This window comes from Cydia splendana, chromosome 7 (assembly GCF_910591565.1).
Source record: "Cydia splendana chromosome 7, ilCydSple1.2, whole genome shotgun sequence".
In the NCBI taxonomy this organism is placed as follows: Eukaryota; Metazoa; Arthropoda; class Insecta; order Lepidoptera; family Tortricidae; genus Cydia; species Cydia splendana.
This window is the reverse complement of record NC_085966.1, coordinates 21,725,379-22,013,736: the sequence shown is the minus strand read 5'-3', so window position 1 is coordinate 22,013,736 and position 288,358 is coordinate 21,725,379. Positions and strand designations below refer to the sequence as shown.

The following is a 288,358-nucleotide window of genomic DNA, read 5'->3' as shown; positions in this document are numbered from 1 at the left end:
ATTCGAGTTATGAACTCTTATAGAAATAAAAGAAAGTTCCAAATTCATAAGCACAGAAATTGACTTGGGTTTTACTAGGTTATGATATTAGTAGTAGGGAAGTAGGGATAGTTACCAGCAATCTTGACCAGATTGGTGGGTCTACCTTTTCGTGGGTCTGTTTTACCATAGCCAATGGACAAGCTTACATTGTGCAGCGAGGGGGGTAAGCGAGATTTTGTAAACGAGGTCTATAACTCCCTAGGGAGTTATAGCTTTTTTTTTTCACAATCCATAAATCCCGCGGGAACAATATAGGCCTTTCAGTACACCTGCATGAAATATTTAAGATCTTTTTCGAGCACGTGTGATGATCTAACTTTGACTTCACAGTCAACTTATCGTGCGTCAACGGAAACACGTCCCAAAGAAATACAGGCGGTCTCCACAAAAAGCTCGCAAATTTCGTCATCAATTATCATTATTACAGGCGGTGGCGGTGACGGCAGTAATTGGGATTACAAATGGCGTCTCTCTACTCTCTACTCGTCGCTGGATGATTCAATAAGGACGTAATTGATTTTATTTTGATCTTTGAGAGTTGGTTTGTATGTTTTATTGGAAAAAGGGATTAAGTTACATTACATGTCAATTGACTGAATTCACGAAAGCAGGCACGAATGGAATGAACGAAACTTTGTTTGAGTGACACATGTATCGATATACAGTCAGAGCCACCATTTTATTGATTAATGTGATACACACATAAGATATTTTCATTCACTCATTAATTCCATTCGTGCCAGCTTTCGTGACTCGACCTGTAACTTCTTTGTGATCTTATGGTCGATAATCGTATGTTACAGAGAGAATCATACATGACAAAAGTTACTTGAAACCGGGTCACTCACGTCATAGGGCGGATTCGCCTGCTGCGGTGACTACTAAGGCGCGAGCGCTCAGTTTTTTGGCCTTTGATGGCGGGTGAAGCTCCCGATGATGATCCTCGTAACAGTACGGACGGACAGACGGACAAATGTTTCTTTTTCTAATTCATAAATTAAGAAAAGCTCGATGGATAAAGCCGGGCTTTGAAACCACGCCCTTGGTATACACTTTCCCTCTTACTGCCTGATTCTATATCGTATCGTATTCGTATTGGTATCGTTTCTAGATCTATTATTGACGTATCTTAAAGTTCGAATCGGGCCGTTAGTTAGCACTCATGTAGGTACAGTTTGTAAAAATGTTTAATTACATTTATATTGAAAATTAAATCAGAATATATACGTAGGTATAGTACTATATAAAACATAAGACAAGTCAGGCTGTTACACATATATCAAAACTTGCAATTAATCAAGACAGTTATCAGAAGTGCAAATAACAGTTAATTTTAACCGAGACAATAACCGTTAAATTAACGCGAGGTGTCGGCGTTAATAACGCAGATAACGTCAAGTATAATTGTGACAGATTGTTATTAACGTTTATTGCTTGTGTGAAGCAGACATACATACATACAGGTCAAAGGAGATAAAATTATTGAAGAACTAATTAGGAAGAAAGAATGTAGTTGAATGTTGATTGAACAATTAAATGGGACAGATAAAAACTGACGCAGCAGGTGGCATTAAACTGAATCCCCTTCAATTGTCACATCCTCGTGTCAAATGAACATGCGACTTAGTAAGGTTAAGAAATAATATACCACGAGAGTATCATCCAGGCATACAAAATTCTTATGAAGGTGTGGCGTAGGTTCAGAGAGCGGCGAATTTGAAAAATTGTACTGCTTTTAAGATCACTGTGATCACAATTTAATTAGCAAGGATTTTCTCTAGTGACTTCCCATATAACCATTCCAGTCGCAGAATCACAAAGTGGTAACTAAATGTCAGATGTGTCGTAACAGAGTCCACACAATGTGTCTAGAATTGTTTCGAAACAAAGTGTCGTCGCCGTGTCTACACTTTTCCGTAACAAGGTGTCGACACATTTGTGTGCACTTTGCGTGCGGTTTGCGACTAAATCTGACAGCAAATTTGTGACAGCAAATGTCAATATAAAATACCTCTTGAAAACCAAGGTTTGTCAAACTACTATTAGTGTCTCGTGTGCTCGTAATTCTAGTAAGTCATCATGGGCAATGCAAATGATAATAATCGACCGAAACCATATAAACACCCAACACCCGTCAACCTTTTACAGAAAAGTTTTTAAAGAAATTCAATAAGCTACTTAGGTCAGGCAACGAATGCTCCAAAAGTTGTAGAGGGAAATGCTCGGAACACAATTTTTGACTCCGTAACTCGGTTTGACAAGTTAGGAGGTGAACATATCAAAAGTCCCCGGCCGTAGCCCTTGAGCGGGGGGGAGAGAGGGGGCTTTGAAGGTCCCATTTTCCCGTTTTTCGATTATATCTCGGAAACTATGCATCTCAGCGACATGGCCACTTATACAAAATGAAAGGTAATTTAATTTGTTACAAGTTTATTCCGTCAATTTTTTCGATATGTTGAATAGTTTTTGAGATATCCGCTCTTGAAAGTTTATTTAGGGCTCTCAATTTTATCTTGATATATCTATATCAGTGAAGGTGCTAGGCCGTGTTTGGTATCGTTTTCGTATAAATCTGGGGTGCTGAATCCATTTAAGATATCACATTGACACCATTCCACAAAATAAAAATAAATCTTTTTAGGGTTCCGTACCTCAAAAGGAAAAAACGGAACCCTTATAGGATCACTCGTGCGTCTGTATGTATGTCCGTCTGAATACACAAAATAGTTCTTTACCTATAGATGACAGGAAAACCTATTAGAAATGTGCAGTCAAGCGCGAGTCGGACTTAATGTACGGAACCCTTAATACGCGAGTCCGACTCGCACTTGGCCGGTTTTTTTGAAACTCTTCTTGACGCTTAACCGCTGAACCGATTTCGTTGAAATTTGGTATAGAAATAGTTTGCGTCCCGGAACAGGACATAGGATAGATCTTATAACCAAAATCATCTTTTGAAGGTGTGAAAAGTGGCCTGGAAATTTGTACGGGAAATCAATAACCGCTGAACCGATTTATATGAAATTTGGGATGGTCTACATCTTTGATTTAGTTAAAAATGATGAAAAAACATGACTTCAAACCTAAACTTAAACAGTATTAACTTCAAGAAGTCAATTCTGAATTCCCCCCTACACCTCATTTCACACCTTTAAAGGGTGATTTTTGAGATAACTTATTATATCCTGTCTCGGGACTCAAAATATATGTGTACCAAATTTAAATTAAAACTGTTCAGCAGTTTAAGCGTGAAGAGGAGTTTAAAAGAAAGTATTTTAATAAGTTTATATGTTTTTACTTCGGAATGGTGTCAATGTGATACCTTAACTAAATTTGGTACTGCGAATTTATACGAAAACGATACCAAAACATGGCCTCGTAGCTTTACTGTTGTAGAAGTGAAAATAAAATTGAGTGCCCTAAATTCTTATTACTTGGCCAAACTTGTGTAGAAGGAAAAGGTAAAATAAAAGTCTTCGGCAGGAATATAAGACACAAATATTTTTTTTTTTGCGTTACTATTTCATTCATCAAATATAAACATACCTTGATTATACTATTCTAGTGAGATCCTCATAGATAAACAAAAACATTTACTTAAAAAATTACAAGGTCGAAATGTCACGGAACTTTTTTTTTTTTCCTTTATTAAGGGGCTTTTTCGATTGAACGAATATGTCACCCCATAAAAAACAGACTTAATTAACAAAGTTAAAAGAAAGTAAATAGCTACATCTAGTTTAATTACATCACACATTTCTGTCCCTCAGACCGCACTTAACAATATTTAGTACCTTTTCAACAACCTCAGACATGGGGTTCGAAAGGTAGGTATTACATAACCCAATGGAACTGTCATTGTCATGAAATATCTGTCTTCTAAGTCGCTCATTTCGGACACACTCCATTAAAATATGATACACATCCTCGACGCGATTACATAAGGTGCATAATTCCGAATTCACTTTACGCATGAGGTAGGCGAACTTATTCAATGGAATGTGTCCAGAGCGCAATCTCAATAATAAAACTAGATCCTGCCTACACACAGTGGCGTAGCTAGGGGGGGCGGCGGGGGCGGCCCGCCCCGGGTGTCACCCATTTGGGGGGTGACACCCGACCGTGAACATCAGTAGTGCCATCTATAAAAATTCGTAAAACTGTGGCAGATTGCACAACCGCCATTAAGGAAATAATATACAACATGCCCACGAGGAACCCGAGAGATTTTGACAGAATATTCCTGATCATATTTAAAGACTAAAATGTCCTATAAACTGTTTTGGAATTCGCCTAGTTTCATAGTCCAGTAGCGCCAGCATAGCAATGTACAAATTGCAGAACATTCCCAAAAAGCGGAAACGTTCTCGAGAATGTTCTCAGAACATGGAAATTATTGTTCCGCCATCTTGGATTTTTTCCAAAAAAACTTTTTTTTGACATAGGAATCTAGAGGCCTCTGTCTCCCGCCATGCCAAATCTCAGCGCGCTCGCACAAAGTTGAAAAAAATTAAAAAAAAAGTCGGCCATTTTTTTTAAATGCAGTTTGTTTTGTCTCGGGGCCCTCTATGACATTTGGGCTGTAACCGCGAAAATCGAAGTTCGCAAATTGCGGGGATTCTTCTCTGTCACTCTAATTACGCCTTCATTGGAGTAAAAGAGAAAGATCCCCGCAATTTGCGAATTTTGATTTTCGCGGTAGCCGCTTTGGTCGAGCACCCCCCACCTATCACGCACCGTTTAAAAGTTGCCATACAAAATAAAAGTGGCCAGTTTTCCCGCAATTGTTGCATTTTTCCAAAAAAACAATTTTTGATAGGTGTTTAGGGGATCCCGAGATTCCGTGGCCAAAATTTCAGCGCGCTAGTGCAAACTTGAAAAAATTTAAAAAAAAAGTCAGCCATATTGAAAAAAAAATATGGCGGCGTCAAAATGACATTTGGTCGAGCACCCCCCACCTAGGTCTGACCGTTTGGCCGGGCCGTCATACATTTTTCTGACCGGAAGCGGTAGACCAAAAGTCGGAATTTTCTGGGGGTAAGGATACTACACCTAAACTATCGTGAATATTCATGGTATAAACTACGATAAATAAATAAATTCTCGTTCTCGAGAACATTCTTCGAAGTTACCGAGAAATTCTCATGTGGAAAGTTTCGCAACTTTGGAAAGTTTTTTTTAAATTATGTGATTATTTCTGTAAATGACAAAAAAAAGTTAAAATTATTTTTGGGTGACAGTTTTACAAATTATAGCATTTACATTTTATGTACAAAAAATCGAAAAACGAGAAATTCTCATGTGGAAAGTTTCGCAAATTTGGAAAGTTTTTTTTTAATTGTGATTATTTCTGTAATTGACAAAAAAAAGTAAAAATTATTAATGGGTGTCAGTTTTACAAATTATAGCATTTACATTTTATGTACAAAAAATCGAAAAACAATTTTATTTTGGCGAAATTGACGTAAACTCTTTTAGTATTTTTTCCTTATTTTGGCCTCAGAAATGCATGGTTAAAATCTCTCGGGGTTCCTGGTATGTAACAATAATAATTATGTTGGTGCCTCGTAGGTTTTTTTATTCAGAAAGTTTTTTTTAATTATGTGATTATTTCTGTAATTGAGAAGCTATGTCACTATTTCTAATTGGGTGACTCTGGACTATTTGAAATTCATTGTGAAATGGGATTTTACAGAATCTCTTTGAAATCGCGCACTTGGCAAAAAAAGTTTTTAATTTTTTTTTAACGTAAATTATTTGTATATCTTTCACGGGACAATGATGACTCGGACTTTTGGGAGGCGTGCGCGGAGCCCAGGCCAACATGTAGACCCTTATGACACTTATGAAATGTGGGTTACACCGAGCGGATGCTGTCCTTGCCCGTGTCATAGAACGCGCGCAGAGGCAACACCCGCCAGGGTGTGGACTATTGAGAGTTCATGGAATCTAAAATGAAAGCGATGGAGTAAATTGTGAGCTATGGAATATTAAACGTAATTTTATAATTGTAAAATATTAAACATATTTTACAATTTTGATTGAATTTTGGGGTGACACCCACAATTTCCGCCCCGGGTGCCACCCATGCTAGCTACGCCACTGCCTACACAACACACTATTATCAATCCAAGGAGAATTAAAGGGTTGTGGCTGTATTGTCTTATACCAAATACCTTTGTCCCTAGATCTCTCGTCGAAATATTCCTTCCACAATTCGCGACACTTTAATTTGACTAAATGTAAACAGTCATTATTGCCCCCATATAATGTTTCAAGTGAAATTCAATGCCATCGCTGCATGCCTGTTTTGCTAATGCATCAGCTGTCTCATTGCCACTTATACCTACATGCGATGGAATCCATTGCAATATTATAACTTTTGCCATAGATTTAGTAATATGTGAAAAATATAAACTTTTATGACAAAAAAAATCTGGACACAATTTAAGAATCACCCAATTGCGTCGAGGAATCATCTGTATTTTTGCATGTTTCATTACCTCCTCGCTTCTTTTTTGTCCTTTGTATTCTGTAGCAATTTGTTAGATCTGAAAATAAAGATAACTTGCGTCGTCACGGATGTCGATTTATAGGTTTTAGGGAGTGCAGAATTCGAAAACGATGATCATTTTATAATCCAAGATGGCGGCTACGTATTTTGTCATAAAAGTGGAATCCAAAATAGTCATCATTTTCGAAATCTGCGCCCCCCAAAACCTATAAAACGACACCCATGACGACTTTTATGACAGTGCATGGCCGCCATTTTGGATTCCAAAATGGTCATCATTTTCGAAAGCGGGGCCCCCTAAAACCTATAAAACGACATACATGACGACTTTTATGACATAGTGCATGGCCGCCATCTTGGAATCCAAAATGGTCATCATTTTCGAAATCTGCGCCCCCTAAAACCTATAAAACGACACCCATGACGACTTTTATGACATAGTGCATGGCCGCCATTTTGGAATACAAAATGGTTATCATTTTCTAAATCTGCGCCCCCCAAAACCTATAAAACGACACCCATGACGACTTTTATGACATAGTGCATGGCCGCCATTTTGGATTTCAAAATGGTCATCATTTTCTAAATCGGGGCCCCCTAAAACCTATAAAACGACATCCATGACGACTTTTATGACATAGTGCATGGCCGCCATCTTGGAATCCAAAATGGTTATCATTTTCGAAATCTGCGCCCCCTAAAACCTATAAAACGACACCCATGACGACTTTTATGGCATAGTGCATGGCCGCCATTTTGGATTCCAAAATGGTCATCTTTTTCAAAATTGGGGCCCCCTAAAACGTATAAAACGACATCCATGACGACTTTTATGACACAGTGCATGGCCGCCATTTCGGATTCCAAAATGGTCATTATTTTCGAAATCGGCACTCCCTAAAACCTATATATCGACACCCATCTCGACTTTTATGACAAAGTGTTTTGCTACCATCTGCATGCAAGACATTTCTATTATTTTTACGTACAAAAATGGCCCCCTGTCAACTTTCAATCGAGATTTAATCGATAATTTATTCGATTAATATTCAGATTAATTCAATTTCAATCTATGTTAGGTCGACTAAACTAATCGCGATTAAAATTTGAGAATTAACTTTTTTTATTCCATTAATTAGTCGAATAAACAGTTAATCGATTAATGCCCATCTCTGACCACGGCATTTTTACACTTTGAGAATATCTGAAAACAAATCAACACAAGGAGCCATTTTGCAAATCCAGTAACATACCAGTAACTTTGTTATTACTTTTGACAGCGCGTGTCATGTGTCAACACAGAGTCGACACAAAGTCGAAACATTTGTGACTGCAATATTTCTCAGCCTTGAACCATATTTATACATCATAATTAACAAGTTTCGTAGTATGTAAAGCGTTATTTCTGTTATTTAAGTATAGTATACGCATCGAAGTACTAAAAATGCTTCAAATAATATAGTTATGAACACAGGCACTGAGAAGTAAACAATTTCATTTCCGGCTAAACTAAAACAATGTGGTGGCGCGTTGATTATATTACACTTAGTTTATCAAATCACTCGAGCAGTTTAATTCCCCATAATAATTTAAGTCATATTGTAATATAAATGCAAACAATATATAATTACGTCTTGTAATCCGTTTAAGAGATGGCGTATTAATGTCACTTATTTTTATTTAAGTATTTTTCCATCTGACAGTTTCCATTTGACAGGAACAAAATGAACGAATGAACGAATGATTCTGGCATAAAGTAGTCGCAAACCCGAAACAATGTGTGCACACGGCGACCACACTTTATGTCACTTTGTGTCATGTGTCGACCCTTCCCCATTTCTGGTAACTGTGTCGACACGGCGACGACTCTGCGACTGGAATTGTGACCGAAACAGATGGTGTCGACACAAGATGTGTCAACACCGCGTCGTAACGGCGACTGGAAGTGGTTGTATGGGATTTATCGATGCGAATGCTGATTTTTTGACTTACGCTCTATAGAAAAAAAATCACGAACATAGGTCTAAAACACATAATACTATTAAATGCACATAAGCTAAAAATATGAAAATTGTTTCTAAAAATTTTATTTTTAGTGAAGGGAACTCATCGAATAATTTTGTCATGTCTAAGTAAAGACGATTAACGCCACAAGCACAAGTATTATGCAGCAAACATGTATTGTATTTTATCATTATATTCTAAGTGTTGTTTAGTCCCGCCCTCCTCGCTAATTCGTCCACCAGATGAAAAGTTAAGCTATTAAGCCCCCAGTTTTTGCACTCTTAATCTCACAAGACAAATTGTTACCTCTCAAGAATTAATTTCGGAACAGCCCTCGTCTGTCATCGTTACTTCTTTAATGTTTTAAAAATAACGTTTTTCTTCAATTAGCCTTTGATGTCCAACTGTTGTTATTAAAATGTTTGATTTATTAATGCTTGAGTACCTAATTCTTTGTTTTGGGTGGAATTGCTTTGCGAACGCGAAATAAAAGGCAAACAATAGGTATTAACAATCTTTAGTTAAAATTACATGTTCATTTAATCTAATATCCGTATTTAAGTATTTATTTATATTTATCCATTAAATATGTATATCGATCGTCTAGTACCCACAATACAAGGCGGTATTGAGCTTACCTAGTCTAGTCCCACGATTTCTGTTAGATTGTCCCATAATATTTATTATTAAAATTACAGAAGGGTACGTATCGTCACGGTTGGCATAAAGCGCATGAAAAAAGGCTGTACATAACCCTCCAAATACCTGTTATCCGTGTTATCCCACAAGAAGTCAAGGTTCTTTACAGCACTTCGTGGTCATAATATAATATTAAGATAATGGCATGCTTACCAAAAGTTTGCCGTCACTGGCCAAAAAGATAACTCCCCAAAACACGGCCCCGAAATGTTCTCAACAAATTATCCGAAGTAGACTCTTAAAGTGGATTCTAGGCATTTTTTGGGTGTATTTGCGGGCCATAATTCAGAAATATCGCGACCCTGCGCCATTAAGCTGAGAAACGGCCGCGGGACAGATTCATAAAAGTCGGGGGAAACTAATCTTAGGTCAAATGGTTCGTGAAACTTTCTGGCGTTATGGTCTAGACTAGAGGGTAGAACAAACTGACCCTATTCGTCAAACCAAACGTATGAAATAAAAAGTCATATGATATGACTTTTTATTTATTTTCGTATACCACAATGATAAACAAAAGCGTACTTACAATTATAGGTACAACATTTTACATTTTTTTGAATATTTGATATAGATACTAGTTCATAGACACGGTGGTTGGTCAAAAGCAAACTAATATGAGCTGCTTTTTCACCGGGGTTGCACATTACCGGTTTAAGCTATCGTTTGGAGTACAGCCGCAAACGTCAAAATCGATGTTGCTGCCCGGATTTTTGACATAATATTATGCGGCAGCAATGCAGTTGGCAGTAATATCGCGCTGCAATACTGCTGCAGTAATGCTGGTGGTGGTGGTGCTGGTCTGAATCCGAAAGGTAACTTCAGCCTTATTTTTTTTTACTTGTAGCTTAATAAAATCGGACCCTGGTAAAAATACTGCAGCACTGTTATGTATTGTAGTCTTATAGCTAAATAGTTACAACCTAAAATTTCAGTCCGAATTTCAATGAAAATACAGTGAATTTCAATGAAAAAAAAAGGAAAGTCGTAAACTAAACATGAAAAGTTCAGCAGCACAATTTAAAATGCAGATTCTAGCCATTCTCGTAACCGTTCCTTACCAAAAACGGTCCGACAAAAGTAATAACTCCTTTTTTTCAAGCCACCAAAGTCCGTTAGAACCGTTGCCACTCCGTGCGCAATAACTTTCAATTTTCACTGACACAGAATGGCGACGCGCAATTCAAAATGGGCGCCCTAGAGCATTTTAAAAACCACTCTTTAATAAAATCTTCTTACGGAAAGGGCTGCGGTGTTTGTTATTCATAGGGTTGGATACTTTGTAAGGAAGGTTTTATTGATATTTAAGGGATTTCAGAAGGTTGCAAATGCGTAGTGTGGATGATGTTGGGTGGAAATGTTATGTTAAGTTGGGAACGTGCATTGCTTATTTCAATTTAAAGCTAAAGATGAGCTTCTAGACATATAATAAAACCTCAAACGTTTGTTTTCAAGTGGCTTTTGACTATATAGTTATATACATGCATATATTTCATATTTATCGCCAGAGCTTCCGTCTGATGAGCCGTTTACTAATAAAAATACATTTTTTTGATAAAAAATAAAATTTTCAGAAGTACCTATTTGCCTCGGGCGGTCCTACTTAAATTGGTAGCTCTGGAACCGGAGTTGCCAATTTGAGGGAGGAGGCCGGAGCTTCTAGTTATTCATTAAATCTTGCAACTTTAAAAGTATACTGCATACATACATATTTTGGCACTTTGTCCGAGTCGATATTTCATACCTTGGCTGTGTAACTCATGAATTTTATATGAAGACATTGTGCAATTTTTTTTGTAACATAATTTAGACTTCTCTGAAAAGAACTTAAGCCTCTACAAAAGACTCGGATCCCTAACACAGTTAAAAGAACTCAATTTTTAACTTTATTATTAGAGTCTTAAAAACTAAGTCGAGTTTTAAAGCAGAGTATTCAAAGGACTCTTATCTAGTCTCACCACTAATCCCTTCTTCACCTAATCTCTCTTCTTCTTCTTCTTCTTCTTCTTCTCACCTTCCTGCTCGTTTCGAAAAAACAAGAAAACAACATAATTGTGCGGTATAAATGTCGAATATGATTGGAGCCCGCTCAGCGTTAGCATGATAATCGTCGATTACCATAAAATCACTCCCGAGCTGCTCGGCTAATAGCAGGCATTTGACTTGCAAACACGAGGCGAATCTTGATACAGGCTTGAGGAAGTGGTTCCGTCGAAAATATCATTTACGACGTTATAAAGTTATAAAAATCAGTTTTTTTTTTTAATACTATGCCGGTGGCAAATAAGCATACGGCCCGGTGGTATGGTAAACGGTTACCTTAGCCTATGGATGCCTGCTGCAACTCCAGGTGTGTTACATTTGCGCGTTGCCGACCCTAACACCCGGTACCGTCGTTGAGCTCGGGCATGCAACTTTACTCACCCGCAGGAACACAACATTCCGTCATAGTGACATTCCGCGAGCACGAGCGAAGCGGGTTTTTTTTAAACAATACTACACACACAATTGATAATTTTATCGACAAAGCAGCGATTGCTTTTAGTTTCAGCAGTCAAAAGCAGATTGTTTTTTTCCTACGGTTGGAAATAAAAGAAATAAACGCTCGTGTACGGAATTATCCCTACGACGGAATTGGCCGCATTGACCTTAAATAGAATCACTTTATTGACTGCCGTTTCAGATATGGATGGTTCTATGCAAGATGTGTCGAGTAAATTTATTCAAAAAGTATACTTTCACGGAACTCTAACCCGACCTCTGATTCGGGTCGTGTCGCCGCATAATCTCGCATAATCCATGCAGATCGTATGCGATATCAATTACCCACAACACGATCATTCTTTTGTCTCCCGCGCATACATTAGCGTCGATGGAGGGGTCGCTCTTGAGCCCTTATCTGATGATCCATAACTAGGAATATGTATGTACAGATCTTCAGTGGTTAGGGTTATTGATATGATACAAACACACACACACACTGCCCGATTCGAACTTTAAGATACGTCAAATATTACGTCTAGCGTACGGAACCCTTCATGCGCGAGTCCGACTCGCACTTGGCCGGTTTTTACATGTTGAACTGATAAATGACCTGCTCATGAGCACGAAAAGAATTTTAAATGACACACAACATTATTACGCCACTCACTAGCCACCCCATCGAGTCTGTCCGCATAACAAAACCGGAAAATATCAGATATACACATTGTCCCCATTGTTATCCTACACGCACTTCATCAAATACCTACGAGCTAGTTTAAAATGACCCCTCAATTCATAACAATGATGTGAAACCAGGGATCAGGTTAAAGCTGGTCACCATGAAACGATGTGATCTAATCCCTGACCGAGCCGAATTAACGTTATCCGACACCTTATTGTCAACTGTCACGGTCCATACCACATTAAATTTACAGTCCATTTAAATGAATTTTTCGATTGTCAACTTTTTTAACAAAGAGATTAGGTCGTTTTGCTGAATTTGAACGGTAAATTTAAGTTGGTATTCATGCAAAGCTGCGGCGCTGCGGACAGCCTGAACGGTAGAATATAAAATTGAAAAAGACTTTTCAACAAAAACGTTTTTCTGGAATTTTATACTTTATAAGGGGTCATCCATTAATTACGTCACACGAATTTCTAGGTTTTTTGACCCCTCCCCCCCCCTTGTCACATTTGGTCACATTTGGCAAACCCCTCCCCCCTAGTGTGACGTCACATTTTTTCTACGAAATCGCCAAATCGAATTAAGTAAGTACCTAAGTATTATTCATATTTTATCAAAATATTTTTGACGATATAAATATTAGTCATTTTATAACCCAAAACTGCTTAGAAAAGAAAATTAAAAGAATAAAAACGATTATCGTTTTAAAAACTTGTTATTTAAATGTACAGCGAATAAAATAATTAAAAAAAAAAATTCGGTTACTGATGAAGTTAAAGTGACGTCACAAAGTTTGTGTCTCCCCCCTCCCCCATGTCACAATATGTCACATTTTCTTGACCCCCTCCCTCCCCCTAAACGTGTGACGTAATTAATGGATGACCCCTAACTATTGAAATAAGACTGAATATGGTATTCGGTAGTTTGGTAGTTACTGTGTTTTATGTTTTTTATAGCTGTCACATTGTTGTTAGATTAGTTGTGTACAAATAAGATTTTGCCCCACTGTTTGGTAGTTGCGCAAAATAGATGTTTCTTTTATTAGCTCCGATTACGGGGTTTACCGGCGTGTTTTTGAAAATAATACATTCTAAAATTTCTAAACAGCCATGTGAGCCATGGAAGAACTGTCATCGTACATTTGTAAATCTAATTCAGCTGCTTCGTTTTTTCTTTGCATTCATTGAATGGTTTTTGCGTGAACAGTTGATCCTGTTACAAAAAATATTTGATAATTTTACAACTTGACCATTAGTTAGACCGACACTTTTCACGTCTCTAAGTTTCGAAGTTTAAAATGTCGTGGACAGATTATAAGTATGTCAGTTTAAAAGTTGATTCACCCACTTACATATGAAACTTATAACAATATTGAACAGACGCCAGTTTTTACGAGACTTATAGATAATTTAAAGTTACTGATATTTAATACCGTTTTAGGTACTTAAAAAAATCACTAACACAATGTATGGAGCTCTGGCTTATTTCCTTTATAACATTTTTAATTAACTAAAACATAATTCCAATTCAAAAATGTAGTTCACGTATTATTTTTCGTTAGAGTATAATTCCATTTGACAATAGTAAGCAGCCTAATCACGGCACAATAGAAAAATAAACCACAGTTATGAACTAGCGAGATCAAATCAAGATCGACCCGATACGGCAACAAACCTATTAAGGTATGAGGTACCCACAAATCAATCAAAAAACAACCAAACTTCTTACTATTAAGATTGAAATTGGATTGTGTTGACATTTACAGAATTATGAATAGAAAATAAAAATTATCAATCAAAATGGAACCTAATCTCGATAGCATTAAGTTCAAACTCGTTTGGAGGCACGATATGTTTAGGGTTGTGCACGCAATAACAAATCCGTCAGGGCGCGTCACAGGGCTGTCAAAAGGTGGCATTCAAGCGCGTAATTAGGTCTCTACAATGAGATTTTTTCACAATGGAGTGGGGCCCTTAATCCGTCGCTCGGGGTGTTTTTGCGGCTGTTTGTACATATGAGAACGTAGTGTTTAGCTTGTTAGTAATTGTAGCGGTGTAGAAGTAAGAGGGCGTTTTCATAAAAAAAATGTTTTATTTTTAGATTGCTCTGTTGTATATTTTTACCAGAGGGCTGGCCAATATTTTGCTCAGCATATCAGCATTGCCATCCAGCGGGGCAATGCAGCCAGCCTTCTGGGCACCCTACCGAGCGACTACGACTTACTTACTTGGTTGGCGCGGTGACCCAAAATGAGTCTTGGCCCAACAAAAGAGCACGCCACTTTGATCGGTATCCCGCCAGCTTTCGCCGACGCCGAGCTCACGGAGATCTGCCTCCACTCTATCTGCCCAACGGTATTTAGGACGACCAATAGGACGGCGCCCAGTTGGTCGACCCAAGTAGGCCCTTTTGGCTGCCCGATCTTCACCCATTTTAATTTAAGCGTTTTTATTATGTTTTATAATATAATTAATAAATAATATTTAACAACAAAACAAGACGAACAATGACAAACCTCAATGTGACATAACATCTTAAAATCCGTCAAAGTCATAAGTAGCTGATCATGATAATACCGCTTCTCTTTTTCTGACAATTCTCAGCGGCATCCATTTTACTGACAAGGTGATAAAATGACAAACGTGACATTAAAATATCATTGACATACAACAAAATCCTACTCCAAACTCTTGACAAAACACGAACGCAAAATCAGGAAAATCTTACTTATTGTTATTGCAGTCTTTTACAACTCTTTTACAATAACATAAAGCACATTTTCGCTTATCACTTTCTTGGTTTCAATACTTTGAGGGCTTTATTCATAGCGTGAAATAGATTTTTTTTGCAAAGCTCGTGTTACCTTTGGTAGCCAGCTTATGAGGGGCTTAGAATACAACCCTCTATTGAATTATTCTTATATAAAAGGGGACGCAATGGGGTCTTAAACAGTAACATTAAAGTGAATCCATTTAGGTAACGTAGAGACTCCAGTGCCCGGCACAGCTCCAATAATCGACATTTTCAATCATAATGTTATAGGTAGCAATAAAGTTGACAGAAAGGTGTCGAATATTGGGTCCTAACATGTCGATTACTGGGAAGTTTACGCTATATATTATATTACAAGCTTTTATTTAGCTTTACCATGTTTTTAATTGTGTATATTAATTTGTGGTAGCAAAATTAATACCGCATTCGACAACGCTAAAATGTGGTGTACCTACAGTCGAAAGTTTTAGTTTATGACTCATTTTGTACAGTCGACGTCAAAGATATGTTTACACTTTTGCACCTTACTCCTTTGTAATAAGGGGTCATTCATTAATTACGTCTCACGAATTTCTAGGTTTTTTGACCCCTCCCCCCACCCTTGTCACATTTGGTCACATTTGGCAAACCCCTCCCCCCTAGTGTGACGTCACATTTTTTCTACGAAATCGCCAAATCGAATTAAGTAAGTACCTAAGTATTATTAATATTTTATCAAAATATTTTTGACGATATAAATATTAGTAATTTTATAACCCAAAACTGTTTAGGAAAGAAAATTAAAAGAATAAAAACGATTATCGTTTTAAAATCTTGTTATGTATTTAAATGTACAGCGAATAAAATAATTTAAAAAAAAATATCGGTTACTGATGAAGTTAAAGTGACGTCACAAAGTTTGTGTCTCCCCCCTCCCCCATGTCAGAATATGTCACATTTTCTTGACCCCCTCCCTCCCCCTAAACGTGTGACGTAATTAATGGATGACCCCTAAGGCGAAAAGTGTAAACATATCTTTGACGTCGACTGTTACCTTGTCACAGTGACAATAGTATGAGGTGTCGACTTTCATATTGATTGTCACTGTGACAAGGTACGGAATAGGTCATAAATTAATACTTTTAACCGTACTTTTGATCATAAAAGAGCGGTGACAATGCAATATTATTATAATATCAAGTTAATGGTGGAAAACGAAGGTGGCCTAGTAACATAACTAGGTGGTATTCATAATAAACAGTAGACAGCGATAAAAACAGTAATAACTTGTAACAAAAAAGTTTTTGAGGAAATCAATATGTATTCAGATTAATTAAATATTATATAGGGCTTTGGCCCGCAGTACACGGCGCGCCCTCGACCAGTGAAGGCGAGTCGTTACTCCGCGAAGAGGATCCTCGAAAACTGGCCGCGTAGCCAAAATGCCAATCGCTTACGCTCCGTAGCGATCGAAACGCAACTGTCACTGTCGCACTAATATGGAAGAGTGATAGATAGACACAAACCGTTTCGTTGTCGAAACGATAGCGATGGATCGAAACATGTCGAGCTATTCGACTTAATACTACGTGAGTCGTGAGTGACTGAAATAATGTTAACAGCTTATGTATGCACAAAGGTAATAAAATGCATCATTAAAATACATCAGTCATAATTTAAATAAATCGATCAATCTACATATATTATCGACAATCTCCTCGTCATAAATATCTAACGAGTTACCGATTATTAAACAAGCCATAGCAAAACGCACCATCTCCGAATCAACTCATTCCAATTTCAACTTAAACTTGTTTAAATAAGGTCTAAAACTAGTTGCCAGTTTGATGTAACTTAAGATCTTTTAAGTAAATAAGCAGGAGTTGACAGTCTAATTGTCAATACACGTGGCAGTTCCTATGTCGTCATTTTGAACTATCACTTATTGAGTATCGATTCGCCATAGTATGTAGGTGTTGGTATAGTATAATAGGACGTCGTTAAAGTGGATAGTCAGGCTAAACCGTGTTTGATAGCACAGAGTGTGCAAGTGTTATTTTAAACGTCATAATTTCATAAGTTTAACATTAATGATAACACCTCCACATTCTGTGTTATCAAACACGGTGCAGAGTTAGCTTAGCCTGACTCTAATCTAAGTGATGGGGCCTAGGCCTACCTAAGGTGACCATAGTACATTGAAAAATGCCAAAAAAAAAGAAGAAAATTATGGGGATCACATATGCCATGTGCCCAATGACCTTTTATTTATGCATATGCCACATAAATGTGGCGCGACCCTAACCTATCTTATTATGCTTTTATAAATTTGGTACAAATGTAACTTCAACAAACCATAAAACAACGTAAGTTAAATAAAAAGGTTTAAATAATGGGTGTCGACATGAGAACACAAAGTCGTTGTAAAGTTACCCCTAGCCCCGCCGTGACCCGCCGTATTTCTCTCTGTTGAAATAGCTGTCGCACTTTTTCCACCATTTGATTTTTTATACCTACAAGTATTATCGCCCACACTGTTAACTGTCCAACGTAAACCTTATTACAAAAGCCTTAAGGTCCACCGATAGGTAAGATAGTAAGTGTTGCTGTTTATACGTGGGCCATACTGAAAGTTTCTGGATTCTGATATATGAGACGACTTATTTTTTCTAAGTGGCCAGTCCAGGAACTTTCAGTATGCCCTAAGTACTTATTCTTTCTTGTTAATCATTAGTAAAGTGGACAAAGTATTTGATGAGTGGCTGGATTATCAACGCCTGTTAAAAAACTATGAGCAAATTTTCGTTAAATGCGTATTAACATGAAAGATGTGATAGGATTTTACAGGTGATAGGGTGATAGGTGATAGGGTTTTTACTTTTAGCAAAGACATATGTAACTTCGTATAAGATGAATAAAGTCTAAGGAAAAAACGTGCCTCGGAAATCAGGAAAAAGTCATTCTCGGATAGATGGCGCACACACCTTTAGCCTATACTCGGCTGGATGGCGTGACGACACCGTTTCATATTTAACAATTTTAACACATAGATATCAGTGAATGAACATGGGTCAAAATGATATAAAAAGAATAAAATCATTTATCCATATATATAATTTTTTTTGGTAATTTTATACGTTTTCATTTTGAGTTTTAGTCGTGTGTCGATAGATGGCAGTAAATTTACTGTGACTACAAAATTTACTATGACAGGACAGGACCCCTCTATACTATCTATTCTGTTTTCTTTTAGTGAGTATGTAGCGTTCTTATTATGTATTATCGGATAGTGAAGCAACTCTTTAGTTGATATAGAAAAGCCAAAAATAAAGGTAGCGATTTTGATATTACTAGCCGGCATCCAAAAAGGGCGAAAATTGTGTTACCTATGTTGTGTGTAAGAAACCAACTATTATAGTTTTAGTATTTTATACATTGTGTACTTACCTACTTACTATTACAGCAAGAGTTTTACTTTAATAACATTTTTTTTACTTGATTAACCGAAAAAGAAAAGCTTTGTTTTAGATTAGATTATACCTTACTTGATGATAACAAAAGTAATAAAACGATTCAGTGTTATAAATTCACATGGAACAAAAAATACATACGTAAAAAAAAGTCGATTAGAATAAAGAACGTTTCAGTAGGTAAGTTTTAACTATTCAACGAGGTTGGGAATTAAAGTGTCATTAAAAGTGTCGAAGTGGATGTCGTATCGATACTATCGATTCAACAATATTTTATTAATGTGGGACAGCAGGTAGGTAGGTATACGAATACGAAACAGGTACGGTTGTAGTGAATTGCAAGTTTCCTTTCTAGTTTATATCTGTTTAGCCCATGTGTACGGTGGGTACCATTTTATTACTAATTATAATCTAATCGTTTGGATTGTTTAAAAAAATACCGGCCTCTCTATTTGTTATTGAATCTTCTTCTTTCGTTCTTCTTCTTTCCCCTGCCCTTATCCCACGTTATGTGGGGTCGGCACAACATGTTTTTCTCTTCCATTCTCCTCTGTCTTTCGTCTCCTCAGCACTCACTCCTTTCTTTCTCATATCCTCTTTCACACAATCCATCCATCGTTTTTTGGGTCTACCATACGCTCTCCGTCCATCAACATTCATCCCTAACATTCTTTTGCCTATATGGCATTCATCCCTCCTCATTACATGCCCATACCACGCTGACCTAGTACTCCTCATTTTCTCCGTTACTGGAGCTACTTTCAAACTTCCTCTTATATACTTATTCTTAATACGATCCTTTCTCGTCACTCCACACATCCATCTCAGCATTCTCATTTCCGCTGCGTGCACTCTTCTTTCATCCGCTACTTTCGTCGCCCAGCATTCTGATCCAAACATTACAACAGGTCTCACGATCGTTCTGTATATTTTCCCCTTAAGTTTAAGGGGCATTCGTGGATCGCAAGTTGTTCCAGAGACCTGTCGCCATTTCATCCATCCCACATTTACTCTATTTTTCACGTCTCGGTCGATGTTTCCGTCACTTTGGATCAATGACCCACCGACCGGAAGTCAGAGCAGACTGGTAGGGATACACCATCTAAGGCAATATGGGAAAAACTGTACCTATAGAAGAAATAATACTTATGCCAAATTAGGCCCAGCTGCCTATGAACGCATATATGTATACCATAACCTTATAATGAATTTCTTTTATTTATTTGAACCAGGCAACAAGGCCCATATTACAAATTCGGTATTGACTAATACTCGTATAATATGTATATGTATACCATTTTATAAACTTAAAACTAAACACTATTTATATTAGGCGCCAAAACATCGCGACTCCATTGAATCACCTGTTCTTGAGTCGGATTCGGCAATTTGCTCCAGAACCTCCGAAACACGACAGCACGACACCCTTCGTAACATTCTCATGTATAATATTATCCACTTGATGGTAAGATTTTGTTATTACAATGTTACATACGTAACTATAACCCACCGATTCTATTAAAGTAATATATGAGGTTTCACGAGTGAAACCTAGCTAGGACATAAATCTGAATAAGACCTAGGCCGGAGCCGTGCTCAGCCATAACTTAGCCGCGATAAATCGCTGCTGCGATTCCCTCTCTAATCGGGCGAGTCGATCGCTTAGGTAAGGTACGAGTATTTAGACATGGCTAAAGTTGGCATGCCGGATGAATAAGATTCTGAAATACTTAAGCCATGTGTAAAGGCAGTTATCACATAGGTCATGGTCTCCAGATCCAGTCAACCTGCTACAGATTGACCTCAGCCTCATGCACTGTTTAGATTAGCGTCTACGCTGACAATCTCAAAACAGCGTATTACGGATACTTCCATTCGTGCCTTACTTAGGGTGTTGATCTCTGGGGCACAGCCGCCGAACGTGATAGCGTGTTTAGGATACAAAAACGTGCTCTCCGTATAATTAACTTGACGTTTCCTGTAGTAATGCAGTCACCAGCATTACTGGAGCAGTATTGCAGCGCGACATTACTGTCGCTGCCGCAAATGTGAAAATATAATGATGCTGCCCGGATTTTTGATATTTGCAGCAGCACTAGCTGTAGTCGACACCGACAGTGATGTCACGCTTCAATACTTAGTAATGCTGGTGTAGTCTGATACCGAACGGTACCTTTAACCAAATAGCTAACGCGAACGACTCTAGATATAGCTGCTCGTTTTGAAGCAAAAAGCAATTTTCGACTTAAAGAACTTCATAAATCTAAAGATCACTAGTTCACCCAAAGAACGCGACTCCGTATTCTGTCAACCAACAAGAACACACAGGTCTATCTTAACCGCCACATCAAAGTCATTATTCAGCGAAAAAAGTCGACGGGCTGTGTTAACGACTTTCTTGAATATTCATAAAGATAAAGCGAATTTATGCGACCATAAACACGGGTTTAATAAAGAAACTTGGAAAATGTTCGCGTTAGGGTACCGTGGTACCGTGCCACTGGTAGTTCTATAGGGAGTGCTACTTTGGGGCTACCGACTAATACCGACGGACGCAGTTTGAGTCCTCTGCTTTAAGACTGGACTCGGTTTTGACTCTAGGCATGACTTTTGTTTTAATTCAGACCGAAGCCTTTTGTAAAGACTTGAGTCCTTTAAAGAGAACTCTCAATTTAATAAGAAATTTTATTGAAAACGCATTGTCTCCACATGAAATCCAAGTGTTAGGTACACATTATTCAATAACACTTGTTTTCTTTAGTGTTCATTTCACCTTCACCTACATAAAAGCTAAAAAAATTTTACAAAGTAAGTACCTAGCCAAAAAGCTACACGTAAAATCGCCTTGTATTGTACGTCCGTGCCAATTGGCCTGAAAGAAGCCAAAAATGGAACAAAGTGTTGCTGGTCTGCTGATGGTACGCAGCTTGTTAAAACTCTCAAGTACAAGATCTTCAGTAAGAAGTGCACATCTAAGAAAGTCCCCTTGAAAAGACAGAACCAATAAAATTGTTGACACAATTTCAGCCCTTAAATCGTCTGTAGGAAGATACTTCGCGGGGCATTAATTTCGCTGCATAAAGACGAAGAAACGGAGTATGAACAATTCAGAATTAATTCTTCTGCCCAGGATGCTTCTAGGGAAAAACAAGAAAATAATCAAGTGATCCTATTAATCAGAGTCGCACATAACTCTTTCAAACAATGTTAAGTATATTTTAGACTGTAAAAAGATAATTCAAGTCACAAAAGCGCACAGTATTTTGCTTTTTATACCAATGGCTGACAAAAAATCTGTAAGATCTGCAAATCTTAGTATAGTTAGTTAGGTTAATAGGTATTATATCTTCAAAGCTTATTTACTGATGTGTTCGTCCTATTTATAACCACTCCAATAATATTTTACGCTTGTTTTTGAAGTATATTTCATTTATAAATAATGAAGCTACGCCTACCACTTTCTTCCATTCATATACCTCCACACCCATTTCCTTTACCAACCTCCAGTGCCAGCCATAAATCCTTCCTCCGCACTAATCAAAAAGACAAACTTGAACTTGACTCATCGCCTCCAGGCCATCCGTCTCCCCAAATAAAACATATCGCGCGAATAAAAAGGGAATTTCCTCTGAGTTCACATTCCCTGGCCCATAAATCTCTGCCCAGTTACGAAAAAGGACCTAAGTCGTACCAAAACTGGTATAAACTGAAGCCTTTTTGTGTTGGAGTTTTGGGAAAACGCCGAGGACTGACGCGGCTGACAAATTCATTCGGGCGGCGTGTGGGGAGCGAAACGTGCAGAAGATGTAACACGTTGGTAAGTAGTGACAAGTTTGAGTTGATCCGACGATTAAGCTTGAAACAAATTTCTCAAGACAAGACTTATTTGCAGTATTCCATCTTAAAGTCTAAGATTCTATATATTGGAAGCCCAATCTGGTGCGGCAACTTTAGGTTTTTCACTTGGCCTGGCCGTGATACATTTCCTAAGTTTCATACCATCGTTTGAAAGCGCTATACTGACTAGCCAAAATCATATCAAGTTATTGTAATATGTTGTTTGGTTAAACATACCATAGATCAAACAATGTTTAACTCAAAGGACGTTTTATTTAACACTCAGTTAATAATTTTTAAGTGCGTAATGACATAAGTCAATCCAGCAATATAATTTTATGAATTTTTCGAAGTCGTAAATTGTATTAAAATATGACAGCTGTCACAGCCACCATAGAACTGAAAAATATCAGATTCTATTTTCGACCTTTAAAACTGACATTTATCCTAACATTTGACATTAATAACGTTCATTACATTTCCCCTGCAACAAAGACCGTATATCAGCCGAACAACTGCATTAGCGAGATCCCGCTTAATCGTGCGCGCAATCGTATATTTCTTGATTAAGAGCTCGTAAAAACGTCGTCTCTCTCTGATTTACGGGGCAGAGCGGGAGAGATTACCCGCGGTTTGCTCTGATGGATTTGCTCTGAAAATGGAATTAGTTGGAATATGTTAGAGATTTTATGGAGCGATTGGGAAAGCTTTTGGTCAAAATGTCTTCTAGAAGGGCCATCAGCCATCACATACACATTTGAGTTCAGAGTCGGATTATCTTTAGTCTCGAAAATCCACAACTGCCAGCTCAGTCTGTTAGATAGTGCTGACAGATTTCAGGACTAATTGACTATGGTCAAGGAAATTTGTTACTTCTGATAGATTTCCCCAACCATAGATAATTAGACAACTCAAATACCACCCTCTGAGTATGGTCCTAATCCTAACTCTCTGCCATACTTACTTACTGCTGTGGCGCGACGATCCGAACTGGAACTGGGCTTGTGACACCAAAGACCGCCATGCTTCTCTGTCCAAAGCCGTTTCTGTCCAATCGACGGCGCCGAGTTCGCTGTTGTTTCTGCACCTCGTCTCTCCATGCTACCATGGCATGGGTAAAACAATATGGCTATTTTTAACAAGTTCCCGATATTTGAGCACTGTAATGTTGCAAATCCCGAAGTAACTGGTGTGACGATATTGTTCCATACTATTAGATTAGGTACTGGATAATGGAAGTATTTCCAACTTCTAAGTACGCGGATATATTTGCAGGCAGAGTCTAGTACTTACAAAAATAACCTGTTATGAGATGTTAACACAGAAAGATGCTCATGCAAAATAAACTTGATTTACTCAGCGCTTTAAATCATCCAGAAGCAGTTTTTGCACATTATCTCCGAACTTTGTCCTACAAAGTTGCGGGCGTTGAAGCTCGCGCCATCTTGTGGTGAAATATTGCTATGATCTTTTAATTCATAAAGCATTGTGACTCATTGTGAGCTCATCTCTTGAATAACATGATCTATGAGTATGATTAGTAAAACAAAATATAGCGCCACTTGCACCATCCCACTAACCTGGGGTTAACCGGTTAAACCGTTAACCCAGTGTCAAATTGTTCTGGGAACCAGGTTTAACCGGATAAACCCGGGTTAGTAGGATGGTACAAGTGGCGCGCAAGTGGGATGTATGTACAGTCACCTGCAATAATATGTTACTCTTCGAAGACCGTAAAAATATGTGACACGCTCTTATGGCTCTACAAATAAGATTGTGTCAGATATTTTTGCGGCCTTCAAAGAGTAACATGTTATTGCAGGTGACTGTACATACTTACAAGCGCAGGACCAGCGGAAGTAGCTGAGCGGCATGGTGTGCTGCTATAGTGTTCAAAACTTTGTTGTTATAGGGTTAGGTAGGAGAGTGTTTGGAACACCAAGTTAGGCAATTTTATAAATCGAATAATAGTTTGGTTGCCTGGAATTGTCCGTTCTGTACTTACCATAAGATTGTGTCACAGACGTCACAGTGCTATTTGTCACAATTATTACCATCATTACCTACAATACCTACAGTACTAACGACAAAATTATATACCTATATGTAAGGTATGTTTTGAATCTCACAAGTATATAAGTCCTTTTAGACTTGGGCCAAATCACTTGACTTAGCCATCTTTTGTCTTTTGGGTTACATGCTGAACCATAACGGAAGCATTATATTATTATCTCCGAATCCGTGCCACCTCTGGATTTGCAAGCGTTCATATGCGGCGTCTGCTTAGCAGCCTGCAGACTGTGCGCTTGTTTGCCACCGTTTTGGTACAAAATAATCATTTAAATGTTTAAATATTTATGGGTTAATAAATAGAAATTGCACTTTTTGCTACAAAGTGCGCTCGCGGCGATTTATCGCGCCAACAACTTGCAAATTGGCCTGTAGGAGCGACGTTTTCGCTAAATACCTATAAAAATGTCCGCCGCCTTGAAATATTGTTGTTGGCGGCGTGGCCTAGGTTATGAGCGAAGCGGGACGATTCTGAGGGCCTACCGGGAATACCGAAGTTCGCGAATTGTGGCCATTATTCTCTTTTACTCCAATTAAGGCGTAATTAGAATGACAGAGAAAGATGCCCGCAATTTGCGAACTTCAATGTGAAAGAGTAGACTGCAAGCTGCGGGCGTACGTATATTCCATAAGATACCTAACACGATGTCATCGCATAAATCTTCGAAGGACCGACTGAAGCGAAGCAAAGTTCTTGACATTCAACTTGAAACATACAAATGCTGGCATGGCATGACATCCGAGATATTCCGCGATATCTTTTCTTGTAGCACATTCACATTAAATTAGTTCGAAAGTATACTTGAGATAATTCTATTTTTTATGTTCTTACATGAGCAGGATCGATCAAGGTGTTAAAATGGAGCTAAAAGGTTTAAAAGCGATTTACAGAGGGGTTTTGTAACTGGTCAACTATTTTGCAAGAAAGTACACCTACGCGTGGCCGTAGCGTAGATAGGAATCTGTACATTGAACCGTTGTCTTGTCAATGGCGGTGGGTCTCAGGAAACTGGGCGTTTTAGAGGGAATCAGTTGTAAATCGAGATCTGAAGGTGTGGAAAGTCTTTTGATACAAAACTGGGGTCAATAATGGACACGTGGGCATTTTCACTTAACTGTGTACCATTATCGGCCGGTTAGCAATCGTTAAAAAACTGACAGTCAATGTCAAATCCCATACATTTTGTCAGGAATGTAACGGTTAATTAGACGTTACTGAAATACGACTTAAGTCGCGCTTTAAAGTACAAGTTAGAATGAAAATGCTCACGTACAAGTAGTGTAGTATAGCCAAGCATAGGTACATCTTTTTTGCCTCTTGTCCCTTGCGGCACAGGTCATAAGTGCGCGCTCTTTATAAATGGCAGTACTTCCAGCTCCGAATGGCTCATTTCGGCCGATTTGTCGCCCGCGATACTTTGCGCTAAAATGTGATCTACCGCTGTTATCTCTTTTATTAGCTCCCAGCGCCACTGCTCCTAATGTGAGTTTTAAAACGGGGGGTTAGTTTGTTTTCTTTGTTCTGCCATTGGTGGTCTCGACGCAGTCGACTTTTTACCTAAAAGATATGACCGGGTCAGGCTCCATAGACATGCAACATGCCAATCACTAACGCTCCGTAGCGAACGAAACGCAACTGTCACTGTCACACTAATACGGAAGAGTGATAGAGAGACACAAAGCGATTCGATGGCGAAGCGCAAGCGATTATCACCTTGGCTAGGCCGCCAGGGCCGGGCCGGAGCTTCCGGCGCTTACTTTTCTATGACAGATAACAGTTGATCACGTGATGTTTTCCATAGAAAACGATGAGCCGGAAGCTCCGGCCCGGACACGGCCCGGTCTAACGTGAGTCATCCTTAAAATGGAAGAGGCTGTCTCTTTTGTCTCCATGCAACCTCGGCATTGGGGACTGGCTGTATCATCTAAATTAAAAAGACGTTTGTTAAATGACCTGTTATGACACTGGTTACCATCCTCAATCGGACATTACAGAGTTGAAGGAGCGACTTTGTGAGTGTTCTCTTTGACCTGTGTAGGTACTGTGTGAGTGTGTCAAATCTTAGAGCATTTAGTAACTGGAGACGTCTTGGCTGTCAATTTCTGTACAAAACAGTCTGCCGATTTATGCGGCGGAGGGGCACGTGAAATGTATGGCCAATTGTACATGATTTGTACGTAACGTACAAATAGCCATGTCAGATAAACGTCTGTCCATACAAAAGTTTGCACAATTGAGCAAGGTTTTCGGCAAAGGGGTAAGCTCTTATACCTAGGCGACTCCGGTTATTAAGTGACAAATTGATATATCAGATATATGTCCAATTTATTGGTTCTATGAAACCTTTTACATGAAATATGTTGGCTTTGTGTCCAAAGGTTGGAAGGCCGTTTCAAAAATAAAATTTCCATATTTTTTTTAATTGTACCCCATGCGGCTCCTAGAGGAATACAGCAGCGAAATAATTAAGCTCATAACGGGTAGGTGTATTCCCTACGGGGCCGTTCAGTAGGACATGCGAAGCGACGTCACAGTTATGATTATTTTCCAGTACAATAGGGATTCGGTACTCCTGCCCTGTCCAAGCCAGCAAGCGCAGTAATCAGGCAATTAGGGACTCATGTGACCTGATGCTCTATAATCGGGGAGTTTAGACAGCCAAGCGCTGGATTAAATAGCGTTTACATTTGATTTAATAGTTTATATAAAGATATTATTTCTCATACAAATCCAAAAATCCGGAAGTTCCAAGTTCCAACGATTCGGCATAAAGGATGACTCACGCTAGACCGGGGCCGGTCTAGCTTGAGTTTCCTATGGAGAACCGTCCTTCGTTTTCTATGGAAAGCACCAGGTGATCACCTATCAGCCGTCATAGAAAATGTCATGTCATGTCGGCCCGGTCTAACGTGAGTCATACTAGGGGAAAATTTCATGTACCGGATTATCGAGTGTCTACTGTATTTAATCGCTTCAGTTTAATAATGTGCCATCGGTTACCATCTGGATCGTTCCCATGATAATAGCTACTATAACCACACAAGCAAGTTTTTGACGTTTCCTGCAGCAATGCAGTCGGCTGCATTACTACAGCTACAGCAGTATTTTATTATGTAATAGGAAGCAAACGAACAGACGAGCCGCCTGATGGGAAGCAGTCACCGCCGCCCATGGACATAAGCAACATCAGAGGAGCCACTTATGCGTTGCCAACCTTTCAGAACCCTAATTGCAGCGCGACATTACTGACGACTGCATTGCTACCGCAAATGTCAACATCGATGTTGCTACCCAGAATTTTTGACATTTGCGAGAGCAATGCAGACAACAGTTAGAGTCGGACCAAGAATAGTCTGCAGCGGATCTGATAGCCCACGCAGTGCAAGTGTCATTTATACGTCATAATTTCATAGAAGTTTGACGTTTAAAATAACACGTGCACTGCGTGGGCTATCAAATCCGCTGCAGACTTTTCATGGACTGACTCTTAGTAAGTACTTAATGTCGCTCTGCTGAGGTGATGCTGGTGTAGTCTGGGCTATAACCGCGAAAATCGAAGTTCGCAAATTGCGGGCATCTTTCTCTGTCACTCTAATTACGTCTTAATTGGAGTAAAAGAGAAAAATCCCCGCGATTTGCGAATTTCAGTTTTCACGGTAGGCCCTCTGAATCCGAACGGTACCTTAAAACGTGATGGGCAATATGGGGCATTATCTATGAAAAGGGACCTTATTGTCGATGGCGCTTACACCTCACAGCGCTGCGCGGCATTGTATTTATATCGGAGCATCGTCAATAATGGCGTAAGCGCCATCGACAATAAGGTCCCTTTTCATAGTTAACGTCACATATACCTTACTTGTGACGTGTCTGTGAATTTAAATAACTAAGACCTGCTGCAACTAAGAGTTAAAATGCTGTTCATGTAGCATTATATTGTGGACACATTTCGGCGCGGCATTATGAGACCCCCAGAGACATCTATCGGCAACTTGATACAACGCCGCCCTGTAGACGTCCGCTTGAAACTAGACTGGGTTTTTACCTTTTTTTTGTGACAGCTGATTATATTTATGTTATGAACTAGGCATATGTCAGGATCATAGGATATTTTGTGCTTGTGGGTAAAATTAGTTGTTGAGGATATTTAATTCAATGCACAATATTCACACGTGATACATACTGCTAGAACGGCCCGGGTCCGGGCCGAGGCAACCGACACTTCGTTTTCTATGACAGGTGACCGGTCATCACGTGATGCTTTCTATAGGAAACGAAGTGTCGGATGCCTCGGCCCGGACCTGGGCCGTTCTAACGTGAGTTATCTCAGTTATCCTTTATGCTGAACAGTTTGCAGCTTTCCAGCGGCTGTTATTTTAAACTATGTATTGCCATTAACAAACATTTTGCAAAAGTACATAATTATTGTCATGGGGAATTTTCTACCGATGTCTAATATGTATAAGTATGTAGGTACAGTGAAACCTGGTTAATTGGCACCTGGATAAATGGAAAACCTCAATAATTGCAACCAAATGGCCGGTCCCGGTCCCTTGACGACAAAAGGCCTCTATAATTGCAATTTCGGAACCTGGTTAAATGCAATTCTGAGTTTAGAATTTTTATTGTCTTGACCTCTGTAATTGAAATGTGTAGCATCCAGAGCCTCCATAATTGAAACGATGTTGTGATATCGTTGCTTAACAGTGGCACAACTCAAAATGTAATGCTATTGCATTTAATATTCTATCTTTTACTAGTAAGATTTAAAATCCAATGGCATTTCATTTTGTTTTGTGCTTTGCTAATGTGTTTATCAACATTGCGCACTTTAATCGATAGTTTAGTTAGTTTTCGTTACTCGTTCGAGCTACTTTACGTAAAATATGTCGAAACGTAAACACAACACAAAATACTATAATTTTTTCTAATGCAAAACAAACTGTTTTACTTTTAAAATGAAAACATATTTTTATATCCAGGGAAAAAAGCTGCTATCTTTGTTACTTATTGAAATATGGATTATTAATACCTACATATAAATCATTTTGATAATACATATTAGTGACTTATTGATTCAAATAATATTTAGAGTAATTTTTTTTTGTAGGTACATACTACAAAGTTACATATGTATTTATATTTCTACTACTTTATATAAACATACGATTTATGTAATTCGCCTATTTATTTATTTTTTTTGCACCAATTTGTTCCGTAAACGAGGACCTGTATAATTGACACTACATTTTTCGGACCTGGATAATTGGTACGACCTGCATAAATGAAAAACCTGGTTAATTGACAAAAATTGGCCGGTCCCTTGAGATTGCAATTATCCAGGTTCCACTGTATATATTTTCTTTTTTCTAGTTTTTCCGTTATGTCCGTGGATCTTAACCGTATGCTATTGTTCTCCATGTAGCCCTGTGTCTGTTATGTTTATGTAAATATGTAATAATTATGTAGGTATAATATTTGAAAATGTGCACAATTTATGAAAAATACTTTCGGCCTCCTAACGTCGCAATTGCTAAATTTAAATGCAGACTTAAAATACCAAACATTCAAACACGACAAAAAATCTAAACAAGAACGCAAAAGCAAAATAAAAAGGCGCAGCGACACATTTCGCTGTCTGCGGAAGGCTTTACTACTTCCGCTGACAGCGCCATTCAGCACGCCCGGAAACTGTGGCGCTGCGCGATAAAACACCTAGCCAAATTGCGCTTGCGTCCGTTGGCACAATATATGGTAAACGACCTTAAAACTTATAGGTTAGGGTTCAGTTTGCATTGGCAAAGCATGGTAAAGAAGGGCGTTGAAAGCGTCAAAGGAATAGAGCTAGCATTCCTGTCACAGATCGGTTATTTCCCTCATTGGGTATGATGTAAAGTTTTCCGACTGATAACGCGGAATGGGGGTCGTTTGCCCTTTCACTGCGGTTTGGAGTTCATTATGCTTTTAAATCTGCTGTTAGCTATCTTTACGGCCGTTGTGATGTGAATGTGATTAAGTTTGGTGCTTAAAATTGACGGTTATTTCTTGTTTGCCTTGTGAAGTCTGCATTATATGCGCCGTTTAGTTAGTGATGCTGCTCTATATTTTGATAAGAGGGTGTTTTGTAAATCGCCTTCGTAGACAACCAACCTAAATGATTACATTTATGATGGGTGATCGGTGATCGCGTGATGATTTCTATAAAAAAACGAAGTGTCAGACACATCGACCCGGGCCCGGACCGTTCTAGCGTGAGTCATCCTTAATACATTTGGTTTAGAACATGAGAATATGTCAATATTTTGCGCTGTTCTATTGAGGGTCCGCACAGCGCGCGTCAGTGGCGCCAGACCAACGCCAGGCATAGCAGATTGGTGCGCCCGCGCTATAGGGTAACAGCACCAGTCATGGGATATTTAAGAGGAAATTTGGAGTATTTGTGACATTTCCCTGATACACGTAAATGGTCTACCGCTTAGCGTGTTAAAAGATGAATGTCCTATCCGTCTTTAATGTTTCAGGCGTGTTGTATCCAAGATACTGCAATGAGTTTCCACATACTTAACAAATTAAAACTATGTTTTTTTTTCTCCACTCATGGACACCAAAGCTCTAGTAATGGAACCGGTAATGGACATGGATCCAGTAATGGGCCCCCTATAATGGACATTGCTCTATCAGTACAAAATATTGAAATAGGGAATAAGTTATGGCAAAAAAATAAAGGCCATAGTCCAGTGGTGGGCAAACTTTCTTCCCAGAAAGCTTAGAAAATTTAAGTGGAGGGCCAGAATTGTAGCCAAAATTTATTTTGATTTGTGATAAATTGATAATCGTGGGCCAATGCCACATACTAATTATTTCATAGGACCGGCGGCGGGCCGAATAAAATCCATTCGCGGGCCGCAGATGGCCCGCGGGCCGTATTTTGCCCACCATTGCCATACTCGGTTTTCCATAGTAAGTTGGCCCTTAAATCAATTTGATTCGGGTTTTTTTTTGTGAGTAACTCTTATGGTGAAGGATATTTTTGCTGACAATGAGTATCAACATCCTACGAGTGACAGTTTTTGACTTATGATTTTTTTTCTTTGATGTATTGTTTTTCGGGATGTATTCAAGCGATTTGCTAGAATTTTTTTTAACTAGTGTTCTTTATTTAGGTATGCATCGATACTCAAAAACGAATACCAGTTGTCATATAAAAAAATGAAAAATGAAGTAAAAAAAAAACATTTTTTTTATGTCGTTGTGAAGTAGTGACACCTCTAATTTTTTTTCTAGTTGTAGGCCAGACATTGGCCTACTACTTGCCTAAATATCAAAATTTTCCAAACGGTACTTCCTGTCAAAAATTAGCAATGTGTGTGGTCAAGTCCTGTACTCAATCGGTGTTTTTCAATGTAGTATAAAACTACTTTTAGATATAAGTATCTTAGAGGATTTGTGGTTTTATGTCCCATTACCGGTTCCACGTCCATTATAGGGTATACTACTATATGCAAAGCTTATATGGAAAGCACTACGTGATCACCGATCAGCCGTCATAGAAAATTACATGTCGGACGCCTAGGCCCGGGCCGGGCCCGGTCTATCGTCTCATCCTTTAGAATTCAAACTCTAATAAAATATGTCTGCTGTCACATCTCAATTTGAAACTACGCACATATTCCCGTCATAAATGTTGACTTGAGCACTTTTCATTACACTCAGGTTACATGTCGCTCTCAAAAATTTAAAATTCTTCCCAATCCCGCGGGCGTAACTGACACTAACCTTCTAATGGAACTGTCGAACTCATAAGGCGCCTTATAAAAATTCGATACATCTCGGGGGTGACACAAAAGAAAATAAGAAAAAAAATACTGTACTGTGTTTACATCAGAGAGAAGACTTGATACGTGACAGATGATATTAGCGTACGACGTGCGATGTTTTCACTTGACACACAAATTTTCAAGCGATTTTATATCATATAATCTAACTTTTACAGCTTAAAACTGTACTAGGTACAAGAAAGGCGTATTTGAATATTTCGACGATGTGAGTACAATGCGATTTGATTTGAAATTATCTCAGCTCGATGCTGACGGGTTTATTTAAATTGATTAGGTATTAATAGTACATTATTGTCGAGGCTCGGAAGTAGCTACTTGCAGGCTGAGGATTCGTTTTAAACGGACGACCTTGGGAGTCCGTTTAATTGAATCCGAAGCCAGCAAGTAGCCTTCCAGCCGAGTCATATATAGTGCTTTTCTCAAAAATGGTGCAACAAATATAAATATCATAGAAATATTTTACAAAAGCAACGTTCTTACGTATATATTTTCACAGAAAAAAGTAGAAACAATTGAAAAAATTAGCTTTGCCGCCTTTTTATTTTTTTAATAAAAAAAATAGAAGTGTATTTTTCTGCCGAAAATACGCCAACCTATTTGAGACAGCTAAATAGTCGCGGTACTAATCATCTGTTTGGCTGTTTAATGGGCCTGTGCCTTCATTTGATATGGCCATTTCAACTTTTAAAAAGTTTGGAACTCGACAAATAATGGAATTTGTATGCAACATTGCAGTCCCAAAATCGAGACTGCAATGTTCTTAACTTTTTAATTTTTGACTGACCATAAACTACGCGCTTCGCAACCTATTTTTTAAACGGCAAAGTCGACTTTGCCGTTCATTTTTTTTTTACATATTGTCTTGACACAACAAGGGAGCTTTTTTTTTCAAATAGGTAGGTACACTGAAGGAGGCTACACTTGAGAATTGATCGAATGGTGATGTTACTTTGCCAATATTTTTTTTGTATTTTGTGTTTGGATTTGTGACCATGTGGGATAAATACTTAGCTAAGAAGAGAGAGAGAGAGTATTTGGATATGACGCTTCATTTAATAACAAAGGCAGCTAGGGCATCCCCATATTACAATTCAGTTTTACACTGTTTCAGAATCACTGTATAATAATCACTGCTCAATATTAATCATGAATTCATAATATAATAGGTACCGTAAAATAATCCAATTATAATCCAAAAACTCCCAACTATGGTACAAAATGAAATCGAATATCTTCGTTCAAGTGTTTATATTATTTGTAAGTCGCAAAGATCTGAGATTAAATATTTTTATGAAAGCAAGACCATCAAAATATGGATCATAATTTGTATTTAGTGCTGGACTAGGTACCTAAGTTGGATGGTTAACGATACGAATCCATTGAGATTTAAACCTAGCTGAAGCAAGGCCAACTAGAAACAAAGTCAACAATTTTAGCCGATTTCAAATACAATATTATGTAGAATTGTTTTTTAAATCAAAAATGTCTAGTAATTTTTACTTCGAAAAATGGAAGACGGTACTTAAGCAGTTAAAATCATTAATACAAATTGATCAAGAATATCAGGTAATATAAGTGTCAAGTGATGTGTCTGGTTGAGAGTTCTATAGAATCATTAGCTTCTGCCTGAGACTTCGTCTTCGTGGAATGAATATGACGATTGATAGATTCTAGCCTATGTCCTTCACCGGGTCTCAAAATATGTCCCTAAAAATTTTGAGAATAAGGTTATTTGCTCAAAAAGTCATCCTTTCATCATGTCAGATCACCAAAACACATGACAAGCGACGTTGCCAGGCCGTTGAGCGCCTGAGCGAGATGTTAGCAGCTTACATCAGCATTTACAACGAAGTGCTGGAATGCTCGCAACAGAACTTGCAGGTGCAGAAGACGAAGGACATCTATGCTGTTTTGTGTGCAGTAGTGGACCGGTGAGATATTATCCTTTTTATGGAAAAAATTACACAGGCTAAAAGGAAAAGTTCTTAGAGAGTAGACTAATTTCGATAAATTTGGCAGAATCCTTGAACTCAAACACCAGGTGCGAAAACTAGAAGGATGTCAGGCCCAATTCCTGAGTAAGGGTGCGATCCGTCATAATTTGACCGTCGATGATGCAGAATTCCGCGATATCCCGGTCAGAGTAGAGAGGGATGAAAATTCCAAAGAGATGATAACTGATGCCTTTCATGCTGTTAAAGAGAAAATTCTTCAAAAGGAATTGGAGCTAGGTACTTTTTAGGCACATCAACACGACACATAAATTTTTGCGCCTTAACGCATTCACTGCCAGGGGGCGTGGCCTAGGAACAAACTTGTATGACGGTGAACGCACATGTGCGTCGGGGGCAGTGAATGTGTTAAATTAGGCATTTTTTTTCTGTCAATGCTGAATTAAAATTATGAATTTGACTTTGTGACATTAATTGCAATATTGCAGCGAAAGAAGAAGAAATTTCAGAAAAAGAATCAATAAATGCGTGGTGGGACGATGATAATGACAAAACAGATGACGTGGCAACCGGGGACCAATTCATTCGGTATGACGAAGACGAGGAACTTTCCGAAGAAGCACTTAAGACAAGAGAAATGGTGGCTTTGATACAGGCGCACGAAAAAACTAGGTAGGTAGAAAATTCAAATGAGGTATTAATAGAAAACGTTGCTTATTATTTAGAAAAAAATGTGTTTTGAAGCTATGGATAATTTCTAGGCGAGTGACTCAATTAAACTTGCAAAGAATGCAAAAAAGACAGCTGTGGGAAAAGGAATTACTAGGAACTTTAGCACCCCAGGCAAGAGAAGAACTCAAAATACGAGCTGCAAAATTAATACAAAAAGTTGGCAGGTAATTTAATAACATTTAGCGTTATGATAAAAATAAATTGTTCGATGTAAATAACAAGAAAGTTTGCAGAGTATACATGGAACTGAAAAGGAAGAAAGTAAGAGAATGTAAAACAAATGAGGTATTGGGAATCAAACCTTGCGGTGAATTCAGCTACAGCGAAAGAGACAAAGTAAAAGAGGTAATAATTATTAAAATGTTACTTGAAGAATACAATTATACATATCAATAGTTATTTCTAATTTAATTTATGTTTACAAAATCATTAAGGTAAAGGTTCGACGGGTAGAAATATATAAACAAATGGACAAGAACTGGAAACATCAATGCGTGCAAATAAAAGAAGACTTTTATAAGAGAAAACATGACGAAATAAAGGAACATTATCGAGATAGCATCAGAGATTGGTTTCGAGACTGGTAAATAGTTATCTATTCAATAGAATATACCTAGTATAAAAAAAAACGGGTTGCACTCCGGGAGTGCCGGCAGAAGTGAAAACTCAATGACATTGTAACAGTTTTTCGATCAGGTCACGTGTCCGTCTTACGAATCTTACGTCTTACGGACACGTGACCTGTCGCGAGTTTAACATTTTTTCCCCATCACAAAAAGTGCACAGCGCCGCTAAAGAAGTTTTCACTTCAAAAACATATTTAAAACATAAATACTCTCTTCATCATTGGTTGTATTGTATTCCATACACTGGCCTTTTTGGCGATAGAAAAAATGTGAACTTATAACAGATAATTTATTCAAGGTACGAAAAAATCGGACTCTTCCATAATATACCAAAGATTACTAAAGGTGGGTCAGTTGCTATTTGGCGGGGAGAAATACCATCACCTGAAGACTGGTACGAGCAATATAAAGAATACATTGCTGCAAAACAAAGAAACAAAAACAAATCAGGACAAGAGGTACAAAAATCAGTAGTTATGGATAAACTTATTGAGTTCTAGCGTTTAGTAATTATAAGTAGTATAAAAATTGCAGTGTACGATTCACATCAACAAAAACATAAGAAATGAGATCCGACAAAAATACTGTCATAGGAGGAACAGTCAAAGGGACTAGGGACCATTATTCGACCCGATAGGTATACTTGACTATAATTATATTTACAGAGTGTAAAGTAAATAACAAAATCCAAAGTTGTCATTTTTTTATTAAAAACTTAATCCGTTGCCTTCTTTCTGTCTTTTTCATAACCTGCTTAATTTTTAAGGCGAAGTTAGAAAAGAAGGCTGCTTTAATGGAACAGAAAAGGTTGAAATTAGAAGAGAAAAGGAAAATGAAACTTGAAGAACAGTTAAAAAGGAAGATGATGAAAAACCCTAATATGCATCCAGGATATAATTACCCGGAATCCAAAAAGTTTCATAAATTAATCGAGGTTCGATATTTAAATGTAGAAGTATAAGGTTGTATAGGTAAAAGCAGTTTCCCTTGTTAAGTATTAGCAAATGTGGCAACGTCTCCCTTGAAGTAAATTTTAATGAAGTAGCTATCTATTTTCTGCACTGATTTAGGCTTTAGACCATTACCACGAATTATGGGACCAACTGGATGCAGACGAGTCTATGGAAGTAAAACAAGGAAATGTCAAACAAGTAGACGAAGAAAATCTCATTGGAGAAGTGAAATTAGAAATCGCCACTGAAGTCGATGACGATATGAAGTAATTTACTCTTTTAAGACTTTACGTGACCGCTTCTCCGTACGAACGTAGTCCTCATCTTCCTCTTTAGATATTAATGCAAAATATTTTTATGCAATTTGATGTACGTACTTAATATTAACCATCGTCTTAACCCCTTTTGTATTAAGAAAAGATGTGACTCTGCTTTTAGTAAATTTATTACTTAACTTAACAGTAGGTAGACTTCAAATTCAATTTGGAGAAACTGATCCGAAGATTTTTTCTTATTTTAATGGTTTTCTACAGACAAGAACTGAAGAAACTAAACAAAGCTTTAAAGAAAGATTATGAAAATGCACAAGAAGAAATGCCCGAGTCGATGCCTGAGAAAAAGAGCAAGCGCGCAAAGAAGAAGAAAATCAAGAAAAGCAAAGAACCTGACAAGGAGGCTATTGCAGAAAAAATGGAGGTAATAATATATTCTTCTTTTAGTTTAACAAAATACAATACAATACAAATACTCTTTATTGCACACCTCTATACAAAAAAACAATACAGAAAGAAAACAGCATCACATAGAGGTAACGAACAGGCGGTCTTACCGCTAAAAAGCAGTCTCATCCAGGCAACGTTTAGGTAGAGGAAATTAATAAATTTACACAATTTTAGTAGGTGTTGCAAAAGCAATGAAATCAACAATGAAGAAGTGAATTCAATTTAAACTATATAAATGTCATTAAACGTAGGTCGGCAAACGCATGGTATAATAATATACTCCGCCTGGTACTCTATTCCGAGATTCGCGTATGACCTAACTGACACGGGCCGACGTCATCATGCTGTTTACAGGTTCTCAAACTTTAAAATGTGGGAGAATTTTAACCAACGGTGAAAATTATTTTAACGGCATTAATTTTAAGTTATTCATGTAGAAACATAGTAAAATAAAACAAAGCTAATGTATTGAATTAAACTTTATTTATCTATACAAGACAAACGTTTGAAAAACTAATTCACAGTTACACATTAATTACCAAGCTTACGACGTGAAAAGTTTGGAAAACACTGCGACTGCTGACACTGAGCGAGAAGGAAATAACAATTAACACGCGTTCGACAAGGATGACGGTCAGGACATGAAGTTATCTAGATCCGAATTGTCAAATGTGACAGCGCTATCCTGTGTTGCCAGTAATGTAAACAGAATTACCCGAACGTCTGAAATTTCTTTCGTGAATCGGAAGATAATGCTAACGAACAATTAAAAATGACGTGTTATTGTAAAATCTAAGATAAAATACATATAAGTGAAAATTATAAAGAAATATTTTAACTTATTAACCATAGGTATAATGTACCCATGTAACATGTTATGTTGAAATAAAGTGGCAATGTTATTGTGACGTAGGCCCGTGTCACTCTGGGAATAGAAGACCATGTTTTATTAGACCATGGGCAAACGTAGGTCTTAATGCCCCCACGATGATTATCATGTTCGTAGTAAACAGCTAACAACAAGGTTCTTTAAATTAGGAATAATTTGTAATACCTATACCTATCTCTTCTTTTGTTAGTATTTGGTTGAAAATGGTTTTCTGAAAGAGTATTCTCAGACGAAGTTAGAAGACTTCCTTGGAGATCACAATATGGTCGGTGACGACTGTCGCTGCTTAGACATGTAAGTTTTGGTATTATCTAGTAATTATTTTTAAACCGCACAGTCTCAATCTTTCCATTCCTTCCTTTTTGTTGTACACGCCTTAAGGAGGCGCATAGCGCATCTACCGCAAGAATGTTTCAACCGTCACCGGTCTCAAATATTCAGAATTCACCAGTAACAATGTGCTAAACCATACTTCTCACTGTACTAACTTAAATGGCATTGCAGAGAAGCGCACCCATGCGCCGGTGAAATAAGAAGCCTCTGGTGGGAGCGTTGTCGGGAAGTCAGCCACGGGTTCCACAAAATCCTGGCTGTCGGTCCGGGTGGCAGCGGTCGGTCCACGCTAGTCTACGCGCTGGCTTCTGTCAACGGTATGTTACAAGCTTTTATTTAACTTGCAATGAACTGAAATATATGTCATATACTTAGAAAAAGTGACCAAGGCCTCCAGGACCCAGGAGTGGAATCGAACCAGCGTCCTAGGTGCCTCAGCCCCTCGGCCACCCAGGTCACGGCGGCATAGGTCGAATTTTTCCAAGTATATGCAATTTTTACTGAGGACTTGTGGCGCCCCCTCTGCAATGTTTGTATGTTCGGGTGCTAGTAAGCTAAATTAGACCCACTTCCCATTACTCAATCGAGCTGAAACTTGACATACCTATACATGTAAGTTGGGTGACAATGCAATACTGTGGTATAGTTTGTAGCTTTCTAATAGACCCCGACGGCTAATCCTTTGTCTATTGTTAAGTAAAACCGCACTTACCATCTATACTATACCATCCAGTTTACCCGATAATAGACACTGGAGGTGGCCATAGGAACTCTGTGATAACTGATAAAACAATGCAACCTAAGTGTGTTTAAGTTTGTTAATCTCTCGATGAGTAGGTATTAGGTGCCAGTTGATAGAAAAGTACAGTCAGCGATAAAAGCTTGTATCAAAAATGAATGTTTTAACGGTTTACTTATTATTTTCTGTAGACGCAACACTCTTGGAAGTCAACCCTTCGGTTTTGGACGTGGATTTGGTGACACCAGAATACTTGCAAAACGTAATAAATGCGCTAGCGGTCTGTGCTCGTGTTGCACAGCCCACAATCATTTACATGAAAAATGTACACTTATTATTTAATAGGAAGGTAAATCTTTAGCCATCTGTTTTTACAATTGTAGTATACATTGTGGAATGCAGAATGTAGAATATAGATCATGCTTTTCTACGTCCTACTATATTTTAATATTTTATCCATGTGCTTTGAGATTCTGATCTCTAACGGATGACATACGGTCCGGATACGAGCACAGGCGTATGACACTTCATTCGGTGATCAGTGATCACTTGATGTTTCTATTGAATACGATGTGTCGAACGCCTCGGCCCGAACGCAGTCCCATAAAGGGGCCCACTGATTAACAGTCCGCCGGACGGTATCGGCCTGTCAGTTGTTCAGAACTGTCAAAATTTTGTTCTAACTGACAGGCCGATACCGTCCGGCGGACTGTTAATCAGTGGGCCCCTTAAGAGAGTGGATACAAAAATAATTTCATTGCTAATTCTAATTTCAGAAAAAGAAATATATCGCAGGTTTTCCGAATGCAGAACTGATAAAACGATACCTTTTTAAGAAGCTCTTGAAAAGGTTTAACAAAACTGATAATATTACTATTATTGGTAAGTTATCTATATATGCATTATTCAGCAGAATCAAATCAGCCTTATTAGATAAATGAAACGAGCCAAATGAAACTTTACACCTCGACTAGGCTAACTTTCAGAAGGGAAGACGAACGAAGAGGTCCTGAGCATGGCAGGAGAGAAGAGATGCCTGTTAGACACAATAGCTAACAGAAGGGGCAAGATGGTTGGCCACCTGATACGGCACGACAGATTCTTTTTAAACACTCTCAGGGCAAGACGCAGAGGAAGGCCCAGGCTCACATATCTCAGCCAAATAAAGATAGAGTTTCCGTCGTGTTGTATTACGAGGGAGTTAAAAGGCTGGCCCAGCAAAAAGAAGAATGGCGATTACCTACTCCACCGACAAGAGCATAGCTCCTAAATATTGATGATGATGAGGTTTTCATTACCGCTAGCACCTGTCCTGTCATTCCGATACTTTTTGTCAATACCTATATAATTATCGTCGATACAAAAAAGATTTATGATGAACTAATCGTAAGTAGGTACCTTTTAACTAGGTACTTAACTTCTGTTTCAGCCAGCTGCTCCGAGCCGTGGCTGACAACCGGAAACCTAATTAAGCAGTTTCCAGATGTGCTCCTGCTTCCTGACACGACTTACTCAGTGGTCGTTCAATTGTTAAACAATTGGGTAATCAGGTAAGTTAAGTTTGAAAATCAACTTAGGCTGAGTTTTTTTACAACAACACAATTAGAAGAGTTTTTTTACAGCAACATTTATTGTACATGTAACTTTGTAATTATTTTACATTCATAAAAAAAACCTACCAATTGCGAGTCGGACTCGCGCACGAAGGGTTCCGTACCATTACGCAATAAACGGCAAAAAAATCACGTTTGTTTCATGGGAGCCCCACTTAAATATTAATTTTATTATGTTTTTAGTATTTGTTGTTATAGCGGCAACAGAAATACATCATCTGTGAAAATTTCAACTGTCTAGCTATCACGGTTCATGACATACAGCCTGGTGACAGACAGATGGACAGACAGACAGAGGGACAGTGGAGGGTTAGTAATAGGGTCCCGTTTTTACCCTTTTGGTACGGAACCCTAATGAATGAATGAATTAATTAATTAATTCTGTTTCAGTAACCGCTGTCTTCCTCGGGACTTGGATGTGCACACCCTGGCGCGGATGCTCAGAGGATATGGTTTCGCATTCCTTAAGTCCACACTGCAGGACTTTCTGACGCCTGATCGCATCGTCAAGTGAGGACCAACGCTTAGCCAATCGAAACTTAAGCATTGTATGGAAATAGTCACGTAGTACGTAGGTAACTAGTGCTAGCACTCCAGTCCACTCCATCTGAGCAGTGAGTGAAACTACGACATTTATATCAATCAATCAAAGCATTTATTGCCAGGCTACTAAGGCCCATAGATACATATCTTACAAACTAACATATATGTATATAAGTACTTACAATAATAAAAATCTTAAATACTATAAAATCATATATAGCACAGTGGCATTTTCGCACAACAACTCAATCAAACCAATATGTATACTCGTATATCATATGTATCGTCTTGTCTTGTCCCAATACTTGGTAATTGATTGATTAGAAGAATTCAATTATTTTAGCAAATTATCGATACTACTTTTGCACAAGAATTTGAATTTCTCTTCAGAATGGCGGCGTATGGTCTAACTGTGAAAGAAATCTTCGAGTATGTCATCCAGACAGGTGTTGAAAAACATGTGAGTTGTTTAGTTTTTAGGGTTCCGTACCCAAAGGGTAAAACGGGACCCTATTACTAAGACTTCACTGTCCGTCCGTCCGTCCGTCCGTCCGTCCGTCCGTCCGTCCGTCCGTCCGTCTGTCACCAGGCTGTATCTCACGAACCGTGATAGCTAGACAGTTGAAATTTTCACAGATGATGTATTTCTGTTGCCGCTATAACAACAAATACTAAAAACAGAATAAAATAAAGATTTAAGTGGGGCTCCCATACAACAAACGTGCTTTTTGACCGAAGTTAAGCAACGTCGGGCGGGGTCAGTACTTGGATGGGTGACCGTTTTTTTTTTGCCGTTTTTTGAATTATGGTACGGAACCCTTCGTGCGCGAGTCCGACTCGCACTTGCCCGGTTTTTTAGTACCTACTAGGTTTAGTTTAGATATACCTACCTATCATATATTTTTCGTAAGGTGCAGGGGGGCAATTTAGACTGCGGGATAATTTAAAGTAAACGAAATATCTTCCATGTTTTACATTATTAACTAGAGTGTAATATACTTATGTCCGGATAGCGAAAAATATGTGTTGTGTGTGACTCTAGTTAATAATGTAAAACATGGAAGATATTTCGATTAGTTGAAATTACCCTGCAGTCTAAATTGCCCGCCTGCACCTTGTAGGAAATGCCGAAGGCTGCCTTTCCACTGAGGTCGAAATGAGAAAAATTGTGCAGAAATCAACCAATGCGGTTGTAATCCAACGGAGATGGGAATTGGTTGATATCCGCGCGTCTCCTCTATCTCTAATCATCAGCTTATATATTTGCATTTATAAAGTACCTGAAGTATAAACTCATTTTTCTACTCGTCGACTGTAATTCTTGAATTAAGATTTCTTATACCAAACTGCAATTGGGTATTTTTAATGTATGGGCTCCCAATTCAACTATAATATTCATATCGATACAGTTTAGTCAACTATAATGAAATTGACCAATCACAGCTCGCCGCGATCAAGAGGACGAAACAAAACCATAGCTCAAATTAATTATTTTAGGTTGTATAGTAGAAACAATTGGTTCATAAGTCTGAAACGCGCATGTGACACCCTTAATATAGCAACATCCATAGACTACGAAAACCACTTAGCGTTGCTTGTTAGTCTCCTTAGGCTACGGTGGCCAAAATCGAGAAAACAACTGTCTAAAAATTGAATTTAGCGCGGAGCAAGTACCAGGGCCTCATGAGTTACGAGAAGGTGTCGTTGACCAACCCGCCGTAGGGCGCGGGGCGCGGCGGCCGAGTCACGTACCAGTATGAAGGTATCGCGGCTGTTCGCGAATCTTAGCTGTATACTTTTGGTTTGGTTTATTTGTATGATTGATAGTTTAAAGTATTATTTTTGTTGACTAGTAGAAAAAGTATTGTATACAATAGTGATATAATAAAGCTTTTCAATCTCGTACCTTACTTAGGCAACTCAGCAAGCTTCGTTGCCTAAACACGGTACTCGACTGAAAAACTCTCTATTATATCACGATTGTATAAAATACTATTATTGAATAATAAGTGTTATAAAATGAGTATTAAAACTAACTACAGTTAAAATAACTCATCAATCTCATCATCCTCCTAGCGTTTGTCCCATACAAAAAACCGTGTCAGTTAAAATAACTAAAGCTAGAAATTAAAAACACCTATCAACATTTTGATAGGGTGCCCATCACGCAGGCAGCGTTCCCGCGCTGAATTGCTATGGCCAATCTTTGCGCGACAAAGCTGCCTCCGCGAGGGTCACCTATGGCCTCCCTTAGGTGTTTGCTGAATACCTAAGGTCCACTTGCACCATTCCACTAACCCCCGATTTACCGGTTAAACCTGGAGTTACTATGGTTACCAGTACAATTTGACACTGGGTTAAGGGTTTAACCGTTTAACCCCGGGTTAGTGGGATAGTGCTAGTGGGCCTAAGTGTTAGTCGAGATGTAGATTACATTTGATTTCAATTCAACTGACAGGACTACGAACAATACTTGAAATGGTACTCAAGGAAGACAATCTGGGGCAAGAAGGAGACTAAACAGCTTGAGGAAGCCCGTGAGTTCCGGGCAGCAGTGGAGAAGTACGCAGAAGTTAAGAAGAAGAAGGATAAGAAACATCTAGCAGTGTTGAAAGAAGAATAAATTCATTTCAAAGGCTTTGTAGAACTGAACTAAAACCCACTTTTTTCGCTAAAGAGTGGTTTTATTAAATAGTTTATTATCTTAAATTTTCAATAAAGAAAAAGGTTGAAGGTTGTCTGGAAGAGATCGCTCTTTAGCGATAAGACCGCCTGTTGTTGCTTAGTTTTTTATTTATGTTAATTTGCTGTATTTAATCATGTTTTCATTGTGCACAATAAAGAATATTATTATTATTTGTATCTCCGTTACAAACTCTCGGGTTTTTAAGCCCGGTCATTTATAAGGCGTGCGTGGGGATATAGATCCAACACGTAGAGGCCGTTTGGAGAGCTTTGATGTCATGTAGAACGCCTGCTGGAACCCATTCACGTGTACATAAATAGATACCCGTAAACCGGTTTCAGCAGGCATTGGGAGCTATTATAGAAAAATGGAAAGAGTCCTGTTCTATGGTTTAAATTTGGGTGGAAAATAAGTCTGGGCTATTGCTAAGAGTTCCGGACACCTGCCATAACATTGTGTTATACAGTGTTATCGAGGCAGGCGGTGACTCGCCACTCGTTAGATGGGCACCTGATGCGCCATCGTAAAGACGGCCAGGCGCAACACCGACGTGAGCGGCTCAGGGGTGTCGAGAGGTGGTGCTGCGCTTTCTCCGAAGTTACTCGCGGCGTTATGCCCTTTAACACTTCCACCCCTGGAGCATATAGCTCTAGCGACTCCTCTCTGGACGGCCAATGAAGGCAAGCCAGAGCTGAAAGTCCCGCGGGTCCCCTTGGGATCCACTCCGACCGACGAAGGCACGCCGGAGACGGAGACCCTGACCGACTCTCTAGAGCACTCGGGTCCGTGGGGTCGTTACTCCCCAACAGCTCGCCACAAGCTGCATGCCCTGCGGGCTTATTATTATTATTATTAAAGAGGTAACCACCATGTAACCACAACAAAAGTCATACATTTCTTCATGTAAATAGGTACCTACTTATTTCTGAATAAGTACAGTCACCTGCAATAATATTGTTACACAACAAACTTATGTCTGGCTCTACAAATAAGATCGTGTCAGATATATTTGCAGCCTTCGAAGAGTAATAATTATATTATTGCAGATGCCTGTACATGAATTTCATATTATCGTTTTTTTTATTTTAATGTGCCTCTAGGTATACCTAATAATGCCTACACCACGCATTTTTTCAAAATTAAATATCACTCTTGTTAAATTCCCCTTTTTTTTACAGAAATAAAAGAAATAATATTAAATCACATTTATAGACGGGTCTAACGCGAATTTATGTGTTTACGCGAATGTGAGTTAATATGTGTTCAAAACGCGAAAGTTTTAAATATTATAAAATAAATAATTGTACCTATATTAGCGCAATTTGAGCAATATTTTGGCAATCAAATTCAACCTTACCTACGTCCATTTACCAACATACCATGCAGTATAATCTACAGTTATTTTTCATAAAAATCGCTATAATCATAAACAACGCCCAACGATAATCCGCTCAAACTGCCCGAATGGCCGCAATGCAAATAATAAGTCCCGCCCTTCCCATTGGAGGGTGTTTAAGCGTTTTAGCGATTTTTATCAACGTGCTGACGCCGCGATTTCTGCTCTTTATTGAGCAAAAATGCTAACTTTTAGTGGTTGAATCGCGCGGTGACCACACGGTATGATTTTGTATCCACTTAATTTTTCTTATTTATTTAGGTTTTTATTCCAATTAGATAGTCCGTGATAATATCTTTCCATATAAAACTACGAAATACTTAAGAAATTATTCCGCGATGATAAGGCACTTGTCCCACCGCCGACGATGAGCGATAAGCGAGTAGAACGATAAACTAGAAACGAGTAGGCGAGCGGCGAGAAGCGAGTGTTAGCTCCAATAGTTTTGTCGCTCGGCTATAGGCGAGTGTTCGAGTGCGACGGGCTATTACTCGCGTCACTCGCTCGGGCGGTGCAGCGTAGCTAGGGTTGCCAACCGTACTATATTATATAGTATTGTACTATATTTTGGCTCTCTGTACTATATACTTTTGGAAAAATATATAGTACGCTAAAATACTATATTTCCGATTAAACGTATATTTCACTCATGTTTAGTATTTTATCTAAAAGTAGGTACTATATTTTTTTGAAATGCACTATATTTTTGATGCCTTATTCTGGAAAATACTATATTCCACCAAAAAAAGTTGGCAACCCTAAGCGTAGCCGAACACGCAGACTGATTGGTCTCGCAGCTTGAGTTCTAACTAGGAAGCGAGAGCATCGCCGAGCGAGTACCGCTGAGCTGGTTTTATCTTATCGCGGCGACAAACTAGTAGAGCGAGTGTTCTCGCCGGCAGTGTGAACAGCCAGCGATGAACTATTAATATATGTGTCTCTTTTACTAACACAGAATCCTAATCTTTTGTTCCTTTCTTGGGCGAGAAAATCGCCGATAACTTACTCGCTCTTGGTGGGACAAGTGCCTAAGATACAGGGTTCCATAACAAAATATTTTTGCTACAAAATGTTCCACACAAAAAAGGAACTCCGTTTTTTTACGGATTCGTCCGGGTCCGGTCGTCCGGCGTTTAGTACCTGATTAGGTATGATTTTTTTACATGTGTTTGAATGCATGATGGCGATGGCATTACATTGTGTTTATTTTTTTGGTGATTCCTATATTAACTGTAGTATCCGTTAGGGCCACTTGCACCATTCACTAACCCGGGGTTAACCGGTTAAACCTGGAGTTACCATGGTTACCAGTACAAAATGATACTGGGTTAACGGTATAACTGGTTAACTCCGGGTGAGTGGGATGGTGCACGTGGCGCTTATAGTTCCAGGGTTTGGCTCGATCGGAAGTCTACTTTCTATTTTTGGTGAACGCAGTCTTGACAATCCTAATACCATGGTCACCTCGCCGCACCCTTTATACCCGTCCGCAATTATCCGGTCTCGTTTACACGCTCGGCAACACTCGCTTCTCATTAACCGCGCCATATTTACTTTCCATCGCTCGTTATCTAATGATTTTATGGTTTTCAGTTTATTCAGTCGAGTCATTTCCAATTTCAAGTCCTGATTCAAAGTATACGAGAGATCTGTCGAATCCGGGTTCCCCCACTAATTCGACACGTTTAGTGTAGGTTGGTGTAGGTAAACGTGTTTAGTGTAGGTAAAGTTCCAGGGCTCTATGCGGAAGGCAGAAGATCGGCCAGGTTGGAGAGCAATCCAAGAAAAAGCGACTTATGGCGGTCACGGCCGTCAGTCATGAGGTTACGACGAAGAAGAGTGTAGGTAAACATAAAAACACTGATGGAGCGTAATTTTTAACGTCAGTGGCGAGCTGGCGAGCCATCGTAAACCTTGTCGGATGCACAAAGGTTTTTGATATCGGGCTGTCCCTTGACATCTTTGCCGGTCAAATGGTTGAAAATTGGTGGAACTCTAAACAAAATATTTAATAGGCCAGAATATTAAATATTTACTATAAATTTATATTTGAACAGCACTCGTGAAGTCACATGGGAAAAAAGTTGCAACATCTTGTGGTAGATTGATAACGACTTGTGACGTCACACAATACGTTTTCTTACTATACATTAGAACGACGGTTTTGACGTTTTAAACTGTGTAGATGATTTCCCGGCTTCTTGAAATATGATCTGATATAAAATGAAACAATTGTTACACAACATTTCTCTATATTTCTATCACATAATAAATACAAGGAATAACAATTAACAGCCATAAAAAGAAATATTATTTAGGTACATTTGTTACAAAGAAAAAAATTGTGATTATAAAACACGCACAGGTTATTCGTTGTGATTATAGTCCGTTTTTTTTAGCATTAAAAAGAACTTCCCAGAAGTAAGCTTGTGGTTCCAAATCCGGCACTTTTAGCGGTAATAATTTGAAGTAAATTATATGTATTGACCATGCTACATTAGATAATTCAATAATTATTAACAATTAAAGAGCCTGATAAAAACTGCACGCTTGCTTCTGTGGAGTTCTTTCTAATGCTAAAAAAAACGAACTATAGTGTTAAAGGGTTCAACCCTTTCATTACCATTAAGTATATCACTTAACTCGGAGGATTCGTGAGAAGTTATTACGGTTCACTGTTTGGCTTATTTGCTTCAGTAATGCTCTGGTTTCCTAGGATAGCGGTGCCGTCATATAGCGGCCGTCTCCATACGAATACTACGACATCCATATTTAGCCGTATTATTTAGTATGGAGACGGCCGCTATATGACGGCACCGCTATCCTAGGAAAACCGATCTAAGTAAAAAAACGTTGGTAATCTAGTTTTAGATACCTAAACTTTACAGCACATTTAAAGTATGATTGACGCACTATGCTTAAATTCAGCACCTTTTACGAAAAAACTAACGTGCAACTTTCCTAACAACCGTCTGAGTTAAATAGTAGGACTTGGCAGGTACCGACTGGTAAGTTCTATGTCCTACATGCCTATTTTCAGATTACTGACAATACCTATACTTTTGCTTGGTGCTCTTATTTTAGACAAAAGCTTACGTACCGAAATATTGCAATTTTTTAATACAAATACAGCAAGTAGCGGTTTGTTTTTAAAAAGTTTTAGTTTTAATTTTTATTTGTAAGCTTTATTTTTGATTTAATTCGTAATTTGTATCCTTTATTTTGTTGATTAGATACAAATCATACACATAATTCTCGAATTGACAAAATTTCAGAAAAATAATTAAGTATGTTTTTTTATTAAAGTCATATCATATCATTAGACGTCGTAGTCGCAGTCTAACACCGAGATTATTTATGACTTTTAGTGATATACCTAAATCTATCTAATAATATAAACCTTTAGTTTCGAAGGTTAGTAAAAAATAAAATATAATTTGATTTGCCTTTGTAATAACATAAGTGATTTGTCACATTGTCATAGACATTCTTGGCACAATCCTTGACTTTTCACACTTAAAGGTACACCTACAAGTACGAAACTGCTACTGCACTCTTATCTGGACATGCCTTTACAAGATTTAATGGTGTTGTTGTAGACATTAGACAATGGTATCTTTATATGTATAATATGTTAGGTACAACATAGCCTGAATTACAATCAAAATGGTTAATATACTTCGTTAAAAATTAAATGATTTAAAGGCCGATATTCGGCCCGATTTGAACTTTATGATACGTCAAATATTACGCTTTTATTTGAAAAAACGTCACTTTTGACACTGACATATCTAATCCATATCGTATCTAGACGTAATATTTGATCTTAAAGTTCGAATGGGGCCGATTGACCTGCCGGCCTATTATGGATGGTTTCATCCACGTGATAAAATAACTGTCACCTTTTTGTTAAAAGCTGTTGCGCGGGATGGAAAGTGACGGACACCGTTTTATCACGCTGTCACGTAGACATAGAACGACCATCATATCCGTACAGGTAATGAAAAGAAAATTAAGTACACATTACATTTAGGTACGAATAATGTCACCTTAAAGTGATATCTATAAACAAAAGTCATCCCTTATTCAACTAGGTATGCGTATTGATCTCAATAGTCCTTGACAAAAAATAGGAATGTTACAAAAAGTCAATACAATTATATAAATAAAAATCGTATTATAAGTAGAATTTATAATTTATGTTTAGACAACTTGTGCTATAAAATATGAAAAATTAAGTCTTTCCTTTTTATATGGCAACACAGCTTAAAACCCAACCGACACTTTGATAAAATATTTGCGCTTAAGGCATTTTTTCGCAAAAATATATATAAAAAAACCGTACAACTGTGAGTCGGACTCGCCTACCGAGGGTTCCGTACTTTTTAGTATTTGTTACATAGCGGCAATAGAAATACATCATCTGTGAAAATATCAACTGTCACGGTTCATGAGATACAGCCTAATGACAGACAGACGTAGACGGACAGCGGAGTCTTAGTAATAGGGTCCTGTTTTTACCCTTTGGGTACGGAACCCTAAAAAACATACGGCCGCAACTCTCGAATCTTGGAAGTTAAGATTGGTAACTAGACAACGGGTAAAAATTGGAGTTTAAACGAGTTATAGTTTGTCTTCTGCCGTGGGTAGATAGTACATGGAATCGATGAAGTATTTGGTGATGTCGGAGACGAGGCTGCGATCGGAGATCTCCTGTGCGACGCCGTAGATCGCCATCTGTTTACAAAAAGTACCAGTTTATATGTATGTATTTGATTTGTATATTGTATTTTTAATATTGTGGAGCCTAATCTTTAACAAAAAAATATCTGACTTCGCAAAACAGTCTACAATCTAGATGGTTTGGTTTTCATCAGCAATTCAGCAGTTCGATTTCATATATTGCTATGAAATGCACGACGTTACTATAAAAGTACCCATATCGCTGTGTGCCTGTAATATGTGAAGATTTCATCTCCTGTATCTCATCATTCGATAACGTGATTAATTTTAACACTAGAAACTGTTAAGCACCCTAACAAACAAAACAGAAATATGAAGACATATTAGTGTTATGCATTTTTTAATTTTATCCACGTGATAAACTAAGTGTCTTTTTTAATACTACGCGATTTAAGAGCCCATCAACGTGCACACTAGCGCCACTGCTAAATAATCGTGATAGTTTTAAATTTAACGAAAGATATTTAAAAAAGGGGGCCGCTACGTACTGTAATTATGTATCTAAGTACCTTTTGAATTCATCAAACTAGTTTTTACGTTGCTGGATTCGTCGATCTATGAACTCAAAACAAAAACGGCCGTTTTAACTTTGGACGCATAGATTGACGTCAATCTATGCGTCCAAAGTTAAAACGGCAGTGGCGCTAGTGTGCTCTTGCGTGCGTTGATGGGCTCTTAACCGTAGACAATTATCACGCTGTCTCGTAGACAAACGACCATCACGTCAGTATTTTTAGGGTTCCGTACCTCAAAAGGAAAAAAAACGGAACCCTTATAGGATCACTCGTGCGTCTGTCTGTCTGTCCCTCTGTCACAGCCTATTTTCTTGGAAACTACTGGACCAATTAAGTTGAAATTTGGAATGTAAATTAGTGACCCAAAAATGGACGTGTTTTTTTTTATAATTTTATAATACATAGGTTCGAAGTTATTTAAGAAAATAGCCAAAAAATTACCATTCCACCCTTTATCTCCGAAACTACTGAGTCTAAAATTTTGAAAAAAATACACGGAATAGTTCTTTGCCTATAGATGACAGGAAAATCTATTAGAAATGTGCAGTCAAGCGTGAGTCGGACTTATGTACGGAGCCCTAGAAACGCGAGTCCGACTCGCAATTGGACGGTTTTTTTTTTCTCAAAAGAGTCGGTCTTACCTTTCCTTCCACGGGGCCGGTGGAAGCCTGAAGACATGTGTTGGCGGTCTCCCGCACGTCGCTTACGAAACGCTCCGCCACCCCGGCTTGCGTGTGCGCGTGCGTCACGCAAATGTGGATCCTAAACAAGATATACATAAGGTTGATTTTGATACAAGTTTTTGTTTGAAGAATGCCATATTAAGTTGAATTACAGAAATATTATGCAAAACTCTGCGCCACTATCATAATCCATCCCAATCTGGGAGTCTACCGCGAAACAAGAAAATCGATTATCTAACTCTCGATCACTCTTGATATTTTATTGTCTGTGAAAACTTGTAAAAAAACAGTTTTAGTTACAGTATGTATAATTTACTCTATGGTTTACTAGCTAGCTTAGTGCTGCACTCTGGCGGCAGAACATTGCAGTATTATCCCCTATTAGCGATGGACACACAGGTGCTCTTAACAGCTTGTGACAGTCATTTCAGTCACGCTCTGGGGCCTAATATTGCTTAATAAAATACAAGCTAATATAGTATGCATTTTCTCAAATGATTTGTACGCCTAAGACCCTAAGCTTTTAACAAATTGTTTCTTTTATGCCAGCGGTGTTGCTACGCTATTAGCCGCGTGCCAAAGCAACAATGTCCTTTAAAAAGCAACTGTATCGTGATAGTACTAAAGTTCAAATTTATGTATTAATATGAGGGCTCGCTTACATTGAGGTTAGGTATGGGTCGTTCAGGAGTGAGTGATTTAAATGAACTGTATCATTTGACTGAACTCATTCACTCTTCAACTCAGTGCAGATTCAACTCGCTCATTTCGCTCAGTAACTCATCTATCTCAGTGTTCCTTGCTCGCTCTTTCCCACTCATGATTCGAATGAGCCGGCCGAGCGTGACGAGCGAGTGAGCGAGTGAGATGTTGCGAACAGATTGACTGCAGACATCTCTCTCTACTCACTCGTGAACAATGCTTATAGAAATACAGATTCACTGAGCGAAATGAGCAAAATGAGTGATACACATCACCGCGAGCGAAAGATATGAATCAATCTTTTCAACTCATTGAAGCGTTTTGCGCATCTCTAATTGAGGTGGTCGATCGTCCTACATTACCAAAACATGTTAACTCGTATGAGCTGTTACATAGATTTAAACCTTAATACTAACACGATACACCTGAAGCACCTGTGTGTAAATGCCACTCGGAAATGCATTACCGAAGATACATATACCTCCTTCCTCCTACTGTCCATAAGGGCTCATTTAGGCGATGCGAGAACTCGCTTGCTAGTTTCATTGCATTGCATTTGATTGGTCGGTTGAATTGGACGTAACCAACAGTCCGCAATGTAACTAAAATCGCATGCGAGTTCGCGCGCCGTCTAAATCAGCCTTAATCGGAATAAATAGGATTTTGTATTAATTTCTCACCCGGAAGGAAACTGCAGAGCGTTGAGACTCCAACCCTTCTTGTGCAGCAGCTCGGCCATTTTGAAAATGTCGAACTTGTCCGAGCCGAACGCGACCACCGTCGTCGCTGGCTTGCCGAAGATGAATATGCCTTCTACTGACCGTAATCTGGATGAAAGTATTTATTTATTAGGCACAGTCGCCATCAGATGATTCGGAGCGGCCGAGGTACTAAAAATATCTGAACACGCACTCTAACACCTTGAAAATAGAGGCGTGTTCATATATTTGTGAGCACCTTGGCCGCTCTGATATATATGATGGCGACTGTATCTTCCATTTAATCGAAAACGTTACAAGTTTGTTTGTGGGTCTCAAAGCATAAGAATTTCTTTTTTCCTCCAAACGTAGTGCATTTGAGTACATTTATCCCGTTGTGCCAAATCTGATACTATTTTGTGTGACCTTAGTTATTTGGGTGAAAGATGGCGGATTTATAATTATTTCAAAACCTTCCAGAACTAATCAATTTGGAATAATAGGTTCTAATCTTTAACCACATATTGTTTTGACTAGATATTGATTTTTAAGTCACTGATAGATTATGGTATTCGTAATGGTCAAAAATGGATGTAGATATAATTAAATAGTTATATGTAAAATGCAACGCACACACAGGATAAAGTACCAATTTCAATTTAGCAGTTGCCTAAATTTCTATTAAGTAGGTATGAACATTTACAAAAATGACTCACTCAGCCTCGATATATTTAGTGACTCGCAGGATCTCGTCCGTCATTGTAACGTATCGGGCTCGTCCCACGAACATCATGGTAGCCCAACAAGCTGCGATTAGCCCTCCTGCTCTACTGCCTATAAAATGAAAGAGATATACATTATACATATTTAGCATCAGTTTGTGAGAGTGAGATTCTTATAAACAGGTACCATCGCCCACACTGTTAACTGACAGTTCATAAACCTTATTACAAGAGGCATAAGGTCTATCAATGGACAGTTAAGAGTGTTGCTGTTTGTACAATAAAGACGTTTTTCAAGTCTCATTCCGTAATGTCAAGGGATTTTACTGAACTAGGTCCTTGGATGTATTCAGTTAATAACTAGTACCTTGAGTACTGCAATGTTTATGAAGACCTCACCATGAGATTTGAATAGTATTTGCGAAGAGGTATGGCTTGGCTTAGCCAAAAAACCGGCCAAGTGCGTGTCGGACTCGCACACGAAGGGTTCCGTACCATTATCTATAAAAACGGTCACCCATCCTAGTACTGACCCCGTCCGACGTTGCTTAACTTCGGTCAAAAATCACGTTTGTTGTATGGGAGCCCCATTTAAATTTTTATTTTATTCTGTTTTTAGTATTTGTTGTTATAGCGGCAACAGAAATACATCATATGTGAAAATTTCAGCTGTCTAGCTATCACAGATCACGAGATACAGCTTGGTGACAGACGGACGGACGGACGGACGTCTTAGTAATAGGGTCCCGTTTTACCCTTTGGGTACGGAACCCTAAAAAGAGAGCGTAAAGTGATAGGGTAACTTACCGTTGACAGTAGGCGAGCCATACACTCCTCCCGGCCATTCCGTGGTGACGGTGTATTGGCAATGCCTGTATTCTGGTCTACGGTATAACACCACTGATGTTCCTTTCGGCGCGAACCCGTACTAAACAAATAACACAGAGTTAGAAAATATCGATATGATTGATTAGACTGTGGAGCATAGAATGACCTGCAAAAAGTCAAAATCATCTTCACCACTTAGAATAGATGGTTGGCAGTCCTCACAGACAAAACATCCTCCAGACTGAGCATAGTCGCGCTACCCCCTCTGCCACGCATACGGTAATTTTACTCCATGTTCGATTCGAAAGTGTCTTTGTGTGACGTCCGTGTCTTTGAACGGACCAATCACGGCACGGGACTTCGCTCACCTCGTCCCGCGCACCCCCGCATTTATGGCATCATCGGTTGCATGAAATAATTGCTCTAAACTCGGTCTAGAAGATTCCAAGTCTATGGCAGTCCTCAACTGTGCGTTTCTCCAGAAATTTCCTGCCTCGCATAACTAAACTGTGGAATGAACTGTCGCCTGCGGTATTATAGTAGAACTAGATAATGGATTTTTCTATGAATGTATTGGGCAAAGCACTTTCAAGCTCGAATGTATGAATGAGGGAATGATTGATTGAATTGATGAATGATTGAGTTAATAAATGAGTGAATGAATGAAAATATAATGACCGAATGTGTGATGTAATTATGTTTTATAAATGTATTTTCTCTGAAGGTACAGAAATTCATGAGTGAATGAATGAACAAATTAAATAGGTAAGTGAAAGAATGACCAATCGGTTGATTGACTTACTTTATGCGTATCAGCAGACATGCTAGCCACACCCGGCAGCTGAAAGTCGAACTTTCAAGCTCGAATGAACGAATGAATGAACGATTGATTGAATTGATGAATGATTGAGTAAATATAATGAATGAGTGATGTAATTATATTTTATTAATGTATTTGTCTCTGAAGGTACAGAAATTTATGAGAGATTGTATGAATTAATTATATGAGTAAATAAATGATTGAGTGAAAGAATGAACAAATGAAATAAGTGAAAGAAATGAGTGATGTAATTATGTTGTATTAATGTATTTGTCTCTGAAGGTACAGAAATTTATGAATGATTGTATGAATTAATTATATGAGTAAATAAGTGATTGAGTGAATGAATGAACAAATGAAATAAGTGAAAGAATGACCAATCGGTTGATTGACTTACTTTATGCGTATCAGCGGACATGCTAGCCACACCCGGCAGCCGGAAGTCGAACACGGGCACCGGATGTCCGGCGTCCGGCATGAAGGCGGCCACGAAGCCTCCCAGGCACGCGTCTACGTGGAGGGGGACGTCGTATTCCAGGGCCAAGTTGGAGAGGGCGTTGATGTCGTCCATGGTGCCGTAGGGGAAGTTTGGCGCCGAGCCGACTATCTGTTGACGAGAATGAAATAGTAATTATGTTTTTTTAGTACAGATGCGGTTTCCAAAAAGTTGGGAAAGATCTCGGATTTTTTTGGAAAATTTCACATGAAATAAAGAAAACTTTCATTTTTTCAAAAGACTATTAGAAGTATTAGAACAAATAAAGTTATTTTCAAAAAATATTTTAGTTCGTTTTTATTTCAAGTACACTACTATATAAATAATTACAAACTGAATAAATGTCATATACTAAGAAAAAGTGACCAAGGCCTGGCAGAGGACGCTAGTTCGATTCCAGCCTGGGGCACTGGAGGCCTTGGTCACTTTTTCTTAGTATATGACATTTATTTCAGTTTGTAATCAAAAGATCTCGTAGATGTTCTTACCAAACAAGTCCTTCGCCCAATCACCTTCCTCACATCCTCCACATTGACCGTCATACTCTTCTGGTCAACTTTAACCGTAACCACGCCCAGGCCGAGGTACTGAGCGGCCTTGTCGAACGCCGAGTGTGCCGTGGATGGGACGACTATCTGAGGGTTGGTGATGCCTTTGCTATAGGCCAGGTCGCGGAACGCTTTGCAGGCCATCATTATGGATTCTGTGCCGCCTGTGGTTACCTGAAAATATAAAATATTGTAAAAAAATCGACTTAGTTCCACACAGTGAGGTTCATTAATGGTAGTGTTGTGGGTATAAGGGGCTGTCATAAATTACGTCATCGATTTTTGACCCCCCCCCCCCCCCCTAAAATCATCCAAAAATCATGCTTCGAATGACCCCGTTTCCTCCTACATCATGCTACCGTCATCCGTTGTCCACCCCCTAATTTGAAATGACGTAATTTATGAATAGCCCCTAAACAGCAACACTCCTAACTGTACATCGGTGGACCTTATTACAGAAGGCATAAGGTCCACCGATGTTACGAGGCGACGACATTATAATTATAATATATAGTTTTAAGTAAATACACAGAAAACACCCATAACTCAGGAGCAGGGATGTTGAGAACATCCGCATCCGCAACCGCGGAACTTCCGCATTGCTTTCAACATCCGCATCCGCATCCGCATGTCGAACAAGTCGGTACAGGAACGTCTTAGCGGCGGCGTAAGTGCTAGGTAACTTCGTCAACGTCATTAGGTACCTATAACGAAATCGTCTAGATCCAGAAAAGTCGGCCAAGTTACTGTTTATTAAATATAGCGCACCTATATTCTTGCTCAAATACTAAACGTTTCGTTTTTTTTATAAAAAAAATACTAAAAATGTAAAATTTGACGTTTTCTAAGTACCTAATCTTGACATCCGCATCCGCGGATTTGAGCCTTTAAATTTCCGCATCCGCGGATATCAAAAAATCTGCATCCGCAACATCCCTGCTCAGGAGCATTTAAATGCCCTTATCAGGATTCAAACCCAAGACCTCACGCTTCGTAGACAGGGTCACTACCAACTAGACTAGGAGGCCGGGCCGTTAGGATTGAGTGAATGGACAAATGAATGAATTGATTAGCGGAGTGAATGCAATATTGAATTAAATGAGTAAATAAATGAGTGAATAAATGCATCGGTAATGAATAAGTGAATGAATGAATGGAGGAACAAAGTATGAAAGAGTGAAGGATAAGTGAAATAGTGAATGAATATATGGATGGCTGAGTGAAGAACGAACGAGTGTTAAATATAAATGTGTGAATGAATGGATAAAGGGTGACGCGAGGGATGTAATGAATACCGAGCGTAGTAAGTATTAAAATAAAAAAATTACGTTTTATTAACTGTTACTTACGGTACCGCAGCATTCATCGTCCCCGTGGAACAGATTGGCGGCCATGCGCACGACCTCCGCTTCCATCTTGTTGATACCAGGGAACACGTCGGCGTGGAGAGGGTTGGTGTATGCTGTTAAGGAGTATGCGTCGGTTGCCACCTAAAATTTAAAATTTACTTAATGTACTGCCAAGAAAACTATTAGGTAGCTTAGCAGCTACTTACTACTACTACTATCTAGATATATAAGTTAATATACACCGTGTTTTTATTGAATTCCGTTAACTTCGGGGTATGGTTAAGTACGTTTAAGAAAACTAAATGGCATAGTTAATTTTGAAAAAAAAAAATTTTTTTTTGCTTTTTTTTCAGAAAAAATAATATTAAAAAGTAATTAAATGTAGCATATAGCGTTGTTGTAACACGGGCATTACATTTAACTAAACCAAACAATTGAAATCTGTGACATATCAATGTCAATTCGAACATCGATCGACCGAGATTTTACTTAAGTTTAGTAGCAAATGTATGAACTCATTCTAAACACTAATCAATATGTAAACCGGCCTTAAGGCAAGTGTACAAGCTTGTAGAGGCCTTATAGGAAAAAAATAAAATATTGATTATCTTCGAAATGGAGTTAATTAGAATATCGGTGTCTTTGGGAAAGTTACTTGATTTAAGCTCAGGTATGCACCCTTGAAATTAACGGAAATCAAAAAAAACACGGTGTAGTAGCAATACGTGAGCTCTAACTAATTTTATTTACCTTGGCTATCTCTTGACTTAAGTGGTATACAGCACCAGAGACTGTACCACTCTTCCAGTCATAAGCACCTGCAACAAATAAACAGGAATCTTATTAAATAATAGACCGGGCCCGATGTCCTAAAAATAGGACAGGGTGCTGCAAAACAAAATAGTCACATAAGATTACCTCTTGATTTTGATGGGTCCTAGAGTCAGACCAAGACCAAAAATTACTATAATACTCCATCAATTCGCCACTGCAAACTCACGCAATAGGTAGCTTAGTAGGGCTCTATTTCCTTAATAAATTTAGTGGTGTCTTTAAAAGTCATCGTAAAATAATTTTTAGTCTAGTGGCTCTGTGAGCCGTAGACCTCTTGAACCTTCATGGCTCCACCATTTAAAAAAATCAAGGCGATAAAAAGTTCCACGTGATTGCTCGCAAAATTTAACTAGAATCGGTAGAGAAATGCGACCCGTATAGGGGAACAGCCGAACATACGGAAGCTGTTATACCCAAGCTTAAACGGAGACGCTTCGCTCGCGCCTCGCGCTCGATCGGTCTGTTAACTTACCCAGTGTGAGGTGATCCCTGACTTCTTCAGCCACCTCCTCTGCAGTCAGACCCTTCTCTGGCAACTGCCTTCTGATGGTCAACCCTGCAAAATTCAAATACGTATATATGTATAGGTATAATACAACTAGGAATACATATATCTCGTAGAAAAAGGCGGTTTCTACTGACAAAGTGGCTGTGCCAGAGTATAATTGAAATCGTGCATTTAACTCTCATCGTCTAGCTCTTACTACTACGAGGGACAGGGAAACAACATATAACTTGTCCTATCTAGTAGGTGTAACCTTAAAAGAATAAAATGTATTTAACAGACCTGCAAGCCTTTTAGTAACATCAGCCCGGAAGTCCCTGTTGATTTCTGCCATCTTCTCGTCTATCTTGCGCCGCACGAACGGCACTGATCGCAGCCATCTGAAGAACTCCTTGCGAAGTCTGCTTGTGACCGCTGGGAATTAAAGAGTTTGTATTTTTTAAGTGAAAACTTCTTTAGCGGCGCTGTGCACTTTTTGTGACGGGGAAAAAATGTTAAACTCGTAACACGGTGTCACGTGACAGTAAGACGTGACGTCACGTGTGACGGACACTGTTACAATGAGTTTTTCTTTATTGATTTAAATGCCATCTAGTGAGTTTCCCTCAAACTGGCACTAATATAACTGTAGTACTCGCAGTGATGTGCTTAGGGGTTTCAAGTAATGCGACGAAATAACGCTAGATGACGTTAACCTCAAATATACATAGTGCTGTAGACATTCATTGAGTTTTCACTTCTGCCGGCACTCCCGGAGTGCAACCCGTTGTTTTTTCTAGGTTAATAAGTAAGACTACCTACAAATATAAAGCGGTCTCTGCTGTACGACCAAAAAGTGTGACTAAAAGTGGTCAAACTGTATAATGGGGTTAAACCTACATTATAATGGGTCCAAATGCCTTGGAACCAACAAAAGTCCAAAACTAACCATAGCCAGTCTATGGTTAGATTCTTTGCATGAAGACATGTTTTTCTAAACAATTATAGCAGTCTCTTGCTTACACAAACATAAGACAGAAGTAATCATTTGGACAAAGAAATTATCTTTACAATCAAGATAGTAAATGATTTTTTTTGCAGCATCACTAGAATGTTTAAAATGTTTCCTTACTGCAATACTATATCCTCCTAAGGCCCAACGTCCTACCTATAGTACTTAATCATTTCGATGAAATTTAAACCATATTATAATTGGAATAGAGTTGCAATTGCTTCATTTCGTTCATTTTTTAAACAAAACAAAATCAAATCTATTCCCTGCATTAGGTTCAAATTTCAGTGGCAAATTTTGGATTTTTCATTAGTATGGCTGGGCGTTAAGAGGATAAGTATCTACAATTCTACACTAGAAACTAAACTAGGTTAAGTGTTAAGCAGATAATTAAGAAACTAGAATACTAAAAACACGGAAATTTTGAGCAACATTACGACATACACAGTAATTATTTCAAGGCCAATGTTTTGAAGATAAGGAAACAGTATGTAGGCAATTGGGAAATCCATTTTTAGATTCTACTTTTACTATTTACTATCAACCTTCAAAAAAAAAAAACCTTTTAAATATTTTAATTTTGATTTTTATCAATAATACTTTAAGTGCTAATATTAGTTTAATCAGCAGACTAAATTACGTCTCTAGTTTTTATTAGATTTGTATTTCACAAAATTAAACTTTCCTCTTTGGAGACCAAAAAGGAGGTGGCGGGACGACTTGGACGCATTTCATCCAGATTGGCGGGAACATACAAACAACAGGGTTGAGTGGAGGAAAGGAGGGGAGGCCTTTGCCCAGCAGTGGGACAATTAACTAGGCTAACAAAAAAAATTAAACTGCATTAAATTAAATAACCTTTTGAGAGGCAGGCAGGTTGGTTCATGGTTGATTAAATTAATTTCATTTAACAACTCTTTATTAAATTAATTTAATTTTACAACTCTTTATTAAATTAATTTCATTTACCAACTCTTTATTAAATTAATTTCATTTAACAACTCTTTATTAAATAAAATTTTCACAAGTATGACATGGATAACTCACAACAAAATTTTAAAAACATCAATGAAAAGAGACAAGACTTATGTCTCTGTCAATATCTTCAGTAACTTACATTCTTGTGCATTGTAGAGACTGTGTGCCCAAACTAGAGCGAGCACCGAGGAGGCGGTCATGGTGACGATCTGCCATGGCTCCCGGCCCTCAAACAGCCTGTTTATGGCCTTCAGTGGCTGCGGTCGCTCGCTCATGTCTAAAATTAAATAATTCTTTTTATTCTTGGGACACTATAATAAAAAAAATCTTAATTTGTACTGTACTGTAACACATAACAGGAACTGAAAACACAAATAAACATGATAAATATACAATAACTGTTTTAAATATTAAGGATAAAGTAAATGACAAATAGGTTAAAATTATCCTAATCATTTTTTAAGTGAGAAAAATTTGATACAATATGTAACGTAAAATCAGTTAACTATACATAGTCCTTAAGTACAACAGACGGACGTAGTTTAGGGTAAAGGATCCATCCTCTAAAATTTGTCATTTAAATGAATGACTTTTCCGTTTGACAGAAAGTTCAAATTTTACTAACAGATTTTTGTGGATTGGATCTTTTACCCTAAACTACGTCCACTATGGTCCAGTTTTTAACGTTGACTCTTAATGAGCCTTTATGATTTGTACTTGTTACATTTATTTTGGAGCTTAGTGCTCTTTCTATATTATATACTCAACTTAAGTTGAAAAATACTTACCATAGAATGGGGTTACTTTGATTCACGGGGTAACATTGATTATCGATTTTTGAGGAATAGGGAGTCGATTTTTGAACGCGAATTTAAACATTTTATGATGTGGCTGGCATGCTTAACAAAAAAAGATGATGAAACTGTTCAGAAACATATTCCTTAGTCCAAAAATCGATGATCAATGTTATCCCACGAATCAAAGTAACCCCAGTTTACGGTATATATTTTTACTGGAACTTGAATTTGGGCCATAGTTGTTGTTGTGTAAGTTGTGGGCTAAAGTTACCTCATTTTGCGGTATTGGCTTGAACCATTTAAAAATTCAAGAAACAAAAGGAGGCTAATGACACTTTGAATCCCTACTTGTCATAAATATGAGAACTGACCGACAGTTGCTACTAACATAACACAATGAAACTGTTATTGGACTTTGGTTGCAAACATGTTGCAAAGGTACCTTGTTAACTGCCACAATGTTTTGTCCTTTGCTTAAAAATAATGTTTCAAGGCATGATTACCTGACTAAAGAGATTCTTAAACGTATGTAAGAAATCTAATACACTGTTAATATTACTCAAGACTCGTAGTAAAACTATATGTTGATTCTTAAAAGCGGCCACCAACGAAGCCGATTATTTATCCTTCTTATAACATAATATATTTAAGACTATGATGCCAATTATTATCAAGTAGGCTCATCGTACTTACCTGTATTAATTTAAATAAATTCTTATCACTCGTAATGATCCCAGGCCGCTATCTCTCAATCAGTTCACTCGTCAACTGAGCTTATCTACATCTACATGATATTACGGATAATTCAGATTATCACTATTTGCTTAGCACGTTACAAACAACTGCAAAGTACACAAAGATAGGTGAAGTATTTTTAATTGAAACAAAGGTCGATTAATAAACAAATGGAAATGAATGATAACTATGAATGATAATTTGTAAAATGCGCAAGATGCTTCTTTATCTAGTTGCCTTGTAATAATTTCTATCCTAAATTAATTTTGACCTAAATGTAATACAGTAGGGTTTCTTTTACCTTAGATGCTGCTTGTCGAAATTAGTCTCATCGACGTCAACGTCAAAGTTCCTTACGTCGAGAAACATGAAAAAGATTAATCTATTTTCAGTTTTGTTTAATTTACTCCGAAAAATTACAAGAAACCTGTTACGTAACAAATATTTCAGTTACTTTTTGATGGACTAATGTATAAACGTTTGTCTTCATTGTAAGTTATTATCAAAGAATATAATACTCACTAGGAGAAGAACGGTAACTCCATACAAAAAAATGTCCCCAACCGTTTATACGTTTATACTAGTGGCGCCGTCGTTGTGTACCAATGGAACTAAAGTTGACAACCGGTTTAGCCTGGCGGGTATTGGTAGGTATAGGTAGTAATTCTGTTGACAAACATATTTGTTATCTTCATATGACGAAATATATAAAAGATGCAAATATTACCCCTTGTTTGTGGTATTATCAATTGATTTAAACTAGTGGCTCTGTGAGCTGTAGACCTCGCGAGCAGAGTTTAAAACTGAATAAATGTATGGTTCCGTTGTTTTGAAGAATTTAGAGAATCTAATTTGACCATAAAAACTTAACTATCAATTGCTTACAAAATTCGGGAATTGGTTTAGATATGCGACCTGTAGAGTAGAACATATATGGACATACGAAACAATTTTTGGCTAACAGGCCAATTCAAACTTACACTGATATCAGAAAGACATCTAACTGATGTCATTTAGTTATCGTGCACTTCACTCGTTCTTGTCCGTACATGTATTGGCGCAAGCGAGACGCACGATGACTACTAAATAACATGATAAAAATATCATCCCGATGTCAGTGTACGGTCGATGCCCCTTAAGTATACACGTCGCCATACTAATTGTATAGAAAAGTGGATAGAGTTAGACCAAGAAAAGTCTGCAGAGATTTTGACAGCACACGCAGTGCCAATGTTATTTGTGCCAGTGTCAAAATCTCTGCAGACTTTTCTTGGTCTAACTCTACCTATGTTAGGAAACCAACATTACCTTTGAATTAACCTGTAAACTGCAACTAAGAAGCTTCGTGCGCGAGTGTGGCCCATAATTTCCGAAAATCATTTTTTCTTCGAGGCAATTACTCCGTTCTCATATTTTGCGTTGCCCATAATTTCCCGAAATCATTCATTCTCGGTAGCAATTACTCCGTTCCCATATTTTCCCAATGGTTTTCTTCCGCAATCGCCTATTTTTAATATTTTTAAATTAATCTTTTCCTTATAGTTTTCGTTCTTTTAAATATCTAGGATAATATTTTCTTGTTACTGTATGTTAATAGTGTAGTAATTATATTTGTTACTTGTAGGTATTTCACATACAACAAATATCAAAAACACTAAAATTAAAGCATAATCTAAAAAACTACAAGTAAAAAACCAAACGCTGTCAGCCAATAACTCTAACCTACCTATCTCTGGGAGCAGATTCGTTTTTAGGGTCATCAAAAAAAAATAACCCTAACCTACCTATCTCTGGGAGCAGTTTCGTTTTTAGGGTCATCAAAAAAAAATAACCCTAACCTACCTATCTCTGGGAGCAGTTTCGTTTTTAGGGTCATCAAAAAAAATAACCCTAACCTACCTATTTGAAAAAAAACCTGGTTATTTTTACCACTAGCATTAAAAAAAAGAGAAAATATGGAGATAGAGAATATTTAGTTAATGAAAAAAAAACCTACTGGTTATTTTAACTACTACTGGGATTAAAAATAAAAGGGAATAAATTGAGAAAAGGAAAATTTAGTTTCTGAAAAAATGTACACGAAAAATTAAATAAAGCGAAGAAATTCCACTGGGAAAAAATGAGAACGGAGTAATTGCCTCGAAGAAAAAATTTTTTGCGGAAATTATGGGCCATTTTAGCGAGGCGATCCAAATTAAAAGGTTCAAAGTCTAACTAACATTATTGTCTAACTAACATTATTGTTAGTTAGACTTTGAGCCCGGGAAAGCGCAACGTACGAGCAACCTACAGCTAGTTCTAGCCCTAGGCAATGTTAATCCCTGCGATTTATGGATGGTGACCGCCCATGCTATAAACGTAAGTGGAAATTGACTCCTGGAACAGCCATGCCCTTGAACTAAAACCGCTAAAAAATGTTCAAACAAAAACTCAAACGAATACGCTTACCTCGCGCTTCGCGCTCGCTTGATCAATCACCAATACGATGTTTAAGTGCAAAAAAAAAATTAAAAAAATTGCATTTATTGGGGATCGAACCGGGTACCTATTCCCATATGCTTGCTTGTAAGCGTCTTTCCAACTGCGCTATGATAGCATTTAGATGAGCTGACGAAATTTGGTTACTTATTCTCGAGTAAGAATTTAAATATCTAATCTAAAGAGAATAAAGTGTATAGGGGACGTGCATGAACTATAGGGGGCAGCACAGGAGCTGTCAGATCTTTGGCGCGAAGCGTAGATGTGTAGTTTATGATTCCGATGTAGCCCACGAGATGGCAGAACCTACTATATACAAGGAAACGTACTTACGAGAACGGTAGATGGTAGCACTTGCTTTGGCAATGTACATGTGCACATATGTTTCCGATTCAGGCCACAAGATGGCAGGCCCTCCAACGCGCACGGTCCCTATAGTGGGCGTGCGTGAACTATAGGGGGTAGCATAGGAGCCGTCAGATTTTTGGCGTGAGGCGTAAATGTGACGTTTATGCTTCCGATGTAGCCCACAAGATGACAGAACCTACTATGCATAAGGAAACGTACCTACAAGAACGGTAGATGGTAGAACTTGTTTTGGCAATGTACATGTTTTCGATTCAGGCCACAAGATGGCAGACCCTCCAACGCGCACGGTCCCTATATGTAGTAGAGGGTTATTGTCATACTAAATTTTGTAGTCACAGTAAATTTACTGCCATCTTTCGATACAGGATTAAAATGAAAATGAAAAAAAAAATATCAATAAATGTATATATGTATGGATAAATGATTTTTTTTATTTTTAGAACGCCATATGATTTTATATGAGTAAAAATTGTTAAATATAAAATGGTGTCGCCATCTAGACGAGCATAGGCCAAAGGTATGGCGCCGTATATTCAGGAATCAAATTTTCTTTAAAGCGCAAAAAGCCATCATCTGTTGCAAAAAATAAACGAATGCGCTTAGCCCGCGCTTGATAAATAAAAAATACGATTTTTTTCATTTTTTCAAAATAAAAAAATAAAATAAAAAACAACAATTGATACGAAATTTAAGTATAAAAAAATACAAAAAGTTATGTAGCAGCATACAATTACTGGGGATGGAACCAGGGACCTCCCTATGCAAACAAAAAAGCGAACGTTTGCAAAATGCGCCATGATAGTTCTTACTAAAGCTGACGAAATTTAGCTACTCATTCTCACGTAAAAACTAAATATCTAAATACCGCCGAAACCAGTGATACAAATTTTCTGAATTTTTGGCCTATTAATCTATAAACATATATCAACAAGAAAAAACTCTTATGATATCGATACGACTATTTGTTTAGGCGCCAGGTATCACGACTCCGCCATTTTTAAAAATTTCCAAAAACCGGATTGACAAAAAATTTTTATTTAGTCATAAAATTCGGTCACAAAATTTCACGAGAATCGGTTAAGAATTGCGACCTGTAGAGGAGAACATCCGGACATACGAAAGCAAAATGCCCGAGTCAAAACGTAGACCTTCGCTTCGCTTCGGTCAATAAAAGGCATATTTATGTTTATAACATTGTATTATTTTATTTATTAAAAAAATGTTTTACATATAGAAATATACACTGAAAATTAAACCCTGACAACTTAATAAAAAAATAGACGTTAATAAAGCGCATTCACAAAGTTTTCAGTATAATATACTGAAAACTTTATAGGCATGCCTACCTATTACTTACACTTTACACACACAGATACACTACACTTTACACACGGGATTTTACACAGATTTCCAACTTGTATTCATACATTTCTTCACGGTTAATTAATACGCTTTCCATATGCGTTATGACGCGGTTCCTTCTGAACCCACTAAAGCTATGAATTTCACTCAAATATGTATCTTCAACAGCCGTTGCTCCGCATTTAGCACATTTTCTACGTGCATTGCTGTAATCCATGTAGGTACAGACTTACAGAGTCTTAAGTGGTAGTACCGCTACGTTGTACTTATTATTTAAAGATTTAATAAATAAAATTTTCGTTATGAACTTTAACCACAGCAGTTGGACAGAGTCATTGACAAATATATTTTATTATTATGGTGGGTAGACGTACCTACCCTCCATATATTTTATGAACATTGATAAAGACAGTTGGAAGCAAATATTCATTATAAAACTTAATCGCGTGTAGTTCAGCTTTAAGTGTTTGAAGTCCCGTTTTATGATTAATAATGTAAAAAATTCGTGAAAATTTAAATCTCAGTTGGCAGCAACATTGGTCAATGTTGCTGTAGAAAAATGTTTTTATTTTGATTACTGGCAACTTTTTCTAGGAGGCCAAAGCACACATAGAAGCTTCAGGCGCATACATGCGCAATTATTTGGGGACATAACTTTCTTAGGAAGTGAACAGGCCTTGGTTATTATATTTACCATAGATTTATAAGGCATAGATTCCTAGTTCGTACACCCCAAGTGAAGCCATTTCAAGTGCGACGTCACGTCACACTCGCATCATCGTATTCGAACGGCCCTCGCAGTACTCAAAGTCAAATCGGTCTGTGTACACCTCCCGTTTAAAAATCAAAAACTACAGGAAAGATGGTTGTTTGTACAGTGAATGGGTGTCACAACACATCATATAATAAAAACAAACCGCTTGATATTACATTTCACGCGTAAGTATCGAGTTTAATGTGATATTTTTACATAATCGTAAATACAAAAATCCAAATTTTCGTTAGCCGCCATTTCTTCTAAATGTTGCCAGTGTAGTGAATATTTTTTCCTCCAAATGGGACATGACGTCTACATTCTAAAATAAATACGCTCCATTAAATTTCATTGTATAATTATAGAAAGTTAATTATTTAGGTAAGTATTTACTTTTTTCTTATTTTTATTTTGTGTCATGTTCGTTTCAGTTTTCTGACTGATCTACTTCTGTCTGCGAGATAGAAGGAAAAAAAATAGACTAAATCGGAATGACGCAATATGGAAACATTGGAAACGGACTAAACACAGTCGAATATGCTCTGTCCTATTTAAATTTATTCTTATTATTTTATGCACATTTGTTAAATAAATAAAAATAGTAAAAACTTATCAGCTATTTATTTAATCCTTATTTCACAAAGTACAGAAATGCAACAAATCCCAAAATAAACAAAAAGCTTTTGCTACAAAATCGAATCTATACACTTCCAAATTATTAATAACCAAGTGTGATGTTGTTAAAATTCCCCTACTTTGAGAGAAGTAAATGAATACTGGCAACATATTTTGTATATATGTGTGTGTTTGCTGAGCGTAAAACACGAGCGTTCCACGCACACATCGATCGTGTTTCGGCTTCACTTTTGGCAGGTTAGCCGTATGGAGACTATCCGTCTATGCGTTATTAGTTTAAGATATTTACCATTCTCAAAAAATTCTTAATTCGTTCAGAAATAATATTGTAATATTCTGGAAATTCTGACATTGACAGTTACGCTACGTACATAAACATATATCAATTTTAAGGCAATCGAATTTCACCTTTAAGTGAATGCTATAAAGTATAAAATTGTGAAAAGAACTACTAGATGCCCACACAAATTTAACAGATGGCTGTTATAACATGAAAAAAATGCACAGTAAAATAAACTTTACATCAACGTGTTACGGTTCCTATTTTATTAGCAAATTTTAACCGTAGATGACCAATAAATTATGAAATTAGTTCAATCGGAACGTGTTCTAAGGTGTAGGAGGAAAATATTACAATGAGTCACCATCCTCCAGTTTCCTGTATTCCAAACACCACGAAGATGTCGAAAGCTAAGAAAGTTATTGAAGAAGCTCGGGAGATAAATAATCCCGAGATAGATCTAGTGGATAAAGGGATCTCGAACCTGGAGGAGATACCTGGGTTGTGTGAGTACAGTTATATATCCTTTTATAGAACCAGTTTGGGCACTTTTGCTTTCATTCGTTTTGGTTGTGCTGTATTTTTGACGTTTGGGTGTGTCTGCGTTTAGCACTCAGTTAGCACCTAGGTATAGCTCGCCCACTCCTAAATACTGTAAAATATAAATGACTGATAAGTGAGGAACAATTTAAATCAAAGAGAAATGCTAAGCATTTATATCTGTATACTTAATTAGCATGATTTATTATTCATTCATGATCTAGTTAGGTCATCAATGTCATCATATTTAGGGTTTAGGTAATATGTTAGAAATATATTATTCAATCTTACAAGATGCTCATAATGCATAAGGTAATGTGACATCTGTGAGGGATTCTGACTTTTTGTACTTTAATATGTAGGATTTATTATGATGTCAAAGATTACAATACAATACAAATCTTACAATCTACAATATAATACAATACAAAAAAATTTAGGTAGTGTGCAACAAAAAAAAAACAAAACATATTCACAAAAATATCATTTGTTTTTTTTTAAATTATTCTTAAATTTTCCTGTTGATAATGTACAGTCAACAACAGAGCTATGAATACAGGCAAAGTGCCAAAAATATGTATACACGACCTTAATGTACAGGCAATAAAGTACTGTATACATATTTTTGACACTTTGCCTGTATTCATAGCTCTGTTGTTGACTGTACCTATTTCCTATTTGTTGGTATTCCAGAAATACACAGTCAGCAAAAATACTAAGATTACTGGAATCATACAGAGCACTTTATTTTTTGTTTAAATAAATGGATTGCACTTGAAATTATCGGAATAAACTTTATTGTGACTTTAGGGCAAGGTATGTGAAAATTAATATTTAATTTCAGTCACACTTGCCAACATCACTCGTCTATCCCTAAGCCACAACAAGATTTCAACCGTTCCGGCCGCTCTCGCCAACTTGATAAACTTGGAGATCCTGAATCTTGCCAACAACCACATCGAAGAACTGCCCGTCAGCCTATCTTCATTACCCAAGCTCCGGATCCTCAATGTATCGCTTAACAGGCTCAATACATTGCCGAGAGGCTTTGGAGCGTTTCCAGTGCTGGAGATATTGGATCTAACTTACAATAACTTGAATGAGAAGACGTTACCGGGGAATTTCTACATGATGGAGAGCCTTAGGGCTCTGTACTTGGGAGACAATGACTTTGAGTTGCTTCCGGCTGAAATTGGGAACCTTAAGAATCTACAGATTGTAAGTTGTTTTTTTTTACTGTAACTTCAATAGTTTTTATATTATATTTATTTGAAGATCTCAATATTGTTTCACACTTTATTGATACTTAACAAAGGCATTATTTTATAGTTAAATTGTGTCCCATTGCTCAGCAAAGGCTTCAACTGTCTTTCGCCGCTTGTTACATCTTTGTGTGCTGTTAAATTTTTTCTTCTTAATGTCCAATTATAGGCATTTAAAACTATAATGCACCCGGAGCGCTGGACCAAACTAGCTACAGACTGGGTCCCACAGGACGGATCTTGGGGCAGAGGAAGACCAAAACGGAGATGGCGGGACAACCTTGACACATTTTGTAACGAGTGGCGGGAGTGTGCAGGATAGGACCAAATGGCGGGAAAGAGGGGAGGCCTTTGCCCAGCAGTGGGACACTCCTATAGGCTAAAAAAAAACAATCTTTGTTAGCCTCTCCATTTTTAAAATAATTTACCAATAGTCTCACATGTTGCACTCCCATTATTAATGTAATTTATGATGAATTCAACGTATTTCAGCTATCAATGCGAGAGAATGACCTAATTGAGGTACCTCGCGAGTTGGGACAATTGGCGCGCCTTCGTGAGCTGCATCTGCAGGGCAACCGCCTTGTCGTACTGCCACCCGAAATAGGTAAGTTTACCTTAACCTGCAGATCCTTAGCAAGGCACTTTCCAGCTATCAATGCGCGAATACCGTCCGGCGGACTGTTAATCAGTGGGCCCCTTAAAATAATTAAAAATTACTAGAAACAACTTGTTCCACAGGAAGCATGGACCTAGCCAGCAACAAGTCTGTACTCCGCCTAGAGGGCAACTTCTGGGTGCCACCCATCGAGGACCAGCTCAAGTTAGGTCCCAGCCACGTCCTAGACTACCTGAAGTCTGAAACGTACCGTGTGTTGTACTCCAGGCACGTGTCGGCTCGCCCGCCGCCGCCGCCTCAAACGCTGGATAAGAGCAAGAAGGCCAGTCGCGCTAGATCTTAAGTTTCTAACACGAGTTTGAACTTTATGTACAGTAGTTAAGTTCTATATTAAAATGGCAGGGCCAATGGACGCGAGTCAAGGGCGCGCTGACACGTAAATATGGATTGTAAGTAAAGTACATAAGGTTCAAATTCCTACATCAGTCTTATACTGGACTATTTTGGAAAGTTGCTTGATAAGAGCAAGGCCGTCGTGATAGGTCTTAACTGTTTTTAATACCTAAACATTACATCTATGTCCCTACTTGTGCGATGTGCGTGGTAGAGTTAATGAAATTCGACGTATGTTATTTGTACTTATGTGAGGACATAGCATATAATTAAAAAGATAGAAAACTGTGTGCCATAACATCTCAAACTATGAAATTACAGTAAAGTATAAAAATATGGGTGCGTACAACTTACTCAAAAATATGCCCCATAGTTCTTAATTCGCTGACACTTGTGTCAGCTATGGGACATATTTTTGAGTATGATGTGTGCACCCATATTTTTACAGTACCAGATGCTTAATTTGTAGGTCAGAATTATGAATGTTTGTGTTTTCTTTATTAAGTGTAAGTGTTTTTATGTACTGCCTCTAAATGATCTTACTAATTATAATTACTGAAAAGTATTAACTGTTTAAACAAATATGTGTTGGTTGTGTTGTAAGTTATTAAAACAATTTATTTGAATAAATATAACTTTATTCATCTGGATGAAACATACAAAATCTTAAAACGAATTGAACAATGTCACACAAGATAATATTAAACATTATTAATAATGAGGATCAATTGAAGTGCACTTGACGAGATATTTTTAAGAGAAATTTAATAAAATTATTCTTATAATTAAATGGTGCTAGCCTAAGACACAATTATTTTACAAATCAACAAGGATTTTATACAATTAAATTATTACTAACTAGTTATGTTTGTTTTTATTTTCATTGCATGTTTGATTTCATACGCCATCAGAGAAAATTGACCAAAATCGGCAAAACACGAGGACGAAATTAAACAACAAAGAAAAAATAACACTTGTAAAACCAGTACAAGGAAAGAAATATATTTCTGTCCCGCCCTAATACCTCGGCCACATGCTCGACGAGTGGCACGAGAAGTAGGCAGAGACGTAGTGTGGCCGCGCCACTCGTCATCGGCCGCCATACTGCATACTTCCCTCTCTACTTCCTTACCACTCGTCGAGTGTGTGGCCGGGGTATAATGGGCGTAAATCGGCGGTCAATGACACTGTGCGTGCGAGACAGCAATATAATTATGCGCGTGCAATAGAGATAGGGACAGCCGGATCAATGTACGAAATTATTTGTGGTAAGCGTCCTCTCTTTAGATAAGATATTAGTTTTTCATACATTTATGTATGTACATATATGGGGTATTTTTGTAACACAATGAATTTGATGATATATAATTTAACCCTTTACCGCATACGTAGCTATATATGGCGGATATGCTATTCAACTCTATTGACAGCTATTAAAGTTCAAATTTAAACAAATATTTTTTATTACATATGGGTTATTTTTGTAACACAATGAATTTGATGATATATAATTTAACCCTTTACCGCATACGTAGCTATATATGGCGGATATGCTATTCAACTCTATTGACAGCTATTAAAGTTCAAATTTAAACAAATATTTTTTATTACATATGGGTTATTTTTGTAACACAATGAATTTGATGATATATAATTTAACCCTTTACCGCACACGAAGCTATATATGGCGGATATGATATTCAACTCTATTGACAGCTATTAAAGTTCAAATTAAAACAAATATTTTTACATGCAGTAAGGGGTTAGTAAAATTAATGAATTTTAAGGCCTTAACTATGAACAAAAATATTAAATTTATCGAAGATTTCAGGATTGTTGTAGGTTTACTGATTTAATCGTGAAATGTTGAAAGACAACAAAGCTATAAAAGAAAAAAGGGAACACTACTAACAGTACTATAAATAAAGTAAAATTAAAAACACGAGCAGAAACACTAATATATGTTTTATTCTTCCATTTTAATGGGACTATGATATTAGTTAGCATACTTATCTAAAATTACAAAAATAATTACAAAAACGAGACAAACAAAGATCTTTATGTCATTAAGCGCAAACGTCAATCACAGAAAAAATAAAAATAGGTAGGTAGGGTTAGGTCTATGCACCTACGAAAAAAAATCATTAAAAACCCAAGGTTATTTTTAAAGTCAAGTTATTTTTAAGGTTATACTTAGGGCATACTGAAAATTCCTGGACTGGCCACTTAGAAAAAATAAGTAGTCTCATATATCAGAATCCAGAAACTTTCAGTATGGCCCACGTATAGGGACTGGTGTGGTCAAATGGAAATAGATTTTTTAAGAATTGAACCTAGGCAAACTACCTCCCTAATTTCATGCCTAATAGTTTCTTTTCTGTGAAATAGGGAGCTATGCGGACGGATAGACAGACCGACATGAAACTATAAGAGTTCCAATTCACAGAACCCTAAAAAAGATTGTTATCTTAAAATTAAAAGCTTGACCAGCGGCGTTAGAATGGTAGGATTCTTATCACCTGTTACTTTCGCACTTACTTGTTAGAACGTGACAGGCGATAAAAATGTGACCATGCTACAACCGAAGTTCTGAAGGCAAATGCATTACTTGCGTCAATACGACTAGACTCAACTAGCTAACAAACAATCAGTCTTATACCTTACACCGTAAAGTTCAAATTTCATCGTCCGTGATATCGTCATCGTCCGAGATGTCCAGGGGGGCTATTCTGGTGGAGTTGGCGACGGGCTTCCGTCGGGGTTCCGTCGAGAACGCGTAGGATTCGTAGTCGAGGATCTCCTCGTCGCTTAAGTGGGAGTCTCCTTCGACGAATGATGCAAATCTGTGAATATAGAACGTTTAGATTTTAGAATATTCCACTGGTATAGGGTTGCCATACGTTCTCGTACACCGGGACATGTCCAGTACAGTACAATTGTGTCCCGGTTGACGTCCCTATAGGTAGTTATGGCAACCCTACACTAATTATAATTTGATTAGATTAAACATGTATGGTTGTCTACCAATGTCAAAGTTATTAAAGGCCTGCGCAAAGCGGCGGAGCGCAGCGCAGATCACTTTAAAATTATCAATGTATATTCTTCCCTATTTCAATTACATTCAGGTATAAATTTAAATGCTTTGAGACCGACCTCGGAGCATCACGGAGGATTTTTACTCCGCGGCATCCAGGAGCACGTTAGAGGATACCGCGCCGGTAGGCGGCGGCACGCCGCGGCATCCCCCGGCCTGCGAGCAGGCCTCCCGAGTGCGTCGGGGTAGCGCCGGGACGGCGGGGGAGAACTCGCGCACACTACAGCCGTATTCGAACAATGAGATACGTCAAGTACTAGATATTGAAACGATATGGATTGAATATGTCAGTGTCAAAGGTGACGTTTTTGTTCAAGAAACGTAAATTTTGACACTGACATATTCAATCCATATCGTTTCAATATCTAGTATTTGACGTATCTCATTGTTCGAATACGGCTGCTAGTCACTAATCCCTTTTTTATAGAGTACACGCGGCGGCACGCCGCGGCATGCCGGGGAGTTTACCTCGCCGGTGTGCGCGGCGCGGCGTAAATGCTCCTCGGTGATCTGCGCTGCGCTCCGCCGGTTTGCGCAGGCCTTACACATCTACATACAAGAGGGACGTTACGAAGGAGCCAATTTAATCGATTTTAAACTGTTGTGAGACGTACTAACGTTGAATAATTTTACGAATACACGGCCGTCGTGAACGCTGCTCGCACTGTTAGTGCTCGAGAAAGGAGACCTAGGCTCTCCGAAACATGTCGCGAGTGACTTACTAAAACAAGTGAGTCTAAACCGTAAAATTATTCAATGACAGAGCCAATTTATTTTTGCGATTTCAGTGTCGCTAAACGAATCGGGTAAGTGAAACAAAATAAAAATCCTGTATGTAGAATGGCTGTGGAATGATATCCTAAGAGCCCAGTTTTTTGAGATAATAGTAAGGAATTCTTCGAAAAAGGAGTGTATAGGTTTTCAAAGGGTCGGCAACGCACATGTAATACGCCTAGAATTGCTAGGCATAAGCAATGGCTACAGCTTGCTATAAAGCGAACTGTATGCTTATTTGCCCACACCATGTTAAAAAATGTTTAACCTTTTAGAGTCATTAAGTTGGAGCATAATCCTCCACTGCGCACAGTCCGGACTCGAACAGTACTTCCTCAAACTCTCGAGAGCTTGCTTCGTCTCTCTCGCTCCCTCCTCGTAGTACTCTTCACTCGTCAGCAGTCGCGGCTTCGGCGGGAACTTGCGTCGCCTGAAAATGAGACGTAAGGTGAGGTAATAGATTCGAATTTTGTTTATGGCATAGCGGGCATGACAAAGGTTGCATTTTTAAACCAAAGTCATGTTGAAAATTTTGAAGCATTTTGCTTTGGCAGATTTCTGCAATAATACAACATGGCCACCTGTGTTCAACATCAGATCAGCTCGATGGTACCTACCATAACATTGCATTGTCATTGTCACCCAACTTACGTATGTAACTAGGTACATAGGTATAAACCCGAACACACTTACATACCAGTACAAACCTTGCCAGTTACTTAAATAAAAGCTTGTAAAAAAACAATCATCTCCTTCAAGATGTTTGCCATAAGAATTTGAAGAATACATATTTCATAGGGAAGTTTCCTCTACTTAAAATAAATCATTTCACACGTGCACGAAATAAAGCACCAGATAATTATAAAAGAAACATATAGTTCGTTTTTTTTTTGCATTGGAAATAAGGTAAACAATCTTGATGTCTCTTTTAATTGAAAAACACATTTTAAAAATAAGTTACGGCAGGCCTCCGTCACACGCTCAAGGCCACGCGCTATATGCCTACCGCTCGGCGTATCGTCGACGATACAACCGACAGAGGGCCGCCGAACGCCCGCCTGAGCGCTCGCACCGCATTGCACCGCGCGTTTCCCGCGCTTATGCTTCGAAATGCCGAAACCACGTAATTATTGTGCAGTAGATGGGTGAAAAAATCAAAAAAAAAAGGAAAAAGCCTATAATAAAAATTCATCTTTTTATGGCGGGCTAAAGGTCCCACCTGAAAGTTTAATAATTATATTGAAGGGTTAGAAAAAGTATTTTTAAATAACTTTGACGACGTAATAATTAATCGGCCTGGCAGCACCGTATTACAACTTTTTAAAACCGTTGATTGTCCGTTGCTTTGCTCCTGAATATTTATTAAAATTATTTACGTGATTTAGGATATTTTCAACTACTTATTAAATTTTAATAACAGAGAATTCCGAGAAGTGAAAAAATTATAAATAATTATATTAAAACTAAAACATATTTGATTCGCAACATTCGTTTTATTACAATAATCATCATAGGTAGGGTAGCTACAACCCTAGCGCATTCTTACGATGACGCGTTGGCACGTGACTCGCACGGCGGGCAGCACAGTCTCGACTCTTTGTGCGCGTAATTATGGTACATTTCTTCTTGTCCTGAGCAGCAGGTATTATTATTAAGGTTCTGTAGGCTATTATAGCGTAGGTATTTTTGCTTTTGTTTGGGAATGAGGTATCTGTTACGTAGTAACTATTTATTAATCTGTGGTTACGGCAAATATGTAACAATTATGAATCTAAAACGATCATTTATATTCTTCTGCTTTCATAAGTAATAGTTGGTAATAGTTACTGATTTTTGAAATGCGTTTTTCAATTAAAAGACATGTCAAGATCGCTTACCTTCTTTCAAGTTCTTTCTAATGCTAAAAAAAACGAACTATAGATATCAGTTATTTTTAAACACTATTTCTTTTTAATTTATCGGATAGAAACATAAAAAAACCGGGCAAGTGCGAGTCGGACTCGCGCACGAAGGGTTCCGTACCATAATGCAAAAAAAAAAAAAAAGCAAAAAAAAACGGTCACCCATCCAAATACTGACCACTCCCGACGTTGCTTAACTTTGGTCAAAAATCACGTTTGTTGTATGGGAGCCCCATTTAAATCTTTATTTTATTCTGTTTTTAGTATTTGTTGTTATAGCGGCAACAGAAATACATCATTTGTGAAAATTTCAACTGTCTAGCTATCACGGTTCGTGAGATACAGCCTGGTGACAGACGGACGGACGGACGGACGGACGGACGGACGGACAGCGAAGTCTTAGTAATAGGGTCCCGTTTTACCTTTTGGGTACGGAACCCTAAAAAGTAGGTGTATTGACGTCCATATTAGAAAATCGTTTTGACAGTTCTAAAAAGAAGCTGATTTGACTACTAGGAAAGCAGTGGCCTATTATCACAAAGGAGTCTTACCAATATCCATAAACAGAGTTGAGCACGGACTGCGGGAAGTATTTTACTGTGAGACAAACGGCTACCACGGCCGTGGAAGCCTCTTGATACTCGCTGCTGAAGAACATCATTAGGACGCCGATGCCCTGATGAAATTTCAAATATTAGTATTTTGGCCCAATTTAATAATAATAGGGTTGCCAAGCCCCGCTGCCGGCGGCACCCTAGGTTAGGTTTTTTATAATGTGTTTATATATATTTTTTATTGTTTTGTAAGTGTTTTTATATTTTACTTTTATATTCATATTATAACAAACCTAACTTAAGACAAAAAATAAATAAAGAGAATAATAATAGGGTTAACAGTTTTGAATGATTCACGGTTAGTTTCATTAGACATATTGACTGGGATATGAACGGTGGTTACCTTTGAGCCTCATGAAGAAGATGCATGTAATGCGTCGAAATATCGGGAGTTCGAAAACAATACAAAAGGTAATCACGGTCTATATCCCAGTCGATATATGTCTAATAATAGGTTTGGTCCTAAAGTTCACTAAGGAGCTAACAAAACCCACCACAAGTGTATTCCAGAACTGATGTGTACTGTGTCTGATATAAGAGCAGGTGCAGACGGCCTATTGCAATTTGCGCACCAATTGTTTCACAAAAGTTGCCTAAAAGCCTAAGACGGGGAGAAGTGGATAAACATTTGGAAAGCTGACCCTGGGCTTCAAAGCAGAGGTCGTAACTAGGATAAATGCTAAGACGTGAGAAAGAGAGAACAATATTGTTACATTGTACCTGTAACGTCCACATGACAAGGTTCTTGCTCCGTTGATTCCTCGGCGGTCCCACCCTGTAGCACACCAGGAAGCTGATGAAGCCCACGACCAGCGTGTACCAGAACAGATACGTCTGGTGTGTCAGGAGAATGTTCCGGATGTTCTCCCATACTTGCTGGAAGATGTACACGCCGACCGTCCAACCGCCGATCAGCACGCCGTATGTTAAGGTTTTCTGCAAAGAAATACTAGGGGTTAGGTTTCATGAAGAAATGTTGGCATTATTTTGATGATATTATGGCGGATGTTCAAAATACTATCTACATATAACATGTACAAGTATCTATGCAGATTTGTCTCCCCTCCCCTCCCCCGCCCGCGCGGCCCTCTAATTAGTTGACACCTATGACAGACGAAATAAGACATGCACTTAGACGCCTGTGTGCACCGCGAACCTGGTGAATTTCGGATACTTACCTGGAAGAATCGTGTCCTGGCACTCCCGGCCGAGTCCTCTGTGCGGATCCCAACTCCCGGAGAAAGGTTAGTGCTGTCTTGACAAACTGACAAATATTTATCCCAAATTTGTGTACCTACTTGTCCCATTCTCAAACAGCGGAAATTCATTGAAAAACCGGCCAAGTGCGAGTCGGACTCGCGTTTCAAGGGTTCCGTACATTAAGTCCAACTCCTGACACCAACCACCAAGTATTTTTCTGACGCATAGGCAACGATCTTGTTTCAATATTAAAATGAGGGCTAGATGCCATTTCGATGTATCTGACGTGTACTACTACACTTACTAGTAGCTTCTTGATACAACCGAATATGACCATTTTAATAGATATAAACTGTTTATACTGCACATTTCCATTGTTTTTGAAAATACCGGGATCCCGGTATTGCATAAAAAAAAAACCATTTATTCACGGAACCAACCTCCGACAAACTGTAAAAATTACGGTATTGGAAAAAGCGATCCCGGTATTGCGGGATCCCGGTATTGGAAGCCCTACTCGACACAGTGTGAATTTTAATTCTTTTGTGCTGAGCGTTCCGACTGAACATCTAGCGACCTTCACCAAGGAGGAGTTTTGGCCGAAGGGTGTCAAGTTCCGGCGGTTCCGCGGCCGGCTCCCTGACACTGCGGGGTTGCGAACTGCATCGCAGTCATAATTGTGTTTTTAGTTTTAAGATATATTTTGTAATAATATGTATGCTAGTTTTAAGGTATTTATCTATGGGCCAATAGTTGCCTGAAAATAAATGTTTTCATTCATCCTACTGAACTCCGCTCACAATACTTTTCCAGTCCATAGATTAGTTTCGTGCTAAACATTTTACTAGTGATGTTTTTTTACTTTTTATTTCGTGCTGCGTACGTAAAATAATACGTCATACTTTTACCATGTATGAGTCGTACGTGGTTGAGACATGCCGAGCCGCCAACAAGAAAGTAGCATAGGTACAAGAAGCAAAAGTTCCTTTCATCAATTCTCTTTTTTTTTACTAGGAACATTATCGGGAGAGTGCTGCAGTCGCCCGATATGCACCTCTGACGGGTGATCTGTATGTTTACTAAAAGGTTACTTACCCTAGGTAGAAGTCTGCTGATATAATACACCAGCACCATGAACGAAGCTGACACGCCCACGAGAACCCCGCACAAGTAGAAGAACACCGGGTTCCCGCTGAGCGCACGCGATGAGAACACGGTGCACGCGCCCAGGAACATTAGCAGTACGCGCCAAATGTCCACCCCTGGAAAAAAGAAAATTTTGGTAAAACTTATTATTAAGTACTTAAATAAAATTGATCAGAGTAATTGAAAAGAGTATTATTTTTAATGAATAATGATATAGGAGGCAAACAAGCAGACAAAACCTGGTAAGGTTATGACAAATATGATTTCCTTCAACTTATTACAGAAATTCGCCAGTAACTCGCCACCGGCCAATAACTGGCCACCTTAAACTAAAAATGAATTTACAGAACCTATAAACAGAATTTTAGTATAAGGTTTCATTAACTGGCCTGCCTTCAATAACTACGCTGCCCCAATATTACAGGGTTCTATGTTACATTTTCAAGATAGTTTAAATTCGACTTAATGTTCAAATTTCAGTTTGATAAAAGTGAAACATAGAACCCTGTAATATTGGGGCAACAATTAGCCACCTTATACTAAAATGAATTCTGTTTATAGGTGAATAGAATTCATTTTTAGTTTAGGGTTCAACCAGTTGAAATGATGGTTGTGTAATTAGTTAACTATACTTACTAATAATCTGCAGCTCAATACTGTGCCTATGTTTAGTATTGATGGCCATACAGGTGGTATTAAACAGGTCTATAGCCACCGTCCTGTAGGTCCTCTTATGGAACGGACTGACCACGGACCAGCCGTAGCTGTCTTCCGTGTACTCTTTGTACACCTCGGCCGGGCTGCTGCCGAAGTATTGGCTGAATTCATCATTCTTTATCCTTATGTGGAACTGTAAGAAAATGATTGAATATTAGGGTAATACAAAAACGCAAAATTCAGATACCAGGTAAATCAAGGCAAATAAATATAGTTGTCTCAGTGTACACTACGAATTTGTAGCCTTTGGCGTCGAGACACTAGGTCCGTGGGGTAGGGGGGCTCGGGGGCTCCACAAGGCGCTCAGCAAACGCCTAAGGGAGGCCACAGGCGACAGCTTTCTCGCGCAAAGATTGGACATAGCAATCCAGCGCGGGAATGCTGCCTGCGTGATGGGCACCCTGCCAAGGGCGCAAAATTGTTAAAGGCATTTTTAATTTTTTAGCTTTAGTTATTTAAATTGTAGTTAGTTTTAGTTTTATATTCATTTTATAACACTTATTATATAATAAATGTAGGTAAATGTATAGTCCAATTACATATCTGTATTTGTATCACTTTAAAAACTTACCTTAGCTCTAAAAATAGCGACTAAAAATTCAAGTGAGTGAAACCGTTGTTGTATAAACAACTTACCTTAGCTGTTAGCCATAGAGCCAAGATGTTTTTGGATGTGCCTCGATAACAGTAAATGTCTATATTTTGTTTTGTAGATGAAATATCTCTGTCTATGGTCTGTGAGCCGCTCAACCAATGCACTGAAATGAAAGCAAAAAAATTAGGTACGTTTTGTTAACCAATCTTGCATGTAGAACCCATCTATTTTTTAAACTCTACCTATTTTACTTAATATCAGGTTTTTTTTATATCTACGTATGTAACTTAGTAATACATATGTATGTTTAATTTAAGATTCTAGAGATAGTTCGAAAAGTGTATACATGCTTATGATACTGACTATGTATTAACAGTATAAGTGTCTTGGCATCCTGCAGCTGTATACTTATACCTAGTGTTTGTTTGAATAAAGAAATAATAAAAAATCTAAGATAACTTTGCACCAACTTTAACACAACAAAGTGAGGGAGTGTCATTATAACCATCATAATTTCATAGAACTTTGACATCAACAATGACATGGCCACACTTTGTCAGAGTTAGCTTGCCGACTCTAGCACCTTTAGTGCTAAATTTAGTGATCTGATTTCACAAACTTCGTAGTACTTATTGTCTTCTGTCTTTATAAGAAGAGAATACATAAATAGGTCTAACAATGTAGTTAAGCAGTTAGCACTTTACAACATACTAATATACTAGTTGATGCAGTAAATGCCAACACTTTTTAGGGTTCCGTAACCAAAGGGTAAAAAAGGTACCCTATTACTAAGAATCCACTGTCCGTCTGTCTGTCACCAGGCTGTATCTCATGCATGACACAGATGAAGTATTTCTGTTGCCGCTATAAAAACAAATACTAAAAAGCACGGAACCCTCGGTGGGCGAGTCCGACTCGCACTTGTCCCGGTTTTTATCGAACTTGCAAAATGTTAGTCAATGTTGAGTTTCTAAATTGTATAAAAAATATAACCTCTAAATCTAACCTAGTCTTTAAGTATTAGAAGCCGAGCTTTAATACAAGTGAAAAATCGTAAAATAATACCATACCATCATACGGCACGGAGTGAGCTTGAGAAAATACCACAAACAATAACAAAATTTGCAAGCGTTGTGATCCCTCCATGTTAAAATAACTGTTAATACAAGCATATAACCGTCTTTCTATAACTATCAACACGATGCACTAGCACTTCTCATTGAATTTTTGTCAAAACGTGCTTGATTAACTTGTTAGTTGTTTAGTTTTATTCTCGTTACGTTATATACGACTATTTTGAGGACGAGCTTCGGCGGTTTGCGTTTGACGTGTTTGACGTTTCACTGAACTGACAACTGACAATGCAATGACAAGCGGCAGATCACACCGACATTGGCAAATCCACCCTGTGCAAAATTCCAGGGAGTAAGCCAGAAAAAAAAAAAAAAAAAAAATAAGCGGCAGGGCTATAACCGCGAAAATCGAAGTTCGCAAATTGCGGGAATTTTTCTCTGTCACTCTTATTACGCCTTCCTTGGAGTAAAAGAGAAAGATCCCCGCAATTTGCGAATATCGGTTTTCGCGGTAGCCCCTCTGATCTTTGGTCCGTCCGTATTACACTTTCACACACGGACGTAGAGAGTAAACTGGATAGTGTACACTGGCCAAAAAGTGTGTCCACGTGAGAGGTCAAACCTGAGCCCTTCATCTCTTTCTAATTAGGGTGACCATAAGTCATATGAATGTGGGATATTAGCATAAGATGGAATGTATAGTTTGGCCAGGATCTTTTCTCATTCGTGCATAATCAGAGAGAATCATACTGTATTTTCCCTATGCTAGTATAATTGCCCCAGAAAAGAGATGGATATAGTTTTTTTCTCTTCTGTAAAACGCTTCACACAACCTTACTTAATTTAGTCGTTATAAAAGCTGTTACAGATGGGATGGGCGTATTGAATCGCGATCATGGTCGATTGTGAGGAAGGTGGTCCGCCGTACGTCCATTAAAAACACAGCTATAAGAGAGAGCGAGACAGATATGAAGGGTGGGGTAAAACGTTGTACTAGGTAATTCGCAAATCGTGTCGATTAAAAGCACTGCCTTCGGTCGTGTTTTAATTTATCACCACTCGTTACGAATTTAATTCCTACTTTGAACACTTGTATCGCAAATAACTTTATATTAATACTATACCGACTAGTTATCGATAGTAGTCATTTTGTCAAGCTCTAGCGTAGCGTAGCGTAACAATTTATGTTTATACACGAAATTATCTTGATTATTGACTAAAATAATAAAATATTAGCACACAACGAAATAAAAACTTACATTTAACTGTGTAAACCGGCATCTTACACTATTTATGCTCCTCATAATTTAACAAAATAAGGTAAACGGCCCCAAGTTCGTGTTAGTACGTTATTTCGTTAGTTTTGTTTCTGGCGCAAATAATAAGGAATTCAATTATTTTTTATTCTAATTATACATATGAAAAAAATCTGTATTATTTAATCTCTTCAATAAAGTAATAACCTATATTTTAGTAATTAAACTGAGAGTAATACGACGGTCGAAACTGTCAGAGGGCCGCGAACAGCTGTGTTGTAATGCGTGCACTTTTTTTAGGCGTAAGGTGCGCGCTCTCACTTGTTAAGCTTATAGGAAGGAAAAGCTAAACCCATTCGAATAAAAGTTTTTGGGAGTGTTTCTGTGGGTTCCTTAGTAATTGATTTGATAAGAAAAAAGATTGAATATATGCATAGAAATAACTTAAAATTGCAATAAATCGACTCACGAAATAGCGGTCATTTTATTTTTCGTGTGTCTCCTATTTCGTGCCACTAACGAATCAAGGATTTTCTAGATACATTTTGAGTGCTTGTTTTTAAATATAACAACGAAGATAATTAAAAAAATAACTTAGTAAACAATTAATGTATTTCATGAAGTTTCGTATGAGCGAAATTCGGTATATGTTTTTTTCACTAGAATTCTCATAAAACGAGTTTGAATGTGACCCGAGTTAAAAAAATTAAGGTATATTCCACGTATATTCTCATATTAACTACTAGCACAATTTTATTTATTATTCAATTTATTTGATTTATTTTTGTGTATGTTTATATTTAACGTATAAGATAGTAAATTATTTTTTGTAAATAATTTTTATCTTTTAATTTATTTTTATTTGTAATTTTTATTTTATTTATTTAAATAGTTTGGCTCTTAATCACGTATTAAAGTACCCATATGGTTTACAAAGTCTTAATTCAACCATTAAAGACGACGAGTACAAAAAACTTTAAGCTAGCTCTCAAATTATTATTTTTTTTAAATATTATTTTTAATTTGACCATACAATTATTCGTAAGTAGGTAAGACCGTTAAATATAAATGACTATCAGCAAATTATCACCAATTACTCTAAGAAAACTTTATGCCGAAACAATATTTGTATCACGAAATGGGAGCCAAATAAGAGGTTCGCGACAAAATTCATATAAAATAAAGTTTCAACTAAAACCCTACAGTTTATACATTAAATTATCAACAAAGAACTAATATAACTTATTCAAAAGCTTTCAAGGTAATGATATGCTTAGTAATATTTAAAAAAATATACAAACTCTCAACTCACTCTCAAGAGCCTTAACCTGCCGAAACAGGGGCCCTTTACCTTACCTATCACTATCAATATTATACTCATGGTGTGTTCATATACGTGATGACTTCCCTTTTGCATACTTAAGCTATTCTTTAAGCGTAAGCGTCATCGTAGATCTGTGATTGCAACAAAATTTTAAAATTTGCCGCCTTTGTATACTGACGGAAATATGTGTCCAACCTATATATAGACGGTCAAGCAGATCTTGTCAGTAGAAAAAGGCGCGAAATTCAAATTTTCTATGAGACGATATCCCGTCGCGCCTACATTTTTCAAATTTGCCGCCTTTTTCTACTGACAAGATCTGCTTGACCGTCTATAGAATCGATTACATATATATAAATAGTTAGAATTAACGTTTCAGTAATTAAATATTATGTAAGTATAAATATGAGTCTGTAATGTCTAAGGACTTTGGATTTAATTTTTGGCAATTATATAGCCACTCACATGCTTGATATTTTTCAGTGACCTCTATTATTATACTAAAATAAGGGTGACAGCTGGTAGCTACAGTTACCAAAAGCAAGTGAGTGGATAGCTCTCATTACATGAATTGAATAATTAAACATGCCGAAATAAGTATATCTTTATTTATTTATTAGTATACTATTTAGGTAAACTTATTTTTACATTAAGTACGTAATAACAATTAAAAGTAAGACCGATCCAAATCGTACCGATATCATAGTCACCCTAATGAGTTTGACAATGTTTTCTTGTATGTACACGTGTGTGTGTGTGTGTGTGTGTACACGAAAAATATCTCATCAAGTTGGGGTTACCAATTAATATTCAAAGTTACTACAATTTCTACCATATTCAATTTAATGTTTTTTTTGTTGTACACATGCTTGGTTTAATCAGTTAATAATATTGACTTCATAATAATTAACAAATTACTTAAAAGATATCAGAACTGTAATCGGAATATAGCACTAAAATAGTATAAGAAGGTAATTACTTTCAGTAGTATTGTAACTAGACGCACTAGCTGATCTAGTCAACATAAATAATGATTGACCCAGCTGATCAATCGAAAATATTTTCATAAACTTTAAAACATCATTTATTATGTACAAATGTTAATTAAAATAAATACATGTAAGTAACTATAATGTATGCATTCAGTAAATTAATTTTAAATAAAAGCAAAACATTCTCACGAGAAATCCGAAACAACAAACAAAAAACTTAACAGAGTCAAGTTTCATAGTGGGCCATTAATCAGAAAAAGTGATTCGCTGAAACCAAAGAGAATGGAATGTGTATAGAGAATTACTGTCGGTGAATTTTGTAGTCGCGAAGGTTATGCTGCCACCTGTTGACGCAGTATTGAAGCTAAAGATGAAAATGTATAAGAATATCAATAAAACATATATATTTACATATAGACATAAATGATTTTTATTAATTTTGGATCGCCATGTGCTTTGATCCGTGTTTTTTTACATTGATGTGCGTTAGAATTGTTAAATATCAGGGGAGTGGCGCCATCTGTTAGAGAGTAGCTTTGTCTTGATTTCCGAGGCACGGGGTTTCTTTTGGCTTTGCTTGTCTTATGGGAATCACATCTCTTTGCCAAAACTACTCAAGTTTGGTACTCGAGTTTAAAGGAAATAAATAACAAAGATCTTATATCGAAGTGCGTCTAACGCGTCAAATGCGTCAAACGCGTTTCGTTAATGTCTTTTATGGTTATAAATACCCCCACGCCAAGCTGGGAACTGATTATTCTATTTTTGTCCGTCGGATTGTCACGATCTCTGGCTCGCACGTTAAAACAAAGGTGTTATTTTAACGATTGGATGTTTGACTTTACGTAGCTACTACGCTGCTTTTTGTCAGACTGTTCAATTGTTAGTTCAGTGTAAATACTTACGTGTGTTTTGGTGTTTTTTTTTGTGTTTTAGAGCCAGATTAGTGTCTGATTGCACGGTCAATCAACCGAAAACGCCTAACCTAGCGGTGATAAGCAGGCTTTTCCGGGAATCCAGTAGAGTGTTAGGTCCAGGTCGCGAGAGGGGCCTGGCGTCAACGTTTTTACCTACACAGGTGACGATTATACCTCTTACGTTCTCTTCAAGGTCTGACAGAGGGATGTGAGGATCTCACGTGTGGATCATTAAGAGTAATCTTTACTCACTGAAATCTGTTGGTAATTGAAGAAGCGTGCTCTTGTTATATATATTTATATATTCACATTTTATATTTGGAATAGGGCGCCTTATTCGTCAGTATCCTTGGCTACGGCCTACACTGCGGAGGGAGGCAATCACACAGACACTAGGGTTTGCAATACCTCGGTTTTGTCGGCCGAACGTTTACAGCTTAAATTAGGGTCCCTCTCACACACACTCCTCCCTGTAAAGATAGAGGTTCGCCTCTAGATTTACACATTAGAACAGGGACATTGGGGTAGAGTTAGGGTAGAGTCATTATTTGGGTGTTAGGGTTATTTATTATTTCTTTCTTTATTATTATTTATTCTCTCACATATATTTTGGTTACACACAGTGTTAAAATCATTCGAGTGTTAACTGTTTTAAAATACAGAATAAAATTAAAGTCTAGTTTCAGTAGCATATGGATGGGTTACAGTACTGAGGTTCGTACATTAGATATGATTTAAAGGAAATACATTATTATATTGGGTGAGATAGGGGAACAAAGTTATATGAGGACATACTAAATAATTTTGTTATAGGGAGCTAGTGACAGGCGAAGCAGTTCACTAGTGACAATTTGAGTTTTTCTATATCGGGGTAACTAAGGGTATTAAATCATGTTTAATAGACGATTGCTTCAGTATTCCAGGTAAACCAGAACTTTGGGAGTACTGTCAAGAGGGCGCTCGTTTTGAATTTTATATAGCAACAATTTGTATAGTGGGGACAATGGAAATTGGCAGATGATTTTTGTTTTATTCCGACAACTTTAATAAGTGCGAAGTTTGATGTTTGGATATTTCTTCGGTTTTTACGCTATAAAATTCGTGAATTTTACGACGTATGACACATAAATCAAAATCATCCAAATCTATTTTCTTTTTTTGTTTTCTTTTTTTTAGGTTTGGTCGTTTAATTCCGCCCTTACGCCCTTCGCTAGCAATCCGTGATACCGATGCATGCGATACACCTAATACACAAATCAAATTATTACAAGACATCAACCAAATCGTGACGACCTGACTATAGTGACATTTGTCCATAAGTTTGAAACTTACCCGTCAATTCAGGTGGTAATTTTGTTATGTTTTCTAATGGAAGATATTTCTCTCCCGCACGTTTTTTTTTCAATAAATAACTATATACACCGTTTACAACTTTTTCTCTGTAAAATCTAAAACTTTCGGCATGATTATTGCAGTCTAATAATAATTCACACGAAACTAGACAAAGCAATGTTTACATTGTCAATATTGACAACTATCATAGAGGGTAGATGTTGTCTATTATTAAAGTTGTTGCCATTGCTAGAAATTAGTACCAACAAATTTCCGTATCATGGCGCACCCTCAATAGATCCTGGTTCACCTATACATTTATAGTAAGAATATTCAGATGAGTTTCATGGCGTTTCTTCTTGTCTGTAAATATGTTCCGAAACGCAGATAAAAGTAAATATTACATAGTGCTTAGGAATATCTATTAAAAACAAAACAAAATAAAATAGGTATTATTTAGTTTAGAGACCCGTCTTCATCCGAGGCGTGACAGTAGATAAAGTATGTTTGTACGTATTAATATTTGCATCATTTACATATAAATATTTTCCTTTAGCTAGCTAGGTTAGCGAATGGATATAAAAGGAAAATATAATTACAAACAACAAGGGCTTATACTACTGTTCATGGTAACTGGTCGCGGTAGGGCTCGGTAGGAGATAAATTCTAAAAAATATAATTTATTATTTATTCTTCATATGATTTTATTTTTCATACGATAGTGTTATAATATGGAAATATAGTAGCAATATTTACAATTACGTAAGGTATTTTAGGGGTAATATATTAAATCCAAATCTAATCAGTCTGCACATAAAAGACGATGGGTACTAAGGTTCACAACGTATTAATTTCACTAGACGATCACATGGCCAAATTAATCTATTTTTCTTAATCTATAATCAATTCTGGTTGAGTTCTATTAAAGTAGATTAGTTAGCAGAGGGTTAAGGTACAGTATATTGATATAAATACTGCCACAATGGTATCTTTTTTACATTGGCAACATGTGCGAGTGAGACACGGGGCTCTGGTTTTTCTATCTCATGTGGACCGTTTTCTCTAGTCTGGTACGAACAACTTTCTGGCTCGGTGATAAGGTTCAATTTAGTATGACAAAAAAAGTGACAGCTCGCTCCCGCTTAATATATAACTTCCTGCTTTCACATAGAAGGTAGGATCGTATAGAAGTGGTATACGCGTGCCTCCGTGAGGGACAAAACATACGCAAATGCGACACTGTGATTGGTCGAATTTATTTGTTGCCCACCATTATCCATACTAAAAAAATGGTGGGGAACAAAAAATATGTGAGACTGTGATAAGGACAAACATAGCGCTTTCTCGGCTACTCCTACTGAAAGATACGTAAGACTATCCCGTTCTGTCAGTTATCCCCACCACTCATGCCCAATCCAGTTTAATACTAGATTCATGCACTTTCAGTAAATCATGAAGCGGTATCCAAACGGGATGATCAAATCGACCGATTTGATCAGAAATAAAATTGGCGTCAATCTCCAATTTAATCACCAATTTTAGATTTATGGTGATATTAGAGCCCTCTAAATTGAAAAAATGCCTCAGATCGTTCTGGTGACCTCAGTATTTTCGTAAATACTGGCGTCACAAATTGGTATTCTTGCGTCCGCACCTCATTTTATCGGTAATATCGGTCATTATCGGCATGGAGCCGCCATTAACAGGCGTTCCCCTCTGTCGAAAATAGGCGGCCAATGGTCAACCACATGTCAACCATATGTATGGACTTACGTTTATCTGACATGACGTACCTATACATTTGATGTGCCCCTCCCCCGCAAAAAACGGCAGACTATTTTGTACCGAAAATTTTAGACATGGCGTCTCCGTTGGTTATATCCTCTTTATCGGCGGTTGAACTCAGTGAGCCTAATTGGAGTTTGCGTCCGCACGTCCTGATTCGATCGGGCAATTTAATCTGATTGGTGAAAAATTTACTAGTCTGGATAAGCCTTGATACAGATGCAAAGAAACAGATGGTTAATATTATCAGAATATTATCAAGCGTCAACAAATCGTTTAAATTTTATATGCGATATGCTTTAATATTTATGTTATTACTTCGTCAATATCCGAGTAACGGATGGTAATACTGATAGTGTGATAGGAATAAAGGGCGCTAATAATAATGTTCAGTCAAAATAATACTCTGCATGATCAATAATCCGTTTCTGTAAAATTTACATTATTAGGCTGCAATAAGACCTAAAGCGGATGGCAAAGGTACCGACCAAGTACAAATCGGTCTTGTACGTTCGTTCACACATTTTCGCGAGAGCTGTTGGCCTGGTCTGGCCGAGCTATCTACGTAGGTACGGGATGTAGCCACAGTGTAAAAAGTAACGGTGGAACGAGATCGCAATAACGCTTACACCTGTTGCTCCTCTGTTGCTTCCTCGAACCTATGCATAATATAATACATCAGTCTCGATTTCCACAAGCGAATTCATACATTTGTTAGTTTAGTACAGTAGCACTCGCACTTAACACTTAACACTAAATAATGACAGTGTAAATGGCCTCACCTCAGCAAGACCTCAGCCCAACCTCAGCCACATCAGCAAATAGAGGACAGATTGTAGATAGAACTTTTTGCTCTGACTCTTGCTCAAACTATGCTTATTACCTATACTACCCTTTGAACTATGCCCGGCCCAAACTGACATTTGTCTAATTTCAGCTTACCAAACAAACATCTACATTAAAATTTCTGCACATCATGTCTAGAATGAGATGTTAGCGATCGGGCTAGCGGCTGTTTTGGCTGCTCTTTTCATCTGTTGTTCCGGCGCGTCGGTCAACTATTGTGGGGCTGCGATGTGTGGGATGTCTAATGCTCACACGTTTTGTCAGTACACCGTGAGTATTTCGCTCGCTCACGATGAGATTGCATCTGAAGCCAAATATAAGCAATCAGCGAAAGAGATGCCATTTCTCTTCTGCAGGTTTCTTTGCTTTAGCTGCAGTGCAGTACACGAAGTACCCTTAATTATATTAAATATATTTATGTTAAAGAGGGCAAGCGTTTCTAGTCTCGCCGCATAATGCGTCCTGTACATTTTCAAAGATTTGTCTAAATTGGACTTAAAATATATCACGATTATAATTAAATAGTCGACACATTATTTTATCCTTCGATACTGGCTCCTGTGCCTCACATAATTGTGTATATTAGGTATCTGAGGGTATACACCACCGGCATCTTCCTCCTTTACTCAAATTAAGGCGTTATTAGAGTGACAGAGAAACATGCCCGCAATTTGCGAACTTCGATTTTCGCGGTTATAGCCCTGTCTCCAGCACAGCCAACCAGAGAGCCAGTTATTTACTATTATTGAATCAAAATATGGGCCATCATCCACAAAGCCACCCTGCTCCTGGAAGACAATTAACCAATAAGCATATTTTATACGTAATCAATAATCCTTTACCTACAGGAGGGTCCAGGTCCCAAATGTACCGGTTACATAGACGACCGTCTCTCGGGCGAGGAGAAGACGCGTTTGATTGGTCGTATGAACCGTCGTCGTAATGAGGCAGCTCTAGGCAAATTACAACTGCCTGCAGCTAGCAATATGCTTAAACTGGTAGGTTTGGTATGACACGCTCAAACTAGCAGATTAATAACGTCTAGTCCTGCGATAATCCTATGTATGGAAGTAAACATGTAATATTGTGGAGGTAAAATCTCGTCATCCTCTGCTTTCTACACGGTCGTCAGAGACGCATTGGACAGAAATCGGTGGATACAGATCATCCGCTCCAGATGCAACCCTGATACTGACCGCGATCCTCTGACATGAGGGACCGACCAAAGAGAGAAGAGGAGGTAAAATAAAATATGATGTCACTTTTTGGAACGTGAAAGTCTGTCGTGGTGGAATGGAGTAATTGCCATCACGGTCACTTTCTGCTTTGAAGCAATTGCTGTCGTTAGTCAGAAAAAGGTCCACTGTTAATTTATAATCACTATGGGCCTCCACTTTCCCCATGAAAACTAACCAATACTGATCTTTTAATTCCATCTTTTGTAGCGGTGGGTCGAAGAGTTAGCGCGAGAGGCGCAGGTATGGGCAGATCAATGCAACCCGCCTAGCTTTCCAGAGGGACATGATATGTGCAGGGATCTTTGTAAGTTTGCTTCCTTGTGTGTAGTGAGTGCAACTAACTAATATGGCTCAGCGACCCAAAGAGGCTCTTGGTCTTCGAAACGAGAGCACGCCGCTTTTCCCGATCCTGCGCCGTTTCCTCCCAATTATCAGCTTGAAGCTGACGCAGATCCGCTTCCATACTGTCTCCCCAGCGGTCACCTACCGGGCGGCCGCCAGTCGGTCTTCCCAGGTACGCCCAGTGCAAAATCTAAACTTTCGCATTAATGATATGTTTTTATAACATTAAATATAAAGCACTACAACGGGAGTTGTGAAAATCAAGGGCAGAGGCCACTATAACGGGCTAATAATATAATATAAATATATACCTATATTATATAATAAACGTTTAAAATTGTGTGATGGGATAGTGCATTAACATTAACACATACTTACATTCACATAATATATGAATATGACTCTAATCTTACTTTCCAGTTTCAATAACAGTAGGTCAGTGCGTGGCGTCAGTGGTGGGCGAAGCGCCCGGCCTCCGACCTGAGACCATGGTCGACATGTGGTACTTGCAGGGCCGGCAGAATACCATCCCCACGTAAGTCAACTACAGGCACTACAGCACACAATATTTGTGGATTCGGAGCACAGAATAACTAGGTAATAGTACTACCGTTCGGAGTCTGAGGAAGCTGGAAGCAGTGGGCATTATGGGACGTGGTGATGAGTCTCAGCTGCTAAATTTGGTTTTGCAAGTAGCGAATATTCAGGTTAGACGGTTAGGTATTCAAACGATACGATATCCCATTAGTGGCCTTTCTGATGTTGGTTATATCACCCAGGAGGATAACACTGATTTTTGAAGCTTTACAGAAGTACCTAATAGGTATGCAACTCGTTACACTTTACATACAATTTTCAAACATTATAAGTATCATTTTTTTTGTTGCACAGAAGAATTTTCTGAACCATCTTTTGTTTGACTAGGGATGACAAGAACTATCCAATGGACTTCGCGCAAATGTTATGGGCACACACGTACTTAGTTGGCTGCGCTAGAAGCCGATTTATGGTAAGTTTTACTAAAATTAGTGAGCGCAGACGCAGAGCACTGACTGAGGATCTACCGAGATCTTCGACAGTGTTTTTGTATCATCCGGTCTTTATCACTCTTCGAAGTTCGCGGTAGAAGTTCCTGAACTTTTATACTGTTAGCTGATCATGCCCCCAACAGTCTTCCGACAATCCCCAGCTCGATGGTCATCTACCATGTCATCATCAGAAGCAGACGATCACATCAAATACAACATATTGTCAGGTGACAACCAAAACTCACTAATTACTACCACAAGTTCATAGCCATAGCAAAAAGAATAGATAGTATCTCTATACTCCTGGGTATGGGTCCTGTCATTGTCAATTTTGTAGTCACGGTACATTTACTGCCATCTATCGACACACGATTAAAACTTAAAATAAAATTGAAAATGTATAAAATAATCAAAATATGTTTACGGATAAATGATTCTTAATTTTTATTGTTCCATACTGACCCATGTTCTTTCACTGATATGTGTTAAAATTGTTAAATACCAAACGGTGTCGTTAACGCCATCTAGCCGCGAATAGGCCAAAGGTAATGGCGCCATCTATTCGAGAATGACTTTTCCTTGGCCGTCCGAGGCACGTTTTTTTCTTAGACTTTATTTATCTTATACGGAGTTATATATATCTCTGGCCATAGTGAACCGTATTAGTAGGTACAAAAAGAATAGATAGTATAGAGGGGTCCTGTCATTGTAAATTTTGTAGTCACTGTAAATTTACTGCCATCTATCGACACACGACTAAAACTCAAAATGAAAACGTATAAAGTTATCAAAAATTGTATATATATGGATAAATGATTTTATTATTTTTATATCATTTTGATCCATGTTCATTCACTGATATCTATGTGTTAAAATTGTTAAATATGAAACGGTGTCGTCACGCCATCTAGCCGAGGATAGGCTAAAGGTGTGTGCGCCATCTATTCGAGAATGACTTTTGCTTGAATTCCGAGGCACGTTTTTTCCTTAGACTTTATTCGTCTTATACGAAGTTACATATGTCTTTGGTAGGTACGATAATAAAGTTGATTTTAGTTGAATTATTTTTTAGTAATAAGTAATTAGTGAGTTAGTTGTCACCTGATTTTTTTTTGTGAGTGCAGATAGAGCAAAACGGACGTCTTCGTACAGTAACACGGCTGGTGTGCAACTTCGCACCGCGCGGACCGGAGGGACCGATGTGGATCCCAGGAACGCCTGCATCCGCCTGCCCGGCTCGTTCGGGACCTGACCCGGTGTTTTCTGGACTTTGTACCTTCCGTGAGTTCTGGTTATAGGTACCTACTAGACTGCTTCGAGTTTTTGAGGCCAGCTGTGGACTACTGGGGCTGATGTGCGTCCATTCAGTTCAGCTATATACAGGCCGTAAGATGGTCCCGAGAACCCCTCATCAGTTTGACTTGATCGTTGGTCTTTTGCGAGTCATTAGAAATATATATAAAAAGTATCGCAGACGTGAAGGCCTCCTAGGAAATATGGCACGTGATACGTGGCTATAAGTACCCGGCCTGCAGCCACTCCTTAATATGAAATACGGGTTATGCTCACTATCTTACTAATTTTGTTTGTATCATACCGACTTGAGGCAAATCTCTGGAACGATAATACTTAGGTACACACAAAATCAAGATCATAACTTAACTATACCTACAATATTGAAGAAGGTTAAATGTAGACAAAGATTCTGAGCAGCATCTAGAAATTATACAAAAATAAAATTATTTATAGATCACGACGCGACTTTTACGTATGACGCCAGTAATACAACAGTATTAAAGCAACAGTTAGTGTTGGATACAATCCTGGAAATAGAGAAAAATGATTCTTTGAACTATCATGGCAGCTTGGACCAAATATATTTGACAAAAATGGTGGCAGCAAGTATAAATAATCCAACTGAGCAGCCGCATCAACATGATTTCACAGAAAAGAATGACAGAGTTGAAGCCGACATTCCAGATTATAAGGAAGACATGATAAATGTTACTGACGATAGTACGATAACTGATTATAGCTACGATAATGTAACAACAAAAATAGTAAACGAATCAACTAAAGCACGAGTAACCAAAAAAATATTTAGTACAGTTGGAAGACCGAAATCATATATCATAGAGGAGCTCAATGTAGTAAACAAGGATACTGAAAGTAAGTCCCAGTAATGATGAATGAATCATATGTGTCTGTAAAATATTGAATATGATAATACTGATGAAAACTCCATTGTTGCAGATGGAACAGCTAATTCACCTGTCAAAGAAGATAATATTTACAATGATTACGATCTTGACGACATTGAAGAGAGAAATGAACGGGATTATATTGCAACTGTGATAGAAAGCAGCGTAGCAACTGCAACACCATCAGTTGTAATCGGTCCGTATGTTTTTTTGTCATATTACAATGTAATGTTGATAGCAAAACAGTTAATAAATATTGCCACCTCACTTATAATTCCAGTGAAAATAATGTGTCAGATATTAAAACTGATAAAATACAAATTAAATGAAATCAATAATTTGAATTACAGAACGCGTCACAGAAACTATAATATCAAAAAGAAGCTCAATGACTTCAACATACACTTCAGAATCAAAAATAGCTATTTATTCAAATGACAGTGAAATAAATAATGTCGCTGTTTACCCAGACACAGACGTTCAAGGGACGACTCCCTATGTTCAAAATGATATCCTTAAAAGACTGCTAGATTTAAGTGAAAAAACTGACCAGAATCCATCAGACCGTAAGTAAAAAATATATGAACGTGGTATTTGTAAACAATTGATGAAGCCTGTTGTTGATGTCCATAATAAGACTAAGAAAGAAACTAAGAATCATGTTCGAGCAAATATAAACGACGTTCTATTTATTTGGCTGATAAAGTACCCACTGGAAGGTACAGGAGAACTTTCTGAGCAATCATTTAAAAAGGTTGATGCTTGCAAAAAAAATTTGTTGCAAAAAAAAAATTACAAGAAGTTAAAAAGTGATTGCTATAAAATTTTTGTAAAATGTGACTGTGGTAACTGTTACTAAGATGTTTATTTTTCGTAAATATTTAATGTTTTCTTTTTTCCAGCTGAAACGGCTCGAGAACTGGAAGAGGCATTGGAAAACATGGAGAAAGCTCTCGCATTTCCGCCAGTTTCCAGTAAGGTAAACTATAAAACGATATTTATCCGATCATTCCAATCACATTTTATTTTATAGAATAATGTCATTTTATCGCACAAAATATCATGTTTCAAAACAAAGTGTGCAATTAAAATTATTGTCCACCGACCGACTTTTATTTTATGTGGAAAACGACTTCATTCTCAATGGGATTGTACCATTACGCTATGGATTAGATTTTTTTTGTAATCTGTCACTCAAGCTGTCAATTCTGGAGCACCTGTTTTAATTGTTAGTATAGATTGATACTTTATTCTACTTGACTTTAGCTACGTACATAATTTTAGGTTCGCCGAGATTTACGTCAACCACAAGAATCTAAAGATACACAAGAGCGAAGAGAGAATGAACCAAGATCACAAAAAGAGCTTCCGAAAGAGCTAGCCCAAGCCCAAAACTTGAAAGAAATCGGCACGCCCGACTCAGCTCCAATCATGTCTATATTGACCAAATACGCTCCGTTGATAAAAAGCTATGAAAACATTTTCAAACGAAGCGATGCATCAAATACCACCCTTAGTTCAGTAGTTTTGGTGTTAGGGTTCTTAGTTTCAAACAGTTTGTAAACTTAAATGAAGTAGAGTCCAACCACGGTAAATCAAAACTTAAATATCCTTTATTTTTAAGCAACGAAGGCTCATAGATACCGATGACATAAATACAATAATGATTCAAGCTAAGTTTGCATTGATTGGAAGTAACAAATACATATTCCATAGGCCATAGGCCATCTTGATTAAGCACGAAGCATGAAAACAGCCTGGTTGGACTCCTATCAATTTTTCTGAACAACATTTCGAAGAATTAGATATATGTGTCCCCCTATGGAGCATCTATCCATCTATTAAATGTGATTGCTTTAATGTACTTTAATCAACTTTCCATTTGTGACGTTTGTATTTCGTTCATCAATCTTCTTACCGTTTATGATAAACATCTTAAAATCGATTTAGGGGCATTCCAGGAAATTGTTGGGCACCTTACCCAACTTTTTGACACTTCGGATAACGCTAAAGCTAAAGAAGCCGATGTTAGGCATGATAATGTTTGATAGCTTTAGCTTAGCTTTCAATTGAACGGTATGTAATACAGATTTCTGAAGGCTATTAAGGTACCTTCCATACTCCGACAAAGTAGACCTTTTTGTGGAATGCCCCTTAACGCTTACATAAAGTACGTTGATTTTTTCAAATCCTAATAATTCTGTAATTGTTTAATTCTGTTTTATAGCTGTGCACCTAGTTGAAATAACCTATATTTGTCAGTGATGTATTGTGACTTTAAGTTTTGTAATTCGTTGTATTATTTATAATCTGTATTTGTATTTGCTATATTTTTTTAAAGCTCGTGTTTATTATCTTTGATTTGTTTTATTATATCATTTGAAACATGTAGAAACGTCTGTGTTGTGTCTGACTAAAAAAGTCGGAATGGTCAATGACCATTGGTCATTCAGAATTTCAGACAGTCCAAGAAGTTATTGATTCTACTTTAACAATGTGTTATAGTTTTGAACTGGTTTTGATGCGACCTTGACGATCGTCTTGGTGATTGGCGCATCACACGCACGACTTTCACTTCATTTCGCATGCACCAATCAGCGTGAGGGATCTTCAAGGTCTTCAAAATAAGATCAAAATCCTAACAAGATGTGAAATCTGAATCGGCCTTTCTATACAAGCTTGCCAATTCGTCTTTGACGCTAAAAATTACGTGACGAACGAGCGAACTAATTCAATTCAACTTTCGTGACCCATTTTTATTTAAGTTGTGTTTTCTTGTGGAAATGAGAAAGTTAGAATTGCCGCCTACGTGGAAAAGAGACGGCAAAAGGGTTACCCTATTAAATGGTAAGTGGTAAAAATTTAGGCTTTTACCTTATCTACTTACACCCTGATTGACTCGGAAACCACATTGAATATGACTAACCCTATTTAAAAGGGTATCTATAAAGATAGGGTAACCCAAATGATAGGGTAACCATGACCTCTGGGTAACCATTTAGTAGGGCTACCTTATCGAAACGATTAATCAATTGAAGGGGTTTTTCCGGTCCCTGTGGAACTGGAAAATACATAATGACTAAACACGACTAATTTACTCAGGCAGGCTTAATTACGCCACTGCCACTTAAATAAGGTAACCAAGTTACAATAATTACGTATTCTGGTCTGTTTGTGGAGAGCGAGAAATTTAATATGTAACCAGGTTTAGCATTGTAGTGTCGCGGTGTCTTGATTATGTCTAAATTGGGCCGAGTGTTAAATAGTAATGGGCTTGTGGTTGGAATTGGTGGAATAGGACATTTGTAGAACTGTCTAATTTTCAACTGTTTGTGATTTGACTGATTTGTTTTGTAGGATTTTATTCTAATTTGGAGGTAATTTTGCGGTGAGAAGATATTTTTTTTATACGATGTCCGTGGCAAACAAGCATACGGCCTGCCTAATGTTAAGCGGTCACCGTAGCCTTTGAACGCTTGCTTTGAACACCATGGGTGTTATATGCGCGTTGCCGGCCCTTCTAAAAACCTATACACTTCGTTTTTTTAAAATTGCCCCATTCTGTAGCCTCTCGAGAAAACCTTGGTTAGGGCACTCTTCCCACAACCGAAGCGTCCGCGGATACGAAAAATCCTTAGAAAACCTAAAAGTAGATTTGAATGAAATCAGTTTATATTTTCTTCAATTGTTAATTGTTAAAGAGCTCCATTTGCGAAGTATTTTGTGAATTCTACCCTAAAATCCAATTATAATTTACTAGCTAATGAAGTAGAAAAGTAAAAAAAACAACATTTCAAACTCATTTTTACTAATTAAATAAGTTGGTATCAAAACATCCAGTAACTTTGCAAAAAACCTACATTTCAATCCGCACCGCAACGGCGCCGCCGAGCGGTCATCGTCCGGTCCAAACGACAGTCAGTGTCGGCGCGCGTAGCTCGTAGCACGCTCGTAGAGTCGTAGCTCGCTACGGCTTGAAGGCTTCCATAGTGCAAAAAAAATCCTAGCTAATGCTGAATAAAAGTCATACACTTTGGTTAAAAAAGCTCTAAAATGATTTTAAATATCTAAATCTTTTTAAATGTAGCTGCTTTTTACTTACATATTTCATGGACTATTTTTATTATTATGGAGTATTCGTAAATGAAAATTTTAATAAATTCCAAAAAAATCTGGTGCCGATCAGAAACAATTACTCTAGATTCTAGAGTCTAGAATCATACATTAAAAAAAACAAAAATTCTTGCGTTCATTCCAACAAAAATAAACAAATGAAAATCGACTAATCTCAAAAATCCATAGAAAAAACAAAAGCGCATCGCGACAACGAAATGACGAACGACGACAAAGGGTCGGAGGCGAAGGAGTCAAGAGGCTCGTGGCCGAGGAGGTCGGAAGACGTCAAGATTGAGTTCGGATTCGGGGTCCCGTTGGGGGCTATGGGGGCACATCCGGCTTTTCATTCAGCTTGGGACATTGGATGGTAAGTGTTGTGTCACTGAAGGTCTGATATCATAAGATCATTGGCAAAGGTCTGGTCTTAAAAGGTCAGGTCTGAAGATGTCAAGATTGAGTTCGGATTCGGAGTCCCGCTGGAGCTATGGGGGCACATCCGGATTTCCATTCAGCTTGGGACATCGGTTGGTAAGTATTGTGTCATTGAAGGTCTGATCTCAAAAGATCATGAGCGAAGGGCTGGTCTTAAAAGATCAGGTCTGAAGATATCAAGATTGAGTTCAGGTGCGGAGTCCCGTTGGGAGCTATGGGGGCACATCCGGCGTTTCATTCAGCTTGGGACATTGGATGGTAAGTACTGTACTGTCAATGAAGATCTGATCTCAAAAGATCATTGGTGAAGGCCTGGTCTTGAAAGGTCAGGTCTGAAGATGTCAAGATTGAGTTTGGATTCGGAGTCCCGCTGGGAGCTATGGGGGCAGGGGGGCACCTCCAACTTATCAATCATCTTGGGACATTGGCTGGTAAAGCTCTGATTGGCTGGTAAATATAAAGGTTACTTAGCACAGTATAACAGTATATGTTATTACTTATTATATTACAAAATAGTCTGAATTTAAAAATAAAATTGTATAAAAACAATTTTCATCATATTTGTAAACATTTCTATTCAATCTAATTTTTAGGGTTTCGTAGTCACCTAGAAACCCTTATAGTTTCGCCATGTCTGTCTGTCTGTCCGAGGTTTTGCTCCGTGAGCGTTCGGGACAGCTGCAATTTGGCGTGGATACATAAATCATCATCATCATTGCGACAGAACGGTAAAATAAAAAGTATTTAAAAAAAAATTTTTTAGGGTAGGTACCTCCCATACAAAAAAGTTTTTTTTTTGCTTTGTCCCAATAGTGTGGGGTGTCGTTGGATAGGTCTTTCAAAACGAATAAGGGTCTCCTAAAGCCATTTTTTTTATATGTTTAGTTAATATTTTCGGAAATATGGGCTCTGAAAGAAAAAAAAATATGTGTCCCCCCCCCTCTAACTTTTGAACCACGGGTCCAAAAAATATGAAAAAAATCGTCAAATAAGAGTTTAATAAGTACTTTCAATGAAAACTATAGCGAACATGATCGGACTAGTCGTTTGTGAGTTATTGCAAAAAGTCTTCTTTTCTTAGGAAAAAGACGTAAGTACAAAGCGCTGCAAAGATACTGGATTATGAATATTATGATAGTTACTAATAGCCCCCGTTTGGCCTATTTTGGCAGAATGGTAACTACGAAACCCTACACTGAGCATGGCCCGACATGCTCTTGGCCGATTATTTATTCTAACTAAATACGATACTTACAGGCACTTGATGCAATCAATCCTTAATTTTCAGCTTGCAAAATGAGTCAGATTAACTGGAAATAAATCACCATCAAATGCTCGTACAAGTGGGTAACTTAAATAAGGAATGACTTGAATTGAGCAATTTTCTACTCAAGTCTCCAAGGCTTGTCGTAACTACATCATCCATAAAGAATAGTTCTTTGTTCAGCATACTGTTGCTAATACTACCAGTAACATTCTTAACTGAGTATTTGTAGGCCTTATATCGTTCCAACCAGAGTTGGGCAAAAATTAACTTGAATAAGAATAGGAATAAAAACGGAAATCTTATTCTTATTCAAATCGATTTGAATTAGAATAATTCTTGCACTAGTTATTTTAGAATAAAATTAAGGTGAATAAATCATGTGACTTTTATTTTAAATGCGGAATATAAAACAGAATAATTATTCTAGAAGTGGGACTATTCTAAATAAGGTTTTATTCAATTAAAATGTTATTTAGAATTAAGTTAATTTTTGCAGTACAATCGGTTATATTTTGTAAGTTGCCTTCTATTTAAAAGTCGGATTGATTTGATATTTGTTACTTTAGTTTAGATACAGTACCCATTGAAGAGTTCCGCTATACACTATCCAGTTCTATCATCCCATCAGGGTGCTTAGCCAACATACCAAACGTTAACGCTCCGTAGAGTTGCGTATAGTCTCTCTCTATCACTCTTATTAGTGCGATAGAGAGACAGATGGCATTTCGTATAGCATTCGTAGCGCAAACGATTGGGCGCCTAGCTAAGATGCCAATTTTTGTTTTTAATTTAATAACCAAATCATTAGGTACAATTTAGCTGTTTTTAGCGCTTTCTGTCTCTATCACTCTTACATATTAGCGCGATAGAGATACAGAGATAGCGTTTCGTTGTCGTAGCGCAAACGATTGGCATGTTGGCTACGCACCCAAGGTGCCTAGCCAAGATGTCAATTTTTGTTTTTAATTTAATAACCAAATCATTAGGTCAATTTAGCTGTTCTGGGGGGCTAGCCAAGATGCCAATCGCTTGTGCTCCGACAACGAAGCACTTTCTGTCTCTATCACTATTACATATTAGTGCGATAGAGAGACAGATAGCGTTTCGTTGTCGTAGCGCAAACGATTGGCATGTTGGCTACACACCCAAGGTGCCTAGCCAAGATGACAATTTTAGTTTTTTTATTTAATAACCAAATCTTTGGGTACAATTTAGCTGTTCTGGGGGGCCAAGCCAATATGCCAATCGCTTGCTCTCCGACAACGAAGCGCTTTCTGTCTCTATCACTCTTACATATTAGTGCGATAGAGAGACAGAAATAGCGTTTCGTTGTCGTAGCGCAAACGATTGGCATGTTGGCTACACACCCAAGGTGCCTAGCCAAGATGACAATTTTAGTTTTTTTTATTTAATAACCAAATCTTTGGGTACAATTTAGCTGTTCTGGGGGCCTAGCCAATATGCCAATCGCTTGCGCTCCGACAACGAAGCGCTTTCTGTCTCTATCACTCTTACATATTAGTGCGATAGAGAGACAGAAATAGCGTTTCGTTGTCGTGGCGCAAACATTTGGCATGTTGGCTACGCTTCCAATGTGCCTAGCCAAGATGCCAATTTTTGTTTTTAATTTAATAACCAAATTATTAGGTAAATTTAGCTGTTCTGGGGGCCTAGCCAACATGCCAATCCTTTGCGCTACGACAACGAAACGCTATTTCTGTCTCTCTATGACACTAATATGTAAGAGTGATAGAGACAGAAAGCGCTTCGTTGTTGGATCGCAAGCGATTGGCATGTTGGCTATACCCCCAGAACAGCTAAATTTACCTAATGATTTGGTTATTTATATAAAAACAAAAATTGGCATCTTGGCTAGGTACCTTGGGAGCGTAGCCGACATGCCAAACGTTTGCACTACGACAGTGAAACGCTATCTCTGTTTCTCTATCGCACTAATATTTAAGAGTGATAGAGACAGAAAGCGCTTCGTTGTTGGAGCGCAAGCGATTGGCATGTTGGCTAGGCCCCCAGAACAGCTAAATTTACCTAATGATTTGGTTAATAAATAAATAAAAATAAAAAATAAAATGCGAGCCAAATGATTTGGTTATTAAAATAAAAACAAAAATTGGCATCTTGGCTATGCACCTTGAGTGCGTAGCCAACAACGAAACTCTATCTCTGTCTTTCTATCGCACTAATATGTAAGAGAGATAGAGACAGAAAGCGCTTCGTTGTCGGAGCGCAAGCGATTGGCATCTTGGCTAGGCCCCTAGACCAGCTAAATTGAACCTAATTATTTGGTTAGTAAATTAAAAATGATACGGTTACTGAAACTATGCGATATGCGACAGACAATTTGTAAGACTGTATTCCATAAAATAGGTATAAATTAGACAAGAGACTAACTACTATTACATCTACCTAACTATACGTAATTAGTACCTATACGGTACCCAGACTACATTTTTATTCGTGAAATATTATTTGGAATAAAAATCAGGATTATATTTATTTGATTAAGAATATGTTATTGTCATTAAATTTTTTCTCATACGAATTATTCCCGACCGAAATTATTTGAATATTTTTGACGGGAATAAAATCGAGATGATTTTATTCCTACGAATTCGTATTCAAATAATGATTTTATTCTTGAATGCCCAACACTGGTTCCAACAGGGATCACAAATGGTGACATAACAAACCAAATCAAATATATTACCATACAACCACACAAAAGCTATTTTGGAAATGGAAAATTTCAATTTCCATACAAAAATATGAGAAAGTCCCAAAAATGTTTCATGTAAGCCTGTAAGGTTTGAATTTTTCAAACTTTCTATTTGCCACTACACCTATAGTGACACACTTATAAAACAAAGTCCCCAGCCGCGTCTTTCTGTTTGTGTGTATGTATGTTCACGATAAACTCAAAAACTACTGAACGGATTTTCATGCAGTTTTCACTTATCGATAGAGTGACATGATCGTGTATAATTTGTTAACCCGTGCGAAGCCGGGGCGGGTCGCTAGTTAAATATAAACCTAATTATTACAGGGCCCGATTTGACCTCCTTCGGGCATCGCGTGAGCCTTCCCCAATTACTTGTAAGGCGCATATTATTATTGTACAAAGGTTTATTTGCAATATGCAGTCTTTCCTCGTTGGCATAAGTTTCAAAATGTAAACTTACTGGAAACTGGACAAAGGGTTGGCAAAGAAAGCCCTGTGAGTAATTATACCAAACGGAAGTGGACCAAATTATTTGTAGGTGCCACTTATGTAAGTATGTAGGTAAGGTCAGGTGGGGTCAAAGGAACTATGAGGGAAGGTGGACACTTGAAGTAGGGAAAATAAACAGTTAGATATTAAAAACTAATGTAAATGATAATATTGATAAATACTAAAAAAAGCTAGAGTCGGACCAAGAAAAGTTTGCAGCGGATTTGATAGCACACGCAGTGCAAGTGTCATTAATACGTCATAATTTCATAGAAGTTTGACGTTTAAAATAACACGTGCACTGTGTGGGCTATCAAATCCGCTGCAGACTTTTTATGGACTGACTCTAATTCAAATATTTTCACACGGTTTCTCTTACCCCGAGAAAAATAAAGTATGTTTCCCTTACCCCACGACCTTACCTACTTTATAATGGTCCCTGCAATCAATATATCAAGGGCTATGACAAACTTAATAATAAATATATTTGTTTAAACGTATAGGTAAGCCAAATGTTTATGCACTTCATATCTAGATAGTTTTTAAACGAAGGCTAATTTTGTCTCGATCAAACGACTTTATTATTATTGAAATATATTTTAGGGGCTATTCATAAATTACGTCATTTCAAATTAGGGGGGGGGGGGGGTCTGGACATCGGATGACGGTAGCATGAAGTAGGAGGAAATGGGGTCATTTGAAGCATGATTTTTATGACGTAATTTATGGACAGCCCCTTAATATAAAATATAAGAAAAGTTTAGTTAGTTCTCTTTGTCAGGAATTTTGATTAGAAGCTAATAAACAACATTTAAAAAAGATTGTGACTCAACAAAACAGAAATAATCCAAAAAACACATCCCTTCCACACACACAACCAACGTTATAAAAATTTCGGTGCACACATCGGAACTTATTCTGAGACGTAAGTACTATAATCGCGTCAATTATTCTTTGACCATACGTTATTGATCCACCACAGCCATAAAAAAATTACCATCAGCCGTCTAGACGTCCAGTCTATGTTACCTAAATACCCAGTAAATACCCCACTAAAGATTAGAACTTTTTCACAATAAACTAAAATGTAGATTCCCTTAGCGTCAATCGGTTTGTTTTACAACGAAATAGTTCTAACTTCTTGTACATACAATCATGTCGGGAACGGGGGGTGTCCATATATCATCGTATCTGATCTGAATTATACACCCCGTATAATACGGGGTGTTGCGTGGAGGTTTAGCCTTGAGGGTAGTTTCACAGTTCTGTAAACAAATGACTTTGACAGCTAAGACCTTCAAGTTATGACTGATGATTAAGGTTATTTTCTCAACATTTTTTACCTAACTGGTGAAAGTTTTTACCAAGTTTTTGCCCACTTTAGTTTAGAATACGTAAGCAGAAGTATTGAGCAGTTCCCTACAGTCTAACCCCCTTGTTCATAAAACTTTACGGGCATGATTTAGTTAAAATATGTTTTATCCCCTTCATACAAATAAGGTAAGTACCCCTATTAACGACCCCATTAAAATTGGCATTCATTACCGCGGTATGTATAAAATAGCGTTATATATAGCAACCTCTCCATCGACAGTGAGGTCGACCTTCGCATCGGCAGGGCGGCCACGACGTTCGGCAGGCTGCGTACAAGAGTGTGGAATAACAAACATCTTACTATCAGGACCAAGATGATTGTTTATCAAACTTGCGTCCTGAGCACGCTCTTGTACGGAGCCGAAACCTGGACGTCGTACGCTAATCAGGAACGTCGACTAAACACCTTTCACATGCGCTGTCTTCGGAGTATCCTCAACATCACTTGGAAGGACAGGGTCACTAACGAGAGAGTCCTGGAAATTGCACAGCTTCCTAGCATCACCGCCCTGCTGAAACAGAGGCGCTTGCGGTGGTTTGGGCATGTGCAGCGTATGGATAGCACTCGTTTGCCTAGGCAGATTATGTTGAGCCAGATAGCATTTAAAAAGCGCCGCATTGGACGTCCCTTGCTGCGTTTTAAGGACTGCGCGAAACGCGACATGGTCGCTTTTGATATCGATAGGGACACTTGGGAGGAGCTCGCGTCAGATCGCTATGGATGGAGGGGTACCATCGCGAAAGGTCGCGAAATTCACGACAACGCATGGTTCCAAGACCTTGCCCGAAAACGCGCAAAGAGGCACAATCCACCTGATGGTGCCGACATGGCTCCCTGCTTCAGCTGCCATAAATGCGGTCGCAAATGCCGGTCCCGCATTGGCTTATACAGCCACGAGAGACGTTGTTCCTCGCTTACAGACGCTGCATAAATCATCTGTCAAGATGTTAAAGGCCTGAATGATAAAATAGCGTTTAATAAAAAAGCTTATTAACTTTCTTTGAATCTAAGAACACAGAAATAAAGCTTTATCTTTTGACTGTCGAATAAGTATAACACTAGTACGAAAACATCACGCAAAAAAGTCGAAAATCGTAAACTAGCGCATCAGGAGCGCAAGATTTGGTTGCTCCATACTAACACGCAACACCTCAAGTAAGCAACCGCGTATTATATTTAGTGATTAGCGTAATAATGGTAAATATTCTGAAAAGACTAAGACTTGAGATTGATTCTAACAATATATATACAGTGGTACTACTAAACGAAATTAATAACTAGCTTAAATCTAAAATAGGCCCTTGAGGCATTGTACCAAGGATGCTGGCGGCATTTCCTCGCTGTATCGCAATGCTGATTGATTGATTCTTAGTTATTATCTTTATGATTCCCAAATACTTTATTTGCGATATTTGCTCGCCAATAGGAAAAAAATAGGAAATTAAAAACATCGGTGTTAGGTTCCATTTTCTTTGTGTGACACCTAATTTCGAGTATACCTCGGTAATAACGGAAACGGTATTTTAGATTCGAGCGATGTTATATTTATATATAAATGCACATTTCCTTGACTTTAAATGTTATTGAAATATTTAGCCACCTATAAAGCTAAAGAGCTATTAACGAGGTATGAAATCTATGCAAGAACTCTTAATATTTATTACAATTTTAGACACCTTCTCAGACGTTTTATTAGAAACCCTTATACGAGAAACTTGTTTAAGTATTGATATAAAAACAAAAGTATGGTTATAAAGTTTATTTTAACCATTGTTTTGTAATATTTGGAATCATCCATATTGATCGTATTAAAAAAAATACAAGATAACTATTTATTTTTACTAGTCGTAAATGAGTTTTAAAATTATTTGAATTGAACCGTTTAACGATGGTTAGAAAAGACATCACTCGGTAATAAGCTGTATGAGAACCTAATACAGACCCACCCAAAACTTTCATGGCTTTGATATTAATAGATTCTTAAAATACCTAATACTTTTGATAGTCTTTTGTATACCAGGTACATAATAAGGATTCTTAAAATTCAAGGGCCGAAGACAGGCCCGAGAATTTTCAGACCTAATTATGTACCGTTGCACACAATATTTTTTCTAAGGCAGCAAACATAAAATTATACATATATAAAGACAAAGTAAATATTGGTTTTTAGATCTTTGCCTAGAAGATAGCATATTTTTTAAATACAACACATGGCTATTGTGATATTTGTTTTCATAAATACCCTACTCTACCCTACGCACCGCGCTTCAAATGTAGTTGTTTTGGATATCACTGGCAGTCATTTAATCGACAAATAGAAGTGCTGGAGTAGAAAAATATATTTTATGTTATTTTAATAATAAAATAGACACACAAACATTAACATTAACATTAACTTACACAGATCTTGTATATGTATTGTGTAGAATATAATTCTGATAGCTTGAACGTTTTGGCGCAATTTGCCCTCCACGTTCGGTTGAAATAATTAAGTATCTATTTATTTAACGTAGGTAGGTAATAAATTAAACAAGAATTTCGACAGCATTACACTTGCTCATAAAGGGTAACCCACGATGTTTTTAGCGTTAAAGGAACCAACTATTTTCACTTTAAATTCATTAATTAAGTCTTATAATATGAAAAGCGTAGGTATTAAATATACATTTTTTTATCCATTATTGTCAAATAAATAATATTTATCATAATTATGGAACTAAAAATGCGACGGGTTATCCACCCTCGTAAAAAGGAACCCATATCCGCGGTATTTGGGTAACAGTGTTCCAATACCACGGTAATAGGCGATTTCGACATTTTGGTTTTAATAATTATTTTTTCCTTTATAATTTTCTAAAACAAGGCCAGAAACTAAAATAATATAAACTTTAATTAACAAACTAACATAAAAAAATATGTCTTGGTCCATACACCGCCGGTTTATGCTTAATTTTTGGCTTTTTTTGAAAAACTTGCTTAACTCCCTCGTTAATAGGGGTACTTACCTTACACAAGTCAAAATGACAGGTAAAAACAAACGATTCATAGCTAATTCAGGCCAGTATCGTTGTGTAACTTATGTTTTATGGCGTTATTCATTAACCTTTGTCAAATCTAACAAGCTGATGATAATTGTTTGTCCCTATCTGACATTTTGACATATGTGTTTGTTAGAAAGAGACAACATGTATAAGTTAAGTTTTTGGTCCTTCGAACCGGATTATGAAAGCAATCCTTTTATAGTTGTTAATGTAAGTAGGTACATTTTCTCATAACTGTTGTGTAGGTATCTCATATCGTCATATCTGTCGTTATATCATATTATAGTTACAGAAAATAAACAAGAAATAAATAACAAAACAATGCTCATATTTCCCGTTTTCTCAAGGGAAATAAAAATAGAAACGTCATTCCATGGAATCAACTTAACTTTAATCAAGCTAAGTGCACATCCTTTTTTCTTTTGTTCTACTGCAAATTATATCATGAGTAAATTAAATTGGCAAAAACGCTTTATAAACCTTGTTGGAATCACATCTCAAAGGCTGGTAAAGAAATATACGCTTTACGCCTTGATATTAGGTCACATTTTAATTCGTATCATCAGACGTCCTCTACGCCCACTGCTGCATCATTGAGACAATTGGAACAGACTCCAGAAAAATAAACCTTAAGGCGGTTATATTGAGTCTCATTTGCATTGCAGCATTGTTCAAAACGTTATAGTCTTCAGTCTTTTGATGGCCAAGCTGGTCTGCTGTCTCAAAAGGTCGTATCTCTAAACGGTATTGATAATAACATACGGCTTTTTGATGAATATACAAAATTGTCCCGTGGGATGGATGTCAAGTTTAATGGACATTTTCAATTGCGTTGCCTCGTTATTCACTTGTTTTAGTGATTTGACACTTCTGCTTTGTAATCGTGTTATTTTTATAGCTGTTTCATGCGTTACGCATGATCATATAATTTGCTTAAAATATACAATTGTTTTATTAAACTTAAGGTCATAGATAATGTCGTCGAAGTGGGCGTTTGAATGCAAAGGCGTACCTATTTCAGTTTTCAGTTGCGACTAAGCTCGAATGATCAGTTCAAATTTTGTTTTTAATCAATTGGTTGTACAATTTCCACTCTGATACTGAACGATGCATTACCTAAATTGTTAATTGAAAGTACCCCAGTACCTAGTTTACTTTCCTCGTACTCGAAATGGCAAGTGCCTACAGTCTTTAACTCGGGTGAAATTCTCACTGCGTTCGAGTGCCAAACTACCCCGACTGAAATGAGTGCATTTCATCCCTTGGTTAACAATCTACTATTGTAGTGTTATGGGCACAACAACTTGTGATGACTGATGGCCTTAATGGCCTTTACTAATCATGGGTATTGAATAGTAATATTGTTTTTTGATGAAATGAGACGGTGTGGAGTATAAATTAGTATTTGGATTTAAACGTAGGAAAGTATTTTTTTATATTTTGCACCAATATCAACACATCGTATGAAATAATTATGTTTGGGTTTTGGGAGAACGGGTGAAAATCCGCAAGTTTTGCGAAATTACGCCACCTTTTATCGCTAGTCGACGTGACCTCCCATGACATCAAACTTACGTCGTGTTTCGTCATACATCTGTACATATATTAAGAACTAAGTTTTCTGATAAGTGCTAGCAGAGTTAAGTAGTACATCTATTAATCTGACACAAAAAACCGCTACCTAAGCGCTCAAGTCTGGTTAGGGAAAAATTAAAAACATGCCCGTGGACATGGACAACCGCTTCCCCATACAAACGTAGTCTTCATCATTTAACCCCCTAAGTCTTATAGACACCCTAAAGACCTACTGATCGCCCATTACCTCATCCGGCTGTCTGTTTACACGATATGTGTGCCAAAGGTCGTTGTACGGAGTTCATTGCACCGTTCATTCATAGCTAATATAATCGATGGCTTCAAGGAAGGACATACGTTGTAAAGGCTAGAGTCGTATGTATACGTATGGGGTTTAGGGTTACATATGGTTTGAAGTGGATGTATGGATTTGAAGTGTCTAGTGCATTTTTATGAAAGTGCACTTTTGTTTTGCGGTCGATTATTTACTTATGATTTCATGCGATACCTAAGAGATATTTTTTTAGAGTAAAACCCCTACATGAAATGTGGGGTGTCGCTAGATAGGTCATTCAAAACGAGTAGGGGTCTTCAAGTACCACTTTTTGATAAACATAATATTCTCGGAAAAAATCGCTCCGAAATAAATTACCCCCCTCTAATTTTGAAAAAAATTTTATGGGTTAAAAAAATATGAAAAAAAATCGTGAAAGTAAAGCTTCGTAAATATGTACTTTCAACGCCACGACCGATGTCCTAGAACTAATCCATAATCATTAACTCCAAGCATTTGAATTTTATATCGATTCAATCATCAATGACTCACAGCTATACCTACGATACCTTTATGGAACCGTGTCAGCAAAGATAATCAAAGGCATCCCGAATACATTTCGACAACCTTTGACACACATGGGTTACAATGACCGATTGGTCATTAGGGCTTTAATCGAATGTCCCTTGGCAGTTGACCTAGAAGTGAGCCTTGAATCTACCCTTTGTTTGCTTCAAAGGTTAGGTGTTCAATAACTTTTTAAATTTAGGCTTTAGTTGACAATGTTCGTTTACCTTTGATGGATCGTTGATCGCGACAATTTAATGCAACGTTGCCTGTGACAGGACTATTCATTTGATGGAATCTACTGGATTGCGATGAATTTAGTAACTTACTGAGCTATCGTATGAAAACTGTAATATTTGTTATCTCACCAGCGAATACATTTACCACTTCCACTACAAAAAAAAATAAAGCCTAACAAGTAATATCTTTCATTTAATCAGTTAACAGGCATACTAGCTAAAACAAACATAAATACAAAATAAAGATTTAAATTTAATCCCTACTTCGCTACTCTGTCTGTCTTTCTGTTACCTCTTCACGCTTAAACCGCTGAACCGATTTAGATGTGGTATGAAGATAGTTTGAGGCCCAGACGAAGTCGTGGGCAGAAGTTAGTCGTTAATAAAAAATATTCAAACTTGAAGCATCGTAGAAGTCTAACGCTGAACAAGAAATCAAACGGTAATGATGATCTGATAAATTATGCTCACCTACTTTTCCGTAACTAGACCAGTCAAGGACCTCCTTACTACAAAACCACGTTAATTCTCAATATTCAACATTTCTACCATTCTTATGCCTATAGAAATAAAGTACAAATTCATAAAAAAAAGCCACAAAGGCCGGTAAAGTGATTATTGCCGTACGCAACGGTCAACGTCAAGGCACATTTCCGCAACATCGTTACCAAGGCAACTGCCGTCAAACAAAACTGTCAAACACACCAAGCTTCGCACAATAACCAAAGTTGACCAAAGAAATGATTTTATGACAATAAAACTGCATGTAGCTCTCACGTCTCTCCGATGATTTTAGCAAGTTTCCGCAGGATTTGGAAAACGGCGATGGATTTTGGTTTCGGTGACTTCTTGTACCCCAATGTTAGGGGGTTGAGGCAGTACTTTGAACATGAACCACACAGGTAAGGGTCTGGTACAATATTTTCAACACCAATAAGATTGTAATGTTAAAATTAGGTTAGCTACAACTATGTGGTAGTAATCTTGTATAGATTTAAGTTAGGAAAGGGAATAATTTTCTTTTGTCAAGCTTGCGTGGCGTGGATGTTAAATTTGTGAAATAGGTTACTAGTATAACTTTATAGTTAGTAGGTAACCGGACTTTGGCATGGAGAAAATTGTATATTACCTATAGCGTCCGTAACCTTATATTCATTCAGCGATGTGCCTTGCCTGCTCTCCGTCGCAGGTAAATAGTACATCGCCGTGAATAGTGCCAATGAAGATGCTGATAGTTCTTAGAAAAGAAAGAATTGCCTTGATTATTTCGTGAAACCAAAAATTTTAATCAACCACGCTATTATAGGTACCTGCCGGCCTATCAGAATTATACCGATTCCGAAGGTAAATTTGTGATTTTGATTTGTAACGATGGGGGTGACATCATCAAATATGATAAAACCCTTTTATTAAATAAAGATGAAAAAAAAAACAAGTTTTACAAGCGCATCACAAGCCAGTAATATTATTTTATTTGTTTCCCAGCCCGTCCTCCAGCTTCCACCACATGGCCCGCATGATGGACCGCATGATGCACGAGAGCCTCCAGCCCTTCGGCTTCGCCCGCATGAGCACCAGACGCGACAAGGAGCCTCCTAGAGATGGTCTCAGGACCGAGAGGAGTGACACACGGAGACAGCGGGCTGGACAGCCTGATACACACGCCGCTACTGGGACGAGGCATCCGCCGACACAAGGTATTTACTAGATCTGTAAGCTGTAGAACTTGTGAACCGCATGTCTCTGCCATTTTGAAAAAAAAATATTTATATAATAAATAAAATTGGTGAAACTAATCCATATAATTATGGAACCGGCTCACAAATTTCACTAGAAATAGTTGAGAAATGCGACCTTTAGAGGAGAATAGCCGGACTGCTGGATAGACATATTAGACATACGAAAGCGAAAGCATCTTTACCCAAACTAAAACGGAGAAGTTTTGCTCGCGCTTCGGGCTCGATCGTCCACGAATGCTTGCCTTCTTAGGGAGTGTCTTCTTTGTTTTTTTCTTCTAAATTTTCCTTTTCGATCGCTGCAATCCGTTCGCTTTCCCGCCTCACAGTACTCAATTTATCTTAATTAAAATACTTAACTATTCTTCTAGTCAGCGAGGATTGTGGTACGTTTCTCTAAGCTAACTAATTGACCCATGTTTCTATTTATAATATAGATGGACAATTTATATGGTATCGTCTTGGGGCGTCCCATTCGTTTTTCGTCAAGTTCTTAAATTATTCCTATTCTGCTTTCGTCACTCATTCTACATTGAAAGCCACCGACGATTGTGACGAATGTAGAATGAGTGACGAAAGCAGAATAGGACTAATTTAAGAACTTGACGAAAAACGAATGGGACGACCCAAGACGATACCATTTATATGACACTATTTATTATTACATCGTATTTCGCTCGATATGTTTGGTTCTGTTACGAGAATGCTCGACAATCACTTGACCTGACCTCCTAGCTTTGGATGTAAGGAATCCACAAAATGGATCAATCCTTTGTTTCAAAACAAATCAAGCGAAATTCGACCTAAATAATTCAAGCGACCCGTTATACTCAGCAGAAATTATTAGCAAAATGTTTTTGATTTAATTTTAGACTTCTAGATTTCGACTCGTAAAATTTTGACGGTCTTACCACTCTCACATAGATAAGATGTAAAAATTCCTTGGCTATTTATAACATAAGACTGCATGCTTTGGCTTTAACGACAACTTATCTGTCTTTGTTGCAGTGGTAAGACCAACGAACGTCACCACATTCCAAGAGCAACCCATGGATCAGACCAAACAGGTAGACCCGACCACAGAGAGATGGGCCGGCACATTACGCCGAAGAGACCCAGACCTTCAACCAACACTACCGTCTATAGTTACTACTAGAAAAACATCCACAGCTTCATCTGTAAGCAGCGGGCGGAAGACACGATCCGTTGAAAGAATGCCGAAGACCTCAAGAGTAAGGCAACTGGTACCCATCAAGCCTATGGTCCGAAAGCACGATGTACCAAATGAAGGGGGGGATGTAACGATTCTAGAGAAGGATGAGAAAGTTTTCGACGCGACGGGGTATGAGCTTCATCTTGTAGAAACCTTGGAAAGGGATATACTTCAGAAGAATCCTGACGTGCGTTGGAGAGATGTCATTGGTTTGGATGATGCGAAATCTGTTCTGCAGGAGGCAATGGTGTTGCCGCTTGTGATGCCCGATTACTTTAAGGTAAGCTACTATAACTTCAGCTGTATTTCAGTTGTTTTCTGAACTGTTTCTTCAAGTTATAAGCTAAATTAATTTATAAACTAAACCCTAGTGGTTGTCTTAAAACATATCGATTCGTATTTTAGTGTAATTCGATTTAAAAATATCTGCATTTTTCGTACAGAATCTATACATCTACATTTTTCGTAAAGAAAAAGCACACTCGTAATTTCGTAATGACCCAAAGAAACAGCAATCTTAGCCAACTTTTCGGTAAATTGGAGATTTGCGTGATAGATGGTATCGTGCCTGAGTTGGCTCGGGTTTACCCATTCACGCTTACACTGTATTTGCTAATAGAAAATAAGAAAAATGGTTGGCCACAGCTGATAAGATGACAACCAAGTGATTTACAGTGCTAAATAACACTGACAATACTTATAACTCGCGTCTAAGTAGGAAATGAACAAGTATTCATAATTTTATCTAACTTTAGGTTGATTTGTTTTGGTAATTTGGTGGAAAAATACTACCTAGATTATCAGGTTTAGTTATATAAGTACTGGATTATGCAGGCTTGGCTGTAGAATATTATACAGTTTTTAAACCATTAGGGTTTGTTTGCGTGACTATAATATTTTCAATGTCACTTAATTGCTGGCTATTAGAGAACGTGGCACAATGATTATAAGGCTCGAATTCATGTGAATATTTATTACTATATACCTTATTCTAATGAAAATGATAGTCCAAGAAAAAAAGGCAATATTTTTATAGCCTTGACAGTACCTAAATATAGACCAGCCATAAGTACAAGGAAAAAAAATCCAAAATTTGACGGTGAAATTTGAGTCTGCAGTGTAAGAAACAGAGTTGATTTCGTTTTTTTGAAAATTGAACGGAACAAAACAAATACAACTCTGTTTCCGTAGAAAATGATTCAAATTTGATCGAACTTAATAAGTCCTATAGGTAAGACTGTGAGCCTTAGGACCGAAAATAAGTTCGCTGTTGCGCAGGGCGGTTAAAAATCGCTACAATCACCACTCGACTAGTTAAGTTCGTATATAATCTATTGTAACCTTCACGAAAAAGTTCTTAGTTGTTTATGTTGATGAAGATGTCAATTTATACAACATTAGATTGGAAATGATTTCAGGGTATTAGGCGACCATGGAAAGGAGTGTTGCTGACTGGACCACCGGGTACAGGCAAAACGCTGCTCGCAAGGGCGGTGGCCACCGAATGCCGAACAACCTTCTTCAATGTATCGTCTGCAACGCTCACTTCAAAATATCGCGGAGATTCGGAAAAGCTGGTCCGACTACTGTTTGACATGGTGAGTAACTTCACTTTGAGAAGTTTGCAATTTTTCTCTGGGCTCGACCAAGAAGTCCAAGGAAGAGAGCATCTTCAAAAGATTAAAAATGTCAAACGGAAAGTGTGAAAGATTAAGAATGTTCAATTGGCTACTAGTTTCATAGAGGCATAGACTAGGAATCCTCTAGACCGAGTTTAGAGCAATTATTTCATGCAACCGATGCTGCCAAAAATGCGGGGGTGCGCGGGACGGGGTGAGCGAGATCCCGTGCCGTGATTGGTCCGTTCAAACGACGAACGAGTTCACGGACGTCACACAAAGACACTTTCGACTCGAACATGCAGTAAATTTGCCGCAGGCGTGGCAGAGGGGGTAGCGCGACTATGCTCAGTCTGGAGGATGTTTTGTCTGTGCTTAGAGGGCTAGCTTCTCTACGGGCCGGGGTTGCACAAAAGCCCTCTTTTGCGCGCTAAATGTAAATGACAGGTTAAAGTTTCCGATTAATGCCCCAAGGTGACAGACCTTAAATGCAGTGCAACGCGCAAGTGTTGTTAAAAAGTGTAAGTAATATGTGTAAAATATCAGACAGAAAGTTGTAACACTTGTTTACAGGCAGCTTTCCACGCCCCAAGCACGATATTCCTCGACGAAGTGGACTCGCTGTGCGCGGTGCGGGGCGCCGATTCGGAACATGAGGCCTCGCGTCGGTTCAAAGCTGAACTGTTGATACAGATGGACGGACTCGCTGCTGCCTTGTAAGTGCGGTTTACAGAAAGCTGGTCTGGTCTGTCAGTCAATCAAAGTGGGTGACAAATAAAAGTCATGCATACTGAATTCGAAGGCAATTGAGCAGGCCACGTCTTTCGTCAGCGTCATTTAAGTGCAGGTTTTACACTTAGGAGAAATTTCGGCTGTTGGATTAGAAGAAGAAGAAGGCACGTTTTCTCTGCTCGCTTGAAGGATACAGTGTTAAAACCAGTATCATCACAATAATTTAGCTTTGCTTTTACTACTTACTAGGCTAAATTACTGACTTTACTATAAATATCATATTATAGGTATACAAATTTCCGGATTAATGGTTTTTTCAACTATTGTACCCAGACTTTATAAATGTAACTTCTTGAAAAGGGATCGGTACATTTTGCCAGTAGTTTGCTACGAGGTATTGGTAAATTTGTTTGTTGGATTAGAAGAAAGGGCACGGTTTCTCTGCCCACTTGAAGGACAATGTGTTTAAACAAGTATCGTCATAATAATTTGGCTTTGCTTTTACAATAAAGGCTAAATTACTTTACTAGGCTTAATTACTGACTTTACTATAAATACCGTACTCATCTCAACTTTTGTATTTGTACCAACACTATTTGTAAATGTAGTTTGTAGAGACGAGTATGTTGCCTGTAGCTCGCTACGAGGTATTGGTATGTTTCAGCCACCGAGATAAGATCATCATGGTTCTCGCAGCCACGAACCATCCCTGGGACATCGACGAAGCTTTCCGCAGAAGGTTCGAGAAGAGGATCTACATTGGATTACCCGATGGTATGGGTGCCTTTCTTGTCTTCTCCTTTTTTTTACAATTCAGTCCCTACTATTTTTTTATATATAGGTATAAGAAAGTAACTCTATCTGTCTGTCTGTTACCTCTGTACACTTAAACCCTTCCTTGGCCCTCCGATTCGAACTGTAATTGGAACAGAAACCACTATATCGTTCGATTATAGAGTTTAGAGTTTTTTTCATAAAATGCGTTGTCTTTGCAGAGTGCACACGTGTGAAACTGCTAAAGCTGAACTTACGGGAAGTGGCGCTGGATCCTAACGTGGACCTCGTGGAACTAGCTACCAAGCTGGAGGGCTACAGCGGATCCGACATCTGCAACCTCTGCAGGTATGGTCTAATTAAGCCGGGTGTTTTCTAGCACCAAAGGATGAGAGCTCCTTAATAAGTTTGTAACTGGATTGGAATCGGAGTCTGAGTGAAATGTACCTAGTTGATTTTGGGTTGATGAATGCACGATGTCGTTCAATCGTATCATTTTCTCGCGGAACTTTTAAACTGGTTGGTTGCCTTTTACGGTTTCAAAGCGTGGTGTGACGCTACATTCGACCTTTTTCATACTTGATTCTTGTGCCAACGTTATTAAGTTTTAATTTACCAATTAGGTTAAATTTTGAATGACCCGTCCAACAGGGACTTACGCAGCAATACCATTTCCAGAGACGCGGCCATGATGACAATGCGCCGCAAGATCGCTGGCAAGTCCCCCGACCAGATCCGCCACCTCAAACGCTCTGAACTCGAAGCCCCCGTCTCCAAAGAAGACCTAGTAACTGCCACTGAGAAAACACGCCGTACGGTCTCTCAGGCCGACGTGGCGAGGTACACTGGATGGATGCAACGCCATGGATGCTCCTAGCATAGGGCCGGCGCACTACATGCGCTGCTCATGAAACTCAGGACTTAGGCACCATCTGTCTCTGTCTAGTTAGGTTTTAGAGCCACCCCACACTAGCGTCTCCCGAGCTGCGTCTAATCAACTCTATGATAGCTGCTCGACGCAACATTGGCGCAACTGCGTAGCGACGCCATTTTGGTGATGGGGGTGGCCCTTAGACTCCAATGTTTATACAGTTCCAATGTTTATACAGTTGGTTTTAGAATATTTACAAAATGAAATATGATGCAACTAACGTTGTAGAAAAGTCAAATTTATATAAACTATTCATACCTAACTAATAGCAGTCTTGTAAGAAAATATTAGTAAAGTTTTTTACATTATTGAAATAAAATATGTTTGTAAAATTGATAAGTGTTTTGTTGATAATTAGATTTTTTACACGGTAAGCGTTAGAATTAACATGTTCGATAATGGACGCATAATTATGTTGTCTTGTTCTATGGAAAAATCATAGATCTTTAAAATATATTAGCTACGGGCAGAATCTGACTTAGGTTATAATATATAAAATACATACGCAGATGGTGCCTAGGCTAGACTGAGTGTAAATGTTCAATTAGGAAATAAGTTAGGAGTTAGTGAGCTAAATTTGGAGGCAGACCAATAGTAAGCGTGATTTGAAGGCAGCAATTGCATAGAAATCGTCAAATATACTGTCACATCCTACAGAAGCTGTACCTACCTACTGCGGGAAAATATAAATATATTTATTCGCCATCGCATGCGCAAGGAAATATAAGATGCGCAAATAGTGCATAATTATGTAAACGAGTCATGACTTCTAACCGAGATGATGCTGAATGGCACCATACCGTATGGCCATACCAAGGCGTAGGTACGTTTATTGAAAAAGTTTAAGTTTAACACTTAACTACGGTTAAGTTACAAAATTAAGCGCCACTTGCACCGTCCCACTAACACGGGATTAAGAGCCAACAGGAGTGGTCATTTCTCCATACAAACGTACTCCTCGTTTTCCTCCGTGGTTTTTGAAGCTAGAGCAATGATTTTTTCAACACAGATTAATATTGTCAATATCTATATCGGACCGTTTTGCTTTTTTTCATATTTTTGTTTTTTAAGGCGCTAGAGCCCTTCAAAAATGGCCAAAATGGCCTAATTGACTATGCCGCAATGAGAGGCGTGGCATTCAAAACTAATATCAATTAGCCAAAAAAGCAAAACGGCCCGACACAGATAATTTCATAATCATTTAGATTTCCAAATTTGGTTACGATTGGTTAAGTTTTGGAGGAGGAAACAGAGGAGTACGAAACCTCGATTTTTGAGATTTTTACGCAGGATTTTTCGCCTTGTCCTTATCGCACTACTTTTAGGTGCCGCTTCCGTTAGCGAGACGGGTATATTTACCTAAAATATTTAAAACTCAGCTCCTGTTACGTCTTAAGCGGTTAAACCGTTAACCAGTGTCAAATTGGAAACTCCAGGTTTGTCCGGTTAACGCAGGTTAGTGGAATGGTGCAAGTGGCGCTAAGCCTAAGATATTATATTGCACCACTCCGTGTGTATTATTTTTTTTGTCTTATGTTTTGTATCACTCGATCCGATGTGATCATTAAATTAAAATAATTTGTCTTTTATAAAGTTGAAACTGTGGTGAGGATAAGTGCATTAAAAAACACTAAAATAAATGTACCATAAACGCGATTCAAGAAGTCAACTTCTACTGTCTATAGATGTAATTATTACTCTTTATTTATTAGTATAATATTATGATTCACATGTCTTTGGATATATTCGCTTCAAAAAGTGGACAAAGAAAATTGATCTATTTAATCAAACAAGGTTTAACTCTTTGATGCACATGGGCATCATATAATTTCTGTACAAAAATAGTTTTATATGTATATAAATGCCTGGTTTCCGAAAGTTAAGCCTTATTTCTAAGGTAAGTGACGTCAATAAATAAAACAAAAATTATAATATAAATTTTGTTTATTGATGGATTCGTGAAATGTATAAGTGATTGAGTATCGTCTGTAAAAGTACTTTGATGTGTCACGTTATGTGCTATTAAACTGTAGATGAAACTTTAAATAAAAGTCGTAAAGAGTTTGCTAAGTTGTTGTTTCTTTTAACCTCCTTTATTTTAAATACTAGTTTAGGATGTTAAGAGTCATAAGAAACTATTAGCCGCCGCCCATTGACATATATCTAAGGACGGGCCTATACGGGCAATAAAAATGGGGATTTTTATTTTGCCGTGCTTAGTCGAAAAAATAGACAGGCAAGTGATAAGTGATAACCAGACATCGTAAATTTTATAGCATTTTTGGTGCAGGGGACTGGTGTTAACGGAATTGGTATAGATAATTCCAACTGAAATGGTAAATTAAGGTTAATATTAACGTAATTAAGGAGAATTAATCATTAGGGTTGAAATAGTTTATACGAATTCCGTTAGCACCACTCCGCTGCACCGAAAATGATATAAAATCTACGATGTCTGGTGATAACTTGATGTAACACTCTGTAGTACCTACTTTAGGATTTTTTAATATTATCATAATTTCTGATCTTAAATAGATCATAGAAATCCAAATATAATATAAGGCCCCTAAATACTTATCCAAACGAATTCTCGGCGGTTATTACATATAATATAATTTATATATATTTTTATCAAAAGGCACTAAACGATATCAGAAAAAAATTAAAATATAAAATCATCGTCATCAATAAATCTTTGGTTTCAAACGATAAATATATAGATTTGAACAAAAATAACAAACTTTCTTAACTTACGATATTCTAAGATATATTTCTTATAATATATCGTCGATTAGCTTAAAATTAAAATATATTAATGATATAATCAACTCGCAATATTTGTTCAAACGTTGAAATACTAAGCCTAAAAGTAAAAAAAGGTCTTTTCAACAATTACGAGTACCTTGCATAAAATTAATGGTGTCCTTTCGTGACTCCGTTCAAACAAAATCTTCCAAATTATTGTACAATCAGACCAAGATAATTCTGTATGGCATTTGTAATGACAAAGTGTGGTTATGTCATCATTAATGCCAAATTTCTATGAAAATATTACGTTTATACACTCCTTCACTTTGTTCTATTGAAATCGGTGCAAAGTTAGTTTAGACGGACCCTACATATAGGTAGTCTGTATCTTTAGGTATTTCAATAAAAGTAAACAAACAATTTGTACATTTTCGGGTAGTTATAACATTTATTGGTTAACCAACCAAATACAAAACCGTCTGAATCTCTCACTGAACGACCTGACTTAACCTATATTATTTGATCGTGTAATGTTTTCATCTACCCTCAACTGGCTTAAGGAGCCATTTGAGGGTAGATTTCGTTTACTTTTATTTAAATACCTGAAGATACAGAGTATACTTCTGCTTACATCTTAATACAGCACATCAAATTGCATGTTTATAGGGGCCTAATAACGCTAACCTCGTCGGTCGTTCGTCTATCACTCTTGCTTAATTTCGTAAGGCCCACCATCACCATACAAATTTCCTATGTTTTATTAGAACCTTTTATAGTAAATTAGGAATGCACATTGGGCCGTACGAGGTAAATCGAGCGATATAGAGACCAATAGACGAACCGGCAATAGACGAGGCTCTCAGTTTAGACCTTTTCCTTTTTCTGGAGTGAGATATGATACAAAGTTCTTAGGATTTGAGTGACATTGTGTTGACTGGGATCTGTTTTGTATGTCTTTGAGTTTATTGACCATGTTACATAATGTCATACACACTAATGATGCTCGCAAGCATTTGTTTTTGTTCAATCTCCATCAATAATTCACATACCTAATGCATAAGTACCTGCACCAAATAAGGCCCGGTTCTTATGCGTGCTAACTTCAAATTTTTTTTACTTTTATAAGTGTGAATGGGTTCAAATTTTGCGTCCATGTCCGCTAGTAAAATAGACAAAACTGTAAGTTGATATTAAACATAAGAACAATAGAGAATAAAACAACTATGGGCCTTATTTGGCTTAGGTCCTTAATTCACAATTTTTACCATCATTTATATCACTAATAACAAAGAATCCTAACAAAGTTTTCAAGTATTTTCGACTTTAGCAAGAATATCGTTTATTCTGGTTGTTCATTGAAATCTTATTTTGTAACTTCATAATCGAGCAATTTAGTGACCCAAAATATGCGGATACTTCGTTGCATGATGACGGTGTTGTTGAAGAACTTATTATATAAGAAAGTCTTTTACAAGCGATATGCTTATTACTAGCCGGTCAGCTTCAGATTTCTTAAAAAAAGGCCTCAGAGTGAACACATGTCTTCTATACAACAAAATGTTGGTTGAACCACCCAACGCTAATCCAATCAAATATCTAAATACGACGCGACGGTAAGAGAAATTTAAACAAAATGATACATACATACACCGGGGTTTTGGGTGCGGGAATGTTTTTACTTTAGCCAAAAATAGGTCAAAACTGTATGAATGGAAATTTGGAGCTTACTCCCTATTTTTAGTTCATACTTTGGTAACTATTTTATAATAAACAAAGTTCTAAATACCTGCACGAAATCATTATCGCACCCAAAACCCCGAGGTATGTATGTACATGCACAGTCAATCATGAGAATTCTGTAGGAAAGTAGTATTTAATTCTGTAGTCCTCTGCATTTACATATCTCCCAGTTGAGCTGACCGGTGACTTACAAGCCCTGAGCTTCTAATGGCTGACGGGAGACTCCGGCGGCGCGCTGGTCGCCTGCCCCATCTCGTCATCTTCGTTCTCCAAGATGGCGGAAAAGGAGAACGGCATGAATGGGTAGCCCTGCCCTTCGTAGAACTTACTCATGAACTCGACCCTGGAACGAGAAAAAGAGATTTAGAGTTTCCGTGTCTCGATCTACATGGATGCTTGTCAGCATTATACTTGACAGGATATTAATAATAAGGGTAGATAAAATAGTTATTTGTTTTACTAGGGGGCAAAGTTGTTGTTTAACCGCTCGTGCTAATATTGATACCCGAGCAAGCGAGAGATTCCAAATTCGAAAAATGGAATCTTGAGCGTTGCGAGGGTTTCAAAGCACGAGGGTTAAACAAAATTTGCCCCGAGTGAAACACAAAATTTATCTCCACACCAACCAAAAGCAAATATTAAATGTAAAATATCAAACAAAATCAAATTCAAATTAATGTTTTAATAATCATCCAAAATCATCATTTAAAAATTAATTCTACCAGCAAACATAAGAAAACAACTCAAAATTTGCATTTGATTACTTTGTCTCACATGTGCAAAGTGCAACTTTGCTATCTGTTTTTGAAGTGCAAAGTAAGCCTTTCCGAGCTGGTGTGGTGAAAATGTAAATACTCCTTACCAATGCAATCGGAGCGTGTGTAGGAACGCCGAAAGCCCCTCCATAAGCACCAAGATGGCGAGCGTGAAGAACGCCCATATAGCGAACACGAAGTACATGATGATGCCCTTCACGGGGAAGCTTCCCAGCCCGTTTACTAGCACTCGCTGCCACAAGACTGCTGAGAGCTCTGCAAAAGAAATTAAATTTTAAGTGCCACTGCTTGCTGTACACCTCGCGAGTCATCGCGAGTCTTTGCAGTTTGCATCAGCTTAAAACGAAATGAAGTTTGTTTTAGGCCCAGTTGCATTAACCACATTTAACAGACTGATTAACGTCAAACAGAAAGAACAGTGAAGAATGAAATTTACCATACATAAAAATTAAGCGAACGCTTTAACGGTGACAGACCGAAATTATTAAATTCTCTTGGAGTAGAAGAAAAGATTTACTCATCATCCTGCTATGTATCGGCTCTTAGAACTTTACAATATTATTAACATGTTGGGTGTCCAATGAAATACTCGGAGTGACGAAGTGTAAAAAGAGCTAAGCCAACTCGGCGGCGTTGTGCGCTATAATCGACAGAAATGGTGTTGGATAGAGAAGCCTGGTGGCCTGGTGTTCTTTGGTGTCGGAGGCCCAAACCCACTTCGGGTCGTTGCGCCACAGTTGTAGTAGGTACTTTTTACATAAGAAAAACATGTCCGCATATTCGCACCTGCGTCTTTGGTAACTTACGTGCATGTGCCAGTGAGAGCGCCCACAGCCGCAAATACGAGGCCGTGTGGGAGACGGTGCCCAGCACGTACTCGATGGTGTGTATGGCCTGCGTGATCAGCATCTCGCCCATGCCTCCATCGTGGGGGTCCTTCTCCGTGGCTTCACCGCTTTCCACGCCTTGCTGGTATTTCTGGAAACATTCACGACAGAAGATGATGAATATAGAGTATAGACGATTGATGGTGTGTTGGTTGATTCCGAATACTTCAGAATGTCAAGTAATATTATTGTAGGAGATTGTAATACCAAGAAATAAGAACAGGCGCGGACTCACCCTTCGTTTCCTCTCCGCCATGATATGGTATATCGGCTTCCCGAACAACATGACAGGCACACACAGCAGCGCAATAGCAATGAACGTGGACTGCAGTGCGCCCTGCCCGGGGAATATGTAGGCTTTACATGGCGGCTTGGCCACCGTCTCAGTCATGAGCATCATGTTGATGAAGAGGATGAGGACGGAGGGCGCGCAGTGCGTGTTGTATGCGGGGTCTGAAAAATATCATAGTTTTACAGAAACTATGAGAAAAATTGGTAGTGATATTCAGGTAACATTCGATAGCGAAAATCCAAGAACCAACATTGATTTCTCCACTACCTAAAGGTTGTCTGGAAGAGATAGATCTTAAGTTATAAGATCGCCTGTTGATACCTCTGTCTTTATGTATTATGTGTGTTTCTCTGTACTTACTTGTTACTTTAAGTTTATGTAATAAAGAGGATTTGTATTGTATTGTAATGATTTCGACTCTGTAGGCATCCAAATTGCTGCAATGCTAACGCTGGTACCGTCTGAATTCAATTGTTACCTTTCGATTAATTTAGAATGTCGGATAATTTCGGAGGTCACTCATAATTCCATCACACCAGTGTCGAAATTCAGAAATTTCCCGAGTAACATCATAGTTTAAATAACTACAGAAATGGTGGTCTGTTGAATATGGATTTTATGAAAGCCTGAATAATTTCAAAATGAATCTCTTTTCGTAAATAATGATGATCAAGATTACCTTTTCTTTGGTACAGAAATTTAACTACCTTAGTCATATTTTTTCCGAGTCCTAGTGTTGTTTTGTTTCACACAAATATAATTTAAAGGTTTTTACATACCTGGCGCAATCGCCGAATACATCGTCCACTTCATAAACATAAGTATACAAAGATACCAAAACAGCAGCAACAAGAACAATATCTGTGGTATGTACTGCAAGTATATCATCTGCTGCTTCCTCAGGAAGCTGTTGAACGAAAATAACAATTACTACTGCTGTCATGTTCAAAGTATTAATTACATTTTTACTACACTCAAAATGCTCTTTGAATACCATTTTCATATTTATAGTAATCACATTATTTGCATCATTAATGACATCCGAATCAATTGTCTTATCTGCTTTTGAATAATGACCGTTTTTTATATCTATTGATTTACAAATAACATGAAGCAAGAAAACAGTTAATTTTTTTACTTGTCAGCAATAAGTTGAATTTTAGCAATTGTTTCATTGCCAACTTTAAAAATTATATCAAAATGTAGGTCTTCTAAGAGATTTTCGAGCATATTTGGTCTAGTTTTCTATGAATACAGTAATTACTTGAAGTTTACCACACTCATTGTTACACCGAACGCCATATGAATCACTCCAAATATTATTGATAGTTTCATCTTGAATGAGTTTAAGAATATTATGTTATTCTCTGCAAACTGAAAAATAGAAAACAGAATAAATTTTTATTCAAAACATCACAAATATAATATGTTACTTAATAATAATATTTCGGTTATTTAAATTTTTATATCACCTCTGCCACACCTGAACCTTCAATTCACCTTAATGAAATTTTTGAAAACTTGAAATTCAGGATAATCTGATAAGTTCATATCTAATTGAGTAAATAACTTAAATAATGAAACAAATACATCTACAAACTCACTTGCCACACTGGATCCAATCCAAATGGATACGGCACTTGCACATACGCTTCCGCCGGCTCCAAATTAAACGCATGAGTCGAATTCAGCATCTCTTTATCATACAAATTTATCCAACTACTCCCAAAGATATTTAAACTCTTAGAGAACATATCGTTGTATATTAAGCCAGTGTACATGGAGAATATCCCCATTAGGAGAATGATGTAGCGGCCGGCGAAGAAGATGTTCCAGATTTCATTATCACTCTTGACTTTGAGGAACCGCTTTTCCATTATGACGAGGGTGGCAGCAAAGGCGGTCATGATGATTCCGTGGCCGAAGTCGCCGAACATCACGGCGAAGAGAAAAGGGAATGTTATGATCGTGTATAGAGCTGGAAAGAAAATTAACACTTATTTAAGATTTACACTTAAGATTTCTACGAAAAGGATCCTTTAATCTTCAGAGTTCCAGGTGCAATAGTTTAGATTTTGAATTTGCAACCGTCTGTTATGCAATAAAAGTTCTTAATGTAATTTTGAATATTTGTTGCACACGGTCGGTGGTGACATAGAAAAGAAAAACCTTAAGTATAAATGTAAGTTATACGCCATAAAGCGAGTCATTAATAAACCCTATTTGCATAAACGATAATGGGGTAGCGTACGATAAAATAATACAATTACGTGGGGTTTTTCATTTTTATTCGTTTTCGGAGCTATAAATACCTCGTTGGCGTCAAAAGAGTACAGATTAGTGAGTGTCCTTATTGCAAAATTGGATTAGGTATCTAATTTAAATAGTTTCTAAATGATTCATAAAACCTCAACCCTTAATTTGACAAAAAACAGGGTCGTGAGTTAACACCGCCTGGCGCTAAAGTTAAATTGATTTTGGTTGGGAAAATGCAGAAAAGGCTAAAAGCTTAAGTATTTTGGACATTGCTGAATTAACAGTTAGAAAAAGAATATTATTTTAAACCGGTAAATTACCTGGGTTGACTTCTCTGTAGCTCGCAATTCCATAGGAATCAATGAGGGTCTGGAAGCCGGCAGTGAACTTGTTGGTGCGGTTATAGGTGGGCGGCACCTCTAGTGTGGGCACGTGGTGCATGATTGAGGGGATAAGGCTGCCCGTAGCTCTCTGAGGATAAAATTAAGAGTAATTTAACCCAAAACAACCATACAAAAATTCAAATAGCTCACAATGGGTTTCAGCCCTTAGGGTTCTTTTAAAGAAAACAATACAACGACTTCAAAAGTAGGTATGGATCAAATCATGCAATACAATTCCGACCAAACATACTCGTTAAGGAAAACACAGCGCCATCTGTTGTATGCTGCGTTAACTACGTGGCCGATCGATGGTCAGAGCAAAGGTACCATCAATTCTCTTTGACAGAGACATACATTCAAGTCAGTGACGTACAGAGTCAAGTCAGTGAAGGACAGAGACATACATACATTCGCTCAGTTGTGTGGTGAATTGCCACCACACGACTGAGCGCAGGGGTGTGAATAATTGCGATTTTCACACCCATGTATCGGCCCCTTTCGCAGTGCTCGTAAAGCATGTCCTTACGAAGTAATACAATATGTAGGTCTATGGAACAATATCAAAAATTGAGAGAGGTTGAATGAACCAAGAAATGTTGAGATTAACGCAGAATGCATTTTAGGAAACATTGAGTAATACCACTGCTACTGTGAGGTGAAAGTTACTTTTGGTATAGGCATCGAAAACGATGAGGAGGACTATATAATATAATCAAGTGTTCCTTTCGGTCACTTTGGCATTTAACAGACATTAGTAACTTCTAAAAAACATTTTTATACACATGTCTCTGTTCTAAAAAACATTTTTATACACTTTTAGATATTTATCAGATACTCCTTACTAGACTGCATAAATTACAATCGCTTTTTTGTAGCCCGGTAAAAATAGCAGTAGGTACGTATATGGAACGTATAAAAACACGCCCGGCATTGTTTCACTATAAATAGGCACAAAACTACGGATTTCCTGTAATTGCGGAAACATCTGTACTGTATCGAAGCAATTAAAGAGTGATTTCACTCAGTAAATTTTGAACAATAACACCTTTTTCAATAAATTATTAATACGAATCAACTAACGTTAACTATTTAAATACACACTTAGCTCACCTCATCATGAAATGATATTTGAACTTTAAAAATCTGCTTAGATTTAAACTATAGGTACGAGTAGATGTACCTAATATTCTTGCATGAGAGTTACGCTGAAATTAATGTTGAATCTTTTTTAATTATAGGGTTTTTTAACGTTGAATCATTCTGTGGCACTACAACACTTTGCCCCGAGGTTTTTCAAAGTTGTCCCTTTTTGATGTTGTTCAAAGTGGTGTCACGTAAAACATGTCGTATAAACGGTGTAGGTACTAAATCTTATCAGATGATTTAAGCAGCGTTTGAACGCGAGGGCCAACGTCTCTCGTGACTGTACAAACCAATACAACGCGAGACCGACATTTGCGACCGCTTTTATGACACCTGAAGTAGACGAGAGAAGGGCGGGGGGGTTTGGCATGCCGGCAACCTCTTCTGGAGGAACCATTACTAATACAAGAGCACGCGACTTTTCCCGATCCTGCGCCGTTTCCTGCCAATTATTGGCTTGAAGCTGACTGTCGGTCTTCCCAGGTACGCCTTCTTGGCAGCCCGATCCTCTCCCATTCTTAATAGGTGACCGAAGCAGCGAAGTAACCAATACATAGTATATAAATCTAACTCACCACTCCATCATCCAGAGCTTTCTGCAGTGTACCAAGATCCCTTCTTGGAACCCAGCACTCCGCTATAAGGCACTTCTTGACTATATCCATACTGAACATGTTGAGCGTGTGATATATGGCCTTCTCCTTGCGGACAGCTACCATCCATGTGCTGATGTCACGCGCGATGTTCTGGAGGACGAGGCGGCGATGGTTTTCTGTTTGTTGGAGCACCTGGAAGTAAGCATTGAGATAAATTAAAATTAGGTTTTTATCCATCGCGTGCTGAAGAAATTGAATTCATCAATTGAGAAGCATTCCTAATAATATTAGTAGATGAAGAGCGTTCAAGTATGAATGCTTTTTCAAGTGCCTGGGCGCCTAGCCAAATGACAATCGTTTAGGTAAACGCCAATCGAAGCTTAAATAATGTATAGAAATGATGATGTGACTGTTCGTTTATATTTCTAATCCAAATAGATGGAATTTGCTTTTTTTATGGCGTTTAACGATTAAAAATTTACATTTTCGCTACGACAGCGATGGAATAGCTCTCAATCTATTTCTGACTTCGAAATACGGGCCATATGACTGATGCTTATCTGAAATAGAATTATCATTACACTAAAAAAGTTATCCTTTCTCCATAAAAGTATCCCGCTCGCAGCTTTGAATATTGCGAAAAAGGCGTGCTTGGTCAATAAGCAGTTTAGATTGGCTAAAATAGAATTAAGTATTTATATATAAATGTCAAACCCCATGCGCGGCATCGGCATTAGAGTATACTGTGCGGAAAGAGAATAGTCGTGAAATGTATAAACGGACCCTAATACTAAGACTCCGATATCCGTTGGTCCGTCTGTCCGTTTGTCCGTCCGTCCGTCTGTCCGTCTGTCTGCCACCAGGCTGTATCTCATGAACCGTGATAGCTAGGCAGTTGAAATTTTCACAGATGATGTATTTCTGTTGCCGCTATAACAACAAACACTAAAACACTTAAATATAATAAATATTTAAGTGGGGCTCCCATACGGCATACGGCGTAAGCCTGGGTTACAACGGAAGAACAGCGCTGGCTTTGCCAGCAACATGCTGAGTTGTGACCCTTTTATGGCATTTTTCACTAAATGTTATACATTGTATATTTGTCAACATGTTTTTGTCATCTGTGTTTGTTTGTCATAAATAAATGTATTTCTATTTCTATTTCTATTTCTATACAACAAACGTGATTTTTTTGCCGTTTTCTGCATACCTAATGGTACGGAGCCCTTCCTACGCGAGTCCGACTCGCACTTGTCAGGTTTTTGAGCTCTAGTCAGACTTCTATCTATAGTTAACTATTTTAGTTCGTTGAGCTACGGCCTTCATACGGCTCGTTATTCGCCGAATGCCATAGGTAATAGGGATAGGGACGAAATCTAGATGCCCTCATCTCAACACTACATTTCCAGGTAAGTAAATATCATAAAGACATTTAAATGTTATGTCGTGCTGTAATGTTACACGCTGCATTTCAAGATAACTCGATGATAAACCCTCAATACAGAGGCTGATTCTGTTATATCAATAAGATATGGCTTTCTACATATTTTTATACGTTAGCGGCTCTTGCTGAGTGGTCAGGTGCTGGGCATTCTCCAAAAGTCTACTTTGTCGGGAAACTCGGGAACGTTACACGTATGGAAGCTACCTTAATAATCTGCAGAAATCTGTATTATAAACCGCTGAATTTAAAGCTTAGGTACTTATCATACGTTATCAATTAAGAGCCAACGGGAGTGGTCATTTCTCCATACAAACGTACTCCTCGTTTTCCTCCGTGGTTTTTGAAGCTAGAGCAATGATTTTTTCAACCCAGATTAATATTGTCAATATCTGTGTCGGACCGTTTTGCTTTTTTTGATATTTTTGTTTTTTAAGGCGCTAGAGCCCTTCAAAAATGGCCAAAATGGCCTAATTGACTATGCCGCAATGAGAGGCGTGGCATTCAAAACTGATATCAATTAGCCAAAAAAGCAAAACGGTCCGACACAGATAATTTCATAATCATTTAGATTTCCAAATTTGGTTACGATTGGTTAAGTTTTGGAGGAGGAAACAGAGGAGTACGAAACCTCGATTTTTGAGATTTTTACGCAGGATTTTTCGCCTTGTCCTTATCGTACTACTTTTAGGTGCCGCTTCCGTTAGCGAGACGGGTAATGGGTATATTTACCTAAAATATTTAAAACTCAGCTCCTGTTTCGTCTTAAGTATCATGCTAAATAAGTGACTTTTTAGCTTTATCAGAAGTGTTAAAAACAGCATCACGTACCCGACACTTTTCTGGAATGCCCCTGCTGACGAAATTCAATCAGGAATCGTCCTATAAACCATTTTGGCTCGCACTTATTGGTGCGCGTGACATGTCTGATGCTATAACTCAAGAGACTCGAGTTCTTTGAAGACTCGACTCAGTTTTTGAGACTTATAATTAAGTCTAAACTCGAGTTCTTTTCAACTTGTTAGATACCTGAGTCTTTTGTAGAGACTTGAGTCCTTTTCAGAGAACTCTTGATTTTTTTTACAAAAAAAAACAAAACGCATTCATTGTCTTTATGTAAAATTTGTAAATTAGGTACACAAATCATACAATAGCGCCTAATTTATTTACTGTTATTTAGGAAAAACCTATTCTAGTCTTTATTGGGAGACTTGAGTCCTTTTGAGTTGCTCTAAAAAAAATACTCAACAAAGGACTCGACTCGGGACTTAAAAGACTCAGAAGTTTTTTAAGCGCCAAGTCTCGTAAAAACGAGCTGAGTTCTTCAAATTCAAACTCAGTGGACTCGAGTTCCTACCAACACCACTCAATATCGTACCAAAATAACATGATAACCATATCAAATTGTTAAGACAGAATCGGCCTTAATGTCTCGAATAACATCGACTAACCACATTGCAATTCCTCAGAAGCAATGGAAGGATTATTACGAAAGTGCCGATAAGGCTTATTGGAGACTCTTCATTTCAGATAAGAGAAAGAAGAGTAGGTAAGTACAATGCCTTGAGTGTTGTTTAGTCAATGATTCATGTTTTGCCAATTAAGGCGAAATATGCAGTCCGTATTTTCAATTAAATGGTTTAGGGCCGGTATTTTGAGACAGACAGTTCAGTTGCAGTTCCCATACAAATTGCAGTCGGGTTGCAGTCCATCTGTATCGGCCCTTACTGGTAGAACTTAATGCCGCTAGCTAGTAAGGTGCCTGGCTCGAGTAAACTAATAGTTATTTGTTTTACAAGGGGGCAAAGTTGTTGTTTAACCGCTCGTGCTAATATTGATACCCGAGCAAGCGAAAGATCCCAAAGTTGAACCACGAGCGTAGCGAGTGGTTCGAAAATGGAATCTTGAGCGTTGCGAGTGTTTCAAAGCACGAGGGTTAAACAAAATTTGCCTCCGAGTGAAACACAACATTTTTCACCACACCAACCCGAAGCAAATATTTAATGTAAAATATCAAACAAAATCAAACCAAATCAAATCCAAATGATAGTTTTTAAATATGTCTCATCCAAAATCATCATTTAAAAGTCAATTCTACCAGCAAACATAAGAAAACAACTCAAAATTTGCATTTGATTACTGTGCCTCACATGTGAATAAAACGCAACTTTGCTATCAGTTTTTGAAGTGCAAAGTAAGCCTTTCCGAGCTGGTGTGGTGAAAATGTATTTACTTAATAAATGGTTGAGTACACGATTACTTATAAAACGTTTGCTCGATAAAAAATCGAACCGAACTAATTGTTATACGAACGAGGCGTACATCCACTTAAAGTATAATGTTAGTGCAATAGTGCAGTAGGTAATTAAATTCTGCAAGAGAACAACTCATTGAATGTGTGTTGTGTGTTTAGCCTATCATGTGGGGTGCTATTTGAATCACGAATGTGAATTGCATCTATATTTTTAGACCAAATGCAACTGATTTCTAGAGTCTCTGGAATCTTACATTGCATCTTTTATACGAGTACAATACAAACAGATACAACTCTTATCCAAGAGTTTACCTACTCCTACTTGTATAATCCTCGTATAACCTTGTATAACTTGTATAACCGCCGAGGACAGGAACACTTCGAAAAGCATGACACGACCTTCAGCAATGAAGACGCCGACTAAGAAGAAGACTTGTATAATATTGACGTAGTTTACAATTTTAACTCAATCAACTGTTTAAAGCAATATTATGATACGCGTGTGTTACCTTTGTTCTTTATCGACATTATAAGTGTGCGGATTATCAGAATTGTTATATTATATTCGCTATTATGAATTGTTTTGTCTAAGTCGACCGAGACGATTGCACTGTTAAGTGTTATTGGTAATATATTTGTCAAACTCTCTAGCCTGCACCAGTGAACATGTTTCATCTTGCTATTCTTAATGTTTTGGTTAGACTACACAGTGGCGAAACGTTCCTTTGCATTCGATTCTTTCTAGCTTTTCTAAGGAAGTAACTTGTGTTTAATAAATAGAACATCTTATCAGTCGCATTGATTTAGGATACGCCCTTAATGTTTCTCACATTAAGTTGAGTAGGTACCTACGAGTAAAAACGTTCTCTTACCAAATCTATAAGTCTTATATTCTAGTGCTGGAGGATATAAGGATTACTTAGGTTGTCGCCATTGCAGACCTTTAGGATGGGCGTACGCTCCATTCTTTAAAGTTTGAAGGTCGTATTGGTCCAGAAATACCGCAGCGGACAGTTCTGTTTAGCTGTGCGAGACAGGAAGTGTCTGAAGAAACGCACAAATGTTCTCTTACCAAGTCTAAGCAGGACTTAGACTTGGTAAGAGACCATCCTAGTGGCTACTCCAGCCAGCATGTCCAGTTGTTCCTTGTACGTGCGGCAGCGTAAGGATAGAGCGTTGGAAGCCGTGGCAGACTTTCTTCACTCGGAGCTGAACCGTTTCGGCTCACTACTGGAGTAATAATCACTATCTTACCAAGTCCAGATCCTGTATCCTAGTAGCTACTCCAGCGAGCATGTCCAGTTGCTCCTTGTACGTGGCAGGGCAAGGGTAGAGCGTTGGAAGCCGTGGCAGACTTTCTTCACTCGGAGCTGAACCGTTTCGGCTCACTACTGGAGTAATCATCATTATCTTACCAAGTCCAGATCCTGTATCCTAGTGGCTACTCCAGCCAGCATGTCCAGTTGCTCCTTGTACGTAGCAGGGCAAGGGTAGAGTGTCGCTTGGAAGCCGTGGCAGACTTTCTTCACTCGGAGCTGAACTGTTTCGGCTAACTACTGGGGAGTAATCATCATTATCTTACCAAGTCCAGATCCTGTATCCTAGTGGCTACTCCAGCCAGCATGTCCAGTTGTTCCTTGTACGTGGCAGGACAAGGGTAGAGTGTCGCTTGGAAGCCGTGGCAGACTTTCTTCACTCGGAGTAGAACTATTTCGGCTAACTACTGGAGTAATCATCATTATCTTACCAAGTCCAGATCCTGTATCCTAGTGGCCACTCCAGCCAGCATGTCCAGTTGCTCCTTGTACGTGGCAGGACAAGGGTAGAGTGTCGCTTGGAAGCCGTGGCAGACTTTCTTCACTCGGAGTAGAACCATTTCGGCTAACTACTGGAGTAATCATCATTATCTTACCAAGTCCAGATCCTGTATCCTAGTGGCCACTCCAGCCAGCATGTCCAGTTGCTCCTTGTACGTGGCAGGACAAGGGTAGAGTGTCGCTTGGAAGCCGTGGCAGACCTTCTTCACTCGGAGCTTGATCTGCTCGCCGTGGAAGAACACCACGAATACTGTCTTTTGGAGCTCGTGACCCTGAGGATAAGAATTTAAAATCAACGGAGGGTTGAAAAATTTCAAATTCTACTTAAGATTATATATTTTCAAACGAATTGTATGTATTCAAATCATATTCAAGTGACAAGTTATGCTCAAAAATGGTTCAATAGGCAACATTCTTCATGTGCGATTTTTTTTCTCTAGGGTACCTATCTATATTTTTTCGGTATCGTCTTGGGTCGTCCCATTCGTTTTTCGTCACGTTCTTAAATTAGTCCTATTCTGCTTTCGTCACTCATTCTACATTGAAAGCCACCGACGATTGTGACGAATGTAGAATGAGTGACGAAAGCAGAATAGGACTAATTTAAGAACGTGACGAAAAACGAATGGGACGGCCCAAGACGATACCATTTTTTCTGGTTAACTCATTTAAAGTTTTTTTTGTTACCGCACTTAATTTAATACTTTATAAGAACAATACGAAGCGCAGAACATCTACAACTTCTGACGAATTTCTTTCAGTAACTTAGTGCTCACATAACATATCATGTACCTATCAAGTACATATACATACATAATCATTAATTTGTTGTGACTTAAGACAGTGATATCCACGTCTTACTGTGATAATTATTTTAATAGAAATATAATACAATCATAATCATAATCATAACGTTTCACTAGCTTTTTATGATAAATGACATAATACAATAAAAGTCTGTTTATATCTACATTTTTACAGAGAACTGACAAAGAAACAAGCTATTACACTGTAGAACATCACAGCGAACAATGCACTCATTTTTATCGCCAAATTATCATCTCAAACCCATTTCAGCACAACCCAGTGATTCATAGCACAATGAAACGTTTTACAAGTAGTCGAAGGCATAAAAGATTCTAATGCTTGTAAAAGCTAACGATATAACTCAAAAAATCAATAAAAACGCTCAGGTTAACGTCCTGAGTTCTACGTCATTATAACTGATGGTGGTTATTGGAGAATTATGAATAAGCTGCAATTTGTGATATATGTTATTAAAACGTAACTATGGTCTACAAGTTTAATCTGTAATAACTTATCAATACCAATCTTCTTTTAGGTTTGTTCTGAGTTTTTTCTTTCTTTTATGAAAATATTGTTCCTTAAAACTGCGGCATTCAAATAATAGTCGAACCTGAACGAAGCTATTCCAGTTCATTTGGGACCATAGTTGTGAGCTTTGGACTATGTATAGTTGGGTGTTTTTACGGTAAGTCATAAATTAGTTACGTGATGGTGAATGACCATAGATTGGGTATGTAGGTTGTTATTAATTCAATAGTCAAAATGGTAAAAACTAAATATCTTCGATCGCGTCTTGTCCGTTTCTCACATACGTCACATATCATTCTGACAAAGTGAAGCCAACGCTTACCAAAGTATAGCTACCTCTATAGCAGGGGACCTATTAGAATCAGGATAATTTTCTGATAAAGGCAGGTACCTACTTTTTCAGAAAACCATTAAAACGAAACGTGTACAGCTGAAGCACATTTGACGTGTCCACATTTTTTACGTTTGATTGAGTTTTAATCGCAGTAGTTTCGAACCAGATACGAATCTCTGACATTGATGTCGAAAAAACACGAAATCCCATATTGCTTTTAACATTATTGCCACGCGGCTCAAAATTCAGGGTGTGTGTTAATTATATGTCAAACAAAAGTATTGATTTTTAGAAGGTACCCCTTCATAGCAACGTCATAAGTGAGTCATACTCTGAAGCACTCCAATTTTTATGTGTAGAGCTTTTTTTATTTTTATGGCAGGAAAAGGTAAAAAAAACAACGGGTTGCACTCCGGAAGTGCCGACAGAAGTGAAAACTCAATGACTAGTCCAAAATGTCTGCAGCACTATGTATAATTGACCCACCCACCTTTCTATTAAAAAACTTTAGTTCCGAAATTGCTGGCCAGTGAGCTTAAATTTGTAGCGTTAATTGTTTAAAATTCGAATAGAAATTGTAAAGTTACCTTGCAGACCTCACATGTAAATATATTTGGTCATGATATTGTGAGTTTTATTCACCAGTACTAGAGTTCACTTTTATTTGCGATTTCATCAAGATGTAACTTTATTGAATTATATTGGAGTGATATAAAGTTAGAATGTAAATGTGAGATCCTCGTATTTCAGCCCGTATACAAGATTAGAACATTGAGCTTTATTGCTTAATATAAGTTTTAAATAATTGACCTGATTATGATACGTTATGACTAAAGTTCTTTGGTGAATAAAAACGAAACAGCAGGGGTTACGCGTTACGCGTTACGCCTTACGCTGTCTCGAGTTTAACATTTTTTCCCCACCTCAAAAAGTGCACAGCGCCGCTAAAGAAGTTTTCACTTCAAAAAAGATGAGTTATCTTTATTTAAAAAAAAACAACCCACACTACTGTGATTTAAAAACTTAACAACCGACATCGAACGGGATAGTTGTGTAGAACTTTTAATATGAATGACAGAAAGTGAGCTATTTTCTTTTGTTTTGGTCATATAGTTTGTGCGGAAAGAGAAGAGTCGTGGAATGTATGGGGCCCAATACATTTCACGACTCTTATTCTCTTTCCGAACAGACTCTATGAAGTTTCACTTTTATGTTGGCAACCAAGTTTCAAACTGTGTAGTGGTTATCGAATAAAAAAACGAACTAACTCGTAAGCCATTAAAAGACGTTTTTTTTAATTAGTCGCATTGCGTTTGTCCCTTGTGGTTACGCGAATGCTACCCCTCAAAGCCCGGTTGACGACCGGTCTGGCCTAGCGGGTAGTGACTCTGCCTGCGAAGCCGATGGTCCTGGGTTCGAATCCCGGTAAGGGCATTTATTTGTGCGATGAGCACAGATATTTGTTCCCGTGTCATGGATGTTTCTATGTATTTAAGTATTTGTATATTATATATATCGTTGTCTGAGTAACCACAACACAAGCCTTCTTGAGCTTATCGTGGGACTTAGTCAATTTGTGTAAGAATGTCCCTATAATAAAAAAAAAAAGCATAATAGCAGTACAACAACAGCCCTTTGGGCCATTTAATTCAAACTTGTACACCTATCTTTTTTAATTTTTGTAATTTTTATGAAATAACACATTATTTAGTGACTCATACAGCTGTTAAGAGCCGTTGGACATATTACAATTCGCTGGCCCAATATTACAGGGTTCTATGTTACATTTTCAAGAGAGTTGAAATTCGACTTATGTCACTATGACAATGTTCAAATTTCAGTTCGATAAAAGTGAAACATAGAACCCTGTAATATTGGGCCAACGAATTGGTAAACCATTATAATATAGTCGTGTGAACTATACAAACTACAAAAACAAATGTCAACTCACCGTCACTTGATCCCTGAGCGGCTGCTCAATATGTGCTTGCTTAAAGAAAATATTTCCATGCGAGATCCTCCATAACATCCTCTCAAACGAATGCACTCTGTGCGTCGCAACCACCCCCGCTATAAAGCCAAGATGTGCCAACACCCCCTCTCCATTATATATCTGGACTGACGCTGATATTTTCCTCTGGGCGCTGTGGTCTTGGAAGAAGGTCTGCATTTTCTCGATGAGAATTTTCAGCTCGATGAGGGATAGGTAGTCGGTTTTTAGGTTTTGGGCGTTGCGGGTGATCTCTTGGATTTCTGATTCGATGTAGTCGATTCTTTCCTGGAAGAGAAACATTTTAATAGTCAACATGCATCATATTTAGCGATTATAACGGGTTTAAAGGGATATAATTTCATTATTTTTACCTTATCTGATGTTTCAGCTGGGTTGCACCAGCTGTGGTCATCCGTCATCCGTCGTCACCTGTGACCACTGCTGGTGTAACCCAACTGAAACGGCGGATAAGGTAAAAATAATGAAATTGTATCGCGTTAGACCCGTTACAATCTCTAATTAATTACCTATGTGTACAGGGGGAGGATTTAAGGGAGGTTGTACTAGTCGTTAATCTATCCATTTCATTCCTCCACGTAGTTCAGCAATGTTTCTCATTGCTTACCGCTTCGTGTAGGGTGCACGGAGATGGTCACTCACAACATCACTGTCACTGTAAGTGACTCACTATCACTGTAGAATGTCTCCTATCAGAACTGCTTTGCATTTTTAAATATTGTCAACAGGAATCACCATTGAACTTATACGACGTGACACAGAAGTTGAAAGCCATTCACGTGAGAATAAATGGAGCATTACGGTTACCTCAAGTATGTTAATCTACCTCGTCTTTCACCTAATACAAGAGACCTGATATGGACTTTTACCTCAAGAATATTAATCTCTCTCGGAGTCAAGTGCCTATAGGCCCCGGTAGCTGGGAGCCGACCCATCGCAGCTTATGTTCCATATTACTGCAACGCCTTACTTTTGTGACGTAGCCAGAAGTATTTCACCTAAGGCTAGTTGATACTTAACAGTCCATACGGTCACCTCAAGTATGTTAATCTCCCTCGGAGTCAAGTTCCTAGGCCCAGGTTTAGGTGGTGGAGGGGGTTCTGGTAGCTGGGAGCCGACCTATCACAGCGTGCGTTTCATATTACTGCAACACCCAATTTCTAACGACGTACACAGAAATCTTTCACCTAATTCAAGTGGTCTGATATGGACTTTTAGCTCAAGTATGTTAATCTCCCTCGGAGTCAAATTCCTAGGCCCTGGTTTAGGTGGTGGAGGGGGTTCTGGTAGCTGGGAGCCGACCTATCACAGCTTGCGTTTCATATTACTGCAACACCCAATTTCTACGACGTACACAGAAATCTTTCACCTAATTCAAGTGGTCTGATATGGACTTTTACCTCAAGTATATTAATCTCCCTCGGAGTTAAGTTCCTAGGCCCCGGTTTGGGTGGTGGAGGGGGTTCCGGTAGCTGGGAGCCGACCCATCGCAGCTTGCGTTCCATTTCACTGCAACGCCGTACTTCTGTGACGTAGCGACGTTGGAAGTCATTTACGTGGGGGTTCAGCTGCGGACAAAAAATACACTGTTAATTTGGCGTATTTAGTATTGTTGTGTGGAAATGACACACGCGAAATACGTAACACACACGCGTATGGACATAATAATGTCAGAGCCAGCTTACTTCAGTTTTTTTTTATTTAAATCTTTTTTACTTAAAACGCAACTTGAAATGAAAAAAGTAACTATTCTCTGACTAAATCTAAGAAACCTAACGAAAAGACAGGTCAATAGTGGTGCCACGATCATAGCCAGTGGAAATTCGTTATCTCTGATCTTTCTAATTTCAACCTTCCTCTCATTTCTAGAATAACCCATTAAGCTAAGTATACACACTAAGTTCAAATTCATCTTCACATCAATTAATCATATCAAGTATTCTATCTGTCTAAAATCACCAGGCATCTAAAAGTACATGCGTAGTTTATTAGTGTAGCAGTGGTTTATTGGAGTCATTGTGTATTCGTGTCAGCATATCCAGGATGCGGCTAATTTGACATCTGTAACGGAGACGAGCAGGGACGAGTCAGCGCCGTTTTGCGGCACCAGGCGCGTTATTGTTGACGTCAACACAGGTACAGTGAAATAAGACAAATGAAGAGTCTAGTTGAATATTATCAGTACGTAGTTCAAAAAAATACTGAATAATATTTTACCTTTAAGGTGCCGTATGTACAGTCAGCGGAGTTTTTGAAAAATCGTTCCGCTTTTTTAGATCACAATACGGTTGCCAAAAATTTTATTACTATAGTTCGTTTTTTTTAGCATTAGAAAGAACATGAAAGAAGGTAAGCGATCTTGACATGTCTTTCAATTGAAAAACGCTTTTTAAAAATCAGTAACTATTACATATGAAAGCAGAAGAATATAAATGATCATATTAGATTCATAATTGTTACATATTTGCTGTAACTTATTTTTAAAATGTGTTTTTCAATTAAAAGACACACCAGGATTGTTTACCTTATTTCTAATGCTAAAAAAACGAACTATAATCTTGAGGTATGTTTCTAGTGACTTCATCGATTCGAATCCAGATTTTTTGACTTTTGTCGATAGAAAAAAAATCACAAACATAGGTCATAATCAGGAACATAGAATATACGTCTGCGCCCAAATCCAGCTTTGCAGCAAAGTTCAGGTATCTTATAAGTGCAACAAAAGTACATTAGAAGTAGACTATAAGTACTGATTTTGCTAGTTGGGGCGTCCTTGAACAAGTGGGGCTCTCCTGTCATAACACTCATAAGTTATTCCATCGATAGGCGCGGAAAGCGATAAAGATGGAATGTTTTATTGCACGCCGCACCTCGTCTAAAATTAGCTCTCATCAATTGGTCGCGCTGTTATTGAGTCTCCTCCAGTTTTATTGCTCTTCTGTCGGTCGTATTCTGGTCATAATCAGGGATACATCAAAATATTGAAGGAATTAACTGGGAAGGTGTTTAGAGATAGACCAAGAAAAGTCTGCAACGATTTTGATAGCACATCACGCAGTGCAGGTGTTATTTATACGTCATAAAACAGACAGCCCCATGTGCAGAGCGTGCATGGAAGAAGAAGAAACAGCAAAACATATCCTCCTACACTGTAAACAGATAGAAGCATACAGGAACCAATACCTAGGGACTCCGTGCACACTGAAGGAGGCAGTTAGCAACCTGAAGACACTGCTAGGTTTCATGGAGGAGCTGAGGTGGCTAGAATAGTGCAACCTCGTTTTCACGCAAAATAGGCACAATGGTTGTCGATTTGCGGAAAATTCCCAGTAAGTATAACTAACTAACTAACTATACGTCATAATTTGATAGAAGTTTGACGTTTAAAATAATACTTGCACTGCGTGTGCTATTAAAATCGTTACAGACTTTTCTTGGTCTAACTCTAGAAATATCGCACGTAGAATTGTAGTGTTTCTCTTTTTCTGAAGATCGGGAACTGAGATATTATGAAAAAAATAAAAAAAATATTCGAAACAAAAACGTGCTCCCAAAATTTCACGAGAATCGGTTGAGGAATGAAATCATTTTTGCCCCAGCTGAAAAGGGAACCTCATTATTATGCCGATAAATCACACATGACTATTAAAATGTATCATGTTTTTCAACCAAAAGTCGTCCAAGTTAAAAGCAAGTGATGTCAGAAAATTCACTTACTCATTACATTCTCGAAACAATAACATAACATTTTAACCTCTGACATGACGAATTCGCCATTCATTAACTCCCGGCTATCAGTTACACCAACATACTCGTTTACTTGAACTAAACCATCATACCACAATTACACCGCTAGTAATAAGTACCTTATCACTCATGGATTAAGGATCAAATTACAACAGCTTGACCATATGTGACATCAAATTAGATTGACATTATTAATGCGCTTGAGAAGGACTTTATCCCGCGAATATTTAGGAGCAAAATGCAATGAATGACTCAGCTGTGTACCAGTTAACATAGCATTATAAATGCGGATGACTAAGGTCTTATTTTCAACAGTTTAAAGTTTAATTTCGGATGGTTTACCGACATGTGCCCAGATAAAACAAATTTGGTGACTGTTTCAATGGGCAGTAAGGTTATTATGGCCCGTGTATGAGTGCCCTCGTGACTGAATGACGTGGTCGTGGTCCATTGTCATTTCAATTAAAACAATATTGTCATAGGCGAGAAACCGCCTGGTAAGTGGTAAGGCGATGGTGATACAAGCGTTTTATACCTGCTGAATTATGTTTCTTGAAGACGACCACTAGGGCAAAATAGTTCTTGATGCCTGTACGTGTACATACTCGTCGAGAGACCCCGATACACGCTAAGAACTATAGTGTAGGTACTTACTACAGCAGTAGGTACTGCTCTCGCTGGTCTCTTTCCTTTCTCCGATTGGGTCGATGTTTCGAGACCTCTTCGAGGCTCTCGGAAGAGGCTCTCCGCGAGTGTGTATAGCTTGCGTGAGAGGCGACCGCGAGCAAGAGAACGCAGAAGAAGAAGGCCCCCAATCAAACAGGCCAATATCTGCAGTTGCAATGCAGTCAGGGCAGATATTTTGAGAATTTCGATTGGCATTATCAGCCAAAGATTGTCCTTGGCTAAGCGTCCTCAGCTCCTGGTGATCGTCACAAGGCCAATATTCGCATTGGTTCATATTCGAACGACATCGAAGGGGCCAATTAATTCTGGTCATTAGAACGGATAATTGCTAAAACCCAAGATAAAAGATTCAGATTGCACCAACACGGGACCTTAAAATTTCGTCGTTATACCCGGTTCGTCGCATCTTTATAGGTAAATGCATTTGACATTTTAATGATGTTATTGAACATTTAAACAACTGAATGTATAATGTAAGTGTAACTGCTGCCTAACGTGCGTCGTTCACTTCATAAATTATCTTGACGTTTTAAATTGATTAAAATACGGCGTCGGGTCGTGTGAGCGTTTGTCCTTATGGAGGGGCCAGGCCATAGCAACCTTACTGTAACTATTCGGTGTAGTGGTGGTGTTGGTGTAGACACTGGTGTAGGCTAGGTTTGTACTAGTTCTATGTAGTTTACCTGTTGTTTTCTAAAGTTTTATACTGACAACTTAAGGATGACTCAGTTTGACCGGGCAGTAGCCGGGCCGGAGCTTCCGGAGCTTCGTTTTCTTTGGAAAGCACCACGTGATCACCGATCAGCCGTCACAGAAAGTGACGAGTGAGTGTCGGACGTCCCAGTCCGGGCACGGCCCGGTCTAGCGTGAATCATCCTTTAGTTGCAATGTTCTGACTGACGTAGGTCCACTTCGTTTGATATTAGCGGTGACTACCGAAAATTAAAAAAAAAACTGAACAGACTAAATTGTAAGTAGCTATATAGCCATTCTGCATAAAAAAATTCACGAGAACTGATTAAGAAATATGACTTGATTGATGATAGAATGGAACATCCGTACACCGCCGCGTAGCCAACCTGCCAATCGCTAACACTCCGTAACGATCGAAACGTAACTGTCACTGTCGCACTAATATGGAAGAGTGATAGAGAGACATAATGCTTTTCGTTGTCGAAGCGATAGCGATTGTAACCTTGGCTAGGCCGGCAGATACGAAAGCAACTGTGCCCAAGCTATATCTTATGCCAAACGAAATTAGTCAACGATGGATGTAGTATCCATTTAACACATATTTAACAATGAGATACGAGAAAAACACCCGTTATTTAAATGGTTGCTGGCCTAAAAATATACCTACTCAAAATGTGTTACGTTATACAAAAACATTAACATGTGTTAATGTTTTTGTATAACGTAACACACACACTTCGCCAGATTGCCAGAAAGGCGGGAAGCTTCCTCAACTACGCTAAAAGGGTTCAGCGAATATGGCAAAATATTTGTACGAATATAATATTAGAGGTAGGCTGGGCACTCTGGGCAGGCGCGCCCACACATTCGTGTTGTAGAGTGGAATTGGTTTAAATGGGTTTATACATTAACCCCTTTATTCATAAAACTTATCTACTCCCTCTTACAAATCTCTGTTAACTTTGTCTCTTCCTAACAAACAGAAATGTCAAAATGACGGGCAGATACGAATATGACAGATGTTTATGAATAATGCCAATAATCTGTACATGTGTCGCTTAACTTCAGACTCGGGTAAATCCATTCGACCCTCTCAGCAAATATCTATCCTATTACCTTTTCTTAATACGAAAATCACATAATCTGACAGATGGATTAACCAGAGTTGTTAAGCGACTCATAAATATTTTCGTAAGAATGAGTTTGAAACTAACCTGGCCAATTATAATTAGGTAGATAATTCCATCGATAAAGTGCAAAGGTTGCTAATGCTGCTATTATGGTCTTATCGGCACGATGTTTTTGGCCGTGCAATAGTAATGTTAAAGCTCTCTTTATGGAGCGAAACATGTTGGGCATTTTTCGCCTTAAAAACGTATGTAGGTACGGTCGAAAGTATTAATTCATGGCCCATTTCTTACCTTGTCACAGTGACAATCAATATGAAAGCCCCTAGAGACCTCATACTATTGTCACTGTGAAAAGGTACAAAATGGGTCATCAATTAAAACTTTCGACTGTACTAATGATTTAGATTTAGAATTAGATTACTAATAAAGAAGGGGTAATTTGAATCCTAAAGTGGCTAACAATTCCCCTCAGTTTAAAAACTGCACTACACGATTGTTACAAAAGGTTGTCAACAAACCTATTTCACTAATTCCATTTTAATCAAGTACCAACTAAAGGCTGTCTAGGTGTGGCAATGCCACCTATATGTACTACCTACATAGGTAATTCAAGGTGATCTTTTATTCAGCGTTTCGGTTAGAATGGGCTCTGAAAGGGCACGTTGGCTTTTAATGCCAATCGATGGCTCCAAGGGCTTGTTATGAACTTTTGATTGAGAATCAGGGTTTTATATTTTTTATAACATTGGGGAAGCTATAAAAAGCCACAAAATAGAAACGATATCTTATCGAGCAAACGTTTTAAACTTGTTTAAAGATAGCATGTTAACTAAGTCTCAACGAGGACACTTGAAGCATTGTCACCGTCGTTAATTATGAAAAAGCTCAGTAATCTTCGCTCGTCACGCATCACATGACACAGCTAGTTGCTTCAAACGGAGGGCCTACGTGTTGCCTCTCTGTCGCACTTGTACGTTCGAAGTGTTGCCTCTCTGTCGCACTTGTAAATTCGCACGTAAGTGTGACAGGGAGGCAACAGGTCGAACGTGGTTCGCGGTACGCCTCCTGTTTATAAACGTACTGTAATTTTTACGTAATATTTTATCCCGTAATTTTCGATTGGCGTATAATTATCCTAGCACACAGAACTGTCTATTGAATTTTTTAGAATACTCGTACCTGTTTGTTTACATATAATTTTTATTTAGTAATGTCTTAGGCCAAGCTGATTTCAATTCAAATTCTTATAGCGACAACAGAAGAAAGTTTCTAATGAAGAGGAATCTAAAATACATCAAATCGCGTAAAAATGTTTTCTATAATGTTAATACTTATCCAGAGAGAAATATGGGGACTATGCACGTATGTATGGAGTAGAGGTCGTCCCCTTTCGTTTTAAAATACACTACTTAACCCAAACCTTTGACCCTTCGAATCTCGAAAACATCAGAGTTCAGCGCACTAAAACACCCAGGATATGCTGTGACTTTTCCCAAAAGACACCGCTTACTCATAACACCTATTTGAACAACATTTAAAAATAAAATAAAAGAAGCCTTTATTGCTGCTCTACAGTGATAACAATATTAAGTATTTCTTTTCCGACGATTGGGTTTTGTAACAACAGCTTGTCCTCTAAAGATTGCCATTTCTCCCTATCTCTTGCAAGTCTAATCCATCCTGGGGGCCACTTTTTTGAGGTCATCTTCCTAGTAGCGTTTCCATTGGCCACCCTGGTTTCTTTCACAGGTACATACTAAACAAAATTTACCGATATATAAAAAAAAAGTTGTTCAAGTAATTTTATAACAGTAACTTCTTCACCAAACCTTTGACCCTTCGAATCTCGAAAACACCAAAGTTCATTGCACTAAAACGCACATATGCTGTGACATTTCCCCATCTATATTTGTCCACGCACGTGTCCGATGAAAAATGGGCCAAGTGCGCGCCTGGGGGAATGCGAATTCTAATTTTACTTTGACAGGGCTTTTATTCTAGAATACGTAATGCAAATTGTTTACTGCATTTGTGTATTGATTCGGTTTTTACAAGCTTTTATTTACTTTCACCTGACCGTTGTCTGTCTGTCTGTAATCAATCCCGGGTCGTCCACCACCCATAAGTCGGGTGACAATGCAATATTATGGTGTCATTGAGCTGATCTGATGATGGAGACCGGAGGTGACCATAGGAACTCTGTGATAAAACAACGAAACCTTACCTATTGTGTTTGGGGTTTTTAGAATTGTCTCGATGAGTATTAGTTGCCTGTGGGAAGAAGAGTACAGTCAGCAATAAAAGCTTGTACCAAAAATGATTTTTTTGCAAAAACTTATTTCGAGTGACGTCACTACTTCCCTTATTTGTAATTACCTAACCTAATCAAGGTCAAAACATCCCCATAAGTAATACATTAACATACAAAACCTAATAAGAGTACAAACATGAGTAACATCTACAATATGACTGGCCGGTGTTTTGCCAAAACGAAACAACATTGCTGACTAAAAATACAATTCATAATTCCTTTGTAACAATACTACAAGAAATTTAAGTTGAGTGTTCTTTTCTTATTAAATAGCTCTTAGTAACATTACTTTTTTAAGTGAGTAAATTACTTACTTAAATGATTTTAATACTACGGGTTAAGTTAAATTTGAACATACACTGCTGTGATACTATCCCATTTAAAGGTAAACTAAGCGCATACCCACTTGTCATAGAACTTGACATGAAATTTAGCGCGGTTATTACAGTCTACCTACTATCGTAAGAGATTCTCCAGCCGTCAGTTCAGCGAGGGTATGATGGATATAATTAATTTCAGTTGATAGACACTACCATCATCACCGTACAACTTGTTAGTAGTGTCTGACCGAAGTTTCGGTTTTAGTTTCGGCAGGTTTGGGCTGAAGGTTTCGATAAAAAAACTGCCAAACCTTTCAGCCGTGCCGAAACTGTTATTTCGGTAGTGTCCACCCAAAGTTACGGCTTCGGCAGGTTTCGGCACAAAATCATGTTGCGCAATTCGCAACAAAAGCAAAAACGAGCCTTCGGTATCGGTAAAATCTGGTTTCGGTCGGACACTATATGCTAGCCATTGTCACACCACATTCTAGCCAGGTCATATCTCAATCTCAAAAGGGCCAAGACCTCATTACGCGGTTGCGTGCAGCAGGGAGCGTCCATGCCGTGACCTGTCATATCGATTGACGCATATTTCGCATTTTGGGGCCGCAGCTCTGATTTGACTCTGTTTTATTGTGGTTAGTCTGTGGTTTTTGTAGTGCTTGTAATTTTCAAATTAAGAAGGTTAACATTTTGCGAAGTAGCAAAGCGAAGCTGGCGTTTAACTTAGTCGAATCAAAATAAAATACCATCTACAACTGCAGACTTCCAAATCACGTTTTGTACCCGAGTTTAGACACTAACTATGGCACTCTGACCTTTGCGGCACTTTCAGCGGCCTTTAACACTAAACTACGGCTTTTAAGGTCATTTAGGTTTCAGTTAATCTGTCCTAATTGTATTATAAACTGGCTTTTACCATTTTCGTTTGCGTAAAACTTATTAACCTAGTTGCTCTGTGAGCTTTAGACCCCGCGAGGATAGATAAATAAATGTATGGTAAACTGAATAAATGCTCAAGTCATTTTGATAAATTTCCAAAGTCCACGTATAATGCCCATCAGTGTTTATTTATTATCTATTTAACCTAATATTTATCCAGATACACACTAACTGCTATCGGGAGTAAAGGTCAATCACTACTGATACCATTCGACCGGCCTATCGCTTTCAACAGACCAAAAATCAACCTTAACTTACTAAGATTAAAACCGATATTCGAATGAGTGGACTTTTCAACTGCCAGTATTTTTAGAAAGATAAAAAATGACGAAGAAAGCCATTGAAGACGTTTAGTTTAAATTAAAGATTCTTGAGCAACGGCAATTAGGTTGCTTACGTCATGAGTATTGTCAGATGTAGGGCGCAGCGAAATTCATCTGCAGCGGTATCATAGTCGAGTTTTTATCACCTGTCGTGTCATGCGTCACTTTCGCACTTACATATTGTTAGAACGTGACAGGTATCGTGACAAATGATAAACAGCCGGCCATCTTAGCCCTTCTGGTTCGAAAATTCAAATAAGTAGTTGAGCTAGGGAAGCACGGTTAACGAAATAAAATCCTACTTAAAATCCTATAACAAATATAATCCCTAATAGAAATGACATTATAAATTAAATAAGTTTATGTACCATTAACTTGGTATTCCTTTGACGCACTTTGATTTATCTAGTGAGATCTTTTGTAAAATGGGTCATTTTGCTGCAGATTATTTTTGTTTTAGGTACGTACCCATGCAACCTCGGGCCGTACGTTTTAGAAAAGTACCATCTCTTCGCTTTTGAACATCAACAGCTCTTGTATTAGTATTACTCACGTCTCTAAACTGCGCGATTCCGGCCTCCCTTAGCTCGTACACGGAGACGTATGCGGCCTCGGGTTGCACGAAGAGCTGGCACAGGACCATCTCTTCGCTGAACATCAACACCTCTTGTATTAGTATTACTCACGTCTCTAAACTGTGCGATGCCGGCCTCCCCTAGCTCGTACATGGAGACGTATGCGGCCTCGGGTTGTAGGTACGAAGAGCTGGCATAGCACCATCTCTTCGCTGAACATCAACACCTGTATTATTATTACTCACGTCTCTAAACTGCGCGATGCCGGCCTCCCCTAGCTCGTACATGGAGACGTATGCGACCTCGGGTTGTACGAAGAGCTGGCATAGCACCATCTCTTCGCTGAACATCAACAGCTCTTGTATTAGTATTACTCACGTCTCTAAACTGCGCGATGCTGGCCTCCCCTAGCTCGTACATGGAGACGTATGCGGCCTCGGGCTGTACGAAGAGCTGGCATAGCACCATCTCTTCGCTGAACATCAACACCTTTTGTATTAGTATTAGTTACTCACGTCTCTAAACTGCGCGATGCTGGCCTCCCCTAGCTCGTACATGGAGACGTATGCGGCCTCGGGCTGTACGAAGAGCTGGCATAGCACCATCTCTTCGCTGAACATCAACACCTTTTGTATTAGTATTAGTTACTCACGTCTCTAAACTGCGCGATGCCGGCCTCCCCTAGCTCGTACATGGAGACGTATGCGGCCTCGGGCTGTACGAAGAGCTGGCATAGCACCATCTCTTCGCTCCTGAACATATCCCCCATGGTTGAAGTTTATTGACCTGAAACACAAATGCAGTTCAAGTATTTTCATTCAACGCACGCAACAAACGGCTGTTGTTGACCTATCTTGGCTACGTCAATCAAATGCGAATCATCGTATCGCTCTATAGTAAATCATTATAACACTATAACTAGTAACGCTATTGCAGTAACGTTGCAGCATTCACGTTGTTGCAGTCGTCATCTGAATATATGTACCTAACCTTAATGTTCTCTGAAACATGTCGGCGCATATGGACTAAAAACCTTATGATTAATTCTGGCTACGTCAATCAGTTGGCAACTGACATAGGTTTTAAATGTCCCTCGTATAGTTCTATGAGATTTGGCTAAAAGGCTAGCACCCAGAACATTAAATAAAAAAGGTAGGTAAGGGTATAGTCAGGTAAAACCTATGCTAGCACTATATTTGTAAAACACTTCGACTGGCCACCCCATTTCATTTGCGAAAGAGTTGTAAGTAGAACGAATTCTTGGGAAAACACGGCGGTATGTGTTACCAGCAAAAAAATAAACACGCTGAAATATTGCGATGATAGATCCCAAAATAATGCGTTGGCATACGAAACAATGTCGGAAACGGATTCGTTTAATAGTATTTTATACAATCGTGGTATAATAGAGCGCTTTTCTGTCGACTACCGTGTTAAGGCCACGAAGCTTGCTGAGTAGCCTTATTGGGTACAAGATTGCAAAGCTTGATTATATTACTATTTATGTATTTAGGAAGCTTAGACAAATACATAGTTTGCTACCTATTGAGAGAATGTATTTATATTTTAACGAAGCAATAGCTATGATTCAGTGTTTCTTAACTTTGCTTATACCTATATATTCATTTATTTACATACAATATATATACAGTGGTACTACTAAACTAAATTAATAACTAGCTTAAATCTAAAATAGGCCCTTGAGGCATTGTACCAAGGATGCTGGCGGCATTTCCTCGCTGTATCGCAATGCTGATACGTTGTGCGAGGTAGCCGCCAGCTCTTCGGTCACCAGTTACGTCAACCAGACGCTTCGCGATTTCTGCGAACAACTTATGCGCGCTGGGACCCCATGGACCTAGAGTTTCAACTCCAAATGGTACAAAATGGTACTCTCTACCGAGGCTCTTATATTTGTTACGTTTTAGAATTTCGGCGCTTTCCGCCGCTCCGCCCGCTTTTACAGTAGTCCGTTGGAGGTGGGACGGTGCCAGTGTGTCTACGCAGGTAGCATCCCACACCAACATCCGTCCCAAGCTCCAAGGAACTAAGGACACTCCATCGGGCCTCTTATTGCCATCATCTCTGATAATGCCAGTCGGCTCAAGAAGAGCAGGCACATTGATGGTGGCAAGAGACCGACGGACTATGTCATTAAGCGACGCATGTCTCGAAAAACGGCCTGCACTTTTTTGACAAGATAATCCGTGGTGTCCCAGTCGGTCCACGTCCGTGCCACAAGAGCATATGTGTGGCGTACACACCGAAACCCCGAGTCGCAAACCAGTGGCCAGTCTAAGGGAGGCCGGATCCAAGAAAGTACCAGTATTGGGCGAAGGATGGGCATGTAGCCAGTAACCGGCTTCCCGGGCTCCGACCGCCAAAATATATATATTTGGAATAACTTTCGAAGTGTGGATACTACGGAATACTACGGACAAAGACAATAGATACTATAGAGGATTATTGTCCTAGTATTTAGTTATTAAAAAAAAAAGTATATTTTGTATCTATCGACACAGAATTAAAACTAAAAATGAAAGTATCAAAAAATGTATATTACATATGGATAAAAGAATTTTTCAATCATTTTTTTATGCCATATGACTATGACCCATGTTCGACGCGACGTGTTGCCAACGCCATCTACCGAGTACAGGCCAAAGTCGTGGCGCCATTCGATTCGAGTCATTCGAGTATAACTTTTTCTTGATATTCCGAGGCACGTTTTTTCCTTCGACTTTACCTACTTGCACATATCTTTACCGATAACCATTTATTTCATAACAACAATGGAATAGAGTGGTAAAAACTAAACAATTGGTAATTGCAATTGACACATCATTTATCATTATTACTAATGCATGTCATCACATCAAATAATGTTCATATTGTAAACAGTTTAATTAACAAGAACAAGTTTCTCAACTCGCACGAACTAAACTTCTGAGAACGTTTTTAGGGTTCCGTACCCAAAGGGTAAAACGGGACCCTATTACTAAGACTTCGCTGTCCGTCCGTCCGTCCGTCCGTCCGTCCGTCCGTCCGTCCGTCCGTCCGTCCGTCCGTCCGTCCGTCCGTCCGTCTGTCTGTCACCCGGCTGTATCTCACGAACCGTGATAGCTAGACAGTTGAAATTTTCACAGATGATGTATTTCTGTTGCCGCTATAACAACAAATACTAAAAACAGAATAAAATAAAGATTTAAATGGGGCTCCCATACAACAAACGTGATTTTTGACCAAAGTTAAGCAACGTCGGGAGTGGTCAGTAACTCAGTACTTGGATGGGTGACCGTTTTTTTTGCTCTTTTTTTCGTTTTTTTTTTGCATTATGGTACGGAACCCTTCGTGCGCGAGTCCGACTCGCACTTGCCCGGTTTTTATTATATCGCCAACTGTTAAAGTTTGTCAGCTCATAACAATTAAACATTGGCTTGAGAGGCATCAATCGCTGTTAATGTAATTTCGACCTTGTGCCAAAGTAATTTGGTCTATTTTAATTAGTTACTAGCACCAAGACGATACCGACAGTTAATGTGTTTAATGATGGGTAGTAAAATAAAGAAAGTGCTTTTAAGTATTTGGATATTTTTAAGTGTTCGTATGTTACTTAAGAGCTCTTCCTACAGTCTGACATCTTAAAAATTTCTAACTAGGGGTCATCCATTAATTACGTCACACGAATTTCTAGGTTTTTTTACCCCTCCCCCCCTCCTTGTCACACTTGGTCACATTTGGCAAACCCCTCCCCCCTGGTGTGACGTCACATTTCGTCAACGAAATCGGCAAATATTTATTTAATATTTTATCAAAATATTTTTGACAAAAGAAATATTAGTAATTTTATAACCCAAAACTGATTAAGAAATAAAATTAAACGAATAAAAACGATTATCGTTTCAAAACCTTGTTATTGAAATGATAATTAGCGTATAAAATAATTTAAATACATTTTCGGTTATTGATGAAAGTGATGAAGTTAAAGTGACGTCACAAAGTTTATGACTCCCCCCTCCCCCTTGTCACAACATGTCACATTTTCTTGACCCCCTCCCTCCCCCTAAACGTGTGATGTAATTAATGGATGACCCCCTATCTATAGTTATATGAATGGTTACAAACTTTCACAACTTGCTGTGTTCTCACTATTTTTGTTACATTCTGTATATGTAGACATATAACATCCATAACTCAGGAACTAATAGGGTAATTAGCCAGTAACTGGCCACTTTTAGTAACTGGCCGCCTTAAACTAAAAATGAATTCTATTCACCTATAAACAGAATTCATTTTAGTATTAAGGTTTCAATAACTGGCCAGCTTTCAATAACTGGCCACCACTATGCACACTGGCCACTAAAATGAATTTTATTTATAGGTGAATAGAATTCAGTTTTGGTTTGGGGTGGTCAGTTACTAAAAGTGGTCAGTTATTGGCGACTTACCTACCCTATTCGTGATACACACACATATAAATGCTCTTACCGAGATTCGAACCCGGGACCTCTTACTTTTTAGACAGGGAAAACTGTTTGGAAATCTTTCGGGTCACAACGACGCTCTAAAATCTAGTCAAAAGTGTCGGCCTCCTACAAATCAATCTGCCACTAGAACCACATAACTCTTCCCAAATAATTCAATGTCTCAGTCAAGGCCAAATGGCCTCGGCTGCCAGAAAATTATTAACGGCCCAAATTATACGGATAATAGGTGAATAACCTTTCAGTTTATACTGGCTTCGGGAGAACTTCCGGCCGGGTTTCTAATGTTTCTATTAAAGTCATATTAAAGTCAAAGTTTAATTACAAATTGGTTTTTAATTTGCCGAGATTTTAATTAAGAAAGAAAAATATAAGTTTGACGACCGGTCTGGCCTAGTGGGTAGTGACCCTGCCTATGAAGCCGATGGTCCCGGGTTCGAATCCTGGTAAGGGCATTTATTTGTATGATGATACAGATATTTGTTCCTGAGTCATGGTTGTTTTCTATGTATTTAAGTATTTATATATTATATATATCGTTGTCTGAGTACCCACAACACAAGCTTTCTTGAGCTTACCGTGGGGCTTAGTCAATTTGTGTAAAAATTTAATGTCCTTAATATTTATTTATTTATTTATTTATAAGTACGCTGAAGCCATCGTTTTCCGAATAGGTACCTTTATACTTTCGGTTTTGCAGGAAGGATTTGAAAAACCGATGCAATGCCAACAATAGGGGATTTGACTGTATTTGAAATACATTATTGTACACCATGGTCTAATAAAACATGGTCTTCTATTCCCAGAGTGACACAGGCCTACGTCACAATAACGTGGCCGCTATATATAGCGCTATCGCATATTATCATATAGCGCTGTCGCATGATGACGTAGGCTTGTGTCAGTTAGGTGACCTAGAAAAGACGGGAATAGAGTACCAGGCGGAGTATATTATTATACCATGATTGTACACCATGTAGGGTATTTGCGTCAGTTTACCGTCCGGTGTCAGTTTCCGTCCATTTGACGGATTAGCAAATAATACATTTCATTTATAACTTGCTACTTGCGAAATATATTTATTATGTAGATACCTACTTAGATAAATTGTTTAGATATTAAGGATTGCAATAAGTCCAAACTTGTGCAGCAATGAAGGTTTATATTCAAATTTCGTCAAGTGGACGAAAACTAGAGCCGGACGAAAACTAGCGCAATGACCCTATGAAATAAAGCACCAGAAGATTAATAGAGAAACGTAGACAGCAGTTATTTTTAGACACAATTTCTATTTTAAAACCCGTGTCTAACTATAAAGAGTGGCTAGGTAATTTTATTGTGACGTCACGTGCTAGTGTTTCATAATAAATTCCCTAGTAGCAAAATTGTTTTGACAGTTCGAAAAAGAAACTGATTTGACTAGTAGTCAAATACCCTATATTCCTTACCCTCCCTCTATTCAAAATCTAACTTCGTGCTGTAGATTCCATAACTTTGAATAGAGAATGAGCACAATCATGGGTACCTAATAATATGGGTACGTAGGCGTAACAATACAATTGAGACGCATCTCGTTTCGAATTTTGTGATACTTACTTACTGTTAATGTTAATAAATTGCAAGCACGTATGTGGCCTATGTATCGAAGCATCATTTTATTGTATGAGATGAGACGAAACTTGAACAGCGGAGACCGAAATTTTGAAAATTATTACTTTGCCACTGAATGATTTGATTTTAACCTGAGGAAGTATGTATATACGAGGAACCTGAGCAAGTAAATACCTAATTCAGGACCTAAGTGATCTTGGGAAATTAGTAAATTACTCCGCTAAAGGAAAATACTTCCTTTCATCACTAACAGTTGAATTACTCATCCTTATACCCACTGTCTTCGTTGCATCTTTCTATGTACAGTCATCACTTATAAAATCATGTATAAACTCATGTAAACAATAATAATTAATGTCCTTCGTATTAGGTCCTTACCTATGAAATTGGCGTTTTTGTTCATAGATATAAGTCTGATCCTAGTTTTTTTTTTTTTACAAAAGTACATACACAATTACAATAAAACTACAGTGCACTCAATAAACAACGATTTTACATACAATTAATTGTTATTTTTTATTGTTAAGTGTTCAGAATTAAGCCTTGAAAATAGGTCTTTTCATGTGCTGTCGGTTCGAGTATTAAAATTACTTATATTTTTCTAATGGTACCAATTTTCAAGAAATGGAGATATTGAAAACATACCTTAAAGGTGTCAAAAATTACTGGAAAAATTTTGTTTGGTTTGAATTAGCCATCAAAAAAATATCCGCAAAATTAATTGTATGGAAATTCGTGTTTCGTTGAAATTCTCCGAACAAAACGCCAATTTCATAGGTAATGACCTAATAATATAATAGTTACGTAATATAATCGTAGTATAGTACCTATGATAATCCTCCGCGTAGGCAGCTATAGACGGTCAAGCAAATCTTGTCAGTAAAAAAAGGCGCGAAATTCAAATTTTCTATGGGACGATATCCCTTCGCGCCTACATTTTTCAAATTTGCCGCCTTTTTCTACTGACAAGATCTGCTTGACCAAGTATATTTAGATACTTCACATTTATAATTGAAGTGTTTTGCTAGAACCAAGTTTTCAACATAAGTATACTAGAGGTAAACCAAGATAAGTCTGCAACAATTTGGATAGCACACGGAGTGCAAGTGTAATTTTAAACGTCAAACTTCTATGAAATTATGACGTATAAATAACAATTGCAATGTGCTATGCTATCAAAATCGTTGCAGACTTATCTTGGTCGGATTTTATTGATTATACACCCTGTTATCGACTTGACGACGATAGAACATAATTATGTCACTTTTTGACACCGATCTACAGAAAGAGATGGATTATCCTATCAAATTCATTTCCCAATGGCTGTTACGGCTTTATTCGTGCTTTTATTCGGGCAATTGGGCAGTACCTAATATTAAATATACTTAGATCTCTCACGTTGCGTATTTTTATACATAACTATTGTGAGTAGCCACCAACTTTCAAAGTTACGAGTACAAACTCAAAGTAAACAATATTAATCAATGTTGTAATACATCATAATATTGCTACTAATATAATCCATGCAGTTAGTTGCCCCATTGTACGATTGAAGTGTTTTGATCTTACATTGAAATTGAACGCTAATAACTGGGCCAAGTCTTGTATATACTATCCTCACTCACGTCAGACACAGAATAAATAATAGTACTAGGTACAGAAGACTCACTCTCTAACAAAACGCGTCTGTTACAATCAGGACAGATATGGCCGCTAAGTGGCGACAGCGCCACGCGCGGCTTATGGCTAGCCACCAAAATTGGTGTGGAAATAGGGTTACCAGAAGCAAATTTAGAATTTCCTAATAGAAAGAATAATATATAATACCAAACGTCTTAACACATGTACTTAAAAACCTATAAGATTAATTTATAAGGTTCGATAAAAATAATACAGTATAATGAGTAACATAAAAAGATTAAAAACTAAAATTAAAAACTACCTAAAATTAAAAACTAACTAAAATTAAAAACTACCTAAAATTAAAAACTAAACTAATTGTATTAATTAAATTTGGTATAGGAACTTATTTACAAAACACTGAATGTAGCAAACCAGAATGACATGGCTGCATGGATAGAATCTCTCGTATACATAAATGTTTATTTAGTCACCTGCAATAATTTACGGGTTGAATATATAGGTAGGGTTGCCATACGTCCCGTATATACGGGACTGTCACCGTATTTAAGTATACCGTCCCGTATTTTTACTGGTCCCGTTTTTGTCCCGTATTTTGTCTACCGGTCCCATAACACAAGCCTTCTTGAGCTTACCGTGGGGCTTAGTCAATTAATAGCGCTCTAGAACAGGGCTCTCCAAACCCCAGCTCCAAACAGCAATCAGATACACCCCCCCCCCTCCAATTATGGCAACCCTATATATAGGTCATAATGCGCAACTCTTTTACTATTACAAATTACCAACCAAAAATTTATTTTCCATAGAAAATGTCAAGATCAGACAGCCAAAATGTTTGAAACAGCCTGTAGAATAACCGCAATGGGAATGGATTTTTGTATTCTATAACACCGTACCTCGTGAGAGACTGACGCGAGTAAGGTACTTATAGTAGATTGTTAACCAAGGGATGAAAGGCACTCAAGGCTGAAATTATGCCTTTCACCCGAGTTAAATAATCTACTTTTCATTTAGAATACGAGGTAAGTAAAATGCATGTGTTTGTTAACACCATCTAAAAACGTGAATACCTACACAATATCGAATTATCAGTGCCCTATGAACTTTTAATATCTGTCTATATAGTGAACGATATTGAAATGTCGAGGTTTTGTTTTGTAGATAAGTAATGTTAATTTTATTCTCCGTTTTGGGTATTATATAATGGGGTTGGCCGGTGGAAGTTTTTAGCAGATGGCGCCATCATAGCTTGCCCTGTCAATCCCTATAATTGTGTCAAATTTTTGTTTTTTTAATACACTGGATGCCAGCCCTTTAAGCCAAATCTCATAGAAAAAGGGGCAAGCTATGATGGCGCCATCTATGCAAACCTTTGACAGTTGCCAACCCCATTTTATTTTACTTTAAGATCATTACAAGATGGTCATTTGATCAAAGGAGTTACACTTTTTTTATGATGTAGGAGGCAAACTAGGAGACGAATCGCCTAACGGTAAGCGATTATCGTCCCCCTTGGACACCCGCAATACCATCCACAGTTTATAGTATGGGTGTAGCCAACTTATTCAAAAATATGTCCCATAGTTCTTAATTCGCTGACATAAAGAGCTATGGGACATATTTTTGAGATGATTTGTGCACCCATATTACAGGCTACACTCTGTATAATATAACACTGTAAACTCTCGCGTTTTGTACACATATTTAATTACACAAATCAATCAATGAAATTATATCGCGGTAGACCCGTTTGTGTAATTAAATATGTACACTCTGTATAAGTTCTAAATACTTTTTTCTCCATTTATGTATGTATGTAGGTTCAATCATTGGTACCTGCCTACAATAGATATAAAAATATTATTCGCCTACAAATTTGACAAGCAAATCTCAAACCGAGAGGGATGCAACTATGCGAAAGAATGAGAACACATACCACACATTTCTCGCGCAGCACTTTGCAGCCCACTTATCCCCAATTTATCCCTCTCACACTCACCTGACCAGAGCGAGACAGAACTAGGGCGATATGACCTAGGTTTAAGTGATATTTACGACAACAGGACATCCAGCTTGTTCAGATCCTAATCTTAGGTCTCCCGGATGAACTATTTAACCCAGACGAGCGGCGAGACAGTTAGGTATTGTATTTTCGTACCTGGACGTCATCCAAATACTGTTTGATAATATTTAAATACACAATTATCGGAAAGCTTGATTGACGAAAACACTTTAGACGAACCTATTAGTATTTTGCGCTAATGCATTCCATTTCGATTATCTGGAATCGGAATAATTCTATTACACGAGCAATCATTTCAAATCCAACGGTTTAAAATTTAAATTTGGAACGCGCTTGTTCCGAATCCGCGGCCGTTTTCGATTTTCAACTTTTTTCACTAGGGTTGTCAACTTGTCACTGTATACTCACTTATGGCATAAGTGTCGCGAGTCGAGTAGCGGTGCGAGTGACTGGCACGCACGTCGCACGGGCGTCGCGGTCGCGGCGGCGCGGCGGACTGTGGTGTGCCGCGCTGTGAACCGGGGTTGGTACGCTCGCGAGATTATAGTGCAACGATTTGTCTATTTTAAAACAATATAATTTTATGTATATTAAATTTACTTTAACTTGTTAAATCAATGGAGTGCTGGTAAAGTCTGATGACATGAATCAATAGCAAAATCGATTAAATTTATAATACATATAGAGTCTGTACGACTCTAGGGTACTTACATGGTTTTTTTTATTGGGACTGTATGTGGCAATTCGAAACCATTAAAGATAGAGGAACCGTTAGGTCTTTTTTTATGGAAACAATTTTGGCACAGTCAAAATTTGGTAAGTAGGTACCTAGGTAAGAGTGAATTGTCCCTAAAATTTTGATATTTTTTATGCAGTTTGACCCAGTTTCATGCAAGCCAAGGTAAAGGACCCCGCAGCAAACATAGGGAAAAAGTGGTTTCAGTCAAATCTCACAAAATTTTAGTATGATGGTAATTTGGCTCTCCTGATTATTTTTTTGTATGGGCACAACTCTCTCAGAAGTATACTTTCAGAAATAATCAATGTAATTGTTTTATACAAAATATGTGTTTGTTAACCATTTTTACGTAATTCCTCCTCATGACAGTTGGTGGCTGCAACTTATAACGTCAGTAACTGTCAGTGCGTGTCATAACAATATATCGATTTTAGAAAACATGTCGCGTATATAGAAAACTATATACTATATACTTGATTATTTCTGAAAGTATACTTTTGAGAGAGTTGTGCCCATACAAAAAAATTATCAGGTGAGCCAAATTAACATCATACTAAAATTTCGTGAGATTTAACTGAAACCACTTTTCCCTATGTTTGCTGCGGGGTCCTTTTTTTGTATAGGAAGAAAAAAATTAGCATCTGCTGCTCATCAGTCAAACTTAGTACTTACCTATTTCTTTTTACTTAAGATAGTCCCATGAATTAGTATTTATCGCGTTATTTCGGCACACGCTCATATAAATTAATGATTGTTAAGAGGAAAAGGGACGACCGATTCTCCATACAAACGTAGTCCTTATTTCCCTCCCTGGAAATTGACATTATGGAAATTATTTGTCAGCACTTTCATGTATTGTAATCATAGCTATTGATTTTTTTCGATTTTTACTTTCTCATAAAGACACAAGAGCTTTTTAAAAATTATATGAAACCTGTTTTCCTCTCCTATTTCTAATAATATTAAAAAAAATCGAAAAAATTCAAACGGGCATTGATTATTTTGATTAAAATACCTACTCACATCAAATTTTGTAAAAATATTTTCAATAATGTTAATATCCAGACAGAAAAGTGGGGAATACGTTTGCATGGAAAACCGATGTTCGTCCCCTTTCGTCTTAAAACAGCCGCACACGAATGTATGGAACGGTCTATACGGTAGTGGGGTCGTGCTTACAGTATAAAAATATGGAACAATCCTATTTGCATTATCTATTCCTGAAAATAATAGATTCGGCGCGGTTCATTGGGCTTTTGATTGATTTATGACTAGTTACTGTCAATTATTTCCGAAAAGTGATCTCTTCTAGACAACTTTTGAGATTATGATTAGGAAAGACTACAAACGTTTCATTGCCTAACTAAGATACATCTTAAAAATTTATTATGATATTTATGATGCTTGTTTATTTCAATATAGGTACCTACTTAATATTTTATGTAAAAACCTTACTAGGTATCTGTAAAAAAATGAATTTAAAGTATCTCAAAATTAAATTGAGTTTCTATTATCGAGGAGATTACCTATCTAAAAAAGTTGCAAAAATATAATAGTCATCCTACATACCTACGGGCCAATTCGAACGTACACTGACATGGAAATGATATCTAAATAATGTCTAATTCAAATATCATTCTGATGTCCGTGTACGTTTGAATTGGCCTGATTCTTTTGTCAAATGTCTCGATGTTTTCATCCGTTGCCTTTTCAGCACAGTTTTAATTAGGTCCAATTAATATGTCCTCATCTGCTAGACCTAGTCTTTTAGAGCCGTTTTAATGAGATGGTCCCAATTTGGGCCTCCTACATTGAGACGAGAGTTCAATTAATTAACCTAAGTTTTTAGCAAAAATTTCATTTCAGTTCTTAATTCGCTGACATAAAAAAGCCATGGAACATATTTTTGAGTGTGATGAGTGCACCCATATTTTACACTTGACTGTACCTACAAGCTTTTATCGCTGACTGTACTTTTCATTCCACAGGCAAATAACTCATCGAGACAATTCTAACAATCAACCCCGAACACAATTAGTTTGCGTTATTTTATCACAGAGGTCTCATGGCCATGCTATCTCCATCATCAGATCAGCTCCATGGCCTCCATGTCGTAATAATAAATATTAGGGGACATCTTACACAGATCAAACCTAGCCCCAAACTAAGCAAAGCTTGTACTATGGGTACTAGGCGACGATATACATACTTGTATAGATAAATACATACTTATATACATAGAAAACAACCATGACTCAGGAACAAATATTAGTGTTCATCACACAAATAAATGCCCTTACTGGGATTCGAACCCAGGAACATCGGCTTAGCAGACAGGGTCACTATCCACACTAGACCAGACCGGTCGTCAATAATATGTACCTATGTAAAATATCAGCTCAATCGGAAATCGGAAAGTAGGTCCAAAGCCTCCAAGATTTGACGCACACTACTCATAGTCTGTATCTTAAGGTACCTATTTAAATAAAAGTAAACAAACAATTTGTACATTTCCGGGTAGTTATAACATTTATTGGTCAACCGCCCAATTACAAAACTGCCTGGATCAGTCACTGAACAACTTAACTTTAACCTACATTATTTGATCGTGTAATGTTTTCATCTACCCTCAACTGGCTTAAGGAGCGATTTAAGGGTAGATTTTGTTTACTTTTATTTAAATACCTAAATATACAGAGTTATAACTAACAGGGAAAGTTAAAATAAAAGTTTTGTCCTAAAGTGCTCACACAAAGTCCAGAATCTAGATTATGCAGTGTTTTTCTAGCAGTTCTAATAATAAGCCTAGAGCTAGGCACGCCAGGTTCGCGTGCTACCCTTTGACCGGAGGTCAATGCACTATGTCGCAGAACGCCCATACGCGTCGCTGGATTAGTACCATCCTTGATCCTGGGATGATTCAAACTTCTAACTTCAACATTTATTCAGCAAATAGGCCACAAGGGCACTTTTACACGTCAACATTGATTTACATACAAGCAAAAATAATAACAATACATCAACAATTATAAATAAAATACAACTAACTGCAACTACCAATTCAAAACTAACGTATTACAATTATTTAGATATGTATTATGATCTCTTAATGCCGAATTACATAAAAAGAACTATAAGTAATAGTAATATTAAAAAAACACAGATACAAAAACACAAAAAATCTATAATTACTGGTGGGACACGGAAATCATGTGATGTATGGGATGTTTTTAGGGTTCCGTACCTCAAAAGGAAAAAACGGAACCCTTAAATTATAGGATCACTCGTGCGTCTGTCTGTCTGTCCGACCATTCCCCCCTTTATCTCTGAAACTACTGGGTCTAAAATTTTGAAAAAAATACACAAATAGTACTTTACCTATAGATGACAGGAAAACCTATTAGAAATGTGCAGTCAAGTGTGAGTCGGACTTATGTACGGAACCCTTGGAACGTCCGACTCGCACTTGACCGGTTTTTTTTATTCATTAGCCTCTGCGAGGTACAAAAAAATGTATTATTTAGGCTACGTTAACAGTAAAAAAATTAAAGTCTATTAATTGGGTTCCGTACCCAAAAGGTAAAACGGGACCCTATTACTAAGACTTCGCTGTCCGTCCGTCCGTCCGTCCGTCTGTCACCAGGCTGTATCTCACGAACCGTGATAGCTAGACAGTTGAAATTTTCACAGATGATGTATTTCTGTTGCCGCTATAACAACAAATACTAAAAACAGAATAAAATAAAGATTTAAATGGGGCTCCCATACAACAAACGTGATTTTTGACCAAAGTTAAGCAACGTCGGGCGTGGTCAGTACTTGGATGGCCCAAGTAGCATTGCAAGCTGTATATAAGCTGTATTAAAGTTTATTTGTATACTATAAGCTGTACAGTTAGGCTGTACAAAGGCTGTATAAGCGCTTATACAGCCCTTATAAGTAAAAAAAGGGCCCAAATTATACAGCCTTTGGCGTTATTAGAGCTGTAGAGTAGCTGTATAAGCAATACATAAGCTGCATAATAGCTGCATTACAGCTATATTTCGGTGTAACAGGAAACCTTAACACTACAGATAATCTCTTATAAGTACGATATAAGAATATAAGTTTTAAATGAGTTATAAGAAAGAATTACAAGAGGATAATAATCATTTAAGAAACTAAAATGTCTTAATCTTGTTCATTCGTAATATAGTAATGACGACAATAAAGTGTTATAGTGGATGGTAAAAGTAAAAGTAAATATTATACAGGACTTGAATGGAATTTTACATTATTGGTAAGTGCGGATTATTATTTATTGTGAACCTGTGTATCTTTTCTGGCAAAATATTTACGCACCTGCAAAATAACAAAGAGAAACCATAAGGAAAATATCAAAAATCGGTAAAGTTACTGTTTGTTTTTAAGGTTAGAGTATCAAAAATATTTATAAATATTAATTCTAAGGCTAAACAATTTATTTTAGCTGGTAATCATAACACGGCGTTAGTCTGTTAAATATTTGCAAGTATTTCTTTAATTATATTTACAAGTACGTTTTTTTTTATTGTAAAATGGCGACAATTTTTAAACAGCCTACAGGATAGTTGGAGAGCATTATAATCTTAGTAGCTGTGCTGTTTAATAAATGGAGTGTCTTTTACAGCTTTTGTAATTAAAACAGCTTTATAATAGAATATTTGTATTCGTTTGGCTGTATTTCGGTTCTCCGTACATAAGTTATAATTCTCTTTAGAGATCCGTATAACAAATAAAAAACCTGTACTGTAACTGTCATTCATTAAAAACATTCGTAAAAACTAAAAAACTAAAACTAGTGCCTACGTCAAATCATGGGATTAGTTGTCAAGCGGACCCCAGGCTCTCATGAGCCGTGGCGAAATGTCGAGATAACGCGAGGAAGAAGAAGACTGTAACTGTCATATATTCCTTTAGTTTTATAATACACTTATTTTCAGAAATCATTACACTACTATACTTATACGAGTGTAAAATTACGCCAAAAGATTGTTATAAGCGACTCTATCAGTAATACAGAAAAAAGCTGTACTATAGCTGCCATTTATTCATTTGGTTTTATAATACCCTTACAGACAGAAGTTATACAAGTACTATTCTTATAGGAGAGTAAGATTACGCCATAAGAAATAGCTTTAAAACGGGGTTGACAGATACATTTGTACAGCTACAAGTGCCAAGTGATACTACAATACAGCCTGTATACAGCTTTTACGATAAAATTAGCTTGTAGTGTTTCACAACACTTAATGTTTTAAAACGGAGTTGACAGATACTTTTGTACAGCTAAAAGTGCCAAGTGTTACTACAATACAGCCTGTATACAGCTTTTACGATAGAATTAGCTTGTAGTCTCTCACAACACTTTTAGTTTTATAGTAGATTTTTTATATTCTGATAAAGCACCCCATGCTTCCGCAGAATCCTTTATAATGATTTTATACAGCTTGAGCTGTATAATGTCTGTAAAGTACCTTTTATACAGCTTAAATCTTTTCTGACACTCTTATACGTCCCTTAAATCACTCTAAGTTCTTAATTGGCTGCTATATTGATGTTGCCGACACTTCCATGCTACTTGGGGGGTGACCGTTTTTTTTTTTGCATTTTTTCCGTTTTTTTTTTCATTATGGTACGGAACCCTTCGTGCGCGAGGCCGACTCGCACTTGCCCGGTTTTTTTTTATTCGGTAGACTAAAATGTCATTTCATACTATGAAATGACATTTTATATTCATATAAATAGACTTTAGCTTGTCAGTCCTTAAGTTGCAATTAGCGAAAAGTCTTTAAAACTCGGGGAGTTATGATCTACAGCTCACAGGGCCACTAGTTTATTGGTTTTAACAATCTTCAGTACAGCTTGGCAAAAAAGAGTATAAATTAAAAAGTGGCAACAGTGTAGTGTCGTCCCGTTTTATTATATTAATTGGTTTGAAAGGGACGACATTACAGTGTTGCCACTTTTTAATTTATACTCTTTTTTGCCAAGCTGTAAAAGTGCACAGTTTTTTGCCATTCTACCACGCCTTTGCACGAATCTACCAAGATCGATTTGCATCTACCCTGCCCTGACCAGCCTTGATTTCGCCCGCAATTTGAATGCTCAAATCGCTTCAACTAATTCGATTCGATCAGGTAATGGAAGTTCCTATGGATATATTATTTTTAACCGTCATTAGTTACCTATAAATTAAACTACTGTATTTTATTTTTTATTTTAGTTTATAAGACACACCAACAGTACATAAACAAAGCAAGTAAAGTTACATAAGTACAGCAGACACGTATGATATTTATGCACCAATAACAGGTGTGCAACAACATTCAAACAGTTCGAGGCTTTTATACACTACTTTACAAACTATAACAATACATTAATAGGTTAAGTAATTAAGACATGCATGAAAGACTATAACTACTGTAAACATTACTTATTAAAAGTTTGTTAGCATTCTGCGCTTTAAATTTTGTATAGAATCACTAAATATGTCTATTTCAAAGTTTTGTTCAAGAGACAGATTGTTCCATGTTACTTGCATTCTATGGACCGGAAGTGACTTGCCCAGTTTAGTCCTGGTAGAACTGGGGCGAAAAATAGTGCGACGACAAGACCGTGTGCAAGCTTTTGGTACTGTAAAGTTTAAACCGCCCAGCAGGTAAGGTTCCGCGATTTTACCGTTTAACAACTTGTGTAACAAAGCCATGTCAAGGAAAGACCGCCTGAGCTGTAAAGAAGACATTTTAAACCGTTGGAGTCTCTCTTCATATGTTAGGTTTTTACGAACTCCCTCGGTCTTTGTCTTAAACACTAAGAATCGAGTAAAAGAACGTTGGACTTTTTCCAACCGATTGATGTGAATTGCGTAGCTTGGATTCCAAACTTGACAACAGTATTCAAGACGAGAACGTACTAGAGCATTGAAAAGAGTTTGAAATGTGTCAGCTCGTCTAAATTTTTTGCCTATACGCTTTATAAACTCAAGCATTTTATTGCTTTCACTAATAACTGAATCAATATGATTTATAAAGTTTAATTTAGAATCTAGGCATACTCCAAGATCCTTAACATTGGAAACCTCCCGAAGCACAACGTCATTGAGACAATATTTTGAGTCGGTAGGAAGTTTTTTCCGCGTGAATTTAATAAAGAGGCACTTGTCAGCGTTTAGAGTCATATTATTCTCCAGACACCAGGTCTTTACACTATTCAAATCATCTTGTAATAGCAACGAGTCAGTTACTGATTTTACCACTTTGTAAAGCTTCATATCATCAGCATATAACAGGCATTTGCTATGCTTGACAGACGAAACTAAGTCGTTTATAAAGCAAATAAATAGAACAGGGCCAAGATGCGAGCCTTGAGGAACCCCCGATGTCGCCACGTACGTGTTTGAAAAGTATCCATCTTTCACTACTCTTAGCCGTCTACCAGACAGATACGAACCAAACCATCTCCACATCTCGCCTGTGACGTTAAACTGGTCGAGAAGCTTATGCATGAGAATACTGTGGTCCACTCTATCAAAAGCGCTGCTAAAATCGGTGTAGATGGCGTCTACTTGGTGGCCCGAGTCAATAGCTGTACCAACGTCGTTCACGTAGCAAAGCAAATTTGTAGAAGTGGACTTAGAGCTTATGAAACCGTGCTGCAAAGGAGAAATTTTTTCTTTAACATGCCAAGCCAGTTTTTTACAGATGATGCACTCGAAGACCTTAGGAAAAATAGATAAAAGAGATATCGGCCTATAGTTGGATACCTTTGTCCTATCACCTTTCTTAAAAACCGGAACAACGTTAGCCTCTTTCCAGATAGTAGGGAATATGGAGTGTCGCAGTGACTCGTTGAATATTTTAACCAATGGGGCAGTCAAAGATTTGCTACATTTTTTTATAAAGTACGGAGGAATGCCATCGGGACCGGGGCCCTTACTGACGTCGAGGGCTTTAAGCTCCTTCATGACAGATGACTCATTAATTCGAACTGAAGAAAACGTGTTGTTCAGTGCATCAGTGGAGATTTGTTTGGACGCCACATCGCCCATTGGAGGATGGAAATGTCGTGAAAATGTAGAGGAGAAGTGACTTGCAAACATATTACATATATCGGAATCATTACTGGCTATTACGTTTCCAATGGACATACTAGAAGGAATAGATGAACTGTTCCTAGGCTGTTTTCGTGAGTTTTTGACAAAAGACCAAAATTTCTTGGGGTTAGAATGCAAATCATTTTCTACAGATGACGTATAACGCGAGTAGTCGTTATTTATTTTAGTTTTGACCCGACTACGAAGCAACTGAAATTCTAAAAAGTCACGAGGATTGTTTGTTTTTTTGTATCTTAGTCGACATTTATTTTTTTCTTTTATCATATTGATAAGGACAGAACTAAACCAGGATGGGTACAGATAGTTACGAGGTTTTGACTTAGGGATTGTAATTTCTATAACCTTATTTAAGATTTTATAGAAAGTTGAAACCATGTCGTCCACAGTACTACACGAGGCAAACTCCAGATTCCAGTCAATAGAACGCAACTTCTCATTAACAATGTAATAGTCTGCTTTTTTAAAATTATACGTACCAAATTGTTTAGGCTTACTTATTCTCTTTACACTATTATTATTTTTTATTACAATATCAAGCGCCGGATGATGCCCGTCAAGTTTACAAAGGACATCTACAGACTTGCTGACCATAGGGCCTACAAAATTACTTAAAACTAGGTCTAAAATTCTAGAGTTATCATTTAAAACAGGATTTAATTGAAACATGCTATTCAGTGACATAAAATCAAATAAAGAATTTGCCGCCCCATTATTACATACTGAAGGATTTAAAAAACAACCATTTGAGTCGGGAGACCATTTGATAGCCCCTAAGTTAAAGTCACCAACCATTAAAATCTTTTCCTCACAAGAATCCATTCTATCACTTAAGTTTTCGAAGTATTTTTCGTACTTTGAGGTAGTGGAATTAGGTGGCATATAAATAGTACCTATAATAAAGGTCAAATTTGTATACTTATCGCGGACTTCAACCCATAAGTCTTCATCTTCTCCTTCCCAATTGCACAGTCTTGTAGAAAATAACTTATTTGAAACCGCTATGAGGCAGCCGCCGCCATCTCTTTTACCAGATCTTTCGTACTGTCTGTCACGGCGATAAATAGAGTATCTTGGGTCTAAAAGCTCTACGTCGCCAATTCCATTATGCAACCACGTTTCAGTCATTACAATAATATCGTAGTTGGACGACAACGATGCTAGTTTCAGTTCTTGCAGTTTAGTACGTACTCCTCTCATGTTTTGATAGTACACTGTGAATTTTGAATAATATAAACGCGGACTAGTGCAAAAATAATCCTGCTGCGCTACAGACGCGCTACGTCAGCATATGTTTTGATGTGAAGTTTAGGAGATTCATCAGTTTTACGGACGAATATCTTGCCGTTGCGAGTCCATACATTTTTATACGATTTTTCCCGAGCTGCAGCGCGGACTGCCGCGTGAAGTTTTTTTGCAGTCGGTGCCAGGTGTTCTGAGATATACACAGGCGTTTTTGTACCTCCGATGCCGAGATGGCTCGTGTTGAGCTTATCTTTGTCGTTGCTTTTGTTGAACTGTAGCTTTTAGTCATATTGTAAACGCAACATGAATGGCTTCGGCATTCCAGCTAACTGTTGGGAGGAACGCGCGGAGATGAGACCGGAGTGGCGTCGTAACCTGCGAGAAGGCATGGCAAAGCATGACGAGCTCTGGTTGGACCAACTTAGGCAGAAACGAAATCGCAGAGCTGCTGGACCACCCCAGGAGTCAAGACACGTCTGTGATCGTTGCGGCAAGAAATGCCGATCGGCCATTGGTCTATAATACAGTCATCACAGTCGCTGTAGGCTGTAGACTCTTCTTCCTCGCGTTATCCCGGCATTTTGCCACGGCTCATGGGAGCCTGGGGTCCGCTTGACAACTAATCCCAAGAATTGGCGTAATAGGTACTAGTTTTTACGAAAGCTACTGCCATCTGACCTTCCAACCCAGAGGGAAAACTAGGCCTTATTGGGATTAGTCCGGTTTCCTCACGATGTTTTCCTTCACCGTAAAGCGACTGGTAAATATCAAATGATATTTCGTATATAAGTTCCGAAATGGAACTCATTGGTATGAGCCGGGGTTTGAACCCGCGACCTCCGGATTGAAAGTTGCACGCTCTTACCGCTAGGCCACCAGCGCTGCTACGATGTAGGCTGTAGACTACCTCCTCGAAATACCCTCTTTAGTCGCTGCAACTATCATCTGCAAAGATGCTGTGGCCAATGATGAGGTTTTAGTAGTAAAGTAAGCGGCTTTCAAAACGGGAGTTCACGCATTCGGTCTGATTCGAACTTTAAAGTACGTCCAAAATTTGCTAAAGATACGATATGGATCGGATATGTCAGTGTCAAAAGTGACATTTCTGTTTGAAGAAACGTGAGATAGTTGGAATCAGGCATGGTCTAATAAAACATGGTCTTCTATTCCCAGAGTGACACGGGCCTACGTCACAATAACATTGCCACTTTATTTCAACATAACATGTTACATGGGTACATTATACCTATGGTTAATAAGTTAAAATATTTCTTTATAATTTTATAATTTACATTTATATGTATTTTATCTTAGATTTTATAATAACACGTCATTTTTAATTATTCGTTAGCATTATCTTCCGATTCACGAAAGAAATTTCAGACGTTCGGGTAATTCTGTTTACATTACTGGCAACACAGGATAGCGCTGTCACATTTGACAATTCGGATCTAGATAACTTCATGCCCTGACCGTCATCCTTGTCGAACGCGTGTTAATTGTTATTTCCTTCTCGCTCAGTGTCAGCAGTCGCAGTGTTTTCCAAACTTTTCACGTCGTAAGCTTGGTAATTAATGTGTAACTGTGAATTAGTTTTTCAAACGTTTGTCTTGTATAGATAAATAAAGTTTAATTCAATACATTAGATTTGTTTTATTTTACTATGTTTCTACATGAATAACTTAAAATTAATGCCGTTAAAATAATTTTCACCGTTGGTTAAAATTCTCCCACATTTTAAAGTTTGAGAACCTGTAAACAGCATGATGACGTCGGCCCGTGTCAGTTAGGTCATACGCGAATCTCGGAATAGAGTACCAGGCGGAGTATATTATTATACCATGGAATCAGGCTGGAAGTTGCGGACAGAAGCTTCTGAATCATTAGCCCATCAACGTGCACACTAGCGCCACAGCTAAATAATCGTGATTATTTAAATTTAACGAAATATATTGAAAAAAGGGGGCCGCTACGTACTGTATTGTGTATTTAAGTACCTTTTGAATATATCAAACTAGCTTTTATTTTGCTGGTTTCGTCGATCTATTAGGAACTCAAAACAAGAACGGCCATTTTAACTTTGGAAGCATTATAGATTGACGAATCCAGCAACATAAAAACTAGTTAGATGTATTCAAAAGGTACTTAAATACACGATACAGTACGTAGCGGCCCCCTTTTTTCAATATATTTCGTTAAAATTAAATCATTACGATTATTTAGCTGTGGCGCTAGTGTGCACGTTGATGGGCTCTTAAGCATAAGCATAATGTCACCATGGGATGTATTCGACATGTCGCGTTAGCTAGTGGCATAGCCAACGCCACCGCATGTCCACTTATCTCATTTGCCGCATGGATAAGCTGAGCGCGACAGGCATATGTAGCCGTCTCTTTTCGTGTGATCTTGCCTATTAACACCTATTAGCCCCTAAATGGGGCATTAGTCCTAATAAATTGAAGAACTGAGTCGTAGGTGTGGTTTAGCTACCATTCCCACTAATCCCTACCAAAAAGAATAGATAGTATAGAGGGGTCCTGTCATTGTAAATTTTGTAGTCACAGTAAATTTACTGCCATCTATCGACACACGACTAAAACCCAAAATGAAAACGTATAAAGTTATCAAAAAATGTATATATATGGATAAATGATTTTATTATTTTTATATCATATCTATGTGTTAAAATTGTTAAATATGAAACGGTGTCGTCACGCCATCTAGCCGAGGATAGGCTAAAGGTGTGTGCGGCATCTATTCGAGAATGACTTTTACTTGAATTCCGAGGCACGTTTTTTCCTTAGACTTTATTCGTCTTATACGAAGTTACATATGTCTTTGTCCCTACTATAATATATGCGAAAGTAACTCGGTCTGTCTGTCTTTCTGTCTGTTAACGTCCCTAATGCTAACGCTTAAACTGCTAAACCGATTTAGATGCAAGTATAGGTATAATTATAGGATTTAATTTAGGATATAGTAGGGATATGTATGCAACTTCTCACCTAACGCCTCGGCCACGACATTGCGCGACCGGCGGCGGCGGCGGCTACCATAGGTGGGAACGAAAGGTCCGATCGCTGTCTCGCTCCAACCTATGGTTGCCGCCGCCGCTGCCGCCGGTCGCGTAAAGTCACACACATATGGTATTCCATCTGTCCAATATCTTGGCCCAATATCATTGCCTCTCACTCTCTCGTTAAGTAAAATGTGAGACAAAATACACATTGGACTAAGAAATTTGACAGGTCACAGGTGGAATAGCACCCTTAGGTACCACAAATTTCCTAAAAGCATTGCGAGGAAACCAACCTAATCCCAGCTACGTCTAGTTTCCACAGAATGGTGTGCAGACTTAACTTAAGACACGTACAATCGCCATCAGATATATCGGAGCGGCTAAGGTGCTCACAAATATCTGAACACGCCTCTATTGTCAGGGCGTTAGAGTGCGTGTTCAGATATTGTGAACACCTTGGCCGCTCCGATATATCAGATGGCGACTGTACCTAGGCTGTACTGATTATTGAGGTCGTGTCTAACTGGATTTAGCAAATGAAACCATTGCCCTAGCGACTAGAACCAGGGGAATCTAGTCAAGTCTAGACTAAGACTGCCTTGAGAAGTGTATCTGAACAACCAGCATTTATTCCAGGTAGCCGGATTGGTCCCATGAAAGACCAGTGCTGGTTTCCAAGCTGACATTATGTACTCGTAGGTACCTACTTGTTGCGTACCTACCTACCTACTTACCTATAAATTCTTGAGTTTTTGCTTTTGTTCTAACAAAAAGAATAGATAGTATAGAGGGGTCCTGTCATTGTAAATTTTGTAGTCACTGTAAATTTACTGCCATCTATCGACACACGACTAAAACTCAAAATGAAAACGTATAATGTTATCAAAAAATGTATATATATGGATAAATGATTTTATTATTTTTATATCATTTTGATCCATGTTCATTCACTGATATCTATGTGTTAAAATTGTTAAATATGAAACCGTATCGTCACGCCATCTAGTCGAGGATAGGCTAAAGGTGTGTGCGGCATCTATTCGAGAATGACTTTCACTTGAATTCCGAGGCACGTTTTTTCCTTATACTTTATTCGTCTTATACGAAGTTAGATATGTCTTTGGTTCTAATAATAGTATTTAGAAAAATAAAATTTAAGTATATGTTTTTCTAGTTATTAACGTTATAACGTTTTATTAGACCAAGACGAATGCATAAAATACCTATTATGAGTTATTTACTTACACTACTTACAGGAAAGGCGTACGAATTTTGTTAAAAGTATTATTGAAAACAGCGCCATCTGCACTTTACTGCAGAAACTAGAACAGCAAATAAACTACACTGAGGTTACAATCTACGCTAAGCGCGCGGAACGCTTCAATAGTTTGTACATTTCGTAATAGATGGCGCTGCAAAATTACACAGGTTTGATTTTGACACTATTTTAAATTTAAATGGGAGTTAATTTTTAGAAAAATTAGGACATAAAAGAATGACATATTTTATAGTAAACGTCTCGGCCCATGTTGTTTCTCTGTCCCCCATAACTAGAGCTAGACGGAAACTACCTAGCATTGATTGGTCATGCGAAATAAAGTGAAAGTAGTGCATAAGGGTGGTATTCCACCTATCCAATTTCTTTGTCCAATGTGTATTGCGTCTCACATTTTGCTTTAATGAGAGAGTGAGAGGCATTGGACGAAAAAATTGGATAGGTGGAACTGGTGGAATATGCACGATACACGTCCTCACCATGCCAATCACCAAGACAATTGTCAAAACCAGTTCAAAACCGTAACAAAGTTGACAAATCTGAATCGGGCTTAATTTAGCACACACAACGGCACGACAACGTGACAACAACGTAACGACAACGTGATCCGGTCACGATATATTTTCGTTTGAATGTGGGGGTGGCGGGGACGCCCAAAGCCGGGTGTGATGCAACGACAATGTGGCGATCTCTGGATTGTTACTTACATCAATAACATAGGTACCATGCATTTTCTCAAAAACGTCTTTTTGCACTTTTAAGTTTCAAATATTAAAAAAATACAACTAAGTAAGTAATTAACTAATTAGGTATGTGGATTATGAGAACATCAATAATATATGAAATTTCAGTTAATACTTAATACCAATAATACCTCTTGCGCTTGTTTTTGAACCTCGTTTCATTTGGCTACGAATATGACGTAAAGACATTTAGGTACCTAACGTAGCAACATCGTGACGGTAACGTGACGACACAGACACAGCCGATTATTTCCGTCATGGCTCTAGGGGTGGCGGGAAACCCACAAGAAGGCTACTTGTGTGTGACGCAACGATAACGTAACTACAACGTAACGGTAACGTAACGACATAAGGCTCGTACATTTCCATCAAAGCTCTAGAGGGGTGGCGGGAAACCCACAAGAAGGCTAATTGTGTGTGACGCAACGATAACGTAACTTCAACGTAACGGTAACGTAACGACATACGGCTCGTACATTTCCGTCAAAGCTCTAGGGGTGGCGGGAAACCCACAAGAAGGCTAATTGTGTGTGACGCAACGATAACGTAACTACGACGTAACGGTAACGTAACGACATACGGCTCGTACATTTCCGTCAAAGCTCTAGGGGTGGCGGGAAACCCACAAGAAGGCTAATTGTGTGTGACGCAACGATAACGTAACTACAACGTAACGGTAACGTAACGACATACGGCTCGTACATTTCCGTCAAAGCTCTAGGGGTGGCGGGAAACCCACAAGAAGGCTAATTGTGTGTGACACAACGATAACGTAACTACAACGTAACGGTAACGTAACGACATACGGCTCGTATATTTCCGTCAAAGCTCTAGGGGTGGCGGGAAACCCACAAGAAGGCTAATTGAAGGCGACGACGCGACGCACAATTGACGGATGGTTTCGTTTCACAGACCATGGACGAATAGACAACGTGAGTAAATTTGGCATAACCCCTCCAGTTATGGTCATTATTATATACAGTCAGAAATATTCGCTTAGCACCTTTGTAAACAAACTTCTATATATGCAGGGGGTCACTTTTCTCTGCAGCTGACTGTACTTATCCTTTCTTAGAACGCTTTTGCTGGAGGGACAGAGAACGGTGTAAAGTTATTGTCCGGCTTAGCAAAATAGAATTAAGTTTCTGGGGAAAGAATAGTTGTAATAATCCCTTGAATGTGATGTGACACGTGTAAAAATAACATGTTATTAAATATTTTGTAGTGTTTAATTATTTATATTGTGTATTTTTTTGTTAAAATACTCCTATTTCAGGACATGTTAAAATAATTATTAAATCGTTGTAAGTATGTATCTGTATAATATAAACATTTCTGTACTTTACGTTTTTTCAACTACATTTAAATTTACTGTTTACATTTTCAGAGATAAATAGTGCCTAGTTATTACCAAAAAAATCTAAGTAATATTATTTATTTTTCGGCATAGGTAGAAATTATAACACCGTGGATACATAAAAAAGAAAATTCTGCATTTTCTCGGTAAAGGGTTCCGTTCTAAATGTCTATACTTAATCCTTCTCTTTTTAAATGCTTTCCCTAATTACTAGATTCTTAAAAGTAGTTGTTTTGTTTGCGTTCTACTAGTAAATCTTGATTGTGAGAACAAATTTATCAGGTACCTACTTACATGTATACAATTTAGAATAGCAGACAAGAGCAAAAACAAACTTATCCCTTTAAACAATTCTACAAACACTTGTCTTTCGAGATATTTGTCAAATTGCAACCGTGAAGTGTCATACAATTTGAGAATATGTGCGGCGTCTTACTTAATTCCCTTGGCCTCCACAATCTTCCTTCAGTTGTCGCGGTGCCTGGCGACCTTCTTCCAGTTGGTGAACTTTCCCATTTTCTGACGTGCGGTGTCTACGCGACCTAAGTCTGTGGTTTCGATAACTTCATCTGCTGCTAGGGTTGTCCGTGGACGTGTTCGGCGAAAATTTATTTCAACCCTTTCCATTTTTACTACTATTGTCACTTGTGTAGGTACTATTGTCACACAATAATTATTATTGTCACTTGTTGCTACAATTATTGCCTAATTATTAAGAGAATGACTTACAACTAAATACAATTAAGTTTAGAGTTGGACCAAGCTGTCATCATTAATATCAAATTTCTATGAAAATATGACGTTTGTATTGACACTCACTCACTTTGGGCCACTCACTATTCAAGCCAGTGCAAAGTTAGTTAGCTTCGGTGCTAGATCGATTTTTATCAATCATAGCTAAGAACCGCAAAGAAACTCGGATTCACGTAAAATAACCGCATCGAAATCGATCCAAATTGAGAGCTGCGATGCCACAGACGGACAGACATTCATGTCCAGCTTATAACACCCCTCTTTTTGCGTCGGGATTGAAAAACCCGGACAAGTGCGAGTCGGACTCGCCCACCGAGGGTTCCGTACTTTTTAGTATTTGTTGTTATTAGTGGTAACAGAAATACATCATCTGTGAAAATTTCAACTGTCTAGCTATCATGGTTCATGAGATACAGCCTGGTGACAGTGGTGACAGACAGACAGACGGACAGTGGAGTCTTAGTAATAGGGTCCCGTTTTAACCCTTTGGGTACGGAACCCTAAAAAAGGGTATATTTAACGTCAGCAACCATCTTTTTTATAAAAAAAAAAGTGTAATATTCTAGCGACCCTAACCTAGTAACCAACCCAAGGGGTCATCGTACGATGCGTGTACGCAGCTGACATTTTTTAAAACTACCAAAAAACCCTTTCAAACTATACAATTGGCCAACGAAAAATAGTATTTCGTACCTTTAAATAAGGTCGTAAGCATTACCTTTTATCGACCAATAATCCCCCAATAAAGTATTTGACAAAACGTTTTTTTAAACCCGTGACAATATGCGTTGAACAACTTTATACACCCCTATTATACTTTTTATTTGAAAGCCAAAATTACGTAACTCGACTTAAGTGTTTGTGCAATTTTAGGCTTTATGAGTATATTATTTAAGTTTTGTAACGTTTAATCGTAGGTATGGTTACTAAAATAAAAAAAATCTGGCGATTGATTTTCGTGCAACCGAATGGCAATGCTACTACTCGTATTTTTAGAAAACAATACTCGTAGTCAAAAGAAATGTTGCTGTAAGCGCCACTTGCACCATCCCACTAACCCGGCGTCAACCGGTTAAACCTGGAGTTACCATGGTAAACAGTACAATTGACACTTTAGCGGTTTAACCGGTTAACCCCGGGCCGTATGTTATGTGTAGATTATGCGAATAGTGTGTCAAACAAATTTAATGTTTAACAACAACCTGAATTTATATAATTTGTAAAAACTTCGTGGTTTTCATAAATTCCAGCAAATTTCATGTCTGACCAAAATGGCACTTTCACCCTTTTAATTAACCCTTCTCTCATCTTATCATTTATCACGATTGTACCTATATTAGGTACAATTGGTACAAATGTAATTTTGATTGGTCAAAATAAAGTTTCATAACTAGATATCTCACACTTTCTTTTCATTGTCCTTTAGAAAATTTTCGCCCAAATCTCCCCGCTGGCGTCCCTCTGTGCCTTTGGTTCACTCAGATCACAGAAAGTTGGTCTGTGACTCAGATTTAGACCGCACCATCGTTACTGCTGCAGAATTGTTGCAAGAAATGTCAACTTCATGTACATTTTAGACACATAACACTTTCTAGTTTTCCTCCAGAAAATTTTCGGACAAATCTCCCCGCGCGAACCCCTATGCCTAGAGGCTGGGCTCAGTGTGGCCGCATCCGCCGCGCGCGCCGCCCGTCCCGACCCCACCGTGTATTCCCGCCTTAATTACTGCAAACAATGGTAACACGTCAGTAGTTTTTGCACGACACACGGATTGGTCTTGAGGTGAGTACGATTACGATTTTCAATGTCAGTGGCGCTTTATTGTGAAGCATTTTTAATGCGGATTTTCGCGAAATTAGCGCGTTTTTTGAAATTGGAAAATAGTGTTCGTTTTTTTGCTACAGATTTTTAGAAGCGAGTGATAGGCTTGCGGGTTTTCGTGGAAATAGTTCTGAAATGGAAAAATTGTGTTTTTCTGTCAGATGGAAATGGAATTGCGCTTGAGAGATGACTGTCGTCTAATGTATAAGTATATCTATACCGGTAAAATTATACTTGTTTATGTATTTGTTTAGGTAGGTAGGTATGTATGGTAACCATGATTAGAATGTGATTAGAAATCACATTACATCAAAACACCTTTTTTTATGTGTTTGACGTCAATGTCTCTCTGTGGCATCGTAGCTCTCAAACGGATGGACCGATTTCGATGCGATTCTTAGCTACGAGTATGTTTGATAAAAATCAATGTAGCAATTTGAAGAGTACCAGCTCTTTTACAAAATGATGAGGTATTTTTGGTATAAAATGGATGGAATGGATTTTTGGCATTTCTGGCATAATGCGTAAGGGGTTTAATTTTTTTTTATTTAATAGTTATTTATGGTTTAAATTAGAAAATATGTCACTACTAATAAATTGAGTCCGGGGAGGGAACGAGTTTATGATTTGATTGCTTAATAATAACTGATGTTCTTTTGTTTCCTTAATTAACGAGTATTCTTATGGTTCTCATACAATTGAATATAATTAATATAGGTATCAAGTGAAACATACATAAATACACATATACCTAGTGCTTTTTTGCTAAAGTAAATAAATATTTTTAAAATTAGTAATTCTTTATTTCAGATAAATTTTATCCATAGAATTGTTAGTTACTTAACTACTACATTATTTATTTATTTATAAATATGATGACGTATTTTGTATCATCATTCATCATCATTTCAGCCTATATACGTCCCACTGCTGGGCACAGGCCTCCTCTCATGCGCGAGAGGGCTTGGGCTATAGTCCCCACGCTAGCCCAATGCGGATTGGGGACTTCACATACACCTTTGAATTTCTTCGCAGATGTATGCAGGTTTCCTCACGATGTTTTCCTTCACCGAAAAGCTAGTGGTAAATATCAAATGATATTAAGTACATAAGTTTCGAAAAACTCATTGGTACGAGCCAGGATTTGAACCCGCGACCTCCGGATTGAAAGTCAGACGTCATATCCACTCGGCCACCACTGCCCTGTATTTTGTATACTTATGAATAATGCAATAGGATTCCTTTCAACTCTGATACGTACTCGATTTAGAAACCTAATATTATTTGAAGACGATGCTTTCAAAATTTTTGGCCCTATGCAGCGTACATTTAAAATATTTTAATGCATGATTACTTATTCATTATCATTCATTCTGTATTAATACGCCATTACGGTATACCGCAACTCTATAAAAATTATTATAAGTATATTTGAGTATAGTTATTTGCTTAACATGAATAGATGATAGGTAGCTATATATATACAGTCAAAAGTAGCGGATAAGACCGCTCGTCAATAGTTTCTACAATTCTCTAATAGCTTAACAAAAAGTGACGTGTCTCTATTGTGTAGAACAATTAAATTATAACGGATAAGTACTTTTGAACGCGAACTGTGGAGATTATTTATATTTGGAAAAGTATTCCAGGGATTTAATATTTATGTTTTACGTACCATTTTTATTTTTGATACTACATCTGAAGATACAAAATTTATTAAAATATAGTATAGTACATGTAATATAAACAAAAAAATATAAACTAAAATTAAAAAACCGGACAAGTGCGACTCGTCCACCGAGGGTTCCGTACTTTTTAGTATTTGTTGTTATAGCGGCAACAGAAATACATCATCTGTGAAGATTTCAACTGCGTAGCTATCACGGTTCATGAGATACAGCATTAATGCTGACTATTTAAACAAAATAGTGTCAACACATGCATGCATTTTCTTAAGGTACAGTTCATGCAATAATATCTTGCAGAAAGACACGCACAAAAACATCTGCCTTATTTGTAGAGCCATAAAAATATGTTATCTATTATTGCGCTCTTCGTTGTACATTATATTTATATTCGCAGTTTTTGCCGATGAGTTTCCAAAGTGTATAAATATTTATGATATTGACTGTACGTGATAGAGGTAGGCCTGTAGAATATACAGGGTGTTTGTTTAATGCCGAGTTTCTCCCAAAACATCTACTTAAAAACGAGTGTACAGATTTCAAGATCGGCAACGCGCTTGTGACACCACGGCTATTTCAGGCGTCCATAGGCTACGGGAACCACTTTCTATGGACAGTGAGGGAAAATCAGAAACTATTAGACATGGCTGACTGTTTTTAAAAATTAAAATAAGTGTAAAAGTACTTATACTAAGATTTTCATAAGACTTTCAGAGGACTTTCATATCCTACCGGAAATTAAAACCTGAAGTCGTTTCACACCGGAAATGGATAGGATAATTATAAGACCGTCTTTTGTCTGTCTTTATTAACTTTGATCAATTGTTTTTTCATTATTTTATTGACTTTTTGATGTTTTTTTTTATCTATATAAAAAATATTACTTGTCAAGTCGGTGACCAGGGTGGTCAGAGTGAAAATAAATAGATATAATGGATTTTTTTTATACAGATCGACCTAGTCCCACCAGTAACCTCAATAAGGCTTGCGTTGTGGATACTAGATGACGATATATGTAATTAATAGTTATAGGCACCTATATAAATACTTATACACATAGAAAATATATAACTAAATATATAACTCAGGAACAAATATTTGTGATAAACATACAAAAAATTGCTCTAACCAGGATTCGAACCCGGGACCTCCTGTTTCGTAGGCAGTTATAATATTTTATTTAGGTCATAATTTTTTCTTGATTGCCCCGTTTGACGAAAAACCCTGTATACTCGTACGAACCGCACATTAGAGCTAGAACGGCCACATTCGCGGCATCACATGTTTATGTGTTTTGCGTACAGTTTTACTGCTTATCGTCGTATGCGGCTTTTTTTAACTCGTGTTTATTTCACACACTATCACGCATTTCGTACGTTTAACGTGCTAAACCTAAACTGTTTTAACGGTCTTTAATACATGTTACATACTTACATCGGAATATTCGGGGCAAAATTAAATCATGCGTATGGAGTTCCTATATGGACATACACAATTATTTTTACTTCTCTCGTATACAGTGATCCAAGTTTTGTTTGTAATATAATTGCAAGTATGACTTCTGAAACTTCGCAAATCTTTATTTTTCTAGCCTGGCGATAATTTAAAATACATATGCTTTGTGTAAACTTTATCCTCAACCCCAAAATAATGCTTACACAAAATAAACAAGCAAAGACTAGTTTTTGGGAAACGTATATAGATAATTGAGTTTGTCGATATCGTCAAATGACAAGCAAAACTCACTAATTACTAAAAAATAATTCAACAAAATTCAACTTTATTGTGGTAATAATACGGTTCATTATGGCTATGAACTTGTGGTGGTAATTAGTGAGTTTTGGTTGTCACCTGACGATATGAGAACTCTGTACCTGTCATTCTATCTGATGTGTAACTAAATTTCTTAACGGATAATGTTTAAAATCCCAGAATAAGGGACACTGTACTGTATGTACAGAAGCCCTGTGAGTATTCCCTGATTAATCAAATAATTTATAATTTTATTATCTAATAATATTATTCCAAACTGGCTACAATTTTATCAAACATAGATAACAACTTCGTTATCTATTTCCAACTTCGTAATAACAGGAACACACAACCAATTCCACATACACAATAGTTTAATAAAAAATAAAGTAACCCGACGTATTTATAAAATAGAATATCGCACAATAGATCCATTAAACTGCACCCCATTCGATCAAACGCCGGCTGGTATGTGCATCTAAACATTTCATAAAATAATATTGCACTGTGGAAGCTGATTGACATTGATAGACAGCAAATAAGTTATTATTTTTATCAATAAAAAACTTTAAAGAAATTGCATCTCCTCTACGGTTTTTTCGTATATGACCTCTTAGGAGACTTAACCCTTTACCGCATATGAAACCATATGTGGTGGATATTATGATATTCAACTCTATCGACAGCTATTAAAGTTCAAATAAAAAAAATATATAGTAAAGGGTTAAGAGTTTAGCAAAGTTGTGTGAAAATTAAACCCTTAATAGGTAACTTCATATAAATAAATAAAAAACAACGCAATTAAATCACCCGATTTTGACAAAACCAGCTAAGAGCCAGCGCTAGAAACCCTGATAAAAAACCGCGTCCAAACGGTTTACTCATTTAAAACCTGCGGTGGCAAAGATAGACACACACTTAGCGGTCAACTTCATAACCACCCTCTCCTTGCGTCGGAGGTTATAATTAGTAATTTTGTTTGTATGTATAAGACGTGTGTGTTATATAAGTGTGTTGTTTGTATGACTAATACATGATGTTTATTATATAATTTGTTTTCGCTATTGCCTCTGTTTATCTAACGCCACTGATCTAAGCCAATTGGCTAGCCGCTAGCTAATCCATGAGTCACCGAAGCAATCCCATTAATCCCTCAGGACCAAATCAGGCTCCAAAGATAAGATAGCCAACTAATAAAATCGCTCTATAAGTCTCCCTAAGGCAAACTACAAAGCACAATACTTTAGATGCTTTTTAATAGCAACAGTTTAATAAATTTACTAAAACAGTATATTAACTCGATTTCTCGAGTAAAACGAAGGTTTTAAGTGTTTTAACTTATAAAGATAGGTTATATAAAGGATATATCCTCCTCTTTTATAATATTAATTTTGGTTTCTTAAATATTAATACTTTTTGAGATATTTGGGAAATAAGAAAAATCTACTTTTTTCTCCCTTTTTTTGTTAATAACTTTTGTAATTTTTTGTGTGCTAATACACGCTTCGAATACATTTTTCTAGACATCATTACGAATCTAATGAGGTATCACACGTATTTTTAGGTGTATTATCTCTATTTTTCACCGTTTTCCGTTTCTCGAACAGACTAGTGTGTGTATAAATATTACCTACACCAAACTGTTTTTAGATGCGTCATAATAACATAACAACTGTGTCATATAAAAGGAATATCGGCAACATTTACAGTTAAAATAAGGATGATGCTGACTTTGCTTTTATACGACTCAAAAAAAGCCAGCTTTAAAAAAGGGCAAATACATTTTTGTACAAACAGCAACACTCTTAACTGTCCATCGGTGGACCTTATGCCTTTTGTTTACGAACTGTTAGTTAACAGTCGGCGCGATTCAGGAAATGATTTAGAGATTCACTAGATATGAAATAGTAAAGATATGTGCGCTTACGCTATTATTAACGCCGCTCTAATATGCAGTCGGGGCAATGGTACCTTTTGCCGTGGAACGTCACATATCTTTACAATTTCATATCTAGTGAATCTCTAATTCATTTCCCGAATCGCGCCGAGTGTGGGCGATGGAAAAGAGGTCTTAAGCCCCCTCCAGACTATGCGCGTGAATCGCGGGCGAAGCCGCGAACGCAAGTGTGCTTCGTCCGCGATTCACGCGCATAGTCTGGAGGGGGCTTTACCTGGCACGTGCAGATACTATACTGCTTTAGCTAATACTTACACTGTGTTATCTGTGCCCCTCGTAGTTGGCCCCTGAGTTGGCTCTATTCTATTCTATTGTTATCAAGGGCCCTTCCCTTTGGAATCGTGACTATGACAAAGGGGTAGCCGTAGACAACGTGAAACAACCAAATCGACTTATTTTAATAGCTTTATTAAGGCGTTTACGTCATTATCGAAATATGTAACAACAAAATCAGAAGTAACGTATTTTCGTCACCAGATGGATTAACTTTAATAGATTTATCAAGGCGTTTACGTCATTATGGATACATGGAGACAGAATGTAACGTATTTTTGGGGTGACAATATGGTGTGATAATTAGGACGGGATGGTAAGAGTTGAGATTTAACGACATTCACAATGGTGAAGTATTAAGTTGGTTGGTAGCAAAAACGTTTGTATTACGGGGTCAGTTGGACTGGTATGGTAATAGAAGGAACAAGATTATGATGTCATAGAAATTGCTTAGGGAGTCGTTTGAAAAGTTAAATAACGGTCAAGAATATACTTATCTATTTACAGAGATCTCTACTTATTTATATAAAACTCGTTGAAGCGTAATAAATTACTATGATAGATAGTATTTATATAGATAATATTTTGACATATAATTTTTTTTTACATCATATAATAAAAATTGTTGGAATTGTGTCGTTTCCTAGCAAAAAAGTCCCACTTTGACGGTTGCAATAAGGACGCTTTGACAGGTTAAACGTATAAAGAAACAAGCAAATCTCGTCCTTAATGATAAGCGACAAAGTGGAACCTTTGACTAGACTGCAACACAATTACTCATATTTGGCTTACGTTACGTGCAGTGTTTTAAACAGAGTTTGTGCGGAAAGAGAAGAGAAATGTACTGGGATCCCTTCCACGACTCTTCTCTTTCCGCGCAAATAAGGTAAAGTTGCCATTAGATCGGTGTGGCTCATTGACGTATAATATCTAAGGACGGGCTTTACGGTCACTAAAAATGTTACTAGTTCAGCGGTGTTACTCACGAATTCCAGCCAATCGTGCAGTCTAACGCAACTAGTTGCGTTGTGACCAATAGCGCGCGTGATGCGAACTCATCAACCAATCGCGTTGTAGCAGTTTCACACCTCTGTACTGACCCCTGTCATGCCTCATTATTATTGCCCGTAAAGCCAATCCCTAGATATCTATGTCAATGGTGTGGCTAAAGCGACCATAAATATCTAAACAAAGCCTCTATTATCAAGACGTTAAAGTCTATGTTCAGATGTTTTAGAGCACCTTGGCCGTTCCAATATATCTTTGGCGAAAATACGTAAATTTCGCTCCACTTCTTTGGACATTACTTACTTTTTTCATTACTTACATTTTAAATTAAAAACGAAAAAGACGGAAACACCAACGGCAAGCAAATTATGAAACAATGGCGGGACAATTTGTCAAATCAACATTCAAATTATCATAATTGGATAATCGCTCCAGGCGCCTTTGTTTTCCTTCTGTGACGAGTTTGCTGAACAAAAGCATAAGGAAAACTGTTTCTTACCCGATTGAGTAGACAAGTGAGGGTAGTGTTTTTCAATAATACGTTTGTGGGTGTGTCTGTTTCTTTGTAGCCCAGTAATAGTAAATACGGTTACGCAAAACGTTAAATTATCATAGACATTTTATTTATTTATTTCATTCTTATTAGATATTTTTACATTGCAAGAATCCCACAAACTTTTCATTCGGAACTTAGTTTATAAATAGCATGGTATAATAATATACTCCGCCTGGTACTCCATTCCCGTCTTTTCTAGGTCACCTAACTGACACGGGCCTACGTCATCATGCGACAGCGCTATATGATAATATGCGATAGCGCTATATATAGCGGCCATGTTGTTGTGACGTAGGCCCGTGTCACTCTGGGAATGGAAGACCATGTTTTATTAGACTATGATAAATAGGCCATTTTTTGCCCAAATAAGCGCCGATAATATTTTTATTAGAGCGTATGAACGACGTTTTAGTCTACGATCGGTAAAAAGTTAAATTGAACAAAACTTTATGTTTACCCCGGGCCAAAAGTAAACAACAATACCTACTTATTATTCCCCAGTGATCATTTACAGATGACGAGATTGTAGCGGGAAGACGAATTATCCCTCCGAGTGCGATTTAGTCGATTTTGTAGGTACTAGAACTTACATAGTGGGTACTTATGAGAATAATTATGAAGAATATTCCATGAGTCGATTTCAGATTTACCAAATTGTCTTGGTTTTGATACGACTTTGACTATCGTCTTGGTGATTGGCGCGTCTCACGCACGACTTTCACTTCATTTCGCATGCACCAATCAACGTGAGCGATCTTCAAGGTCGTATAGGCCCCGTGCATGATTATAGGGGGCAGCATAGGAGCCGTCAGATTATGGCGCGAGGCGTAAATGTGTCCTTTATGCTTCCGATGTAATCCACAAGACGGCAGAACCTACTATGCACAAGAAAACGACGAGAACGCGCGAACGGTAGATGGTAGCACTTGCTTTGGCAATGTACATGTGCACATGTTTCCGATTCAGGCCACAAGATGGCAGAGTTCAAAAAATATCAAGACCGTAACTAGTTGTGAAATTTGAATCGCGTTCTACGGTTTTTACAGCCTTTTTTGTTTCATTACATAATACTCGTATATCAGTGTGAATTGACACTCGTGTGAACTAATTGTGCAACACATTATCTTCTTTTACGCTGTTAGATTTCCTGAATGTCACTGAGTTATGGTTCCACGACAAAACATTATTGTTGTTTTTGTAGACGGTACTACGTCATACTACAGGGTGACACAAAACATGTGAAAATTAATATTTCTGATCGAATTTGTATTAGTTTTTTTGCAATTTGTCGTATTGAAATAACATTTGCATCACGCAACTTTTTCGTAATTTTATAAAAAAATAAAATATTTTATTTAAGAAGTTTCCGGGACGACTTGAACGCATTTTATACGGATTGACGGGAAAGTACAAACGACAGGGTTGAGTGGAGGAAAGGAGGGGAGGCCTTTGCGCAGCAGTTGGACACTAAAATAGGCTAACAAAAAAAATCTTCATTTCGTTACCAATACCATTCACATATGATTCTAAAAAAAAGAAGGGTTTTAGAATAAGTGGTTCACGCAGATATTGTGCATTAATTAACCAAAAACGGTGAATTTATATTATTTCTTTATAAATTATAACTTTTGATATTCATATATTTTAGCTTCGGATATAAAAAGCCATAAAATCTTATGAAACAAAATGTACTTCAGTCTTTCTATTAGCACCCAAGACCATTTCATTAGCAAAGATTAGTTTGTGTGTAAATTTCTATAAAAAACTGACCCTTTTTCTCTTCTCTCGAGTGTACCTTTGAGCCTTCATTGAGTCCCAAAGCAGGTTAGTCCATAGAGGGCAAGAAATTTGTAAGTCAATGAGTGTCTGGAGCGAGCAATTTAGTGAGGGAACGTCACTCGGACGAGGACGGCCGGACAGACTAGTTTTGAGTAGTTTTTCATTACATAACTTAAGTCACATGAATCTGGAGCCAAAAAGCCGGTCCCATACAATCGGAGTTACGCTCTCAATTAAAAGATATGTTAAAATTCATATTGAAACTTGGGATGGCAATTTTCGTAAGATAATACAAGGTAACAAAAATAGTCGAAATCCGTTTAAGGGCATATTGATTCGGTATCGTGTTCTGATTTGGAAAAAATGGAAGAATTTTTATTTTGTCCAATTCGGCCAACTCTCCATACAAAGGCTAAAAACTAGTCTCGCCTAAAAAAAATTCTTCAATTTTTTCCTAATCATAACACAATACCGAATATGCCCTCAAACGGATCCCCGCTTATTTTTTTTACACATTGTATGTATATATCTCTGCCTGATACTAATTTTTGTTGATCAAAATTATTACACAATGATAATAGAGCGAGTTGAAGTTTTTTAATTTTTTTATGTAAAAGTTCTTAGTTGTAATTACTTTTGTGAGAAGAAGTTAAAATGAGAGCGTTACTTAGATTTTATGACAGCAGCTAGGTTTGTGTGACTCTTAACATGAAAAAGGTCGTAATTAATTATTGCCTGAATTATTACCACAATGCATAAAAAATACTTAAATATATGTTAAGTTAAGCCATTTGAATGTTTTCTTCGAGCGATATAGTCGTATCATCGAGAGCGTGGAATTGCATATGTAGTAGTATTGTTTGTTTACAGGCATTCTATATTTGAATTTTCTATTTTCTTGTACTATCAGCATACAACCACTACAAATGCAATTCCATCTTCTCGATAATTCAACTATACTAAATTTTTATTTTCACGGTAGGCCCCAAAATATGGTCAGACTTTACAAAGCCAAAGCCACCCTGTATGTATACCTACCCCGTAACAATAAAGCCACATCAAAGATTAAACCAAACCAATGAACTTGAAACTTTCTTAAGACGTTTGAAATATTTTAGGAGGGTCAAAAGGACTCGCCCTTCTACCATGTTTATGTTCAATCATTTGGAAATTCTTAGAAAAGCCTTCTTGGCCAAATAATACCTTTGTTATTATACCTATATTGACTTGACGGCTCATTTCAATAATAAGCGATGTATGAGCGCAAATTGAGCAGTGAAAATATAATAAAGGTATACTGAGAATGGATAGAGCAATAAGACTATGTACAAATATGTAAATACTTGCCAACGTGTATGCCTCGTTTTTTTAGCATTAGAAAAGGCTACACGATCGTGAGTATCGTGACGTGTCTTTTATTGAAAAACGCTTTAAAAAAATGGTGACTATTACTTGTGAAACCATAATTATGTCAAATTTCAAGAGTGTTTTTTAATAAAGAGACAACCGGAGTGTTCCGTACTTTTTAGTATTTGTTGTTATAGCGGCAGCCGAAATACATTATCTGTGAATATTTCAACTGTCTAGCTATCACGGTTCATAAGCTGCCTGGTGACAGACAGACCGACAGACAGACGGACAGACGGACAGACGGACAGACGTACAGACGGACAGACGGACAGACGGACAGACGGACAGACGGACAGCGGACAGACGGACAGACGGACAGACGGACAGACGGACAGACGGACAGACGGACAGACGGACAGACGGACAGACGGACAGACGGACAGACGGACAGACGGACAGACGGACAGACGGACAGACGGACAGACGGACAGACGGACAGACGGACAGACGGACAGACGGACAGACGGACAGACGGACAGACGGACAGACGGACAGCGGAGTCTTAGTAATAGGGTCCCGTTTTTACGCTTTGTGTACGGAACCCTAAAAACGAGGTATAAATACTAGAAACGCAGTCTTTATATTATGTTATACCTATTGGTATTCACAGATACATTTCTTATCAGTTATCATTTCTGTCGTGACTAATTTCCGTAAATTAATGGCTGTTTATTATGGTGGTCTTCTAAAAGCGTGACGTAGATATTCAGGTTAGACATAATTATGACTGGCCTACATTTTTAAAGCAAATATATTTCATATAGTATGTTAAATATATTGTATTTTTTATGGCAGAATATCGTGTTTTTTTGTAACTAGACCATGTTGCGATAAAGACAACGCCCACATTTTTATATGATATTTGGTACGAACACGGCATATTTGGCCAAGGATAGAAGCAAATCTGTCACGTTACAAGCTTGGTTTGTAAATAAAATGTTTAAAAAACAAGTTTTGAGTTTAGTTAGTTGTTAAAATATGTAAATAACTGCTTACAGAAAACCACCCATACAACAGTGGTCCACAGCTTCAATACGTAATGAAGTATCATTACTTTTTTTTCTGCGTTTACAAGTGTTTCTGCGTGTGCTCTCTCATTTATGAAAATATTAAGCCTTAGATTAATTAAAATTATGTGTCCGCTCGAATCAATTCACTTAGTATAGGTTATAGGTTTTCGCGGGCTCGGTTCCCGCAACTCGACGTCATATTATTGCGCCTATTTTGCGTGATGGGTTGGCGGCACTATTCTTGCCAACCCAACTCTACCAAGAAGCCTAGCAGACCCTTGACGTTGCCGACGACTTCTGGGAGAGACCTCGGTGAGCCGAGATGTTGTGCCCGGTATTCTGCAACCCTGGGCATTCGAGAATGACGTGGGCGGCTGTCTCCACTGCCTCCATGCATGCTCTGCAAAGGGGGCTATCTGTAACACGTAGGGTTAATAGGTGCTTGTTAAATGAGGCGTGTCCAGTTATTGCCCCAGCTATAAGCCGGAGCTGTGGTCTCTTCAGCTGTCGAAGCCTCCGCGACAGATTGGGGTTGAGTGTCGGGAGGGCTTCCTTCGCCTGCCTGCAGGTGCCTAGGTTAGACCAGTATTGTTGGTGTTTTACCTTAGTGTTGTGTCGCAGCATGCTCCGGAGCCAGGCATATGGCAGAGGTAGGATTGGCTCAGGTCCTGCCACCTTCAGTTCCGAGCCTCCTCTCGCCAAGATGTCGGCTGCATCGTTACCTCGTGAGTTGCTGTGTCCTTTGATCCACTGCAGAGTTACGCCATTGGTGGTAATTTACTTAGTATTTACCTCCAAAGTATTTTCAATACTTTTTTTATCATGAATAAAACTATAATTAAAAAGACCTGTCGAAGAAACTCAGAGACGCCACAGGAGATAATGAGGTGGCAGCTTTTTCGCTCAGCGTATTAGTTTAACAATCCAGCGAGGAAATGCTGCCAGCATTTTCAGTACTGGCATAGTACCGAAAGGCAGGGGCCTTTCTTAGATTTAATATGGTTTTATGTTAGATTTATTTAGTTTTATTTTAATTTAAGTTTAGTTTTCAATACTATACGTATTGGTAGTTCTTAACTTCCTCAACATTTTATCTAGCAATATTAACCATCGTATAAGTGAGAACATATATTAATTGTTCGAGTCGCTCTTTGAACCGAGACAAACACACATAATTATAGGCTGTAGTCAAGCGAGTGAAGCGAAAGTGCCGTGCGAAAGGTCTTTGCTCGAAGAATGAAAAATTACGGATGTTTACTTCGTCATTAAGAGGGGGCATAATGCCGGGAAATTAGAAGGGGTCAAAAGATATGGCGCGCCGCGTGAAACTTCCTACGTAAGAAATGTCCATCCTGTGGGTTTTTACCTTTATTAAGCGATATCAAAATTTGTTTATGCTCGAGTTCCTTCGAATCGGCATAGGCATTAGTAGCAATAAAACTGCCTTTTGATATTATAATTTTATAATTAGAGCGAACACCACAATATTGAGATATTTGACTCTCCGAAATACATGAAACCACCCACTTCGTACTTGACCTTTATCTCACTATTCTCACTTACATTTGATCTACTTTTAGAATTAACATAAACACTTTATAAACTTCATTTTATTGATCTTCAAGATAGATCAAATACGTTGAACGTAAAACTAAATATAGACTGAACGATTCCACTATGATTATACAATAACAATAACAATAACACTAAAAGCATTTTTACATAAACACCCACACGTCTTCTGGACAGAGGAAAACACCCAAGCTTTGGATTACGTCTGATAGATACCGTATTAGGGTCAATTGTTTTAGTATTTAAGGTTATGCGACAACAAACGGATTTTAAGCCTAATTATATCCGTATCGGCATGTAAAAACCTACTTTCTTCTTAAACATCTGATTTCGTATTTGTAATTTATATGAGTAAAGTTATTAATCGTGGACGCAATTTAATGAGCTCTTGCGCTATCAGACTTAATTAGTATATTAGCGAAGATTTATATAAATACTCCATTTATGCCATTTTATTTAAAATTATACTATATACTTTTAGAATTGGAAATTTTTATGTTATTTCTACAGAATCATGAGCCCTTTCGATCATAGGAGGAATAGGAGAAAAAAAAACTGTTCCTGAAATTCCATATAATTTCGTTCCTTCCATTCCGTTACCGTCATACAAAGTCTATGAAAATTTTTAACGGAAGGAAATAAAAATAGCTTGGGCCCTTTTTTCTCCTACTATAATAGGACCGAAAGAGCTCGTGATTTAGAGCAAAAATAATGTAAAAGCTTACAAACTGAAAAAAGTATAGTTTACAACATTAAGTAAATTAATCCACTTGATTAGCATAGCGAAAACTCGAGTAGTCTTATATGCTCTATCTAGTAAGTTGATCTGTGGCAGGGCAGGAGAGATAGTTTACCAAATTGCGATTGTTTCAATTCAATAGGTATAGATCCTTCATTACCTAATGAATGGCGATAAAAGAATAATAGACTAATAAATTGGTTGTTAATGAAGTTTACTTATAAAAAAAACATGCATAAGCATATATATCTACCTACACGCTTAAAAAATCGCAAAAGGTTGAGTCAGTTAAACCCCGCACAGATTATACGATTTTACCATAATTTGAACAGAAAAGATTGGTGATGGACTGACTTGGACTGATGAAGTTGTGTGGTGTGGATGTAAAATGTAATCCACAAGGATATTGGTCGGCTAAAACTACTCGTTTCGATAGACCAATCAAATTGAGTGGCGTGGACGCAAATATGAATTTTTGAATTTATTTATCCGGTTGGTAAATGGCAATTCAATCGTTTCGTGTGGATGGAATTCGAGTGGTATTGTCGTATGATAAAATAAAAAATAAAACAAAAAAGTGATGGCCGAGTGTATCTGACGTTCAACTTTCAATTAGGAGGCCGACTTTTAAATCCTGGTTCGTACCGATGAGTATTTCGGAAGTTATATGTAGGTACGGAATATCATTTGACATAAGTACTCTGACAAAAAAGAGTAGAAATTAAAAAGTGGCAATACTGTAGTCAAAAAGAATAGATTGTCATTGTAAATTTTGTAGTCACTGTAAATTTTCTATCGACACACGACTAAAACTCAAAATGAAAACGTATAAAGTTATCAAAAAATGTATATATATATGGATAAATGATTTTATAATTTTTATATCATTTTGATCCATGTTCATTCACTGATATCTATGTGTTAAAATTGTTAAATATGAAACGGTGTCGTCACGCCATCTAGCCGAGGATAGGCTAAAGGTGTGTGCGGCATCTATTCGAGAATGACTTTTACTTGAATTCCGAGGCACGTTTTTTCCTTAGACTTTATTAGTCTTATACGAAGTTACATATGTCTTTGCTGTAGTGTCGTCCCGTTTTCTTAGATTAATTTGAAAGGCACAACACTACAGTATTACCACTTTTTAATTGTACTCTATTGTACTGTACTCTTTTTTGTCAGATTTACTTGCGTTTTGGTGAAGGAAAACATTGTGAGGAAACCTGCACACACCCGCGAAGAAATTCAAAGGTGTCGAGTATATCTATGTGAAATCCACAATCCGTATTGGGCCAGAGTAGGCATTATAAGCCCAAGACCTCTCGCATTAGAGGAGGCCTGTGCCCAGCAGTGGACCGTTTAAAGGCTGAATTATTATATTATTAGTAAGTAAGTAAGTAAAGTAAGTAAATACACTTTATTGCACCACAAAGAAAAAAATACAAAAACAGATTTACAGTGTAAATAAAGGTAGCAACAGGCGGTCTTATCGCTGTAAGCGATCTCTTCCAGACAACCTTGGGGTAGCAGGATATAAAGAATAGAAAACTTTTAAAACAGGTAGTGCACGAAATAAATTACAGGAATAAGAAGATTACACATTCGATCATATACAATTTTATAATTATAAAAATAAATATGTACCAATAGGTACAACCAAATAGTTTAATATATATCACATACATATATAAATATATAGAAAAATACAAACAATATATATATATATATATATAAATACATAATATATACACAGCGGCACATTAAGGAAGAGATAAGTAATGATGATGTAGTATTAAGATATAAGTAGACTTATTTATAAAACTAAAAAGCGATCTCTTAGATATAAACTTCACACTTATCAGTGTCTTTAATCAAATATGTAAGTATTTAAAGTAATGGATATTGTTCATCAAAGATTTCAACAGAACATCTAACGTAGCATTATGTTTCGACCTAATTCGTACTAAAACTCTTAACCATTGTACACCTTATACCATTGCCATAAGGATCATGATTACCTAGTCAGTTATTTGTGGTCGTGGTACGTTCGATAGTAATGTGTGTACCACGATTAGGACAATGGGGGACTCATAGCTACGTTGCTGGTAAAGTAATTAATATATCAATGGTGTTATTGTTACGTCATTTTGGTTAATAGGAGCAGTACGGGATAAAAATAAAACGCTGTGTGTGAGGATAGCCCGATCTATTACCTACTCCTATGCAAAACAATTTCGTTATTCTGATAGACAAAGTAAAGTAGATCTATGTTACGATTTTCTACCCCTAGGGAGGGTGGCATTTTCACAACTCCTATGAGAACGAAATCTCTCGTGAGAGATTGTTTGATATAAGAGTTCTAAAAAAATCTGATCATATATATGTACCTATAGATTTGAGATTTCTAAACTCTCAAAGTATATTAATTGTACAGTCAAAAAATGTAATCTTCGACCCATTTTGTAGGTACCTTGTCACAATGAAAATCAATATGAAAGTCGCTAGAGACCTCATACTATTGTCACTGTGACAAAGTATAAATTGGGTAGAAAATTAAACTCTTTGACTGAATATGCCGTTAAAAGCTCATTAATCAAAGCTTAATAATTTGCGTTTTTTTTAAATATTATACTCACATAAAGTATGATATTTCGTTTTTATTGATGAATCGGATCTAGTAATTTGAAATCGGTAAACTTGTAAACCATGTTAAACATGGACTCACATTTGCAATCAAATGTTTATTTAGCCGCAACGCCAATTACAATTCTAAAATATTGTGCAAAATTTTAAAAAGATTTCTCGACCATGCATTCATAATTTCGTTTAATTTAAAAGTTTTCCGGGATTCCGCAGAAGCCTTGTATGTTTGCAGGGTCGAGTCAAGTGGGGCTTGCCTGTTCAGTGCCAGGAAGCCTTTTTCAACTTTAAAGTTCTCAACTTGATTTAACGGCCTTCTAGCATAGTGGGTAGCGACCCGGCCTACGAAGGAAGAGGTTCCGGGTTCGAATCCTGGTACCCTTACCAGGCATTTATTTGTGAGTTTATCACTATAATTTAACATCTAGTTTCTTCACCCATTGGGGTTCTTTATATTTTATGCATACCGTCATCTATTAGTTACCCACAACACAACACACCTTACCCTTAGATTTTTAAGTTATTGAGCTTACTGGGTCGATTTGTGTAGTATAATATATAAAATCTGTCTGTTTGAGCGATTCTGTACTGAGGGGCTACCGCGAAAACCGAAATTCGCAAATTGCGGGGATCTTACTCTTTTACTCCAATGAAGGCGTAATTAGAGTGACAGAGAAAAATGCCCGCAATTGACGATTTTCGGTATTGGCGGTAGCCCTACTGGATGCCTAGCCAATTTACGATACGTCAACGAAACTCTTTCTGTATCTCTATCACTCTTCCATATTTGTGCGTTAGAAAGACAGATAGCTTTTCGTTGTCATGCCAGGATGTTAAGATCGATATCAAATCAAGGTGAGATTTTAAATAAGTTTGAATATGTTTAGTTCTTGACCACCAATATGAACGCAGCCAGCCGAACTGGGGCAAACTTTAATTGAGTTCCATTTAATGAATGGCCGGGGCAAATGAAATCGAGCTTGTTGAAATTTCATTTAACTTTGAGATTGCTGGCCCGATTCGAACTTTAAGATACGTCAAATATTACGGCTAGATACGATATGGATTAGATATGTCAGTGTCAAAAGTGACGTTTCTTCAAACAAAAACATCACTTTTGACACTGACATATCCAATCCATATCGTATCTAGACGTTATATTTGACGTATCTTAAAGTTCGAATCGGGCAGATAGACTTTGTTGATTTATGTAGATTCAGTTGAGTGTTTTTGTATGGAATGAGAGTCCGCTGGTTGACGTTGCGGTTTGAGTATCTAATCTTATTTTACTGAGAGTGATAACTAAACTAAAACGAGTAGCGGATTACCTATTCGCACGTATCATACAACGTTTTACAGTACATATGGCCCTTTAAACTTTTGACATACCTACGCACGGAAAGTGCTCTTTTCCGCACTAGCGCGGGAAAGTACGACCATATGTACTGTACCACCTTTTGCCCGTGACATCCTCCAAGTTGAAAATCGTTGATCGGTCTTTCTTGTTCACTGCAAGTGTCGGAAAAAAAAAAAATTATAGAACAATTTTTTACACAGATCAATCTAGTCCCACGGTAAGCTCAATAAGGCTAGTGTTGTGGGTACTAGACGACGATATATATAAATACTTATATACATCGAAAACATCCATTACTGAGGAACAAATATTTAACCTCAGTATTAACACTTGTATCAAAAGTAGTTCCTTAAATCCTTTGTTTATACCAGAACTAGTGTAAATTTCATTCAATAGTGCGACGAGCGTTCGCGTTATGTCTATTTTTGTATGGAATTTAGAACTGCGCGCCAAGCGGGACTTTTTGGAAACTCAAAATCCCATACAAAACAAACTTAAAGACACAACACAACCGCGTACGTCGCGCGCTATTAAAAACTGTTCGAGTGCCTCATTCTAATCAAGTCAATGGTTTTCACAACCGCTTAACCACCGAGCCCGATTCAAATTGCAAACCTTGTTACGGTTTTGATCTTAATTGATACTAGACTTATATCGACCGGGATATTAACCGTGATTACCTTTTGTATTGTTTGATTGATTGTCTTTTGTTGCGATATAAGTCTAGTGAAACTAACCGTGAATCATTCAAAACTCTTAATTTGATACTACCTTGAAAATCGCTCGCGATGATTCGTGAATACGAATTGAATAATAGTAGTGCGTGAGAAGCGCCAATCACCAAGACGATGGTCGTATCAAAACCAGTTCAAAACCGTTACAAGTTGTTGAGTCTGAATCTGGTGTGTTAGAATAATGTCGGCGGCCGAATGTAAAATCAGATCACGAAATTCCTAGGCATATCGTGAAAATCATTGTGTCGTTCCCTGAGTCGACGGAGGCACCTATTTCTGGATGATTTGCCCTTCGGGCATCTGAAGCAACATAACGAACCTATCCTACCAATATGCTTTAATGTGACTATCATCAAAATATTACACAGATACTTTACGATCGGCCGCCGACATTTACACCGCTCCCGTATGTCATTGAACAAGTTATTGAATATCGAAACAGTTACCAAACCATCTGCCAAGCTATTTATTATGCGGCCACGTGTTTTTCATAGCGTATTGTTCTTCGAGTACTCGCGATGTTGGACCACCCGGGTTTTCTTAAGCAAGGAAGTAGGAAGAATATAAGAGGCGGTTAATTTTCTATTGGCAACATTTGCTATATTGGTATTTTGGCAAGTTTGGCGCTGCAAAATATGATATACGTGTAATAAAACTATGTGGAGAAAAAAAGATTGTGTGGTGGTTAATAGACATGGCACATTCAATGTTCAATGTCTGACTCACACTTGCTTGGTTTTATTTATATGTTTATGTCATCAACTTCATAACTAACATACTTATGTACTTATACTTACGTCACATTTCTGGGCTCTGGCCTCTTCTACCACGAAAATTTGTGTTGTTTTAACATGGAGAGTTAGCCCAAAAAGTGTTGAAACTTCACACTCTTTGAATTCCATCGATTCCTTCAAAGTTTTCTTTAACTAAAAAGCACCTTGCAGTGCGTTAACTGCTTGTAATTAGAAATTTATACTTATATTATACAATTTACAAGTTATAAGCTATCATAACTACTTGAAATGGGCCCCAAACCGTAAAATTCCCCATACATTTACGTGCCGTAACCAGCACGGATATGACGGTCGTTTTTGTCTACGTGACAGCGTGATAAAACGGCATCCGTAACTTTCTATCCCGCGGTGTTAAAAAGTGACAGTTATTTTATCACGTGGATAAACGTGGATAAAACCATCCATAATACGCTTGCAGGCGTGGCTCACTCCGCGATTTCGTCGCGTTGCTACAACTGCTACAAGTACTGCGGCCCACACCAATTTTGGTGTCTAGTAGTAGTTGCCGCGCACCGCAGCGCTACGGAACGGATGCCTGCTCGCGCTTGCGCCATCTTGCGGTCATATCTGCCGTAATAGACGCGTTTTGTTAGAGAGTGTAAGGTACCTAGTACCATTATTTATTTATTATTTATTTATTCTGCGCCGTAACGTAACTTAATGTCCCCTATCTCAAGTTATGATGAGGCGCCATCATTCTCAATATAGCAATGACAGCCCGTTAAAATAAAATCTTGTCCAATCTTACGAATTAAGCACTCCTTCATTCGAATGATACATTTAAATTAAAGTTGATGACACATTGAATGAAAGGATTTTTATGGGTGTTACGTTTAAATTTTTAAAAGCTTTGTAGGGTCCACATGTTTGGTAAGAATATAGTATAAGCTTATTTCTTATGCCTTTTATCCGACGTATTCTTACGTGATCCTTACTTACAATGTTCAATAGTAATGCCGTCTTCTACGGCGTAAGCCAGAATATAAACAAATCTCTACTTAAAAACGGCTGGCTTCACCCAAAAAAACTGTAATTTAAAAACTGTTTGAAAACGAGTGAACAGCTAATTAAGTTTATAACACTCACTAAGTATTATTAATCAAAATTGCTTTGAAGATGTTCGCATATTATATTCTACTGTAAACTAATAACACCCTTCTTAAAAAAAATCTTCTTCCTGGCGTTTATCCCGGCATTTTGCCACGGCTCATGGGAGCATGGGGTCCGCTTGACAACTAATCCCAAGAATTGACGTAGGCACTAGTTTTTACGAAAGCGGCTGCCATCTGACCTTCCAACCCAGAGGGGAAACTAGGCCTTATTGGGATTAGTCCGGTTTCCTCACGATGTTTTCCTTCACCGAAAAGCAACTGATGGTAAATATTAAATGATATTTCGTACATAAGTTCCGAAAAACTCATTGGTACCTACGAGCCGGGGTTTGAACCCGCGACCTCCGGATTGAAAGTCACACGCTCTTACCGCTAGGCCACCAGCGCTTTATAGGGTTCCGTACCCAAAGGGTAAAACGGGACCCTATTACTGAGACTCCGCTGTCCGTCCGTCCGTCCGTCCGTCCGTCCGTCTGTCCGTCTGTCCGTCTGTCCGTCCGTCCGTCCGTCTGTCACCAGGCTGTATCTCACGAACCGTGATAGCTAGACAGTTGGAATTTTCACAGATGATGTATTTCTGTTGCCGCTATAACAACAAATACTAAAAACAGAATAAAATAAAGATTTAAGTGGGGCTCCCATACAACAAACGTGATTTTTGACCGAAGTTAAGCAACGTCGGGCGGGGTCAGTACTTGGATGGGTGACCGTTTTTTTTTTGCCGTTTTTTGTTGCATTATGGTACGGAACCCTTCGTGCGCGAGTCCGACTCGCACTTGCCCGGTTTTTTATGTAAGGACAGTAAATATATAAATTGACCTTAATTTATGTACTTGATTAATGATTATTTTAGAAAGCATAATTATTTTAGGGCTAGGATCAATTAGTAGTAGCTCAGTATGACCCACCTTGACTTATATCTCCTTCTTTACGCCAGTGACATTCAGTTGTGACATAAGACCGTATTGTGACCTCCAACTGGATACATTACTTCGCACAATGGCAGTTAGCTTCTTTGTGGTATCGCCAATCGACACTAGCCAATTGAATCTCAGGGCTAGGTTGGATTAGGATTATCATTTTCGATTATTGCATAGGTACCATAGAAAAATATAGTAAGCATAGAGTGCTCATTACATACATCAGTTTTGGTACCAAAACGACTATCAGAGATATATATAACTCCGTATAAGATAAATAAAGTCTAAGAAAAAAACGTGCCTCGGACGGCCAAGGAAAAGTCATTCTCGAATAGATGGCGCCATTACCTTTGGCCTATTCTCGGCTAGATGGCGTTAACGACACCGTTTGGTATTTAACAATTTTAACACATATCAGTGAAAGAACATGGGTCAGTATGGAACAATAAAAACTAAGAATCATTTATCCGTAAACATATTTTGATTATTTTATACATTTTCAATTTTATTTTAAGTTTTAATCGTGTGTCGATATATGGCAGTAAATGTACCGTGACTACAAAATTGACAATGACAGGACCCCTCTATACTATCTATTCTTTTTGCGACTATTATTTTCATAGTCGACATCTAGCGTCGAGTAGCGGAATTATCAGTACTTATACTGCTACTTGACAATAGATGTTGCGACGAAAGAAAAGGTACACTAATAGGTGATAAACATATTAATAAAGAAAAACTTTGCCAAACATAGTTAACTACATATTTCATACCTATTTATATACTTTTTTAAGATTTTTTGGTAGGTATCGCTCCTTGTATATAATATGTTGAATATTGTCGTGAATGCTAAAACTGAATCAGACGCACGGGTTTTTCAACCATATATGCCTTCTGTGGCCAACATGCCTTTCCCGCATATTTTTCCTTGCTTTACTAACCTACCAGGTTGTTGGAGTATTTACATGGGTATTTACTAACTGATTTATGTCCTGTGTCCACAAATACGATATAGCGACAAAAACAGGAAAATCTAAATTGCTTGATATTATTTTATGTTTCGCTTGGTATTCCCAATGATTATACGGAGTACTAAAAGTAACTTTATATTATACTTAATGTAATTTTGTGTGCCTCCTAGTACAATCGGTAGTCAGTAGTGACACTAGTGACAGTGACCCTGCCTAAGAAACAGAAGAAGGTCGCGCGCGGGTTCTTCAAATCCTGGTAAGGGAATTTATTTGCGTGATTATACTGTGTATCACAAATATTTTTTGTTCGTGAGTTATTATGACGGTTTTCTATGTATATAAGTATTTATATATAATTGTATATTGTATATAACGGTAGAGTACCCGCAATAAAATTATTGAGCTTACTGTGGAACTAGGGCGATCTGTGTAAAATCGTCCTTTTAATGTTGTATTGAAGCTTTTTGAATAATGTATATCTTGGCAAACGTACTAGCTTTTCTTGAGTTTGTGTCGTTAGACGACAGCATAAATGTCTTCGAGGGGCGCGTAGTTTAAAGATTGCCCCTTCAGATGGCAAACCTACACAATTTTCGAGTTGATGAAATGATAACTTTCTGTCACTAAATTTCTAATATTGACCAATGAAACCATTTATTTACATAAGTAATTAAATATACAGAGGTACTACAATACAAATACTAAACTAAATTAATAGTTATTAATTGGTCTGGTGGTATTTAAGATAGCTTAAATCTAAAATAGGCCCTTGAGGCAATTGGCATTTCCTGGCATCTTGAAACACTTTTCAAAAATGACCTAAACATTCCGAAATTCTACAAGACATTAGACTAGCCAAAGGTCAAGAACCCAATAACATCAGGAATAATTCAGAGGATCATTCGCGCGTGCTCGCGCATTGGACGTGACGATTTCCTTAACGACTGTGTGTCTTTACAGACACAAGGACCTAAGTTCTTGTAGTTTACTAGTGAGTTGGGACTTTTGTGTAATTGCGAGGAAAGTGATCTTGAGCTTGGGAATGAAGTAATCCAAGTGTCAACGAATTATTCAAAGATCAATTATCATACATCATTAGCGTCATTTGGTATTGAAAATATAACTTTGGATTATTCCTGTCCTTAGATATTTCTGATGAATATTACAATAGCGTGCTTAAAGCCTCCATATCATTAAAGGTGACACATACCTGTGAATATTTTGCTCTGTCCTCGTAAGTCCCCGCGTACTTGTAGAAGTACAAATTAAATTCGAATTATAAACTCTTATAGAACTAAAAGAAAGTTTAATTACCGTAAAACGGGGTGAGTAGGTTTCGCGGGGAGAATTGGGTTATGAATGGGGAGAGAAGGTTTGGGAGGGGGATGAGAAGGGATTTTAAGGCTACTGCTACAAAAATAATGTATTCCAATTTAAAACGGGGCTATAGTAATACGCATAATAAAAAAAAATCGATCCAACAATCTTCCAAAATCACCTTTGTATGAAAAACCCTCTCACCCCAATACGAGGCCTCATACGAGGCACTACGGGGTGAGGTGGGTTTTCCTCTTTATCGTCAAAGTTATGAAATGGAACTACCCAAAATAAAATACAAATTAAAATACAAACGTCCGAACCACTTATTATATACACAATTCAGTTTTCACATGTAAAAATAAAATTTTATCGAGGTTTGAAAGTAAAATTTCACGCAACTCACCCCATTTTACGGTACACAAACGGGAATCGGAATCGGAATTAAAGGTAAAAACAATGACATTATATCGCGTTAGACCCGTTTGTGTAATTAAATATGTGTACAAAACGCGAGAGTTTTAAAGTGTTATAAAAGAAAGTTCCAAATTCAAAAGCGCAAAAATTGACTTGGGTCTTCCGAGGCTATTTCATCCGGATAACAAGAATTTTTACAAATGAATAGGTACCTACAGTCAGTTTCAAAAGTAGCGGATCAGAATACGCGTCATAAATATCTACCATTCTCTAATAACTTAACAAAAAAAGAGATATTGTCTCTAGTCTAATAAGTATGTGGAAAGATTAGACTGTGACAGACACTTTTGAACGCAAACTGTGGAGATTATGCGCTATTTGGAAAAATATCGCAGGATACCTTTTATACTTTGTTTCATCCACTAATTATTGATGCTGACTGTGTACCATCATGGCTAACAACACGAGTAGTTAAACTTCAATAGGCTGTCGCACAACCAGAACATAATTTTACACAATACACAATATGCGTGCGAAGTTATTTTACATCATTTTTCATTAAACAGTTGCCTAAAGGCATTTTTTATTACTCTTTATTTATGTGTAGGCACTAGGCATCAATTTAAACACAATTTATTTTCATAATAATTATATTGATTCATTTTTTATCCTTATTCATCTTAATGATTATCTAATATTTGTTACGGTTATAAATTTAATACAATCGTTATTTAATTTAAGCCTTCCCACGCCGAGATTTTGAGAGGGACCTTATATGAACCCTACCTCCGAACTGAATATTTTAATTGAATGATTAGGCATACGAGTAACAATAATGAATAACATTGCATATCTTTTGTTACAGTTAACCAGCCAGTGATGTGATGACGCAGGCCCGTGAGCCCCTCGGCATCATGGACGGCAACCCCAACGTCGACTTCTCCACCAAAACCAAGCGCGGAGTCTACCTCTCCAAGAGCCTCGCTTTCATCATCCTAGTCATCTTCGCTCTAGCCCTAGTCGCTACGTCTTTCATAGTCTACAACTTTGCCGCTTGCCCCGGAACCGACCAACTCGCCAATGTCACCAAATACGAACTTAATCACTGCGACACATCCAAACAACTACTAGTAATTCCACTAACCACTGAAAATACAAAAACTGTCATACCTTTAGAAACTACACCAGCACCTGAGGATTTTGAAGAAGATGAAACTACTGTTCAAGATGTAAGATTACCTACTTATGTGAAACCTGAGAAATATTTCCTAAAGCTAACTCCTTATATTTATGAAAGCAATTTCACATTTGACGGATTTGCTAGTATAACATTGAATGTTAAGAATAATACGCGGATTTTGACTTTTCATGGAGTGGAATTAACTTTCCATGATATTGTTTTGTATCAGAAAGATACTGGGAGACGAATAAAGATTGACCAAAGGACAGAAGACGTAGCGCGGCAGTTCCATATATTGAAATTATATGATACGCTGTATGTAGGAAAACAGTATGTCTTGAATATAACATATACAGGCATATTGAACGATAATCTTCACGGATTTTACAGAAGTTCTTATGAAGAGAAGAATGTTAAAAGGTAAGTTTACTAAGATAATCTTTTCTTTTGTCCTGTAAAAATGATGGTTATAAATTTCGTAGCTAGGAAATGAAGATGTGCTATAAACATAAAGGTAACATTTGATTAACGACTGCAGACGCGTTGATGTTGCAGCACTTGCAGCGTTGACGCGGGTGATAGCATTGAAATGGAGAATAAATTAGTGACGTATTGAACGTTCTAATTGCAGCCTGTTTCCCACTGCTGCTGCAGTCGCGACCAGACGTTTCCTTAATCGGTCGTTTTAATTATGTTTTAGGCTATGCGTTATTGCTTCTAAAATATATACGAGTACCTAACCGATTTTAAATCCCCATTTGTACCGTTGAACAATGACGATAGATTTTTGCCCAGTAAAATCGGTGTCGGATGTGTCTTAAAAAAAAAAACGAAAAACTTCACAGCGCAGTGCACAACAAAGGAATGTAAACAAAACGCCCAGCTAATTATTTAGTGCTTAAACATGACCTGCTTCCGCACTGGGTCACAATGCTAAGCGGGTCACTTCAAAAATTCAGCATTTTAGTGCAGCAGCCTTGTTCCGTTTCAATTCTACTGGCCTTGGACAGAAGCTTAAATGCACAAATGTGATTACTTAGGTCTTAATCAAGGCCTGCCTACATCACTTGGTAAAGTAAAGCCACCGTTCGGATTCAGAGTAGGTACACCAGAATTACTCCTGTAGCAATGCGGCTCGATATAGCTGCCGACTGGTTTCCTGTCGGAAATGCCAAAATCGATGTTACTGCTCGGATTTTTGGCATTTGCGGCAGCAATGTTGCGCCGCATTCCTGCAGCAGTAATTCTGGTGTAGTTTGAATCCGAACGATATCTTTAGCCAATAGGAAACATCAAGCTGAGACATCTGTGGATCTAGTTAACTAGTTACAGCGCTTGGTATAATAATCGGTCGGAGGTGACGAGAATTTAATTGGTCTTGCCATTGATTGAATCTCCATCACAGGTTGTTATCTCAGAATCAATCAAAACAATAGAATATCTGAGATGGATATGATATGTACGCATCATTGCCTATCTGATTAAGATAGACAATTCTAGGCATGCGGTTTATAGATAACTGTTTTCGGTTTTGCAAATTTGAGATTATTAGAAGAAGCGAAATACAAAAAAAAAGAATACAAATGTTTATTTCTTAGAATATGGTAGTACAATGATGGTCAAATTACAATAAGTGCATCATATTCTGCCTCTATCGGCGTAGAAATATTACAGTTAACTTGCTATACCTATGTGTATAATATCCTAATGGAAGTAAAGTAAACTTGAATTCTAATATTAATGTTACCTAATAATAACAAACTTCGAAGTGAAAATTTAATATCTTACCTTAAAACTAATTTTTAAGACACAAAATACTATTTTTGTATTGGAATTTCAAAATTTTCATATAAATTCCGCACCAGTTTTCGTATTTTGTATACTTACTTAAAACCTACTTACATACCTACTATTAGCAACAATCGTTTTCATTGCAACAGTCCAAACCTCTTCTGTCACTTGACAAAGAACTCATTGTAATTTTTCATATTTCCTATTTATAAATCAATTTTCTTCTGGATTTATTTTGGTAAACTACACAAAATAAACCCAAAAACAGCTCTCAGAGAACACTTCCAACGTCTGTTGAATCATCTCAACGGTCGTACTACAAACTCACAGACCAATTCGAGTTTTAATTAATTCGATCTGTTTCCGATATGATACTGATCTGTCAGTGTCAAAAGCGACGTTTTTGGTTGAAGAAATGTTACTTTTTCCAGTGACAAATCAATATCATATAGGAAACAGATCAAATAACTAAAACTCGAATTGGCCATTCATTGGTATTCTCCTCTCCGAACGCATAAACTACGCTGTAGGATCAATGCACGGAACTAAATCACTACTTTATACTTTAGATGTTGTGCATACTAATGTTGTTTGCGAATATAGGATTATTGTAGTCCTTGAGAATAATAGGAGTATTTCAATGTCAAGTAGGTACCATGTCGGTATAGACATGAGTCATTCTGATATCATTGTACGTTCGAAAAATAGGCCTGTTAGTTTGTACAAAATTGCATAAGCATAAACTGAAATGATTGAATTCTTTAAAGTAAGTTTGATTGCAAGTTCAAACTTTTCAGATGTATATTTGATTAATTGCTAAGAATTTATTGAACCTGTCGGTCAAACTTCCTGTACCTATATTGAGAACTTAGCGTCAAGTATGACATTAAAAACTTTTAAAATCTAAGTGTATTATTTCCCCAGATGGATAGCCGTCACGCAGTTCCAAGCGACGGACGCCCGCCGCGCGTTCCCTTGCTGGGACGAGCCAGCCCTCAAGGCTCGCTTCACCATCAGTATCGCTCGGCCAAGGAACATGACATCTGTGTCCAACATGAACAGCGTTGGTTCGCAGCAACAGTAAGTAATTCAAAATATCTAAGGCATATTCCATTCGGTTATCCCAGTTTCCCCAGAGGTAACGACAGCAAGCAGTTTCTCGTAGAATTAATTGTAGAAGGCTCCCTTAAACCATCAGCATCGCGCCGTCTCGTGACATGACTTCTGTTCTGATGTTACAAGTCAAAGTAAAAAAAATATCTAGTTAATTACGTTTTTTTTCTTCTTCAGCTTCATTTCATACATACATTGTCGACCTGAGTCGTCATATTACCTAACCTTCTTTTATAACATAGGAACATTGTATTACTAACATAATATGGGCTCCATGCCTGAAATAAAATATTGGAATTGAAATTAACCTGAGTTGACACCTTTTAGGCATTACAATATAAGGCAGGTCTCAATATAATCCCCTGGGATACCCACGTTTCAAGTAAAATTGTAGCTATGTCCAACAAGATCCAACTTTAGCTAGACAAGTTTTAGGACGCCAAATTGTACGTCTGTCAACTTTTAAGTAGGTAGGTAAGCGACAAGGTAGGTATTTCGTGCATTAAAATGGAACGATCAGTGCCTACAATCATTATCAAAACTTTGTAGCTAAATATTTATACATTATTTTTATTTTATCTATCAATTATTATCGCAAAGTGTACTGATGGCGTAATAGGATAACTCCTACTTATTGTTACTAGATGTCGCTAATGTGACCAAATGAAAGCTTTATTCAATTTCTGATTTAGTTAGGTTTACCTTTGCTCTATTGAATAACGATTTGCAATCAATAATATGTTTATACAGTACTTAAATACCTCAGTTATTTATAGCAAAGATTTTATTATAACCGAAATCAATGCAAACTATTTATTCCTTTGATGTTTTATTAGCTACATAACTTCTAAATATAATATTTTTGATGTAACTGTAATAGGTTCTGGATATCTTCCAGTTCGAAACGGAAAAGTTATGCATTTGCTATGATTATTCTGATTGATTTGAACCAGACGGTGCAATCGAGCTATCGATCTTCCGCGGACGGGCTTGTGATAAAAATATTTTATTACATGTTACAAATAGGTATAATATATAAGTAGGTACGTCGAACATAAAATCTAGTAAGTGTGTGACTACGGAATTTTAAATGTATAGATGGATAGACACGTTTTATATGACAGTATCATGGTCCAACCACTACCTATGTCAAGTGTAAGAATATGAAATATTCCCCATTCATATGTCAGCGAATAAAAAACTATGGGACATATTTTTGAGAAGTTATTGCATCCATATTTTTACACTTATAATTACTAATGCAAATAGCATAATAATTTAGCTTAATGGGGTGACAGTTCCAAAGTCTTCTTCAATGCAATGGATGGTATTGAATCCATAGGGCTACAAAACTTTCTCATTAAATTCATTCGTAAATGTCTACCCAATCCATTGTACAGTCAGCATCAAAAGTAACGGATTAGACTACATAGGTGTCAAAAGTATCTACATTACATAACATTCTTTAAAAGCTTAACAAAAATAGAGATGTACGAGTATCACCTTTTGGAAAATAATTTGAGGGTGGCGTATCAAAACTTTTAGGGCGTTTGATGCTGATAAGCTTAGATATCATAGAATAATTGCATAGGTAGGCAGATAAAACTGACTCCTGTATTACACTTTTACCTAACCCTACATAAGGTTCTTCATTTCGCTTAGCTTACATTCCAAAACTGACCGAATATCGTATTATTTCCAGCGAATCCGTCAAGGATTACATCTGGGACCACTACGCCGAATCCCTCCCCATGTCAACATACCTCGTCGCGTTTGCCGTCACCGACTTCGGCAAAAAAAGCGACAGCAACTTTACCGTCTGGGCCCGGAAAGAAGCACTCCAATCTGCATCTTATGCCCTGGAGATTGGACCGAAAATCCTGCGATACTTGGAGGATTATTATAAGATTAAGTTCCCGCTGCCAAAGATTGATATGATTGCGTTGCCGGATTTCAAGGCCGGTGCTATGGAGAATTGGGGGCTTTTGACGTTCAGGTAAGTCCTAGATTAAAAGGATAAACTCAAGTTAGATGCTGCATTCAGTTTAATATTTTTAACGTGTAAGCGTTGGACTATAATTATTTTTCTATTTATATTATTTTTTTTTCCTATCGCGAATCACGTATTTCGTAATACACATGATCAGTTAGCGAACCTTTTGCAAGTAGAGTAGGTGTGTTTGCGACTAGTTCGCCGTGCGTTCGCCAAATCTGGATGCACCTACAATTCCATATATTTTTAACTAGGTACCTACTTACCTATCTACATTCCATAGGCAATCTTTTTTATTTAACTAGGTGATTAATTTTAATCAATCGTGATAAATTAATAAATTGTACTAGAATCAATCAAAAAAACTAATTAAAATGTATCCGGGGTCTAGACTACGAGTAGATAACGTTATTATGGTGATATTCCTACGTACACATGTACTTTATCAATGGTGCAGGTGCATACTCGATTATTATAATCTTTTAAGTCATTAGACTAGATTAGTCTGGAATATTATATAAGTACCTACTTTAACAGATTAAAGAAATGCCAGTCATATATAAAAGTTTATTTAAATACTCAGTAGCAAAAAAATCTTACGTAAGTACGTTACGTAGTCTATTTCAGTAGGACCTTAAATTAATGTAAAAAAACTCAATTCACCGGATTTCAAAATTTGACAGCTTAAATTCAACTCTGTCAATATGACAATGAGCAAAAATGTATTAGTAGGTACATAGCGCACTACATGTATGACGCGGGTCGTCAGGAGGTTAAAATAGGAATAGACTTAGAAAACGGCCCTTAGACCCCAAGTTCATGTTAGTACGTTATTTCGTTAGTCTTGTTTCTGGCGCAAATAATAAGGAATTCAAATATTTTTTATTCAAATTATACATATGAAAAAAATCTGTATTATTGAATCTCTTCAATAAAATAATAACCAATATTTTAGTGATTAAACTGAGAGTAATACGACGGTCGACACTGTCAGACGGCTGTGTTGTATGCGTGCACTTTTTTTAGGCGTAAGGTGCGCGCTCTCACTTGTTAAGCTTATAGGAAGGAAAAGCTAAACCCATTCGAATAAAATATTTTGGGAGTGTTTCTGTGGGTTCCTTAGTAATTGATTTAATAAGAAAAAAGATTGAATATATGCATAGAAATACCTTAAAATTGCAATAAATCGACTCACGAAATAGCGGTCATTTTATTTTACGTGTGTCTCCTATTTCGTGCCACTAACGAATCAAGGATTTTCTAGATACATTTTGAGTGCTTGTTTTTAAATATAACAACGAAGATAATTAAAAAAATAAATTAGAAAACAATTAATGTATTTCATGAAGTTTCGTATGAGCGAAATTCGGTATATGTTTTTTTCAATAGAATTCTCATAAAACGAGTTTGAATGTGACCCGAGTTAAACATTTTAAGGTATATTCCACGTATATTCTCATATTAACTACTAGCACAATTTTATTTATAATTCAATTTATTTGATTTATTTTTGTGTATGTTTATATTTAACGCATAAGATAGTAATTTTTTTTTGTAAATAAATATATTTTTTAAATATTTATTTAATATATTTTTTTATTTTTTATTTATTTTTTTTATTTATATAGTTCGGCTTTTAATCAAGTATTAAATTACCCATATGATTTACAAAGTCTTAATTCAACCATTAAAGTCGACGAGTACAAAAAACTTTAAGCTAGCTCTCAATTTAACATTTTTTTTAAATATTATTTTTTATTTGACCTTACAATTACTCGTAAGTAGGTAAGACCGTTAAATATTTAAAATGATTATCAGCAAATTATCACCAATAACTCTAAGAAAACTTTATTCCGAAACAGGGGACACGAATTCACGAACTTAGGAGCTGAGCTAAATTTGTATCACGAAATGGGAGCCAAATATGAGGTTCACGAAAAAAATCATATAAAAAAAAGTGTCAACTAAAACCCTATAGTTTATACATTAAATTATTAACAAAGAACTAATATAACTTACTCAAAAGCTTTCAAGGTATTGATATGCTTAGTAATATTTAAAAAAAATATACAAACTCTCAAGAGCCTTAACCTGCCGAAACAGGGGCCCTTTACCTTAATTAATCACGTGATTTTTTTATCATTATCCAGATTAAAACCAGAAGCACTTCATACTTTAGCAACACTTAGGGGTCATCCATTAATTACGTCACACGAATTTCTAGGTTTTTTGACCCCTCCCCCCCTTGTCACATTTGGTCACATTTGGCAAACCCCTCCCCCCTAGTGTGACGTCACATTTTTTCTACGAAATCGCCAAATCGAATTAAGTAAGTACCTAAGTATTATTAATATTTTATCAAAATATTTTTGACGATATAAATATTAGTAATTTTATAACCCAAAACTGCTTAGGAAAGAAAATTAAAAGAATAAAAACGACTATCGTTTTAAAAACTTGTTATTGAAATGTACAGCGAATAAAATAATTAAAAAAAAAATTTCGGTTACTGATGAAGTTAAAGTGACGTCACAAAGTTTGTGTCTCCCCCCTCCCCCATGTCACAATATGTCACATTTTCTTGACCCCCTCCCTCCCCCTAAACGTGTGACGTAATTAATGGATGACCCCTTACGCTTATTAAGGCATTTTGCTTAATTGCTACACAGTAGTTTCTAGTTTATTACATATTTGCCATTTTCAAACTTATCCCGCTATTGAAGACAGTTATCCTGACGCGCCTAACAGCACAGCCTTATACTCCGTGCATTCGTATTTGCGCTATTTGACACATGTCACTCACAACAGCAATACAACGTAAAATGTCTTGCACATCGAAATCACAAAGGAAGACAATTACAATGCGAATGTTCTACGTCTTTTTTTTTTTAATTTTAGGGTTTGCCGGACACCACCGTTATGAATCGGTAGTCGTCTAAGTAAATCGATATGAATTTTTCATTTTAGGTCACAACAAAGCATCATTTTGACGATAGGTGCGACCTACTTGGTCGGTGTATTAAATGCATTTACCTTGCGGGGAAACCATATAATTCTAGCTTTATTTAAATCTCAAATAAAAATTCATTATACGTCACAATTCGATAGTCTAGGTGCCCCAGTCTAGGTGCCATCCAATCGTAATCGCTTGCTGTGGCAATCGATTTGGGTTAGTTACATCTCTATAAACGTCAGTCATAATGTGTCAAATAACGCAAATAGGAATGCACGGAGTATACTTAGTCGTAGACGCTGTCACTCGAACGCCACGTTACCGAAGTGTCAAAACTGAAATTGAACATTATGCAGTTGCTCAGTGGTCTGTGTTGGATTAATCGGTCTTTGGCGTTGGACCTGCGGTGCGGATATATCCGTCATTGGCGTCCAAAAGGTTAAATGTAACAACATTTTGCTATCAGTACGACTAGCATGAGTTGACATTTTGACATTTACGCCAGCAACTGCGTGAACTCGATCGCACCAATACATAAGGGCGAGCTACATGGGCTACTATCGAGTTTACGCAGTCGCTAGCGTAAACATCAAAATGTCAACTCATGGTAGCCGTACTAATGTGAACAGAACCCTCCCCATCCGAAGTCGGTTTGTAAACAAACTTTCCATCGCATAACAAGATCTAGTTCAAGGACGGCGCCCTGAACTTTTCTCATCTTTTACGTGATTTCATTACCATATTATGGACGAGACGAAACGGAAATGTGTTTCTATGCTTCTACTATACGTTAGTTCTCTGTTCTATGTAAGATTATATATACAGGGTGTTTGGTACATCGTTTGCTAAATTGAAACGGCAGATAGGTTGAGTCATTTGCTATCTTCCCAGGCCTAGAAATTTTTAATTTTGCGCACGTTTTTTATTCAGCTCTATGCCAGTTTTTCGTAAATTTCAAATTTTTACTTGCGCAGTAGTAAAAAAAACCATGGCCAATTTTTTTTTCTACGCATGAGAAGATGACAAATGACTCAACCTATCTGCCGTTTTAATTAGGCAAACGATGTACCAAACACCCTGTATACCTAAAGCTCTGTTTTCCTAGGATAGCGGTGCCGTCATATAGCGGCCGTCTCCATACAAAATAATATGGCTAGCTATTAAACACTTAAAATTTCCTCAAGAAAATTCTCTCAAGGAATCTCTTGAAAACCACATGAAAATCCGTTTAGTACTTTTTGAGTTTATCGCGAACATACAGACAAAACAGTTGTTTTATAAAGTGTAGTGGTGGTCGAATCAACGAATGCAAATAATGATTCTCTGTATTTTTATACCAGAATCAGAAAAATATCATGTTGTTATCGAAGCTTTCTATGAAAAGTAGACATATGGTAGCCACGTCACGACTGTCACTCTTGCAGATCAAATAGACCCCTGTCTAACGAACGTCAAGCTGGGCGCGAATTGTCAGAGCCCTTACAAGGGCGGCCGACACTTCATTAGGAGAGCCATCTATCATGTCCGCTCTTATTGGGGTGACGTGGTACAAGTGAAAGGATAGAGCGGATTTTGCGTAACAATTTATATACCTACTACAATTTATAGTCAAATTTATCTGGTGACCACGTCACGACTCTGACGAATAGCATAGGCCCTCTATCTATAACGATCGTTAAGCTGGGTGCGAATTGTCAGAGCCCTTACAAGGGCGGCCGACACTTCATTTGGAGGGTTATCTATCATGTCCGCGATTATTGGGGTGGTGTGGGACAAGTGACGACCGGTCTGGCCTAGTGGGTAGTGACCATGCCTGCGAAGCCGATGGTCCTGGGTTCGAATCCAAGTAAGGGCATTTATTTGTGTGATGAACACTAATATTTGTTCCTGAGTCATGGGTGTTTAAGTATGTATATCGTCGCCTAGCACCCATAGTACCTACAAGCTTTGCTTAGTTTGGGGCTAAGTTGATCTGTGTAAGATGTCCCCAATATTTAAGTGGCGGGGTAGAGCGGATAGTTTCATTCCTATAACACACATACATAACACTAATAAGTACATATTTTTATAACTATTAGTCATGTTTTTGATGGTCTTGAAATTGAAATTAGGCTTTATGCACAATATTTATGATTAATTTCTGCAAATAATTGTCTGTAGTAGTAGAGCTCCAATCACACAGATTCTGCAGATAGTGAGTTGTCATGGCTGGACAATTTTAGACATGTGGCATTATGATTGGGCAAAAGATAACCTTAGGTCCATGTAAATAAGTAAAACAAAAATTTCATGTCACTTTTACAATAACCGTGGTTATCTTAATTTTTGCATCTTAATCATTACGTCAAATTAAATCTGTGACTCTATATTTGTTTATCAATATAAATAATAGTTCGCTCCTCTGTCCGCCCGTCCCTTGTTCCACATCGAAACTCAGAATGCAATATAGACCACAACACAATCTATTCCGATATTGTGTTCGATCGGCAAATATTTCTCGGTCGACATTCGGTCACACCCCCTGTAATCTGTGGTTTACGATATGTACAACTGTTACAATAACACTTTTTGTTACTCTCTTTGGTCGTGTTAATGTTAATTTGGTGTGATTTTTTTTTTCAAATATGGGTATGCTTTTTTTTGTGTATGGGCAAAGGACATTGGTAGCATGTAACTGGGACTTTATTTATTTTCGCTTACTCTAATAGATAGGTAAATAGGTATATGTGTAGAAATACTTAGTTTCAATCCAGATAATCTAAATATTCAATAGTGTTAAAGTTCATTAAATATTGGTTGAATAAATGAAGTAGACTATTCAAAATTCCTATTGAATGATAAAGTGTGTCTAGATTTGACAATCGAACATCGACAAACGAAAAGAAAACATGCATTGAGATAACAGATTCTACGAAGAGTCCCTTGACTCTTTCTATACATTATATCATTTTCTATGAATGATCGTCATCTCGGATACGCCCCGTTAGCAATCTTCCGCCTAGCGCAAATAGGCAGTACCTTTAAAAAGATAAAAGATCAGTACCTAATGGCTCTAATTATTTTCCAGAGAAATCGCCATGCTCTACGACAGCAGCAACTCGCCGACAACAGCGAAGGCGCGCGTCGCCGCAGTAGTTGCTCACGAGATCGCCCACCAGTGGTTCGGGAATCTGGTGACACCGGCGTGGTGGTCGGATATCTGGCTGAATGAGGGGTTCGCGTCCTACGTGGAGTATGTGGCTGTCGATGCTGTAAGTTTGTCGAATATTCTGCCTTATTTCAACGACTTAAAGTTTACTAATCGTCAGTGCGAGATGCTGTGAGCTTTCTACCATATTGTACCGACACAGTTCAAAAATAATCCTTTTGGTAAGGAGATATGGTCACAGATCGCGCAGTGGTTGGGGAACCTGGTCACGTCTTTGGTGGTAGGATATCTGGCTGAATGAGAGGTTCGCGTCCTACGTGGAGTATGTCGCTGTTGATGCTGCGAGTTACTTTCGTCATCGTTAACACAGTTGATTTTTTATTTGTAAACCTTACAGCAATGAAATAAGATTTATATTGGTTCAGTTGAGGTAGTGGACAGCTACTCGCCAATGACAGCGAGCGTCATGGTTATCCACGTGACCAACCAAACTGCAGACGGATTGTCACCCCTTTATCGTCTGTCATATAGAGGTGGGCATGACAGACAAAAGTGCAACCATCATAACCGGAATGGATTCCTCAAGATTCCACAGAATTAAATAAATATGTTACAGTGTTATACATATAAGTATATTATATTTATCTTTCTGCACTTTTGCCTAACAAAAGCGCATTGTCAGCCATGGCCATTAACCCAACGATGCGCTTTTGTTCAACAGTTTATCACATGCACAATTCGCTCGCCCTTTCATTTTGAATGGGAACAGAAAAGGTGGGAAGACAAAGGTGACCTATTTGAAATAGTTTCGTGGGAGCCGAAACACATTATAGTGTACGAGGGCGTTTATTTAACACGCATGCATGACATATGGCGAGATAATTGTTTTTGATTATTATTTTACCATGTTTGAGAGCTGGACTAACTTACATTTTTTTTGTACATTTACAATAATAATATGGCAGTCTAGAATTAGACCTAAAAACTACACGTCAAATTCATAGGCTCCGTTTAAGCTAATTTTGTACCGACTTGAATATAACAAAGTGAAGGAGTGGCATTATAAACGTCATATTTTAATAGAAATTTGACATTAATGATGACATTGCCACGCTTTGTCCTTACGTTACCTTAGTCCGACTCGTCGCAGCATGGATTTACTAGACTTGCTCCGAAGGCAGTAGAGGTGTGTAAAGCCAGGCGTGGCTCACTCCGCGATTTCGTCGCTTTGCTACAGGTAGCTAAAAGTACATCCATTCCACACCAATTTTGATGGCTAGCCATAAGCCGCGCGTGGCGCTGTCGCCACCTAGCGGCCATATCTGTCCTGATCGTAACAGACGCGTTTTGTTAGAGAGTGAGTCTTCTGTATCTAGTAAGTACTATTATTTATTCTGTGGTAAAGCTTGAAATACAAGTGATATTTTCTAGTTAAAACTATATTGTTCACAGGTTGAAAAAACTTGGAAGCTGATGGAAGTATTCGTCCTGAACGAAGTGCAGAGCGTGTTCAAGCTCGACGCCCTGACTTCCTCTCACCAGATCTCCGTGGAGGTGGGCAACCCTGAGGAAATCGGCGCCATATTTGACAAGATCTCATACGGAAAAGGTAAAGATTACGTAACAGACGCACTTCGTGCATGAATACCGAAAATGTTCCCGCTCAAGGCTCCGCACACCTTTCGGTTTCGGCGGAATGACAGACATTTCTATTTCAGTATCTCTTCCATTAAACAAAAACTTGCTGTAAGTAAATATTTTTTTAACGAAAGTTACTAATATATATTACAATTTTCTCCTTCCAGGCTCCGCCATTCTTCGCATGATGAACCACTTCCTAACCGACGACGCCTTCAACGCCGGTATAACCGACTACCTGAACGCCAAAATGTACGGCGACGCCGAACAGCGGGACCTGTGGAGCGCCCTCACCGTCGCCGCCAGGAGGAAAGGCGCCTTCGACGCCGACGTGGCCGTGGTCATGGATTCGTGGACGCTACAGACTGGATTTCCAGTGCTCACCATTACTAGGGATTATAATAGTGGCGTTGTTTCTTTTAAACAGGTGAGCTTTTCACTTTCTTGTGTACGAATATTCTTATTTAGGTTTTATAAGGGAAAAGGTTGTATTCTCACATTTTTGTTTTAGTATTCGTTAATGTGTAAATGGACAAATTATGGCAAAATTTTATGGATCTAGTTTATTTTGATTGATAAATAAATATTATGACTAAACGAGTAGTTACCTATGCATGGGAGATCGTATGGCCTTGCATTTATCGTCTACATTTATTACAAAAATACTTAGGAAGATTATGGTGTTTTATACTGGTAATAATATAATTAAGACGATAAACTAAATTGGCGATAATAATAAAATAATGGCACTATCTTTATGATAAGTACCTACGTAGAAATTTATTATTTGAAAATTCCCCTCAAATTTAGCCGTGTTTGATGTTATACTCAATGGAATGCTCAAACTTTGCAAATCATCTTCAAATATTACTTTTATTCATGACGTACTGCGCATAAATATTTTTTTTTATCACATAGATTCTAGGTGATAGATAAGCGCTTGCTGAACTGCAAACTTTTCCATGAACCAAATTAGTTTCATTGATACGCGGCCCGATTCGAACTGTAAGATACGTCAAATATTAGCTTTAGATACGATATGGATCGAATATGTCAGTGTCAAAAGTGACGCTTCTTCAAATAAAAACATCACTTTTGACACTGACATATATCCGGACCATATCGCATCTAGAACTAATATTTGACGTATCTTAAAGTTCGAATCGAGCCGACGGTTAAATATTGGATAAAAAACTTATATAGCCTGAAAGTACCACCATCACGCCAGCCATATGCTTTCACTTATTTGTCAAAAATGTGTTTGTAGAAAAAATACTTCTTCACTACACCTAATAAAACAAAGTCCCCCATCGCGTCTCGCGTCTGTCTGTCTGTGTATGTCTGACTGTCTGTATGTTCGCGACACTGACTTAATATTAGAAATAGACACACAGAGCGGAACAAAAACGTCAACAAATGTGGAGCAGAATGACATTTCGCACCAATTGCATTGATGATAAAAACGCTTACGTAAATTTTGAGTCAAGATAAATGTTTCGTACGGAAAAGAACTTACTGCCGTAAGCATTAAGTGTCAAATTTGCAAACATAAGTACCAACAATGTTAAAACTTTTAATGCGATGGCATGAAACGTCACGTGACCATTGTATTTACGTCAAACTGAAATAATGAACGAATGGAGTCGCTTTGGTATACTTTAATATAATTTTACAGAAAAATCAAAATAAGAAATAAAACTTTATATTCTTCCTTAAACTATCGCGGTTATTAGGTACTTATAATGTGTAATAAGTTATTACACATTATAACTAACGTACACGGGTTCTTGGCATTGTTTAATTTTGATTCATAAGAGCTTGTTGCTAGGCCTACATGAATAAAGTAAATTTTGTTTGTTTTATCGGGAGCTCAAATAAGCTATGCCAAGAACCTGTGTACGTTAGTTATAATAAAACATTTTTAGGGTTCCGTGTGTCAGTCAAGCGTGAGTCGGACTTAATGTACGGAACCCTTGGAACGCGAGTCCGACTCGCACTTGGCCGGTTTTTTTAAAGTATTTAACTAAACTACATACCTACATCTTAAAATTTTAATTGCCTTGAAATAAATTCAACTTATTAAATAACTGTCTTTTAGATCTACATTTACCCTTCGCACTTTCTTTCTTTGCAATATAGTGCAAGCGGACGTTTAGATAGTAATTGGTTATGGCCTTTATCAAAACAATCCTGTGGTTGTTATTGTGTTCTTTCTCGGGAAAAATGTTTACCTGCATAAATGTTTTTAGGACATTGAATGCTATAATAGAGCTGTTATTCTCTACTCCAGCTCGCATGTTACGCCTCAGAATAGCTTCAGTTGTTCTGCATACCGTGAACACATCTTTAGATGTGTAGAAGAGTCCGCCCAAGTTTTTTATGTCGATCAATGTATGGAAATCGGATCTTTCCTTCGCCAGAAGAGCTTTTGCGCATATGTCGCATCGAATGGTTTTCAACAACTTTCGTACAACGAATCCAGCTATATATCCTATGACTTGTTTTATATATTCTGAGCAGCTTCCAGATTCATCTAAATCTCCAGACAAAATGTCACAGTTGGCTTGCATGAAAGTATCTATGGCGGTCTCTTTGGGCGCTTCCGTATTTGTTTCCCGCTCAATGTCCTCCCGGTACCCAACAGATGTATTATTTAAATGGGTTATTGTATTCTGACCACTTAATATTGGAATATTTTCTAATGGAATCGCGTTTCCTGTGAATTTTGATCCTAGTTCCAAATGCATTAAAAGCTTTTTATATGCTGATTTAAATTGCACGGTGTTTGGGTTGTTATTGTATCCTCCCTGACTACGGATGTTGCCAAAAAACAGCTCGATGTAGTCTTGGCTGAATTTGTACGACAACAGATAGGACATAGCTTGAGAATCGGCTATTAGTGTACCGTACAGGTACTCAAGGCTCTCCAAGCATACCAAGAGGCCGATTATGCCTGTACCAGCCTGAGCCTTCCAGAGGGGTGTTTCTTCCGTAGAAAGAACAGTCCTAGTTTCTTTTTTTGTTTTAATTGTTTTTTTATGGTGGACTTTAATAGTCAAGGAAGCCAAGTAATTTTTGGCTTTCGAGATGTAAGCGAGAATTTCGGTCGCATTGGTTTTGTTCAGGGGTTTCTTAAATCCGTGGTCTTTGAGATTTTTTGTGTTCAGCAAATCGAATACGTTGTTTATGAACACGATAAAGTTGACTGTTGCGCCAGTATTCGCAAAATCCGGTAAACACAGGTGCTTTTCGCAGAATTCTAAGGCATTGGCTACGCTAAGACTCAGTACCTGAGTTGCCAACTTTACCTTCATGATTTCATTCCTAAACTCAATGTGCCGATGGGTCAACTTATTGGCCAGGTGCAATTTGTTGTCTTCCTGTAAGTTGTGAAGAGCAGGAATGAAAGTCCATTTAATAGGTTTTTTGTCACCATCATAAAATATTTTTTTGCTCTCTAGTGTGTTTCGAACTAATTTGATCATATGACATGCGTCAAGCAAAACCGCAACATCATAATCAGCCGAAGGGTGTTTGAAGTGAGTTTTCATATTTGCTGGATCATCGAATCGACAGCCCAATAGTTTCATTGTCAAAGTGTTTGTTTTGCATCCATCAAAAGTAACCGAAACTACTTTGACACCTATGGAGTGACACTTTTCTAAGGCAATGTTGATAAGGTGTGCTTTCATTTCTGCCTTGAGACTTGTGATCAGAAAGTACGCAAACGGGATTTTAAATGAGTCATTTACCCCTACTAACATCATGACGTATGCCTGAGTTGCGATTTCATTCGAACAGTCGGTTCCAAGACCCATGTCAACTAGGCCTTCATAAAGATTGCCGGATTTATGGATTTTTTGTGGTCTAATATGTATTTCGTCAGCTACCAATGCACAAATTATTTCCTTTTCGCTGTATTTAACTTTATCTCTCAGTCTGTCAAGGGCTTCGCCTGTGAAACCGGGTTTTGCGTCTACACTGCTATACCAATTGTATAATGTGTTCGGATGTGGTAAGCATGTGTCAAACATTTTACGAACATACTTGTACGCTGCTGGGGAGTAGAAATGTAGTGTCAACGCAAACTTGCGGGCACCTGGTGGATATTTGGCAAAGGGTCTCTTTTTATGTTTCATGTTTTTTAAATACATTGCGTTAAAAGTATCTGTCACTTCTACATGTTTTGATAAATCTTGAAGCACAGAATGGTCAATGCTTTCGCGTTTGCTTAAAATGGAGATAACATTCTTTAAACTCGAATTCTTTTTCTTCAGTCTATTGTTTTGTTTTCTTAAATTCTTGATTACTTTAGTTTTGTTATTTATTTTCTTTTGACACAAGCGTATTTCCTCTTTCATTATTTTTTTTCTGGGAGTGTCGAATATGGAACCAACACTTAGATACGTTGATGTTGACGGAGTAGGACTCTTTATAGACAACTGATTGCAATTGTCTGATCCAGTGGCACCAGCAGAGGTCTATAAAAGGAAGACACATATTGAATAAAAATTAAAAAAGTTCCGTATCTAAGTATATTACATGTTTATCAATTTTATTATATAGAATATATAATTATTTCTTACTAACTTCCGCCATTTGAGCATCATTCATAGTTTTACAACTTGGGCTTTGAATGTCATGGGCATTTATCTCCGACATCTAGAATAATACGAAGATCCAAAATGAAACTACTAGATAAACAAGCTTGCGACGAATTCTCTTACATGTTATACCTAGTTATAAATGGTGTTTTTTTTTAACTCCGTTAACTTCGGAGTATGGCTAAGTACATTTAAGGAATCTGAAGGACTATTTTTTTAAGTAATTAATAACGTTGTTGTAACACGGACATTATATTTAAATCCACCAAACAATTGAAAACTATGAAATATCAATGACATTTCGAAAATCGATCGTCCGAGATAGTACTTGTGTTTAGTAGCAAATGTATAAACTCATACTAAATACTAATCAATATATAAATAGGCCTTTGGCCTTATCCGATTAAAATAAATCACTGATGATCTCCAAAATGGAGTTAGTCAGGAAACCGCGCGGTTTCTTTGAGAAAGTTACTTAATTTAAGCTCAGTAAATTAACGGACTTTAAAAAAACACCGTGTATATTAATAGGCACTTTTTGGGAATCATTGTGTAGCAAAATGTTCACGAGGGTCACATGCTGATAATGAAAATATATTTTTAGTATAAACGAATAGTTTAATCACGTTTTACTCTGCGTGACCTCCCACTCAATACACATACTTATGTATGACCTATACATTAAAATAAATTTAAGAATGCAGTTCAAAATCAACTGACTTACCTTTAAGACAGGTTTAGCATTTGCAGTTAGTCGATGTAGGCCCTTATTGGTCGTGTATATCTCGGAAACAGGGAAATGGGCCGAACACACAAGTGCCGTTTTGTATGGCTTAAAACGTGCATCACCCCTATCTCTTGCTATAATAGCAGTCCACTCTGCACGTCGCATAGGTTTTCTTGGAAATCTTGAATTTAAACATAATAATATTCCTTACGAATTCTATATAAAAATAAAAAAATATATAGACCTCACATCGACTCATTAGATTTTTGTTCCTTGACAGGGATTCTTTGGTACTAACAAAATAATTTATTCAAAACCATGAAATTACTACCAGATTACATAAATTCTGTGATGCTATCAAAAGAACTAACCGAAAGAAATATATTCCATCCTTTTTCCTTTTTTTATCGTTGTTATTTTTGCATATTTTTACTGCACATTTCGTCATTGTTGACAACTTCACATATGAGCGTTCCAAACAAGACTAAATGAAAAAGTAACGCGTGATCTGTTTTAACGTTACTTTTGCGGGGCCATTTTTTGCGGCTGATTGGGTATCCAGTTCTTATTCTATATCAATGGTTCGCGATAAACAAAAACTACTGAACGGATTATCATGCGGCTTTCACTTATTAATTGAGTGATCCTTGGGAGGGTTTAGGGGTATAATTTGGATTCTGTGTAGCGGGGGCGGGTCGCCATTAATATACATTAACAACTTTACAGGAGCGCTTTGTCCTAATCAACAACGGTGAAAGCAAAGAGTCTCCAGTATGGTGGATCCCGATATCGTATACAACGGCTACTGAGTCCGACTTCGAGTCCACGAGGCCGAAGCTCTGGCTGCGCGGGGAGAGATCAAAAGTCGTCAGGAATATGTCTATCGCTAAGGACGACTGGCTGATTGCTAATATTCAGCAGACAGGTGAGAAAGAAAGCTTTAGAAGGTAGTAATATTATTTAAAATGATAGGCAAAATTTTGACACACAGGTCAAATTGTAACCTGATTAAGACCGAAAACCATTTAATCTTTAAATTCATTTCCTAAATGGCAGTTCTGAGAGGTGAAGGGGTGGGGTGGGGTGATCAGTTTAATGATTTTCATGCGTATAGTACGCAGTCGTGGAATAAAGCTAAACTCGTGCAGTCACTTGCAAGTTGCAATAATATGATACACAACGAAAGCCGCATAAATATCTGACACGATTTTATTTGTAGAGCCATAAAGAGCGTGTCACATATTTTTGCGACCTTCGAAGAGTAACATATTATTGCAGGTGACTGTACGGTCAGCCAAGAAAGTGGTCTACCACTTTTCGACTCTGTCAATCAGATGATAGAATCGAAAAGTGGTAGACCACTTTCTTGGCTGACTGTACATAGTTCACGAACGAGGAGAGTGAGATAAGGCTTTCTCAGAAAAGACGAATAAGATATATTGCTGGAGCTGCAATCATTGAGCTCTACGCAGATTAAATATGACTCAATATTAATTATATTTAAGTTGCTTTTTTAGGGATTATTGAATTAGTAAAGTGATATTAGCCAGATATTGTTCTAAGGCTGCACTTGCACCGATAATCTTAAGACAGATTAATTATGTTGTTTTGAAAAGAGAAAATTACCTAAATACCTAAGCCTATATTCAATCAATACTTATTCGCTAAGGCTAAACAATTAATTTATTACTTTTGAAAATACTAGGATGCTAAGTTTTGATCTAATGTTATCTTAGGCTTATAGAAAAGGATTTTGGGTCTAGACTATCCAACCCAAAAACCCTAGCATTCTCGGATGAATTACAAGTATTCGTATTTGTAGCATTCTCAAGCGACGCTGATGGATAGTCTAAAATCAATGAATATTTAATTTAGAATTATCTACAGGTTTCTACCGCATCAACTACGACCAACGCAACTGGCAGATGTTGATTAAAATCCTCAACGACCCGAAACGCTTCCAGGAGATCCATCCCATCAACAGAGCTCAGATAGTCGACGATGCCATGAACCTAGCTTTAGCTGGAAGGCTAGACTACAAAACGGCCTTAGACATCACCAGTTATCTCGTCCATGAGAGAAGTTATGTGCCTTGGAAAGCGGGACTGGTGGCCCTAGGTTACATCGACACGATGCTGTCTAAAGGAGCTTATTATCTAGAGTACAAGGTGTGTTTTCGCTTAATTTTATGTTGGTGCAGGGTTCGGCAAATTTTTGAAGGGAAGAGCCAACCACAGTAATAGGTTTAAGTAGGTGTTAGGACTGACAAAGGGTTACAAAAGTTGATTTAATAAGACTACTTTAAGTGTCTTCTAAGTCCCCTTGGTTTTTATTGTTTTCTTTAAAATCCGCAATTACAGGTTACAGGTTTCAGGCTGCCTTTCCACTGACGTGCAGGTGAGAAGAGATGAGAGGAGACATGGGAATCAACCAATAGCGTATTGGTTAGTTGCCGCTCCTTTCCTCTCATATCTGTCTCAGTGGAAAGACAGCATAATAAAAATAATTAATAAAGAGCCTATGCGGGCAACCATGGTTTGCCGACTCCTGTGTTGGTGTGTTGTAGTTATCTAAAATGTTTGTCTTATTTGATTAGCTTGTACGGACCATGAACAGCCATTTACCTTGGAAGGTAAGTAAAAGAATGGCTTTCTGCCCTACAACATAAAGCACATTATAATAGGTATATTATGTTGTTTAACCTAGGAATTTGAGTGAGTTGACTATCGATATTTGACGATTAATAAAAATACCTATTAGTCATGTTCCGTTCCGGCTGTTATATTATTATCTTCCGATTGTTAAGAACGATAAAGTTAAATTATATATTTTATCTATATCTTAACAGTTAATGAGATAATACATTGTAATTTAGATAAATCGTTTTTAAATTTCTCGATAGATGGCGTTGCCTGTTTCAAAGACAGTTTTTTTATATTTGCGTTTATATGGAACAGTTGCACGACATCGCTGTCAGATACATCAGATGATGTTTTATGAAGTCGTGAAACGTGAAACTTCTACAACCTTCGAAATACTTCGAGCGTAGTCGAGCAATTTCGATAAATAACGAGACAAGCCTAAAGGTAGCATCCCAAATGCGACGACAATGCTGCGAGAAACGACTATTATCTAAGACAAAGGCATTGAAATTGAAATTTCCTCGTTGGCATCAATTGCTGCCTGCGCTGTTGCAAAGCAGTAGACTGCATTGCTGCAAGAGAAGGTCATTTAACAAGGAATTTCAATTTGAAGTTTCTTGTAGCAATGCAGTCTGCAGCCTTGTTTTCAATTAGGTATCGATTTCAATGTTATTGTTGTGTTATTTCTTGCATCATCTCAGTTTGCAGCGTCTCTGCTCTGCAATGCTGTTGCAATTGGACTGTTACCTCTATACTGAACGATTGTGTTGTCCTCCAGCGTTACGTGCTCAAACTTCTGGATGGGGCAGTCAAAGACATAGGCTGGGACGTGGCGGCCAACGAGAGCGTGGTCCGGGCGCAGCAGCGGGTGGATCTGCTGTCGACGGCTTGCCATCTGGAGCACGACGAATGTTTGAGAACCGCTGTCATCAAGTACACGAATTGGATGCTCACGCCGAACGCTGATGCTTTGAATGAGTAAGTGAAAATGTCTAAGTAAATAGAGGCAATTTCAGATCAAACGTTATAATAGACAAGCACCTGAACTTCCCACCAATTCAACTGACCCTAAAATCATTCTGTCAAAATGTTGGTAAGAAATTCATTGGTTATGATTATACTTACATTGATGACTTACGTTGCAAAAGTCTGGAATTAAATTGAAGTACAGTAATATATTGCTTAGTACCTATCAGTTAAAGACTGGTAAAATTAGCACCAAGATTGTTATGCGTATAGAGTAAAACAGGGGAAGACTTTGGCGCGAAGATGGCAGCAGACGTGAGCATAGTCTATTTATTATTTATGTCCTTTAGCCAATCTACTATGTACTTAGTAAAATGTCCCAAGGCATTCACAAATAATCTGCTTATTTGGTTAGCGAACTTAATGATGACATTTTAACTTTAATAGCTGTCAATAGAGTTGAATATCATATCCGCCATATATGGCATTGTATGCGGTAAAGGATTAAGATGATGATTAATGTTGTTTTTTCAGCATCCACGCAGACATCCGCAGCACGGTGTACTGCGTGGGCGTACACACCGGCAACGCCCGGGAGTGGGACTTCGCGTGGGACCGCTTTAGAGCCGCCAGCGCGCCTTCTGAACGAGAGTTACTTCTATCAGTACTGGGTTGTACGAGAGCTCCTTACCTGTTGTACAGGTAAGTTGTGGGTAGCTTTGCCCTATTAAGTGTGACTGGGATCCTTTCAGTGGCTTATGAGCGCAAGATACTTCTGTCAGTTCTAGGCTGTACAAGAGGCCCTTATCAGTACCTAGGTAAGTTATGCGGACAAGGATTGGGTGATGGACTCATTCAGAGCCGCTGCCGCGCAAAAGATCCATAATATATGTTGAATACGTTTTAAACCTTTTCTCTATTATGATTAGTTGATTACCTTAAAAATACTATTATTCAAAAAAAATCACCACTGTTAATTAATTCATTTCATTTGAATTTATTAATTAAATGAAGTCTAAATACGAAAGAAACGTTAAAAAACATACTAAACTAGAAACGCTACCTTCTATGTGAATACAGAGTTACAAAAAAATATCTGCAGAGCAGTTGGATGGTAAATCCAATGGACATATCTAAGAGCGAACTCATACCTAATTTGTAAGAAAACTGTCATCAGAAGCACAGTAATGTGTCAATCATACTTGTAAAATTTTCAGATATCTGGAGCTGTCTCTTCGCAACGATAGCGGCATCCGTAAGCAAGACACTCTGCGAGTGTTCTCCGCGGTAGCCAGTTCTGCTATCGGCCAGCCCATAGCGTTCAACTTCGTTCGCGCTAACTGGCAGAGGCTGAAAGAGTTGTAAGTAGAACATAAATGACAGTAAAGCCCGCTTAAGAAGATTCTGAAGGGACCAATCCAAAAACGCGCCAGCATAAAAGCATTTTAAGTTTTTAACCATGAAAACAAGGAAACAAGTTGCAAGGACATTTGTTTAATGGAGTATTATGTGAATGTCATATACCTTGTAGCACGCGTTATCCGGGCATTTTGTCACGGCTAATGGGAGCCTGGGCTTCGCTTGACAACAAATTCCAAGAATTGACGTAGGCACTAGTTTTTACGAAAGCGACTGCCATCTGACCTTCCAACCCTAAGGGGAAACTAGGGATATTATCCTAATTGGGATTAGTTCGGTTTCCCCACGATGTTTTCCTTCACCGAAAAGTATCTGGTAAAGTATTATGCGAATGTTATATTAAAGACGAAATAAGTGGTAAATGAACACATCACATCTCTAGATAATTCCAAGTCCTCGCAGGGTCGCCATGTGTCGTTGTGTTAAGGGAAACAACTGCTTGCATTGAAGTACGTAACGAGTATTTCGGCCCAAAAAATAACGTGTAGATGTCAATCAGATAATATGTAAGATCAGATAAAATACCTACTTATTCATTTATTATAAATCCTGGTTTCTCATTTACTATCTTTGTGTTAATATTTTATCCCTTAAACTGTGACAATGATGAGCTAACTGTTAATTTTTTTATTTGACAGTGTCGGATCAGCTTCAACCCTCGCTTCAATCGTGAAGGTGGTGACGAGGCGATTAAACCAACCGCATGAATACGAAGAGGTTTGTTGTCTTACTTATTTATCAGGCAGTTTGATTTAACAGAGGTACCTGATACTGTTTCAAAACTAGGTTATTTTTTAGTTTCCATTCCTTTGTTTCTTCTACACGTATTGTATAATTATGTTCAAACTTCCTTAATTAAACTTTATTATTAATATTATAAAATAAAAAATTATTTTATTAATCAATTAAATTGTCAAATCACAAAATACCTACAAATACAAATGCATTTCAACACATCTAAATTTAACCTTATAAAATAACTTACAATTAAATAAAAACTAAATTACAACTAACACAAATAGTCCTCCAGGGGTGCATTACTTTTGTTATAATTACTTTTCATATATTATAGTTTGATATATCGTTGTTTTGAATAACGTAATAAATGGCATACTACCGTAATACCTAATTAACAGTATACATAATGTTATTATTGGTATAATGGTCATAAGGTATATTTACACTTCGTCTAATATACATTGCCATAATTATTACATACTCTAAAGCATATTATTTGTTATAACAAGTTACATCACATAATTATTTATGTAGCATAATAGTTGCATGACATAAATGGGTTAGGTTAGGTTGGAACTGCGACTCCGCACAAACGAATAACTACCTAACAAAAGGGGATTTAGGTTAGGTTAGAACTTTGACCCTCCGTAGAACAAAATATTTTATCAAAAAGTGATTTAGGTTAGGTTTGAACTGCGGCCCCCGCAGAACGAAAACCGTGAAAAAATAGGTTAGGTTAGGTTAGAACTGCGACCTCCGAGAATAAAATAGCTAGCAAGAGCAGTAGGCCTGCGTACTAGTTATAAAAAGTATGTTAAACTTTACGTTATCAGTAAATTAAATATGACAAAAAATATTATACGATAAATGTATTTATACTTGATAAAATTGTATGAAGTATTACGTTATACAAAAATATAATATAACAAATGTCATTATAAAACATGTCTATATACTATTTGAAAATTATATTACATTATGCATTATATCAATGACAGTTTAGATGAAATCACTATATAATAAAGGAAACGTATAATAAAAATTACATTATAACATACAATAATATATCAAATGGCGTTATAACAAATGTATGATAGTTTTTTTATAATTATATTAAACATTACACACCCGTCCTCCAGATCCGATCCCTGCGGAAGGGTGCCCATAATGCTGGCTACATTCCCCCGCTGAATCGCAACTCCAATTCTTTGGCCAAGGAATGAGCCAGCCCTAGGATCCCTGGTGGAGTCAAGAAGCATCTTCTTTAAATCTTTGTACCAACTGAGCGCATCCTGACACCAAGGTCCCAAAGTTTCAACCGCAAATGCCGAAAACAAGTGATTGCCCGACAGTCCAGCATATTTGCGGCGTTTTAGAGCTTCAGCTGCTGCCGCCGCTCCGCCAGGCCTTAATATTATTAGTTAGGTTTCTTGTTAATATGACTTGTGTTTTCCTGAGATATTTGAACTAATATAGTTGTTTTTTTGTAAGCCTTCTTTATACTGTGATTTCGGGATCGTATTGCGTGATTCTCCATCTTGGTCGTGCGACTTATGGCTGTGTGTATCTGATTGATTGACTCTCTTTCTACTCACTCGTGAACAATATAGCTTACAGATCCACTGAGCGAAATGAACGAAATGAGTGATACATATCACCGCGAGCGAAAGATATGAAATAATTATATGAATCAATCTTTTCAACTCAGTGAAGCGTTTTGCGCATCTCTAATTTTCATATCGGTGTCATTGTCCATCTTATTACATTTCTGAAATTCTGGATCCAGACTCCAAAATCACCCAGTAGGTATGCGGTAAAAAGAAGTAATTTTAATATTGTTTTTATTTCTGCAGCTAAAAAGATTCGTAGCAGAATACTGCAATGAGCTCGGCCGGCCAGTCCAGCAAGTCCTAGAGCGAACAGAAGCCAACATTCAGTGGATGCAGAGGAACTACGAGCCTATCGTCGATTGGCTGCTAGCTGCGGACAAAGCGAATACTAAAGCGTGATTGGTCGGATTCTAGTGCATTGTAAAAAGTTTAATAGATAACTTGATGCTTTGAAAAGTTTGAAGAAGTGAGCTGTAAGAAATTCACATATTGGCCTATCCCTGTAACTTATATTGCTTTTAGACATAATAATACACAGTATCACAGAGGTGTAATTCAGAAGGTGAAGATATAAAAACGATTTGCGTACTAGTATCTACCTACTAGTAAAAAAATAAACGAATTTACGTGCTACCAACACAAAATATGTCAATGTACGAAATTCTTCTGGCTTGATAACCACTTTTTAGATAATTAAATACCTGTTTTGGCACCAAAATCGTGCTTTCAATGTGAAAAGTGGATCGATTTGAAGAATTATATCAAGAAGCACGCTATGTAGTTTTGGATGACATATCTTAATATTCCAACATTTTTGATAGGACAAAGCCTCTAAAATCTTCCCTAACTCTTATAAAAGTCGTAACAGCCAATTGAAAACCCAGTTTGAAATTGTAATTTGTTGTAGTGGTATGAAAATAATTTCTTCGGTCATCGCATCTCAAGCGATTACTCGTGAAGTAGTTAAGGACGATGTGTAATGAACCCTCGCGGACGTCAGCTGGCGCTCCGTTGGTATACTTTTATGCGTGGTCGGACATAAGGCCTCTCTCAATGTGTCTTAGAAACGTCAGATATACGAATAAGATAATTAGAAGTAATTTTCTACTTATATCAGTCACAATTTAGTAATATTATACTAGTCAAGGATTTCATCGGTTTACGGATTCTCTTATTGATACCAAAGTTCATTATGTATGTAATATTAATGGATTTTGAATTTTCATGGACCAAATACAAAATGTTCAACTTTATAAGCACGCTTTCATAGACGGTTCGACAAATATAGTTTTAAGATTTTAGTTTGAAACTAAGGTAAAAGACCCTAATGTCGGTACCACGGTGCCAGCGGGCACCTAAGACTTTATTTTTAGATAGTACTGGTGATTTTCCTACAAAATAAAGTAAATTGGAAAGTAGCCGACCTAGCGTGAGATATTGGAATTTCAGGATTGCAACTGCCATTTTTGCAACCAAATAGTCCTCTTTGCATGATCTTGCCCAAGGGCTCTCTAAAAAAGGTAAAAGTACTAACCATCATAAAAATAGAAAATGTGAAAATTATATTTGCCGAACATGTAATACACTTAAGTTTAATAATGATAGTAAGTTTTTATTTTAATATTTGTGTATTTAAAAGCACTATAGATGCATGTAGGCAATTGAATTAAATTGTGTTATATTAAATATAGATTTTATTATGAACATAGTACGGAGAAGTACCTACTAGTAAAATCTAAACGTAGGTAGTTACCTATACCTACTATATTATTATTGTGTTCATAAATCAATCACAGTATTCACAGATACCTAAGTAAAATGACACCAATCTTTTGTACATATAATAAGTTAGTTTAATATTGAAGTCATCACATTTTTATGTTCTTTTTTCGTTTATGTTGTGATCGCAATTATTTTTTTCATTACCTAATCTTTCACATCACAAAACGTATTATTCTAAGTATTATCATAACATTCATAACTGTTGGTAAGAATAACATTATACTCTCTATCTTTAGGTATTTAAATAAAAGTAAACAGAATCTACCCTGAAATGGTTCCTTAAACCAGTTGAGTGTAGATGAAAACATTACACTATCAAATAATGTAAGATAAAGTCAGGTCGTTCAGTGACTGATCCAGGCGGTTAACCAATTGATAAATGTTATAACTACCCGAAAATGTACGAATTGTTGTTTACTTTTATTGAAATACCCAAAGATACAGACTATAAATATGAATATGAGTCATTCTGACTGATTGTGTCAAGTCTGCAATTTTGTAGTGAGTCATATTAAAAATATTAATAAAATATGAAAACAACGTTTTAGTGACATTTGCAAATCCGGCTTTTTAATTAATTACATTAGTCATACAGTTCTTAAGTTTATTAAAATTCCGATCTATATCAAGTTTATTACTCTTATCTTATCTATTAAATTCGAATAGCTTTGACTGAGCGATGACTTTGAGTTTTTAATTTTATTGGAAATTCGCATGAATGCACGGTTCATGCAAGGAATTTAATTTCAGTATAAAATCGTACCTTGTCACATTGACAATAGTATTGAAGTCTCTAGTGACTTTCATATTAATTGTCACTGTGACAAGGTATACGAAATGGTACTGAAATAAAATTCTTTGACTTTGCAGTCGTTGGCGACTATGGGTCACATTACATTAGCTATATTTCAAATAGATTATATTTAATTGTAGATCTGAAAATGACATTGTCTTTTTCAAAATTAATAAGGAAATTCTATTCTTATAATATTGTTAAGCACATCAAGCAAAATTAATAAAGAAAGCAAACTTAAAGCAACATTTTAAATAAATATTGATCTACGAATATTGTAATTAATGTCATTTTATTATAAGATTTATAAGTACCTTCACAGTTGTTTGTACCTTATATTTATTTTTAGATACTAGGTTCTATGTAAATAAAACATGAATTGTAAATTAATGTAACAATCTATTTCCTATTGCATATTTATATATGAATTAGTCGAAATATACGATTTAAGTTTATAATTATGACTTTCATTTTGTGCGAATATCAGCAGGGTTTTTTTTGCCGAAATAATTGGGTACTTGCTAATTTTGTGGTGAAGGAAATACAAGCGACGCCAACGCGCAGTGTGGTAAAAATATGAACTTTCGTGGGACGACATCTTCATACTATTTGGTAACCTGCCAACTGTCAAATAAGCAATATGTCCCACACCCGCTAGGGCGGCGCTACAATCATGCACGGAGCAATTGCAAAGGGTTTGAAAAAAAACTAGCTGTAGATGTTTTTAACTTTTTACCAATAGGCAAAGCCTACCTATAGTTGAAGAAACTGGACTTTAGAAATTAGGGAGTAATTCTCAAAAAAGTGCCATCTTAACCTGTCATCTAGTTTTTGAATTGAATGCATGCTTATTTGCTCTTTTTCACATGAAACAAAAATGTTTCTAGATAAACTAAAACAAGTTTTATCGAGGCCAAGTCATTATTTTTATTTAAATTTAATACTTATAATTATAAAAAATAAAGAGTAGCACTTTTCACTGTAACCTGTCTTGTCCAAAAGCATCGCTCTTCCAGTTTTAGTTCTTCAGATTTTATAAGCAGCAATTTATGTAAGGGTCAAACAGATCACTGTGTTATGTCTTTCCTGTAGACATACACAAGAGTTAAGGGCTATAAAGGTTAATTTTCTTATTTAACCCTTATCCACGTGAAAAGGTCCTCCTTTTATTTAGAGAACTATGATAAAATCATTGCTTACATGCCCACAAGCTGTTAACTATTGCCCACAGGAGAGAAAACTAGCGTGTTATCGCGAACAGCACATTTTTCTCTCCTGTGGGCAATAGTTAACAGCTTGTGGGCATGTAAGCAATGATTTTATCATAGTTCTCTAAATAAAAGGAGGACCTTTTCACGTGGATAAGGGTTAAATAAGAAAATTAACCTTTATAGCCCTTAACTCTTGTGTATGTCTACAGGAAAGACATAACACAGTGATCTGTTTGACCCGACAAATAAAATATCATGCTATATAATAACTCTCTAGTTATGCACCGGATATTCGGTTACTCTCCGGTATCCGGCCTATCCGGCCAATATTTTAATATCCGGCCGGATACTGGATGGTGACCTACTTTCCGGCCGGATACCGGATTCATCATTCATTCATTGCTTGATTTCGGAGTAAACAAATTAGATCTAAGAAACAGTCACGGTCATAATTGTACCCGTTTATTATTTTATAACAATTTAAACATTCCATTCACTTGCACGCGCATGACGCGCACTCATTTCGAACCCAGAAATGAGCCCGCGCGAACCTTAACGGCTACAAATATAATGACCACCAAAAAATACTTTGGTACTTACCCTAAATAAAAAAATCATGCTTACCAAAAAAAAATTCTGAACACCAAAAAAATAAGTCCTATAAATACAAAAGTACCACGTTTTAATTACGACTGCACTACAATTTGTATTCAAATACCAAATATATTGAATGATCACCAAAAATTATTAATGATCACCAAATCTTGAAGACCAAATTAATGCGATATTTTCACCTAAATAAACCACTATGATTACCAAAAAATTTATACATATTACCAAATAAAGTAAACTGATGCCAAAGTTACTAGCCCCTCCCGCTCAACCCCCCGTACCCCGCACCGCATACCTACCTGTTAGTGAGTTAGGTTAGGTTTGAACTGCGACCCTTACAGAACTAAACTGCTATCAGAAAAGTGGGTTAGGTTAGGTTTGAACTGCGACCCTTACAGAAACGAAATGCTACTAGAAAAGTGGGTTAGGTTAGGTTTGAACTGCGACCCTTACAGAAACGAAATGCTACTAGAAAAGTGGGGTAGGTTAGGTTAGAACTGCGACTGTTACAGAAAAGAAATGCTACTAGAAAGTGGGGTAGGTTAGGTTAGAACTGCGACGGTTACAGAAAAGAAATGCTACTAGAAAAGTGGGTAAGGTTAGGTTTGAACTGCGACCCTTACAGAAAATAAATGCTACTAAAAAGTGGGTTAGGTTAGGTTTGAACTGCGACCCATACAGAAAATAAATGCTACTAGAAAAGTGGGTTAGGTTAGGTTTGAACTCCGACCCTTACAGAAACGAAATGCTAGTAGAAAAGTGGGTTAGGTTAGGTTAGAACTGCGACTGTTACAGAAATAACATGCTACTAGAAAAAGGTGACGAAGTAGATTAATTAATTCAATAGGATAACGATAGGTATATTAAATATTTGCACATTTTTAATTAAAATGTGGTTACAATTTTGGTGGTCATTTACTATTTTTGGGTTTACAATGATTATTTTGGAGTAATTTGCTTTAATAGGATAGTAAGATTTAAAAATTTGGTTATAATTTTACATTAAAATGGAGTTCTAATTTTGGTGGTCATTTACTATTTTTGGGTTTACAATGATTATTTTGGTGTAATTTTCTTTAATAGGATAGCAAGATGTAAAAATTTGCCTATCATTTCATATTAAAATGGGGTTTGAAATTTGGTAATCAGTTACTATTTTTGGGTTAGTAATGATTAGTTTGGTGTCATTTCCTTTAGTAGGATAGTAAAATGTAATAAAATAGGTAATCATTTCACATTAAAATGGTGTTATAATTTTGGTGATCATTTATTATTTTAGGGTGGTAAAATAGATTTTTTTGGTATTAAATTTTACTAAATCTGGTGATCAGTTAAATAGTAGCCAACGTTAACTACGAAACAGGTCAAAACCTGCACAATGCGCACCTGAAGAACCGAAATGTAGGTGTAGTTCCGCCGGCCGGATACCGGATATTCGGCCGATGGTCAGGCCAAATATCCGGTATCCGGTATCCGGCCAAAGAACTATCCGTTGCATCTCTAATAATAACATAAACAATACCTTTTCAAATGTAGGTACATTACACAGGCCTTAGGATATATTTTTTTACAACAATATTCACACACGAAGTTTGTTCAAGGATATTTTCACTGTAACCTGTACATCCGCGGTATTGCATCTGACTCACACACAGAAAATTTTATTTGGATCATAACTATGGCAAAATATAAAATATACCTGCTTAAATAAATATAACTTCTTCATTTTCTGTTCCCTTTTGAAAATTTGGGGTACTTGAAGTAGTAAAACATATTATTATGTTTCATTCTTAAAAGTAAAAAAAAATACAAAAAAAATTTTTTTTTAATTACACAAACGGGTCTACCGCGATATAATTTCATTGATTTAATTTCGTGACCACAGCTGGTGCAACTCAGCTGAAACGTCGGAATTAAAGGTAAAAACAATGAAATTATATCGCGGTAGACCCGTTTGTGTAATTAAATATGTGTACAAAACGCGAGAGTTTAAAGTGTTAAATTTTTTTTTTTACACTTTAAACCTGTCGATGCCACTTTATTGAGAATCACTCTAGGAGTACCTATTATAAGTTGGATTTTTGAGAACTTTTTAATAATAATTACATTAGGGAGAGCGACATCACGATCGTTATTTAATTTTTGTTTGTTACATCTTGATGATATTTGGCTCGTTTCTTTGGACCTAACTACGGTGCAATTTCGCTTATATTGTAAGTACAGAATATAGAACTTTATCTGTCCACTATATTGACAACACAAAATAAAAACGGCTCAATTACGATACATAAGCACAAACTTGTTGAACGTATCCTCACGAGTATTTTCACATTCATAGGTACATTCGGTAATGAGTAATAGTTCATTTATTTTATCGAGATTGAGTATTTAGCTACCTATCGGAACAATTTCATCAGTGTCTTAATTAAAATTTAATGATTTATAGGTACCTCCATGCTTAACCTCTTGCCGTCCTATAAAAAAACCATCCACTTAATTGAATTTTGAGAAAACTGAATTGCATTGGTCTTTCAGTTTGCTTTGCAGTTTTCATTTTGTGAATCATCACGGCGCCACTAAACATTTCTTACATATTTATAGCAGAGAAAAGTAAAAATACATATACCTACACTTAACCCCCAAATAAAGTGCTTCAGTGTATTATTGAGTACCTATGTAGACTTTGAAAAGGCTTGAGTGTCTTAAAGTGACAGTAGTAGACTGAGTATCCCGCCAGATTTTAAGTTAGATTCTGAAAGTACATAGGGTACAAGGAAAAAGAAATACATGTGAACTTAATTAAAAACGGGTAAAGTGCCTGCATTGCTTTCCGCCGGGTAATTATGCTCTAAAACTAAATCTGACTGTAATTTTGAAAAAAAAAAGTGTTAATTATTTCTTCCATTACAAAGTGATTAGGTTTTGGCGTCACATCAAATTATAGGTACCTATACCGATGGCAGATAAAATATGGTGGTGATACACTATCGAAGCCGATTATATCGGGCATGATTACCTATATTTTAATAATTGAGATTAAAGTAATCCAGTCGCTAGCTTGGCACGTTGCAAGGTGCCGGCTCTACGAGGAAAGGTATGATATTTTCATTAAACTTTACTTCAACATATATAATGAAGCATTCTTCTTCTTCTTTTTAGACCTCGCCAATCCTTGAGATGTAGGCCTCCTTCAATTTTTGCTATTCTGTTCTATTTTGTGCTCTTTGTACCCATTTTGATCAAGCTGTTCTTTTGATGTTCGTTGAATAAAGCTTACAAATTGTCAATTAGGGTCGGTTGCACGAAACCGTATGTCACCGTTAAAGCGCCCGCAATATTTTATTGTATGGGATGTTTTTATAGATCTCTGCTGCGTGACATTGATCAGTCTGTTGCAACTGGCCCTTAATTTTTGTCAATGATGGTTACCAATTCACCAAAGCTGACGTGAAGTTCGAATAAGTGTCTATAAGTATGTGTTTCAAGATCATTCATTCATTCATAATGTGTCCATGCAATTCTGCAGCTCCTTTACAAGTTTACATAATTTAAGAGGTCACTCACAATACCACAGGTTTCTTTCAATTTGCTCACGCCAGCTTTGAAGAAATAATCTGTAGGTATTTACGGTCAAGTTTAATTTCTGTACCATTTCGTACCTTGTCACAGTGACAATAGTATGAGGCCCCTAACGACTTTCATATTGCTTGTCGCTGTGACAAGGTACGAAATGGTACCTACTGTAATCATTGACTGTACCATGAAAGCTTCAGGATCAACAACATCGTAACTTGATCTTAACTATGGGGCTATTGATAAATTACGTCATTTCAAATTTGGGGACATTGGACATCGGATGATGGTAGCATGACGTATAGGAGGAAACGGGGTCAGTCGGGGTCTTTATTTTACTGGGTTGCATTTTGATTTTAATTTTGCGGGTAAAATTACCAAAATATCAATCTACCTTCCGGAAAGCTAGGGCTTAATGATACGGATTTTAGGTTATTTTCTATCTTTTGATGGTCGATTGTGAGGAATGAAATGGAAATATAATATCGAAATTCTGTCCTTCAAAATTTTTCTTTGGGTTATGTTCTTGAAACAAAAAGCGCTGTAACATCAATAACAACATCTTAAAGATTATTTCCGTAAGGTGATAATAATATTTGGATTCAGACTTCTCGTGAAGTCTCGCTTGCAGTAGTGCTGTGCAGTATTGCTGCCGACTGCATTACTGTAGAAAATACAATTATCCGATCATGAATACTGATTTTGTCACTTACTGCAACAATAGCAGCTGCAACAATTGCTGCCGATAGGGCACCAATGCTGCATTGCTGCAGGAAATGTCAAACTTCAGGATCTTTTAGTAAAATGTACACCTATAAATATAATTGATTGTGTAATCACTTTATTGCACTGTTATCAATTAGATCATATCGATACGTTTGGCAAAATTACTCTTGGCATTAACGTCAATGTTATTGATTAGCCAGTCTTATCATTAGTAATTTTTCACTTAATCATACTAATAAAGATAATGGTGTCATAAAAATTACAGGTAGGCTAAAACGTGTAGGTACTAGTCGTCTCGAATGATCGGCGATGTCCTAAGTCCATACGACCAAAAGTACGTAACAATTACAGTTGTCATAAAAAATAAATGTCCTAAAAAACCTGACATAATCGATAATCACGTAGGTATTATCTACTCTCGGAATTCAAAATTAAAAAAAAATATATATATCAATTTTTTTTAAAAACACAAGTAATAAAATATAACACCCTTTAATAAAACATAACTTTCGCTTTCCTGTAGTTGTTAGTTGAGGTTTCTGAAAATCCTGACACTCGACAAGGCCCCGGCAATCCTGACAAAGGACAAAAAGTCCTGACGAGACGTCCTGACCTATGACCCTAGTTACGACCAAACTACTAGCAGCAACACTCTGCTAATTAGTGATACACAGCTGCTAATTTAGAGTACTTAGCATTCCTGCAAAAAAGTTGGTATGCACTGCACTTGCAACGGTGATATATCAACTACCTACTTACTTTGCCAATAGATCAACCTTCCGAAACGCTTAAAAGACATTAATTACAACTTAGAAAACAAAGCGACTTAAGTTATTTATAGTAATATTGTTGATCTTCAGATGGCGGCTATGAAACTTCTAGTCCTCGCCGTGGCGTGTTACTGCGCCTACGCCATTCCACAAAAACAATCAAAGTTGAAAACAACGATCTTCGGTGATGAAAAACTAGAAGGAGAAATCTTTGAAAAATATGATGTAGCAGTTGCCTACGACGAAGAAGCGGCTTTGTACAGACTGCCCACCACCACTAAGCCTACTCATTACAACATCCTTTGGGCCATGGACTTCACCACTGACCCACAAACCTTCGCTGGAACAGTTGAAATTCTCTTATACGCCACCCAAACTGAAGTTAACCAAATCGTTCTCCAGTCTGCGGATTTAACTATCGGCACTGTAACACTAGTACAAGACACAACTTCTGTCCCTGTTACGTACGTGGAAGAACCTGAGTACGAGTTCCTAAGGATCAACCTCGTCACTGGAACTCTCGCCTATGATGCCACAAATCCTGTCATTTACACTTTGACCATCACTTTTGAGGCTCCTATGCGTGATGATATGTACGGCATTTACAGGAGTTGGTTTAGGAATAACTACAACGATGAAGTCAGGTAAAACTTCTGCTTTCTGTTTTGATTAGCTTTACAAAATCTTAAATGTTATCTATAACGATAGGTTGCATATTTCAGCTGGATGGCGAGCACCCAGTTCCAGGCAACGGCGGCCCGCAAGGCTTTCCCTTGCTACGACGAGCCCAGCTTCAAAGCTACTTTCGATGTCACCATCAGACGCCCGACCGCGTACAGCAGCTGGTCGGCTACTCGTATCGCTTCAACTGTAGAATCTACCAATATTCCGTAAGTATTCTAATTGTAACTAACTCTGTAATGTAAACGTACTATTAGTGCTCGACATGTTAATGCTCAATAGATGACACCTTGCTGTCACCTCTATTGACAATGACTTAAGTTTCAAGGTATGTACTGGGACCGCGTCGAGTACGTTTACCTTGTTAGTCTGAGACATTGTTATACTTTTGTTTATCCAATTTGGTTTAGACTATCTTAATCATAGGTCATCTTTGGTACAGATGTAGTGCATAATTATTTCCCATCGTATTTTCACGGAAACTTACGAACGTGTCTTGCTATTTCAGTCAGTTTCGGTACAAAAAGTACTGACATTGACTGAACTAGCATGACAAATACGAACGTTTCCCAGAAATTACGACGGAAAACAATTATGCACTACATCTGTATATAGAACGATCCCTTTAATAAAGAAAAACGTATCAATACATGGTATCGATATAAATTTCACTTAAGACAAATATATGACAATTTTTATTGAAAGTTTCATTATATATTTAATTTTACTTACAGTGGCTACCAGGATGACATTTATCACAGAACACCTATCATGTCAACTTACCTCTTGGCTTTAATCGTTGCTGAATATGGCACTTTAGAGGTTACCAATGACAACGGCGAACTCATCTATGAAGTCATTGCCCGTCCTAGCGCTCTTTCCACCGGCCAGGGACAGTACGCTTTGGAAGTGGGTCAGGAGCTTTTGGCTGAGATGAATAACCACACAGACTACGACTTCTACAGTGTGGCTGACCATATTAAGATGACCCAGGCTGCGATTCCTGACTTCTCCGCTGGTGCTATGGAGAACTGGGGTTTGCTAACGTACAGGTAAGGGAAATAAGGTCATCATTAGGTTCTGACTTAGCTTAAAAATAAATAGTGGTCAATAAATCGCCCTGAAAAGTATACCATATGGATATCCATCGCCAGTTTAAGGCCATTGTGCATGCACGGCACAAGGCACGACACGACGCGTGACGGCTATATAGACGAGCTGCCGTATTACGAGCTTTTTTCATACTATGCTATGCAGTCCGTCGGCAGACTAAAAATATATGGGATTTAAATGTGCCACATCAAGCAATTTAATCATAATCATAATCATAATCATAATCATAATCATAATCATAATCATAATCATAATCATAATCATAATCATAATCATAATCATAATCATAATATCTTTATTGCGTTCATGTTAGTACATAATTATGTACAAAGAAATACAGGAGAAAACTTACTAAATTATGGCGCAACATGAGACCCCGTTAGGGTATTGCAAAATTATAACTAAAAACTTACACACAAAAAATCTATACAATAATAAATACATAATATATATTTTCAAATTGTTAACAAATTTACCACATTTTTCCTCTTTGGTTATCTCTTTAGGGAGGTTATTGTAAACTCGTATGGTTGTCATATGAGGGCTCTTACTACTCTCTAAGAGCATAGGTGAAACTAGGTAGTTTTAAAGCAACTTTTTCTACATGCGCTTTCCAATTCATGTTTTCATCAACAGTTATACCCAGCAGACTACAATTGTTTATTTGTTCAAATTGGAAATTTAAATATTGGTAATTTAATTCTAGTGGTTCTCTCTGATAAGGTCGAAGATGAATTAAATTTGTTTTTGTTAAGTTTAATTCAAGGTTATGATCGCCAAGCCAATTAATTATGATATCGAGCGTAGTATTTAATTGGAAAACTGCGTCATTTTTATCCTGGCTAGATAATACTATGTAGATATCATCTGCGTACATAAAACACTTAATATTATTTGTATTCAATATTTTTGGTAGGTCGTTCACGTAAATCAAAAATAAAATGCACCCCAATACGCTGCCCTGTGGGATAGAGAATGAAATTTGTCTCTTTTCCGATTGTACTTGTGCTATAGTGTTCGTGTTTTTATCGTAATGGCTTATTTCAACGTACTGTACTCTATTATATTTTCCAAGTAAGATTTATTAAACCAATTATGAATAATACCACGGACTCCTATCCCATACAGCTTATTTAGTAGGATGTTGTGTTGGCCCGATCATATGCTTAAAAAATAAATAAATCTGTAAACTATTCAATCCTTCGAAGTTAATTTTACTTCGCTAATCTTTGTTAAAGTTAGACCAAGAAAAGTCTGCAGCGATTTTGATATCCCACGCAGTGCAAGTGTAATTTTTACGTCATAATTTCATAGAAGTTTGTTACCTCGTATTATGACGTAAAAATAACACCTGCACTGCGTGGGCTATCAAAATCGCTGCAGACTTCTTGGTCTAACTCTACCATTACCCAACTAATCGTAATCATTACTTATTTTGGTACCTTGTCATCAAATTTGTAACTTTACAGGGAGGCCTACCTCTTGTACGACCCCGATCACACCACCAACAACTACAAGCAGCTGATTGCTTACATTTTGTCTCACGAGATTGCTCACATGTGGTTCGGAAACTTGGTCACTTGCGATTGGTGGGATGATTTGTGGCTAAACGAAGGCTTCGCCAGATACTACCAATATTTCCTTACTCACTGGGTAAGTTTATTCGTATTAAATTCGAAAGTAATTTTCGCTGAAACTTAAAATTTTAGCTATCTTTGTGAGGCCAACTGATGGTGCTTATCATGCTTATCACTTCTCATTCAGTTCTCAGGGTTCTATGTTACATTTTCAAGATTATTAAAAATCGACTTAATGTCATTATTACAATGTTCAAATTTCGGTCCGATAAAAGTTTAGTAAAACATAGAACCCTGTAAAAATGGGCCGGCCAGCGATCTTGTAAATTTCGACATTTGAGTTACTCAAAACATCTGCACAATCATTTCCAGGTCGAGGATTACATGGGTTTGGAGACCAGGTTCATAATCGAGCAAATGCACACCGCTTTGCTCAGCGACTCCACTGCCAACGCTCACCCCTTGTCCTCCACACCTGGTATTGGAAGCCCCGCGTCCGTCAGCGGCATGTTTACAACTCTGTCATACAACAAGGGAGCTGCAGTCATCAGGATGACTGAACATCTTCTTGGCTTTGAAGTTCACAGAACCGGCTTGAGGAATTACTTGAGGAATAAGTATGTAATCAATGTCTGGCAGTCAGGCTTAGCAATTTCCTGTACCTATGCTTTGAGACCAGCACTTATTTATTTTTTTAAACTCGCTGCTTTGTGTTTTAGTTTCTTTGTAGCTTCATGTAGAAAAAAATATCTTCCAAAATGATAATTTTAGTAGACATCGGCATTTTGGAATTGTATCATGATTATCATGAAATATGAACTGTTTACAAATATCTGTTTATTGACTGACTTTGTTGTTAACAGGCAATTCGAGACTGCTTTCCCAATTGATCTGTTCACTGCTTTGGAAGAGGTTGCCCAAGCCGCTGGTGCTCTTAGCGAGTACGGTCCCGACTTCTCTCTGGTCGAATATTACCGATCCTTTACCTATCAAGCTGGACATCCCATACTTTATGTGCAAGTCAACCACCAAACTGGCGATATGACCATTCATCAGGTATTATTTATTATTTTAAGTGTCAAATATTAAGATAGCAATTGTACGTATAACAACATTCGTTTAGATTCAGTTATTCGTTTCATTTCGTAAACCTATACAAATGGTTTCTTTTAGAGTTAAATAAATTTGAGGAAAACGCTAATTATGTATTGTTATTATTCTCTATGTCTAAAAGTGTCGATTTTGTTAATCAAAAACGATACTCTCTAAAACTATCTTTTTCTGTGTCTTGGGTAAGGTGCTATACCCCCGAAATAGATAACGCTCGTTGCATTTGCCCTTAGTATTTTGTCAATCACGTAGGTATTTTTCCGGTGCCACATTTTTCTTCAACAACGCTATTGCTTTTCAGCGCCGATTCGATATCAACAACGGGTACCTAGACGTCAACACGCAATGGATCATCCCAATCAGTTTCTCCAGCGCCAGCGATCCTGACTTCAACAACACCAAGCCCACGCACATTATCCGCAAGGCAGTCACTGTCATCAACCGCGGCTCCGTCGGCGACGAGTGGGTTCTGTTCAACAAACAACAGACTGGTACGTTTGCAAACAATTTCTTTGGCATTCTGTACATTATTATTGTAAAGCAAGATGATTTGATTGATACTTTATAATAGTGGATAGTATGCTTAACTTTTTATTGATTTCAGGTTACTACCGTGTGAACTATGATGACTACACTTGGGATCTCATTACTGCTGCCCTAAGAGGAGAAGCAAGGACCCAGATTCATGAATACAACAGGGCGCAGGTAATCAACACAACAAAAGAGGCGTTATAATATGTTTATGTAATATATATTGCCATTAGGTACTTAAAAGAGAAGAGCTAGTTGGTAGAAAAACAAATATTTAGATACAATTATACTAATATAATTATTTTCACACAGATCGTCAACGATGTCTTCCAATACGCACGGTCTGGCATCATGAGCTACACCAAGGCTCTGAACATCCTCTCCTTCTTGGAGTTTGAGACCGACTACGCTCCTTGGGTGGCTGCTATGACTGGTTTCACCTGGCTCAGGACCAGGCTGACTGGCACCATCTACTTGGAACCTCTTGAGGTAAATCCCATTTTACCCAGAAATTACATCGGGCTGAACTGCAGAAAACGAAACGTAAAATGGACCCATGATTTGCTGGCTCACATAGAGAGACACATATTCCATGTTGAAATTTTTTGACACTTCATCTTCATTCATCAGTGCCACTTATTTATGAATTCTAATATATAAATTGTCTTGAACAGAACAGAAGATTATCTGCTTATGCTTGTAGATCAGTACAGTTATTACAATTCGATTTATAGGGTCACATTTGAACAGAAAGGTTCTTTATGTTATTCTTCTCTTCGTTGAATTCAAAAACTGATTTCAAATTAAAAGTAATAACATAATAGAGATTATGATCTTATTTGTCTTAAGTTTTATCTTGTGTTTAGGCTTTGATCGCTCAATGGTCTACCGCCGTCATGGCCGATCTGACCTACTACCCGAGTTCGGACTCCGAAGAATTCATGAGATCCTACCTTCGGTGGCAACTGGCTCCCATCATGTGCCAGATCAACAGGGATCCCGCCTGCCGTGCCGCTGCTGTCAGTCAGTTCAACGCTTTAAAGACCTCCAATGTTGAGTAAGTCTAATTATCCGTAGCTATTAAAATAAGACCTCTTTTTTTGTTTATTCTCATACAGTCGCAATGTTCTTGATGTAGAGCATATTCTAAGTATGTAGTAGTTTATTTATGTCTGAGGATCATGTCCGTGATCGACACATATACAATAACTCTCCAAGCAGTCCGAATTTTTGATATATGTACGGACTGGATAAGGCTACATTATAGTATCTGTCGTGATAGCGTTGCTCCTGCTCATTTAAATTGGTCCTATACAGTGATCATATTCTAAACAGTACAACTTCTCCAGACAATGCTTAGATGAGCATTAAAATCTTCAGTTTTGTTAGGTCCTTTATGCTTGGTAAAAATTGTATATTTAAATGTTCACTGACAGTTTTATTTAAATCATATTTCCTAATTTACAGGGTTTACCCCGATAATCGCGCATATGTATACTGCAACGCTCTTCGCGAAGGTACTGAGGAAGACTTCTACGTTCTGCGCACGCGCTTTGTCACGCACAACGTTTACACTGAGAAGATCCTCCTACTTCAAACTCTTGGCTGTACTCGCTCCGCTGATGCTCTCAACGTGTGCGTACATTTTTCTATTGTACCAATTAACTTTATTTCAAAAATCTTGTTGATTAAGAAAAAACTTCATCTATCGTTGCTCCAGGTAAACAATGAAGTATGATGATGAATGGAGGAGGATGGATTTATTTCAGTTTATAATGAAGGGACTCACCAATAACGCGTACCTACTGTAGCACGCCAAAAATCTCCTCTTATTCGAGCTCTAAAATTCCTGCACGCGCTTCTTTCGTGGGGTGGGAGTGATTTATTTGCAAGTCGATGGGCGAATATATGTAGCATCTGCCTGAAGTATTGTGAGGTGACGAATGGGAGTGGGATTTTATAAACCTGTTTTTGTAAAGTATTGTGTACCTTAGCTAAGGAAGTTGACTCTAAATTGTACAGTGATTTGATTTATACTGTTAGATACTGTATATGCATTTTGTTTGAAAATAATTTACTATTAAAATATGTAAATGATCTAAACTGTAGACGACGCATTTATACAACTATACAATCGTTGTTGACACAAAATATCGTATATTAAATAAGGACCTATATACCTGACACTAAAATGTAAATTCATAGTGAAGCTTGTTATCTGATTCTTTATTAAGGAGGAAGTAAATGATATTTGTCTTTCTAGGTTCCTGACTGACATCTTCGAAGATAACCAACTGATCCGTCGTCAGGACTACACCACTGCTCTAAACACCGCCGCTGCTGGCAATGAAGAGAACACACAGATTTTCTTCAACTTTATTCAAAACAACTACGAATTAGTCCTCCAGGCGTAAGTTTTCTTTCGTCTTCTTTTTTATTTGTTTCATGTTTAGTTAGTTTAGTTTATTTATCTCAATATACAATTTTCATACAGGTAAAATATACATACATTTCAGCTTGTACTACTTGTCGTATGATGATCGTTTTTCAGAATAATAATAAGAATTAGAACCGAACATCAAAACATAAAATAAAATAAAATTAGTACATAACAAATCAAAAAGAATTCAAATCGAAATAAATTAAAAACGTCAAAATGTCACAATAGTAAAAAATATAAAAAATAAAACAATGTCAATAGAAAAATTAAATCAGTTTCAGTACTAGAAAGTACAAATCATAGAAAATGATGTCAATAAAAAATTAAAATTAATACTAAGTCTAAAATAATATAACATAATAAAAACAATTTTTAAATAGATCTAGTACTGTATAGTACGCATCAATGTCAAGTATCTAATATTTATTTAATTATCTGTATATATTCTTTTACGGAGTAAAGTTCCTTTTCCAACAAAAGGCTCTTCAGTCTGCGTCTAAACGTTTCCTCATTAGTCTCCTTTTTCAAGTCGACAGGTAGGTGTTCATAGTATGTCGGCCCTATGACTCGTGCGTTTTTTGCTTGCAGTACTGTGCGACGCGGCACTGTCCGGAGTTTACCCGTACTACGTAGGTACTTACCTATCACTTCCACTCGCTTATACTGTCCTAGGTTTCTTCGTGTGTACATAATTACCTCGAAAAGATACTGAGAGTAGTGTGTCATTATTTGGTGTTCAGAAAACAAGGTTTTGCAGGACTGTCTCTGATTAAGACCGAGCATTGTCCGCAACGCCCGTTTTTGCATACGTAACACTCTCTCAGCATCAGTTGAGTTGCCCCACAGAATAACACCATAAGTCATAAGCGAGTGGAAATGGGAGAAGTATGCTTGCCTCAGCGCATCACGGGAAATCAACGGCTTTAGTTTACGTAGTGCGAACACTGCACTACCAAGCCTGTCGCACAACGAGTCCACATGGTGTTTCCAATTTAAAGTAGGGTCTAGCGTGAAACCTAGGAACCTACACTTGTCACTCATCGGTATTGGACACTGAATGTTCACGCCCGAGACGCACCTGCCAGAGAACAGCATTACGTTTGATTTGTTCATGTTATTGTGTTTGTGTGTCTTTGCGTTAAAATGTACCATTTTATTTTCAGGTACCCCAATATTGCTACTCCATTGTCTTACGTGTCCAGTAGGCTGAGAACTGAAGCTGAAGTTGATGCGGTTGGTATTCCTAGTGTACCTAATAGTGCGACAGTTGTTGACTAAAGTATCTCATTATCTCATTAATAAGCAAAGGCATTAGGTACTCTTAACTATTAATCGAAAATAACGCTTATCCGAAAATGTAGTATCTCTTGGTATTTTGTAGTTAGATAATTCTTATCAATTCAAATCATAAACAACACAAATTTATGATTTAAATTCTTTTTTAATCCTTATTAAGGTTCCCCTAGGATTTTTCACAACTTTGAAATTTTGTTACAAAATACAGTCAAAATCTTTTAATTATCATTATCTACTCAACCTAAAAACTTAAACTTAGTTAAAAAGTTGTTTAAATTTTCGAATACGATCAACGCTAAAGTTTTTTTTTTAAATCTTAACGGTCAATTAAATATTTCTTTCACTAGTTCCAACAATGGGCGACCCAAAACCAGGCTCTCCTGGGTACATCGTACCAGGTCGTCATGAACGGCGCGGAGTCCGCCAGGCTATCCATCCAATGGACCGCCGGCATTGTCAACGACGTCAACACCTTCCTCACAGCAGGCTACCAGCCTGTGCTCACCACCACCCAGCCGCCACCCACGGAAGCACCCACGCCGGATCTTGAACCTATGCCTGAGCTCATCCAGCCTGAAACACCAGACCTCCCTGACTCTGCTGTCACCTCAATCTTATCCATGACCGTGCTTGCCATGGCTGCCGTATTCCATTATGTTGTATAATGAAATCCCATCTTAAAAACTTGCAAATAAGATTATGTGTCATTCAGAAACATTTGTAAGCATTAAATTAGGTACGTCAGGCGTTACCTGACTTATGTCTTGTGCCTTATAATAATTAAGAATTGATTGTAAATATTATTTAATTTATTGAATAAAACTTTTACTTAAATAACTAAAGTAGTTATAACTTTATTTTTGTACTTTCGGTTCCATAGAAATCATACCCTTCCTTCATAGAAACTCCTATACAGGGGGTCAAATCTGTGAAGCTCTTTGAAGTCTCCGTCATTATTAATGTTTAATTTTATAGGTCTGTCATCAAACGATACTATACATTAATAAATGTGACGTTTCACGGGAGGTACCTTAAGGCGATCGGCGCTTACGTCGCGTAGCACCGTAATGGTATTGAAGCATCGTTAATAACAGTATAAGCGTTAACCGCTAAAGGGTAATTTACATATGGAACGTCACAAATAAGAATTGTTTTCCTAGCATTACTGAAAACAAAAAGAAAATTGTAACAGAGTTTTTGATTGCGCCCATGAGGGTAACATAGCATATCTCGATATTAAACTTTCGTGAGACATATTTTCGTATAAACATGACATAACATATCTATAGGAAGGATATATTATTTAATGTATATTAAGTTTATTGTATTGATGGGTTCATTGATTTAGTGTTTCAGACAGTTACAGTACAATAAATGCCTTGATAAATTTTAAAATCCATATGATTGCAAAAACAAGTATTATAAGAGAATATATCGTTGATTAAATTTTATCAATAATTCTGAGTTTCTTTATTACTTTTCAAAGTTTCCTAATTTTTTTGAATTAACCAGTGAATGAAGAAGTTAAAATAAAATAAATATATCGATGTATTTTGTTTAATCCTTATCAAATAAATGTTAATCTATACCTAACCTAACCTATGTAAATCGTATATGAGATTATAAAATTATCAGGATTATCATGGATAATGCCATTCCTTGGTCCTAATCAGTTTCATGACAACTCGGCGGAAAAATGGTAAGTTTTGTGTTATAATTAGTGAAAATAAAATATTAAGCATGTACTCTTTTAAATTATAAATGATCAGCAATAAGAAGTATCGCCGCTGGTTATACTATTCGCATACTTTAGTTCTACATTAGAGTATGAGTAGTTTAAACGACTTTGCTGAATGTACTTACGTACCATTGCTCACACTCTGAAGTATCCATCGGTGGAGCTTATGCCTTTTGTAATAAGGTCCACTGATGAACAATTATTAAGAGTGTTGTTGTATGTACTATAAATTTTTCTGACTTGGTTACGAACTCATTATTGATTATTTTAATTGTATGTTTAGTTGGTGGCCATGAAGCTCCTAATCCTTGTTATGGCATGTTACTGCGCCAACGGATTTCCGCAAGAACCTCCGAAGTCAAGGAACACAATCTTTGGAGACGAGCAACTACAAGGAGAAATCTTTGAAAATTATGGTGCAGTCGCATTTGACGATGAAGCAGCGGCGGCATACAGACTTCCCACTACCACTAGGCCTACCCATTACAATCTTCTTTGGATCATGGACTTCACATCTGATCCACAATCTTTCAGTGGCATAGTTGACATTCAATTACAAGCAACTGAAGCCGGAGTTAACCAGATCGTTATCCACTCTGATGACCTAAATATCGGCTTTGTAACTCTATTACAAGGCACTACGTCTGTTCCTGTTACGTTTGAGGAGGAACCTGCCTTCCATTTCCTTAGGATCAACCTCAGCGCCGGTACTCTTGCTTATGATGCCACAAATCCTGTGACTTACACTTTGACCATCACTTTTAGGGCTGAGATGCGTGAAGATATGACCGGTATTTACAAGAGTTGGTTCAGAAACGACTATAACGATGAAGTTAGGTAAGACTGCCACTTTTTATGTAGGTACCTAATACGATAAAGTTTCTTGATTCTTAATGAATGTCATGTAATGATGATTGAATGTTTTTGTTTCAGCTGGATGGCAAGTACACATTTCCAGGCGACGGCAGCTCGCAGAGCATTCCCTTGTTACGATGAGCCCAACTTGAAGGCTACATTTGACATTACTATTCGACGGCCAACCTCGTACGGTAGCTGGTCGTTAATGCGTCGTGCTTCAACCGTTGATGTCACTGGGACTCCGTAAGTGCTTTCTTCTGTACTGTAAACAAATGATAGTTTGGTCTGTGTAAAGTGACTTATCATCTGTGATTCATCAGCTATCAAAAATAATATCATGACAGCTTTATTGTATTCGCTGGTTTCTCATCTGTTATTTTCATTATGAAATCTTACAGTGGCTTCCAAGATGACATCTACCACAGAACACCTATAATGTCTACTTATCTTTTGGCCATGATTGTCGCTGAATATGACAGCCTAACTGTTACCAATGACAACAACGAACTAATATATGAAGTTATTGCCCGTCCAAACGCTCTTTCCACTGACCAGGGACAGTACGCTTTAGAAGTGGGTCAGGAGTTGTTGGCTGAGATGAATAATCACACTAACTATAACTTCTACACCATGAATGAAAATATGAAGATGACCCAGGCTGCTATCCCTGACTTCTCCGCTGGTGCTATGGAGAACTGGGGGCTCCTTGTTTACAGGTAAGGCGAATATAATTTTCTAGTTGCGAGTAGTAGAGTAGAGTAGAGTAGTAGCGATTTGTAATCTTAGATCGGGATTGTAAAAATATTATTTCCCAGGGAGGCCTACCTCATGTACGATCCTGCACACACCACCAGCAATTACAAGCAGCTAATCGCCTACATCTTATCTCATGAAATCGCTCACATGTGGTTCGGCAATTTGGTCACTTGCAACTGGTGGGGTGATTTTTGGCTGAATGAGGGTTTTGCCAGATACTACCAATATTTTCTTACTGACTGGGTAAGTCCAATTTTTTGAATTTTGAGCACCGTGAGCTTTCGAAAGGTGTCAGTGTTATGTCCTGGATATCTCTTTTGCGAGGCCAACTGACGACCATAGTCAGGGAGTTTTAATAATAACTTTTACTAACAAGTATTAAATTAATACATCTCTTAATTATCTGAACGACACCAAAAGATTAGTTGTAAATGGTCAACAACAACAACCTATCGTGACGTTAGAGATATCAGGACAAATAAATAAATATATTAAAAGAGTTGCGATACCGCCTATATAAAACCTGCATATTTCCAGGTCGAAGATTACATGGGTTTGGAAACCAGATTTATAACAGAGCAAGTCCACACCGCGTTGCTCAGCGACTCTGTGGCCAGCGCTCACCGTTTGTCCGAAACTGGCATCGGCGACCCGGTGCAGATCAGAACCATGTTCTCAACTCTGTCGTACAACAAGGGCGCCGCAGTTATCAGGATGACTGAGCATCTTCTTGGCCATGATGTTCATAGAGCCGGTCTGAGGAATTACCTGATTAATAGGTAAGTACCATCACGCTCCGCGATTATTGCGCCATTTAGGGTCCTAGTGGTTGTTCAATACTTACGCTATAGAATTTCCAATTTAGCAAGAACCTTAAATTGCGATAACAGACATAAACATTTTTGATTTCATTTATGATTTTAACTTATGATCTCGTACTGTTACTGTGTTTCTCCCGACAGGCAATTTAACACTGCTGTCCCGATGGACCTCTTCACTGCTTTAGAAGAGGCTACCCAAGCAACTGGTGCTCTTGCAGAGTACGGACCCGACTTTTCTTTGGTTGAATATTACCGTTCCTTTACCTATCAAGCCGGACACCCAATACTTTACGTGCAGGTTGACCATCAAACTGGTGATATGACTATTCATCAGGTAAGAATTCATTTATTCTGTCATCATTAGCTTCATTACATAATTTGCATGTTTTGAATTCTTGCGAATCTAATTAAATTTTCTCTATGGGCGTAGGATTCCAATACCATTTTAAAGCTCTAATGATGATTTAGGTTGTGTGAATGTCTCTTTTTATTTCATAAATCTGTATAGGTATAGGCATCAAAGGAGTTTCAATGGCTGACAGGTATTTTTAGGCTTTAATCCTCAAGCGGTATCAGATGTGTCTGTTAGTATTTGACACGTTAGAAAAATATTGTATTCCATACATCATTGCTGTCTTTGTTTATAGCGCCGATTTGACCTCAACACCGGCTATTCCGACATTAACTCACAGTGGATCATCCCGATTAGTTTCTCCAGCGCCAGCGATCCTGACTTCAGCAACACCAAACCCTCGCACATTATCCGTAAGGCGGTCACTGTCATCAACCGCGGTTCCGTCGGCGACGAGTGGGTGCTGTTCAACAAACAACAAACTGGTATGTATAAAAATAGGATTGATAGGCTCCAAAAGGTATAACAGTTAATGAATCATCCAGTTCATATTTAATATGTTCTTATCTAAGCCTTTGGGTACCATTTACAAAAATAGAGATGTCTTTAGTCATTAATATTTAGTTAAGTATAAAGAAAATGCTTTTTTTGGGGTCCCTTTGTTTCCCATAAAGTTTTAAGTCATAATGTATTGTTTGTCATATTATCGTTAGTCATAAAACTGAAACCGTTAACTTTTCAGGACTTTCGTAAGGTTATTCTATAGATAGGTTAGGTTAGGTTAGTTTTATGGCTATCCTGAAAAGTTACACGTTTCTGAGAAAAACCAATTATGACTAACGAAAATGCGGACAAACAATACATTACTTATGACTTAAAACTATTTGGGAAACAATAGAGACCCGCTTTTCTTACCATCGTAATTTTATTTCAGGTTTCTACCGCGTAATTTATGATGACTACACTTGGGATCTTATTACTATTGCCTTAAGAGGAGAGGCAAGAACACAGATTCACCAATACAACAAGGCTCAGGTACTCAAAAGTGCTTTTTTCAAATGAAAAATAACAGCCAAATCGTATGGCCTTAAGGGTAAATTGACAAAACGTGACACTTGCAAAAATATTTTCCACAGGTCGTCAACGATGTCTTCCAATACGCACGTTCTGGCATCATGAGCTACACCAAGGCCCTCAACATCCTCTCATTCTTAGAGTTCGAGACGGACTACGCTCCTTGGGTGGCTGCCATGACTGGCTTTACCTGGCTCAGGAACAGGCTGACTGGCACCATCTACCTGGAACCACTTGAGGTAATTATGTTTTTTACAAAAATTGAGAAAGGTATGTTGAGATGGTTTGGACACGTGGAAAGAATGAGTAAAAGAAGGCTAACTAAGAGAGTGTATAAGGGAGAAGTAGAAGTGGGAGTTGGAAGGGGTAGACCTCGGCGACTTTCTCTGATCAGATCGGGGAAAGCCTGAAGACAGTTCAGGTCAAGAGCACCCTAAACCGGCGAGCGTGTATGAGGAACGAAGAAGGAAAAAAAGCGAAAGAGGTATATGCCAGGATCGTAGTAAGTGGAAATCCGTGGTGTCTGCCTACCCCTCCGGGAAATATGCGTGATTATATATTATGTATGTACGTAGAAGGAACTGAACTTTTTAGGCTTTGCACCATAGTTTTGAACGGACTCAGCTCTCATTTCCTATCTCGATCTCTGCAAAATCTGTTGGCAGTTGAGGACAAAAACTGAAAGTCTCTCTTGGTGGAAATGCACCACCATTTTACTCCGGTCCACTCAGTCCGTTGCCTTCGTTTCCGCACATTATCCTTTTTTGGTGGTAATTGGACATTATAGGATTTATAGGGCGCGTATTGTTTATGTAACAACTAGCTCACACCCTGTTCAAATATATAATAGGTAGATACGATCGACGACGATGTAGATTGTCTCAAGGTCTATTGGCTGAAGGATTTGTCTTAAATTCAATCTTGTCTACAGGCTGTGATCGCTCAATGGGCCACTACAGTCATGACAGACCTTACCTACTACCCAACTTCAGACAACGAAGAGTTTATGAGATCCTACCTTCGCTGGCAACTGGCTCCTATTATGTGCCAGATCAACAGAGATGGCTGTCGTGCTGCTGCGGTCGCACAGTTCAACGCATTAATGTCTGGTGTTGAGTAAGTCTTGAGTCTATCTAAAATGTCTTTAATAGAAAAATAAATATAAGGTTCTAAATTTAAAATTTAAATTAAAATAAAATTAATAAATTTAAATTCAAAATTTTCTGTCACCATATTTTTTCACAAAATGTCACATGTTTTTAGTTTAATGTTACATAGTGAAATTCCTTATATTTACAGAGTGTATCCCGATAATCGAGATTATGTATACTGTAACGCTCTTCGTGAAGGCACCGCGGAACATTTTAACTTCTTGCGCGATCGCTTTATCCAGCACAACGTGTACACTGAGAAAATCCTCATTATACAAACTCTTGGCTGTACTACTTCCGCTGATTCTCTTAACCAGTGAGTATTTTGTTTTTCCCTTGTACTGTTTATATAAGTTGTTACAAAAATCATAGACTTTAAAAAAAAATGGTTGTCTATAAAGTCAGTTTACGGACGATAATTTTGCGTGATAACGTCATAAGAAAACATTACCATTACATTACGTAACGTTACCATGGAGATCTGTCCACAACGTGACACCTTTTCGTGCATGCTACCGGTGTTCATCGATTTATAAGACTTTATCACGTCAAAAGTTAATTATTTATTCACGATTTTTAGCATCTTACATTTGTGCCTTTAATTATAATGGTAGTTATGTTAATATTCAGCATCAGCTTTTGGAGCAAATTAAATTATTGTATCAAAATATTCTGGTTTCTGTTTTTGTTTCACCACTTTCAAAGGAGAAAGTTTGCAATAATTGTTATTTTTTTGCAGGTTCCTTACTGACATCTTCACTGATAACCAAATGATTCGAAGTCAAGACTACACCACCGCTTTGAACTCCGCTGCTACTGGAAACGAAGCCAATACACAAATAATATTCACCTTCATCCAAAACCACTACGATTTAGTCGCCAATGCGTAAATAGATTTCTTTATTTTCGCTTTCATTTGTTTCAAGTGATTTTTATAATGATACGTCATTATTCATTTGTCTATACCTAAATGTAACTTTTTTTTTCAGATTCGCCGATATTGCTACTCCTTTGTCTTACGTGTCAAGTAGATTGAGATCTGAAGATGAAATTGTTGCGGTTGGTACTTTTACTTTGATTAAGCCATTCGTTTAAATTAATTTAAATTCGATTAAACTAGTGTAATGTATAGATTACATATACACAGTCGTATCCTTAATCGTGGAAGATATTCATTTAATTTATGTTAATCTATTGATTGCTTAACATAATTTTAACGTTTATATGGTATAAGCGGTAGCTGTATCGATGACAATAATATATCTTCTTTAACGACGATTATTATTAATATTAATATAATAAACGGTTACATCAACATAATACAGTATGGCTTAAGATTCAAGTCTTGAAATATAGCTATCTGAAGAGTTATTTTTGTACAAAAACTGTTCATATTCGCCAAAATAACTATGATCAAGGGAACATGTCTACTGCAATCCTTACTAAATAATAATGTTGTTCATCAGTTCCAACAATGGGCGACCCAAAACCAGGCTCTCCTGGGCACATCGTATCAGAGCGTGATGAACGGAGCCGAGTCCGCCAGACAGTCCATACAGTGGACCACCGGCATTGTCGCCGACGTCAACAACTTCCTCACAACAGGCTACCAGCCTGTGGTCACCACCACCCAGCCACCGCCTACGGATCCTCCCACGCCGGATCTTGAGCTCAGACCAGAACTCACTCAGCCAGAAACTCCTGAGCTCCCTGATTCTGCTGTCACCACATTTTTATCCGTTTGTGTTATATTTATGGCTGCCATTTTCAATTACATTCTATAGATAAAACTATAAGCTTAACAATAGTAGTTTATACAGGATTTTTCTGAAGTGCCAAGTAAGTTATGTTATAGTCTGTACGTCGGCTGTGTCGGGGTTATGCTGACCTACACCAATAATTAGTGCCTTATGATTATTTAAGACTATGATGATTGTAAATATTTTATAATTGATTAATTAAAACAATTATAGTGATACTATCTAGTTTATTTTACCTCATCTCATAGCATTTGATTAAAACTACACTTTATCAAATCAAATCAAATATAATTTATTATCAGGCAACTAAGGCCCATAGATACATACCTTACAAACTAACATACATACAATAGTAAAATGTTACAAGCTAAAAATTATTATTATTTATTAAAATTATTTATTTTATTATTTTATATATATTTTTTATTATGATTTTCTTTATGTAAGTGACGAAGTATTTTATGACACCATGGTACTAAAGTAGGTAACATTAGGTAGGTAGATACTTTTCATCTAGTTGAGAATATAGCATATAGATCATGAGGCAACCATATTGAAAAGGGTTGATAAGAACCACTGAATATATCTCAAAAAAATCCTGAAACATTCCAGAATTCAGTAATCATAATCATTTGATGTAATGTACTGTTGCTGCTATAAAAAATATTAAGGTAATAGATTATTATCAAGATTTATTGTATCAAAAAAACAAATAACTGAAGGACATACCTAAAACATGATTGTAAATTTCTATAAAATATTTTATCTATATGGCTGTATTTTATCATTAACAAATATACGTATATCTCATAATTACTTATGTAAATCGGATAAGATAAAGAGATTAAGGAATTATCAGAAAATCGAATGTAATTCCAGTGAAACCCAATCAGTACTGCATGACAGTCCGGCGACATAATGGTAAGTTTGATAAATTATAATTAATATAATAAATTAAGAAAACCTTCAAATAAGGCCAATTTTTTTTAAATGCCGATTTATATTTTAGGCTAGTCGCTGGGTGTCACTTTTCTTGGGTATCGCCCTAATCCAGGGCATATTCACCGCTAGTCCTATTCCGCTAGAAGATGGCGAATGGGACTCCGTCGCAATACCGCTGAACGACCCCGCTTACCGTCTGCCCACGACCACTCGGCCACGGCACTATGAAGTCACACTCACACCCTACTTTGAGACTGTTCCTACGGGTGTTGAGCCATTCACGTTCGACGGTGAAGTCACAATTTACATCAACCCACAGGCTAACTTTTTAAGCCAAATCGTGCTTCACTGCAATGACATGACCATTCAGACTCTGACAGTGTCTTATACCGATGCGAATGGAGCAGTTCAGGACATCACTGCGCCTGATCAGGATTTCACATGCGTTGCACCATACAGTTTCCTGTACATACAGACTTCCACAGCATTGTCGGTGGGTCAAGAATATGTTATCTCTGCTACGTTTAGAGGAAACATTAATAACGATATGAGAGGCTTCTACAGAAGTTGGTACATCGACTCTACTGGTAATAAAAGGTAAGCTTTCCTTTCTGTGACTTTCGCCCGCTTAAAATTTGGTAATTCTTAATCCACACAAACGTTACAAAGTATTCAACTAGCGCCATCTATTACCACTTTTGAAAACTGCATAGTACAGGAGATAATAGAGATAACCTATCTTAACTATTCTGAGGTTTGTGAGGTGATTTTTGTTATAATATTTTATTATATATTGATATGGAATTACTTTCTCTGTATTGCAATTGCATGACAATATCATATTCAAGCAGATTTTAATGATCTACATGTCCCTTCTGCCACCCCAGGAATAATAATTCAATTTCAAATTAAGTACAATATTTTTGTTGAGTGTGAATACGTATTGAAGTAAGTATTTGCTCATGATACGGTCACTGATGATAGTCACCATAAAAATTCGAAACACTTCGTTCACGATGAGTCATGATGGAAGCATTCGTTTCTAAGCAGTAAGCTTTCGTCCGGCCATATTAGTTAGATACTAACTACAGTCAATAATTGTTTGGTTGACAGATGGATGGGAACGACCCAGTTCCAGCCTGGCCACGCTCGTCAGGCATTCCCGTGCTACGATGAACCTGGCTTCAAGGCCACCTTCGACATCACCATCAATAGAGAAGCAGACTTTAGTCCAACCATCGGAAATATGCCAATTCGGTCTACTACTACGTAAGTATAAAGTCGTTTAACATCAATATGAGATTGTAACAAATACTTTATAAGAATTTTGCCCATAAGAAGATCTAATTCGTTAAGTTTATTATTGATTATTATTTTCTTTATCTCTCGTTTTCCTAAGCTTTAAAATATCTAATGCCAAATCTTGCTTCAGACTAAAATTTACAAATATTAAATTTAATAGTTTATGTTATTGGTTTTGGACAACAATAAATTGTATTCATTATTGTTTATAATGGTGCTTTGAATTCAATGAAAAATGTTTCATAATTTTCTAAAACTTTGTCTTCAGTTTGGAAAATGGAAGGATCTCTGAATCATTTTACACTACGCCGTATACATCGACTTATTTACTCGCATTCATCGTCTCCCATTACGTTCAAGTTGAAAATAATAACGACAACGAGAGACCTTTCTCCCTCTACGCTCGCGACAATGTCAATACTGCCGGTGCATGGGCTCAGGAAACTGGAATACAACTTTTGGAAAGGATGGAAATATATACTGACATTCCTTACTATACAATGGCCGATAACATTAACATGAAACAAGCCGCGATTCCTGATTTTTCTGCTGGCGCTATGGAAAATTGGGGAATTTTGACTTACAGGTAATATTGTGAGATAATTTTTGTACAAAACTAGCGGAGACTTAGAAGATTGAAGACAGCATTGAAGTTGGTATCAATGCCGCAAATGACGAGAAAACTAAGTGTTCTAAGATATTGACCTGGGCTTTCATATGTTCTCTAATTTCTCAACTTAAGACGCTGACTCTTGTATAAACAAAGTATCACGTTTCAAGTTTTTATTTTATTTTATTTTTAGCTTTATTTCTTTTTGTTTTATTTTAGGGAAGCCTTAGTCCTCTACGATCCCCTGAACTCTAACCATTTCTATAAACAGCGAGTGATGAACATCGTCGCTCATGAGATCACCCATATGTGGATTGGAAACCTCGTCACTTGTGCCTGGTGGGACGTGTTGTGGCTTAACGAGGGATTCGCTAGATTCTATACATACTTTTTAGCTGATTTGGTTCGTACTTTCTGCTTCACTTTTGGCACTGGTATGAGAGTATTAAAGTAATTATGTCTTTATTTTTTATATTTCAATTTTAACAGGTGAGACCCGATCTTGGCTTTGAGACCCGGTTCATCATCGAGCAAGTGCAGGCTTCTATGATCTCTGACTCCATCGATAGCGCACATCCCTTGACTGACCCTAGCGTGATCGATCCCGCCAGTGTCAGTGCCCATTTCTCTACTATTACATACGCTAGAGGAGCGTCAGTGATTAGAATGACGGAGCACTTCCTTGGAAACGATACGTTTGTTAAAGGAATGCAAAACTATCTTAAAGAGAGGTATGATCACTCTGAAATATATGGAAGTTTTAATAGTTGTTCCATCAAACATGTTCCATAAAGTGTATGGTCTCTAGTTTTTCATAACAAACTGCATATTTCATATATATTTGTTAAAATAATTGTAACTTTTATTCTTTGTTCTGTAGCCAGCTATAAATTAAGAGCCCACGTCTATATTATTATATTTTAATGTAAACTCTGACTCTGATAAACTATAATTTTATATGTCGTAGAGCTTACAATGTAGCAGAGCCAATCCATCTTTTCACTGCATTGGATGAAGCAGCGGCAGAAGATGGTGCATTGTCTAATTACAACGGCGTTACCATTGAGGACTACTTCAAAACTTGGTCAGAGCAGGCTGGACATCCTCTATTGACTGTCACTGTCGACCAGAGAACTGGCCAGATGATTGTTACTCAGGTAACTTTTACTTCGTTATAATCAACTACTGCTGTGGACGTTACGCACACATTTAATATTTTTTCTTTTATCTTCAGTAAAAGATATTTTTCATCTTTACTAGATTTGTTTTAGAAACCCGATGATGAAATGAAGCCGGCTTTATCTGTTTATGTTATATACTATGTTTAGTTTATTTTAATATATTTCTAGCACCGTTGGGAGCGTAACACTGGCGTTTCCACAATTCCCAGTCTATATATTGTGCCAATCACATGGACTCGTGCCGGGGAATCTGACTTCGAAGACCTAAAGCCGTCTCAGGTCCTAACTGCTCAAACCACGGTGATCGACAGAGGAACCACTGGCAATGAATGGGTCATCTTTAACAAACAGGAAACTGGTAAGACTTGTTCGACTTTTCAGGCAATCTACCTCTCGTGTTGAATGATGACCCTATGAAAGTTCCTTCAAGTCTCATTTGTTGGTATCAATTAAAATAAAATAATTGAAGAAGTAGTTTTCAACGTAATATACACACTTAAAAAAATCTAAAAAAAATAGTGTGCAAAACATTTTAAAAAATCTACAAACGTGACCATATAAAAATGAAGTGTCATAGGGACCATCATTCGACGTGACAGGTATTATGCGCCAGATTTTCACTCGTAGGTTAGGCTGATCTGGCTCCTATAAGTATGAATGTAATTGCAATTTTGTATATTTTCATTAAGCACATGCAAAAATATACAGTATAAGTAAAATATATTTATTTACAGGTTTCTATAGAGTAAACTACGATGCCACAAATTGGGCTCTTATCACTCTGGCATTGAGGAGTAACCAGAGAACTGACATTCACGAGCGTAACAGAGCACAGGTAGGCACTAAGATATTTATTTAACGATCGTTATTATCGTCACGTTTAGTGAAAATATATTTATGTCAATTTTCTATGACAATATTGTTGCAATTTTTCATGATTCTTGATTAGCTTTCATAAGCCATAATGAAAATAAGTAGGAGAATTTCAGTAGGTGATCCTAGTCCCAGTTTGTGAAATAAGTAGATTTTCACATATTTAAGTGGATCATTTTAACATGGCGATCACATACATGTTTCAAAGTATTAATTAAGTTTTGGTAACAATATTGTTTTTTAATAAATCTTGCTTTATTACCAATAACATAATGGTATTCTGCTAAGTCTCGAATGATCGCAAAAACGAAAATACGTGTACCTTACAGCTTCTGTGCAACAAAGAGCTTTTACGATCTTGGACGTCTGATTCTCAAACGATATCGACTGCATTCTAGATTGTCGACGATGTCTTCCAACTGGCCAGGGCCGGCGTGCTCCGCTACGAAAGAGCCTTCAACATCATCTCGTTCCTGGAGTTCGAAGACCAATATGCTCCTTGGCTTGCGGCTATTACTAGCTTTAACTGGGTCATAAGGAGGCTAGCACATGACGAGGAAAACCTTGCCAAGCTGAGAGTAAGTAGAATCTCTGCTACATGGGGTAGGTCGCGAAATTCACGACAACGCATGGTTCCAAGACCTTGCCGAAAACGCGCAAAGAGGCACAATCCACCTGATGTTACTGCCGATTATGGCTCCCTACTTCAGCTGCCACAAATGCAGTCGCAAAACCTGCCTGCATTTATACAGCCACTAGAGACGTTGTTCCTCGCTTATAGACGCTGCATAAATCATCTGTCAAGATGTTAAAGACCTGATGATGAAGAGTAGTATTAAAGACTTAGAAAGCCTATGACGCCCGTGCTGTGCCTGCCTGTAGCAGAACAGTTATCCGACTAGAATTCCTTTTTGTGATATTTGTCCGAGTCTCCATCCCCTGGCTGTCGATGTGCATTTTCTTTTACACTAGCTTTTGCCCCATAATTTGATGGGCAGTTCAGTCAGAAATGCAGTTCCCCATAAAACTTATCTTGCATCCGTCTCTCGCCCTTAGTCAATTCGTGTAGCCTTTTTTTGCTTCAAGTATTGGGTATCGAATGTAAAAAAACGTAGTAACTAGGATTTAATTTTTTTTATATAAAGGATACAACTTTGTTTATATAAATAAATATCTGGGAGACCGAGCTTTGCTCGGAAAAGATATAAAACCTCAAAACTGTGCGTTTTCCCAGAGATAAGACCTAGCTAGATCGATTTGTCGCCCCCGAAAACCCCCATAATATAGCAAATTTCATCGAAATCGTTAGGGCCGTTTCCGAGATCCCCAAAATACATAAAAAAATATACAAGAATTGCTCGTTTAAATGTATAAGATTATAAAACTTACGTATTTAAAATATTACATATTAAAAATAAAAATTGCCCCTTTGCATGAACAAGTAATGAGGTCTTGAGTAAGCACTTATTAGTTTTTATAGACAGCACTTCACAAAGGCGAGTTTTTGAGTTGAAAACAAGGCCAGTTTGTTTTATAGGAGCAAATTCTCGGACTCAGCGTGGCTGCCACAGCCCGTCTCGGATGGGCCGATATCGAGGATGAGGACTACATGGACGGCCTCATGAGGATGTACCTGGGCACCTTCCTTTGCAACAACGGGCATGAAGCGTGCTCGGCCGCAGCTGTCACCAACTTCAATAACTGGCTGGATGGTGGATAGTAAGTATAACTTACATGTGTAGTATGGCTTGTCAAACTTACAAACCACAACTTTCATTCCGTCGGCGAAAGAATAATACTGTCCCAGCACCATAATATAATATATAAAATCCTTTTTCAAAAAAAAACGTACAGAATAATTTGCTCACTTTCTTAATAAAATGTATCAATAATTAATAACGAAACATAATATGATATCATAACTTTACACACTCCACATAACACCAACTTACCTAATAAATTCTTACTGCGATCCATTTAATCATTTCTTTAGTTTGCGTTCATTCAGGCGTTCATCTTTCTCCGTTGCATTGTAAAATAACATTGAAGTTATGAGAGGGTTATCTCAGGGGTGATAAAATAACACGGCCGTGTAGGTTATATAGTCAATCTATTCAGTCACAACAACAGAATCCGTACACTAGCCAGTTCTTTTATGCACACAGTTTGGGATTCAAACCCAATAATCACTAAACTTAATCTACAGTTATTCATTAAACAAAATAAACAAAAGTCTTCGAGAGCGCGTGTGAGACGTGTGTCGAGCCACAAGACAGAACGCGCTCGCCATGATGTTTTTCGGGAGCGGGACGGCAACACTACGTCTTAACGTTTGAACGAGACGGATGGCCATAGCTTCCGTTCTACTTATATCGCGCCGGGAGTTGTCCGCGAGAGGCGCGCGCGGGTAATTTAATTACGGGGTTTGCTATATGCTCCCCCTCTAGTCCTGGAGAACGCCCCCGCTCCTGGACTAGTACCCTATCATTCCTATCAGCCTTAGCTGGACGTCCGCGATTCCTCTTAGGAATAACAGGTCGTGGGGTATCGCCATCGTTACCTTGGTAACGGGTAAGGTCCTGAGTGTGGTATCTACCGAGAGAAATATCTGGTTGGTCGGTGCTAGCGATTGTGTACGTCGTAGGGCTAACCTTCTCTGTTATGACGTACGGTCCATCGCGACGTGGGAGAAACTTAGCAGTTACATCCTTCGATGTATTACTCAGCAGATGCGACTTAAGGAGGACTAAGTCACCTACCTCAAATTCATCTGAAGGTCGGCGCGACGCATCGGCATACTGCTTTGCTTTATCCTGTTGGACCTCCACACGTTCCCTAATACCTGATAAGGAGTTTAAAAATGATCGGAGATACGGAGTTATCTGTGGGACAAAGTTATCTTTATCCAAGATGGCACGTAGGTCATGGATGACCTCTGTGGGTGACCGCATTTCCCTCCCGAAAGTTAAATAAGCGGGTGATTTACCTGTGGTGCGGCATCTTGCACTGTTCAAGGCGAACCGAATCACCGGTAACTTCCGTGGCCAAGAGGTGTGGTCTTCTTCCACGAGCTGTGCTAACATCGCTTTCATGTCTCGATTTTTGCGTTCCGCAGGGTTGGCTTCTGGGTGGTATAACGGGGCGAGATTCTGTTTTATCCCTAGAGCTGCCATGCACTGACGCATAACTGCGGATACGAACTGGACACCATTGTCGGAAATGACTCTACGTGGTAGACCAAAACGCATAAAGTACTCTTCGACGAGAATCACCGCACAAGCTTCAGCGGTGGCGTCCTTGAGTGCGTATAGCTCTATCCACCGGGTAGCAGTGTCCTCGACGAGGAAAATCCACCTCTCCCCCTGGTCTCCTGGTGGCAAAGGACCGAATAAATCCATGGCCAGCACTTCATTGCGCTGGTTCATGAGCGGTGTCTGCAGAAGACCTGGAGGCTTGCTATTTGTGGCTTTGTAGCGTTGACAGTGTATGCAGGCTTTGACATAATCAGTGATTATTCTCCGCATACCTGTAAAGTAGTACAGCTGGGCAATCTTTTGATACGTACGATCGACGCCAGGGTGTCCGGCTACCGGCGAGTCGTGGCATTCCTTCATAATCTCCGGTCTGAGACTACTGGGTATCACGAGCTGTGGTGTTTCACTATCTGAATCGGGGTTGTACCTGTATAGTACCCCCTGTTCCATTAGGTAACCGCGCTCCGTCCATCGTCGAGATGCCACCTCGTCGGAACCCTCGATTTCTTTGATAATCTTATCCACCTCGGGGTCAGCGAGCTGTTCGCGCCTCAACTCTGCTGGGTTCTTCGTTGGTAGGTCGACCACGACTGAGCAGATTCCGCAGTGCTCACGGGAGTCCCCGGAGCAGACTGGCCTACTCAGCGTGTCGGCTACCACGTTCGCCTTCCCCGGAGTGTATTCGAAACGGATATCAAAGGCCTGGAGTCTAAGGGCCCAACGTACCAACCTCCCTGCTGGTGATTTCAGTGACAGCAGCCAACGGAGGGGCTGGTGGTCACTGCCAATGACGACCGGCTGGCCGTCCAGGTAGGGTCGAAAACGCTCTACCGCCCACACCACTGCGAGAGCTTCCCTTTCCGTAGTGGAGTAGTTCCGCTCCGCTGCGTTAAGAAGTCGACTGGCGTACTCTATAGGTCGCTCTTCGTTCCCGTCGCCTTGTAGTAAGACCGCTCCCAGGGCGTAGTTGCTCGAATCTGTCCTAAGAATAAAAGGACGACTGAAGTCGGCTTGAACCAAAATTGGAGCTGTGGTCAGAAGGCGCTTCAGCTCAAAGAATGCTTGAGTCTGCTCTGATCCCCAGATCCAGACTTGATTTTTCCTAGTTAGGCGTGTCAGTGGTTCGGAAACCTTAGAGAAGTTTGGTATAAACTTCCTAAACCACGAGCACGTTTGTAGAAAGGTTCGCAGATGCTTCAAAGTACCTGGTTCCTTCATCTCGAGTACAGCACTCACCTTATCAGGATCGGTGGAGACGCCTTGTTGCGTTATGACGTGGCCGAGGTACCTAACGCTTTCACGCGCGAAAGCGCACTTCTCCCTGTTGACATGGAGGTTGAACTCGGCCAAACGTTTGAAAACTGCCTCGAGGTCTTGTAAGTGACGTTGATAACCTTCCGAGATCACTAGAAGGTCGTCTAGGTAAGCTAAGACAGTTACGTCTTTTAATGCTGAGCAGGAACGTAAGCGGTCGATCAGCCGTTGGAACGTCGCCGGGGCATTTTTCAGGCCAAATGGCATACGCTTAAAGCGGAAGGTACCTAAAGGACACACAAATGAGCTTTTGTCCCTGTCCGCCTCCCTTAACATTACCTGCCAGTACGATGAACGAAGGTCAAGGGTGCTCATGTAGCAATCTCGCTTCGTATTCTGCAACAAGTCATCGATGCGTGGCATCGGGTAGGTATCGGATTTGGTAATTGCATTCAAACGACGGTAGTCCACACAGAACCGGATCTCACCATTCGCCTTCGGCACCATCAGAGCTGGTGAACTCCAAGCTGACTCGCATTCTTCAATGATATCGTCTTTTAACATCTTATCAATCTCCTTCTTCATCAACTCCTTCTTGGCTGGATTGAGTCGATAAGGTGGTACTGCTATAGGAGGATGCTCACCTGTTTCTATCCGATGCTCAGCGTAAGGGGTCGGAGCTCCCCCTGGTGTGAAGACGTGTGCGTGCCTAGTAAGAACGCCAGCGAGCGCTTGACGCTCAGCTGGTGTAAGATGACTTCCCTCGTCAGCCCGTAGGACGTTTGTGGCAGCACAGGTTACACTGGGCGAAGTAGGCTCGAAACACAGTTTATACTGAACCGTGCGGTTCCTGCTAAAACACCATACCAACTCGAGGAAATCAATATCTACCCCGGCAGCAGTAAGAAAATCGATGCCTAACAACGTTTCATTATTAGTCGCGTAGGGGAAAATTATGAATGGAATTTTAACGATTTCCTGTTCTAATCGCACCTCTAATACGGTAACTAGTACTTCCATTGTACGCGACACCCCATCAGCAAGCTTAATGTTGCGCGTTATCATGCGAAGCGGATGGTTCTGACGCAAGAGAATATCATATAGCGTGTGTCCCGCGACGCACCGCCTCGCTCCCGTGTCTACCAAACCAGTGCCTTTCACGCCTAAAATCTCTATATGTGGTATTATCTATGAAAAGGGACCTTATTGTCGATGGCGCTTACGACACTAACATCGATGAGCACAAAACGTAGTAGTTTAAAATTGGGGATTCTGGCCCAGTTTAGTTATTTTGATTTCCAATTTAGCAATTAAGTTTCTTTGATTACTAGAACATTCAATGTTGCTGTCTATCCAATGCGGAGGTCAATTTATGTTATGTGACGCTGATGAACTTATCAGTCATCGGATTTAAAGGTCCCTTTGTAGTTTTTTATAAATAACTCGTAAACGGTGACCTGTAGCAAAAATGTTCTGATACATAAGTAATCTGCGTAAAATTGTCTACATTAAATATTCTATACACTTTTTCGCTAGGATCAGTATTTAAAAAAATATTTAAGGTAAAAAGTTAAATATGATCAATTGTTAATATTTTTTGTAAATAACTTGTAAACGGTGGCCTGTACCAAAAAATGTTCTGATACATAAGTAATCTACTTAAAATCTACTCACACCAGAGAATGCTGAAGACCGGACGCTTAGCTAAAACGCTAGGTTGAAGGAGAAGAAGATTGATCCTAGCGAAAAAGTGTATAGAATATTTAAGGCGCTCTTATACTCGAGTTTTACGTTTCCAAGGGGGTGAAGCAGACGAGTGGTAGAACGGGCAGGCGGGCGCCCCGCGCGGCGCACCGCACCATTCCCGCGCAGCACGTCTACGTCCTTATTCTGACGACATCGGTATTCTGAATCGTCAGTTCCGGGATTTTTAGTTCCGCAATTAATATTGAAAAAGATTTATTAGTAAATTCGAATTTTGATGAGTACTTAATGAAATTAAAAACCGGACAAGCGCGAGTCGGACTCGCCCACTGAGCCCACCGAGGGTTCCGTACTTTTTAGTATTTGTTGTTATAGCGGCAACAGAAATACATCATCTGTGAAAATTTCAACTGTCTAGCTATCACGGTTCGTGAGATACAGCCTGCTGACAGACGGACGGACGAACGGACGGACAGCGGAGTCTTACTAATAGGGTTCCGTTTTACCCTTTGGGTAGGGAACCCTAAAAATGGTAGGTAAGACGGTGAGGTCGGTGAGTGTACCTAAATAATTATTAATTATATGTATACAATATGAGTGTATACTTGACTGATCATGTTTTTGTAAAAATCGATTTCGACTGGCAAAACATATTAACCGGGCAACCGGGTTTTTTAACCTAATTAGACCCCGCTGAATCCGAAATTGCCGGTTGATTGATCGAATTCTTGACTGGAAGTGAGATAGTTGATATTAAAGGTCCCTTTTTTTTAGTTTTTCGTAAATAACTCTTAAACTGTGGCGCATAGCAAAAATTTTCTTAAACATAAGTAATCTGCATAAAATTGCCTACAAGAAAGATTCCGTACAATTGTTCGCTAGGATCAATATTCAAAGAGATATTAAGGCGGGAAAGTTAATTATAATCAATTTTTGAAGGTCTCTTTTTTTAGTTTTTCGTAAATAACTCGTAATCGGTGGCCAATATAAAAAAAATGTTAAACGTTAATAATCGACACAACATTTTCAATAAAAAAAGATTTAGTACATTTTTAGCAGGGAATCAATATTTAAAAAGATAATAAAGAAGGAAAGTTAATTATAATAAATTCTAAGGTTCCTTGTTTTTATTTTTTCGTTAATAATTTGAAAAGTATGACTCATAGCAAAAACAAATTTTACACAAATAATAAACATAAAATTTCCTACAAGAAACATGTAGAACACTTTTCGCTAGGATCAATATTTAAAAAGACAAAGCATCCGGTAAGTCAATTATAATCAATTTTAAAGTCCCTTTTTAGTTTTTTGTAAATAACTCGTAAACGGTGTCCCATAGCACAATAGGTTTTTATGAATAAATAATCTCCATAAAATTTTCTGCAAAAAACATCTGAACACTTTTCTCTAGGATCCATATTTAAAACGATATTAAAGGAAGAAAGTTAATCACATTCAGTTCACAGGTCGCTTTTTTTTTCGTAAATAACTCGTAAACGGTTGCAACGGGGGCAGTTGTAAAAAATATTATACGTAAATATTGAACATAAAATTGTCCACAAAAAAGGTTTTGTACACTTTTTCGCTACGATCAATATTTAATGTAATGAGGTATTAAAGGGGGTAAGTTAATTATAATCAATTTCCAGGTCCCTATTTTAAGTTTTTCGTAAATGACTCGTAAACGGTGGCCCATAGCAAAATAGGTTCTTAATGTTAACTAACCCCCCTTGGCTAAAAAGTGGCCTCCATGTTTAAAATTCATTTGTTTACGTAAGATGTCCGTCTTTGGGTCACGAATTTACATGTGTGTACCAAATTTCAACTTAATTGGTCCAGTACTTTTGAAGAAAATGGGCTGTGACAGACGGACAGACAGACAGACAGTCGCACGAGTGATCCTATAAGGGTTCCGTTTTTTCCTTTTGAGGTACGGGACCCTAAAAACTAAAAAAAGTGACATGTGAATTGATTGTAATGAACTTTCTTCCTTTAATATCGTTTTAAATATTGATCCTAGAGAAAAGTGTTCAGATGTTTTTTGCAGGAAATTTTATGTAGATTATTTATTCATAAAACCTATTTTGCTATGGGACACCGTTTACGAGTTATTTACAAAAAACTAAAAAGGGACTTTAAAATTGATTGTAATTAACTTACCGGCTGCTTTGTCTTTTTAAATATTGATCCTAGCGAAAAGTGTTCTACATGTTTCTTGTAGGAAATTTTATGTTTATTATTTATGTGTGATCAACAGGGTAAAGACCGGTAGTGATCACCGAATCGTAAGAGGCACACTGAATATCAATATTAAACTTGAAAGGTCCAGCCTGATGAAGTCTACGCTCCGACCTACTCGAGCCCATGTTCAAAACCCCGAAAGCTTTCAACTCGAGCTCTCTAACCGCTTTGCTTGCCTTAGCAGGAGATCTAAGGTCCACCACCTTGCATTTTGGAGACAAAGCAAACCGCTTGGAACAGGTGTTCCTGGGGGTGATCTGAGCTGATTAAGCCCGGTTGCCAAGAGGTTCCCCCCAGCAGGTGGGCAGGGGAGGGGGGGAAAAAGTGCCTCCGGCGCGCCTCACTCTAAGCTTTATATCTGCATACATCTCGCAACTATATCAAGTTTGGTGTCTTTTTCGTGTAATTCGAGGATGAAGAATTCATTTCTGTGACTAAATTTTCACTCACCCATACAAAAAATTCGAGAAATTTAAAATTCAAAAAAAATCTTTTAATTTTTTTTTCGTAAATCCTCTAAAAAATTTAAACAATGAGGATTTGCTCTAGAAAAAAAATACCTGTGAATAGCCCAGTATTCCTACTATACAGAATAGTAAACTTGTCCAACATTTTTTTTTCATAACTCTGTTAAAAAAAATGTTTTGTGTCGCGCGGCGTACCTGCATTGTAAGACCGGTATGCAGCGTTTAGGATTATTAAGTATGTTTAGATGATTTCTGATAAGTTGTTATTCTTCTGGTTGTAGATTGCATTAATAAATTACTTCTGGACGTGATATACACCGTGTTTTTATTGAATTCCGTTAACTTCGGGGTATAGTTAAATACGTTTATAAGAACTAAATGGCATAGTTAATTTAAAAAAAAAAATTTTTTTTTGTTTTCTTTTTTGTTTTTTTTTTTGTTTAAAAAGTAATTAAATGTAGCATATAGCGTTGTTGTAACACGGGCATTACATTTAACTCAACCAAACAATTGAAATCTGTGACATATCAATGTCATTTCGTACTTCAATCTACCGAGATTGTACTTAAGTTTAGTAGCAAATGTATGAACTCATTCTAAACACTAATCAATATGTAAGCCGGCCCTAAGGCAAGTGTACACGCTTGTAGAGGCCTTATCGGAAAAAAATAAATTATGGATTATCTCCGAAATGGACTTAATTAGAACATCGGTGTCTTTGAGAAAGTTACTTGATTTAAGCTCAGGAATGCACCCTTGAAATTAACGGAAATCAAAAAAAACACGGTGTATATACAAATATAAATTAAATATATAAATGTAGATGTTGGGAAAACCTTCGCCAACAGAGTTAAGTACTATAAATGTGATAAAATTAACATTATTATTTGTATGTCTTTTCCATATCTCGGGACCATGGGGTCCCGGACCTTTGGGAGGCGTACGTGGGGCCGAAGCCAACAGCGCAGAGGCCCTTTAAGGCACTTTAATCTAAAAGCAAGGGATACATGTGGTGGATACTATCCCCGAACGCACAATGTGATACATCCAGAGATGGTCCCCGCCAGGTGCAAAGACTATTGCAGTGCAGCACTTTTGTGCTGCGATGGGAACTAAGGTCATGGGCTATAGATTTGAAAGTTGGATGGACTGGATAATGGGCTAAGGGAGAGACTAGCGGACACCTGCCGTGACAATCAGTCTCAAAATTGTAAATGACAGGTGGTGACTCGCCAACTCCTTGAGTGGGCCCCGCAATGGCCGCACGCACAATGCGACAACAGGGCAACACTTTGGAGTGGCTGTGAGGTTGTCGAGATGTGAGTCTGCGGTAGCCAGATCCCGGTAATCCGTTCAGCAGGCCGCCGGCGTTATGACATTTTACACTTCCAACCTGGAGCATAGGTCCCGCTCTTGCGACTCCATTCTGGCCGGCCAATCAAGGCAAGCACAGAGGCGAGGGCCAGATGACAGGGCCCTCTGGAATAGGGGTCCGCGGTGTCGCCACTCACCGTCAGCTCGCCACAAGCTGCCCCCGCGGGACATTATTATTATTATTGTGGTGTTGTGGGCCTTTGAGTGATGCATTGACCAGCATTGATCTATTGTGACGGCCCTTTAAGTTCATTACTAATGCCCGTTGCATCCAGAAAGTTCCAGATTCTTTGGGCCGTAATGTTTTGTACCTCATAGGCTTGCACTACGTGTCGCCCTATGTAGGTACTCCTTTTTGACATTAGTGGTCCACAAGAACAGAGAATGTGCATTGCAGTCTCCTCTGACTCCTGACAGAACCTGCATGTCGCATCTTGTTTCTTGCCAATTTGAAACATATGTTTGTTCAACTTGCAGTATCCAGTCAGTATTCTGGTCACCGCGCAGGTTTTGTGCCTTTTGAGTCCTAAAAGCTCCTTAGCAGTTTTGCTGTTGAACCCTTTGATCAGAGCTTTCGAGTGTTCTTGTCCTTTAACGAACTTCCACCAATCGATTGCTCTCGTTTTTTCTAAGTTGCTGAGCAGAGAATATGCATCTCGTTTTGTGCTTCCACAGAACGGTTCTGGGCCGACCAGGGGTGTGTCTGCGCCCTTTCTAGCAAGTTCGTCCGCTTCTTCGTTTCCGTCAATGTCGGAGTGCCCTGGTACCCATCTAAGTGTAACTTTGTTGGAGTAAGCCAGTGCATTTAGGTTTGTTTTACAGTTCTGGACTAGTTTTGAGTTTGACTCAAGGGATTCTAGTGCCAGCGGAGCAGCCTGGCTGTCTGAGTTGATGTAGAAATGCTGGTGTCTTAGGTTTCTATCCAGATTGATCTCCGCACATTTGTTGATGGCGAAGACTTCTGCCTGCAAGACTGAGGCCAGTGTGCCCATGCTAGCTAGCGCTCTGAGCTTAGATCTCTCACCATAGATCCCACATCCTACATCATTGCCTTTCTTGGAACCATCTGTAAGTATACCAGATGTGGCTTCCCTTTTCGACGTACATTTGGTTGTTGATCCATTTGTCTCTAGGAGGTATTTCTACTGTGTACAGTTTGGTGAGATGACATTCGGTGTGCGTGTCATCAGTGGGTATGCTAAGAGTTATATTCGCAAAAACCCAGGCCTTTAGATCGGTTAATGCCTGAGAGCGCCATTTTGGCCTGTTTAGCGTGCATATTCTGTAGACGCACTGCTTGGCCTCCTTTTGCACCTGCAAGTGGAGTGGTATGATGTCCAGCAGTGCATCTAGGGCCGCTCCCGGTGTCGAGTAGTAGGCGCCTGTTACTGTTAAAGCCGTGCGTTACAGGCTGTTTAGAGTGTCTATTGCTGTCTTTTGGCTGGTTTTGTTACACCAGACTGCGGAGGCGTAGGTGACAATTGGCCTCACTACCGCTGTGTATAACCACATAGCAATTTGGGTCTTAAGCCCCATCTTGCTCCTGCCATTCGACAGCATGACCACATGGCCATTTTCGCTTTTTGTATAATGTTTCTCAGGTGAGGGTTCCAAGTTAACTTTTGGTCGAAGGTGACCCCTAGATACTTGACCTCTGCCGAGAACGGTATTATTTGTCCATTAAGTCTTGGTTTTGTGAGTTTATCGAGCTTCCGTTTCCTTGTGAATGGTTAAATGGCTATTACAGTCTTGCTCGGATTAATGGACAAGTCATTTTCTCTACACCATTTGAATATTGTGTTTAGAGCTCCTTGCATTAGGTTGGATATTGTGTTGAGGCAAGGGCCTTTGACGATGACTACAAGGTCGTCGGCATATCCTTGTGTATCAAAGTCTTGGCCTGACATGATTGCAAGAAGTTGGTCCACCGCTAGGGTCCATAATAGTGGGGATAAAACGCCTCCTTGTAGGCACCCTTTAGTGGTATACAATTCATGCTCTATATATAGTATTGATGGTCAGAGTGGCTACTCTGTTTGAGAGCATGCTATGTACCCATCTGGTGGTTTCGTCTACTCCCTTTGATTTCATACCATTGAGTATGGTCTCTGTGGGTGTATTGTCGAAAGCACCTTCAACATCAAGGAACGCACATAGAGCGGTTTGCTTTTCCTCTAGGGTTTTCTGCACCTTGTCAACCAGGTTGACATTTCGGCGACACGGCGGTTTTCAGTTGTGTCGCATGTTCCGGTGTAGGATTTGGTCTATGTTTGGGGACAGATTATAGCCCCTCAGCAACAGCCACCATGCTCTGCTACCCACCCACCCACGGGCTAGTGGAAACTGTCCACACAGTAGGGTCTAAGTTTTTTAGACCCCGCCGTAAAGATAGACCTCAGAAATTGACCGAGCAAACCTTAAACCTCATGGCTGAACGACGCTCGCTACAGTTGCAGTCTCCCGATGACGCGGAGTCATATAGGCAGCTCAATAGACGTATATCTAAGTCCTTGCGACATGATCTGCGTCTCTTTAATACTAACCGTATTAAAGAGACTATTGAGCGAAACCAAGGCTCCAAAGTGTTCGCAAAGGACAAAGCAACGCAAGCAAAGCAAGGGTCTATTGGGCAAAGCCAGCTGACAAAACTGAAACGGGAAGATGGCAGCATAGCGTCGAGCAAAGCGGAGGTTTTAGGTGAGATCGAGAGGTTCTATGGACAGTTATACACTTCGATCGCAAAGCCCGTTGACAGCTTGGTAGGAGGTCCAAGAGCCAAGCTGTCCCGACATTATACCGAAGATATCCCGGACATCAGTCTGTACGAGATTAGGATGGCCCTGAAGCAGCTTAAGAACAACAAGGCGCCGGGCAAAGACGAAATTACTTCAGAGCTTCTGAGAGCGGGTGGAACACCGGTACTTAAAGTCCTCCAGAAGCTCTTTAATTCCGCCTTGTCCGAGGGCATAACGCCTGAAACATGGAATAGAGGCGAGGTGGTGTTGTTCTTCAAAAAAGGTGATAACAACCTATTGAAGAACTACAGACCCATCACGCTTCTGAGCCATGTCTATAAGCTGTTTTCAAGGGTCATCACGAACCGTCTCGAACACAGACTTGATGACTTCCAGCCTCCCGAACAAGCCGGTTTCCGAAAAGGCTATAGTACCATAGACCACATCCATACGCTGCTGCAAGTTATACAGAAGACCGAAGAGTATAACTTGCCATTATGCTTAGCGTTTGTGGACTATGAGAAAGCCTTCGATTCGGTGGAAACATGGGCGGTGCTTGTCTCTTCAGCGATGCCATATTGACTATCGGTACATCGAAGTGTTGAAGTGTTTGTATAATAACGCCACCATGTCGGTCCGAGTACAGGAGCAGATCACGAGGGCGATTCCATTGCAAAGAGGCGTAAGGCAGGGAGACGTTATCTCTCCGAAACTGTTTACTGCCGTAATGGAAGACGCCTTCAAGCTCCTGGAATGGGAAGGACTTGGCATCAACATCAACGGCGAATACATCACTCACCTTCGGTTTGCCGACGATATAGTAGTCATGGCAAAGTCGATGGAGGAACTCAGCATGATGCTCGATGACCTCAACCGAGTTTCACAAGGGGTGGGCTTGAAAATGAACATGGACAAGACGAAACTTATGTCAAATGCCAATGTTGTGCCCATCCCAGTCTCTGTTGGGAACTCGGTACTCGAAGTTGTTGACTCGTACATCTACCTAGGACAAGTAGTCCAATTAGGTAGGTCCAACTTCGAGAAAGAGGTCAACCGCCGAATCCAACTCGGTTGGGCAGCGTTCGGGAAACTACGTAATGTCTTTTCGTCCGACATACCTCAGTGCCTCAAGACGAAAGTCTTTAATCAATGTGTGTTACCAGTGATGACTTACGGCTCCGAAACGTGATCTTTCACTACCGGCCTCATCTCAAAACTCAAAGTCGCTCAACGAGCTATGGAGAGGGCTATGCTCGGAGTTTCTCTACGTGATCGAATCAGAAATTAAGAGATCCGTAGACGAACTAAAGTCACCGACATAGCCCACCGGATTAGCAAGCTGAAGTGGCAATGGGCAGGCCACATTGCACGCAGAGAAGATGGCCGATGGGGTCGAAATGTGCTCGAGTAGAGACCACGGACTAGCAAGCGCAGCGTAGGACGTCCACCCACAAGATGGACAGACGATCTTGTTAAGGTCGCCGGAAGACGCTGGATGCGGGTCGCTTCCAACCGGCACGTATGGAGGTCCAAGGGGGAGGCCTATGTTCAGCAGTGGACGTCTTATGGCTGAGATGATGATGATGATGATGATGATTTATGTGTAAGATTTGTTTTTGCTATGAGTCATACTTTTCAAATTATTAACGAAAAAATAAAAACAAGGAACCTTAGAATTTATTATAATTAACTTTCCCTCTTTATTATCTTTTTAAATATTGATCCCTGCTAAAAATGTACTGAATCTTTTTTATTGAAAATTTTGTGTAGATTATTAGTTCATTTTTTTTATATTGGCCACCGTTTACGATTTATTTACGAAAAACTAAAAAAAGGGACCTTTAATATCACATATCTCACTTCCAGTCAAGAATTCGATCAAGCAACCGGCAAATTCGGATTCAGCGGGGTCTAATTAGGTTAAAAAACCCGGTTGCCAAAAAGTAATATGTTTTGCCAGTAGAAATCGATTTTTACAAAAATGTGACCAGTCTAAATTATTCAATTTGATTAATTTTATAGCCTTTTAAAATATGTTTACACAATTTATCAATCGTGACTGAATTCCGGATTGGTTAGATGGGTGTGTGCCTTTGCTGCCCAACTTGTTATAAAATGACAATATGACGGACGAATGTCTGAAATGTCACCGTATTTAAGAATTATTTTGCTTTTCTTCGTAAGTATGTTGAAAAACATTGTGTGTATAACATATTTGCATATTTATACTGTGATTACCCATTTTATGAAACGTCCGCTAAACTAGCACAGGTCCGACGCTGACAGTGGTCACGGGCGTACTGGCGTGAGGAATAGGCGCAAGGTATTGCCGCGTAGGGTGTAATTTAGTAGGCAAAATATTGAATTCATCAAATGATGAATGAAAAAATTAACGTATCGATAAAAGGACAAGCAATAATGAAGATTTACTTAAAAGCTATCGACTGAAGTAAGTTTCATATACATTTTCGTCCTAGTACTTCTAACATAAGGAAATAAAGACAGTGTTAGGCATGTTTTCAACTTAAGATTCTATCGAGAAAATAATGAGCCGTCGTGTTTCTGACAAGCAATAACGTAGTTCAAGGACTTATACATACTAGAAAATAATGCATGAAATCCTTGTAAAAGTCTGTAAATATGGTGGTGGTAATCAAAGAAACTTAATTGCTAAATTGGAAATCAAAATAACTAAAATGGGCCAGAATCACCAATTTTAAACTACTACGTTTAGTGCTCATCGATGTTAGTGTCGTAAGCGCCATCGACAATAAGGTCCCTTTTCATAGATAATACCACATATTAAAAATCGGCCTTGTCGTTCGACTCACTGTCTCGCAATCCCCATCAACATAAGTCATGTACAGATTTAACAACTCATCGTCAGAAATTTTACTACAGTCCGCGTCAAAAAACATATCAACTTCCGTAACGCCCCTGCCATTTGAAGGGTTAATGCACTTTGACGCGAACGACGAGTATTCATTATTATTATTACAGGAACGATTATTATTACATACGCACAAAAGTGGGTTAGGACCGTTTGTTATATTAGGCTCGTTTTGTTCACGACTATCCATCATCGAACCTTTTCGCGCGTCTTCACTTGAAATTATTGAATTATTACTAGAACACATCGGAACTATAATAGAACTAAGCGGTCCGCGGCTGCGAAATTGTTCGTTACATGAATGAGGTTTAGTCTTTTGCAAAGAATGATTAGCACACGTAATATTTTTAAAAGCTATAGGTACCAAACAATGTACACATTTCTCGCCTATAGTTGTAGTGTTACATGCAGGAATCTTGTTATCACTTGGCCCATCGTATTCATAAGAATTATGAATAGTGCCACTTTCGACTTTATTATTATACGAAATAGGGTTCAAATTGCTGCATGTGTCACTCATAGCAAAATAGGGATTTTGTGATCTATCTTTCGACGTGATATTGCACGGGTTGAAATCGACACTATAAAAGCTAATATCACTTGTTTCACTGTTAGATAGCACATTTGCACTATTTGCAGAGTTATTCTTAGACGTGGACTCACCTGAGTTCATGAGCTTACGGCACTGGTCTTTGGAGTGTCCGAACCTTCGACAATACGCACACACGGGTCGCGGCTTCTTCGCGGTCGCGTCCGCGGCGGCGGTGGTGACACTGGTGACAGCAGCGCCGGTGCCTTGCGCGGCCGCCGGTTGAGCAGGCGTCGGCGCCGGCGCGCGCGGCAGCGCGAGCGCGGACGATTGCGGCGCCCGGGACGGCGCGGCCGCGGCGCCGCTGGCATGCGATGTACCCGTACGCGCCGTGGTTGACGAAGCGGGAGGCGCGCGTTGGTTTGAGGTCACCGTGCGGCTTGAAGCCTGCGGCGGTGTTTGTTTCCTCTCCCCCTCGTCGAAAGAATCTTCCACGCTTCGCGCACGGCGGAGTAGCTCTTTAAAAGTTGCGAAGTCCTCCCTCCGTAGCCTCTTCCTTATCCTGCTATTCATGAGTCCGTACGTCATGTCAAGTTGCGCCTTTTCGGAAATATCTCCCTCGGGGAGTCGCGCGAAAAGGGAACGTATTCGCGCCACAAACACGTCGGTGTTTTCCGTTTGCTGTGGCGATGAAAATATCTCTATGTATAAGCGATGGGGCGGGCGGCGATCACCGTAGGCACTTATCAGATTCTCTTTAGCCTGCTGCCATGAAGTGATTTGCTGCTTCACACCCTGCCACCATGTCGCCGCGTTTTCTTTTAGAAGGTACGCCAGACCACGCAGGACATTTGTATCCGAAACCTGTGCGCATTCACTATAGGCGTCTACTGCGTCAATAAATGCTTCCACTGACTCCTGCGGCTGGCCGGAGAACGTGGTCTTGCAGCCCGTTAACGTTCCTTGACCTTGAGCTGTACACGACGTAGTACGCGACGATACTGATTGTAACAACTCTTTCAGGGCTTCGGTCTGCGATCGCTGTAGCGTCTCTATGATATTTTGCACATTTTGAGTCGAAAACATTAATGTCGGCCAATGCCGTAGTCACCGCGTCGGCTGCGTCCGCTTCGCGAACTTCATCACCGCCATTTTGCGGTTCGTCGTCGGTGTCGGGCTCTGTACTGGCCGCTTTTCTCGTTTTCGGGGGCATATCGACACACTCACTAAAGAAATGTACTTTCAACTACACTTTCGAACGAACTTGTTATTATTTCACGTTGGATGCGCCATATATGAGAGGGTTATCTCAGGGGTGATAAAATAACACGGCCGTGTAGGTTATATAGTCAATCTATTCAGTCACAACAACAGAATCCGTACACTAGCCAGTTCTTTTATGCACACAGTTTGGGATTCAAACCCAATAATCACTAAACTTAATCTACAGTTATTCATTAAACAAAATAAACAAAAGTCTTCGAGAGCGCGTGTGAGACGTGTGTCGAGCCACAAGACAGAACGCGCTCGCCATGATGTTTTTCGGGAGCGGGACGGCAACACTACGTCTTAACGTTTGAACGAGACGGATGGCCATAGCTTCCGTTCTACTTATATCGCGCCGGGAGTTGTCCGCGAGAGGCGCGCGCGGGTAATTTAATTACGGGGTTTGCTATAAAGTTTAATAAGATTTCGGAAAAAAAATCATTTTTAAATACTTATAATCAATTAATCAGTCGCCAAAATCATAATTAAATCGTTCCATACTATGCGATGCCTCACACTGCACTTTTATTACAATGTTACCAAAAACACCTTCGTTTCAGTGTACCCCCCAACATGCGTCCATGGGTCTTCTGCGAAGGTCTCCGCCGAGGAACCGCTGCTGACTTCGACATCTTCTGGGACAGATACTTAGCCAACGACTTGTCCAACGACAAGATTGTCATGCTGGAAACCGCTGGGTGCACCTTGGACGAAGCCAGCTTGCAGAAATACCTTTCGGCTATTGTCGCTATGGATGACTCTGTCCGACCTCAGGACTACACTACCGCTTTGAACGCTGCTGTTACCGGCAATGAGGTTAACACTATGAGGGCTTTCAGGTGGCTGACAAGCAATGTGGCTCAGGTTACCGCTGCGTGAGTATAGATTTTAATATAATACTGACTCTTTTTGAACATCAATGCTGTAGAGCTAAGGTACCTACTTTACTGTTTTAAATATCTAATTTACTACCAATATTAATAATGCGAAACTAACTCTGTCTGTTACCTTTTCGCACTTAAAAATGACGTAGTTTTTATTTATTTTTCTTCGTCATCTTCGATAACGAAGTCGGGGGTAGAAGGGAGTCGTTTACACATTAAAGGAATCATATAGGGGCTATTCATAAATTACGTCATTTCAAATTAGGGGGGGGGGTCTGGACATCGGATGACGGTAGCATGAAGTAGGAGGAAATGGGGTCATTTGAAGCATGATTTTTGGATGATTATAGGGGGGGGGGGGGTCCAAAATCGTCAAAAATCGATGACGTAATTTATGGACAGTCCCATAGGAGTTTTTAAAATGTTTTTATTTTTATTGATTCAAATAATAACACAGCATTATTCAATTCAATTCAATTCGTTTAATACGGTGTAAACGTACATGTCAATAAAATACAAAAAATAAAAACACAAACACATCTAAAACTAATTAAACCTAAAACAACACACACGTCAATTAATTTAAAGAAATATATTACACAATATTAATACCCACAAAATAAATTCTTAAAATAATTATATAATCAATGTCCATAAAATTCATTAATACTATAAAAGGCTTTGGGCCCGATTCGGATTTTGAAATAGACATCTATTAGATATCTTTTAGACATCACCAAGATACGATAACGATATGTTTAAGATTTAACCTGTCAAATATGACATTTGCGCGATTCTGGAGATACTCTTGAACGATTTCCTCAGGATATGACTTAGAGATCCAATTCACATCTAATAGATATCTTACGCTATCTAACGTAAAAATGACATTGGTTGCCCGAATTGCGCTGCAAAAGAGAACTAGTTGATATCTAAACTATAACGTATCTAGAATGGATCTAGTACGTGTCGTCTCTTGTGAATATCTTGAAGTTCGAATACGGCAGTTTGTCAATTAAATCGTTTTTGAGTTTACTGACAAACATCTCATAAGAAGTTGCCTCTTTGATTTCCGGGCTTAAGCTATTATACAGCGAACTTACACTGTAAAACTTTAAACAGACAGTATTTGGGGGCACGGTAGTGCCCCCGCCAAGACGAGCAAAGCGAAGCGCAAGGGCACAACCTACCTTTTCTCGAAGCGCTTCGTCGCTTTTTTGAACCCTCATAACTTGGGTTTGGATTATACCAGATAAACAAAATTCTCGGGATATGATATCAATAATGAACTTATTAAATATAAAAAAATTCAATTGCATAGCTCTTATACTTTAGAGTTTATTCATATCTAAAAAACCCCGATTTCGTCACTGACTCACTCACTCACTCACTGTTGATCATCAAAACCTCTAGGGTACTTCCTGAAGTCCTAGGAAGCTGAAATTTGGTATGTAAGATAGTATTAGTCCTACTTACACAAACAACAAAAAAATTCAAAAACTTGAAATTTGTTGCCCCTAAGGGGGTGAAAAGGGGGGTGTAATTTTGTATGGGAAATCAATAACCGCTGAACCGATTTAGTTAAAATTTGGTATGTAGATAGTTTTTGTAATGGGGAATGGTATAGAATAGTTTTCAACCCCAAAATCACCACGTAAGGGTGAAAAGGGTGTGAAAAAGGGCGTTAGGGGAAAAAGTTTGTATGGGGAATCAGTAAAAAGCAGATTGTATAAAAGATGCCCCCAGGTACGTATTTCAGGATTTTTAATAGTAGGTACTTAAATCACACGCGCAACCCTTTAAATTAGGGGATGGAAGATTGGCATAAGCAACTTACAAAAAGTTATCAGATCTCTTGTAAAGCCAAGCTTCTCACTCTACAAGCCCTAACTTCACAAACTCTACACCTCAAAATATGTGGCTTGGCCGTTTCGTTACTCCAAGAACTATTGTATTATAAAAAATAATGAATAGTGAATACATTTTTCACCTTACGTCCATGAGGTGACAGTAGCGAAACGGCCAAGCCACATATTTTGACTAAGGTGTAGAGTTTGGGAAGTTAGGGCTTGTAGAGTTAGAAGCTTCGCTCTACAAGAGATCTGATAACTTTTTGTCAGTGCGAGCCTTATGGTTTCGTTTTGGCAACATTTTACATGAAAATGTTTTTGGTGGGTTATATAGACTAGGTACATGATACGGTCTTAAGGAGAGAACTAACTAAATCCAAAAATGAAAAACTAATAAAAGATAGAAGATTATGATGTTTGTGTGTTAGTTTTTCTGTATTATATTCTTCAAGCACAATGCCTAACCTAATACTTCTACTACCTTGTCCCGGCTTCAATCCACAGGGTACATCATCATTAGTTTTCGTTGTACTGCTGTAACGTAATAAAGAGGTATTGCTAGATTTGGCTTGACGTTACGTTTACTTTGCAGACTTGGCAGCATTGCTACACCGCTTAGCTACGTTACTGCTCGTCTTCTGAACGAGGAGCAAATTGCTGAGGTAAGTTAAACAATCACATGACCATAGTTACAAAATCAGGTCAACAAACTCAACAATGGTTACATGAATACGGATGGACGATACTTGATGGAACCTATAAAATTACATATATATGTATGCTCGATGGATTATTGATCGATTATGGAAATATTATACAAAGATTTGTTTTCTATGTCGTTAAAAATATTTATATTATCCAAAGGAATTAACCGGATGTACATGCTCACAAGCACATAATGAGTCACACAGAACTTTCCAAGATAAAAACAGATAAAATTTTAACTATGCACATTCTCAACATTCCTTAAGTACCTACAGGTTTTATCAATTTATTATTAACAAAACATAGTCCTTAGGTTGTATATTATGACTCATATTCTTACTTGTTTATTTTACCACACTTTGGACAGTTTTAACTGAGCTTATTTTAATCAAGAAATTATGACCAATATACGAATGTTTTTCAAGTTTTCGATGTTTTAATCCACTGACTTTAATAAAGATTTCTTCTAGGAGGAACTTCTAATACAGAAGGTGTTGGAAGTCAGCCATTAGAAGCTCTTATTTAAGGTTATTAACAAACCTACCACATTCCAGATTCAAACTTGGCTGGAGGCCCAGCAGGCAGTCATCGGCGATAGCGCTTACAATACTGGCATCAGCGGCATCGCTTCCTCCAGAGCCTTCCACGCTTGGTCCAATTCCAGAACTGAAGAGTTCGCAACTTTCTTCGAAACTGGTTACCTTGAAGATAACATTGATGACATCGTTGATCCTGAACTAGAAACGGAAACGGAACCAGAACTGGAAACAGAACCAGAAACCCCGGAAACAGAAGGAGGTCAACCTGATTCCGCTAACATTGCTGCGTTGAGCGCTGTTACCCTCATTGCGACTTTGGCTATCAATATGGTTGCGTAAATTTTTATTGATTGTACATATGTAAACAGATAAAAAAATATATGTATTAAGTTATTGATATTGCAGAAATGTGTTTTAATTTAATTAATCAACCTGTGAATAAATAAATATTATATTTCTGAATATTCCATTAAACATTTTAGTATATTACTTATATTAAAAAATTGTTTGTTTTAATCACAATTCCGTCCAAGAATTTAACAAAATGTTCATCAGATTTGTGTCATCTGGGAGACATCTAATGCTTTTGTACAGACGACGAAAGCAAGAAAGAGCTAGAGTCAGACCAAGATAAGTCTACAACGATTTTGATAGCACACGCAGTGCAAGTGTAAATAACACTATGACGCAATTATGACGTATAAATAACGCTTGCACTAGCGCTTGCAGGCAGTGGCCTGTGCTATCAAATGCACTATGTTGACTAGTACAAACGACAAAGAGTGGAAGCTTGGTAGTTAATGTCTAGTAATTTTAATAAATCACTATGAGTGTCTCCTCTTCTTCCTCGCGTTATCCCGGCATTTTGCCACGGCTCATGGGAGCCTGAGGTCCGCTTGACAACTAATCCCAGGAATTGACGTAGGCACTAGTTTTTACGAAAGCGACTGCCATCTGACCTTCCAACCCAGAGGGGAAACTAGGCCTCATTGGGATTAGTCCGGTTTCCTCACGATGTTTTCCTTCACCGAGAAGCGACTGGTAAATGATATTTCGTACATCAAATGATATTTCATACATAAGTTCCGAAAAACTCATTGGTACGAGCCGGGGTTTGAACCCGCGACCTCCGGATTGCAAGCCGCACGCTCTTACCGCTAGGCCACCAGCGCTTCAATAAATCACTATGAGTGTAGTCTTCTGAAAGATGAAGGAACTTTTTTTTTATTTCCCCAGTATGGCTGCTAAAGATGGGAGCAAACTAAATCTTCTAAATGAATGTTAACTTATTTTGTGTACTCTTAAAACAAGAGAACTAAACAATAACCGAGGTCTGAGAGCTGCAGGGCTTCTGAACCCCCACAGCTTCGTCAGCTAGAAAAGTTTACAAAAACTAGATACCTAGACAAAAAAACCATATTATTATATTATAACTATCACTACTACCTAACCTAACCACATCAAACCCGGGGTCGCGGCAAACCTCGAAGGCGTTGGCGAGATGACCTCCACGCCTTTGACAGGAACTGGTGGGAGACGGGTCAAGACTAGAGCTCCCGATACACGTGTTACACGCTGACACGGGTACCCGTGTTCTTAAGCCCGCCGGGCTTAAGAACCCGAACTACACGAACCCGCCCGGATTCGGAAACGTTTACACGGGTACCCGTGTACACGGGTACACGGATACACGAAATAACGGATCTTATTTACCCGCCGGTTCGACCCTTCACTCTCGTGTAGCGGAGATTCGTGCTATGAAGACATACGATTGAATATGTGGAAGGTTAGGAAGATTCGATTACCTACTTTGCAGTTTTACTGGATTGATTTGTAATGTCAATAATAGGTAGGTAAGTACAATTTGTTTCAATAATCATAAGATTAAAATTAACAATATCTCAGTAACCGTTGACTTCATTGTTGGTATTTCAGTTTCTTCATTGATGTAGTTTTTTGATAATTAAAGTAAACCTAAGTACCACCACCACCATGTTACCATTTGTTGGGACGTCAGTCTTTCCGTGACCACAGCTGGTGCAACTCAGCTGAAACGTCGGAATTAAAGGTAAAAACAATGAAATTATATCGCGGTAGACCCGTTTGTGTAATTATGTGTACAAAACGCGAGAGTTTAAAGTGTTATATAAACCTAAATGATTATTTAATACAAAAGTAGATAGTTATGCTTACTGAAACCAGAGTTGGGCATTATTCGAATCATTTTGAATCTAAATAATTATGGTGAGATTAATATTCGCGAATAAATTATTCGCGAATAAACCATTCGTTTAGAATTTCGAATAAGAAATGAATTATTCGAATAAATTACACGAAGGATTTTTGTAATACACACTAGTAGATGGCAAATCTGAATAGGTATGCAACTGCAGCGTATTTTAGAGCCAAGGAAAATTTTGGGAAAGGCCCCAACTGACCGTCGCCATCCATGGTGGGGACAAATGGGAATTGTTTATATGCAGCGCCTATTCCCATTTGTTCCCGGCCGGGACAAGTGAGAATACATCCGATATTTGTGTAAAATATTATTATGTAGGGTCTACCCATATGTTCCCCGCGGAGATAACTGGGAATTCACCCATTATTGGTAATTATTAGTAATATGGGAATACACCAATAATGGGTGCATTATTGGTGTATTCCCATTTGTCTCCAATTCACGTGACCTACGCCATGCACGAGGCGGGGACAAATGGGAATGTTTATATGAATTTTGGTGTTCCCATTTGTCCCCGATATTGGCGTTGCCATTTGTCCCCACCTCAAAAGATTTCTATGCAGCGTCTTTCCCCATAAGTTCCTCGCGGGAACAAATGGGAATACACTCTTTATTGGTGTATTCCTATTTGTTCCTGCCCTACGTGACCGCCGCCATACGTGAAGCGGAGACAAATGGGTACGATTTATATGCAGTACCTATTCCATCAGTTCCCGACGTAGACAAATGGGAATACATCCGAAAATTGTGTTCCCAATTATCCCCACCCCAATAAGGTGGGGTAAATGGAAAATATTTTTATGCAGGGTCTTCACATTTGTTCCCCGCGGAGACAAATGGGAATTCGACCATTATTGGTAATGATGGGTGCATTATTTGTGTATTCCCATTTGTCCCCGATTCACGTGACCTACACCATACATGAGGCGGGGACAAATGGGCATGTTGTATATGAGTTTTGGTGTTCCCATTTGTCCCCGATATTGGTGTTCCTATTTGTCCCCGAGGCGGAGACAAATGGGTACGATTTATATGCAGCACCTATTCCATCAGTTTCCGACGTAGACAAATGGGAATACATCCGAAAATTGTGTTCCCAATTATCCCCACCTAGGGCATGCTCCCGGGAATTCCCGGTTCTCAAATTCCCGGGAATTCCCGGGAATTTTATAGTGTCAAAAGAACCGGTACTGAAGACCCGGTACCGGTACTTCCCGGTTCTCATCATATGACTATTTATTCCTATTTCAATAGTAGTAATGTTTTAATACTTTCTCGGGACATTAAATAACATTTAATAATGGTGCTATTTCATAATAGCACCCCACCGGGACCCAAATAACCCGACAAACTAACCTAGTAAAGTAGGCATTTCAATATTTCCAATCGATATTACGGATAATGGTAAATTGTAAAATTTCACCTAATTTATCTATTTCAATTTCATCTGAAACATTGCTCAGTACTTTTATGCCGGTTACATAGACGGACTATGTTATTAGCAATCTATCCGTTCTCGAGTCGAAATTTTAATTTCTGTATGCCGTGCCGTCATAGTGCTGAGTGCATCGACTACGCTACGGCCGTGTGGCTCGGGCCAGGCGGAGGCAGTGTGCCGGTTAATTTAGTAAAATAGGTTGGAACGCCAATTAAAAATGTTTTTTTTTTTTTATAAAATAAGTCATTTATATAGTTATGCAATTATTTATATGAAAATAAGTCTATCATGAAGATTGTACGCTAACACAAACAATTTCTTAAAAATAATCATATGATGCCTTGAGAACCGGGAAGAACCGGGAATCCCGGTTCCGGCCATGCCCAGAACCGGGAAATTAAATTCTTGGTACCGGGACCGGTACTGCATGCCCTATCCCCACCCCAATAAGGTGGGGAAAAATGGAAAATATTTTTATGCAGGGTCTTCACATATGTTCCCCGCGGAGACAAATGGGAATTCACCCATTATTGGTAATGATGGGTGCATTATTGGTGTATTCCCATTTGTCCCCGATTCACGTGACGCGCCATACATGAGGCGGGGACAAATGGGAATGTTTTATATGAGTCTTGGTGTTCCCATTTGTCCCCGATAATGGTGTTAACATTTGGTGCCGATACAAAAGATTTCTATGCAGCGTCTTTTCCCAAATGTCTCTCGCGGCGTGGACAAATAGGAATTCTTCCGAAAATGGTGTGTTCCCATTTGTCCCCACACCAATAAGGAGGGTACAGATGGGAAATATTTATATGCAAATCCTATCACTTTTGTACCCGGCGGGGACAAATGGGAATACATCCGAAAATGGTGTGTTCCCTTTTGTCCTTACAAAAATAAGGTGGGAACAAATGGGAAATATTTATATGCGGCTTCTTTTCCTATATGTTCCCCGCGGGGGCAAATGGGCATACACCCATTATTGGTTATAATGGGTGCATTATTGATGTAATCCCATTTGTCCCCTATCCACGTGACCTACGCCATACATGAGGGACAAATGGAAATGTTTTATATGCAGCGCCTATTCCCATCTGTTCCCGGCGGGGAACAATAAGAATACACCCGTTAATGGTGTGTTCCTATTTGTCCCTGCTTCAATGAAGTGGGGACAAATGGGAAAGATTGTTTGTCTTTTCCCACATGTTCCCGAAGGGGACAAACGGGAATATACCCCCATTATTGGTGTATTTCCAGTTGTTCTCGCCCCACGTGACCGCCAATACATGAGGCGTATTCCCAGTTTCCACTCCTCAAATCAACCAACCAGATAAACCGATAGAAAACATTTTCTTTTTACTATTGGGATATAAAACAGCTAAATAGTTATTTTGTAAGCTAACTATTCGACAATATTATTCGCAAATAATTTATTCGTGGGCTATTTTATTCGCCGAATAAATTAGTCGCGAATGAATTGAACACGAATGATCATTCGAAAAAAATATTCGTCATTCGCGAATGATTTGGTAATTCTCATTCGTAATTCGTCATTCAAATTAATTTTGCCCATCTCTGACTGAAACTACCACGAACGGAATATGTTATATTTTCCTTTAACAAAATCGCATTTTGCTCACTGTTAGCAAAGTACCCTTGTTCGAGCTGCTGAGGTGAAAAATAAATTAAATTGGTACAACACATATCAATCACATTGAACATCCATATATACATTACTACAATCTCCGCTACACGCCAAGGACGGGTTAGGCCCGCGTGTATTTAAGGTCCGTTTCGCCGTGTACACGGGTACACGGGTACCCGGATACACGGATCTTAATTACACGTGTGCACGACTACACGTGTAGAACGGGTCAGAAAACCGTGTACGTGTAGTTCGGAAACGGGTACCGAACACGTGTACACGAAACCCGGACACGACCGCGAGCCCTAGTCAAGACCGGGATACGTGGTAAGGGAGGAGGGAGGCCTTTGCCCAGCAGTGGGACACTCTAGGCTCATATAAATAAATAAATAAAAATTATAACTATCGATCCTGATATGACCTATCTATGAAAAGTTCCCGAGAATTGGTTGACAAGTGCAACCGGTAGTTAGAGAAGAACAGCCGGAAAGCCGGACCACGAATGCATTATTGCTCAAACAAGTTCGCTCAGTCAAATCAAAGAGAACTTAAATATGTTTCGAAATAAACTGAAATCGTGGTTATTTGATAAGACATTTTATTCTTATCAAGAATTTATGGCATCTGACAATAGTGATAGCGACTGAGAATTAATTTTACTAAAACCAAGAACTTTGTCTCAAATCTCAATGTAATGAAATGATTATATCAATTATTATTATAAATGAATTGACATAATTATTCATCATCTTCCTCGCGTTATCCCGGCATTTTTGCCACGGCTCATGGGAGCCTGGGGTCCGCTTGGCAACTAATCCCGAGAATTGGCGTAGGCACTAGTCTTTACGAAAGCGACTGCCATCTGACCTTCCAACCCAGAGGGTAAACTAGGCC

General features: G+C 38.0%; 11 protein-coding genes and 2 long non-coding RNA genes across 17 annotated transcripts; 9 read left to right on the top strand and 4 right to left on the bottom strand.

Annotated features, from left to right (window-relative positions):
* The first annotated feature begins 16,125 nt into the window (after positions 1 to 16,125).
* LOC134792432 (uncharacterized) lies at positions 16,126 to 72,074 on the top strand. The gene is made up of 2 exons (XR_010144416.1): positions 16,126 to 16,199; positions 71,818 to 72,074. It is a non-coding gene; the product is annotated as an uncharacterized LOC134792432 (long non-coding RNA).
* Positions 33,805 to 44,170, top strand: LOC134792358 (dynein regulatory complex protein 11-like). The gene is made up of 19 exons (XM_063763636.1): positions 33,805 to 33,958; positions 34,157 to 34,323; positions 34,412 to 34,623; positions 34,833 to 35,016; positions 35,106 to 35,240; positions 35,310 to 35,421; positions 35,511 to 35,659; positions 36,001 to 36,160; positions 36,469 to 36,636; positions 36,773 to 36,921; positions 37,189 to 37,351; positions 38,457 to 38,560; positions 38,771 to 38,916; positions 39,530 to 39,687; positions 40,115 to 40,220; positions 40,768 to 40,888; positions 41,342 to 41,461; positions 41,885 to 41,954; positions 43,953 to 44,170. Exons 1-19 carry the CDS (start codon positions 33,875 to 33,877, stop codon positions 44,115 to 44,117), a joined length of 2,673 nt encoding a protein of 890 aa, XP_063619706.1. The 5' UTR covers positions 33,805 to 33,874; the 3' UTR covers positions 44,118 to 44,170.
* LOC134792370 (sphingosine-1-phosphate lyase) lies at positions 48,698 to 62,729 on the bottom strand. Its single transcript, XM_063763652.1, has 13 exons — positions 62,479 to 62,729; positions 61,128 to 61,265; positions 59,302 to 59,433; positions 58,987 to 59,070; positions 58,431 to 58,498; positions 57,681 to 57,821; positions 56,272 to 56,505; positions 55,685 to 55,894; positions 54,447 to 54,567; positions 53,634 to 53,751; positions 52,900 to 53,046; positions 51,476 to 51,596; positions 48,698 to 50,313 (listed from the first exon to the last, which is right to left on the bottom strand). The coding sequence occupies exons 2-13, from the start codon at positions 61,261 to 61,263 to the stop codon at positions 50,200 to 50,202; spliced, it is 1,626 nt and encodes a 541-aa protein (XP_063619722.1). The 5' UTR covers positions 61,264 to 61,265; positions 62,479 to 62,729; the 3' UTR covers positions 48,698 to 50,199.
* Positions 68,726 to 72,074, top strand: LOC134792403 (ras suppressor protein 1). Its single transcript, XM_063763697.1, has 4 exons — positions 68,726 to 68,905; positions 69,784 to 70,157; positions 70,694 to 70,808; positions 70,943 to 72,074. Exons 1-4 carry the CDS (start codon positions 68,755 to 68,757, stop codon positions 71,161 to 71,163), a joined length of 861 nt encoding a protein of 286 aa, XP_063619767.1. The 5' UTR covers positions 68,726 to 68,754; the 3' UTR covers positions 71,164 to 72,074.
* On the bottom strand, positions 71,925 to 82,578 carry LOC134792389 (nuclear envelope integral membrane protein). The gene is made up of 8 exons (XM_063763681.1): positions 82,325 to 82,578; positions 81,296 to 81,417; positions 80,579 to 80,792; positions 79,892 to 80,058; positions 78,317 to 78,532; positions 77,534 to 77,658; positions 75,350 to 75,511; positions 71,925 to 74,056 (listed from the first exon to the last, which is right to left on the bottom strand). Exons 1-8 carry the CDS (start codon positions 82,398 to 82,400, stop codon positions 73,888 to 73,890), a joined length of 1,251 nt encoding a protein of 416 aa, XP_063619751.1. The 5' UTR covers positions 82,401 to 82,578; the 3' UTR covers positions 71,925 to 73,887.
* Positions 82,579 to 90,837: 8,259 nt separating this feature from the next.
* Positions 90,838 to 97,844, top strand: LOC134792540 (venom allergen 3-like). 2 transcript variants are annotated; one of them, XM_063763807.1, is made up of 8 exons: positions 90,838 to 91,049; positions 91,628 to 91,777; positions 92,225 to 92,321; positions 92,780 to 92,894; positions 93,284 to 93,368; positions 94,512 to 94,668; positions 96,491 to 96,567; positions 96,873 to 97,844. In XM_063763807.1, exons 1-8 carry the CDS (start codon positions 90,924 to 90,926, stop codon positions 97,149 to 97,151), a joined length of 1,086 nt encoding a protein of 361 aa, XP_063619877.1. In that variant the 5' UTR covers positions 90,838 to 90,923; the 3' UTR covers positions 97,152 to 97,844. The 2 variants fall into 2 exon arrangements, with proteins under 2 accessions (XP_063619877.1, XP_063619876.1); XM_063763806.1 differs by lacking the exons at positions 96,491 to 96,567; positions 96,873 to 97,844 and adding an exon at positions 95,137 to 95,585.
* A 1,797-nt stretch (positions 97,845 to 99,641) lies between these two features.
* Positions 99,642 to 119,605, top strand: LOC134792270 (katanin p60 ATPase-containing subunit A1-like). 4 transcript variants are annotated; one of them, XM_063763539.1, is made up of 8 exons: positions 99,642 to 100,071; positions 113,186 to 113,397; positions 114,607 to 114,929; positions 116,068 to 116,247; positions 116,842 to 116,984; positions 117,665 to 117,774; positions 117,996 to 118,122; positions 118,453 to 119,605. In XM_063763539.1, the coding sequence occupies exons 1-8, from the start codon at positions 99,920 to 99,922 to the stop codon at positions 118,649 to 118,651; spliced, it is 1,446 nt and encodes a 481-aa protein (XP_063619609.1). In that variant the 5' UTR covers positions 99,642 to 99,919; the 3' UTR covers positions 118,652 to 119,605. The 4 variants fall into 4 exon arrangements, with proteins under 4 accessions (XP_063619609.1, XP_063619606.1, XP_063619608.1 ...); XM_063763536.1 differs by having other exon boundaries at positions 99,678 to 100,071; positions 114,445 to 114,929; positions 118,453 to 119,597; XM_063763538.1 differs by lacking the exon at positions 99,642 to 100,071 and adding an exon at positions 100,285 to 100,394 and having other exon boundaries at positions 114,445 to 114,929; positions 118,453 to 119,596.
* A 1,032-nt stretch (positions 119,606 to 120,637) lies between these two features.
* On the bottom strand, positions 120,638 to 159,699 carry LOC134792420 (V-type proton ATPase 116 kDa subunit a 1-like). The gene is made up of 14 exons (XM_063763719.1): positions 159,617 to 159,699; positions 150,102 to 150,235; positions 140,122 to 140,289; positions 138,662 to 138,988; positions 135,137 to 135,313; positions 129,506 to 129,718; positions 127,725 to 127,875; positions 126,753 to 127,126; positions 126,413 to 126,522; positions 125,928 to 126,055; positions 125,092 to 125,309; positions 124,776 to 124,947; positions 124,056 to 124,224; positions 120,638 to 123,536 (listed from the first exon to the last, which is right to left on the bottom strand). Exons 2-14 carry the CDS (start codon positions 150,216 to 150,218, stop codon positions 123,398 to 123,400), a joined length of 2,463 nt encoding a protein of 820 aa, XP_063619789.1. The 5' UTR covers positions 150,219 to 150,235; positions 159,617 to 159,699; the 3' UTR covers positions 120,638 to 123,397.
* LOC134792433 (uncharacterized) lies at positions 120,638 to 162,647 on the bottom strand. The gene is made up of 2 exons (XR_010144417.1): positions 162,545 to 162,647; positions 120,638 to 121,940 (listed from the first exon to the last, which is right to left on the bottom strand). It is a non-coding gene; the product is annotated as an uncharacterized LOC134792433 (long non-coding RNA).
* Positions 162,648 to 178,072: 15,425 nt separating this feature from the next.
* LOC134792355 (aminopeptidase N) lies at positions 178,073 to 231,850 on the top strand. Its single transcript, XM_063763632.1, has 14 exons — positions 178,073 to 178,253; positions 203,161 to 203,895; positions 206,191 to 206,346; positions 208,082 to 208,375; positions 214,393 to 214,576; positions 215,926 to 216,082; positions 216,279 to 216,538; positions 222,169 to 222,367; positions 223,330 to 223,610; positions 224,863 to 225,062; positions 225,585 to 225,752; positions 226,268 to 226,411; positions 227,108 to 227,186; positions 229,061 to 231,850. Exons 2-14 carry the CDS (start codon positions 203,180 to 203,182, stop codon positions 229,214 to 229,216), a joined length of 2,994 nt encoding a protein of 997 aa, XP_063619702.1. The 5' UTR covers positions 178,073 to 178,253; positions 203,161 to 203,179; the 3' UTR covers positions 229,217 to 231,850.
* Positions 231,851 to 236,166: 4,316 nt separating this feature from the next.
* LOC134792353 (membrane alanyl aminopeptidase-like) lies at positions 236,167 to 247,862 on the top strand. Its single transcript, XM_063763631.1, has 15 exons — positions 236,167 to 236,309; positions 238,375 to 238,928; positions 239,007 to 239,174; positions 239,700 to 240,017; positions 241,548 to 241,731; positions 242,028 to 242,272; positions 242,519 to 242,711; positions 243,067 to 243,256; positions 243,370 to 243,470; positions 243,609 to 243,785; positions 244,163 to 244,353; positions 244,764 to 244,931; positions 245,560 to 245,706; positions 246,900 to 246,969; positions 247,380 to 247,862. The coding sequence occupies exons 2-15, from the start codon at positions 238,375 to 238,377 to the stop codon at positions 247,695 to 247,697; spliced, it is 3,024 nt and encodes a 1,007-aa protein (XP_063619701.1). The 5' UTR covers positions 236,167 to 236,309; the 3' UTR covers positions 247,698 to 247,862.
* A 379-nt stretch (positions 247,863 to 248,241) lies between these two features.
* LOC134792346 (membrane alanyl aminopeptidase-like) lies at positions 248,242 to 255,566 on the top strand. The gene is made up of 15 exons (XM_063763617.1): positions 248,242 to 248,247; positions 249,054 to 249,607; positions 249,704 to 249,871; positions 250,027 to 250,344; positions 250,444 to 250,627; positions 250,922 to 251,163; positions 251,347 to 251,539; positions 251,853 to 252,042; positions 252,492 to 252,592; positions 252,694 to 252,870; positions 253,563 to 253,747; positions 253,931 to 254,098; positions 254,522 to 254,668; positions 254,772 to 254,841; positions 255,249 to 255,566. The coding sequence occupies exons 1-15, from the start codon at positions 248,242 to 248,244 to the stop codon at positions 255,564 to 255,566; spliced, it is 3,021 nt and encodes a 1,006-aa protein (XP_063619687.1).
* An 839-nt stretch (positions 255,567 to 256,405) lies between these two features.
* On the top strand, positions 256,406 to 282,562 carry LOC134792356 (membrane alanyl aminopeptidase-like). The gene is made up of 14 exons (XM_063763633.1): positions 256,406 to 256,463; positions 256,552 to 257,081; positions 257,598 to 257,753; positions 258,055 to 258,372; positions 258,616 to 258,799; positions 258,886 to 259,127; positions 259,364 to 259,553; positions 259,746 to 259,935; positions 260,312 to 260,412; positions 260,849 to 261,028; positions 261,988 to 262,169; positions 278,725 to 279,039; positions 281,491 to 281,560; positions 282,158 to 282,562. The coding sequence occupies exons 1-14, from the start codon at positions 256,461 to 256,463 to the stop codon at positions 282,479 to 282,481; spliced, it is 2,985 nt and encodes a 994-aa protein (XP_063619703.1). The 5' UTR covers positions 256,406 to 256,460; the 3' UTR covers positions 282,482 to 282,562.
* The last annotated feature ends 5,796 nt before the right edge of the window (positions 282,563 to 288,358 follow it).

Excerpts from the sequence above, each read along its gene's own strand:
- LOC134792358 (XM_063763636.1), top strand. The coding sequence starts at position 33,875 with ATGTCTAGTAATTTTTACTTCGAAAAATGGAAGACGGTACTTAAGCAG. Across the intron at positions 40,221-40,767 it reads TGATAATATTACTATTATTG|CCAGCTGCTCCGAGCCGTGG; the intron begins GTAAGTTATCTA and ends CTTCTGTTTCAG. Across the intron at positions 40,889-41,341 it reads TTAAACAATTGGGTAATCAG|TAACCGCTGTCTTCCTCGGG; the intron begins GTAAGTTAAGTT and ends ATTCTGTTTCAG.
- LOC134792370 (XM_063763652.1), bottom strand. The coding sequence starts at position 61,263 with ATGAGCGAGCGACCGCAGCCACTGAAGGCCATAAACAGGCTGTTTGAG. Across the intron at positions 59,071-59,301 it reads TGTTACTAAAAGGCTTGCAG|GGTTGACCATCAGAAGGCAG; the intron begins GTCTGTTAAATA and ends TGAATTTTGCAG. Across the intron at positions 54,568-55,684 it reads TGTCCGCTGATACGCATAAA|TACGGGTTCGCGCCGAAAGG; the intron begins GTAAGTCAATCA and ends TTATTTGTTTAG.
- LOC134792403 (XM_063763697.1), top strand. The coding sequence starts at position 68,755 with ATGAGTCACCATCCTCCAGTTTCCTGTATTCCAAACACCACGAAGATG. Across the intron at positions 70,158-70,693 it reads ACCTTAAGAATCTACAGATT|CTATCAATGCGAGAGAATGA; the intron begins GTAAGTTGTTTT and ends AACGTATTTCAG. Across the intron at positions 70,809-70,942 it reads CGTACTGCCACCCGAAATAG|GAAGCATGGACCTAGCCAGC; the intron begins GTAAGTTTACCT and ends CTTGTTCCACAG.
- LOC134792389 (XM_063763681.1), bottom strand. The coding sequence starts at position 82,400 with ATGGAGGGATCACAACGCTTGCAAATTTTGTTATTGTTTGTGGTATTT. Across the intron at positions 81,418-82,324 it reads TCACTCCGTGCCGTATGATG|TGCATTGGTTGAGCGGCTCA; the intron begins GTATGGTATTAT and ends CTTTCATTTCAG. Across the intron at positions 80,059-80,578 it reads TATTGAGCTGCAGATTATTA|GGGTGGACATTTGGCGCGTA; the intron begins GTAAGTATAGTT and ends TCTTTTTTCCAG.
- LOC134792540 (XM_063763806.1), top strand. The coding sequence starts at position 90,924 with ATGTTAGCGATCGGGCTAGCGGCTGTTTTGGCTGCTCTTTTCATCTGT. Across the intron at positions 92,895-93,283 it reads CGGCAGAATACCATCCCCAC|GGATGACAAGAACTATCCAA; the intron begins GTAAGTCAACTA and ends TTGTTTGACTAG. Across the intron at positions 94,669-95,136 it reads TTCTGGACTTTGTACCTTCC|ATCACGACGCGACTTTTACG; the intron begins GTGAGTTCTGGT and ends AATTATTTATAG.
- LOC134792270 (XM_063763536.1), top strand. The coding sequence starts at position 99,920 with ATGACGAACGACGACAAAGGGTCGGAGGCGAAGGAGTCAAGAGGCTCG. Across the intron at positions 116,248-116,841 it reads TCCGACTACTGTTTGACATG|GCAGCTTTCCACGCCCCAAG; the intron begins GTGAGTAACTTC and ends ACTTGTTTACAG. Across the intron at positions 118,123-118,452 it reads GACATCTGCAACCTCTGCAG|AGACGCGGCCATGATGACAA; the intron begins GTATGGTCTAAT and ends TACCATTTCCAG.
- LOC134792420 (XM_063763719.1), bottom strand. The coding sequence starts at position 150,218 with ATGGGGGATATGTTCAGGAGCGAAGAGATGGTGCTATGCCAGCTCTTC. Across the intron at positions 138,989-140,121 it reads GGGAGATTAATATACTTGAG|GAAAGAATCGACTACATCGA; the intron begins GTAAAAGTCCAT and ends TTTCTCTTCCAG. Across the intron at positions 127,876-129,505 it reads AAGCTCTGGATGATGGAGTG|AGAGCTACGGGCAGCCTTAT; the intron begins GTGAGTTAGATT and ends TTTTATCCTCAG.
- LOC134792355 (XM_063763632.1), top strand. The coding sequence starts at position 203,180 with ATGACGCAGGCCCGTGAGCCCCTCGGCATCATGGACGGCAACCCCAAC. Across the intron at positions 203,896-206,190 it reads GAAGAGAAGAATGTTAAAAG|ATGGATAGCCGTCACGCAGT; the intron begins GTAAGTTTACTA and ends TTATTTCCCCAG. Across the intron at positions 216,539-222,168 it reads GCGTTGTTTCTTTTAAACAG|GAGCGCTTTGTCCTAATCAA; the intron begins GTGAGCTTTTCA and ends ACAACTTTACAG.
- LOC134792353 (XM_063763631.1), top strand. The coding sequence starts at position 238,375 with ATGGCGGCTATGAAACTTCTAGTCCTCGCCGTGGCGTGTTACTGCGCC. Across the intron at positions 243,471-243,608 it reads ATGAATACAACAGGGCGCAG|ATCGTCAACGATGTCTTCCA; the intron begins GTAATCAACACA and ends ATTTTCACACAG. Across the intron at positions 244,354-244,763 it reads TTAAAGACCTCCAATGTTGA|GGTTTACCCCGATAATCGCG; the intron begins GTAAGTCTAATT and ends CCTAATTTACAG.
- LOC134792346 (XM_063763617.1), top strand. Across the intron at positions 251,540-251,852 it reads GTGATATGACTATTCATCAG|CGCCGATTTGACCTCAACAC; the intron begins GTAAGAATTCAT and ends CTTTGTTTATAG. Across the intron at positions 254,099-254,521 it reads TCCGCTGATTCTCTTAACCA|GTTCCTTACTGACATCTTCA; the intron begins GTGAGTATTTTG and ends ATTTTTTTGCAG.
- LOC134792356 (XM_063763633.1), top strand. Across the intron at positions 258,373-258,615 it reads TGGGGAATTTTGACTTACAG|GGAAGCCTTAGTCCTCTACG; the intron begins GTAATATTGTGA and ends GTTTTATTTTAG. Across the intron at positions 258,800-258,885 it reads CATACTTTTTAGCTGATTTG|GTGAGACCCGATCTTGGCTT; the intron begins GTTCGTACTTTC and ends CAATTTTAACAG.